The sequence below is a fragment of the Macaca mulatta genome, chromosome 3 (assembly GCF_049350105.2).
Source record: "Macaca mulatta isolate MMU2019108-1 chromosome 3, T2T-MMU8v2.0, whole genome shotgun sequence".
NCBI lineage: Eukaryota > Metazoa > Chordata > Mammalia > Primates > Cercopithecidae > Macaca > Macaca mulatta.
The window spans coordinates 9,951,254-10,168,907 of NC_133408.1; the positions used below are offsets into that span (position 1 = coordinate 9,951,254).

General features: G+C 40.3%; 1 protein-coding gene and 1 pseudogene across 12 annotated transcripts; one reads left to right on the forward strand and one right to left on the reverse strand.

Annotated features, from left to right (window-relative positions):
• Nucleotides 1–1,292: 1,292 nt before the first annotated feature.
• On the reverse strand, nt 1,293–154,594 carry DYRK1A (dual specificity tyrosine phosphorylation regulated kinase 1A). 12 transcript variants are annotated; one of them, XM_077994553.1, is made up of 13 exons: nt 150,953–154,594; nt 94,431–94,516; nt 92,960–93,052; nt 41,924–42,120; nt 36,422–36,514; nt 34,263–34,451; nt 29,512–29,659; nt 25,673–25,959; nt 22,997–23,143; nt 20,442–20,582; nt 10,873–11,179; nt 10,260–10,384; nt 1,293–4,541 (listed from the first exon to the last, which is right to left on the reverse strand). In XM_077994553.1, exons 4-13 carry the CDS (start codon nt 42,041–42,043, stop codon nt 3,921–3,923), a joined length of 2,178 nt encoding a protein of 725 aa, XP_077850679.1. In that variant the 5' UTR covers nt 42,044–42,120; nt 92,960–93,052; nt 94,431–94,516; nt 150,953–154,594; the 3' UTR covers nt 1,293–3,920. The 12 variants fall into 12 exon arrangements, with proteins under 12 accessions (XP_077850679.1, XP_077850675.1, XP_028700613.1 ...); XM_077994549.1 differs by having other exon boundaries at nt 36,422–36,541; XM_028844780.2 differs by lacking the exon at nt 92,960–93,052 and having other exon boundaries at nt 36,422–36,541.
• A 3,003-nt stretch (nt 154,595–157,597) lies between these two features.
• Nucleotides 157,598–159,358, forward strand: LOC100430280 (aldo-keto reductase family 1 member B1 pseudogene; annotated as a pseudogene).
• Nucleotides 159,359–217,654: the final 58,296 nt, after the last annotated feature.

Sequence of the window (217,654 nt, forward strand, 5' to 3'; positions counted from 1 at the left end):
TATGTTTTCATCCAAGGAAACAGGCCTAGATAAGGAGCCAGGGTTAGAAAATCAGAACTTCTGCTCTACTGTCCCTGACACCAAAGGTTTTCCAACGTCTGGTCAACAGACATCCCTAGCAGATTTTTAAGAAATCTGAATAAAGTCTGGGTATACCGAAGTCACACACAGCTTTTGTCCCCATTACATTTTCAAACTTCCTTCATATATGGCACTAAGACCAAGTCACGTATTTGGAATGAACCATCCGGTTGATTACATACAGTCTACCACTATAAAAAGGAACATAAAAATGAGTCTTGAACTTGTGTCTATGGAGATACCACCTGGAATGCGCCGGACCACGTCTGAACTTGTATTCTGAGGGCTATCAAAATAAAGGCAGGCCCAAAGGAAACTGAGAAACTGGCCTAGAACTGAGTGCCTGCTATCTCATCTTCACGTGTATTTTGATTATGTATCTCCCTGCTGGAAGAACAGAACAGTTAAGTTCACCACCACAAAAGCTGGGAAGCAGTACAGGGGCAAGCTCAATGGTCACTTGTGGGCCTAACACAATTACTGAATCTTTCATGATTTTCTACATGTAGTTTTAAATAAAAATAAGTCGTGTTTTTTTTTTTTCAGCCCAATATCATAAAATGTGCCCTTTACCGAGGTAAAATTCTCACACCCTAAGAAATAAAACTAATGTAAGTTTTCCTTTCTTACATGTGGTTAACTTCAACTTTACGCAACCAACCTTAATTTTACAGACTCACACTTAACTTTTAAGTAAGTATCTTACCTTTTGAAAGCCACCTTAATATATACTGAAACAGGTTAATTTGTAAGAAGAGAAGACTTTAGGTTACCAACTGAATCACAGTGGCAAGAATTCTAGAATTCTGATATGTCCCCATATGAAGATTTGGGGAAGGAAGAATGAGTATTCGTATTCCCTCTTTCATCCAAGCACGTCAAAGCGTATCAGAGAAAACCACCAGACCTTCACCATCCATTCTAAATGCTACCAACTAAAACACTAGCATTTTGAACCACAAAAATATTATGTAAGCATTCAAATAAAAAAATCAATGTGAAAAATCAAAATGATCTGTTAAACCTCCAATTTTTACTTTCAGAGATTGCTGATGCCTATGTCGATGTATCTCAAATAGTTTCCTTTTTACACATTTAACTCAACTTTGATAGTATACCTACCAGACCTGGACCAGGTTAATTGCATAGGAAGATTTTTACTATGTTTACATTTTTCTTAAATTAATTTTAAAAAAGCATAGTAAAGAGTCTGAGGACAAATTATTCAACTGTTTATCATACATAAGACCGCATGACTATAATACAAAGGGGGGTTCTTTTTTCATTTAACGTTACAATATACACAGCAAGTCCGGACTAGATCTTACAATCTGAACACAGGTATTTCACCTTTTCCATGCTGTTTATGTTTACAATGCACAGAAGTCCTGTAACCAAACTGTGTAGTAAAGCACACAAAACTGGACTGTAACATAACACAGTATGCAGAAGCATTGGATTTTATGATTTTCTTTATGTAAATATCGGTTTAAAAACTGCTTTAGTTTTTTGGTGCTTGCTAAGATGTGGCAACCAGCACAGAAAAAAAATGACCTGACCCATATGATATCTTAACCTTATATTCCTAAACAGCAGTAACTACTGAATTCCTTTTGATATTGCTATACTCAAGATGATATCCTTTTATTCACTGTAAACCTTTAAGAACTACCAAGTTCAAAAAAATCATCCACAGGCTTGACAGTTAATTACAAAATAAATATGGATTTCCTGATAAACAACAAAAAATTTCTGTAGTTTATAAAAATGAATATTTCCAAGTTTCCATTCACATTTACATAGTGTTTAGCCTTTCTTTTGTCACTGTTTACATATAAAAACCTGCTTTTGTTCAGAAAAAAAATTGACCTAGTCAGCCACATGGAATTGCCCAATAGAATGAAAGGCGGTGTTCTGCTGAGTCGTCTTAAACAGGTTAGCGGCAGAGGTAGATTACTGCTTCTTTTCTAGGCTTCTTTTGATCCTGGACAGGTAAATTACTTCATTCTCCCAATTCAACCGCTCAAAAGTGTCACACCCCAAAATTGGTCAATTTAAAATGGGAACACAAATTTAGCAACTGCCAGACTGTGTTACATTAAGGCAGCGTAATCCCAACACGAGGCACCTGTTAATAATACCAGCCTGTCTGCTCAGGTCACGCATGAGAGTTCTGCTTTACTTGCGCTCATACTCTGGACCTGTTGGTGCAATCAAGGTCTTGCTTTCAAGTTTACAAGTAGGTTAATCAGGAATACAAGAATCAACTGCTGGTTCCATAGCTTCTGGATCCAGTGTCCCTTTACCTTCAGAAGCCTGAACACACTTAGAATGTAACAGATGTTGTAATCTTGAATTAGATGTCAATCTATTATGTTCAGTACACAGATTGCTGTAAATGTATTGGCTATGGATTCAACAACAGTTCCAGTTTTGTTTAAGCAATAGTACAGCCATAATTTTCAACTGACATTTAAAAATGGTCTAGTTACACCTTGTGTCAAAGTGCAGAACTGCTACATTATTGGTTACAGACATCTATGTGCTATAAAAACAGCTTTGGTACAATAAATTATCAAAAAAGAAAATAAATTTTTGTAAAATTCACAGCATAATTGTGAGGCAAAAAAGCAGTCACATAAAATTCTGCATTTTTTAAAAATGTTCAGGATGAACAGAAGACATCTTTGTGCAGAAGAAATGGTGGAGATACCACGTGCCGAGAAAAAGCAAAAGAAAAAGTAAAAAGCAGGAAGGGACACAGCTGTAGCTATTTCCATCAAAGCAAACCACTACTTCTGTGACCTTCAACCAATAAGGAAGTCAACTTTATGACACACGCAAAGTGACCTTGCAATACCTTACAATTAGTGGGTCACAAAAGTCTATTTTAAAAGAAAGGCCTCTTGAATTACCCATTCTCTGTGTTTTCAGCATTAAGGACTGTCTGCAAAAGCATGTCCAAAAGTGATTGCATCTGAAATGGTAGGCTCTTCTAATTTCGAGTCCAAATCCATAAGGCCAAAGGTTATCCCAAAGACCACCACTCAGACCTCCCCAGGACTGGCCACGACTGACCCGTTGATTGCTTCTCAGTGCACCTTGGTTAGGAGACCAGTCACGTTCCATCCTATCTTCCTGTGGCCTCTACAACAGGAGAGCCACAGGATCCCATGTAATTGCTGCTTTGATCCTCAGTAGGTTCAGATAGGAGAGTTCTGATCCCCGCCACTCAGCATGCTTACTGTGCCTGACAAACTTCAACACAACCGTCCCTTTCATACAGCTGAAGATGGTGTTTGTGGAAGCTGGAGGTCCCTCTTCCTTACAGTACTGCATTTCCGTGCCCAAGTGTGTTTAGAGGACTTAAAAACCCAAATTTCCCACCCTCCCACCCAAAACAAAACAGAACAAAAAAATAGTGGGGGGGACAAAAAGAAAAAAAAACACCCTCATGGGCCCTTTATGCAAATTATGTGCAGTGCCTTTTATTTTAAAATTAGTTGGCAGATGACCAAGACCAACATCTGAATATTTTTGCTGAATAGAAAGACAAAAAAAACCCACTATGACTGGGATGTGGCAAGTTAAAATGGGGGAGCAAAAAGAGGATACCTCTGAGCTATCCATGAAGATGGGTTTGGACATGGCTCTTTTAAACACTTCAATGTCCCTTTGCAATCTTTTCAAGTTAAAAAAAAAAAAAGTCAGCTTTGCCCTCTTGTAGCGGTTCAGTGTGTTAATCTCCTTCTGATTCAAGCAGCTTTGCACTTTGTTTTTGGAAAAAAAACACCACTTCTATAAAAACACACAAGAAACAAACTCAAGTTTCAATGTAGTCACGAGCTAGCTACAGGACTCTGTTGCACACAAACTCCTGTCATGGGGGACTCTTCTCTATCAGCCCCTTGCCTCATTGTCAGATGTCCTTCAGTCATGTAATGTGCAGGACCTGTATTAGCAGAAAATTGGTAAGTTGGATGTCCAGCTATGCCAGTCTCTTGGCGGGGATTGGAGTAGACGGTCAAATTAACGTCCATAGCTCCATTCTGTCCAAAGTCCAAGGTATTAGCAGCCACTGGGCGATTCTGGTAGGCCTGATTGCCTTGATTACCAGTAGAGGAGGAAGATGTCGAGGAAGAAGTCGTTGAGGAAGACAGGGATGTCATGGAGTGGTGACTGTGGCCAACCTCCATAGAATCTTGGGTAGAGGAGCTATTCGTTGGAGAATTGTAGACCCTTGGCCTGGTCCGGTTACCCAAGGCTTGTTGTCCATGGTGGTGGTGATGGTGGTGGTGGTGGTGATGGTGATGGGAACTGTTACCATGGTGATGATGCAATGCATTCTGTTGAGGGGCTACATGAAAGGTTGTTTCTTGAACAGGATGAGTTTCAACAGTGACCTGTGTAGGAGCTTCAGTGCCTGACCAACCAAGAGGAGCAGGAAATTGCTGACGCACCTGAAAGAACAGATGTTTTAAAGGATTTTTCAGAGGACTGTTTCCAAGCTTTAATCTTCCATCAAAAGCGATGACATAAACTAGCATTACATTAATCACGGGTTAAGTGTTTTTGAAACTTTTAATGTGTTAGACAGTTTTATAACACAACATCCCAAATACATTCAAGGGCAAAAAAATTTCATCATGAAAGCTGCAATTTGTAGAAAGTTATATCCTTAAATAGGTTCATCTATTTCACTAGCCACTGTCTTACCTTGGGAGCACTGTTTATGCTAGGGGTCTGCAAATATTCCCCGAAAAAGGCCAGATAGTATTCTAGGCAGGTCCAAAAGGAAGTCTTTACTTATCCCTCATGTCCTTCCTCTCTCCATCTTTCTTCTTTCAATAAAGGACTACTATCTACACCCAGCTGCTTAACGATGCCTCTGTCCAACCCATGAGCAAGAACTTACGCGGCCACCTATGAAACAGATGCCAAATTTGGCCTCTTCTCTTCATCCCCACCATCTCCTCTTGCCTAGGCTAACACAACAGCCCCCTAAATGAACTCCTTGCTTCCATCCTTGCCCTTCTCCAAAGGGTAGCAGGAACAATCTTTTCGTAACACAAATCCAATCACTTATTTAAAATCCTTTAATGACTTCTCACTGCACTTAGAAAAACAAAACAATCCCAAATGGATACAACGGTCTGCATCACCTGGCCAATGCCCACTTCTCCAACCTCTTTTTCCACCCATCCTATCCCTGGCTACCTGGGTTCCAACCAAAGAAGGCTTGCCTTCCATTCCTCCCCTGGGTCACTATCTCTCAAATGCCTCAGTGTACTAATAACACGCTGCTCCCCTCTGCCTAGAAATGTTCTTATTTCTTGGATGTTCTTATTGCTTGGATGTCTCCTTTTCATCACTTCAGTTCCAGAGCCTTCCCTGACCACTCTGACTGATACTGCCTCAACCACTGTGGTAGAAGCTACAGGTTGTGCACAGTATTCTTCTCGTTCCTGAGCACATGGCTACACAACACTTCCCAACCTCCCTTGTACTCACTGATGGCCATATGTCTAAGCTGTCAATGGAATGTGAATGAAACTTTGTATGTCACTGCTAGCCTGGCACACAAAACAGTACCTTCCAAGTCCTTCTGCCTTCTGGACACAGTAGACAATCAGGCCCTAGGGCATGGTGGAACCACAAGATGGTAGGAAACAGGACCTGGAAGACAGCCTAGCCACTAATCTGAACACCTATTCTGGACTGTTAGACAAAAATGAAGGAAACTTGGTACTCCTTAAGCTACCATATTTTGGGGGTCTATCTGTCATATCAGAGTTTGGCCTACTCTAATACATCCTATCCAACAAATAGTCATTCTCTACCAAATCATCCTTATTTTCTTTTTAAGAGCTAACGCTACTTGCCACTTTTATTCATGTTCATTTTATTTACTTGTGTCACTGTAAGCTCTAGGAAGGCAAAAGGCTCAGTCTCTATCACCAGTGGCTGGCACAAATTAAGTGTTTATTCAACGAAGGTGGTCTGAGAACCAAACTTTTAAGAGATACTACTGAAAACAATCAGTAGAAAAGTTGGCAGTGAGTTCTCAGAAAAGAAAATACTAATTGTTTATATATGAAGTTAATCAAGTTACTGGATTAGAAAATCACATGGGGGGCAATCTAGCAATAGTTATCAAAATTATAAATCACGTTACCCTTTGAAACAGTCATTCTGCTTGCAGGAATTTGTATCACAGATAAAATGTGTATGTGTGAATGAGACACATACAGTGGTGCCTCCTTATCCGCAAGAGATACAGTCCACGATCCCCACTGGATGCCTGAAACTGCAGAGGACCAAACCCTCTATATACTATGTTTTTTGATCTGATAATCTGGATGGCTACAAAGTAACTTATCTACTGTGTGGACACGCTGGACAAAGGGATGAGTCACACCTAGGGTGGGACAGCATGAGATTTCATCGTGCTACTCGTAACAGAATTTAAAACTTATGAATTATTTCTGAAATTTTCCACTTAATATTTCTGGATCATGATTGACTGAATAACTGAAACCGTGGATAAGAAGGGACACTACTGTACAGCATTATTTATTAAAGTACCATTTGTAAATAGTAAAAAAGGTTGGAAATGAACTAAACACCCATTAATAAATAGGGGACTGGTGGCCAAAGCGGCACACGCCTATAATCCCAGCACTTTGGAAGGCTGAGGTGGGAGGATCAGTTCAGCCCAGGAGTTCAAGACCAGCCTGGGAAACACAGTGAGACCTCACTGCAGGGTGTGCTGGGACACAACTGTAGGCCCATTTACTCAGGAGGCTGGGGTGGGAGGATCACTGGAGCCTAGGTGCTCAAGGCTGCAGTGAGCCGTGATTGCGCCACTGCACTCCAGCCTGGGTGACAGAGCAAGACCCTAGCTCTAAAAATAAATAAATACATGAATAAACAAACAATAGGGGAATGGTGAAAAGACTTATGGAATATCTAACAGGATACTGTGCAAATAAATAAAAGAATGAAAAAGCTCTCTATGTATTGATACAGAGAGTGCTCCAAAATATATATCAAGACTAGAAAAACCAAGTTGTTTTGAAACAGTTTGCCTGGTATGGTACTATTTGTGTACAAAGGGTGGATGAAGAGTATGTATTTGTATTAGCTTGAATATGTATAAAATATCTCCAAAAGTGTACAAAAAACTAATAAACTAGTAACACTAGTTTAGAAATTGAGGAGCTAGAAGGCATGGAAGGAAGGAAAACCTTTCACTGAATTCCCTTTCATATTTACTTATTTTTAAAACCATGTGACTATAGCAACCACTCAAAAATTAAGTAATAAAAAAGGATTTGAAGCAAAATCTTGACCTCTGTGAAATCCAGGTGGGAGGAACGCGGTGTCTTGTGCTACTCTTGTATGTGTTTGCAGTATGGAATAGATCTGGAAGAAAGAAAGGGAAGAAGACGAGACAGGCGGATAGTCTAAAGATTTAGAGAGAGCCCATGGGAGTAGTGATACTTAAGACCTGAAGCATAAATAGTAGTTACCAAAGCAAAAGGAGGAGGAAAGGAGTATTCCAGGCTGAGAGCACAGGAAATGTGAGAAAAGAGAGAGAGAATGTGGCATATTACACAAAGTGAAAAATAAATCAGTGTGACTAGGGTGAGTGAAGAGGAGAAAGAATGGCCTCGGTGGGGACCAGAACCCACAAAGCACCAGTGCCTTGGTAAGAAGTCTACATTTCATTTCAGGTAGAAGGGCAAGTCAAAACTGGTTTAAAGTAGGGAAAATAGGCCGGGTGTGGTGGCTCACGCCTGTAATCCCTGCACTTTGGGAGGCCGAGATGGGCAGATCAGATCACCTGAGGTCGGGAGTTCACGACCAGTCTGGCCAACATGGCAAAACCCCGTCTCTACTAAAAATAGAAAAATTAGCCGGCATGGTGACATGTGTCTGTCATCCCAGCTACTCAGGAGGCTGACGTAGGAGACTTGCTTGAACCAAGGAGGCGGAGGTTGCAATAAGCAGAGATCATGCCGTTGCACTCCAGCCTGGGAGATAGAGTGAGACTCCACCTCAGAAAAAAAAAAAAAAAAAAGAGTAGGGAAAATAGCAAGAACAGACCGCTTTAGAGAAAGCTCACTTGGCTGCAGGGAAGAGAATGGTGCTGACTGACAGGTGAATGGAATTAAGACACTCCACAACCGTTTTAGACACTCCAAAACTCTTTCTAGTAAGACAGGTCATAACAACCAGGCAAAGTGAAAGGTGGAGAATAAAAACGTATTAAGATGTGGTGAATCCAGATAATTTACTGTCTGACTCAGTGTGGGGAAAGACGGAGAGAGAAGTGCCCCCAGATTTATGACTTGAGCAAATGGGTAAATTTAGGGCCATTTTTACAAAGAATGGCAAAAGTAGAAGAGTTGGGAAGGAAGTGAAATGATGACACCAGTTTATGTGCTGTGTGTGCACATATTGTTGAGACTTTCAAGGTAACATTCATAGTAAACAATTAGAAAGGCCCTAGGGGTTCAGAAGTGAAGTCTAAGTCAGAAGTCAAGACTTAAGAGCAACTGGCATGAAGATGGTGACTGCAGGCCCCGGCACGAGTGGGTGAAATCATCGAGGAAACATTAAGGGGAGTAGGGCAGGGACACGTGTCACGCCTCGAGGAACACTCAGGTTTCAGGGATGGGTAGAAGAAAAAAAAACAAAGAGACAGTGAAGGAAGGGGCAGAGAAATGGGGGGACAGAGAATCATCCTCCCAAGGAAACCAGCAGTGAGTGTTTCAAAGAGTGGGTAAAAGTCAACACTTCCAAATGAAGTTGTAGAATGCAGAAAGATAGCATTAGGGTGTCCACTGGACCCATCACATCAGTGAAGGTCACCGCTGACACCGGCAGGAGAGCTGGAGGGCAGGACCTAAGTGGAACAAGCAAGGAGGTCTTCAGAGTAAAGAGACAAAGACTACAGGCAGCAGTAGTACAGGGAAAGAAAGGGGGACACGCAAAGGTGCTGCTTAAGATGGGAGAGGCCCGAGGATGAGGAAATGCTGATCAACAGAAAAAGCCACAAGAAGAGAGAATGAAGACACCAGTGCCGAGGGAGACCAAAGGGCAAAGTCCCCATGACGGCAGGAGGGAGGGGATCGGGGCAATGAGTAGGCTTGGCCTTAGGCAAAAAGAAAATACATTGCTTCTAACAAAAAAGGGGTAGAGAAGTGGACAGTGCACACATAGGCAGGATCATGTATTCAATGCTACAAAGCGGAAAGAGTTCCTGTCTGAAGACTCTTTTCCTTACAATGCAAAGACTGGATGAGAACAGAGAAGGGGAGGGCAAAGGTTTCTAAGAGTAGAAAGTTTGAAACTATTATTAAAGAGAACAGCAGAGGATGGGACAACTCGGGAAACACGTAAGACTGCCCAGCAGTGGTTGGTGAGTATTAACAGTGCTGACAAACAGCTGCATGTGGGATTTTCTCCAGCACCATTCAGCTGCCCTAGTCACAAGAATGGAGAGCGCTCTTCATCAACAGCAGTTTACTCATCCATCAAATACTACACTGGCCTCTCACCTTCAAACACCACCATGCAAAATTCTGTATGAACCAACTTACAACTTTATCAGATGATTTAAATATTTTCACCATCACCATCTGCTTCACTCCAATTTTGAAAAAGTACTTAATTAGATCCTCTTCTTCAACAGGTTTAAAAACAGAAAACAAATAAAACAACAACAAAAAAAAGGTTAAAATCAAACCAGAAACTGATTCATAATCCAGGACTACAAGAGCTAAAAAATCATGGGAGGAAGCAGAGTCGAGTCATTAAGATCATGACCCAGGGAAATTTACTCAGCCCATGAAGTCTCAGTTTCCACTGTAAAATGGGCATCAAAAAAGCATGAGGCTCAAAATGCTGCTTTGGTAAATGAGATAAACACAGGGAAAAAACCGTTCAAAACAACTGCTATGCCCCCAGTAAGTGTTAGCCACTTCTAGACAAGGAGGAGGACAACTGCAAGAATGTGCTTCTCTATGATAAATACTGTATTTTCTTAGACAGCAGAACATCATGAACTTCTAGGGTAAATGATACGGTCATTCTAAAGGCACCTGGCATCCAGTGCTGCTCTACCTGAGCACGGCAGGTGACACAAGCAAATGAACCATGTGCGAGCTCACCTGGGGACTGTGTGTCTCGCAGTCCATGGCCTGCACGGCAGCTGTGAAGTGCCCGCCACTGTGCCGATGCTGGTGCGTCGGATCCGACCGGGCTCTCCCACTGTTGCTTGTCCCCGATGAGCCACCTGAAATATCACAACACAAAACAATACAACTGTGAGTTTAAAATTCAATTTGTTCAAATTTATACTCTGAAACTATACCATTAAAATTGGAAGTATTCACACACACACCACAAAATCTCTAATATTAACTTGAAAGTATATCACAAAGTCTTCATACTCTCTGACTAAAACCAGGTTCTCTCTCGTCCACCACTGAACTAAAACACAATGAAGTCTGGTTTCCCCTTGTGGGAAAACTCAAGCAATGTGGACAAAAATTCCATTTAAGAAGTAGTTTAAACTGCTGGTTAGTAAATAGATTTCCAACTGCCAAACAGAATTTATTACATGCGTAACTAAATATTGGAGCTTTGGGGAGATGAATTTATTGCTAACTATAAAGAACAGATTTAAGTAAAGTAAATGCTCCCCATTAAATTAACAAATTTAATCAACACTTTAATCCCACAAAACATTCCCAAGCCTAACCTAACCGCAGCAACACAGACCTGAGCTTGATGATGTACTGGAGGTGGTGCCCGAAGACTGAGACTGCTCCATGGCGGGGCTTGTAGACACACTATTACTTGTATTTGTACCTTCATCAGCTGTTTTCTTGAAGAAACTGTGCTGCAGAGCATAATAAGGTTGAATTCGAGTTTTGGGGTCATAATCAAGCATCCTTAAAATGAGGTCTTTGAACTTCAAGTAGTCAGCGACCGTATGACCTGACTCCCCAGCACGTCGCCCACCAGGTCCTCCTGTTTCCACTCCAAGAATGTTATGAAGTTTACGGGTTCCTGGTGGTTTGTACTCCTGTAAGAGAGAAGATGAAAGGCTTTCTCTAAATTTGGTGGAATACGTAAACACTCACATAATTTAACTTCAAATATGTTTAAATTATGTTGAGGCCTTTATTAAAAAGGACACTTCATAATTAAATCCTCTGCCTTTTCACACATTAGTATCCCAAATGCATGGCAGTTACAGTTCAACATAATTCTGAGACCAAAAATGGCTATAAATAGCCCAGGGGTCAGTAAACTGTGGCCTGATCCAGAGCCTGGTTTTCTACAGCACCAGCTACAAACGTTTTTTCTGTTTTCAAAGGTTGTAAAAACAAGCAACCAAAACCAAGAAACACGCAACAGAGGACCACAAGGCTGAAAGCATTTTCTCTCTTGTTTTTTACAGAGAGCACGCGTGCCCCTGCCCACCCTGGCTGGTAGCCTCTTTCCTGCCTAACTGTGCACCCTTGGCACCTGCTACACTTCCTTCACCAACAGCAGCCCAAGAAAGCTATGGCAATCACACCAAGGATGTTCTACATAAAAAGGCACTGGCCTAACCCTACCTGCTCAGAGTAGAAAAAGAGAAAATTATGTATGCTTCCCTTTAGAAAATCTATGTAATAATAAATTAACGTGTGTTCAGATTCCCTGAAAAACCATTTTTTGATAGATAACAGTATAACCCTTAAAACCTCTATAAATATGGAATTTATTAAGAACAGCATAACCAGACTTTGACTTCTAGTTACAATGCAGAAATGTGTGAGATGATTGTTCCTTCTCTAATAAGTCATAAAATCACTGACTTTTAAAGACCCATCAGAGAGCTGCCTGAGGATCCAAAGTTGGAACAAAAATCCCCTAAATTCTACAAAATGAAAAGTCTCTCCTGGAAGAGATCTGCAGTGGGAGAAAGAGAAGCACGCCACAGGTGAGCGAGAAGACTCCAGCCCAAGTCTGAACCAACTTCTGACGGTCAGGTGTGGACAGACAGAAGGATGGGGCAGTACAGCAGGAGGAAGGCGATCTCCCAGGCACGGAGGGTTAGGAGTGGGGCTGCTGGCTGGGCAGTAATGTATAGAGACCACTAGATTTTCCCTGGTTCTACGGACACAAACACTGCTGAAGCAAATGTCGTGATCCCAGCTCAAAACATCTGAAGACAATGGGGAATAGAATCTAAGTCAAACAAGCAAAGCCTAGAGTCAGCTAAGCTACAAAAGAAATCAAATCAGCCCCACATGAGGGACCTGACAGAGTAAGAGGCCTTTCTGAGGGAAAATATGATTCATCTTTAACTGTTCTTAGGCAATGAAAGTTTGTCACACATTTTAAAATTACAGACATTTTTAAAAAATGACGTCCACAATCACATGAAAGGAAAAAAACCCAATAGAAGATACACATAAATAAATGGTACAGATGTTGAGAGTAGCAGACTGGAACTTTAAAATAATTACGATAAATTACTTCTAATAAATTATGATAATTAAACAATTTAGTTCAAAAGGTGGACAACATATGAACAGATGTAGAATTTCAGAAGAGAAAAACTATATTTAAAACAAAATAGAAATGCCAGAATTAAAAAATATAGGCTGGGCTCATGTCTCCATACCCAGGTTGAGGTGGGAGGACTCCTTGAGTCCAGGAGTTCAAGACCAGCCTAGGCAACATAGCCAGACCCCATCCCTACAAAAAATTTTAATAGCTGGGTATGGTGCCTGTACCACTCCTGTAGTCTGAGCTACCTGGGAGGCTGAGGCAGAGGAACTCCTTGAGCCAAGGAAGTCAAGGCTGCAATGAGCCATGGTCACACCGTTGCACTTTAGCCTGGGCGACAGAGTGAGAACCTGTCTCAAAAATAACAATAACATCACAAGAATCCATTTAATAGATTCAACAGCAGACTGGACTCAGCACAAGGAAAAACAAAATGAGTGAACCAGAAGATAGAAAAAGAAATTATCCAAATCAAAAACACAAACAGAAAACAGAATGAATAAATCAGAGACCACTGGGATAATATTCAGCACTGTAACATACATATCACTGAAGAACTAGAAGAAAGATGAAAGCACAACAAATATTTGGAAAGACTATGTCTGAGGATTTTCAAAAACTGGTAATAGAGGTCAACCCACAGATCCAAGAAACTCAGTGAACTCCCAGGAGAATAAATACAAAGAAAATCATACGTAGGTAAATAGTCAAACTGTAGAAATCAAACAAAGAGAAAACATTAAAATCAGCCAGAGGGAAGAGGGGGAAATATTATATGCAGGGGAATAATGCTAAGAATAACCACTGACTTCTCTACAGAAACAGTGTAATCCAGAAAAAAAGTCAATATACCTGGAAGCAATATCGTAACATCTTTTTCTTTTGCTGAAAGAAAGAAGTTAATCTATAATTCTATATTCACTGAAAAATCTTCCAAAAAATAAAGGTAAACAAATATTTTCAGATCAACACCTGTTGACAGAATTCATTAGGATAACTTACTCATTATAAAATAAAAGTTAAAGGAAGGTCTTGAGGCTAAAGAAATAATACCAGATGGAAGCTAGGAATTGCAAAAAGTAATGAAGAACACCAGAAAAGAGCAAATATAAGGATAAATATAAAAGATCTATTATCCTTATTTTATCTGCTTTTAAATTTCTTTTGTGTTTAAATCTATTTTTTATTTAAACAGCCAATAATGTGTTGTGAGATGTAACATGCAAAAGTAATACAACAAGTGCACAAGAGGTAGATAGAATCATATGGTTATCACACTGTTTAACAAGCAATATATTATTATTTGAAGGTAAACTAATGTTAATGGTGCATATTATAAAAGGAACACTAAACATGACACATAGAGGAATAAGTAAAAAATCAATATGGGAGATAAAATAAAATGCCAAAAGTATTCAACAAGCCTCCCCACAAAAGGCAGGAAAGAAGGAACAGGAAACAACGAACAGGAAAGACAAACAGAACGCAATTAAACCAAAACTCTGAATAATGGGTTAACTACTATCAGACTAGATTAAAAAACGACCTGACCATATATTGCACACAACACAAAAATAATTCTGTAAATATAAAGGTATGCACAGGTTTACAGTAAAAGTAAAAGTGTGTGTGTGTGTGTATACACATGTTGCATACTTTTCTTTATATCTTTTTTATCTACACACACACACACACACACACACACACACACACACACACCATGAAAATACCAAGAATAAGAATACTGGTAAAACTACAGTAGTATCAGACAAAGCAAACTTAAAGACAAACATTACTAGAGACAAAGAGGGGCATTTCAGGATGATAAAAGGGTCAATTTATCAATAAGTCATAACAATATCAAACATGCATACACCTATTAACAAAGCTTCAAAAACCATAAAGCAGTGTTACAAAGGAGTCTAAGACAAATCCAAACTTATCAATAAAGACTCCTCTCTCAATTACTGACAGAATATACACATACACAAAGATATAAAAGATATGAAGAAAAATATAAAACAATTTCATCTACATTGATAGTTGGAGACCACTACACCAAACAAACACAAAATACAATTCTTATCAAGCACACGTAAAACATTCACAAAGACACATTAGATGCTAGGCCATAAAACAAGTCTCAGTTTTAAAGGACTGAAATCACGTTCTGTGACCAAACTGCTACTAAACTAGAAATCAGTAAGATATCCAGAAAATCCTCAAATATTTTGAAATTATGTAACAAAATTCTAAATAATGACAGGTTAAAGAAGGAATCACAAGTTAGAAACATTTCAGAATGACTGTTTAAAACATATAAAAAGCGGCCAGGTGTGGTGGCTCATGCCTGTAATCCCAGCACTTTGGGAGGACGAGGCGGGTGGATCATCAGGTTAAGAGATCGAGACCATCCTGGTCATATGGTGAAACTCTGCCTCTACTAAAAATACAAAAATTAGCTGGGTGTGTGTAGTCCCAGCTACTTGGGAGGCTGAGACAGAAGAGTTGCTTGAACCTGGGAGGCGGAGGTTGAAGTGAGCCAAGATTGCACCACTGCACTCCAGCCTGGCAACAGAGCGAGACTCCGTCTCCAAAAAAAAAAAAAAAAGAAAGAAAAAGAAAACAAAAAAGAAAAACCAACAACAAAAACATACAAAAAGCTGCAGAATGCAGCTAAAGCAGTGCTTAGAGGGAAATTCATACCATTAAATTCTACAGTAGCAAAAAGGCTTAAAAATCAATGATCTAGTTTCCACTTAAGAAGCAAGACAAGGAGTAAATTCAACCCAAGTAAATGGACATAATGAAGAGCAAAAAAAAAAACCAGAAACTAGATCAAGAATAGAAAAAGAGGCCGGGTGCGGTGGCTCACACCTGTAATCCCAGCACTTTGGGAGGCCGAGGCAGGCAGATCACAACGTCAGGAGATCGAGACCATCCTGGCTAACACAGTGAAATCCCATCTCTACTAAAAACACACAAAATTAGCCAGGTGTGGTGGCAGGTGCCTGTAGTCCTAGCTACTCGGGAGGCTGAGGCAGGAGAATGGTGTGAACCCGGGAGGCAGAACTTGCAGTGATCTGAGATTGCGCGCCACTGCACTCCAGACTGGGAAAGAAAGGGAGACTCCGTCTCAAAAAAAAAAAAAGAAATCAACAAAGTCAAAAGCTGGTTGTCTGAAAGGATTAATAAACTTGATCAACCCTGAGCAAGACTACTTGGGGAAAAAACAGAAAGTACAAACGGCCAATATCAGGAATAAAAGAGAGACTTAGCAATAAAAAAAAAAAAAAACTATCACTATAGATTCTTTAGATATTAAAAAAAAAAGTAAAATATTATTGATAATTTTATGTCAACAAATTCAACAATTTAGGTGAGAAAGAAAAGCTTCTTGAAAGACACAACTTACCAAAACCAACTTAAAAAATTTGGATAACCACATTTTTAACAAAAAACATAAATTATAATGAAATAACCTTCTAACAAAAAATGCCCCAGGTTCTGATGGTTTCATCAATGACCTCTACTAAACATTACAAAAGAAATAATGTCAACCAATCATATGCAAATTTTCTCAGAAAAATCAAGAAAAAATATTTCCTAATAGTTTCACAAGTTCAGCATAACCCTAAAATCAAACCCTAATGATGGTATTATTAATAAAACTTTAGACAAATATCCATTAATGACATAGAAACAAAATTCCTTACCAAGAGACTAGCAAACTGAACTGAGCAATATATATAAGAGAATAGCATATCAAGGCCAAGTGTAGTTTATCATAGGGTGGGGCTTAACATTCAAAAAATTAATGCATTTTACCACAAAACAGGAGAAAAATCGTATGATGATCCCTATAGATGCAGAAAAAACATGACAATATTCAAAACCCACTCATGATATTAAAAAAGCAAAAAAGATATACAATTTAAAAAATAAAACTGTCTTCATTCATGGAGCATAAGATTGTTTAAGTAGAAAGCCCTATCAAATTTCAACAACGAAAATATTATTCATCCCTCAGTATATGCAGGGGGTTGGTTCCAGGACCTCCCCACTAAATATACTAAAATTCACACATACTCAAGCTCCACAAGGAGGCTGTGTGGAACCCACATATGTGAAAAGTTCGCCATCATACACAGGTTTCACATCCAGGGAATACTGTATTTTTGATCCACATTTGACTGCAGATGTGGAACCCTCAGATACAGAGGACTGATTGTATTTGTTGGAAAAAAATCTGCATACAAGTGGACCTGTGTGGTTCACACCTGTATTGTTCAAGGGTTATCTGTACTAGAATAGGTGAATTTAGCAAGGTCTTAGGATACAAAAATCAGTTGCATTTCTATATACCAAAAATGAAAAATTATGAAATTATACATTTTAAATGTCATTTAAAATAGCATCTAAAAAATTAAAAACTTAGGAATAAAGTGAACAAAATATGTAAGACTTCTGCATTAAAAACTATAAAACACTGCTGAGAGATTTTAAGCCCTAAATAAATGGAGAGATAACCCATCTTTATAGAGTGGAAGACTTAATATTGTTAAGATGTCCATTTCAAAATGCTGGCATGATTTTTTGGTAGAAATTTACAAGCTGATTCTAAAATTCATGTGTGAATAGAAAGGACCTAGAATTGAAAACATATCAATAGGGTAAAATAATTGCTTTCATCAAATGCTACTGTAACTATGACGTAAGCATGTGGAAGAAATGAATTTCAACTCCTTCACCCTGTTCCACACTCAAAAATTAATTCAAGATGGACCACAGAATCTTAACTGTAAAAGGCAGATTAAAAAAAAGAAAAAATCTTTTAGAAGAAAATATAGAAGAGTATCTTCACAAACTTGGAGATGGCAAAGATTTCTCAGGATAAAAAAAGAACCAAAAAAAAAAAAGTTGACAAACACAACTTCATCAATATTAAAACTTCCTATTCATCAAAAGATACCATATTAAGAAAGGAACAGGCAAGCCACAGTCTAGGGAAATACACTGACATTATATGTGACAAAAAAACTTAATGACAAAGGACTACTCAGTCATTAAACAACTCAGTAACACAAGCAAAAGATGGGAAAGACCTGTGACAAAGAAGATACATGAAAGGCTAATAAGCATACGAAAAGGTGGTATCATTAGCCATGAAGAATGCAAATGCAAACCATTACATATCCACTACAGAATGGCTAAAATCCAACAGACAAACTATATAAAATAGTGAGGATGTCATGCAACTGGAACACTCATATATCATGGGAATATAAAATAAAACAACTTTGGAGAACTGGTGTTTTCTTGTGAAGGTAAACACATACCCTATGACCTGGCAATTCTACTCTTAGATTGTGCTGTGAGGGAAATGAAAACATACGTATGAAAGAATGTTCTCAGTAGCCTTATTCATAACAGTCCCAAACTGGGAACAAACCAAATGACCACTGACAGGTGAATATAAATTATGGCATGTTCATTCAACGAAATATCTTGAAGCAATAAAAAAAAATTCCTAAGACATACAATATTGATGAATCTCCAAAAGCAATACATTTATTGAGTGAAGAAAACCCAAAACTAAACAATAAATACTGTAAGGCTTCATTTATACTAAGTTTGCCAATGAAAAAGCAAAGCTAGTCTTTGATGACAGAAATCAGAAAGCAGTGAGGTAACAGAAAAGGGTCACAAGAGGATTTGGGGTGATAGAAGTCTTTCATATTGGTGTAGATGGGGGGCATTGCTGTACATAAAGGTGAAAACAAACTCAATACTTAAAATCTGTGTATCTTACAATATATAAACTGTACTTCAAAAAACAGCATCATTTATTGTCTTCTTCACTCTCCACCTCCATCAAGAAAAAAATATATAGTATTTATTTCATTATTGGAAAACCCTAATATGGGGCTTTTGAAATGTAAAATGAGAAAGTAAAAGTAAAAATAAAATCAGTAAACAAACCACAAAGAGACACCCAATGAAAGTACATGCACATCTATTTGTATCTCTGGTCAAAATTCTTAGTGTACCATTTGTAATGTAATAATTTGATAATGAATTTGATTTTTTTGTTGCAAAATTTATCTCTTAAAAGCAAAATAATTATTTCATGTTTTTAAAAATTAAGCTGCTTAAGTTAATTGCTAAGTGTGACTAAAACAAATCTCATAAAAATCTACTTAATTTACATGTATTAAATGTATGTTATCTACTTCCAATTTTAAAAGGGAAAAGACAATCTACTCATTTCTGAAATGCCCCCACCCCAAATAACTAAAAATAATACCTATAGATCAATTTGAAAGAAATGATAGGTCACTGTGGTTTTTGTAAGGCAGAGATTTAAGAGATGGAATGGGATGTTTTATTGAGGAAAAAACAGCAGAAGCAAAATATAAATAAATAAATCTGAAATGGAGAAAGCAGCAGTCTGTATCACAGAGAGAGACAACATAAAAAAGATTTAATTTCCTCTCCATGCTAATTCAAACTGGTAGGAACTCCTTTAAATGCTGGTGAAGCTAGTAAGGATTCCCAGGCTAAGTTTTGGTTATATGGAAAATAGGCCATGATTAATGAGCTATGTGGATAAAGAAAAAACAAGGACCCAGGAGGTCTCAATAGCATTTTCCATCCTTTCCTCATGGGGAATAGGCATAATTTAGCAGCTGGAAACTGCACTGCCTACAGCTTTAGTGAATATGGCAGAACACAATAACTTACACATCAGTTCTGAAAGATACAATTACATATATGCTTCTAAATATTCTAAAGAAAATAATCTGATATTAAAAGTTATGACTCCGCAGCTATGTGGAAGTGAATTAAGGCAATCAACCACCATCACCTTCAGTTTGCTAAAAATGACACCTGGTGGCAGTGTCGCTAAAATACAATGCAAAATAATAACTGAAACAAAAATAAACTCTTAAATGTTATAAATGCAAAACTTCAATCACAAGGTGACTTCTATATGTACATATGTGTGTGGGGGGGTGCGGTCATATTCAATCACATATTTATAAATTACATTCATTCAATACTATGACCAAATTAAATTACAAAACATGATTATTTACAGATCTATAAAACAAAAGTAAAAAATCAAGATGCAAAATTGGCATCACTTACTCTATTAAATTGACATAATTTAGGTATCTTTAAAAAAGTCCTCAGATAAAAGAAAATTACTAAAACAAACCTAATGTTTTAAAAACCTCACTTTCAAAGATTTTGGAGATGTGAAATTTTTGCTGTCCAAGTCATTGAGCTAGGAATCTGAAGTCTATCAAAGGACTATCTAGTTAGTTAATATCCTTAGAAAAAAAATCACATACTACTTAAGCCAAAAATCATCTTCTGACATAATTTACCAACTGAACTTAAAAAAAAATCATTTACACCAATTGTGACTTCTGTTCACAGCTGCAGTATTAACTCACTACATGCCCAAGCTGTGAAAAACAAAGGTCAAACTTACTAATTCTTCTGTTGAAACAAAGTATGGTGATGTGATCAGCTGCCTCAAAATGCAGGCATACAGTTTTTAATATGAAGTTTTAAAGAAAACTCTGACCATTAATCAAACACTGGTCCATACCTGATAGGTCAAACTATACTCAACTTCTGAACAAAATATCTATGTAAGGTATCAATAAAATCATTGACTGAAACACTGATTTCAAGTAAATGCAAAATGAGCTATAAAAAGACAGGTATGATAAATTTAATAAAGGCTCAAAACAGATATATCCTTATTTTACCCGTTTTCCATCTTTGGTCTTCTTTAAGTTCCAAGTGCCATCTGGCAACTTCTCAAAGAACTTTCTTGCTTTTGGTGCTTGGTCAAGAATATGAGCAGGTGGAATACCCAGAACTTCCACTATTTTATTCATCTGATCTACCTGTATTAAAAATAAAAACAATAAAACCTGTCATTTCTACTGTACATCTACTCCTGCTCATCAAGTCATTCATTCATAAATAAACTGCACACCTCCTATGTGTCAGGCACTCCTCTAGATATCCAGCATACAGCAATGAACAAACACAAGAAAAGCCCTACCTTCCTTGATACCCCACAGAAGGGAATACCCCACAGAAGGGAAGATAGTCAATTAACAAACATATTATGTCAGGTAGCCATGGATACAATGTTGAACAGTAAGGAAACATGAGAGGAAGTTTTAAAGTTTCCGTTCTTGGGGAATTTTATTTAAATTTTTTTTAAATTTACTTATTTTTGAGACAAGGTCTCGTTCTGTCACCCAGGCTGGAGTGCAGTGGTGCAATCACAGCTCACTGCAGCCTTGACCTCCTCCCGGGCTCAAGTGATCTTCCCACCTCAGCCTCCTGAGTAGCTGGGACTACAGGCATGTACCACCATGACTGGCTAATTTTCTCTTTAGATGGAGTCTCACTCTATCACCCAAGCTAAAGTCAAGTGATCTTCCCACCTCAGCCTCCTGAGTAGCTGGGACTACAGGCATGCACCACCATGACTGGCTAATTTTCTCTTTAGATGGAGTCTCACTCTATCACCCAAGCTGAAGCACAGTGGCGCAATCTCAGCTCACAGCAACCTCCACCTCCCAGGTTCACGCAATTCTCCTGCCTCAGCCTCCCAAGTAACTGGGATTTCAGGCATGTGACACCAAGCTAGGCTAATTTTTGTATTTTTAGTAGAGACGGGGTTTCACCATGTTGGCCGGGCTGGTCTCGAATTCCTGACAAGTGATCTGCCCACCTCAGCCTCCCAAAGTGCTGTGACTACAGGCGTAAGCCACTGCGCCCAGCCTTATCAATAAATAATTAAATACATGATGTCAGATGCTGGCTAAGAACTATGGGATGAGAAGGGGTACTGCAACCATAAGTGGGGTATATGGTTTCACCGAGAATGTGACATCAGAGCAAACACTAACATCAGCAAGGGACTAGCTCAGAAAGAGAATTTTAGGCACAGGAAGGAAGAAATGCAAAGGGCTGAGTATGGGCCTGTGGCTGGCATTTTCAACGGACCACAGAGAAAGCTGTGGATGGACCACAGAGTGAGAGAAGAAGGAGAGACCAGGCAGTCGTGAGAGAACTGGCATCAGAGGGAGCAGGAATCTGTGGGCTACTCAAAGGACCTCGGCCTTTAAAATGAGTAACATAGCAAAGTTTTTCAAATATTGTTTAAGCCCAAGAAAGATACTAATTTACAAAGTAAGATTTATACTAAAACAAAAACAAACTATGGCAGTTACTATCAAAGAGTAGCTCACCAGTTCAAGCTGAAATGAATTAAAAGGGGCTGGGCAAAGTGGTTCACACCTGTAATCTCAGCACTTTGGGAGGCTGAAGCGGGCAGACCACTTCAGGTCAGGGCAGGAGCTGCTCTCATGGTGAAACATCATTTCTAGTAAAAATACAAAAATTAGCCAGGCATGGTGGCGCTGCCTGTTAATTCCAGTTACTCGGGAGACAAGATTGTGCCACTATACTCCAGCCTGGGCAACAGAGCAAGACTCCATCTCAAAAAAAAAAAAAATTTAAAAGGAAGGATGGAAGAGACAAGTTTCTGACACCACCTATTAACAGCTGCATAATCCGGTACAAGTCATTAATGCCTTTGGCCTTTCTCTTCTCACTTATAAATAGACTGATCAAGATCTGCAATGGTCCATTTTTCTTTTAAAAAACAAACAAACAAAACCCCACAGGTGAATAGTTTTTAAAACAATGAAAGCCCGATTTCTCTGACTGCAGGGAGGTGTGGCCTGTCCCCGCCCTCCCATTCACTGCCTCTGACCTTCAAAAATATTCCAGAACACAGACTGAAAACCTGTGGAATACAGAATTGCACACAGTCTCTGTAGCCCGACAATTCTATAATCTAGTTTACTCTACATTATTCAGACTGAGTATCCATCAGTCCTACTGATCATTACCTCTTCAACTCCAAATCATAATCTCAAAATTTAGAGTGATGTTTGTATCTCTGCAGGAAGGCCGTCATTCCTTATCATCTTTTAAGCTTTCTGTTACTGTATTTAAAACCTGTAAAATGTATGCCAAAATACTTAACACTTTCTAATCTAATTAACTGTTCTCCTTCATGAGTAGATTAAAATATCCTACTCCTATCTCATAATTCTAAACTTTACATTATATGACAACTGACAAATATGAAAAAATAGGTATATTCAAACTGACCTCACATTTGAATGATTAAATAGACATCTTTGCCTAAACACAACTTTTAAATTACACTGTCACAGATGAAAGACAAAAAGAAATTATGAAAACAGAATTTGTACAGCAATACATCATTTACCTCATTGGCACCACTGAACAGAGGTTCTCCAGTGTGCATTTCAACCAAAATACACCCGAGGGACCACATATCAATGGCAAGGTCATAAGGCATTCCCAGTAGCACCTCTGGAGACCGATAAAAGCGACTCTGAATATACTGGTATATCTGAAATATATTTCAAAACAGTATTACTTCAATTGCTCAAAACTGCAGTCAGCATTGGATTAAAAACATTGACGTGATATTAACAGAAAAGAATTGGCTAACTCCTGAATTAGGGTTCCACTGACTAATTTCAACATTAGACTATGAATATGGCTTAAAGAACTAAACATTTCTAGGGACTGGTTAATCTGATTGTGAAATGCGTCATACGTAAAGATTCAAGTCCTTTCATTTAGTCTAATCCTACCTAGTCATCATGGTATTTCTTAAAACAATTATGCCTCACTAGAAAAAAAAACAAACACTATTGAAAGTAATTTATTTCCCTAATAATTATTTCTTCCTACTATGGCTGGCACTTAGTTTACCACAATCTTAACAACTAAATTGTATTTAAATTAACCTAAACAATGTATTTCTCAGCGTTAAAAGTCAAGTAACTTCAATATAATGTAATTTAAAATTCAGACACTTGTACTCTTGCTGTCTCACAGATAAATCCCAGAAACACTACCACATAAGATTCAATTGAGAGCTGTCTCTGATCAATAGCTTCTTCTCTCTTCTCTCTCTACCTCCATCCAAGACTTCTTACAGAAACACAATCCTGACATGGACTATTTTCAATGAAGTAATGTGAGGATCTCTTCAAAGACCAATTTGTTTCACTTATTAAAAGGGGGAAAGAAAATCCTCCTAATTAAATTTCCTAACTTAACACCCAAACCATGCAGCCAGAAAGCTCATGAAATTTTCTGCGATTCCCACTGAAACCTCCAGCCAAGTCTTCAAGAACAATCTCAGGCCTCCACAGACAGGTCAACCAACCTTAAGGAACTATGAGAAGAAAGTCTAATTTAAAAGAACTGGGAAGAAGTACTGCATTTCCAAGGTTTTTATAAGCCAATACCACTGTTAATTCCCTAGGCCCAAACACTCACCACTCCTGAGACTTTTATTTCACAGCTTATGTCAGAAACTTTGTCACCTCCCTATCTAATTTGTTTAAAGCAGTTGCTTTCCCCAAAACACACTTGCCCTACCACCTTCTGATTCTAATCCAGTAGATCTAGGGGCAGGGACATGGCAGGTCTATTTTAGAAATAACTTCCCGTGTGATGCCAATGAACTTGAATAATTAAAAACTTATTATAGGGATAATTGGCTTATTTTGGCTAGACAGAAATAATAATGTTTAATATTAGGACAAAATATATAATTTGGCTTAAATAGGGGAAAAACTTCCCAACTCTATAATCTATTCAAATTACTCTTCAAGATGGGCATGTATTTTTCATTCACAATACACTCTATCCCATATAAACTACGAGCATCTCTTGATTTTTTCAAGGCATCTAAAACTGCAAACTTTGGTCCCTACTCCAATTTTTAAAAATTACTTCAACACTCGATAGCATCACTGCCATAAGAGAAGTTGCAGAAAATAACAAAAAGACAGTCCTATTAACTGGCTATAAATCCTTATGATTAATCTGTTATAGTTAAAGCCTGGACAAAAGTGGACAGGACAGAAAATTTCACTAATTTGGAAAAATAAGAAACAGAAAAGTCAGTATGAAAAATTAACATCTGTATGTTAGTTGGGTTTCTTTAAAACAGAAGAAATACAGTTTCAATACTTAAAAGCAAAAAGAATGGTGTTAAAAATGAGTAAAATATTATCAAATGGTGACACTAATTCCTTTCAAGAGGAGACCCCTGTAACTTCTATTTTACATATAAAACAATGCCGTTAGAGTAGTTTTCATAATGCCGGAAGAATGACAGGAAAAAATTGCTTTCCTAAATCAGCTAAACTTTTCAGCACTACGAACACATCTGTTTTTAGCAGTCTCAAAAAAACCAGCTTGGGTATGTGTCAGAACTTAAGTACATTTTAAATAAGAGTGGGGAAAAGAAGACAAACTTATCTATCAAAACAAGTACGTCTATACTTTAGTACCATGACTAAGGCAAAATTACCTGCATTTTTCTGAACCATCAGTTTTTTAGAAAAATGATTTATCTTGATCCATCTTCAGAGAAGAATTTTACAGCAAAGATTCAATGTTCTAGTACTGAAAAGTCCCAAAATTTATACTAAAACCTTTACTTAAGAAATACAGTTACAAATCCCCTAATATTTAATCATTCCATCTCCTATTCTCTCCCTTAATCTTTTAGCATACATACAATTTTAAATATACCCATTTCAAAAAATTAATGTCTTTTGACTCAAAGTATTGCTATTTGCATTTTAAAAGGTATTTCCCCAAAACAGATATCCACACGTTAAGTAAGTGCTACATTTTAAAGCTAAATAACCATCCAGTAATTGCCTCTAAATGGTATACACCTTAGTAACATTTCGAATATTAGGTTGGCGCAAAAGAAATTGTGATTTTTCCATTGCAAAAATGGCAACTGCAATGGCAAAAACCGCAATTACTTTTGTGCCAACCTAACACCTACGCTGTCCTACTTCTATTTAATTCCTATTTAATTCACAAATGCTGAAATAATACTTACCCTCTGCCCCAACTGACAAGAACTGCCAAAGTCAACGATCTTGATTGCACTGCGTTTGGGGTTACAAAGAAGGATATTTTCAGGTTTTAGATCACAGTGAATGATACTAAGTTCTGGAGTCGCAAGGAAAAGCAGTGCAGTGCACATCTGTTGTGCAAACTTTCGTGTGAGGTTCAAAGAGACCCCTCGGAAATTGGTGTTTCTCAGCAAGTCATAGAGGTTGTAGGAGAGCATTTCAAAAACTAAACAGAGATGGTTCCGAAACATAAAGTGACGTTTCAAATGCACTGAAAGAGAAAAGTTTCATTTTAAATTACATATACCAATAAATGAGAGTAACAAACACATGCACTCTCAAATGATCTATAACATTATTACAACATCAAATGCAGAGTTCAGTTAAAGTTTGGAGATCAGCATTTTGTAGTAACAGCAGTTTTTAATCAGTTAAGAATATCTAAGTTGCTCTTCTGCTGAATTAAACAGGTACAGCGTTTGTCAATAAGTGATATAAGGTAAGCAGTACTACCAAAATGCCTTGTTTCTTTAAAAGTCAGATCTGAAAACACAAGCAGCAAATGGACAAACAGTAGTAAGAATATTTCAGCAATTTTTATCTTCATTTATAAATGAAAGCACTTTTTACTTCCTGAGAGCCCTACCTCACAACTTCCTATGTCTAAGCTCCACCTACTGGGATCTCTGGTTTTTGACAATGCTGTACTTGGCAGCCCTCTGTGTAGGCTTTGAAATTTATCTGCGCTGCAGAACTTTACATTTCACTGGTAATTTTCTGTCACAATTTTCAATGATGGCTTTTTTTTTTTTTTTTTTTTAACCCTTTAGGCAAATACAATAAATGTTTGAAAATCATGCTTTGGTAAAAGTATTGGAGGACTTAACTGTGTTTATCAAATTAGTAAATGACAACTCGTGAGACTGAAGGTTTGGAAAACTTCAAAATAAAGCTCAGCTCCAAGAAGAGATGATAAGGAGGCTTGTAAGTGGGGCAACAGCATAGAACACATAGGTCGCTATCACTGTTGACCCTCTAAAAAGGCTGAATACTCACTAAATTGCTTCAAAGATTGTGCTTTAAGTATTAACACTGACTTCACATCAGATGAGGTTATTCGATAAAGTGCTGTCCCTCCCTGTTAACAGTCTTACACACACCAAACTGAGCACCTGTGACACAACTGCAATGACATAAACTACCCATCTGTCAAGGTTACTTTCATTTTCTTTTACACTATTACAAAATGAGAGGTTTCTCTACAGATCTATCTGGAATAAACTGGAGAGTAATCAATGTCTGATAACTAAGAACTGTGGATACATTGTGTTTTCCTGGGAGTAGTCCTGGGCTGCCTGCCTCAAAGCAGTGGCCATCAATACTGCTTTTAGATCTTTCATGATATAGGTGATCTAAAGTTAGAATAAGTAACACAATAAAAATAACTACATGGCTATAGAGGAGTCTACGGCACAACTCGATACTAAAAACAACAAAGGAATCCTTAAACGTTACCTAAGAATGTAAAGTATCTGTTCTTAGTCACTTCAGTTTATAGGTTTAAAACTAAAAATGTAGTTCCATGATACATGCTCACAATCATGGTCCATGTGTAGCTTTTAATCTCCTGGTTAAGCAGGAGCCACAAAATGAATGCAAAAAGTAACTGCGTCAGAATTCTAATGTGATTATAAAAATTCCTTTAAGAAGCTCTGTGATTAGAATGTTCGTCCAATGAAAGATCAACCTACTCAGTTTCACCTGACCTCACAATTCTTTATTCATTTACTTAGTATCTACAATGTGCTGACATTGTCGAAGAAAAATCAAACAAGCATATCTGCTCAGTCTTTTTAACTGAATTTTGGGGAGAATGGAGGGCTTGGCAAGACTTTGTTGTAGACTTAAACTGAATTTTAACTAGACCATGGCAGGTACCAAATAATCCAGATAAGAAATTTGGCTACATGGTAAAGTAGTAGATGTTTTTGAAAGTTCAAAGACAAGATGATAAAACTCATCAGAATAAATCACACTCATCAATCTTTTTAAATTAATTTACATCACAAAATACAACTTTCAGATACCTTAAGTTTAAGGTATCAATTCAATTGACATGAACTCGTCTAAAGTGCTTTTGTTTTCCAAACAGAATCTCAGTTTCTTGAGACATTATGCATTCACCATCTTCTAAAATAAGAATTTAAAAACTCATCCAAAGAGTATCTGTAATAACTAATACAATTAATAAAATGATCATTAATGTCACTTTATTCAAAACAAAATACTAGCATTACACGTAACTGAGTAGCTAATATTTTTTGAGTATTTAACTATATGCCAGCTATGTCTTTTTAAAATAAAGCAGAATTAAAATGTTACAGTAATGCTATCAATATTTTTTCTGCTCCATAAGCAAATACTCAAGCATGAGGAGAAGGCAGGAGGCATGTTTAGAAATCACTGTGTAAGTCAATCATCCTTAGAATGTCCTTGATGTGCTTCTAAAACCTTTGAATGAAAATGGGTCACCTCATGTAAGTTGTAACTGACAGTGAACAGCAAAGTTTCATTGAGTGTGACAAGAAAGATTTTAAGGTAAGAATGGTATTATTATGAATTATATCAGTATCCATAAACTAAGAAAAATTAATACAAACTCATTTTATATTTTAACAATGAGGAATGAGAGGTATTTCACAAACAAAATCTAATCTAAACAATCTGAAGCTTTCCCTTTTTAAACATCCATTATTTGTTTCTACCTTTTTAAGGGGGGACCAAAGAACCATAATGTTTTCTTAAAAGAATCTGTTAAATAAAACTCAGCCTTACGTGTATCAAGTAAGGTCAGCATTTCTGAACACAAGTGACTATGGATCTGTGCTGATCTTAAGGTCTGTATCTTTGATTGATGGCATCTTATATGAATACTTAACAGGTTTTTCCTTGATGGTACATGAAATGATGGTGTCTTACAATCACTGACATACTAGATTTGATTTAAAAAACTATGAAAGAATGTGTATTAGAAGATGTCTTGTCCATGTATCAACTGGCCCTAGACTTCAGTATTTTCATAATTCTTCTGTCTCCTGTTTCTGTTTTCAGAAGGAAGACTATGCGAGAATGAGACAGACAGACTTTGGAGTGAGGCAGAAGTACTGTAGTTTCCGATCCTAGCTGCAGAGCCCTATGACCCTGGGTATGCGGCTTCTTATACAAACCACCTGTAATTTAAGGAGTCTACCATCTTCCTTAAAAGACTGCTATACATTATTACAGATGATGGAAGGAAAGCATAAGGAATGTGGTGGAAATTCAATAAGCAGTGGCTATTATCTCTTCTCTGTAGTCGTAAGTCTAATAGCTTCTAATGCCGCCAAGCTGATGAGGAGACTGGAGAGGAGCCTGAGATCTTGCTGCAGATGCCCCAAAAATGGTTCCGCAACCACTAACAACATACTAGCTCACAACTAGCTTCTGAGCTAGATTAGAAATGGTTAAAGTTACTGGAAAGATGACCTTATGGATAAATATACATCATTAGCAAACAAATGGTACCAGTAAGCTGCAAATAAAAAAACACACACTACTCTCATTTTCTTCTACATGGTACGCTACCTGGAAGGCACATTCCCCAAGACTTAGACTATTACTACCAGATCAAGCCACTTATATAAATCTTCCTGTCCAACAGAAAAAAACAAATTTTTAATCAACCACTTTAAAATAAAATCAAAATATTTTGATAAAAAAGAACCATTAACTCAATGTTTTGGTCTGTGTTGGGGCACAATGCACTGTTTGCCTGTTTGTTTACCTATGTAGTATTTCATTTCAGTGTCATGTTTGTTCATGAGCTCAAGAAGTCGCACTTCTATCTGTGCTTGATTCAGAAAAGCCTTCTTGTTCTTTATTATTTTAATGGCAACCCATTCTTGCTCCACACGATCATATGCCTTTACAACCTAAAAGAGAAGATGATTCTCTATTTCATTAATTGCAACAATTTCACAATATTTATAATTCACCTTAATTATAACATTTACCTAATTCTCAATTATACATTTTTATAATTATCATTTTTCTGACCTCCCTAAGTAGAAGAGATCCTGTCTATTTCTATTTGATATATATGCATTTATCACACAGTAACTTTAAATCAATCTTTTAAATTGAATTTTTTTGCATTTGTACAGTATTTCTAAATATCCACAAAACAGATAATTTTCTTAATAAAATTAGATTATTTTCCTCCTTCAGAAATAAATTATGAATCTTGACAACTGCTTAGGTTTTATCGTTCTTACTAAATAACACTATAGTTTTATAGTGTTTAACTCACCAAACTATTCTTTTAATGAGAGAAACCTGAACCCTAAGAATACTTATGAAATATTTTAAAGTTTATCTGCAGAAGGCTTCAGATAACTTTCTAACTTTCAATTAGATTTTCATACATAAAAACATAAGTATATAAAAGAAAAATCAGTTTCGACTTAAAAAAAAAAAATCAAACACAAATTACCAGTAAAATTCCACAATGCAACAAATGCTGTAATTGGGGGATTATGATAGTTTTAAAATGAGAATCACTGCTAAGGAAACCACAGAGTTCATGAGCACACATCACCATGCGTGCCTCTCACCTGAAATGTGACTCATCTAAAATGAGGTACATACTATAAAAGAGTTACATAAACATTACAAAATCAATATATAAGTAAAAGAAAACATTACCTCTTATTAACCAGTGACAATCATTACAACTAATAAAATAGAAGTTACATTTATATTATACATTGTCTGAAAAAGTAATTCTTTTAGATACATTTTCTAGCACATTCAAAAAGTCTGGGGATGGGGAAGAAACTCCAAATGATTCCAAGGTGTAGGATGAAATCATAAGGTCAGGCAGAGGATGGAACGTATGTTCTCAGATCTTCATCAGTCAAGGCTAAATCTACTGTGACAGATTCTGAGTGGCTCAATCGAAATCAAACTTGGAATAAAAAATGCACTAATATCCGGTTTCATTTAATTCTAAAAGACACTATCTGTGGTCTTTTATAACAGAGGCTACCCTTGTAAACATGTGGCTAAGTGGTTCTGATATGCTTCTGTTTCACTGGATGTTCTGACTGCACTAAGAGTTGCAGTTCAGTGCCCAGATCCTGATGAGCTGCATGACAAAGGACACTCATGGGGGCCTGAGGATCTACTGACTTGCCAAACAGTTAATGGGTTAACTGACAGTTTTTGACCATGAATTACAAATTCAATAAGGTGTTCTTGTTTTTTTTCTTTTACATCAATGACTAGAGAATTTAACTGGTCTAGAGCCCAGACATCAGTAATTTTTCAGGTAAGCTCCCCAAGAAATTTAAATACGCAATCAGGATTGATAAGTATTGGCTACGGAAATGGAGATATCCCTTATTTGACAATAACCTGACACAGAACGTGGAGAAAGTCTGACCAAGTCTATACAGAAGATATTACTCTGCTGAGGGACAGGACCTGAACTTCAACGTGGACACTGCACAACTCCTCAGCCCAAGAGTTTGGGCAGTATCAGTCTGCCCTGGGAAAAAGGAGTTCAATGTCAAACGGGCCTCTGTCATCACAGAGTTCTGTGCTCACTTCTTCTGTGGAATCTGAGTGTGAGAAAAACTAAGGTGAAGGGGAGAAGAAAAACGTTAACTATGAGCACAAAGACTGAATCATCAGGGGCAAATCAGCTTAGAGAGCAGCCTGTATGGCCACAATTTGCATGGTAGATGTTCAGGAAAGTTAGAAAGTAACCTATTAGGCCCAGTGCAATGGCTCATGCCTGTAATCCCAACACTTTGGGAGGCCAAGGCGGATGGATCACCTGAGGTCAGGAGTTCGAGACCGGCCTGGCCAACACTGGTGAAATCCCATCTCTACTAAAAATACAAAAATTAGCCAGGCGTGGTAGGGGGCACCTGCAATTCCAGCTACACAAGAGGCTGAGGCAGGAGAATCACTTGAACCCAGAAGGCGGAGGTTGCAGTGAGCCAAGATCGCACCATTACACTCCAGCCTGGGCGACAAAAGCAAAACTCCATCTCAAAAAATAAAAAAATAAAAAAAAAAAAAAAAGTGACCTCTTAAGTGCAACTGCCCAAATGTTAGTGAAGTTGTCATGGCGGAGGTAGCAATGTCTAGGTCTAGAGCAGCAGTCCACAACCTTATGGGCATCAAGGACCAGTTTTGTGGAAAACAATTTTTTCATGGCCAGGGTAGGGGTGAGGTGGATGGTCTGGTGATCAAACTGTTCCACCTCAGATCATTAGGCATTAGATTTTCATAAGGAGTATGCAATGTAGATCACTCGCATGCACAGTTCACAATAGGGTTTGAGCTCCATTGAGAATCTAACGCTGCTGATCTCAGAGGGCGGAGCTCAGGCGGTAACGTTTGCTGGCCCACTGCTTCCCTCCTGCTGTGTAGCCGGGTTGGGAACCAGTAGAGGGTGTTCACACCATTAGTTAAGGACCGGGCCTGACAAATGCCTTTCCTTAAGAGACTGACAGAGAAGCTGCTTCGTACTGACAAACAGGAATACCTTAATCAAGAGGGACTCCCAGGCCATGTGTGGTGGCTCAGGCCTATAATCCCAGCACTGTGGGAAGCTGAGATGGGAGGACTGCTTGAGCCCACGAGTTCAAGACCAGCCTGGGCAACACAGTGAGATCCCGCCTCCACAAAAAACAACAAATTAACCAGGCATGGTGGCACGTGCCTGTAGTCCCAGCTACTCTAGAGGCTGAAGTAGGAGGACCACTTGAGCCCAGGAGGTCGAGGCAGTGAACCATGATCACTACTCCACTGTGCTTCTGCCAGGGTGATATAGTGAGACCCTGTCTCAAAAAAAAAAAAAAAAAAAAAGAGGACTCCCAAACCACTGAAAAACCCCTCAGAAGAAAAAGAGGTTATAATTCAAGGAAAAAGTCCCTGGATTATGTGTAGTTACCAGAATTCTTTCAAATCATGGGAAGAAGACATATACACGTGACATCAGGGACTGATAGGGCCACACTGGAGTGACACAGGTCTAACAAAAAAGGTTCATATTTGCTTACACGTTTATTTTTCTGGATTTAGACCTGTGGCTGCTAATGACATACAGTACATTTTCTGTTTTAATCATGACGACTTTTTCCTCACAGGTTAAAAAGGAGCATATATTTTGCTTTCTCTCAGGGCAGGAACAGAGAAGTAAGCACATGCAGGTTCCATAGTTTAAGAAAAACAACAACAACAACAACAACAGGCAATTCAGGAAAAGTCATTTTGATTCCCATTCTATCCTCATCACTGAAAAAATCAGAAGATGTATTTGGACTGCAGGTTAATAACCATCTCGTTCCACAAGGGTTGCAAGGCAGAAGAGACTGGGACTATCGGCAAATCACACCTCACACAAAACAGGGTTCTGTGACTCAATGTGATAGAAGGACTTACAACTGGGAACAGCTGGGGGATCACAGCCAGAGATCCCCCAACTTTTTTTTTTTTTTTTTTTTTTTTTTTTTTTTTTAATAAATAGAGACAAGGTCTCGCTATATTGTCCAGGCTGGTCTGGAACTCCTAGGCTCAGGTGATCCTTCTGCTTCAGCTTCCCAAAGTACTGGGATTACAGGTGTGAGTCACCACACCTGACCCGAAAAAATCTTTTTAAAAGTACAAGAAGGCTAGGCATGTGGCTCACGCCTGATATCTCAGCACTTTGGGAGGCCAAGGCAAGTGGATTACCTGAGGTCAGGAGTTTGAGACCAGCCTGGTCAACATGGTGAAACCCTGCCTCTACTAAAAATACAAAAATTAGCCAGGCACGGTGGCACACACCTGTAATCCCAGCTACTTGGGAGGCTGATGCAGGAGAATCATTTGAATCTGGGAAACGGAAGTTGCACTGAGTCGAGAGTGCACCACTGCACTCCAGCCTGGGTGATAAGAGAGTCTGTCTCTAAATAAATAAATAAAGTATAAGGAGAAAGACCAAAAACTCTTGGTATTGGTGAGACTGATACAAGAGACTAAAACAGCCTGCCTGCTTAGAGGTCTGGTATAGTTACAACATGAGGTGGGAGAAAAAGCCAGAGAACAACCCCCAGCTTTCCAAAGCCTCCTGAAAAGTGAGTGGACTCCCACTGTGCCACCTGAACATGGTAAGTCTTTTCTCTTTGAAGTGGTCTATCAGAGAAGAAGGTAAATATCTCTAGCACAGGTAATTAACAATCATCTACAGACTATACAAGACCCCTAACAAAAAGGCAATACTATCTATTAGTGATTTAAATTTACCAGTCATTAGTAAAATGAGTACTTGGTAGCCATAGAAGTTTTTAGAAGTCTAAGGAGTTTTTATTACTGATGCAGTATCACTACCTTTAAAGAATTATGGTCATCCAAATACTTGCATATCCACTGCTGAGCTCTATTTGCAAATATTAAAAGTATACTCGAGGAAGGGCTGTAACAACAAGATTCACTAAGAAGTTCTTTCTAATTAACAAAATTCAGAATTTTCCATTAAATTACCTGTCCAAAGGAACCTTTGCCTATCAAGGAGTCGATTTCGTAACGATCCATCCACTTTTCTCCGTTTTTTACAATATAATCATAGTTATCATCATCATAACCATCATTGTAAACCTTCCGTTCCTTCTTATGACTAGAATCGTCTCCCTGGCCCTGTTGGTGTCTTCGCTTCTTTTTTGCATAGTAAACCTGAAATGAGAATAAATAGTGCTAACTGTAAAATTTAAATCACTGTAAGGGGAAGGGAATTATCAGTGTATATTGAGACACATCTATTTTCTACAGTTGACATTTGAGTTAGAAAATAACACTGATATAACCAACAAAAAAATGTCTACAGTGAAATTCATTATAGTTACACTGTTTATAGACTTTGTAAATAAAAAATGTTAAGTGACTTCTCCAAAGTATGCCATTCAAGAAAAGTAAAAGGACCTAGTTTATATTTATTTGTTAAAGTATAATTTATATACAGTGAGGTGGCACGGATCTTAAGAGTTCAACATGAGGAATTTTGACAAAAGTTACCAAATGCCAAACAGCCAAGTAACAGCCAAGTAACACTTTCATCTACCTCAAGTTCAAGTTCTCTCATGCCCTCTTCCAGTCAATCCCAACTTCACATTTGGGATATAAATTCTCTCTTCTGTAACTTGCATGTATTTATTTGTATTTGATTTTATGGCCACGTATTTTTAGAATAAGTTTAAATGTAAACAAACTGATGTTTTACTAAAATAAATAGGCCCTCTGAGACATGCCCAGTTTTTAAACCTATAAAAATATAACGATTAATGAGAAACAGCTATAGCCCCTTTGCCCCCACTCCCAAAGACCATAAGCCTACGGTTAATCACAGGCTGAGTTATTTTCTTTAACACTGTTTCTAAGACTAGTAAAAAAAATAACAGATGAACTAGGAAATAGTCCAGGTAACTGGTAAACTAACTTTGGCAAAATTATAAATTACACTGCATGGAGTAACATCTGAAAAAGTCTACTTTATAAGGTGGTAAGACATATTAAAACAAGCTCCAACAAAGCTACTGTTAACAACAGTTTAACTGTAGCTTTAACAATTTATCAGAAAATAACAAATTTAAATTAATATACTGTTATCAACAATTTATCAGATATATTCAGATAATCACAAGCTAGTCTGGAACATGTTTATAATACATAAATGTGTACAAAATCTAACTCAGAAATGTTCTCACAGAGTTCATTCTAATTTTATGTTGCCGCACTGCCACTGTAATGTAGTAATACTGGCATTAAATAACATTAAGTTGCTATAAAATTTGCAAGTACCTAAGAACATCTTTTCACTTTTCAGCTAAGCAGCTCTAAAGCTGGCAAAGGACAAGCCTTCAACACGAAAGGGTGCAGGGCTCCCACTGGAAGAAGAAAGCAAGCATGGGTTCTTCTCCAGAAATGTTCCTTTAATAATAACTTTGGAGACAGAGTTGAAGCCACAAGCAAATGGCAATCAAGCCAATGGTCCAAGACACCAGAAAAAATTTTGGTGGCAAAACACCAAGTTGTAAGGCAAGCAATTTAAAGTGCTGTGTCTGTTTTTTATCTTATTTACTTACAACAAAAAGGCTTCTGGACATCTTATCATAAAAAGACATAGATAAAAGAACACACATAAAAATTTAAAAGACAATAAAATCACAGAAATATAGATAGATCAAATACACTAGGCCAAATGCCTGTAACTAGGTATTAAACATATTTCAGAGCTTTCTGACACCCATGGCAAAAGTAGAAACAAATATATAAAAATTCAAGCAAAAATTCTAACACATATATACTTTTAGAGTCCTTATTCCCCTTGTTTAGAATAAGAGTTATTATAGAAGTAACTCAAATGAAAAAAAAAAGAGAAACAAATAAAAATTTAAAAAATATAATATATTAAATACAACCTTAAAAAATCAAGTTACCCACAATTATCTTTATACTTTGCAGTCCTTGTTAATATATATTTTACATAGTTGTAATTATATTATTTCTAAATCATTAGTCTTCATAATAATCATCAATATGACAATTACTAGGAATGAAAAAAGTTTAGGGTAAATAGGTCACAAAATCGCTTTTTTTCTCACTGACGTATTGCAAGATAGATGTTATTATAACAAATCAAGTCTTACCTCATTAATATGCTTGTATGTTTTGATCAAGTCAACAGAAAGTTTTCTCAGGGGAGCAGTTGCTGGGTCACGGAAGGTTTGGGGCATCCGCCTCTGTAACATGACAATATCAGGCATCACCTTAAATAGACAGAAAAGACTAGCACTTTAACTATACTGCACTGATATAAATTCCCTCTTCTGTAACCTGCATGTATCTACTTTTTAAAAGACATCTACATTAGATGATTATACATTCTCTCTCCAAGTTCCCTTTTATGTGGATTCCAATAAAGACAACCACCAGAACAAACAAATGAAATTAGAAGATAATATGCCCAGCTGCCTGAGGCTTTGATCCTATTCCGCCAAATTTAAAGTGGTGGAATTGCAGACATACCCCAATCTAGGAGACACACAGGATGCTGCCCATGAGGGCTTCTCTACCACACAATTAGCCCAAAGAAAATTTTTTTCTGAATTATTCCTAAAACCTGACCAGGTTCACAACTAGCCAACAAAGATAAACCCAGCCCTCAGAGGCAACTTTCAGCTTCCTTAACATAGAATTTCAGGACCCAGCTGGCACCAAAAAAGGAGGCTGGCAGCAGAGCCCCATTCCCTCCAACTGCTCCTAACGCCACCAGACCCAGCTGCCCTCTAAAAAACATCTGCCCCTAACCAAGGCTTGCCCTCACAGTCCCCCCGTTCCCTGATCCCAACTCATGGCTCTCAACACTTCTGACAGGCAATGAGGGGTTGCACCATGAGCATCCTGCTAGACTGTTTCCACAGCCATTACAACAGAGGACAGAGCAGGGGCATGCACCCCCTCTATACACACACCCAGGAGTGCTGCGGCTAGTGTCAATGATCCTGGATTGCTGTCCGAGTGCCACTGCTCCAGCAAGTGTCATGCCTCAGTCAAAGGGTTCCCAATGGGGGTTCTTGAAATCAACAGATCCTCAAAACCAATTATTTCCATCAAGGTGGTCACAGCCATTCCCCCTGGCCCATCCTTGTGTTCCTGCCCAACTCTTCTGGACATTTGTGCTGGGAAATGAGCCAGAAGACCCTGACACAACATCTCTCCAAGGACACTCGGGTCAATCTGAGGGGCAGAGTGACAGTAAACACATCATACTAAGACCTCACAAAAATGTGTGGAGTCATGGTATAATTGTTAACCTAACCCACACCAAAAAAGAGAAGAGGGGAGGGTTGTACCAGTGGGCAGAACAGGAAGCATCACCATCCATGTGGTCTGAAAAGATAAAACTGTTATGGCATTTACCTACGTGTGCTTTATCATGAACCAACATTAACACTGGTTTCTTCTGCATGTATACTCAAACTCTAAACAGTTGTTACCCAGAGGGCAGATTCACCCATTTACTGAAATAACAGAGCCTCTTCTCAAGGACCTCTGCTTCTTAAAATTCCAAATAAGGCTGAAGGGGAGGGGGGGAACCCTTGGTGATTATAACTATTTGTCTGACAAAAATCATCAGAATTAAGATGATGTAACTTATTTAATTTTTCAAATATATAGTCTTACTTTTCTAAACAGTAGGTAATGCTAAGTTCACAGAATATTTTTATACTATTCCTTAAGGACTTAATGCATAAATCAATATGGGTAATAAACATGTTAGTTTTTTTGTGAATGAATGCTGTAAGCATTTAGGGTGATGAAAGGTTTCCCTTAAATGTGTTTCCTTTTTTAAGTTCCCAGCATTGTTTTCATGCAGGTAGTTTATTCAGTAATCCCCTTTCTTGGGCTGGTGGAGTACAGCCTAAATGTGAGGTTTCACAAAATCTGAATCAGTGCAATGCTTCATTACAGCTATAATAAAACTTGATAGGAAGTATAAGCCATTGGTAGGGTCAACCGAATAACTTAACAATAAAGTAACAGTAACACTAGCAGGTGTTTACTGAACGACATGTTTTTAGCATGCATATTTTTACAAGTCTCCCATGTAATCCCCTCAACAATCTCAAGGGAGTTAAATAGCATTCCTGTGACCATTTTACACAAGAGAAACCAGAGTCTTCAATGTTAAAGAACTTGACCAAGGTCCCAGAGCCAGTTAAAGAACAGGAAAATCACCATCCGTGTGGTCTGAAATATTATCATAGTGCAGTTCCTGTAATATTATAGCTGAAGATGTCCAGGCCTAACTCCAGACTCTTAACAAGGACACTCTTGCCAGGAGCTCCCTATCAATGTTACGGCTCTAGTCTACCCTCTTAGCAATCATTTTTAGGCTATTTGTTGGACAAAGTAATTGAGGTATGCCTAAAATAAACACATACATTTATTAAAATTAGTTACATTAAAAAACTGTGAATGTCTTTAAGTTTTTAACTTGCCAATTTACAATTCCACTGGTATTTCAAACATCTGAAAAAAGAATCAGTGACTACATCCAGGAGTAATGACGCTCACTTAAAAACACCAAAATCACACACAATTAAAAAAACAATTTTAAACATATAGTACATATACAAAACAGAATATAAACATGAGTTACATGATCAAATTTCTGCACTCCATATGTGTGTGTGTGCTTAGCATTTCACAAAACATTGCTAATCTTTTCTACAACCGGTCAAACTCTGCCTACAAGGCCAAGTTGTTTGTATTTCATGCTTCAAACAACACCCTGTATTGAGATGCTCAAAATACATGGAAAGAACAAATAAATGTCTACAAAGCAAGTAATACTCCTGTGCTTTCATTGTGATTTCATGTTAACCAAATTTTTGTTTTGGAACATTGTGATGCCATCAGTACATATCCAGAACTAGAAAGCAGCTTTTCCAAATACCTACTTTTACATCTATACTAAGACTCAAGGCCAGAACTAAACATCTGACACTTTCTCTACTTCCTGCTTCGGCTAGTCAAAGTCAAGACAATGTACAGTAATAGAGCAAGCTCCCTTCTACCTTCTAAACCAAAAAGTAAGCCCATGGTGTTCAGAGGACCCAGGAACTCACCAAGCTGCAGGAATGATCCCTTTAGCAAGGGGGTCATAAACCTAATAAAAGGGAAGTTGATGTGACCTCCTCCTGCTGCCTCAGCTATCTGGCTCTGGAAGCTAGAAACAGCATGCCCTCAACGCTCACATCTCTGGCTCCTTTTACTTCACTCAGATTACAAAACTCCTGCTTAGATCAGTTATAAGAGCTAAAACAATAATTAACTTTTTTCCTGAAAAGATTCTTTAGTATAAGCTCTAGGACTCCTTTCAAAAACTGTTTTCCATTATAATACTTATTTCATTTTATTTATATTTACCTCCTGTTTTCATATATAATGAAGAATCAGAAACACTGTATTCTGCCTTTATTATTTTGAGAGCATTAATAAAGCTGAGTAGCATCCGTAACACATATCCAGGGTACTAGGAGAAATTAGGGACTATGAAAGGTATTGTGAAAACTAGAATAGCCCAGAAACTCAGCATTCCAAACATCAGTCATCCTGTTCTACACCTACTTTTTGCTCTATTTCTCTTTTAAAAGACATCTGGTAGGATGATTAACAAGAAACAATGGAAATTACATAATGAAATTACAGTAAGTTTATAGCTAAAAGGTACTTTGTATGTGTGGAGGAGTTCTAGTCGGAGGTGCCAGTTTTACACCCCAGGAACAGATATGACCTGACTCAAATCCTACAACCGACCAAGTCAACCATGAGCCGACCAAGACCTTGAAGCCAGGTTCTATGAATAGGCTTAATACACAGCCTACACTTTAGTTACAGGAAAGGTATTCTCTACTATGACTACTTTATTAGGCCCAGAAATTTTTGGATTTTGGCAGAAATATTTGGCTGAGTATTATTACTTTAAAGATAGTCTTTTTATATCACATAAATCTTTAAAAGTATTTCACAGCTTAAAACAGAAACAGTAAGTAAAATATCTCTTATTTTATATGATCCAAATACACATAAGATGTTAGTTGGATATAAAAATAGGTGCTTTGCTAATTAAATTATTTACTAAAATAATATAATGATAAAAATGACTTTAAAGGACTGGAAGTTTTCCTAGCCCTCTGCAGACACCAGAGGTTAGACCTGAAATAGCACTGTATCTAAGAAGAAGGAAGCCTGCTCACACACATGGAAAAGTCACAAATAGCAGCGCAGTCCTTTCAGCTGTGAAACACATTAAAAACAGCACTCTGCCTGACAGGCTGCTTTGGAACAAGCAGAAAAATTAACCTGAATCAACTTGGCTTCCTCAAAGTGCAAATGGATCATCATGTTATTATTATTAGATTTCCAGAAGTTTTCTTCTGGTACACAATTAAACACTTCCTAAACTTGGACATCCTGAACAACTGTCCCAATTCTCAAACACACAAATAAACTCAATCAATTCACTGCATAAAAGAAAATCTTAAGTCCTGCCAAAATTCATCTTATTGTAACTATTTAACTGTGAATGTTATTAACATGTTATATATCGTATAAACACTATGCCAGCCTAACTACTAGCAAAATTTTATTACAAACACATTTTAATACAAACAAGACACCCCTTAATAAAGATGATGTGTCGCTGTAACCAATTTTTCATTAAAACCATATATATAACTGAATTAGAGAAAATACAATTCCTTCAAATAATCCAGGAAAAGAAATACTTTTAAATCTCCCAACTCTTTTATCCTCACACGATATATTAAAAGAACTAAACAAAAGAATGGCAAACCAAATTTCTAAGTCCATGGAAAAGCAGCCATTTTCAGTGCTCATCACACATCAAATATCAGCGGGGCAAGAAACTTTATCTCCCAACTACAGCTAATAAGTCTCCCCAAACCAAAATCAATGTAGACGGTGCAGTTAATTTAGAAAGATATTAAAAATACATACACATACATATATATGCACGTGTATATGTGCGTGTGTGTGTACCAAAAGAGTTCAGCATTTATTCTATTTACACCATTCACTTCATAGAAAAAGGGTGAATAGCCTGTCTGAATATTGAATAAATAGCACAGCTAATTTGCATACATCTCTTTTGAATCTTAAGGAGTTTTGTATTTATTTTTACAAATGTGTAGAAAGGTAGTTTAAAATAACACAAATTCGGTTCTGTAAGTTTGCTGTAATGGACTCTGACTTGCTTTCCTGTAACATCTTTAACTTAGCCACCTTTCCATAAAAATAAGCCTTTTCTTTAAGTTCCTTTAATATTCTTCAGAAATAACTTTCCCCCTCTCTATTACAGAATGAGAGACTGTGGGCATGTTTATGACTGTTTAAGTGAAATACAACTAAAAATGCAAAAAAAAAAAAAAAAAAAAAAAAAAACCCATACACATTTTAATGCAAACTTCTTAATACCACGTTTTCTCAATCCATAATCCCATGTTGCATGTAAAACTTGTAAAATTGAAAACCATTAAAGCATTTTGCCTATTTAGTATTCCAACATTTTGAAGGAATAAACTGCCATTCCAACCGTCATTTCTGATACTCCATGAACTTACCTGGTTGGTTAGAGGTTGCTGAATCTGGTCAGAATACGCTAAGGCAGAAACCTGCTGGTCACTTATGCTTGGCTGGCGACGGTCACTGTACGGGTGTGAATGGGGCATCTGTCCAGCCATCTGAAGGCCAGCAGCATGGAATGAAAATGACGGTGCAAGCCGAACAGATGAAGGTTTGCATGCTGAAGTCTCTCCTCCTATAAGAAGATAAGTGAAGTTTAAAGGAAATATTCATATCCTAATGTTTGTATCATTTGATATATCTAATAGCTCTTTAAATAAGAACTTTAGGATATTCAATATTAAAAAACTTTTCTCACTATAAACAGGTATATGTCACTCAACACAAGTTATGTAGTAAATGGTATAAAAGATCAATAGTGATTAAAATGAATATAAACCTGTATTGAGAAAATCTTCAGAAAACCTTTTTGTAAAGCAACAGCAACAACCTTTAAGACTCATTTTCACCTATGAGATTTTCATCAATTAAGAACCATAATACAAGTTAAATAAGTAATCTTTTAATTATTGAGGGACTTCTCCAATGGACCAGCTCCTCACAAACCAACTCAAAGGAATATTTCTGAGATGCTATTTTGCACCTGCTGCCAGGTTTATGGAAAACAATATCGCCAGCATCCCCAAACCAGGTGAAACCTTATGGTGCTCTCCACTGACACAGGTAATCAAAGGTTGGGTATAGAAACAGGAAAACAAACATAAAACACAGAACTAAACTTCTCAACCCAAGGTTGTTGGATTCCTCTGCACCTTTCAAACAGTCCTAAGAGAATCTAGACCTGGCAAGCTCACCACAAAGAAAGAAGAGCCAATAATTATCCCACGGATAGGATGAACCATGATCATGATATCCGCGGCAGAAATGAAAAATTAACACTCTGGTCCATAAAAGTATTGGTATCTAATAAAAGGCAATTTTTAAGAAAATGATTTAAAAAAAGATTTTTCTTAAATTCAACCTATTTGTAATCACAGACCAAAGCCTAAAACCTTGGTCAACAAGAATGACTAGATTCAAAATACTTGTGCCTGTCCTCCTGAATGAACCAGTTAACAGCCACAACACAACCGACCATGTAGTTCAGTAGCAAAATACTTTGGACTTCCACCATTTTCAAGACACATAATAATGGTGGTCCAACAGTGAAGGACACAGACTCTCAAGCCAGGCTGCTGGGGTTGGAGATCCCAGTGCTACTGGTGACCATGCATACCTAATACCTTATAATGATAATAATACCTACCTGTAAAGGTTGTTATGAAGGTTTAGTGCTTTAATACATACGACGTACTCAGAACAGTTCTGCCAATTAATAAATGGCCCAATGTTATCTGCAAGTACTGTAGAGTAATGCACAGTCAATGTGCAATAAAGGCTCATGGGGCCAGTGCCCATCTTGTGGAGAATACCATCTCTAACTGAATGTGGCACAGACTCTGCAAAACGAAGAGAACAAAGCTCCCCAAACGTTAAGTTCCACCTCTACTTTCCACCACAGGGAATGACACCATTTCCTACCCAGTCAACCAGAATCAACACTTCGGGAGTCATGTTAAGATTTCTTCCCCAACAGCTGCCCAATCTTGCTCATTCCCTCTCCTAACAGAACACTCAAACACAACCTTTTCATCTGCACACAACATATCTCACTTAAGATTACCAAAAAGATTCCTAATAGCTCTGTCTTTATTCTATTTGCAATTCTGGATCTCCTCAATAACATGACTAAAGTGACCTTTCCAAAATACAAATTTCAAGTCCTCCACCCCTGCGGAAGCTGGAAAGTCTACTGCCCCTAGCATTGCTTTCAGACTTTAGATTCTCTTCTCTGTCCATTACAGTGAGGTCCTTAACTTTCCCAATCCACATGATTAGTATTTCTTAAATAAGTAAAAGGATAGTATAACTGGTGAAAGATGGCTAACTTTTCTAAACATTTTATCATTCATAGTCAAAAACACATTTATTCAATTCAATTCTGTAGAACAACCTTGTTCACTTTTAAAAAGAACTTCTAGAAACTTATACTAAGGCAATAATCCATGATGTGGATAAAGATGTCAACCATGTTTATCCTGGTATTTGTAAAAGCAAAAAAATTGAAAATCTAAATTCAAATAATGGGGGGAATGAGGGCTTTTAAATCTGCACATTAAAAAGAAAAAGGTGGGAAGGAATATAAATAAAAAGAATTGAGGTCCTTAATATATAAAAAGTTCTTATAAACAGTAAAAGACTAAGGCTGTGACTGGGAAATTTCTTAACTATTCAAAGCCTTCGTTTCCCTATCTATGAAGCAGAGGTATTACTATACTGACCCTATTCCTTGTTACAAAGTTTAAATGAGGTACCACCAACAGGCACACAGAATGAAACCTGTAACACACAGCAAACACTTTTTATAAAAATGTTAACTTCTGTTTTTATTATCCATGTCACTGTTATATACTATGTTTAAACTTATTTAGTACAATATTGTAGAAAGCATAAAAACCATTAGCACAAAGCTTAAATTACTATCATGAAATCAATCTGTGTCACAAAATGGGGGAAAAATGGCCAGCATCCCAGAAACCCACCATACCACTCTATGACCCTTTCTAACCAACACCTCCTTCCTCTTCCTTAAAAGTTACTACTATCCTGACCTCCAAAACCAGATTTGGTTTTATTTATTTATTTATTTTTGAGACAGAGTCTCTGTCGCCCAGGCTGGAGTGCGGTGGCGCAATCTCAGCTCACTGCAAGCTCCGCCTCCCGGGTTCACGCCATTCTCCTGCCTCAGCCTCCAGAGTAGCTGGGACTACAGGCACCCGCCACCATGCTGGGCTGATTTTTTGTATTTTTAGTAGAGATGGGGTTTTACCGTGTTAGCCAGGATGGTCTCAGTCTCCTGACCTCGTGATCCACCCGTCTCGGCCTCCCAAAGTGCCAGGATCACAGGCGTGATGTTTTCATATGAGCAGGTGATACCGTTTGGATCTGTGTCCCTGCCTGAATCTCATGTCGAATTGTAATCCCCAATATTGGAGGAGGGCCCTGGGAGGAGGTTATTGGATTATGACGGTGGTTTCTAATGGTTTAGCATCGTCCCTCTTAATGCTATTCTCATGATAGAGTTCTCACAAAAAATGGCTGTTTAAAACTGTGTGGCACCTCCCCGTTTTGCCTGACTTTGCAGGCCATGTAAGACATGCCTGCTTCTCCAACACCTTCTGCCATGATCGAACGTTTTCCTGAGGCCTCCCCAGAGGCTTTCATGTTTCCCGTACAGCCTGAAGAAAGAACCATGAGCCAACTAAACCTTTTTTCTTTATAAATTACCCAGTCTTGGGTATTTATTTATAGCAGGGCAAGTAGAGACTAATGTAATACAGTAGAACTGTTTACTTCATCTTATCCTATAAACCGTAGTTTGTCCATTACCATTGCTTTACAATACCCCAATACATGAACAAATGATAATTTATCCATTCCACTACTGACTGACACCTGGATTATTTCCAGTTTGGGGCTACTATGAACACTGCCACTTGTAAGATTCTTGTTCCGCATCGTTTGGTATACACAGAGATGCTGTCCTGTTGTTTTTCCAGTCTTTTTTTGTTCCAATCAATTTTTCCACTAGCAGTTTATGAAAAATTCCCATGCTCCACTCCTTCACTACAGCATGCAATCATCAGTCTAATTTCAACCATTATGCTAAGTGTATTTGTGCTGTGGTACTACAGTGTGGTTTTAATTTGCATTTTCCTATGCAAAATTAGTGACTATGAGCATTTTTTGATGTGTACTGGCCACTTATACATCACTTCGTGAAATGTACATTCAGATTGCTTTTCTGTTTTTTCTACTGAATTGTAAGCCCATTTCTTACAAATTTCTAGGATTTTAAAAAATACATATTCTGAATATGAGTAAGCCCCTACTGGTTACAGGCAGCTTGCCTTGTTACTCTCTTAATCGTATACTTTGATGAATAAAAGTTCTTAATTTTATCAACTTTTGCTTTTTGTTACTCTCTTAATCGTATACTTTGATGAATAAAAGTTCTTAATTTTATCAACTTTTGCTTTACAATTAGTACTGTACTTTTGGAGTCTAAGAAATTTTTCGAAAAAAATCTACTACCTTCGAAACACTGGGCTCTCTCTCACATCTAAATGCACAATGCATTTGCATTTGACTTCTGTGTAAAACAGGAATCTAGTTTCATTCCCCCCCCCCAAATTAACATCCAGTTGTTCCTTAACCAATTATTTAAAAAACTAACATTCTCCACTGCTCTGTAACCCCATCTTTATCATAAATCACATTCTCCTTTATGCGTGGATCTAGTTTTGGACTCCCTATTCTGTTCTACTGGATACAGACTTACCTACTTAGATCTCTGTTCAAGAACTGGACACTAACTAAATTACAACAGCTTTAAAAATTTAAACATCCAACAGGAAATTGTTCTTCTTCAAGAACATTTTGGCAGGCCGGGCGCAAGGGCTGATGCCTGTAATCCCAGGGTTTTGGGAGGCCGAGGTGGGAAATCACTTGAGCCCAGGAGTCTGAGACCAGCCTGGGCAACACACCACCACCCCATCTCTACAAGGGAAAAAAAAAAAAAAAAGGCCAGGCATGGTGACACACACCTGTAGTTTCAGTTACTCAGGAGGCCGGGGTGGGAGGATCACCTGAGCCCAACATTTCACAGCTGCAGTGAGCTATGATTGTACCACTGTATGTGCTCCAGCCTGGATGACAGAGACCTCACCTCTTAAAAAAAAAAAAAAAAAGTAGGTTAGTTTTGCTACTCCATGTAAGTTTCTGATTCAGGCCCATCAAATCCACCAAAACAAACTTATGTTGGGATGCTGAAACTGCACTGATCTCTACAGAATGGGGGTGCCCAACAGAATTTTATGCAACGATGGATTTACCTGCATCAGTAACGTAGCTGGGATCTTTCGTACAGTGATGATTTAGAAAGGAGGTAACAGACACTACTCTCATATATTCTCAATCTTGGAAATTCAGCTTTCTTGGAAAGAAAGCTTTCAACATTTCTCCAGTATTATGGTTGCTGCAGGTTTTTAACAAATACTATTCCCAGATTAACAAAGTTTCCTTCTATTGCTAGTTTTCTAAGACCTTTTCCTCATGAATGGATGCTGACTTTTATTAAATGCTTTTTCTGTATCTATTGAAATGAGATGACTTTTCTGATTTACTCTGTTAATGTGGTGGATGACACTGATATGATTTTTGAAATGCTAAACGACTTTTCTCGGGCCAAGCATGGTGGTTCCCACCAGTAATCCCAGCACTCTGGGAGGCCAAGGTAGGAAAATCACCTGAGCCCAGGAGTTCAAGATCAGCCTAGACAACCTAGTGAGACCCCATCTCTACAAAAAAATTAACACATTAGTAGGGTGTGGTGGCACATGCTTATGGTCCCAGTCACTCAGGAGGCTGAGGTGGGAGGATCACTTGGGCCCAGGAGGAGGAGGGTGCAGTGAGCCATGATGGTACCACTTGCACTCTAGCCCAGGGCAAGACCCTGTGAAAACAAACAAAACAACTTTTCCATTTCTGGAGTGCAATTTGGTCACAATTTTACGTGCGTGTGTGGTAGATTCACTGGTGAAACCTTCTGGACCAGGAGTTTTGCTTGTGGGTAGTTTCTGTTTTGTTTTATTTTCTTTTCTTTTGTAAATTCCAGACTTCAAAACTAGTGGGTGGCACTTCCCATTAAGGATCATGTTTAATAGGACTATTCAGATTTTCTATTTCCCGCTGTGTCTGTTAAGTTGTAGATTTCTAATAGTATGTCTAACTTCATCTAAATTTCAAATGCACTGACATCAAGTTTTTATAATATCTTCTCATAAGCTTTTGTGATATCCTCTTCACCTCAACATTGGTTAATGAGGTCTTCTCTTCGTGGTCGGCCTCATTAAAGGTTTAATTGCATTAAGTATGCTGTCTTATATAAGTATTTTAAAAAATTTTTGGTCTCATCTTGTTCTATCAGTTAACAATGTGTTCTATCAGTTATAACAATGTATTCAAAATCTCCTACTTAAAGTGTTATATTGGATAATACAAATTCAGAGTTGTTATGCCTTCCTGATGAATAATACCTTTTATCATCATAAACTGCCCTCTTTATTTCCAGTAAAGCTTTTTGCTTATCTCTTACCAGTCTGACTACACCAAGCCTTCTCTGCATCAATTTTTGTATGGTATGTCTTCTGTCCATCTTTTTACCTTTATCTTCTTCTGTTTCCTTATATTTTAGGTTTATCTCTTGTAAAGAGTATGTGGTTGAGCTGTATTTATAAATGAACACTGTTGTTTCAACTGTTTTATGTTCCTTTTCCTTTCTTACCTTTTGCTGGAACTTTTTATGTCATCTCCCCGTATTTTTATTTGTTAGTTACCTTATATGTTGCAATATTACAAAATATTACGCATCCTTGACTAATCAAAATCTAATATTTAACTCCCTAAACTCATATACTATGTTGATTTGTATTTTAATTCTGTTGCTCTCTCATCCATACACATATTTGTGTGTATATCTACTGTATTCACAAGACATCCAAATGACCACCCAGCATGGACAGAATCAGACTGAAAGACGCATCTAGAAAGAAAGATGGGTAATTCTGTGACATCCAGATAGCTATGAAAGAACTACAAAGAAACAGGTAGTTCCTTGATTATTACTGTTATCACTACCCTCCTGAAACACTTTTCATTGTTTGAATCTAGATTGAGTAAATTCAACAAGCACTTACTGACAGGGCTACATCAGCACTGTCTTGTGGAGGTGACAATGCCATTCATAATCTGTAACAGCACTTTTCAGACTTTAATGTGCTTGCAAATTGTTTTTGAATCTTGTTAAAAATGAGAGTTCTGATTCAGCAGAGCTTGAGAGTCAACATTTCTTTTTTTTTTCTTTTTTTTCTGAAACAGAGTTGTGCTCTGTACCCAGGCTGGAGGGCAGTGGCGCAATCTCGGCTCACTGCAAACTTTGTCTCCCGGGGTCAAGCAATTCTCCTGCCTCAGCCTCCCAAGTAGCTGGAATTACAGGCACCCGCTACCACCCCTGGCTAATTTTTGTATTTTTAGTAGAGACGGAGTTTCACCATGTTGGCCAGGCTGGTCTTGAACTCCTGACCTCAGGTGATCCACTCACCTTGGCCTCCCAAAGTGCCAGGATTACATTTCTAACATTTCTAACAAGTCATTAGATGATGATGGGTCAACATTTCTAACAAGTCATCAGATGATGTCAATACTATTTTGAAAAGCATTGGTCACCTTAATAAAAGAAAGCTGTTCTCCAACTAATTCAAGTAGTGGATAATCCAAAAATAAGTTATAGTCTATCTAAACAATACACAGAGGGCTTTTTTTCCCCAACAGATTTACTTTTCTAGTTACAGAGTTGAAACTTTTTTTTAGAGAGAATAATACACATTTCCATGCATAAGGGTGATATGCGAGGTGACAAAGAATCTGATGTTCTTTTTGGAATTTGTTGTGGATGATCTGAATGTGAATTAGCAAGAAAAAACTTTGTTTTTCACTTCTGGTACCTTTGTAGCTATGTATTATAACACCTAACATAACTAGTTAGTGACATTATCAGTTATTTAGTGAAAGGAAAGAAAGATTAAGCCACCAGTACCGGGGGACTGCTGGTAAACATGGCATATAAATGAGGTGTGCTTGCCACATGCTCACTGTCTCCTTTCTTAACTCGATTGCTGTGTATGAAATTCAGAATAAACCTAAGTTCAATTTCCTCCTGCAACACCAAAAAGTATTTAAGTTATCCATTCATTCATTCCTTTCCTATGATAAGATTCCAAGGGGACAAAATAATATGGGTATTTCTAGTTAATCTGATTTTATAATTAAGCAAATTACCATGTTTTTACTCTAAAGTTTCTATCTTCCATTTTAATGCAAATGTTAATGAAAAAAATGACAGTTCATCCTGTAACAGGGATGATCACATAAAGTATTATGCGGAACCATATGAAACTGCTGATAGATTTTTGACCACCTTTGGCTTACAAAACAGCAATTTCATATGGTTCAACCTACTACCTACCATATTATATAATCTTTATTCAACTCAGTATAATAATATCTTAGCTTAAGAATGTATCACAATACATGTTTTAACATCAGATAATGTTATAATTTAATGATGAAAACTTAACAAATAATTCAAAGCTATCTTTAAAATCATCATTTGGAGTGCAACTCCAAAATATTTTCAACTGCTGTCAAACAGTATGAAAAGCACGTTGGAGAAAATTATGCATGTGGAGTTCTGTCTTTACGTGCTTCTGAACTGTATGGATCATTTTAACCATAAGCATGTTTCTGTAACTTTGCTAAACTTGGTAAAAATTCAGTATTTTACTAAAAGAAAAATGAAGCAGTTTTCTTACTTCAGTCAAGTTACTATGCTCTAGCAAGGATCTATAATAACTAGAGACCATATTACCAGTATGGATCAGCATTGTTTCTACGGAGAAATATTTCATAAACAACACATCTCAAAGACAGGGACATAAGATTCAAAAAGATAGTGGTAAACAAAGAGGAAACAGCAAATACAAAAAGCATGAGAAAAGACCCTAAGTTTAAAAAAAAAAAAAAAAAGTAAAAATAACAAGTATCAAAAGCCATTATCTCTACACATAGCCCTACTTTTAGGTCTGAATGTTATTCTTACCTAACCTGAATGTCTTTGTTAGTAAGACATTCTAACAGGGGACCATTCCTGTGACAGTATTAATTGACAGTAGATTTTAAAGAGAAACAGTTAAAGCAAAGAACAATATTAAAGAACAAAAAGTAAATGAAAATAATTTAATTAAAACTATAGCATCTAAATGTGGAAACTTATGAGGCTGAGGTTCTGAGACAGAATCCACTAAGAAATGAGGAGGGCAACCAAGCTTATGTGGGCAAAAACCCACGAGGTCCCTAGCAACAAGACACATGCAAAATGAAGGCAAAATGAAGACAAAATGTTAAAGGAATTGCACCTCTAATGATGGCCGGAAATAAAGGCACATTAAGAGGGTAAGTGAGAGAAAGTCCATGAGTAAGTTTTGTTCACCATTTTATCATCAGCACCAAGAACAGTGCCTGGCACATGGCCTGCATTCAATAAATATTTGTGCAATAAAGGAATGGGCTGAATCCATCAGGAATATTTAGACTGTGAAGAAATCATTGAGAGAGGGAGAGAGGGGGCTGCACGGGAGGAATGATGAACATGGTATTTTTTAAATGAGGGGTTCCTGAATCAAAAGCGGAGAAGTCTTATAGCACAGGCTAGAGCTACTGCTCAGTCAACTGCTCTTACTCATTTTTATAACCCAAGTACACAGTGCAGTGCCTGGCTCCACAGAAGGAGCCAATTATATATTATTTATAACAACATATAAATATTAATAATATATAAATATATAATCTATATTACTATTTATATATTAAATAGTAATAAATATATATTAAAGTGAAAGTAAGCAATGACTGTAACTATACAAAAAGTCTAATGATAAGGACTATTTAGTAACAGTAATCCAAAAAGAACAAATGAACTGATTTCTTATTACCCTCTAGTGGCCAATATATGTTACTACAGGATGCATAAACAGACACACGCCAATGTTACTACAGGATGCATAAACACACACACACGCACACAAGCTTTTCAACTTACTAGCCAAAACAGCATACTCGATTGTCTAGAAACGCAATGAAATTGCTCATATAAGACATAAATAAAAGCTCAGGTTTTTCAGCATGGAAGATTAACTGAATCTATATATTAAAACTGTTAATAACAATGGGTTATGGATAAAAACATGTTACCTTTAGAAATTTGTATTATCAGATTTCCACTTCTGACCTTTGTAGAGTACCTGGTACGAGACTCCCTCGCTCATCATAAACAACTAAAGAACTAGTCAAAACATATGAAATAACTGTTTTCAAACATTGGACTACAGGCAGTGCAGAACTGTCATGACTGAAAAAAGAAATCAATCTTGGTGAGCCCTACAATCACCTTGGTTTCCTGTCTAGAGGCACTTTCCAGGGTACAGTATAGGAAGGGGGAGCCCACACAGAACACAGCAATCTCGCTGTGCTGCAGAGACAGAAGGAAGAGTTCAAGGCCACTGAATTGGCTGGCATTTGGGCAGCAGGTAACAAAAACAGAAGGCGCTCCATCAATCTATACATAGGGTTCTCCTTGACTCTTTGGCCAAATGCTAAGCTGCACAAGCACTGGGAGAAGGACCATGAAGCCAGGCACAGAACTACCAGGGAACTGTGAGCTGAATAACTTCTAGCATTCACACAAGACTGTAAGACATTGAGTGTTCAAACCAGTTACAGTGGAGAAACCCCAATACACACCACAGACGTTCAACAGAGACCCCAGAAAATCCAGTTAGGACTAGGGCTAATCTGGTCTTACAGTAAAGGCTGGACCCTGTTCTAACAGAGACTGAAACAAACCTAAGGATCAAGATGGTCTGCAGGTGAATTAACAGCCTGCCAGGATGACATTCAATGCTCTTTAAAGAGAACAAAATCCAAACACTCACAGGCCAGCATTCCTCATGCCCATAGCCAGTCCAATTCACTAGCACAGCAAGAAGCAAGAAAATGTGGTCTGTATTCAGGAGGAAAAATTCATTTAAGACTCAGAAACGACAGAAAGAGTGAAGTTAGCAAACCAAAACCACTATTATGAATGTTTTAAAATATAAAGGAAAACATGGACAAAATAAGGGAACAGTGAATCTTAATAGAGAAATAGAATCTATAAAAAGGAACTAAATGGAAATTCTAAAAATGAGAAACAAAATAACTGAAATGAAAAATTCACTGAATGGACCTAATAGCAGTTCATACACTGCAGAAGAAAAGGTAAGTGAATGGAAAAACAAAGCAATATAAATTAACCAAATCGAAAACAAGTTAAAAAAAAAACTGGAAAAAGCCACACAAAAATCACACTGAGGCAACTCAACCAAACTGCTGAAAACAATGATGAAGAAAAAAATTGTAAAAGCAGCCAGAGACAAAAACACCTGTTTCCATACAGGGGAGCCACCGTTTTCTCACCAGAAACCACGTACACTGCCAGAAGAAAATAAAACATATTTAAATGATGAAAAACAAAAACAAAAACAAAAAACAAAAAACAACCCTTTAACCCACAAATCTATATCCGCTGAGAACATCCTTCAAAACTGAAGGCAAAATACTTTTTCAGACCAATGAAAGTGAAAGAATTTGTCAAGAGTAGATCCACCCTCAAAAAATGTTCACACAAGTTCACAGAAGGAAAATGATTCCAGATAGAAACTGAGATTCACACAAAGGAATAAAGAGCACCAGAAATGTAAATATGTATGTAGATAAATATAAAAAACACTTTTTCTTAATATTTTTGAAAGCCAACTGACAGTTCAAAGTAAAAATAACATTGTGGAGTTTATTACATATAATAAAACAATCACAGCACAAAGGATAGGAGAAATAAAAGTAAGTATTCGGTTGGTGTAAAAGTAGTTGTGGTTTTGCCATTTTATTATAACTTAAATAACTTAAATGTATAACTTAAATAAAATGAAATACTAACTATATTTGAAAATCAAAAATAATCATCTTGAAACTTTGAGACTAATATGCAGATGTGTGCTTTTCATTCATTCTGTATTTAACAAGCACATATAATTTTTTAGGAACTGTACCACCCTCAACAACCAGATCACAGAAAATCTTTCCTAACCCTACAGCAAAAGGCCCCTTAACCCTCTCCACCTCAAACAGTAGGCCAAATTCTTACAGCTGAAATAGGAAGCCAAGGATTTATTTTTGGTAATACCATCTGGAAGACAGAAAAGATTAAAATAGTAATCCAACATATAGCTGCTGGATTCCACGAATTATCATATTGTACACAGGATAACACATAATATGGGTAAATTTATATTTTCCCTAATATCCTAAAGTTATAAAATATTTTAAATAGTAAAAATAAATAAAGCAGATACCACCTAGTACTAAGTTATTGGCAGTCATGAAAATTCCAGAGACAGTTTTTCTTACAGTCCCCATAAATTTTAAATTAATAATCAGTAATGAAACCTATCTAAATAAAATTCTTCCCTACTTAGTACAAAACAAGGTATTGAGAAGTCTTTGAGCCCTTAATTAAATCTAGGAATGGGTATAGGGAAGTTTGGAAACAAAAGACAGGTAAACAAAGACACACAATGTCTCAAGACAAAGTTTGGAGGTGAAATTAAGCCTTTTTAGACAAGTTCATCCACTTAATGAAAAGAATGAAGACCAGTGGTTCTCTAACTTTGCCTGGAGGCTAATGGCTGACAATGGATTAGAAGCCAAAGTCTCCCTCCTAGCACAGTAACATTACTGAGATGTGAACGCCACAAGACTTCCCCACCCCTTTTGTTCACTACTGCCTCCCCATGGCTTAAAACAGCAGAAGCTCTCTAAGTACCTACTGCCTGACTTAATACAAAAAGAGCACAGACAAATCAATCTGCCATTAGGAGATTTTTAAATGTCAACAGGAAACGAAAGATTCTTAACATGTTGCAATAAATAAAACATGCAATCTGCCGAATTTTAGGTATGATTAACTGACAATTGATTTTAAATGACTGCAAAAAAATCTTTTGAAACATTAAAAACTAATACTTTACTAGAAAAAAAATCCATGCTAAAGCAAGCAACATATCTAACACAGCAACTGAAATAATGGTTGTTTACACAATACTCACAGAAGTGTTTTAAGTTTGAGCAAATGCAGTTTAAAAAGTTTATCTTCATGACTATGGCTGCAGGATCCTTCCTGATTTAATTGGCACTTGACCTAATGCTCCCAAATATCTATGGATATATACAGTTTCAATCTGCATACAGGTATTCTCAAGCCCACTCACTCCAGTCCTCTGCGGGAATAAAAAGCAAAGTTATTTCTGATCGAAGTTTAATTTCAGATGACTCACTGGACAGCCCTGCAGAGGCACGGAGAAGAATGCCTTTTAGGCCAGCAGAATCCAGACAACAACACAAGAAACAACAAACCAGATGACAGCTGCTGAAGCAGCCCTGTCAGGCAGTATCATGTCTCAATACGAAAACAGAATGTTACATAGAAATCAGAATTTCAATTACATAAATTTCTTCCTAGCAGGGTATTAGAATAGCATTATTTATTCGGCAGGTAACTAATCAGGCTAAACTGAGAACATGCCCCCTAAATAATTAAACAAACAAACAAAATCTACCGCCATTGTGAGCTAGAAAGTACTTTCAAAACTCTACAAGATCTACATAGGACAGTGATGATCACTCCATCAGACAGGTTAGTCCTAAAGAAAATGAGCAAATATTTGGGGTTCTGATTAGACTGCTTATATAAATGCTAACCACTTATTTAATTAAAGGATTCATACTTTCACTGCAGTCATTCAGCCTTCAGTAAGTTTAACTTTCATAAATACATAAAGATTTCACAAGTTTTACAAAAATGGTTCAAGTCGTCCCAAATGACACTACAGTGATTATAACAGAGGAACTAATTCTTTCAAGCAAGGTAATAAAATGATTGTCCATCAAAGATGGTAAGCCAGATCCTGAGAGTCCAGTGTCCTTCAAGAGGAGAAAAATGACAGTGACCACAGCTTAAGGCTATCAGACGGTCTTGATTTTAAAGCTGTCCTTCATACTATTATAGTAGTTGTCAGACGCTGTATCCTTTAGCAAATAGCAGAGAGCATTAGAAACAGTCCTCCACACACAGAACAGTGAACTGCCAGCCTGATGGGCAGTAATGTCCCATGGCAAGCACATTCAGTGACTGCTACTTCCCACTCTCAGTGAGGAGATGAGGTCTTTTCTCCCTTCCTCCCAGGTCAGAGGCATCTGTGGGACAGTTAAGGACAGCAGGGGAAGAGCCTGGACATGGTAACCACAACTCTCCAGCTGCTCAAAATGCCCTTTATGAAGCCCGATGGTCCTCAGCCTGCTCTCTATATCTCACATTCCTCTGCACCGTGCAAATTTAGCATATTCATTTAAAAACAGGTAAAAAGAGAAATACTTTTGAAAGTTCAGTTTGCTCTACATAAGACAAGCATTAGGCTAGGACTTAAGCATCCTGTTTTGCTTGCCTCGGCCCCAGCATCAGTGGGGCACTGCAACAAATAAGCTGGTCTTCTTATACATGAAATGAGAGGATTCATCATCACCCTCAACCATGTAAACCCAAAGTACTCCTCTCCCTTGTACAATGCCTTGGGTTTGAAACATTACACACAGAGTTGCCAGAGGACAGGAAACGCTGTGCCTCGAAGACGATCTGGAGCCTCTGTTTAGACATTCAAAGAAATATTTCAATAAATGGTGGTTAGAGTTCGACTTAGTTCATTTTTTTCAAAATAAAAAAGATAGTGAAATACTAGTTATGTAAATTTTTAAAAACACACATGTGTATGTAAGCACACACACACTGTAAATTACCCAAAGATGCCCTCCCCAGTGTTGTATGAAAGGAGAGAAGGTTAGATGCCCTCCCCTACCACCCCCTTGACCATAACTTTGTCTGGCGGGCTTACAGGCATATTACAGCTGTCTTCCAAGAAACCCCTAAGTACAAAAAGAGGGGAACCGGTACAACACATGTAAATGCTGAAATACTATGAAGCCATTCAAAAGTTGAAAAGTGCCTGCTTAGCTGCTTTCCTCTCTAGAGGAGCAGGGTCAGAACACACAGAGGCGGCCAGGAATACAACACAGGCAGAAGGTTACCTACCACCGCCTCAGACCTTCAGCTATGCCATACTCAGGCTATTTTAAGAAGTGTCTGAAGATGTTACTAAGTTTCAGGCACATAAGGTTTCTCTGGAAAGAAAATTGCCTTCCCTGATCTTCTGTCTTCTTCTAAAGCAGGCACAGCAACAGCAGTCAAGGGGGAAAAACAACTTTTTCCTTCTCCCATCCCAGGGAGAAGAGGGGAGAAGCATACACATAGAGGACTCACTCTTTTTTAGTTCTAGCTAAACAGCTGTTAAACATACAGATATTTTTAAGTCTAGTTAAGTACTTGGTACCTATATTGAACTGCAGCATAATACTTAAAATTATCCAATGAGGCAATCATTTGGCTTTGTGATTCTAATTAAAACACTGAATATTTACAGAAATTTTCCATTTAAAAATACCCAAAAGGCAAAATATTCATCTGACCAGAGACACTTAAAAAGTTAAACACAAAAGGCCAGGCACAGTGGCTCATGCCTGTAATCCCAGCACTTTGGAAGGCTGAGGCAGGCGGATCACTTGAGGCGAGGAGTTCCAGACTAGTCTGGCCAATATGGCGAAACCCCACCTCTACTAAAAACACACGCACATAAAATTAGCCAACAGTGGTGGTACATGCCTGTGGTCTCAGCTAGGGAGGCTGAGGCAGGAGAATAGCTTCGGGAGGCGGAGGTTGCAGTGAGCCGAGATCGCGCCACTGCACTCCAGCCTGGGCAACAGAGACTCCGTCTTGAGGGGGGATACAAATATTAGCCAGGTGTGGTGGCATGCATCTGTAGTCCCAGCTACTCTGGAGTCTGAGACAAGAGAGTCACCTGAACCTGGGAGTTAGTTTGCAGTGAGCCAGGATTGTGCTACTGCATTCCAGCCTGAGCAGCAGAGCAAGATTCTGTCTCTAATAAATAAATTAATTAATCAATTAACTTTCTTTTTACCTCTCAAGCAAATTTTTCCAAACCAGAAAGTATTCTCAATAACAACAGTATGGATAAAGCAGGTTTCTATGACCCTTTATTAGAGAAATTGTCAGTTTTTCACAATTAAAAAGTAATAAGAAGTAGTGACAACATTCACTGAACTCTTAATGTATGCCAACCTGTTCCAGTATGCCCTTACCCCCACAAAAGCCCTATGCATTAAGTGGCATTATTCCAGCATGTATTGCATTGTACACAGAAAGAGGTCAAGCACTCCACCGCAGCCCTAAGCATGGTGGCTGAGGTGGGAAGGCCAGAAGCAGGTGGGCCCTTGCCCTTTTCCACTCTGAACCATGCCTCCAAGATAGGAGGGATGGGAAAGTGCTCAAAACACATTAGAAACCCGCCATAAAAGACAAGATTGTTGAACACCTGTGAGTGAATGAAACTAATCTCAGAGGGGAAAGAGACACAGGGTTAGGAAACAGCACCCTGCTTGAGGACGTTCTTTCCAAACAGCCTGCTCTCAAACCATCCGTGAACACTGGCAAAGGGGTGACTGGACCAAGAGAGAGGGGAATTAAATAAGGAGGTCCAGGAAAAATGAACTTCAATTTTGCAACATGGTAGCCATGAATCTTGTGCATAGCTCCCAAAAATGTCCTGTGGAAGACAACCAGAAAGCGTTCTACAACGGGGCACCCACCTCCACCTGCAGCCTCCTATGTTGTTCTCATGGGGCACCTCTAGGCTCCAGCTCCTCCAAGGGACCTCCACACTCTCTCAAGTACACTCTTCACTCTTCCCCAAACATGATTCCCTTACTGCTCTGCCTAACTCCCACTTCTCTTTCAAGTAGCAGCTTAAACGTCACCTCATATTTGGCTAGAAAGTAGAATACAGACAGAGGGGTAAGTTAAGGCTAGAAAGGCAGGCTGGGCCAAAAGAATGGCAAGCTAAAACATGGGATTTTGTAAAACAGCCTAAGAGAGTGCCAGATAAAAGTGTGCAAGGAGTGGCACAACTCCAGTTTCATGTTTAGCTATAGCAATTAACAACATAAGGAGTCTGGATTCAATTTTGCCATTTACTAGCTAGCTACCAACTTATTTGTCACTTTGGGTAAATTAATTAAATCCATGGCTCCCTTTCCATCTGCAGAATGGGTTTATAACAGTACTTAAACCTCAAGGTATTAAGAACAGTAAAGAGTTAATGTCTAAAATGGTACCTGGCAAATGGCAAATGCTAAATGACAGAACGAATGTGTAAAGTGGACTGGAAGCAGGAGGAACCACAAATAGAGATCAGTTGCTTACTGCACCAGTCCAAGCATGGGACGGTGAGAGCCTTTGAGGGAAATGTCATAAAAGGAAAGGAAGGAGATGCATGAAGAGACACTTTGAGAGCAGACTGACAGGACTTTAAAATCTGTTTCAATATGGACGACAGGTAAGAGACAGCTGGATTCAAGAATGACTCAGCGGTTCCAAGCCACGGTGATTTGGAAAAAAGAGGTGACTTAAAAAGTCAGAAAAAGGAACTAAATTAGTTGATAATGTCCCCATAAACGTACCATCATTTAAAATTTAAAGACTGCTTCTTGATTTTATCAGCAGTTTTCATTTATTAAGTGTATGACATTTAAAATTCTATTGAAAATAGAAAAAAAGGGTACAAAAACAATAAAAGGAAAGAAAAGGGTGTGACTGAGAAAATTAAAACTGGCACAAGAAGCAAGTCCAGGGTTCCGGTACCAGCTCTAAGGTTAACTCCATGACACTGGAAAAAGACATGCCGTCTGTTCAAACAGTCCTGCCCCTCACACACACGGGTAGAATCACTGTGTAGTTAAGGTCTCTTCAAAATATATACACCACTCTCTCCCTTCTCCATCTCCCAAGAATTGTCCTGGGAGCCTGTTTTTTGCCAGAATGTAACCTAACCTGCTCAAGTATGCTGGGGCAGAAAAACAAAAGGTGACCACCCCTGAATAACCATCTCTCCAGTCACTTCCGGCTTTGACATTATCACATCTGGATGAGCATACCACACTCAGGAATACAAAGCTGTCCCAAAAGCAAAGAGATAAGATCAATCTCACTTATCAAAATCTCTGTCTGTATGAGGTGCCCCTCTCAATATAGTAGAAAGCGTACTCCATCTTTAACATCAGCGTCTTTGTCGTCATTAAATCCTGTTTAAGTCATCTGGTTTTCTGCAACACATAATCTTAAGTTCTAAGTTGTTTTAGATACAACATTTATTGAATTCCTGTAAAATACTATAACTGGATATTTTATGTCAAGTAACAATGAGATAAAATTTTTTAACATTAGAAAGGTGGTGTTTTCCACTAACCCAATAGGTATGTTAATTATTTTCACTTACAACAATACTTTTTAAAATGATCTTTCCAAAGATTTAGAATACCATTACCTGAAAATGTGAGGTCATAACCTAAAATATCTGTTACATTTTATTGCTTCACTTTTTAGACTCATTCCATCAAGTGACCTCCATAAGCATCCAAAACTACTATTGACACAGAGGGTGCTCCATGTCTATGTGTCAACCTCAAATAGGACTTTGTTACTCAAAGTAACGGAGATCAGGTGCGGTGGCTCACATGTACAATCCCGCACTTTGGGAGGTCGAGGCAGAAGGATGGCTCAGGAGCCCAGGAGTTAAAAGACCAACCTGAGCAACACAGGGAGATCCCATCTCTACAAAAACATTAAAAATCAACCGGGCATGGTAGCACATGCCTATAGTCCCAGCTATTTGGGAGGCTGAGGTGGGAGAATCGTTTGAGACCAGGAGGTTGAGGCTGCAGTGAGCTGTGATCACACTACTGCACTACAGCCTGGGCAACAGAGTGAGACCTTGTCTCAAAAAAAAAAAAAAAAAAAAAAAAAAAGGAGACTATATCTCAATATGAAAGACTATGTAGGAGATTAAGGAGTCAAGTATGTAAACACTGAGGGACGACTGTGGGGAAATAACCTTATTTTATATTGACTGCAAAATATATAATTTATACAACTCCAAATATAATGATAATGTTAAAAATCAGATTCAATAAGTTAATTTTTACTACAGAAAGTACTTATTTTTCTAGCTGAGTGATACACCAAAGATGTTAAGATACACCAATAAGACTTTTCCTAATTTTTACGTAAAAAAAGAGACTTTTCTTTTCCTTTCTTTTGTTAAGTCTCTAGGGAAACACCTCAAGACTTTAAAAATGACCCTCAATTAACCAGCACCTAAAATGTGGGGAAGGAAGAGTTACAATACATTTCACTTAGAAGTTTATGCCAAACAAACTGGAGGTGAGTATCTTAAAATGTAACTGAAGATTACCCTTCAGGGATTATCCTTCAGGGCAGTAACTAGCAAGGCGTCTCTCCTCCCATCTACCTGGCTACAGACCCCTGGACCAATCACCTGCTCGGGCTTTCCACCATCAGTCAGTGCTGACTCCTATTACCTCCTCCTCTCTCTCTCCTAGTTCTGTCTTAAACATAAAAATATGCTCCTGCCTCACTGTGAGAACAAAACCCTTCCTCGATTCTACACACAACCTTTAACAACCAACTCATCTTCCTCTCCTTCATTCATTCAACAAACATCTACTGAGCCCCTACTATACTATAGACTTTCACTGTCTGATGCAGTCACCAACAGTCATATGTGGCTACTGAATACCTGAAATGTAGGTACACAGAATTAAGATGTACTATAAATGGAAAAAAGAAGATTAAGGACTTAGCAACAAAAAATGTAAAATATTTCAATAATTTTTTTTATTATAAATTGAAATAAGTTTTGGAAACACCAGGTAAAATAAAATATATTTTAAATTTAATTTTACTGTTGCTTTGTACTTTTTTCTTTTTAGAGAGACAGGGTCTCTCCCTCCATCGCCCAGGCTGAAGTGCAATGGTGCAAGCACAGCTCACTGCAGCCTTGGAACTCTCGGCCTCAAGCAGTCCACCTGCCTTGCCCTCCCAAAATGCCGGGATTATAGACGTAAGCCACAACTTCAGGCCTCTTTTACTTTTTTAAAAATGTGGCTCCTAGAAAATTTTAAATTATACAAGTGGCTTATATTTCTATTGGTAGTGCTGTTCTAGACAACGCTCTTAACATTAAAGGCATAAATGCAAAAATTATGGGCCAAATCTCAGGCCTCCTGGAGTTTGTATTTTACTGGGCACAGCAGAATCCTCAGGCAAAAAAAACACAAAGGAATGTGAGATCAAAAAATGATGTGTTCTGAAGAAAACAGCGCAGGGAAAAGAAGGACTAGTGTAGGTGGGATTCCTCTCCCTGCTCCCCTTCCCCTTCCCCTCCCCATCTCCTATGACAGGGAAGGCAAACAGGTTTCCTCTCCAGTACAAACTCAAATAGATTGGCAATGGCTGTCTGGAGCACTCACTGTTATAGAAAAGATTCCAAAGCTAACTCAAGCCTCAGCTGGAAAGCACCGCATGCTATATTTAACCGTGTCTGCACAGGCTGGGGAGCAGGCAGTAGCGCCAAGTTTGACCCAGTTCTATAAATGGCATCTCCACCCATCCATCCACTCAAGCTAGAAACCTCAATCTTAATTCGCTCTCTTACTTCCACCTCCCCACCCCCTTTACCTCAACCCCCATCAATCTAACTACATTCTGTGACTTTGGCCTCTGGAATGTCTCAAGAACCCAGCTGCTTATTTCCATACTCTGTCAAGATCTTAATCTAAAAAGGGGCCGGGGGAATCCCCTACAGTAACTGCTCCTCATCCAGGCTCCATGCCCTCCCTCAGTGTATTCCCCATACTGCTGTCAAAGTTCATGTCCCTTAAAAAAAAAAAAAAAAAAAAAAAAAGGCTCAAAATCATCAATACTTTATAATACTTTAAATACCCAGAGCACCCAGGTTAAGTGTTTATACCTCTAGTCTTATTTCCCACCTTTTCTCTCCATCCTGTCCCCTCCATGGCATCCTTTCCCTTAACTGTACCGACCTTCTCACCATTCTTTAACGGTGCTCTTCAGCATTATCTTCTCTCCAACTAGCATGCTATCCCCACCCTCCTCTTTTCTGCTCCTAGAAATCTTCAACTCAAACTTCAAGACCCAGGATCAAACGTCATTCTAAGAAACCTCAGAATCTTACAGGGAACTGGTCCCCCACTCCATTCTTCCCTTAGAACACTTACCTGTCACTTAGCCATGAGGATATGTTTAAAGAAATTCATTGTTATGCGATTCCACGGCTGTGAGAACATCACTGAGTACACTGACATAAACCTAGATGGCAGAGCCTACTGCACGCTCACGCTGGATGGCAGAGCCTACTGCACGCTCACGCTGGATGGCAGAGCCTACTGCACGCTCACGCTGGATGGCAGAGCCTACTGCACGCTCACGCTGGATGGCAGAGCCTACTGCACGCTCACGCTGGATGGCAGAGCCTACTGCACGCTCACGCTGGATGGCAGAGCCTACTGCACGCTCACGCTGGATGGCAGAGCCTACTGCACGCTCACGCTGGATGGTAGAGCCTACTGCACGCTCACGCTGGATGGTAGAGCCTACTGCACGCTCACGCTGGATGGTAGAGCCTACTGCACATTCATGCTGGATGGTAGAGCCTACTGCTCCTAGGCTGCAAACCTGTTCAGTTGTGCTGAATAATGAGGGCAACTGTAACCCTCATTATTTGTGATATAAGGTACAATAAAAATATGATATGAAAGATAACTTGTTCGGGCGATTACAGGAATGGAGCTTGCAGGACTGGAAGTTGCAATGGGTGGGGGAAGGATGGAGGGACGGAATGGGGGAGAGACGGGTGAATGAATGCAAAGGCCTAGGACATGATACTGTCTACTACGGTAGACTTTATAGACATTGTACACTTCAGCTACACAAAATTTATTTTAAAGCTTGTTTTCTTCAGTAATTAACTTTAGCCTACTTTATATACTTTTTAATTTTTTTAACTTTTGTAGTAACAGCTTAAAACACATTGCACAACTGTACAAAAATGTTTTTTCTTTACATTCTTACTCTGTAAGCTTTCATTTTTTTAACTTTTTAAACATTTTTCTCAAAAATTAAGATACACATACACATATAAGCCTAGGCCTCCTTGGGTAAGGATCCCAAGACATCACTAGGTGATAGGAATTTTTTAGCTTCATTACAGTCTTAGGGGACTGCTGTCATACATGCAGTCCAACATTGACTGAAATGTTATTTGGTGCATGACTGTATTCTGCTCTTATCTCAACATAGCAAGCATACTGCCTGCTAAAGCCATCAGCATGCTCTCACAATTAGTGCTGTGGAGGGAAGGACTGATTTCATTTATTTTTGTATTCTCATAACAACAATAATGCAAAGGCTTAAAGGAAACACTAAACGAATGAGTGAAAGAAGCAGAGTGTGGTCCCTGAATCCCCTACTCCAACACTCTCCGCCCAGGCTGGACTGGGAACTCTCACAAGTTCCTACACCCGCTGCCCAAGGCTGGAATATCTGAGCACTTCACCCTAACAGTATCAGAATGACTTCTCTGCTGACTCACCCAAATACAGGAAGGCAAGGGTGTGATACTCAATTATTTTGTGTCGGCACATAAATGGCAGTCAATAAATATTTATTCAATGCGTGAGTAAATGAACAGACATCGTCAGACATCTAGTTCCCCCACCTCACTTTATAGAGGAGGCACTTGCAACCCAGAGGTTTAACAACCTGTCCCAAAAGGTTGGTGATAAAAATCAAGATTGGAACACAGTCTCCCATCTTATACCCCAACTTATTTCTTCTGATGAAAAAGGTTCCCACATAGGTATTTGTCATTTTTTGGCCATTTGGTATCTGAACTCTTCCCAGTTCATGAGAATCATGCAAGGCAAAAAAGCCATGCCACCAAGTACAAAAGCGAAACTAACAAATCTCCTACCTTACCCCCCTGGTAACCAGGGCTTTGTTAGTGACCAAAGTTTAGACAATCACACGCTCCTGTCCAGACTTTGGAGTCTTGAGGGGTCACTGCTGCCAAGATGTAGGGACAGTAAGAGAACATTCACAGTGGAGGCAGGAAAGCTGAGGCTTTACACAGCAATGCATTGCACCAGTGCCAGGTGTGGGATCCACAGCAGACTGGTCTTCTGCTGCGACCCTGTGTCCTCTGCTGCCACCTGCTTTGGCCCCTACTTATTTTTCTAGCATAGTTTCTAGCTTTCGATCAGTTCTATGGGTTAACATATAGCCTTCCATTACATTTGTTTTCTGCCCAACTCCCACCAGGAATGGCTTTCTGTTGTCTGCATCCGAGAGACTTGACTATCACAAGTAAGTGAAGAATGAGGGGCATCACCTCAAAAAGAGGGTATTTATGGGGTAAAGTGGAGAGTAATTGCAAAAATATGGGAAAATGAGAAAAGGAAAAGCAAAAAAGAAATAATTGGATAGCCCAGAGAGAAGTCAGTGTCTTGCTGATGTTGTTTACCTCGACCACATGAGAGACTGCTAATTGATAACCAAAGGCATTTTTTTCCCGAGTCAACTAGACTACATTTCCAGCCTCCCTTGCAGTTAGCATGGCCACGTGACTAAGACCAAGCTAATGAAATGTCAACAGAAGTGATGTGTGCCACTACCACGCCTGACCCATAAGAATTACGTGTGAAAACCTCCATGTTCTTCCCCCATTCAATGAATGCCAAAACCCAGGATGACCTTTGGACGCTATTAAATTTAAAATAGGAAAAATGCCCACAGTTCAGAGCCTGAATAACTGTAGGGCAGAGCTGTTATCCCACTGTACTAACAGTCATTGGACTATTATATGACAAGAAATTCTACTGATTTAAACCACTGAAATATTAGGTGTGTTCATTAAACCAGTTAGCTTACCTTAGTAAATACAGAAATTAGTATTTACCTGTAAATGATAATAAATACTTAAATGTCATTTCTCAGCTTGAAAACACTGGTCAAATGTATTCCAGTATGGACTTGAACTAATACAAACAAAACTACCTCCCAGAAGTTAAGAAATGTGTTTTTGGTTTTTGAGAGGGTAGACTTTTTTCTTGGAGAAGAGGTACAAAAGTAAAGCAGGGGAAAAATGATATAACTCTTCAAATCAAATTAAATAATTCCTAGGTCCACGCATGGTGGCTCACGCCTGTAATCCCAACATTTTGGGAGGCTAAAGCAGGCAGACTGCTTGGGCTCACGAGTTCAAGACCAGCCTGGGCAACATAGCAAAACCTCATCTCCACAAAAAATTTAAAAATCAGCCAGGCATGGTGGCACATGCCTATAGTCCCAGGTACTTAGGAGGCTGAGATGGGAGGATCACTTAGGCCCAGGAGGTTGAGACTGCAGTGCTCCGTAATTGTGCCACTGCACTCCAGCCTAGCAGCCTAGCAACAGAGTAGGACTCTGCCTCAAAAAAAAAAAAAAAAAAAAAAAAATTAAATGCTTTGTTTTACATGTATTTCCCTCCTTTGCTCAATATTTGAGTTTAAACAAAATATACAAGTTTTTTCAGCATAAATCATGACCTGTACTAGAAATATAATTCAAACCTATAATATTTCAGGTTAAATCTTCCTATTTCCCACAAATTTTTACTATAAAAACAAAGTTATGTTATAAAAAGTGTTATCGACTCCATAGCTCACTTGCAGAGCTTTTAAAAAGTAGATGATCTCCTGACCTCTAGAGTTTTGGACTTGCTAGGCCTGAAATGGGGACCAAACATGAGCATTTTTCTGAAGTTTCTCAGGTGATTCTGAGACCCCCTTCCACCAGAACAAGAATTTTTAAGAAAATTTGTAAACATTTAAAATACCAGTAATATAGTACAAAGTCCTTTAATATTTGTCATAAAAAGCCTAATTCTAAAACTATTTAGAAAAACAATGTCAACTCATCAACTGAAAGTGTCTATTAAAATCTCTTCTGAAATATTTCACACGTTAATCTCCTATGTAACAAACATTCAACTGAACAACCCCGACTACAATTTGGGAACCAAGTGAACCTCAGGGTCACAATGTAAAAAAAGATGGTCTGAAATATAGCAGATTTTTAAATTACTAAGTAGAAGATAATACTCAGAGGGGAAAAAACTCCATCTCTTAACAGCTCTTAACACCTTGAAGAGTGGGAATTGAGGGGACAGCAGCAACTCTCACTTTCTAATTTATATACACTTGTTAATTCCGAATTTTAATATACAATTTTTTTAATCACCACAATTCACATTTTCTAGAAAACACCAACAAGTGCTTTTCTAAAAGCACAAGTTCCCCACCTCTAATCAAAGTTTAGCCACACTTCCTGACTTAGCACAGTGATCCCACACCTACAGGACAGAAACTACCCACTCCACTGCTAAGTTCCACCCACCTGCCATGTCCATCAGCTAGCCAACTCAAGCCTTATTTTCTAAGTCTGGAGCTGCACCATGGCCCTGAGTACAATGCCGTGAGTACAATGCTTGCGACGTCCTGAGCAGGGGTCAGCAAGCTTTCTCTTAAGGGGCCAGAGTGTGAATGTTTTAGGCTTTGCAGAAGATGAAGCTTCTGCTGCAATTAATCAAAACTCTTCCCATGTAGCACAAAAGCAGCCACAGATATAATACATAAACCAATGAGTATGGCTATATTCCAATAAAACTTTATTTACAGAAAGAGGCAGGCAGACTTTAGGTCTTAAAGGCTTGAGTGCCAGCAAGATTTGTGTGAGGCATTCTGAAATTATCTTTTTTTAATGTATGTTCATATATAAAAATGTGTGTGTATACATATACTTACATATTAGTATCATAAAATATATTTACTTCTATGTTACATGGGGTGTGTCATTGTCACTTCCCCCCGAACTATAACGTAAGATCCTGAGGGTGGAAGTGCTGCTTCATTCACAAATCTTTAGTGAATGAGCAGGAAACAGGCCCTCAGAAAACAATGTCTGACTCAACTCACCTCCTGAGATCCAATCATAGATTGACAGGGAGGAAAGGGATATAAAAGCAGCAAGTTGCCCTGTTAGGAGAGCAGAGCATTTATTACACACTCTGCCTCTGTCATCAGATGTTAAGCGTCCTCTCTTCCCCTCCCAACCCATCCCTCTCACACAGGGGACAAGTGCTAGCAATGAGGAATGGTGGCAAGACTGGTAACAATCAGAAGAGTGGGGATTCTCATTAAGAACTGCATGCTCCCAAACCACAGAGGGAGCACAAAGGGAGCAGAGCTCCTCCTCTGGCCTGTTCTGTGCCTCCACCGCCCCAAGGAGGGGCGCAGAACAAGGTCTCTTGTGTACCTGAGGCATATTACAGGCATTCAGTAAACAATATGATCAACAGAAAAGTCCATTTTAGCCTCAGATCTACTCACTCACTGGGTGACCCTGACCTTTTCCAAGGCTCATTTGCCATTACTGTAAAATGGGGATGATAAGCCATTCTGACACTTCTGTTAGGTTCACGTGAGGTGAACACGTGTGAGCACACATATAAACTCTAAAGCGCCACTCAAATAAAAAATAAAAAAAAAAGAATTTCAAATCTGCCTATATGTTGTAGATTCTCAAATGTCAGGATAGGCACATTTTAATAGCTGGAAAGCTGTGTGAATTTTCCCATTAACTACTTTATTAAATAGGGAAAATCAATTTAAATGATTTTCTAAAAGTTTTCCCCACAGACCTTAGTAGGCCATTTTCACTTTGAATTTCTTAAAAATGCAACTTGTTAGCTTTTTTAAGAGTTGCCTCCATTGCAGTATTTATCTTAATAGTAATGCATTTAGTTCAATGCATTCTAGAAAAAAAGTAAATATGTTTCCAGAGCTAATACTTCTTGTGAGATGGCTAAAATAAGAAAGCAGTGTAATCCATTACATGCAAAATGAGAGAGCTGAGAGGCCCAACGCTCAGGAAAACGTTTTCAAACTTGCAGCTGTAGCATGTTCTTCCACAGAGAAACAAGGATAGTAGGTATAGGTCACTAACAAGAATTTAAATTTTCCTGCACATCACTACGTTCCTTTCTTAACGCCTAAGATACTCTGGTAGCAAGACTGATTTACTGTTTAAAACCAGGGATGCCCTTCCTCCCACATCAATTACAGTAAGAATGTTCTTCCTTTATTTTAAAATAGAGATGAGGGTCTCACCAGGTTGCCCAGGGTGGTCTCAACCTCCCAAAGTGCTGGGATTACAGGTATAAGCCACTGTGCCCTGCCAGTAAGAATGTTAAGACTGCTAATATTGGTAAGGACAGGGTGCTAAAATTTTCAACTTTTTCTTGGCATCTGATTACAAATTACTACTCTTTTATATGGAGGGTGCTAGGCTTTGATATGGAAATACTGTTACTACTGTACTCCAATGGGGAAAAAATGTCACACTGTTCATGATACAAGAGATTTGCATGACTGATGGGTACTTCTATAAACCAGACTACCCCGCAGATACATTTGTTCATTTGAAACAAATCAAATGAAACTGAAAAAAAGCACTCCCTTGGAAAGACTATCCCTGATCTTCCTAGCAACAACTGCATCTTCCCCAACTCCACTTGTTCAGACGTTTATTGTGTATCTCTCTCCATTTTGCTCCACAAAAGCAGGGACTCTGTCTTATTCACTACTACATCCCCGGCACCAACATAAAATGCTTGGCACAGTAAGTGCTCAAATACTTGTTGCTTAATGTCCGCAACATTCCTCATCATCTTAAACCTCCTGGCATCTAACAGAAAACACCCCTTAGTTACTAAGTGATCACAAATAGTTCCATTATTTTCCGGTGTGCATTCTGTATGTTGTAGAAATTTGTTGAATTATTCTGATTTCCCTATATTCATGTTTACTCTTGCCTTCTTTCTATAAGTGACAAGTAGGGCTGGTGTTCTAACTTTATAGTATTAATTCCCTATGAAAGCAAAGAAACATATTAAAAAGTTAATAGATTTAAAGAAAATTATCAGGCGCACCATCCAGTACCTAGGAGCACAGATTCTGCAACCATCCTACCCAGATTTCAATTCCGGCTCCACCACTTACTAACTGTGTCCTTGGGGCACCTTTCTAAACTTTTAGGTGTCTCAGTTTTCTCATTTGTAAAATGGAACTAATTGCATGTCACCTCCCAGTGCCCCAGTCACTTCCCCTCTTCCTACAAACATGTTTGGTGTAGCACCTACCCAGAAAAATCTCTGCTCTCGTCAGTCCCTTCACCAACTAGCTACTGGGGCTCTCTCGCCCTTTATACCCAAGCAAGAACATCTACCAATCCACCACTCATCTGTGAGTTTTCTGCAATCTGGATTTTCTACTTAGATGTTCTACTCATCTTTTCTAGAAGCAAACTAATTTATCATCCCCTACCCACCAAAGGCCTCTGCCTGACTTCTCATTTCTACTAACAGTCCTCTCCCACTCATCCAGGCTTGGCATCATGTTTTTGAACGCTTCATCCTCACCTGCATGACTAATCACTCTCAAGGTCTGTCCAGGGTTCCTCAGGAAAACCCTTCTTGTCCATCTTTTCTGTTCTTACCTCATGACTCTCCACACACAGTAAGGTCCATGAGGACAGGGGCAAATTCTGAAATTGCTGATTTTCAAATCCTGACACCCAGTGAAGGCTTCCGTACTTAGTAGGCTCAATTAATAAATTAATGTGTGCCTGATTTACTATAATCATCTCCAAAATGAATTCCCTGACACCAGATGCCTCAGCCTCCAATCCTTCCTACAGTTATTGATCTTTCTTAAAATGTCCATTCTGCAACTTGTCTGTTCAGACATACTCATTAACGTATTCCATTCAGGTAATCACTGGTTATAAAGTACTACAGGTGGTACTGGGGGACACTGAAAGAAGTGGGACAAATCCTCTCCAGGTCTTCAAAAATGTTTTATGTGCAGAAATGTGCCATGTAAATATTTACAATAAAAGGTACAATGTGATAAACCTTCTAAACAGAGGTTTTCATCAGCAGGTGGCTTTTAAGAAAGAGAAGCAGAGGAAAGGAACGGGGGCATACCAAGCTGAGAGAAGAAGGTGTGTAACAGCCTAAGAGCACAGAAGTATATTCAGGAAACATTCCAGGGGCAATGTTACAGGTCAACTTGTGTCCCCTCAAAATTCTACGCTCAAATCCTAACCCCAGTACCTCAGAATGTGGCCATCTTTGGAAAAAGTTTTGTTGCCAATGTAATTAGTTAAGATGAGGTCATCAGGGTGCAAGTTTTGTTGCCGATGTAATCAGTTCAAAGATGAGGTCATCAGGGTATGCACTAATGCAATATGACTGGTGTTATTATAAAACGGAGAAATTTAGACAGAGATAGACACGCACACAGGAAGAACGCTGTGTGAGAAAGAAGGCAGAGATGAGCGTAATGCAGCAGAAGCCAAGGAATGCCCAAGATTGCCAGCAAACCACCAGAAGCTTCCCACACCAACCAGAATGGGAAGCATCGATACTCACTGAGCATTACATAAACTACACAGGATACTGCTCCCAGCAGTGAAGAATAATTATCATTAAACACGGCAATGGTCCCATCTAAAAAAATCTCAGAAGTAAGACTCAAAGATCAAATTATTTCTAAGTAACCCAACTGCTCCAGAACAAAAGCCAAGAAAACTTACACAAGAAATACAAAAATACTCGGCACCCAGCAAAGTGACAATTCACAACGTCCGGCACACAATAAAAAATGTCCAGGTATACACAAAAGCAGAAAGACACAACCCATAAGGATGGCGGAAATCAATCAATGGAAACCAATCCAGAATTGACACAGCTGTTAGAATTAACAGACATGGACACGGAAAGAGGTACTGGCCAGGAGCGGTGGCTCAGTCTGTAATCCCAGCGCTTTGGGAGGCTGAAGCAGGAAGATCTCTTGAGGAGTTCAAGGCTGCAGTGAGTTATGATCGCACCAATGCACTTCAGCCTGGGGCCCAGAGCAAGACCCTGTCTCTAAAAGAAAGGGGGGAGAAAAAAAGACATCTCCCACCCTGGTCTACAGTTGCAGACAGTGGCTCATACCTGTAATCTCAGCACTTTGAGAGGCCAAGGCCAGAGGCTCCCTTGAGACCAGCCTGGGCAACACAGAGAGACTTTGTTTCTACTACAAACTAAAAAATTAGCTGGGCTTGGTAGTGCATGACTGTAGATTCCAGCTACTCAGAAGGCTGAGGCAGGAGAAGATCCCTCGAGCCCTGGAGTATGAGGCCGCAGTGAGCTATAAAAGCACCACTGCACTCCAAACTGGGTGACAGAGGGAGACCCTGACTCAAAACAAAAAACAGAAACAGGTACTATAGCTATACTCCATGTAATCAAATATTTAAGGGATGTCATGGAAAATATTTTTTAAGACACCCAAATTGAAATTCTAGAAACGAAAAGTTACAGTTCAGACAAGGTGGCTCACATCTATAATCCCAGCACTTTGGGAGGCTGGGACAGGAATATCATTTGAGGTGAGGAGTTCAAATCCAGCCCGTCACGGCAAACAGAGACATAGGAAGACCCTGTCTCTATTTTAAAAAAGGAGGAGGAGGAGGAGGAGGAGATGATGAAATAGAAATGGAAATAAAAACAATGTGAATGATAAAAAAGGGGTGGGGGTAAAACTAATAAAAAGGTTAGATACCACAGAAGAAAGGACTAGTGACCTTGAAGACACAGCAATAAAAACTACCTCAGAATTCCAAACAACTACTCAGCAACGGAAACTGGATGTCAAAACAGAAAAAAGAGATTTTAAAAAGTTAACAGACATTCACTGAGTTCTGGGACAATCTCAAGCACTCTTAATAATATACATGTAACTGAAGTTCCTGACAGAGAGAAGAACACAAAAAAAATTGGAAAACTAATGGTCAAAAATCTTCCAAATCTGATAAAAACTACAAACCCATAGATCTAAAAGTTCAACAAACTCCAAGCACAGGAAACAAAGAAAACTAAACCAAGGTACATAATTATCAAACTGCTAAAAACCAATGATAAACAGAAAATCTTAAAAACAGCCAGAAAGAGAGACATATTATATAAAAATGAGTAAAGATAAAGAAGATTTTCTGTAAGAAACAACGCAAGAGTAGATGGCGCAGCAACATCTTTAAATTACTAAAAGAAAAAAGTGTCATTTAGAGTTCCATACCCACCGAAAATATCTGTCAAAAAAAAAAAAAACAGCAAAATAAAGGCATTTTCAGATACATAAAAGGTGAAAGAATACATCATTAGTAAATATGCACTATAAAAAATGTGAACAGAAGTATACAAGATGAAGGAAAATGAAACTAGATGGAAATATGGACCTATACAAAGGAATGAAGACCAGAAAAGGTAACTACATGGATAAGAGCACAGGAATTCTTATTTAAACCTCGTTTGAGTGTTTAAACAACAATAGTAATGTAGTGTAAGGTTAACAACATATGCACAAACAAAATCTATTTTAAAAGCAGTAAAAAGGATAGTAGTAGAGAAATAAAAGAATACTGTGGTATGGTCAATATACTATACGTGAAGTGATCTAATATCCTTTGAAAGTAGACTGTGATAAGATAAAGAGAAACCACTAAATTTAAAAAACAAAGTTAAAATGAATAAACCAATAAAAGCAAGAAAATCAAATCATTTAAAAATTTCAATTAATCCAAAGGCAGAATAAAAGAGGGTAAGAGAGAAAGAGGAAAGGGGGAAGAACAGACAAAACAAATAAGAAATAAATAGCAGGATGACAGATTTAAACCAAAACATACCAATAATCACGTTAAACGCAAATGATCTAAATACCTCATATGAGAAGCAGAGATTTCAGACTGGGAACAACAAGAAGAAACAAAAAAAGCAAGATCCAACTACATGCTGTCTGTAAGAAATAAATTTCTAATATAAAGATATTAATAGATTAAAAGTAAACATTTGGGAAAAGATATATCATGCTATGAAAATTAAGACAGAATGATTGTATTATCAAAGAAAGTATGCTGCAGTCTGAAGAATATCACAAGAGATGAAGGTCATTTTCTAATGATAAAAGTGTCAAATCATCAAAAGAACATACTAATACTGAACATCTACGAACCTATTAACCTATTAACAGTTTTAAAGCTCTATTAACAGAGCTTTAAAACACATGGACCAAAAAAAATGATAAAACTACGACAGACACAATTTTATTAAGATATTTCAATATCCTTCTCTCAATATTTGACAGAACAAGTGGACAGAAAATCAGTAAGGATATACAAGATCTGATCAACACTATCCACCAACTTGATCTAATTAACATTTAGAGAATATTCTACCAAAGAACAGCAGAATATACATTCTTTTCTAGGGACAAAGCACCTTTACCAAGATAGACAACATTATGGGGTACAAAACAAACCCCAATAAATTAAAGGAAATCGAGTTATTCAAAATATGTTTTCTGGTGACAAAGTAAATCAGAATAAAATAACAGTACTATATAAGTAAAGTCCCCACTCAAAAACAAAATAGTCTTAAATAACTACAACTCAAAGAAGAAATCAAACAGCAAATCATAAAGCATTTGGAAAAGAATGAAAATAAAATATATCAAAATTTTTGATACAGCTAAAGCAATACTCAGGGAGAATATTACAGCATTAATCATCTCTATTAGAAAGGAAAAGAGTTCTTAAATCAATGGCTTCTGCTTTTTACCTTAATACACTAGAAAAAGAGCAAATGAAGCTGGGTACAGTGGCTCACGCCTGTAATCCCAACACTTTGGAAGGCTGAGGCAGGCGGATCACTTGAGGTCAGGAGTTTGAGACCAGCCTGATCAACATGGTGAAACCTTGTCTCTACTAAAAATACAAATAATTAGCCAGACGTAGTGGCACACAACTGTAGTCCCAGCTATTCAGGAGGCTGAGGCAGGAAAATCGCTTGAACCCAGGGGCGGAGGTTGCAGTGAACCAAGATCACACCTTTGCACTTCAGCCTGGGCAACAGAGTGAAACTCCGTCTCAAAAAAAAAAAAAAAAAAAAGGCAAATGAAATCAAAGTTAACGAAATAACAAAAATAAGGATCCAGAGTAGAAATCCACAAAACAGAAAAACAGAAATCAATAAAACCCCAATATCAATAAAACCCCAATATCCTTCATGAAGATAAGATATAAAAATTCTAAACAAAATTGTAACTATTTGAATCAATCAAAATAAAGACCATCATAACAAAATGACCTTTATTTCAGCAAACGCTATTATCAGTTTAACATTAAGAAATCAATCAGTACAATTCATCAAATTAACTAAAAAATAAAAACCATGTGGTAATCTCGGGAGATGCAAAAAAAACATCTGACAAATCCAACATCCATATGTGACCTAAAACAAACTTTCATTAAACTAGAAATAGAAAGCATCTTTCTCAATCTGATAAAGCAGCAGTCCCCCAAACTTTTTGGCACCAGGGACTGGTTTCATGGAGGACAGTTCTTCCATGGGGGAGATATGGTTTCAGAATGAAAAACTGTTCTACCTCAGATTATCAGGCATTAGAGTCTCATAAGAAGCACGCAACCTGCATCCCTTGCATGTGCATATCTATACGAGTCTAATGCCTCAGGTGATGTGATAGGAGGCGGAGCTCAGGTGGTAGTGCTCTGCACCTCCTGCTGTGCAGCCCCATTCCTAACAGGCCACAGACAGTACCCGGGGTTGGGGACCCCTGTGATAAAGGACACTGACAAAAACAAACTCTACAGCTAACATACTGTTTGTTCCTCTAACATAAAGAGCAAAACAGAATGTCCTCTTTCACTACTTCTATTCAACATTGTAGTCTACGTTCCATATATATTCTATATTCCATAGAGGCTGGAGCCAATGTAGTACGGCAAGAAAAAGAAATACGTACAAAGTAACCAAACTAGAAAGCAGCAAAATTCTCTCTCATCATAGGCAATGTGATTGTCTAGGTAGAAAATGTGATGGAACCTACCAAAAAGCTGCATTAATAAGTGATTTTAGCAAGGTTGCAGAATACAAGGATATATTTAAATCAATTGAATTTCTATGTGCTAGTACTACAACTATACATCAGAAACTGAAACATAAAAGCCATTTAAAATAGTGACAAAAATATGAAACACGCATAAACCTGACAAAATACATGAAAAAACCGCATACTGAAAATTAGAAAAATTAGAGAAAGGGCTGAACAGATATATGTGCATGGGTCCAAAGAATCAATATTGTTAAAGTATCAATTCTTCTGAAATTGTCTATATATTCAACACAACCCCAATCAACATCCTAGCAGACTTTTTTGAAGAAATTAGCAAACTGATTTGAAAATTCATATGAAAATGCAAAAGACCTAGAGTACTTATAAAAACTCTGAATAAGAGGAAAGTTGTAGAATTAAAACTATCTGATTGCATTACTTATTATTAAGGCCACAGTAGGTCAACACAATATGGTATTGGTATCAGGACAAATAGATTAATGGCACAGAATGGAAAGTCCACAAACAGACCCACTATATGGAAGACTGATTTTTGACAAAGGTGCAAAGGCAATTCAGTGGAGAAAGGATAGTCCTTTTGACAAATGGTTCTACAATAAATGAATATCCATTTACAAAAAAAAAAGGTGATCTTTGATCTACACTTTGCAACATACTATTAACAAATATTAACTCCAAATGGACCACAGACTTAAATATAAAACCTAAAACTGTAAAATCTAGTGGGGGAAAGAAAAAAAAAAACATAGGCAAAAATGTTTTTGAACATGTGACAATTATGCAAAAACTTTCCAAAAGCAGGTTTCATAAAAGAACAAATGGATAAATTAGGCTTCATAAAAATTTAAAACATCAGATCTTCAAGACACTTTTAAGAGAATAAAAAGACAAACCATGGACTAGGAGAAAAGCTTAGCAAATCATATATTTGATAAAGGATTTGTATCAAACATATAAGAAACTCTAAAAGCTCAATAACCGAAAAAAGAATGACAAAAGATTTGAACAAATACTTCACCAAACATGACATACAGGGGGCAAAAAAGTACAAAGATGCTCAACAACATTAATCACAGGGAAACATAATGAGATATCACTACCCAAGTACTAGAATGGCTAAAATTAAAGACTGACCACCAAATATGGCAAAATATGAAGAAACTGAAACTCTCCTGAACTGCTGGTGAAAATATAAAATGGTGTGACTACCTTGTAAAGCCATTTAGCAGTTTCTTTAAAAGTTAGGCATATACCCACCACATGGTTGAGTCACTCCAATGTTAGGAAATAAAGAGAAATAAAAACATACGTCCATACAAAAAGCTGTACGACAATATTCAGAGCATCTTTATTTGTAATAAACAAAAACTAGAAACAACTCAAATGTCCTTCAACAGGTAAATGGATAAACCAAGGTATATACACACAATGAAATACTACTCAGCAATAAAAAAGAGTGAACTATTGATAGTTAACACGGATGACTCTCAAAAGAACTAAAACCAGGCAAAAAGAACATATATAATCCTGTTTATATAAAATTCTGGAAAAAGTAATAAATCTTCATTATCTGACTTGTGGTAAAAGTTTCACAAATAATACTTGTCAAAATCCATCAGATTGTTTACTTTCAATTATGTGAAGTTTATTGTATGCCAATTGTAACACAATAAAGCTGTTTTAAAAACATTTAACCCATTCAAAACCTGACTCTAAGTACAATCAATCCCTTCCCTCCACCCCACAAAAAAATGTGCTTCTCCTACAACATACCTCATTTCAGATGATGGCAACTCAAAAACCCCTTGAAATTACTCAATACCACATTTTCACATTTTAAAAATCAAAGATATGTCTATTTTGAAACTTGCAAACACTCATGGAGGGCATGTGTTTAAAAAAAAATACAATGTGAACCACTGCTGTTAAGAAATTCAAAAATCCCCCATTTTTTTACAAGAAAAACTTCAAAGTCTATATTATCCACCAGTTAGGGCCCTCAACAACATAGTCTCCTCTACCATCTACCTTAGTAAATGCAATTTTCAAAACAGGCCCCCATCTTCAACTAGTATAGCATCTTCCACACCCTGTAGCCTTCAAACATCACCTGTTAAAATACTGCCCATTCCTCAAGACCATATGAAACACCACTTTCACCAAGAATCTTTCCCTAGTCCCAATCCAAAAATTGCTCCCTCTTCTGAATTTATACCTCTCTTACAGCATGGACACTCCACCATGTCATATAGTTATGTAAAGACATTTCCAACTCTGTTAAATTATAAATTCTGAATCTAGGTCCCCTTTGACTCTGGTTGAATAAAGCACTTCTGTAAATTTATTTTAGAATATATGTTCAGTATATATGCCTGGGAACGTGTGATTAAGAATCAAATGTTACGGTTTAATGTTGGTTTTCATTCTTTACTAGTCTGTAAGATTGTCCAGTTAGCTTGTCTAATTTTACTATGCTCTTAAATAAAGGCCAAAACAATTAAAGGGATAAACTTTATAGAAAATTTAATACAAACATCTAAATTCACATGGATTATTTTTGGCATCTATATTTCAATGCTTTAGGGCCAATGGGAGGGATAAAAGAAGGCAAAAGAGTCCTATGCTTTAACCACTAGACACAAAAAGTGGAAAGCCCTGCTTCCAACAAAACCAAGTGATAAAAAGCCAAAAATGATGCTAGCTGCAACAGTAAGACACCAGGTCTTTTTCAAGGGAATGACACAACCTTGCCTGGAAGCTGGGGCACTGACAAACCTAAGGCCCCAGAGTCCTTGATCACTGTGACCACTTACATTTAACAACTGAATACCAGAAACATTACTTTTGCTCATCTATTACTCACCCTAAAATGTTCTTCCTTCTTATTACTCTCCAGCTGTTTGAATCCTAAGTGATATTTAAAATCTTAACACAAATTCTATGGGCTTCCTCTTTAACCCTTTCCCAGACTCTCAATCCATTTCCCATGTCCCTATCATAAAAAGGCCTAGAGAATTTTTTCCCCTATACCCTTCCAGATAAATCCTTACAGCACTTTTCCATATGGTCATCTTGCATTGTTAATCTAACATCACATGTGTTTATTCTTCACCTCATGTTCCTTGAACAAAGAACTGATTTTTTTTCCTACAGAACCTACCACCTGACAGTACCAATAAAGACTTCACATAAACCAATAATAACGGTATAAGCAACAGTTAAAACATCTGACTTCAATTAGAAAAGTAATAATAGCAGGAGGTAGTGAATAACAACCTGATCTTCAAATTCAACAGAAGAACAAGAACAAGGAATTCAAGTTTATGCTCTTTTTTGCTAGACTACACAGGCAGTACAAGATAAATTCTGCCCAAAAGCTTGCACCATTTTATTAAACACAAATATGTATCTTTATGAAAGGTCAAAGTCATAAGAAAAATCAAGCATGCTACTTACTACAATGGCACTATTTCTGATCTGAAAAAAAACGATCAATTTTACAGTTTTAGGAAACCTATGCACTGTGCTGCTGAGTTATATTTTAAGAGACAAAGCTAAAGTATTTTTCTTTTGTGTTATAAAGTATTTAATTAGATAGAGATTTCATACAACTTAATTTCTAAAATGTAATACACATATTTTGGTTACAGGTATTTAACAGAGCAATTAAAGCCTTATTTCCACTTCTGTTCTAAAATCCGCCTGCCCGCAGTGAGTGGGAACTGCTGCAGATCATTAAACACTCATTTATCAATGTCTCTCACCAGGCAACACAATGCAGCAGAACAGCACACAGAAACCATCCCTGAACCCCAGCAACAGCGGCTAATTAGCATAGCCTACCACTAAACCGACACCATATGATTGGAACTGTTAGTAAGGATGCTAGCCAATCAAACTAGGTTATGCAAATAGCCTATTTTAGTTGCCAGGGCAAAGCTACTTCCAATTGTCCAATAGGAAAACAAGCAATAAACAAGAAATGAAATTGAGCTTTGTCACATTTTCAACTTGCTGTTAACACTTTCAGGTTTAGAACAAAATTAACAGCAACTATAAAGGACTAGAAACATATTCTACTTTACTCCAAAGGCGATCCCATAGAATAACATGCAGAACACAGTTAAAGTAGTGCATTTGTTGTAATTTTAACTTTTTACTATATAGACATATGAGTTTTTCTAACAGATGCTGCCATCAACATTTCAACTTTTTTCCCCACCTACTCAAAAGCATTATGTAAATGTATTTCTATACATTAAAATAGATTCTCAAACATTACATTTTAGAGAAATCCCACAAAGCATTTTTATTCTATAATGGAAAGACTAAAGAGGTGGGCATAAAAGAGAAAGCGTGGCTCACTGAAGTCTCAAGTATTCCCAGGTGGAGGAAAACACTTCCGTTTATTATGACAAACTTTAATATATAGCTTCAAAAATAATTTTAAAATAAAAATTAAGTATTAACCTATAGAGCTTAAAATATGAAGACTGAGACCAAGTAAATAATACTCATATCTGGGAACCAAGTTCAGTTAAGATGTAACCATAAATAATACATTATATTCACATGCAAAATGTCTAATAATGAATAAAACATTAAAAACTTCAACTGTGTCAGTACATACTAACAGCTACAAAGATAGGTTTAAAGAACATCAGTGTTCTGACAATTCTGGGTGGTTGAGAGTTTCTTTAATCTCACATATTCAGAGAAATGCTTTGAAACATGTCAAGGAGACACAGTTCCCATTTGTGCCTTATAAAAGATACAATTTTATTTTAAAATAGATCAACTTGTCCCACCTAGCCTAGCAATTATCTCCTCCTAAATTGAGTACAGATTCATTCTACATCATGAAAAAGTTTGTGATTTTTAAATATTTTTCCATAGAGTATCTATAAACGTCTCCAGAAAGACTTCTAGCATTTGTAAAGTACAGTTCATTAAGACAGAGTAGATTTCAAGCATCAGATTCCAAGAGAAGAGCACGCTGGTCCTATCCCTAACACTACAATTTCTCTTCTCCTGAAGCCACTTTTCCATCATCTCTAAGCACCCATTACCCACACCAGTCCCTTAATTTTTTCCCATGTTCTCTCTACACAGGAATTCTGGAACCTGTTAAAGTTCAATGAAACCAAGACTGGAAAAGTCAGGTTCTAAAAGTCAGGAAAAGGATCAGTAACTCTAAAGCTAGAAGGAAACTTAAAAATCATCTAATATTAACGCCCCCCCATCCTATAAACAAAGAAACTACATTTTTAGAAACATAATGCGTAAGATAAAGATCCCACAGATAAAAAGCAAAGGTCTCGCAGTATCCATGAATAATCAGTATTTTAGTCACACATCAATGTCTCTTGGTTTCTTGTCCATATGAAAATTTACTTAAATGTAAGCTTTCATGAGATTAGCTCAGGATCATTCACACCATACTACCATCAATACACTACGAGCCAAGGCTTAAGACATTTGAAAATCACTCTCTAACCCAAAGTATTTAATCCATTCCCTGAAAGACTCAATCTCAGCCCTTTAAACTTTTGACAACTTTCGGTACGTTTTTGAACTACTTGGAACCCATATTAGCCTCCTTTAATTCCGAAGGATAAAGGTAAGAGAGAAGTAAAAGGGAAAGATTTTAAAGTCAATTTCATTCATACTCTTACCCATGAATCTTTAATATTTTGGTTTGTTCTCCTAGGTTCTTATTCCCTCCATAGTGATAAAGCAAGCCTAACTCAGCCTGTCTTGCACTCTAAAGCAACAAACTGGGCATTTTCCATGTCAAGAGGGACTGTTTCCCAGACCACCTCTTAAACATTTTTCATATCACAAAACTTTCCCCCTTCTTAAGGGGACAAATATTTAAAACTTGGCACTCTGACTTTCCTTTGGGGACTAGAGACACAAGGAAACATCATCTGCCTAGTGACAGATGCTCTGGGATAATCCTCAATTTAAATGTTTAGCTTAGCATCAATTCTTTTTAAAGTTACTTAAATTACGGAGTTTAGGAAAGTATCAAAAAGTACTACTTTTAGAATCAGAAATTAAACATTAAACATGTTTTAAAATAGTTAACTTACTAAACTAAAATCTTCATTACATAAATATATATATTCAGAATTCCTAGTAAAGAAAGTTTTCTAAGTATACAATTAAACATTAACTTTTTTTTTTTTTTTTTTTTTTTGTGGAGACGGAGTTGTGCTCTTGTTGCCCAGGCTGGAGTGCAAGGGCGCGATCTCGGCTCACTGCAACCACAGCCTCCCAGGTTCACGCAATTCTCCTGCCTCAGCCTCCCGAGTAGCTGGGATTACAAGCATGCGCCACCAGGCCAGGCTAAAAAAGTACAATACGCTGATTACATTTTCTCCCCTTTAAGACATATATTTAGAGTAACTGTTAACTTTTTTAAATCTGCAGTTAATGATGCTTGAGACACAGAAACAGCCTCTATCCTCTCAATGTGTAATAGCCATTATTATTCCCAGTAATGTATTAGCCAAGATAATCTCAAATGACAAATCATACCATACTAACAATTTTATATTTTAGGTAGAAATAGAACACAGCTTTATAGTTTTGCAAAAACATCAAGTGGATAAAATCTTTTTTTAATTTGAAGCCATCTAATTTAGAAAAATATTCAAAAGTCTGGCATGACTACCTTGGTCAAGTTTGTAATACCTCATTCTCTAAAGTAAGGCTGCCACCATAGTTTTGCTGGACATCTTTTATAAAAACGTTAAGCCAAGTAGATATTTCTATTCTCCAACTTAAGGGCAACCCTGCTTCTTTTTTGTCCCCCACTTCTCATTAAGACTGTTTATAAAGCTAGAAGGTAACCTGTTATTTAAATCTGGATTACAGACATAAATTTTTAAATACTGGACTATTGTTTACTCTTCTGAATCAACTAACTCACAGTATAATGTCATATACTAAAATACTTTTGCTCCCTCATTTAGGTATCATGAAAATATAAAAGTTGACTTGTTAAGACTTTATTCAATAGATAGCATATTGTCAAAACAAAAAGATTCTTGCAAGTTAACTTTAGGGCTTAAAAACTGTTTTTTTGTACTGTACTTATCAAGACAAAATAGCAGAGTAAGTGTCATCTTTCTTAATCAACTTCATCTATACAAACTACATAAAGTATTTTTGTATCAATTTCTATGTCATATGAAAACAAGCAGACTTAACAAGTTTAGGGGGTATATTTGGTCTAACTTTTTAAAAAATGAACATTATGAAAACTTCCCTTTCAAGAGCCTTGGTGGGAAGCACCTGCAAGGGATAAGTAGTCATCCTCAAAGCAGCTGAAGCCCAGCTGACAAGGAAAGGCTCTGTGCCTGCTCACAGGAGGTAATGCGTAAAACATGTGGAACAAGGTCAAGGACAGAAGAAACAGTGCTTCCAAACACCGAATTGAAACCCGAAGTCACAAAGGCAGGGAGTGAAGTACAGGTGCTGACTTTCAATAAAGCCTCATCTCCAATGGGCAACTTCGTAGCTCACTAAAGCTAGGCATTACAGAAAACGTTTATAAAGGCCAGGAAGGCCACCCAGTTCTTAAAACATACTACCAGAATTCATTGGTAAAAAGAGAACCAAGGATAGCTACAATTCAAGTGTGACTGAAAAGAATCCTTTAAAACTAACAGCAAGCAAAGGAGCCAACAGCCACCCCAGCAGCTCAGTTTTCCCAAGCTGGGAAGGAGGGTGCTTCTAACAAGAAAATCTAGAGCACTGGATAGAGTAAACACACTGTTCTTATCCTCCATATCAAACACCGAAACAAGCAGTAAAAGATCACAAAATAAAATAAAGCATGGGATGGAGACATATCAGTGAACCAAAGATTTTGTCAGTTTTCTGCAAGAAAAAGGCACCTGGGATCATACCAATAATTTAAGGAATGTCAAAAAGATCTAGAGCTGAAAGCTGGGACCAGGAACCAGAGCAGAAGTGGCAGATGCCACTCTGGGTGGTAAAGAAAAACTAGAGTAGAAAGAAGGGGAGAGATTGGCTTGACACTAAACAACTATCTGCTGCATGATCAGCCTCCCCCAGGGGCTCTAAAGAAATACCTACTCCAGGGAACCTACTGAGTCCCAGCTGCTCAAACACAAGTGAACAGTCACCCCAAGGGCAAGGCCAAAGAAATGCCTGTGAGGATACCAAGCCACCTGCATCAGGACTAGACACGCCAAAACCACAAGTTCATACTGTTTAATGAGGTCTCCTCAACCTGGCAAGGAAAGAAAGAGAACCTTCCTGCCAGGACTTACACTCGCTAAATAAACTGAAGCCTGTCAGTCCACATGCCTCACCCACAAACACCAAGTCTGCACTCAGTCCTCTCACTTAGAAGAGAAGCAAAAGGATGACAGAGGACTCTGGCTCTTGAGTTGGGCAGTAAGGGTTCACAGGTATTTGTGCCATGCAGAACAAAGGTGAAAGTAACCTTTGGTGAAAGTAACAAAGGTGAAAGTAAAAACTTTCCTAGTGCAAGTTGAACACATATCATAGAATTAAATCTTCTTTTAAAATGTACCAGACCTCAATCCAGTGGTAACATTTCTCCTATGACTGGAACGACCTTAGTGACACAGTATCACATCTCCCTCTCCATCAGTCTTAATACACTATGATCTTCAGTATAGTTTTCTGTTTTCAATATTCAGAAGATTCTAACACAAAAATAAAGAATTCAATTAAGTGACAGCAAGATGTGTAAGTGAATATACCTATACACAAGCTGTCTGGTGGGTTAACAGCTATGAAGTAAAAAGAAATATAAAGGGCTCCAAAGCTCTCATTTCAAATCTTGAGAAATCAAGAGAAACTGTCTAAAACTGATGGCCAAGAACGAGGTTTAAATTAGTTTTAAAAATTTTAATAATAATCAACAGAAAAACTTTAAAAGAAAATCGGGAGAAACTGGCTGGCAAAGAGATAGCACTGAGAGGTATCTGGTTTCATAGTAAAACACAGCTACAAACATACTAATGTATTAACAGTCATGGAGGCAACCAAGAGAAGAATCTTAAAATGGAAAAGATTAAAAGGGGTTACCCCTATAAGTGGGAACGAGGAAAAGGAAAACTAACATTTCACTCTTTTACTTCCAGAATGGATTAAATTTTATTAACATAAGCATGTAAACTAGACTGATTAATGCTTAATATAAAAGAACAAGTCTGAATTTAACAATATCAGCTAAGCACGGTGATTGTTTTAGATATGTGTCCCCACCCAAACCCCGTGTCAAATTGTAATCCTCAATGTCGGAGGAGAGGCCTCTTAAGGGGTGACTGGATCATAGGGGCAGACTTCCCCCGTGCTGTTCTCAGGATGATGAGTTAGGTGAGTTCGTTCTCGTGGGATCTGGCTGTTTAAAAGTGTGCAGCACCTCCCCCTTCTCTCTTTTCCTCTGCTGGAAGACACGCCTGCTCCCCTTCACTCTCTACCGTGACTCTTAAGTTTCCTGAGGCCTCCCTAGCCATGCTTCACGTATAGCCTGTGGAACCGTGTACCAATTAAACCTCTTTTCTTCATAAATGACCCAGTCTTAGGTATTCCTTTATTATAGCAGTGCAAGAACAGACTAATACAAATGGCCTGAAGAATACTACTACCAGCAGTAGAAGAGGAAAGAACAGGGTGTAACCAGTAGGTTACAAAAACAGCAAGCACTCAACAATGTTTTTTAAGCTTTGGTAACTTTATACAAAGCAGACCTGGATTTGTGTTAACAAGATAAATCTTTACATCTTGAGTATCTTTTTGAGTACCTGATTCCATGCAGTACATTTTGTGGATGGTTTGTAAAAATTAAAATGAACTTATTTGTGTTTCTCTCTAATGTATATCCATTAGCAATATGGATCACTACACTTTTTTTAAAAGACTGAAGTAAGGAATACAGAGGCCGAACTAAGAAGGCACCGTTAAGTAGCCTGTTATTAACCACCAGAGAAAAAGGGAGAAAGAGTGCTTAAAGAAAAGTAAAATCTTGGCTGGGCGTGGTGGCCCATACCTGCAATTCCAGCACTTTGGGAGCCCGAGGCAGGAGGATAACCTGAGGTCAGGAGTTCGAGAAAAGTAAAATCTTAAATTTCACCTTTTGAGGAGTTGATCTACACTATCCAAATCTTAAGCAATGATAATTTTTCATATCAAGTTTTGTAGTTTTAGTTTTCCTGTCAAAGAATCTTACTTCTTACACTAAGCCAAAATTTATTCAAAACTTTTAAAACAATGGCCAAATCTATAATTTTCTAAAACTACAAAAAAAAAAACCCATCAAATTATTCCTAGAGTGAAATTATTTCATTTCACTTTGAATCTACAATTCAAATCACTGTCAGTAAATACATTCTTCACAACTCCTATTTGCTTAAGAACACATGTTCCTTTTAAAAGCAGTATTACGTCTAAAAAACTTCCCAGAAGAGCCAATACAGATAAGCTTACTGTGCCTAATAAAAACCAAAGAGTACATCATTTATGAAGCCCTGGGAATCCCTTTAAAAGGAGATATATATTACACTACATAAAAGGTCATCACCATCAACAGACTGCTGATGGGTTCATTCTCATTTGTTCAACACATAGATTTGAGAATCTGTTACGTTTGAGGCATTACACTAATAAATAAAACTTAGTTCTCCAATACCAAAAATTAAAGCTGTTGTATAAAATGACATCAAGAACAAAAGGCAAATGCAAACTGAAAAATGTACCAGCAATAAGTAACAATAAGTATCCCTAGAATCAAAAGCATGATCATTAACAGTAGGGACTCACAGGTCTGGATTTGCTCCCCAGCTCCATCCCTTACTAGCTGTGTGACCTGGGGCAGGCTACCGAACCTCTGTCTGGGTCAATCACAGTACCTGTATCAGAGTTATCATTAGGAGTAAATAAGTTAATACCTGTAAATAATTTAGAATAGCTATTGGCATCTAGTAAGGGTTCAATGAGAAACTTTGGTAAATTAAGAAAAAAAAATTAAAACCCAAAAGTAGTATCAACAAAGAATGGTAAAAGGAAACTCACAAAAAACATCAGTAACAAACCCCCCAAAAACATACTTGGTCTAATATTCAAGCAAATATAAATTTAAATATTGAGTTATGTTTTGTCTATCAAATTGGCAAACATTTAAAAATACCTAGGATCCTAGAGTGTAGAAAAATTCTGATGTGTAGCTGGTAGAAGCATAAACTGTACTTTAAAAAGATATTTAAAAATAACATCAAAAGGCTTTAAAATGTACATATGCTTCACCTTAACAATTCCAACTTCTAGGAATTGAACATAAGGCAATAAATAAAAAACAAAAAAATCCCATAATAGTATTCACTTAAACATTGTTCATGAACTAATTAGCAAAAAGGGGGAACCATTAAACATTAACTCATTCATAGGATACTAATTTGTCATTTAAAACAGTACTATAGAAGAATATTGATGCTGGAGAATGTTTAAAATTTAAAAGCAGACTAAAAAGTGAGTAAAGGCCAAGATGGTGACTCACACCTGTAATCCCAGCATTTGGGGATGTTAAGGTGGAAGAATCACTTGAGGCTGGTCTTCAGCAGTTCAAGATCAGCCTAGGGAACATAGCAAGACCACATCTCTACAAAAATAAAAATAAATAAGTTAGCCAGGCGTGGTGGCACGTGCCTATAGTCCTAGCTACTTGGGAGGCTAAGGTGGGAGGACAGCTTTAGTCCAGGAGTTCAAGGCTGCAGTGAGCCATGCTTACGCCACATTGCATTCCAAGCTTAGGGAACACAACAAGACCCCATCTCTTAAAAAAAAAAATCTGCAAAGCAAATTTCAACACATTTTCATGAGTTATATTGTTAGTATCTGTTAAGTTTCATTGCTTTAGTTCTTCTTCAGAGCCTCCTGTTATTTGCATGTTGAAACTTCTTTGCCTGTCTTTAATAACGGTTGCTTTCTCTGGAATGCTTCATTTTTCTTCATTTCTCCTTGGTTATTCATCTTCATTTGAGATGGAGTCTCGCTCTGTCCCCAGAGCGAGAGTGCAGTGGCATTATCTCAGCTCATTGCAAGCTCCAGTCCCGGGTTCACGCCATTATCCTGCCTCAGTCTCCCGAGTGGATGGGACTACAGGCAACCGCCACCACCACTCCTGGTTTTTTGTTTAAGTAGAGACGGGGTTTCACCGTGTTAGCCAGGATGGTCTCGATCTCCTGACCTTGTGATCCGCCCATCTCGGCCTCCAAAGTGCTGGGATTACAGGTGTGAGCCACCGCACCTGGCCGGTTATTCATGTTAAACAGTTTTCTGAGAAATTTCATATTGTGTTTTTCACTCTGTTTAGGCTTCATTTTTTAAATTATCTTTTACTTCTCTTTCCTGAGTTATCACCACTTTTCTAATTTTTCTTATTCAGATTTACATTGTGCTTTAATATTTGTATCATTTTCTAAATTTCTCTGGGTTTATTTTAAAACAGGTTACAGTTTCATTTATTTTGTGGACATTTCTTTCTGGCATGCTTTCATTGTCTGCAGTAATAATATTCTGCTCCTTATGCTTCTCTCTTATAAAAACTCTGTGGGGAATTTGACTATGATCCCTGTCCGTTGCTCATTTTTATGTAAAATAAAAAACTTTGGGGAAACTGGAGTAGCTTTTCTGACTTCAATAAGAGTTCTCTTCCGTCTTCATGAAGGATACCAAAATATAGACTCATGAATAAGATCTCCTGTACTTTTATCTTCTCCCACTTTCATCTGACATTTTTTCCTTTGCCCTCATTGTCTCCATCTTGTTTAATGTGGATTCTATTCCCAGCAGTGTTTCCTTGGTGTAGGGCTTTGACTGGGAAGGAAGCTTAAACTGGTTAGTTTTGAGAGTTCACAGGGACCAGATGACTCTAACCCCCCTTCAGAACTTACTGTGTCCTCCAGGGAACTCAAAACTATCTCGAGTTCCAGCTGCTGTTCTCAAACATACTTTCCGCAAGTCTCTCACTAAAGTAAGTCTCCTCTGTTGGTTACCTTGGGGTTCTCCTATTCTCAGGCCCATTAGACACCCTCATGCCTCCTTCTGCACAAATGCTGATACCACACAGGTCTTGTTATCAGACATTCACTCTCACCTACTTACTTGTATGTGAGTCAGGGGGATACTGTTCACCTAGTCTTGCAGATGCTGAACGTGACGTTTTGGTTTTGCTGACCTAGTTACTCTGTCTCTATCTAAAGGAAAATGGGAAAATTTTAAAACTATGTTCTGTTGTCATCTTCCTAGAACTTAGACATTCTTTGAAGGTACACTTAGTAAGTATACCGAAAATCCAAAATCGTGAATATAAATGTATTTGCTTTTACCTGGGTCTTAAATAGAGATACTAAGGTAAAAAATTCAATTTTACAATGTGGCTTACCTCAGGTTTCCCACCATTTTTTCTATAAATATCAAATGTTCTTTCATATGACACATACATAATGTAATCATTATTAATTGCTTCCACTTAAAAACATAAATAAAACTATGAAACATAAAAAGAAATGGAAAATAAGGAACTCTTAAAACCAATTGAAGAAATGTATTAAAGCGAGAATATACTTATTTTTACGCATTAAAAATGCCATTAGGATGGCAAAAATTATTCTTTTTGCATTTGCTGAGCACTTCCTGTGTCCCAGAAATCCTGCCAGACAGTCACAGGGCACACAAAGAGGATAAGCCTTAACCCCCTGACCTTCAGGAACTATCGGACTAGCTGGACATAAAACCGGTAAACAATATGTGCACTTGCCATAAAAGTATTAAACAAAAACCACTTGCTAGAAAGAAAGAATCTGAACTATTAGGAAAAGGGGAGTGGCTGTCTCTTTTTACTTTATGCATTTCTACAGCACTTATACCTCCTCCACCAAGTATACAATACTACTTTATTTGTTCAAAAATAAAGAGATACTTCTTTTTGCCTGTTGAAGATTTATTTTAACTATAATACTCAATGCTGAGAAAAATAAATTAAGAGACATTCTTGTAATATACAGAGTGGTACATATTACCAAACAGCTTTCTGAAAAGTTGTATCAAGAGCCTGAAAGTTTTTCAAACACTACAACTCCTAGGAAACAATTATAAGAAAATAATTTTGCAGCCAAATATTATACACAGATATTAGTGCTTTAGAAAACAATTTAATGCCTAAAAATAAGAGATACTTAACTAGGAAATAAGCAAACTGTAAAATAAATATCTAAAGTAATTGATCTTCAAAAGCATTCTGAGTACCCTGCATTTGCTCCAAGTTCAAAGTAACAGCAGATCACTACCGTAAGCTTTTGCTGACGTAGAGAAACATTTATGATATGTTAGTCGATTCGAGTATAAAATGGATCTTACCCAACCACATCATTCTGAATATTCAAAATGATCTCAATTAATTTAAAAATGGCATGGAAAAAAAACTGGAAGGGAATGTGTCACACTGTAGAGGACACTAAAACTTGGGGTGTTTCCTTATACTTATCCATATATATTTATACATTTCAGAATTCTTTCAGTGATTTTGTTTTCAGTGATTTTGTATTATCTAACAAACAAGAATTAAAACCATGAGCGCAAAAGCAAATCCACTATCTTTTTAACTTACTAAAAAAAAAATTTATTGAACCAGTAAGAAAAAAATCAAACTGCTTGAGTTGAGACATGAGCTAGAGAAGGAGACACAGACAAAGAAAAAGATCAGACACACACGACCACGACCACGAGAAGAACAATTCCAAGGGGAGGCAAACTGGCAACAGCTACCTAAGTATTACAATGTACATGCCCTTTCATTCTCCCAGTGTATCCTGCATATGATGGGATTTTAAAAGCTGGGGTTTTGTAATTTACAGATCTGATTTCTAACTCTTGTATAATGAATACACCCCATTTCTGTGATCACTGGAATCTAATTGTTCTGTAATGAATACACCACATTTCTGTGATCACTGGAAATATGAAAATTTTGTCCTACAAAATTCACATTTTAAAATGAGTTAAGAGAATCTAAAATTAAAACTCTGCCACAAATGGTTTTAAGTACTTAAATTCATATATATATGAGTGTATATATATATAGTGTACGCATAAGAATTATGACAAAGACAATATGAACAAATCAGCACATTTAAAAATAAATTTCCATGTTTATTCATCCTCAAAAAGTGATAGTTCTGTATGCTTTGGAACTATTCCACTTTTTAAAGTGACTAGTATATCACTATTGTTTAAAAATTTTTTAGGTGTTAAAGAAGTTCATTTCAACAAAACAAAGAATGTTAGCAACTTCTATTCCCAACACATTTTCCCAAATCATGTTCCACAAGATGTTAATAGGTATAAATCAAAAATAAAAGGAAAGGGAGGTCCCTTGATCAAATAAACTGAAGAAATGCTGGTTTACACAGGTTTCTTTATATCAAAGTCTTTATATTTATATACATGGTAATCTCTGAGGCAGTACTTTTTTCAAATCTCATCTCAGAAGTGATTCTATACCTTAAATAAACTGAATTTGGTTACTTGTGATTCAAAAGGGCAAAGAGTGGTTCCTAGGATCCCCAAATGATGTTGTGTTAGGGTAGAATGGTGTCACTCATTACTAAGAGAACTGAATGGGGGAGGAGGAGGGAATATGCAGGAGAAGCATCCAGGAAGCAGTTACCTGAGTGTGGAGCTCAGAAGAGAAGAATAGGATGCAGAGATTTTGGTAACCTCTGCATACAGGTAAAGCCATTACTGTCAATGTCATTACCCAGACAGTGCTCTCTATTTTCTCTCTGCATGCCTTGAATTCAATAGGTGAGTCTTAACACTTTATCAGAAACCTCCACTGCCTCATTTATTTGTTATCCATAAGCTCAGGGATCTTTGTAGGCAGAGCACCTATAATAGTACCTGGTACAAAGCAAATGCTGACGAAATAAATGTTTGTTAACAAATCATTCGTTCTTCCAAAAATCAAAAGAAAATCCAAATTTACCTCATTCATGTTCTAACTGTATTTTAGAACATGCAAAAAGATCCTCAAATTAAGTAAGTACAGGAACACCTATAGACACATGGACAAAATACATCAAAGTCTGACTTTGGCCTAGTGTTCAGTAAAACTATTTGTTCTCTCCCCCACCAGTTTTACTGAGTTATAACTGGAAAATAAGAATTTTACATATTTAAGGTGTACATGATGTTTTGATACATATATACAAAATGAAATGATCACCACAATCCAGTCAATTAACATACTCATCACCTCACAGAGTTACTCTGAAAACCTACTCTTAAGTGTTCACTTCTGAAAGGCCCATCAGCCAATGCCTACTTCAATGTCCTTTCCAGCATCCCTGAACCTGTGCCTCATCAAGGAAAAGGTGAGAATAAGTTACCACATCTAACCAACATAACAAAGCCAGTACCATGAACAATGCCAGAAGGTAAAAACAAGGCCTGGAGAAAGCAGACCACTTGCTTTCAAATGTGTGTAAGCATTCTCTAGAAACAACTTTCGGTGAACATCTACTCATGAGTTTTAATGTGTTGAAATTCTATCAGTCGAATAAATGTGTGCACAGTAATACAAGACCAAACTGCTATATTAATGATGATTCTGAAAGCTGTTAATTTTATGTTAAAAAACAATTATTAACTTTCAAATTGTTAGAAAGGGAATACACCAACAGCTAATATATTTATTTAACAGCTAGATCTTCTTTCCTGGGTTTTTTCCTTTGTAAGCCAATAAATGCTGGTAATTTTTAAAGAATACAAGGCTGAATAAAAGATTGGATTTTATCATAAATCTAATCTGTAGAATTTTCTTGTGTTCTAGCATTCATAAAATTAATTAGATAACTATAAACTGTATTTACTCATTAGTTATTTCATTCCATTGAGGCCATAAGCCTTTCAAGAAAAAGAGCTATTTGGAAACCCTCCATGTCTTGTGAGGATAAACAGAAACTTTGCAACTCCAAAATTTCATGAGAGAAAATCTCCAAAATCAGTAATATTCATAGATAAATCTATGAGATACCCCAAAAATACTTTGTTCCTCTACTGACCTCAGTCGAAAGTGAGCATCTACTTGGTATAGCCAATGTGCAGTATAGCGCCCAAGGAGCAATCCAGGAGCTGACAATGCTGAGAAATAGTTCCTGCACCAAAAGGTCAAACTTATAAAATCTGACAACAAAAAAATGTGCATAAAATTCTAAAAATGTTTCTGTAAATATGCCTATTTGTTGTTCTATGATGGTGATATTTAGCTTCAGCATCACGTTGCTTTCAACAATCAGCGAGCAACTCGGCCAGAATGTGTACCCGGCATACCTCTAATGTGTACAGGCACACATAACACGTGCGAGCCTGTGTGCATGCATGATAGATGCGTAATGGAGGTGATTGCTCAATCACCTCTGACGTAAACAAGAATTAACATCAGTCTTAAAATGGTGACTTCCACATGAATGTAAAGTATTATATAATCTAATTTAATTTATAAATATATTCAAGCACATTTCTTCATATAAAATCATACATCGAAACACTTTTTAAAAAATCTTAAAATCATAAAATGATTTTTCCCCTAGACAAAACCCAGATCACCAAAAATAAAAACCAATCACAAAAACTACACCAATGATATAATTACTATCTGTTAGATATCAATTCAAAATTTATATAATTATCTTTTCCAGTTAGCAATCACATTTTCAAACATTAGTTTATAAATATAATCAAACAAGACTATCTCTGACAGAGTTTCAAATGTAAGACACTTAGTTCAACAAAATGCCTTACAATATGCCTGATTTAAGAACATTTAAGTTCAAAAGTTAGTAACACTTTATACATTAGCTGCACTACATTTTCAGGATTTGAACATAGCCACACATGGAATAGCCTCCAGCTTCCCATGTATAAGATCTCCTCAATTAATTACAGAGCAATCAAAAAATATTATTTCAAAAATGCCTTCACACTGCTTCTTCTGTATAAAAATACAAATGACAAAAGGATAAGAGGGGAAGGGAGGGAAGGAAATGGGAGGCAGGGATATCAGGAACAAGAAAAAAATAAACAAAATCCCAGAGCATATCTTTTTAAGAAACCATACGTATGAATATAATATCCTTAATTTAACTGTCAGTCTTTTTAATGATATCCTACCAACATCTACTCCCATAAAAGATTTGCCATATTCTAATAGAGTTCTGGGGGAGACATGCATTCAACCATAAAGGTAACTGTGTTATTTACATTGTTAACAGAATTATTCCAATTCCCACCAAAATATTAGCTCTTGAAAAGCCTAAGTGCTAGCAATTACTATGCTATATTTGTAATAACACCATTGTAAATCACTGATTATCAATCTGAGTTCAAAAGTTTAACAAATAGCCCAACTACCTTTGCATTTACTGATCTACAATTCTCCCTACTATTTATCAGAACGCTCCCCCATTCAAAATACACCATCGATTCCCACATTCTCTTAGCCACAGTTTTACTGTATTTCAAAACTTGAGTCACCTGTATGCATCGTCTTCTTTCAAGTCTCATATCATCCTGATGGGGTGGGGGAAGGGAGGGAAGAGTCCAGCGGCAAAACTATAACACTGTGTGAAGAAAAACAGATTATGATAAGAGATAATGATGCAAGACAATTACCCCTAATTGAGGAATATCTAACATAACTACAATCCCAAAACATATAAAATTACTTCAAATTTGCAAAATTCATTTTCTAACATTTAAACTTACTTAAAATCAATTTTCCTTAGTTTTCAATAATCAAAATCAACTATATATAAAATATATTCAATTGTCAGAGAAAAGAAAAACAGTTTCAAAATGTGCCTACTACCATGGAAAATTTCAGCTATTTTCCAGGCATCAAACCTGAACATTCTACTATTTATCTGGGGGAAAAACCCTACATTTTGTAATTTTCATCAGCTCACAAATCAAGATAGACGTGAATTCACTTTCATAGTAGTTTACTATTAAGGCCAAGGTAATGAAAGTTACTTCATGGGAAAGACAACATGTCAATCTATCAACGTTATTTGTAAATTAAATTCTGAGACACTTCTCATAACTGTTCCCCTAAGTCCACAAGCCCTCTTGCTCTCCAAGTGGTTTCTCTTATTTTATTGTAATTCTTTTACAGTACATCCTACTTATTGCTTCTGCTGATAACTCATGGTTGACCAGAAAAATTCATGACGACTTACAGGAAAATGAAAGTAATCTCAGTGTTGTCAACTGATATCAGCCGAAGAGGTAAAGACAAGTACAGGTTAAAATCTAACTTACAAAGGAGTTGAGTGAAAAATTTATGTTTTGACACTATGGAATTAATTCAGGGAATATTCTAAATAGAACAATGTTGCATACATTGGCCAAGCTCCTATGCCAGCCTCATGAAAACTACTGACTCCAAGAGATGTTCCTGGTCAAGAGCACTGGGGCCGCTGCAGAAGAAATACCAAAACTTTCTTCAACTCTACATCCTCCAGACAAATTCTAAAATAAGCGGTTTTCCTTTGTTAGTACTCTCTCAATTCCCAATGCCTCCAATTCCTAAATTTCACATGATGTCATCCAAATCATCCTGCTTAATAATCCTTTTCCCTAAGTTGTTTTACACTCCTAAATTACTATACAAAGCTCCTATTGCCTCAGTATAGTTCATTTCAGGTAAGTAAAAGAAAGAAACCAACTGGACTAAAATAATTCACACTAAGATATGCAATTTCCAACAACCATTATAGTTTGCCCAAATAAATCTCTTATTGGTAGAATTCCAAGTGGTCATAATATAGATTTGAGTCTATACTTATTGCCTCAAAATATTTCTGCTTTTCATTTATTTCTTCTTATACTTTTGAACTCCCAGGTTCTTTAAAAGCTCCAACTTTGTACTCCAAATAGCAGCAATACTAAACACTTCACTGAAAAATAACCTCAGAGACACTGTGAGTTATTTTTAAATTAGGAATTGTGTCTGAAATCTTTACCTGTATTCCAGATTCTATTCCTGAAGAACTACCATTCCAATTCAAATGCCTGTTACGGTATTACATTAAACACTAGACCTACAACCAGCTGATAGCATACTGTGGGGGTGTATGACTAGATGGACGAATGAACACTAGACTGCTGCATCAGAATAGTTTTATTTGTAAAAACAATAATTGAATCAAGATTATCTTTACTCAAAGGACATCATTTTCTAATAATTTTTCCCCTAAAATGATCAGTCTTTAAAATTAAGACTTGAACTATGGGGAAAGAAAATATAAATTCAGTCTCTAGTTACGAACTATATAACCAAATCGTTTAGGCTCAACATCATATTCTTCACCTAGAAAATGTTACAACGCTACTTACACCTCGCCAATTTCGACAGAAGTAGGTATCACCGGTACAAAAGTTATTTATAAGAAAGTAGAATCAATTAAGGTATCAGTATTCTTTGTTAAAAATTGTTAGAGATTAGATTATTTCATTACCATTTTAAAAATCTAAAAGTAAGAAATACAGGTCAAAATTTCTGACACCTTTTTGAAACATTATCCATTAATCTTTACTCATTTGAAAGGCCACGTAAAGTATCTCTCTGAGTTACGTAATTTGCTGCTGACTTATATAGTAACCAAACCATCATATGCTAAGTAACAATAAACTCCAGAAATCTTGACCTTGGATTACTTTAAATAAGGACTTTAGTGATTATTCCATATGTCCTTCCTTCAGGCTAGTCATTTTTCAAAAACAAAAATGTTAATTTGAGGTCAGAGTTTTTATAATTCCACACACCAAATGTGCTTTGCAGATAAGCTACAGATATGATTTTCTTCCTAAAGAAGCTTAAAAATCTAGACAGCCATATTTTCTTTTTTTTTTTTTTTTTTTTTTTTTTTTTTTTTTTTGAGAAAAATACAGAGTATATTTTTCATCATTTCCCCCACAAATGGAGCCATTCAAACTATGGAGTAACAATCAAATGCTAGTGACAAACATCTCTCTTTACCACAGGAACCTCTCATGATTCTCAAAGCTTCTACAGTATGTTCCAGCTCAGTTTGCCAAAGGCAATGTGATGGTCTATGAACAATCCAGAAAATGAGCTTACACGGATTTTAGAAGTTAAACTCACAAAGCACTTTTTTAGTTGTCTTAAAATCACTGCATAAAATTAATCTACAGCATATCTTCAGGGACAGGACAATTTCCACAGGCTGTTAAACACGTGGTATACTCAGGTAGGTACTGAGCTTAGTCTCTTGGTGTTTGTATTCCACAGGCAGGGGTGGGGGGGGGGGGGAAATCAAGCCACCTAATTAAAAGTACTGATACACTAAGATTTGTAAAAAATAAAATAAAAAATACAAGGTCGCGTGCAGTGGCTAACGCCTGTAATCCCAGCACTTTGGGAGGCCAAGGTGGGCGTATCAACTAAGGTCGAGAGTTCAAGACCAGCCTGATCAACATGGAGAAATCCTATCTCTACTAAAAATACAAAAAAAAATTAGCTGGGCGCCCTGTAATCCCAGCTACTGGGCGGGGGGGGGGGGGCTGAGGCAGGAGAATCGCTTGAACTCAGGAGGCAGAGGTTGCAGTGAACGGAGATCGCGCCATAGAACTCCAGCCTGGGCAACAAGAGGGAAATCAGTCTCAAAAACAGAAAACAAAAAAACAAAAAACACTAATCAACAGAGATCCAGAATGTAAGACTGGGACTGAAATGAATGCATCAGCATGACAGGCAAGTTCAGATTAACCCAGGAGCTAACAAACTAAATGGCAGGTGCAATATGTTCTCCAATGTGACAATGTTTTGTAATGACACCAAACTAAAAATTATATCTAATTTCAAAATAACTAAAGTAGTAGGAAGTATTACAAGTAGCAAATGAAAAAAAAAAATCAGTATGATACAAGGAGCTTCAAAAGTACTAGTTAAGTACTATCTCACTTCTTAAGCTGGGAGAAAATGCCAAGTTGTTTATTATTACTTCATTTTACATATGTTACACAAATTCTCACATATTTCACAATTTAAAAAATTTAGCCCATACGAGAAGATAAAATACAGTGCACAATGGGATCTAAAAAGATAGCTCAGAAGGTGCCCATTAAAAATAAGCAACCACAAAAAAGCTACAAAATAGAAATCAAGAAAAACTAGATCTAAAATTAGATTCCATAAATTAAACTTATGTCATTATCTAAAATTTATACACTGTTAACTAACATTCCCTTATAAACTTTTGCTCATTTACACTAACTAATTAAAGAAGTGACAGAAGAAAGTACGTTTCCCATATAGTAATTTTAGAAATAATTTTCTAGAATTATAATAGCCAAGGGAGCCAAAGGGAAAATAAAAGTATCATGGTTTTGATGCCTAACACACAAGCAAAAAAAATCTCTTATTTCCAATAAGATGATCAAGTGGCATTACAGAGAAAAAGCAATTATATAGGAGGATTTCAAGTGAAATCCTAAAAACCCAGAACATTTATCACTCCCCTCAAAACCCTAGAAAATACAGTCTTTAAAAAAAAAAAAAAAAAGGCCAAAATACACAAGACTTTATAAAGAATATAATATTGCACCAAAATGATCAGTAAAACTATAGGGAAATGCACATTTGTGGAACACTTACTATCTATGCGCCAATCACTCAGCTGAGGCATTTTACAGACGTTGACACATTTGACCTCCTAACAGCCCTATAAGTAGGTAGTGTTACTTCCATTTCACCAACAGGGAAAGTAAAGGTCAGAAAGATTAACTGGCCTAAGGTAACAGTTTGTGAACTCTGGTCCCACATTAAAGTTCACTATGCCAAGATGCCACTCATTAAGGATCACTGAAATAGTTGTGAGAAAATACAGAGATGCAAGAACCCACATGTGTCAAAGTCTGATTTTAGCCCCTTATATGCACTACTCTGCATCGACCACCCTAAACATGAAAAAACAAGAGAGTTCATTAGCAGTAATTACTTGAAAAAGGCATTTAATTTAGAACAGAATACTAAATTTCCCCAAAAGTTCATCTAGTAGAAAAATTTTGATTCCAGCATATAACAGATTGCTGTATTTTCCCTTTATCGAAAAAAACTTAGGCCAGGCACAGCAGCTTATGCCTGTAATCCCAGAACTTTGGGAGGCAAAGGCAGGTAGATCGCTTGAGCCCAGGAGTTCAGGACCAGCCTGGCAACATGGCAAAACCCCATCTCTACCCCAAAAAATAAAAAACCTAGTTGGGTGTCGTGGTGCAGCCTAGAGTCCCAGCTAATAGGGAAGCTAACGTGATTCCAGGAAGTCAAGGCTGCAGGGAGCCCTGATCATGCCACTGCACTCCAGCCTGGGCAACAGAGTGAGATCTATATATATATATAGAGAGAGAGAGAGAGAGAGAGAGAGAGAGACAAACTGAAAAGAAGGTAAAAACCAATAGCAGATGATTCCGTTTTGCATTAAAACCTTGGTCAAGGTCAAAGAACATGTGGGATTATAAACATGGGTGCTGGATTATACTACTCCAATGGCATTTTGGAAGTGGAATAGCTGAAATTTGTGTTAAAGAGGCTAGAAGCATGTGCTTTCTCATGCAATTATGTGAAAAGAACTAGGGAGAAGGTTTAAGAACTAAAAACTGAGCAGATCAAATGAGTTTTGCCCCAGATTTTGGCTATCTCAACTACCAACTCGGTATCTCTGGGACCACACCTGGGCCTGAAAGACAAAATCAAGCACTGAGTATTTGGACATACCAACAAATAGAAAAAAACAGAAAGGAAATGCATCATATGCACATTACCTGCAACAATACATAATGCACTGACACATCATTTTTAAAACTGAAGGGGAGAAACAAAAGTTTCTGGGGGTAAGTTATCACCAGTAAGTGTAAACAGTACAGGTACCCTGTTACTAATTCAAAATATGTAAACTACCACTGATACTATGTTTTGCTTGCTGTCCTCTGTCTTCCTTTAGAATGTGAAAACATTTACAATGATCTGCACAGGTTTGTATGACCTTCAAGTCTATCAACTGTTTATTCTCTTGTGTTCTGAGTTCCTCAAAAATGAATTCTCAGACCACAGAACTTTTCGGGAACCTAACTCCCCCTACTAGAAAGTGACTGCTCTATCAAGTAGACACTAGAAAGTACCCCTATCACATGTAGACCTAAGTTCCAAAGGCTCATTTCTAAGACAGTTGGTTAAAAGTCTACATTAAGAACTACTTTAGTATGTAGCACGTAGAGTTAAGCCAATTTTTATAAGGCGGACTTGTTCCAGGCCCAGAAGACCTCAAGGAACTGAGCTCAAAAGTCCCAGTTATGTCTCACTGCATGAGATGACTTATCTTTAATGGGCACTGGTATAAATATTCTACTTCAAACCACTACACTCCATAATTACAAAAAGTAAGTACCACTATCATTCCCATTGTCCAAGTGAGAAAACTAAGGCACAGAGAGGCAAAGTGAAACCATCTCAAGTCACACACGACTAATGGTAGAGACATATTCAAATCCAAGCAAACTGACTACTAAGCCACTGCTTTTGGCCACATCAAACTGAATCCACCATTTCCCCTACTCAAAAAGGGAGGAAAGAGCAGGGAAAACAGGGAAAAAATCCACTTCTCCTTTCTGTATTATCAATCTTGGTTAATGAGTGTCTCCATCAGCCCAATCTCCCAAGGGCAAAAACCATATTACCTTTGCACCAACCTAATAAAATTCCACCACCCAAAATTTGGTGTTGGAATCTCTGCTCTTTAAAATAAATAAATAAATAAATAAATATATATATCTTTATCAACAATTTATATTTGCATCATCATTTTACCAGGTGCACAGTACTCCATTGCAAAGATGTAAACCCATTTTAAGCAAATACCTATCGAGGGTATGTGGCTTGTTTCTAATTTTCACTAGCATGGATTTTAATATTGGAGTCTGCTTCTTCCCCTCTGCTAACAGGAACTAAGAGCAAAGTGGTATGAAGAAAACACCAAGAGCCATGAAGGCAAGTCCTTTAACTGATACGCTTGCCTAAGGATGTTCTTTTATGTCACCTACACAAAATGTACTCAAACTTTCTATTATTATTATTCCAATCAATTCTAGATCTTAAGAGGAACTTAAAAGAGGTGGCCCAATGACCCTCTAGGTGCTCCGGGAATCAAAGCTGAGATACAGCGCTTAGTGCTATCTATTGTAACGTTTCCCTCACTAACCCGAACATCTAGGGTGATCTCATTTATGTATTCCCTAAGAAAGCAGTATCTATCAGACAGAAGACATTTAGAAAAAAATATGCTGAATGAATCAGCAGCCGGCAAGCCCTTCTCATAACTAGCTTATAAGAAATGCACTAGAAAACTGCCTTGCTCTCTCCTTTCCGACAGCACCAACTTTCTATACAGGATGTTCTATAATACAATATACACACACATATATAATTTACATATAAAATGTTAATACATAATTGATTTGCATGAGTGCATGCATACATATACTTAGTTGGTTATATGTACTTTTATACGTATGTAATTATATATCATTTTACAAACCATTGCTTTTAAATTATCCTTGCATCCCAGAAACACAGAAAAATAACAAGGCCCAGACATAATCAAAAACACACACTGTCATGAATAGCTTACATTTTCTTACAATGAGTCTATTACTAAAAGTAGTAAAGTGAGTTCAGTTTTACTTACTTTCCCTCCCACACTTTTGTGGAGTTTACAGAGAAATGCTACCCCTTTAAAAATTTTTAAGGCCGGGCACGGTGGCTCACACCTGTAATCCCAGCACTTTGGGAGGCCGAGGCGGGTGGATCACGAGGTCAGGAGATCGAGACCATCCTGGCTAACACAGTGAAACCCCGTCTCTACTAAAAAAATACAAAAAATAAGCCGGGCGTGGTGGCGGGCGCCTGTAATCCCAGCTCCTCGGGAGGCTGAGGCAGGAGAATGGTGTGAACCCGGAAGGCAGAGCTTGCAGTGAGCCGAGATCACGCCACTGCACTCCAGCCTGGGCGACAAAGCGAGACTCTGTCTCAAAAAAAAAAAAAAAAATTAAATGTATGTTCTTGTATTTCACAACACTAGCCATCCTCCAAATAATCCATGTCTCTTTCACCTTTAGCCTTAACCTCAGATGTGACCTCTGATTCTATTCCCAGGCCCCTTCACTCATTTCTTTATACATCGTACCCTGCAAAACAAGTATTTTCAAAGGTTTACTCCAAACTAATACTTCGAACTCTCTTCTCTGCTCAAACTTCTTACTCAATATCCAGTCTAACAAGCTGCTGGGTGGCTGTCTACAGTGCCACATCCCTGCCTCCATTCTCTGTGCCTACAAGTCCTCATCACCTTCCTGCACCACGTGTTACCCGCTTCAACTTCCATCTCTATTCCTGCACCACCATTCTTTCAGTAATTTCATTAGAAGCTGCTGATTTTATCTACTCTAAATGGTCCTACTAAATCCTATCCATTTTCAAAGTGCCTCATGCCTTTCCATTCCTCTCCATGCTCACTTTAGTCACTTGAACCAAGTCCTTAATTCACCTTAAGTATTACAAATGCCTCCTAGAATTAAGTACCTCCTAGGCCTGACGGTTCTATCAGAAACTCTAGGGCAAGTTCCCTAAACTACATCAGATTCTACTTCCAAAAATCCTGATTCAGGAAGCCTGGACAAGGACCTAAGAATATGTGTTTTGTTTTAACAAGATGTTACAGATGAATCCTGGATCCAGCCAAGTTTGGGAACCACTGTGCTTAAAAACCCCTATCCCCTGCCCTAATTTATTTTGCATAAAACTACTACACATACTTTTCTGAGACACAGAACTTTCAACCTGGATTTAACCCCTCTATAATTCAGAAACATATGATCTTATTCCTCTGAACTCACAGTTCAATGTGACATTCCATAAAATGCATTTAAGCCCCTTCTGCATTAGTGTTTATTTCTTTAACCTAAAATTTGCCCCTTCTTGCCTATCCATCTTCAAGATCACCTCAATTTGCCTTCATCCAGTTTAAAGTCACTCCAGCCTCTCCTCTTAACTTCCATTTATCTCCTGCTATATTCTGTTAATTATTTATGTTATATACTCACTCCAGTGGTATTATCTACGACTTGGTGGAAAGTGCCACTAGATCTCGTATTTCTGTATCGCAGTACATGTTCAATAAACAAACTGGCATAGCAGAATACAACAATGAAAATACTGCTTCATGTAGAAAAAGTGGGCTGTAAAGCAATACGCAGATAACATGATTGTAATTGTTTTTCAAAAAGAGAAAAGTAGTTATCTGCAGGAAAAAACTGGTGGATTATACACAAAATGTAAATAGTAGTTATCTCAGAAGAGAAAAACTGCAAGGAATTGTCATTCTTATCTGTATTCTCTAAATTTTCTAAAATGAATGTGTATTTTGGGATGAAATTAAAATCTTAAACCTAGAATCTTAAACCTTAAAACTGTTACCCTGGAATTTTCTCAACCAAGAGACATTCTATAAAAATGACTGGCACACTACCATGTCAGCAGTCACACTGTCACAATCCTAATACATATGACATTTGTTAATGTCAACATTTCTACACCTATACTTCAAAATTCCATTGGCCTCACTAAACTGAATATACAATTTCTGGGACCTCATTCACAGACTTGCCAAATCAATTCTACATGAGTATGCTATCACTCTACCTGTATGATAGGTGGGGTTTTTATTTGTTTTCTTGTTTTGGTTTGTCCTTTCAGTCAAAACTACAAACCTTCATGTAGTACATGTAGTATAACTGTCATATTTTTTTCTCTTTGGGGGGGGGTGGGAGGGGAGACAGAGTCTCACTATGTCACTCAGGCTGGAGTGCAATGGTGTGATCTCAGCTCACTGCAACCTCCGCCTCCCAGGTTCAAGCGATTCTCCTGCCTCAACCTCCTGAATAGCTGGGATTATAGGTACACACCACCACGCCCGGCTAATTTTTTGGGTTTTTAGTAGAGACAGGGTTTCACCATGTTGGCCAGCTGGTCTCAAACTCCTGACCTTGTGATCCACCCACCTTGGCCTCCCAAAATGCTGGGATTACAGGTGTGAGCCACCACACCTGGCCTTTTTTATTTATTTATTTAAAGACAGAATCTCATTCTGTCGCCCAGGCTAGAGTGCAGTCGCACAATCTCAGCTTGCTAAAACCTCCGCCTCCCAGGCTCAAGCAATTCTCATGCCTCGGCATCCCTAGTAGCTGGGATTACAGGTGAGTGCCACCACACCCAGATAATTTTTTCTATTTTTAGTAGAGACCGAGTTTCACTGTGATAGTCAGGTTGGTCCCGAACTCTTGTCCTCAAGTGATCTGCCCACCACGGCCTCCCAGAGTGCTGAGATTACAGGCTGGAGCCACAGTGCCCAGCCAACTGTCTTCTATTTTCTGTGTAAGTCCAGGAGATAAGCAATAGGTGAGAAAACTGGAATTAACATCAAAATAAGCCGAGCATGGTGGCACTCACCTGTAATCCCGGCTACTGGGGAGGCTGAGGCGGGAAGACTGCTTAAGCCCAGGAATCTGAGGCTGTAGTGACCACCTATGATCGTGCCACTGCACTTCAGCCTAGGTGACAAAGTGAAACTGTCTCTAAGTAAATAAATAAATCTTGGGAATAAAGTTCTAGAAAGACCTGTAAAACACCATTTTAACCCCTCCTCTCCATAAGCAGAATAAAATCCTAAATATAGTGAAAATTTACCCATTTCAAAGAATTGTCATGATAAACCATTTCAATAGCTTCCAATCCCTAGTCATAAATTATCTCCTAAATTCCTTTATACCAACTTAAGTTCACACTGTTTTTGCTACATTCTGAAGAACAGAAAATACCTACACACAGCCTACAAAACACTCTTCATATGCACAAAGACTTACTCCTCAGCTGCTTCTCCCACCGAACAGCAAGACTTTCCATCTCTCTTCTCAAATCTTATTAACAAACCTCAGTACGTTTTTCTTGCTCGAATCTCATGCTTTCTCCATTTATGATCCCCACAGCTGTACACAGTCTAAGCATGAGTCCTGGCAAATGTGGTTGTCCCTATAGCCTTCAAAATAGTCTTTATGTCTGTAGCACAGATTCACATTCCTTTTGTAAGCCATTTTGCTTCATGTTCAATCTCTACTTTAAGAAATCCACCTTATAACAGAAAATACAAAATATATATACAAAAGTTTATCATTGAAAACTGAATGTTATAAATAAAAAATGTTCAACACAAAGGTAACACAGATACGATGTTGCTGTTTTTTCTTGATCACTTGAATTCTTCTGAAAGCTTCACTACATGAGGGGGAAGTTATACCATTATATTAGAACAGACTCAAAGCCTTTCCCAAAGCAGTTTTAGAAAAGTAAAATAAATACATAGAAAACACTCAAAGAAAGCATTTAAGATTATTCATAATGAATGTCTTTGGCTAATAAAATTCTAATCACTAATTTTTTACACTTCTCAGTGTATTGCAATTTTTATAAATATATACATCTTTTATGAGGAAAAAAATGGTCCAAGAAATTCAGCTTCGATCTTAACATTAAAAAGTCCCTTCATCATGAACTCTAACTAGGGGCCACAATAAGTAACCACTAAGCACTTTCAATTTTTTAAACTCCAACAAAGGTAAAAAGTTCACGACAATGGACAAATATATTTGTTTTTTAAATCAGTTAATATCCTGCTAGCCATCACCATCCAAAAATAAGACCCAAAAAAGTGCTTGGCGCTGCTTAATCTGGCATTCGAGGCCCTAAGGCACCAGTGATGCTCCAGAGCCAGCCTGCCCCAGCTGAACTCCTGGCTCCATGACTTACTGCACCCACAAACTGCTGTATTATCAAAGATGTGGCACCTGTAGACCATTTAAAACACTGCGCACAGTAAGTGATCAGTACACAGCTGCTTCTTTTTACCGTTATATTTTAAATTACTATTACCTCCACCTTTTCATTCTGTCTCCTAGTACACATCTACACTCCAGCCACAATCAACAAAGTCCCACTATCCAAATACCACTCTTTTGCTAAGGCTACTCCATGGGTCTTCTTTATCCACCTCTGCCTGTACATGCCACGTCCAAACCCAATGCCAGTGCTGTCTCCCCCAGAAAGTTTCCCACCACACACTTACAGACATGACCCTGGCACAGTAGTATTTATGCCACCATTACCACCCTAACCCCATTCTGCCTTGAACTGCAGGTAACTGCATGCATGTCAGCCTCTAGCCCGGGAAGTGGAAAAAGCCCTGTTCACCTCACCCTCCAGAAGGCTAACAGTCTCAACTACAGCTGACTATCAATACAGGAGTAAAAGAAAATCATAACCATCACACCAATTCATCTCCTAAAACATCTACTTTAGGTTGCTTTACTGAAACAAATGTGAGTTAAAATTTGTAAATATTGAAGATGAGATAAGTAAGCAGAGTTAAGTGATACTTGTAACCTAATAGTGAACAAATGAGTTTGCTGTGGTTTAGCTCTATAACTCAATCCAATGCAAAGGGCACAAAAGCTAGTACTTCTGCTATAGACAATGATTGTTCTATGTGCTAAAAAAAATTTATATAATTATCAACTCTATAGTTTAATCAGATAAATCTTGGGAATTACTCTGGTTTGTTTCCCTTTAAATACTAAGCCTCTTTTCTAAAAAGAGTATTTTTAAATGTGGCATTACTTACACTAAAAGCGTTAGAAAATCTGATGGGCAAAACACTGAGAACTGCTGAAGCCAAGAGACTAGGGACATGAGAGCTCATTATAGTATTCTCTCCACTTCTGTGTATGTTTGAAGTTTCTTGCAATTGAAAGTTTTTCGAAAAATTAAAGTATGTGAGAAAAGTGTCAGAAGTACAGTCATCTTCAAACTACAAAATAAGTGAGCTACTGGACAAAAGAAGCTAACTAAAAGAAATTTAAAGAATCCACGACACTTTGTGACAAGAGAGCTTACAAATATACCATGACTGAGCAAAATGTGTGGGATTTTCTTGTTTCTCTTCTGGGAAAGGGAAAAGGGTTAAAATAGCTTGGGAAACTATTATTTATGAAATGCTGTTTTTTAACTAAGTCACTAACAAAGATGTGCCTACGTAAGCTTTGATTTCTATAACTTTTTTTTTTTTTGAAGCATTCACTGCGTTAACACAAATGTACAGCTGTAATGTGAAACTTCAGGGAGCCGGGGTAAAACTGCCTTTCAGATGTCATCAGTTTTGAGGGATTGATACAGCTCAAACTTCCTAGTGCCAGCCTGGGCAATAGAGACGGATTCCACCACCAGTCTGATTAGCTGCCCTTCTCTCGCTGCTCTTAGGGGGAAAAACTACACTTCAGCAACTTCCCCCAAACTCTCTTCTTGCTACCCAAAGTCATATGTGATTTTTATCTTCATACTTTTTCATATTAAAAACAACACATTCTTCATGATATCTAAGAGATGAGTTATACAATTTAACCCAGAATTTGTTATATTGAGAGCTAAGAGGTTTTCAGTTTCATTTAATTCAAATCAATCCTTTACCAAATGTGGAAAGTGAGGTCTAGAAAGGTTATATGCCTTACTTACGAGTATCTGAAAGTGACAAAAACTTTGAAGAGGTTTAATCATAAAACCAAACTGATTTGCCATTTTAATTAAGCATTCAAACTACTCTGTTACAGAAGTACAGGTTGAGCATCTGTAATCCAAAACGCTCCAAAATTTTAAATCTACTGAGCACAGACATGATGCTACCAGTGAAAAATTCCACACCTGACCTCATATGATGGGTTACAGCCACAGCCCAGTCAAAACTTTACTGTGTGCACAAAATTACTGAAAATATTGTATAAAATTACCTTCAGGTCGTCTACGGTATATAAAACATAAGTGAATTTCATGTTTTGTCTGAGGTCCCATCCCCAACATACCTCACTACATATATGCAAATATTTCAAAATCCAAAACAGTTTTACTCCCAAGCACTTCGAATCAGGGATACCCAACCTATGTGTGTAAATATACCTGTGTATAACAAGAATATGAGCACTTATATATAAATGAAGATACAAAGGAAAATGTCCGGAAGAAAAAACAGCAAACTTTTACTAGTCAGGCCAATGGGCCTGGAGAGCTAAGGGGGTAGCAGTAGGCAGGAGTTGTAAAACATCATTTAAAAAAAAAAAAAAAAAATCAAAATTATTTTAAACATCAACTCAAAAAGAATTTTTTCTAAATTTAGGACATTAAAATTTTCACTAGTAAAAGTCACTATTAAAGATATATATATACACAAAATATTTTTTTTTCTTTTTTGGAGACAGAGTCTCACTCTGGAGCCCAGGCTGGAGTGCTGTGGCATGATCTCAGCTCACTATAACATCTGCCTCCCGGGTTCAAGCAATTCTCATGCCTCAGCCACCCAAGTAGCTGGGATTATAGGCATGTGCCACCACACCTGGCTAGTTTTTTTATTTTTACTAGAGACAGGGTTTCACCATGTTCACCATGCTGGTCTCGAACTCCTGGTCTCAAGTGATCCGCCTGCCTCAGCCTCCCAAAGCACTGGGATTACAGGCTTGAGCCACCGCACCCTGTCCCATCACTTTATGTTTTCTAGAAGGTAGTAAGGGTGTGTTGGTGGCTGGGGTCTCTAGCTGAAGAAGAGAGAAATTTTTCTATGTCTGGTAACGTCCTTATGGATATAAACCTCAGTTAACCGGAACAGCTATGGAATGTATGCTTCTGGTTAACTAAAAGTTAACCAGTAAACACTCTGTAGTAACCATGACAGAAAACGCTTCTGTTTTAAAAAGTATGGTATGCCAGAGATTAAGTTAGTGTTTCTTGATATTTGAAGCATTTCAAATACCTCATGTGTTTTACTGAACAATTACAACTGGATGTAGCCATACAAGAGACAAGAAATGGCTAACATTGGTACATCCCCTGGAATTTGTAAGAAATAAATACATATATTATCCTTTAGAAAAAAAAAGGAATGACCATACATACATATGGATACACTTCAATAACATCAACAGTGAGAACTTATTTATGCCTATTGACACAACTGAGAAACAAGTTTACATAACTGAACACACACCAATAGTACTCTAAAAATCACATGATGCCATGACACTGGATGATGCCCAGCACTGGAGATGTAGGGTGAGGCTTGCTGCCGCTGTGCCTCCACCTCGTGGACCTCACAGTACAGTGTACGAAACAGACAAAAATCACACTAATGTATGACTACACACACACCATACACCATGCTAAAGTTACGAGGGAGGGAAAGATTGCTAAAAGAGGGAAACATTTAGATTTGGGGAAGGAGGACTGTCAGAAATAACCTTTCTGATATTTGACAAGGAAGACCTGAATATGTAGTCTTTGTATCCGTAAGGCTTCCTAAGCTCACGATTCTTTTCAATCCTAGATCCACATAAAAAAGGTTAGTGAGAAAGTTCAAAACTCCCGAGAAAGTAATAGGTGGGTGGGGATCTGGAGGTACCAAGGCTGTGCAGCCAAGACAATGAAAGACTGAAGAAGCAGTCACGGGGATAGATGCCTTCAAATAATCAAGCAAGTCTCACAGAGGTGGGATGACTTGACTCGCTCCCTGTAGTTCAAGAAAACAGAACTAAAGCCAAGAATTAGGAAAAGGATGCAGGAGACTATGCAGAAAATAGATAAATGAACAAAGACATCCAATAGTGGGACAGCTGCTTTATGAATGGCAGTCCCCAGTCATTCCTGCAGAGCTTGGGACCCACAGCGTTTGCCTGGGCCATGATTCCAACCCTAGATGGGAAGCGGGATTCAACTGCTCTAGAGTCCTCTCAGTGGGGCTCATCTTTACCCAAAGGCTGACATCACTAAAAAATCATTTAAATATCTACCTACTCCATGAAATATAATCAGAACAGCAGCTAAAATTTAAAAGAAAACTGTCTCCACCACTCAGCTTTTTTTTTCATCCTTAGATTCTGTACTTTCTGAGAATGTTCATGCCATGAGAGCAAAACCGTATTCTGCAATCATGAAGCTGGATACTTGCTTATATTGAACCATTCTAAATCCATACATTCCACTTCACAATCCCACCCCAGCCATGCTCAATAGGAAACTAACTGTATTAATCCTTATATTCCTCCAAGCACCTGCAAAGAACCTGTACGCCTAACGGGTATTAAACAGTAATCCTCACATATCTTGCTTCTGTACAAGAAAATAACTAGTACTGATATATCCACTTTAAACAATCACAAAACTGAAGAAAATATTTGAGCCAACTGTTTTCTGACAATCAACAAATGGTAGCCCAACACTGTGACCCCTGAAGGGTCATGAGTCTCCTGGTTGTCTGGGAACAATTTCCCAAAATGGTGAAAGGAACTGGAGGCTCAGTAAAGCATGACGGGCATGCTGAGATGTGAAGGTAAAGCTTAGAGTTCAGGCGTCTGAAGCTGTGTGCCAGAGAGAAGGGAGGTGCACAGAAGGGGATCTCCAGAAGTCTGGATGTAGGAGAGCCATGAGGACCAGAATGCACATGGGCCAGGTGAAACAACCTGAGCCACAGATAGATTACTTAAAGGCTGAGACCAGAACCAAAATGACAGACAATGAGCAGGTCTGGGGTATCTGGGGTCCCTGCCCAACCACAGAGAAGAAATCTCATTAACACCCTGTGATAGTTAACTTTTTGTGCCAATCTGCCTAGGCCACAGGGTGCCCACACATTTGGCCAAGTGTTACTCTGCGTATGTGAGTCTTATGACTGCTCCGCCTCCATTGTCACGTGAGCCAATTCCTTATATCAATTTATATTTATTTACTTATGGATATATACATATATATACTGTGTGTGTGTGTGTGTCTGATTGGTTCTGTGTCTCTGGAGAACCCTAATACACACCTCAACATTCCCTTCCTCCTTCAAGACTAAGAACCACACTCTAGCATACAGCCTACTCCAGATCAGTACCAATAATGTCTAAAACCAAATCCAGACAAGAGTCACAAGAAAACCCAGTTTGAAAGTCATGGCCCACCATATTAGAGAGGGTAAGGAACCATCCTGAAGTTACCTAAGGTAAATAAATTTTGCCTTAATAAAGTATAAAACCAAGCCTACACAAGTTCAAGGTGACCAACCAGACTTTAGAACAAAAATCAACCTTCTTAGGAGGAAAAAAAAACAGTATTCATCAAAAGTCAGGAGGCAAGCATGCCAGGCATGGTTTGGGAGGCTAAGGCAGGATGGCTTGAGGCAAGGAGTTCAACAACAGCCTGGTGAACGTAGTGAGACCCCATTTATACAAAAACATATATATATATATATATATATATATTTACAGTTATATTTTTTTTTGTTTTTTTTAATTAGCCGAGCATAGTGGTGCACACCTATAGTCCCAGTTATTCAGGAGGCTGAGGCGGGAGGACCACCTGAGCTCAGCAGTGTGAGGTAGCAGTGATCTATGACTACGCCACTGCACTCCAGCCTGGGTGACAGAACAAGACCTTGTCTCTGCTGTTGTTGTTTAATACAAAAATAATTAGAAAGCAAGCAAAGAAACAGAAAAATGTGATCAAATTTAAGGGGGAAAAAGGAGTCAGTAAAACACCAACCCCATGTTAGAACAGATGTTAAATTTAGCAACAAATATTTTAAAGCAGCTATTTTATACATTCAAAGAATTAGGATTATTTTCAAAACCTTAAAGGAACACATGGTCTTTAATGTGTGAACAGACAGGGGATCTCAGCAGAAAAATAGAAACTACAAAAAAAGAACAAAAAGAAAACTCTAAAAATGAATAACATAATAACCAAAGAGCAAAATTTACTAGATGAAATTAATAGCATATTGAAGATGGTAGAAAAAAAAAATCAGCAAACTTGGAAGACAGATCAATAGAAACTTATCTAACCTAGGCCAGGCACAGTGGCTCATGCTTGTAATCCCAGCATTTTGGGAGGCTGAGGGGGGAGGATCACCTGAGGGTTGAGAGTCCGAGACTAGCCTGGCCAACATGGTGAAAACCCATCTCTACTAAAAATACAAAAATTAGCCAGGCATGGTGGTGCATACCTGTAATCCCAGCTACTTGGGAGGCTGAGGCATGAGAATCCGCTTGAACCTGGGAGGTGGAGGTTGCAGTGAGCCAAGATGGCACCACTGCACTCCAGCCTGGGCAACACAGTGAGACTCTGTCTCCAAAAAAAAGGAAAGGGAAAGGGGAAGAAAATTGTCTAATCTAAAGAAGAGAGAGAAAAAAGACTAAAGAAAACTGAATAGACCCTGTGGAACAATATCAAGTTGTATAATGCATGTAAATAAAGTTACAGAAAAAAAAAAAAAGGGACAAATATCTGAAGAAACCACTGCTTAAAATCTTTCAAATGATAACCATACCCAGGCACAGCAGAGTAAAACAGCTTAAACCAGAGAAAGAGAAAATCTTGAAAACAGCCAGAGAAGAAAAGACTGGTGTATTGAGGGAATAAAGAGAGTAATTACCACTTACATCTCATCACAAATAATGGAAGCCAGAAGACAATGGAACACCATTAAAGTGCTAAAAGACAAAAAGTATCAATCTAGAATTCTATATTCAGTGAAAAAACCTTCAAACTCAAGACTGAATACAGACATTTAGAAATTAAAAATTTTAAGAAGGAAAAAAAAAGAAGTCCTTGCCAGCAGACCTGCACAAGAAAAGCTGGAGAGTGTTAGGGCAGAAAACTGATACCAAATGGAAACCAAGTTTTCACAAATATTTTTTCCTTTGGATACTTACATTTAAAAACTGAGTTTTAAACAAAAATAAATTTCAGTTGTTTAAAATACAGCTTAAAGCAAAAATACATGGCAGCAATTGCACAAAGGGATGGCAGATAAATCAATCTGATGCTCTTTATGGCTATTATATTTGGCAACTGGGGAATGGGAAGTGGGAAGTGGAAATTGTCAGTGTGAAGTAGGAGTTGGAACAATATTGACTCTAAATATCTGAAAATAGGTAAATGTGTATATCCCTCAAAATGTAGAACACCTTCCAAAGTTCATGTGAAGAAGAGCTTATACACAGTAATTACGAAAGATACAAAGAATCTTTCATTACAAAAGAGAAACCAAATTTCACACCAAAAGAACTACAATTGGCCGGGCGCGGTGACTCACATCTGTAATCCCAGCACTTTGGGAGGCTGAGGCGGGTGGATCACCTGAGGTCAGGAGTCCCAGCCAGGCCAACATGGTGAAACCCTGTCTCTACTAATAACACAAAATTAGCCAGGTGTGGTGGGGCACACCTGTAATCCCAGCTACACGAGAGGCTGAGAAAGGAGAACTGCTTGAACCCAGGAGGCGGAGGTTGCAGTGAGCGGAGATGGTGCCATTGCACTCTAGCCTGGGCAACAAGAGCCAAACTCTGTCTCAAAAAACAAACAAACAAACAAACAAAGAACTAGAAATAACAAGACTACCGAAAAGCTTCAAAATATGTATCTCAAGGTGTAGAGAAATAAAAAGTACTTTGTAAAAGGTAACACAAAACAGGCAAGTTCAAGAAAAAAACCAAGTATTAAAATTAATACACACACACGTTTATGTTCACGATTGGCTCATGACTATGAAACCTTCCACTGGCACCTAAGTGTGAACATATTTTTATTAAACACCACATATGCTTATATTTTATTCACAGTGAGCTATATTAGACTAGTCCAAAATTACGTAATATAGCATAATAAGAAAAATATAGTCCAATTATAACCTATTTTCTTCTTTTTTTTTTTGACAGAATCTTGTTCTGTCGCCCAAGCTGGAGTGCAGTGGCACGATCTCAGCTCACTGCAACCTCCACCTCTCAGGTTCAAGCAATTCTCCCGCCTCAGCCTCCCAAGCAGCTGGGACTACAGGCGTGCACCACACCTGGATAATTTTTTATTTTTAGTAGAGACAGGGTCTCATCATGTTGGCCAGGTTGGTCATGAACTTCTGACCTCAAGTGATCCACCCACCTTAGCCTCCCAAAGTGCTGGTATTACAGGCGTGAGCCACAGTGCCTGGCCCCTGTTTTCAACTTTGATTCAACCAAGCAACTTTAGAAAGGGTACAATCATAGTATATTTCTGGCTACTTTTCTGCGATCTGCACCTTCTCAGTCAATAAAATTCCTAGATTGCTAAAATAAATTCCAATCATTCATATCATTTCCCTAAACTCAGACTCATTTTTAATACTTGATAAAAGTTACCATTGTCAGCTTACACTGACCCTAAAAGAACAATAACTTCCATTATTTAGAGAAAAGTAGCTCAAAACCATTGTTATAAAAAACAGATTAGGTGGTAAAATTTTGGGAGCTGTCTCCCAATTTGGATCTCAAATTTGGATCATCAAGTTAACACTAAAAGTTACAAAACTATCACTAATTCTTATTACAGCTGGAAGTATACTTATATCATATCTAAAAGTTGCTACTTCAAAAGCAACCTTCCTACTTTTACAAATAATTTATAGATAAGCTGGAAAATGGTCCACCAAAAGATATCTACATCCTACACCCTGAAACCTATAAATGTTGTATTTGGGGGAAAAAAGGTCTTTGCAGGAGTGATTAAGTTGAGAATCTTGAGATGAGGGGACTATCCTTCATTATCAAGGTGTGCCCTAAATGCCATCACAAGTGTTGTGAGAGAGAGGGAGAGGGGCAAACTGACACAGAAAGAAGACAACACAACCATCACAGGAGAGATTGAGGTGATGTGGCCACAAGTCAAGTAATGCTGGCATCCACAAGTCAAGAAGTACTGGCAGCCACTAGCAAGTGGCTCTGAGCCTCCTAAAGAAGCACAGCCCCTGGCCCTGCCAACACCTTGATTTAGGCTCAATGATTCTGATTTTGGACTTCTAGCCTCCAGAATTGTTAAGAGAATAAATTTTTACTGTTCTAAGTCACTAAATTTGTGATTTGTTACAGGAGCCACAGGGAACTAATACAAGGAGGTTAAAAAAAAGTTCCAAATGTTCTTAAGATAGGTTCTACAAATGTCACCTATGAAAAATGCTCCAACCTGTGTTTGTATTCTTAATTTGCATACTTGGATGAAACACTGTGCTTAATCTACATCAACATCTCATTTGGAATCATGGACAGTCTCACTGCTTTCTCACGAGTACCTTCAAGCTTTAGAAAGACAGAACCACTAGAAGACATGTAACGTAAAATCTCCACGCCTCTCATGCTCAGTGAAACCCAACACTGAGCTACCCAATCCTGAACAGTACTTGTCAAGACAGTTGTCACATATTCTATTAAGAACAGTAAATGTTAAAATGCCACACAAAGACTGTCAATGACATGAAAGTCCAAACTGTATTTGTCTTTTTTTCACTAATTTATCCCTGACATCTAATACAATCTTTGCCAAATAAATCAACCTTTACATTTCCTGTAAAGATCCCCTACCACAAACTCTGCAGGGTTCCCGCACTCTTTTCCTGCCTGCATCCTCCAGCTTGACAATGAACCCACAGATCTCTATCCTCAATTTCATAATGGGGTAGCAGCAATCACACTCTTGTCAAAATCAAGGCAAACCAAATGCGCTGAAAAAGGAGGAAGAGTCTTACGGGTCTTATAAAAAAGGAAAATCCACTTATTTGAATATCCACACACAATCCAGATTTGGCCCCACCACTGCCAACCATTTCTAAGTTTTAAAAATCTCATGCTCTTTCCACTAAAGGGCTCTGCCTCTCTCTACTCACAAGAGTGTTGGGATTGATTAAAGTGACTTTGTAGGGAGTGCCCAGCCCATGGTCTGCATAACCAATCTTAGCTCTGCTTCCCTTGATTTCAGGGAATGGGACACATCCTTCATCTAGGCATGTTTCTCTATCATTTTACTTGCTACAAGGTCCTAGCAAATGCACCAGGGGAGAAAGAAGAGTCCTCTGAGCAACTGACACTGTTCCCTCTGCGGTAAAAAAATAAAAAATACGTTTCTCCTCCTGTCTCAAGCTGTGCTCTTCACAAAAGGATCGTCTCACATGTCCTCTCCGTTCCTCTGAACTACAATATATTCACAACCTGTCCTGTTATGGTTGTAGGATTCATTCATAAAAAGAAAATGATTCTTAAGGACATTATAATGATTCGTTTTTAAGTTTTCTCTCCTCTACTAGACTGTAACTTCCATATGTGCAGACAATGTGTCTCATTCAGCTTGACATCGCCAAAGTACAAAGCAGAGTCTTCCACACAGGACACCCAAGGCATCAAGTTGTCATGTGGTATTTTATAAGCTTTGTAAAAACAAAAATATCTATAAATTATTGTTTCTTCTGCTATTGGCAGTTACACTGGGCAGATAACTTTTTCTGAGTCTCTGTTCAATTATGCAAAATCAAGAAGCCTAGGGATTTACCTATTATTTCCCAGTTTATTTCTAAATGGAGACAATAGCACTTACCTTTCAGGGCTGTTGTACACAAAATCTTGCCAAACAACTTGTAATACCACCTAAAAATTTTTACGGTACTTTTATTTTTTTTTTTAAGAGACAGGATCTCACTCTGTTACCCAGGATGGAAGGCAAAGGTGCAAATCCTACCATACTGCAGTCTTGGACTCAAGACTGGACTCAAGCAATCCTCCCATCTCCAGAGTAGCTGGGATTACAGGTGCCTGCCACTGTGCCAGGCTGATTATTTTGTGTGTGTGTGTGTGTGTGTGTGTGTGTGTGTGTGTACACTGCAGGCTACAAATATATATATATAATTATATAAATATATATACATATATATAATTATATAAATAAATATATATACATATATATATATATATATATATATATATTTTTTTTTTTTAAAAGAGATGAGGTCTTGCTATGTTCCCAGGCTGCTCTCAAACTTCAAGCAATCTTCCTGCCTCAGCCTCCCAAAGTTTGCTGGGATTACAGGCGTGAGCCACTGTGCCCAGTCTTTTACGGTAATTTTAAATTTATGAAATAATTTAAAATACAACTCATCTCATGTTCTCCGAATCCTGTGAGGTACAGGAGCCAGGAAGGTATTAATTACGCACTTTCACATATAAGGTGATTGAGGCACAGGTAGCTAAAGTACTGGATCCCATACCACTGATAGCTGCATCACAGTCGCCCTGAGGGGCTTGTTAAAAATTCAGATTTAGGGCCCAGCGCGGTGGCTCAAGCCTGTAATCCCAGCACTTTGGGAGGCCGAGACGGGCAGATCACGAGGTCAGGAGATCGAGACCATCCTGGCCTACATGGTGAAACCCCATCTCTACTAAAAAATACAAAAAACTAGCCGGGCGAGGTGGCGGGCGCCTGTAGTCCCAGGTACTTGGGAGGCTGAGGCAGGAGAATGGCGTAAACCCGGGAGGCGGAGTTTGCAGTGAGCTGAGATCTGGTCACTGCACTCCAACCTGGGTGACAGAGCGAGACTCTGTCTCAAAAAAAAAAAAATTCAGATTCAGAAACACAACCATCAGAATCTCCAGAGGATAAGGCCTGAATCTATATTTTGAACAAGGATCCCAGGCAATTCTGAAACATGGCCAACTTTGGGTATTTAGAGTAAGAATTTGAAGCCCAAGAAGCCTGCTGATATTCAAGCAGCAGCTTCCTTTTACTGGACTAGTTTACTGAAGAGAACTATAGATTTCTGCTACGGAAAAGAGATGTCACTTGGGACTAAATGTGTACTTAAGTGCTCCTAAGAAACCAGCGTGTAGCAAAGTTCTAACTACTCTTCACCAGACTTTTCATTAGAGGGGACAAAGGTGCAATCAGGGCTGGTTAGTTTTAGGTTTCTAATTCATTTCAAAACTTGTCTTTCAATATACTACCCTTAGCATAACTTGCCAAAATAATTTACTTTTTGTATTAATTACCTAACTCTTTGCTAAACAAAAATAAGGAAAAAGGGTCCCCAGAAATATACTAAGAAATAGCTTCATATATACTAGTTGTGGCAGAGACTCCAGGCATCATCTTCCATGGTAACAGTAGCCCCACACATGATGGCTCAACTAGCTTACACCTCCCAGGCTTCCCTGTGGCTGCGTATGGCCATGTGGCTAAGTTCGCAGGGAAAGAATGTGAAAATAAGTGCCACTTCAGGGCCTTAGGACACTGAGTGAGCATTTCTACTCTGTCTCTGCACCTTCTACTCTGCACCTTCTGAGCTAGTGCAGAGACAACACACAAGGACTATGCCCTAGGGTACAGCGGAGGAACAAGACGGAAAAAAATGTGTGACTCCAAATGACCATGTGAGGCAGTCAGTGCCACCAACCTGGGCACTCACCCCAAGATAATTCCATGTTCTCAGAGCCATCAAATTGCTGGAACTATTACAGTGGCTCAACTGTTTACCGTAATTCACTACTCTCTACGTGATAACTGGAACTAATTCCTTCTCACAACTACATCAGTTGAGGACATTCTAATGTGTTCACCATACTTGATGACAAAATTCTGGACCCTGAAGGGCTCTCAAAGGGTCATCTACCAATTCTTCAAGTTTATAAACAACGAAAGTTAAGTCTACGGAAATTTGAAAACATGGTAGGTAGTAAGAATAGTGGACGCCAGGTCTCTTAACTTCCCAGTTCACTTTTTCCTCAATATTACGCTTCAGACTAGATTCTAAAATCATAGAACAGAGAATTACATTAAAAAAAAAAAAAACTTTGGATTAATTTCATTCACTGACGCAAAAAATAATCTACCCCAGCATCTGTCAATTGCCAAGCAATGTATTTTCAAGTGAATGGAGATATCCAGAGGACTTCGGTTTTCTGGCTAGACTATGCCTTTAGCTCTCCTAAGCCTCGACAAATTACACAGAAAACGGACAAACACAAAGAAGTTAACATTACCTTTAAGGACAGAAAAATAACTCAAAATTTGAAAATTTTCTTTAAAGAAGGTAATATATTAGAAACTCCTATTTCTCCCACTACTGCCCTCCATCCCCAACCTAAAAAAAGAAAAAAAGAGGCATTTTCATTTATACCCAGCCCAAAGCCACAAACGAAAAAACCCAGATAACAATATGCCTCCCATACCCCTTCTTCCTAGAGGACAAGGGCACAGGGGCCCTGGAGTCCACCCACTTCACCTACTGGCCTGCACTACACAGAAAACAGACACATGGGACCAGGAGTCACTCCCAGGAGGAAAGACAGGAATGACTTAAGAACATGTCCCTGAGAGAACACCTCCTGTGTTTTCTGTGGCATATAAAAGCCCTGGCTTGTCGTATGTTAACAAGGTGAAAAACATGAAGAGTTTTCAGTATATAATGCCATTATAAAGACAAAAGGTTTCCAAATCCCAGAACAGAGTCTATCCTAACAGGGCTTTATTCACAAGGATAAAAATCAATTGACTTGGATGCAAAATTTTACAGAGTAAATGTTTCCACCCATCTAGAATGTTTTTCTTTTTAATCCATTAAATGTAAGTAAAATCTTAGTATTAAAATAATATAGCCAAAATCACATCCTAAGGTTTCCTAGGACAGCAGAGAGGACACAGATACTGCAGGGCAGTTACTATGCCAGAGTAATTCTTATAGGATTATGTTTCTCAACCTTTTTTTGAGTATCCCATTCCCAGGAGAGAAATTTAATTTAAATTTAATTCAAGAAATTAAATTTCTCCTTAACAAGGGAAATTAAACATTAAGGAATAAGGTTTTGTCATGTAAGGTTAACTTTTGGAGGGCCACAAACCATGATTAACATCTAAGATTTTCCATCTCCCTCCAAAGAAAAGTGAGGTAAGGAGCAGGAGCACAGATTCAAGCTGCCCTAAATATATACTCCCCAATAATAATCCTTACACCCTTGGAGAGCGACATCATCCTCACAGAGAATAAACAATATAGGGCCTAAAAATGCGATCTTCAAACTCTGTAACATCCAAACCTCTTCTAAGATACTCAGATATAGGTAGCCTAGGGTTAAACCTGAGAATCTACACTTCCTAGTGAGCTTTCGGACGGACTCCAATGTATTTGGCCCATGAGCCAAAATGTTTCTGACAAACTTCCACTGTCACACCCAAACCTAATCACAGGATGCCCATCCCTCAAGTCAGAATCAAGAAGAGAACTATTTAAATGGATGAAACACTATCACATCCAGGGCATGAAGAAGGGAGAGATCTGTTTGGGGGTGGGGATGCAACTACCGGGAATCTGAGATCCCTCTTTTCTTCCACCTGTACAAAGGACAACCACAGGCGAACTGAGATACTTGAAATCTTGAGATACTTGAATACTTGAGATCGTTCATGGACTGTAACGTGTAACCCAGGAGGAGGTTTATGTCACTGATTTCACGAAGTATATATTCAGGGTTTTTATCTAGTCTTTTGCTACGTTAGGTGCAACGTGGAGCTGAGTATCCCATAATCTTTTTGGCACCAGGGACTAGCATTGTGGAAGACAATTTTTCCACGGACGGGAGGAGGTGGGGAATGGTTTCAGAATGAAACTGTTCCACCTCAGATCATCAGTTAGATTCTCATAAAAAGCATGCAATATAGATCCTTCGCACGTGCAGTTCACAACAGCGTTCACGCTCCTATGAGAATCGAATGCCGCCACTGATCTGACAGGAGGCCGAGCTCAGGCAGTAACGATCGCTTGCCCAAAGCTCACCTCGTGGAGTGCGGCCCAATTCCTAACAGGCCATGGACCAGTACCGGTCCACAGCTCAGTGGCTGGAGACCTCTGCCATAAAGTATTCATTGTTCTACTTTCTTCACTCCCAAATCTGTATTTATGATACATATCAAGATGAATACAGTTCAACTGAATTTGAAAAATTAAATTAATTTTATACTGCTATTTGAATGGAGTTAAAGCAAAAGTTAGAAATACACCACTGCATTACAAAATAGGTCAGTAAGATTAGACAATAAAAAACAAACAGAATAAAAAAGTCATCTTTCTTCCTTTTTCCCCTTCAGAAAGAGACTTGGTTCATGTGGTAGTGTTCCTTGGTGGCCCAATAAACCACTCTTACCAGTGTTCACACCTTATACAATCCCCACCCCGTCTCACAATCCCTTGAATCGGGGCTGGCCTGTGGCTTGCTTCTGGCCTACAGAATCAAGCGGAAATGGCACTGCCAGTTCAAGGTGTAAGTCTTAAGAAGGCCTGGCAGCCTCAACTTTGGGCACCTCTGGAAACCAGTCACAGCTGTGAGAAAGTCCAAGTGTGCCAGGTGGAAAGGCCACGTGGAGGAAGACACCCAGGGCACCAGGCATGGGAGGGAATCCATCACCTTGGACTGCCGAGTCCCAGCAGATGCCATGTGGGATGGAGACAGGCCCTGCCCAAATTGGAACACAGTGAGCAAAGAAATGAATATTGTTTTAAGCCACTGAATTTTGTCATGGTTTGTTAAGCAGCAACAGATAACCTCAACATGTTATATGCCAACAAATACGAGGAAAGAATTACAACAAACCTATTTGCAAAATGTTTCCAAAAAAACATTCTACCTCTTCTGAAATAATTTATCTCCTGATTTGAAAAGAGGCTTGTAAATTCTGACATCTCATATCAGCATACTTCTTTAACAAATATTTCAAAACTCCTACCAGATGGTTACCATTGGTGGTGGAGGAGTCAAGACTCCATCTTCCAGACCAGAGACCTATACACACCCAGAAAAAAGACAGTTTATGAAATTTCGGTAAAAATTTGCCTGTAGGTACTCTCTTTGAGAGCACACCCTCCCAACTAAATAGAGAGTGGAGTTTCTGAAACTGCTTGTACCCTTACAAAGAGGCAGTCTTGAGTAGTAGAGAGTACTGCTACCTGCTGCCGTAAAGCACACTGTGGATACTTCCTTACCAATGCACTCACTCACTGAGATTACACATTATGTGGCAGGCATCCTGGATACCAGAAAGAGACAGTTCCCCACCAAAGCAGCTCAGTCTATCAAAGGCCCTGCTATGGTCTGAATGTGTCCCCCAAAATTCTTTGTTGAAAACTTCATTCCCAATATAACAGTGCTGGGAGATGAGGATTTTGGAAGATGTTTAAGTCATATGGGCTTTGCCCTCACAAACTGGTTAATGCCATTATAAAAGGGCTTGACAGAGAAAGTTTGGTCTCTTTTGCCCTTTCACATTCTGCCTTGTGAGGACACAGCATTTCTCCCCTAAAGACGGTGCAGCTTTCAAAATGCTATCTTGGAAGCAGAGAGACTGGATCCTCCCCAGACACCAATCCTGCCAACACTTTGATCTTGGACTTCCCATCCTCCAGCACTGTGAGAAATTATTTTGTTTTTTGTAAATTACCTAACCTGCGGTGTTTTGTTACAGCAGCACAGACTATGACCATTCTGAATATTGGTGTTCCCCACAAAATTCCTACATTGGGCCCTAACAGTATTAAGAGGTGGGGCCTTTGGGGAAGTGTGGGATTCGTGTCCTTGTAAAAGAGGTTGAAGGAAGCTGCCCTGCCCTTCCATCATGTGAGGACACGGCAAGAGGCATCATTTATGAAGCAGAAAGCAGGCCTTTGGCAAACACTGAATCTGCTGGTGCCTTGATGCTGGACTTCTCAGCCTCCAGAACTATGAAAAATAAAATTCTATTTTTTATAAATTATTCAGTCCAAAGTATTTTGTTAGAGCAGTACAAACAGACCAAGACACGCTCCGAATACAAATAATTATTTTATAATGCAGTAAGAAAGGAAGGAACTAATGAGAACAAAAGATGGAGCTATTCTTTCCACTTCTCCCCTGCCTCCTTCTAGGGAAGTCAGGAAAGACTACAGAAGATGACATCTGAGATGAGTATGTCAGGTTACAGAAGACTTGCCCCAAAACCAACCTCACTGGGATTGCGCATTTTAACACTGCTTCCATTAGGGATATGTTTGTCAGCTTTATTCCCCAACTGTCTCTACAACCTAAAACGGCCTGTCACATACAGGCACACAAACATTTGTTAAATTCAGTGTTGGCCGGGCGCGGTGGCTCACGCCTGTAATCCCAGCACTTTGGGAGGCCGAGGCGGGCGGATCACAAGGTCAGGAGATCGAGACCATGGTGAAACCCCGTCTCTACTAAAAATACAAAAAATTAGCCGGGCGCAGTGGCGGGAGCCTGTAGTCCCAGCTGCTCGGGAGGCTGAGGCAGGAGAATGACGTGAACCCGGGAGGCGGAGCTTGCAGTGAGCCGAGATTGCGCCACTGCACTCCAGCCTGGGCGACAGAGCAAGACTCCGTCTCAAAAAAAAAAAAAAAAAAAAAAAAAAAATTCAGTGTTAACAACTGTAACTATGTAACCTTGGGCAATTTACTCACCTTGGGCAATTTACTCAACATCATTTATGAAAGATGTATCCGATAACGGCTTACAGAGTTGCTTTGAGGGTTAAATGACAGTATTTGGAAAATGGTAACAGGCAATAAACAAGTTTGGGTGGCTTTATTAGTTTAGAGGATCTGTATGTTTGTTTAATGCACTGAACACCTACTACATGCCCTGGCACAGGCTCTGTGCCATATAGAAAACATTATCAGAGAAGCACAATGTGCTCCAAAGGCAGGCTGCTAGGAAAGCTGAAGAGGAGCCTAACATGAGTGGCAAAATGTAAGCTCTGGAGCAGAACTGCAGAAAAGGAAACAGAAAGATAAACTAGGGCTAGATTATCAAAAGAATCTGAAAACTTTAATAAATTTGTCTTCATTCCATATAAGGGAGAGTTGTGGAAGATTATAGGCTGTAGAACAGCCCAATCAGGAACAGAGCAGGTAAACAAGGGGTTAAGGATGACTGCAAAAAATAATAAAAGGCAAAAATTGGTTTGAAAGAGCATTAAAGCTTCAGCAAGTAAACACTCAACATATTGAATAATCCATACATTTACCTCTATTCTCTCACAAAAGTGCACTGAAGATAAAACTCACCTAAAATCAGTAGTTAAAAAATAATAAAACAAGACACAAGACAGTGATGGACAAAGAAGTTTTTAGACAATGGACAGAAGACGGCACGGTAGTGGCAGGCTTAGGAGACTAAAGGAAGCCACAGAAAAGCGTCTACAGTTGGAGATGCCAAGGAAACCAGCTAATGTATCCCCTAAACCTAGAAAGCTGAAGAATGGGAGGCTCAGGACATGCACATATTCTCTGGTTCTGTCCGTTGAGAGCCGAGGAGCGTCCACACTCTAACAGTACCAAGCACACCTAATATTTAGACCTAGGTTTCCAAATGCCATTCTCCATTCAAAAGAACCAGGGCACTATGAAGAGTTCTGAAATTTGATAACAAAAGCACATTCCATAAAAGAAACTTTTAATAATTAGACTTCATCAAAATTCAAAACAGCATCATTCCTGCCTAAGACACCTAACCTGTATCTAATATGAGGAAACACCAGGCGCACACTGAGGGTAACACTCTAAAAATCACTGGCCCGTATTCCTCAAAAATGTCAACATCACAAAAGAAAGAACAGGTAAGAAACTGTTCTGAATCAGGACAGTTGAAAAACAGTAACAACAGGCCAGACGTGGTGGCTCACGCCTGTAATCCCAGCACTTTGGGAGGCTGAGGCAGGTGGACTGCCTGAGCTCAGGAGTTCGAAACCAGCCTGGGCAACACAGTGAAACCCCGTCTCTACTAAAAATACAAAAAATTAGCCGGGTGTGATGGCAGGTACCTTTAATCCCAGCTCCTTGGGAGGCTGAGGCAGGAGAATCACTTGAACATGGGAAGTGGAAGCTGCAGTGAGCCAAGATCATGCCACTGTACTCCAGCCTGAATGACAGAGTGAGACTGTCTCAAAAAAAAGAAAAACAGTAACAACAAAATGTGTAAGTGATCCTAGGCAGCGTTCTTTCCCCATAAAGAACACTACACTATGGCGGCAACTGCCAAAAACAGAATGGAGTCATATGGATGAGACAGCAGTAATGTCTCCATGTTAAACTGCTACTTTGATGGCTGTATTGCTGTTATGTAAGAGAATGTCCTTGTTTGTAGGAAAAATGCACTACAGTATTCAAATAATGGACTTCATGCCAACAACATTTAAATGGTGTAGAAAACAAGTTATTTGTACTATATCTGCAAGTTTTCTCAGTTATTTTCAATAAAAATATATAAAAATAGGGTAGTAAGACCCGAAAACTGCGGCCCAAACCCCATCCAGGATGGCAACTATGCTAGCTCCAAAGACATCACAGGCATATTCTCTGGGGACCAGTGAATATGAAGACTTGGTACTGACAGGTATCAAGCACAACAGAAAATAGGTTCAAGGCACAGGACTGAAAACAAAAGTGAAGGCTGAGCACAGTGGCTCACACCTGCAAGACCAGCACTTAAAGAGGCTGAGGCAGGAGGATCACTTGAGCCCCCAGGAGTTCAAGGCTGCAGTGAGCTGTGATTGTGCCATTGCATTCCGTCCTGGGCAAGTGAGCAAAATCCTGTCTCTAAAAAAAAAATAAAAAATAAAATAAAAAGTAAAAATAAATAAGTAAATACCACAGAAGTGAGCAAGAGTGTTTAGACAGAACCGTGCGTGCCAGCCCTCCTTCGTCCACAGTTCTGTCTGCAGAACACCAGCATGGGATTCACAACCCCAACCTGAAAGCCAAGAGCACTGCCGTAAAACCCTAGGAATACTCATATTCATGGGTCTACCACTCCGCCTAAGCCTCCAGTGAACAGGCCTCACCCTCGCAAAGAGCTCCCATCAGCTTCATGCCTTACTCCTAAATACAAGCCACGTGCCCGAGGATGGCCAAATATTTGAGGAAAGCTGCCGACATCAAGGAAAGAAATCAAAACAAGCAGAAAAACAGGAATCCAGAGGAAACTGAGACAACTCTATGATGAAAAACAAAAAACAGTCCTCCATATATCCGTTTAAGTTCAACCAACCTCGAATCAAAAACATTCTTTTAAGCCAGCATGGTAGCTCACACCTGTATTCCAAGCACTCTGAGAGGCCGAGGTGGGCAGACTGCTTGAGCCCAGAAGTTCAAGACCAGCCTGGGCAACACAGTGAGACCCTGCCTCTACCAAAAATACTAAACAATTAGTCAGGCATGGTGGTGTACGCCTGTAGTCTCGGCTACTCAGGAGGCCAAGGTGAGAAAATCACCTAAGCCCCAGGAGGTCAAGAATGCAGTATATATTTGTTTAAAGAATATATATACGTATATACTTAAAAAAAAAAAAGAGAGAGAGAAAGAAAAGTAAGGTCAGGTAGTGGTGGCTCATGCCTGTAATCTCAACGCTTTGGGAGGCTGAGGGAGAAGGACCACTTGAGCCCAAGAGTTCAAGACCAGCCTGGACAACACAGTAAGACTCAATCTCTTTTTAAAAAAATGTTGTTTTCAATTTAAAAGTTCTTTTTTGGCCACTGTACTCCAGCCTGGGCAACACAGTGAATGAGATTCCATCTCAAAAAAATAATAAAATACAAACTTTTTTTGCCAGGCGCGGTGACTCACGCCTGTAATCCCTGTACTTTGGGAGGCCAAGGCAGGTGGATCACAAGGTCAGGAGATCGAGACCATCCTGGCTAACACGGTGAAACCTTGTCTCTACTAAAAATACAAAAAAATTAGCCAGGCGTGGTGGCGGGCGCCTATAGTCCCAGCTACTTGGGAGGCTGAGGCAGGAGAATGGCGTGAACTCGGGAGGCGGAGCTTGCAGTGAGCCAAGACCGCGCCACTGCACTCCAGCCTGGGCGACAGAGCAAGACTCCGTCTCAAAAAAAAAAAAAAAAGGAGAAAAAAAAACTCAAAAGATTTGTCAAACAACTGGTCCTTGCTTAGATCCCGATTTAAATAAACTGTTAAAAAAAATATACTGATGAGGCAAATAAGGCAATCTGAATTCTTACTGGATATTGGAAGAAGCACTGTTAACCTTTTAAAGATATGACAAAGGTATTGGTTAGCTACAGCATCCTTATCCTTTACAGATTACACACTAAAATTCTCAAAAGTGAAATTATACGTCTAGGCTTGCTTTTAAAAATGCAAAAGAGATGGCCGGGCGCGGTGGCTCAAGCCTGTAATCCCAGCACTTTGGGAGGCTGAGACGGGCGGATCACGAGGTCAGGAGATCGAGACCATCCTGGCTAACACTGTGAAACCCCGTCTCTACTAAGAAATACAAAAAAACTAGCCGGGTGAGGTGGCGGGTGCCTGTAGTCCCAGCTACTCCGGAGGCTGAGGCAGGAGAACGGTGTAAACCCGGGAGGCGGAGCTTGCAGTGAGCTGAGATCCGGCCACTGCACTCCAGCCTGGGGAACAGAGCCAGACTCCGCCTCTAAAAAAAAAAAAAAAAAAAAAAAAAAAAGCAAAAGAGGCAGGGTCAGGCTGGTGGCTCATGCGTGTAATCTCAACACTCTGAGAAGCCAAGGTGGGTGGACTGATTGAGTTTTGAGACCAGCCTGGGCAACATGGCAAAACTCCCGCGTCTACAAAATACAGAAAAATTAGTCAGGCAAGGTGGTGTATGCCTATAGGGAGGCTATTTGCGAGGCTGAGGTGGCAGGATCACCTGAGCCCAGGGAGGTCGAAACTGCTGTATGCCATGACCACTGCACTCCTGGGCAAGAGTCCAAAAATAAAAAAAAATTTTAAAAAAATCAAAGGGAAGCCGGGCGCGGTGGCTCAAGCCTGTAATCCCAGCACTTTGGGAGGCTGAGACGGGCGGATCACAAGGTCAGGAGATCGAGACCATCCTGGCTAACACGGTGAAACCCCGTCTCTACTAAAAAATACAAAAAAAAAGCTAGCCGGGCGAGGTGGCGGGCGCCTATAGTCCCAGCTACTCGGGAGGCTGAGGCAGGAGAATGGCGTGAACCCGGGAGGCGGAGCTTGCAGTGAGCTGAGATCCGGCCACTGCACTCCAGCCCGGGTGACAGAGCGAGACTCCGTCTCAAAAAAAAAAAAAAAAAAAAAAAAATCAAAGGGAAGACGGACAGATAAAAACATAGATATTTATGAGGCGGTCACAGAGGGAAGAGGGAGAGATAAAAACACAGACATTGATAAGGAGGTCATGAGTTAATACATGATGAATTTGAATGATGGGTACAAGGAGCTCATTATATTTTCTGCCTTTTCCATAGTGTTGTGTTTTCATTTTAATGAAATCCAAACTACAAACTATACCTGCTATATGAAGCTAGAATACCATGAAGCCACACACACAGAATTCTCAGTAAAAATTACATTCAAACTGCAATTCTATACATGAAGAATAAGAAGCCACACACACAGAATTCTCAGTAAAAATTGCTTTCAAACTGCAATTCTATACCCAGTCAAAACTTTTAAAAATGAAAGCAGATTAAAGATATTTTCTGACAATATCTCAAAAAATTAGCCTCCCATGTACCCTTTTCTCAGGAACTACTGAAAGATGTTCTCCAGCAAAATGAAGGATAAAAACAGAAACGATAATGGCCAGAGAGTCAGGAAGCAGGAGATCCAACTATGCTGGAAAATATGCAAAATGGATCCTATTAGGTCCAGAGAGCAAGAATTTCATAGAGAAGCAATGTGACTGAGGCTCTATGAGATGGTTCTTAAGAGGGAACAAAAAACAACTGTAGGATATTTTTGATTGTACCAAAAACTACATTGAGTGTCTACTAAAAAGAAAACTTACAAGTACTAGAAAACAAAGTGAATGAAAATACAATTGTTAACTCTTAGAAAAACAAGATTATACAAGGTGGAAAATGTAGTCACAGCACAGAATCTGGTTTATGGTGAACAAAACCTAGTTATAATTAAGCATGGAATATTGATTTTACCAAAAAAGATTATATAACTATAATCAGTAGCTGGAAGAAAAAAGTGTGATAGGTGGCTTAAAGTTAAATAGTCATCGACCTTAAATAAAATCAACAAATAATGTCTTAAATCTTAAGTTAAATACAAAAACAGGGCCAGGGTTGCCTACCCAGCCTCCAAATTCCCCTTCTTTGTAACAGAAGCTAATTTTGCTCAGAATTCACTTGCACATCCACCTCCATTTAGGCATGAGCTCAAGGAGAGCGTGCCCAGTGCCAGGAGTGAGCCTAACTGGTTTAAGTGTAATCCCATTTCCCTTTCTAGTGTTTCCTGAATCCAGAGCGTGTTCCTAGGCCAAGGTTCTACATTCTTATCCAGCTACAAGAAAAATAATTTTCCCTTCTTCCCATGGATATTGTTGCATCTGAATCCAACTCCTGACACTGCCATCTGATAATCTGAGGATAGCGCCTGCCAGTGACTAAAGGGGGAAATGAGAAAACCTGGGGCCCTGAAGACATCACTGTGCTACCAAATCAATTAGTCCCTGAGCCTATCTCCTGGACTTCTAATAGTGAGTTAAGTCCTCTTATTTTGAGACAGAGTCTGGCTCTGTCGCCCGGGCTGGAGTGCAGTGGCCGGATCTCAGCTCACTGCAAGCTCCGCCCCCCGGGTTTACGCCATTCTCCTGCCTCAGCCTCCCGAGTAGCTGGGACTACAGGCGCCCGCCGCCTCGCCCGGCTAGTTTTTTGTATTTTTTAGTAGAGACGGGGTTTCACCGTGTTCGCCAGGATGGGTCTCGATCTCCTGACCTAGTGATCCGCCCGTCTCGGCCTCCCAAAGTGCTGGGATTACAGGCTTGAGCCACCGCGCCCGGCCAAGTCCTCTTATTTTAAGCCAGTATGGGTCAGGTTCAATAGCTGCATCCAAAAGCATCCTGATACAATAAGCACACTGTTCAGAACAGAAAGGTAAATTGAAGAAGCAGCTAAAAAGAATTGAGGAAAAAATGATTACCTATAGGGCAGAGCTTGCCAACTGGTTTGTGTGGCACACAGCACCACAGATGTTTCAGATGTGCCAAGATCCCCTAAAACCCTCAGGATACCCAAAACCATGTCTTCAATTTCATCCATGAAGGCCCCAACATGAGAAAGTTTGACAAGTATTGCTCTACAGCAGAGATCTCTGACCTTTTTGGCACCAGGGACCAGTTTCGTGGAAGACAATTTTTCAAAGGGCAGGGTGGGGGTTGGGAGTGGAGAGATGGTTATGGGATGATTCAAGCGCACTACATTTATTGTGCACTTTATTAGTATAACACTGCAACATTAATATATAGTGAAATAACTATACAACTCACCATAATAACACAGAGCAATACAGAATAAAAACTAAGAGTGGAAACTAAGGCCTGATTTGAATCCTACCCTATCAACCACTTCCCATTTAAAATGGGAAAATTAGTTCACCTCTAAGCCTGTTTCATCATAGGTTAAATGAAAACAATACCTTACTGGCTAGTGGTATGCGTATTTTTATAAAGTGCTCAGGGAAAGCTTAATAAAGATTGCCCTAACTATGTTAACAGGTACAAAGGTTTCCTACAATATGCTAATGTGAGCTGTCAATCTCCAAGAAGGTAATTTTCCCCAGGCTTATTTCCTTCATACCATCTCAAGGAGGAGTGGTCTGCAGAGCAAATATTAGAGAAGAAGAGCAGAAACAGAGGGAAAATCTTTCAGACTAATTTCTCCATTAACTAGAAGAACATGGTATGGTAACACTAAAAGTGCTTTCTTAAAGCAATAAAGCCTAATAGCTCTAAAATTCCAGTGAAACAAGTCATGAAGCGATGAGAAAGCAAAGTTCAGAGAACTTTGATGGACAGACTCTAAGGTGGCTCCCATGATCCCACCTCCTAGCGTTCACATCCTGTGCAGACCATTCCCTCTGAGTGTGGGCAGTACCTGTGACTTGTTTTTAAGCAAGAGAATACAACAAAGGTAATGGGATGTCACATCCACGGTTATGACACATAAGATGTACACCTCTTGCAAGGTGACTCTCCTTCACTGGCTTTGCAAATTAAGTGGGCATGTCAGAAAGGACCACATGGCAATAAACTGATGGCAGATGTTTGCTGACTGACAGCAAGAAACTGAGGCCCTCAGTCTGACAGTGTACAAAGAACAGAATCCTGCCAACAACCATATGAGCTCAGACGAGATCTTTTTGCGGTTAAGTCTCAAATGAGACCACAGGCTCAGCCAACATCTTTACAGCCTTCTAAGACCCTAAAGCAGTGGACTCAGCTGAACTGTGCTCAGACATCTGACCCACAGAAACTGAGATAATAAATGGAAGTATATGTTTTAAGCTACTAACTCTGTGGTGATATTTTCATTTAGCAAGAGATATACTGCTGCATAATAAAGTTCTTCTACCCTGCTCTGCTCAAATGCTGATTTTCAACTACTCTAACTTCATGTAGATGTATGCATGAAGCCAACTTCTGCTTGTCACAATTATTCTTAAGCAAACCTCACATCCAAGATGTCAACATTAACCACAATCTGATCCTGCATTTTATGACAGCCATTTTAACAACCTTGTCTGCTAATTCCATTACCTGTCATTAATATTTCTATTGACTAAATTTTCTCTTCTATGTCTTCAAGTTCACTAATCTTTTCTTCTAAATGTCTAAAATACCATTAGTGCACTCCAGTATATTTTTCATATCACATAATTTTTGCTGCTAAAAGTTTGATCTGCATCTTTTGTATACCTTCCACGTTTCTGCCAAACTTTCAGAACATATGAAATACAGTTACAATAACTGTTTTAATATCCTTGTCTGTCAACCCTAACATCTATGTGAGCTCTAGGTTTCAACTGCTTGATCTCCTATAAGTCACGTTAACCTGCTTCTTTACACATTTAGTAATCTCTGATTGCATGCTGGACATTTTACATGGTTAATATTGGGATCTGTTATATTCCTTTAAAGAATGTTGGGCAACGTAGGCCAGGCACGGTGGCTAACGCCTGTAATCCCAGCACTTTGGGAGGCCAAGGCGGGTGGATCACAAGATCAGGAGATCGAGACCATCCTGGCTAACATGGTGAAACCCCGTCTTTACTAAAAATACAAAAAATTAGCCGGGCGTGGTGGCAGGCGCTTGTAGTCCCAACTACTCGGGAAGCTGAGGCAGGAGAATGGCGTGAACTCAGGAGGCGGAGCTTGCAGAGAGCCAAGACCGCGCCACTGCACTCCAGCCTGGGCGACAGAGCGTAACAGGCAATTACATTAGTTTCAGATTAGTTTGCTTCTTTCGAGGCTTGCTTTTAAGCTTTTTTCAGGCAAAGTTAGGAGTCTCTACTTCAGGACTAGGTTAGCCCCATTATTAAGACATAACTCTTCCGGGGTCTCAATGAATCCTGCATTTCCACTCTGGTTATAAGGTACTCAAATAATTCTCAGCCCTCTGTAAATTCTGAGATTTCTTCTGCTTACAGCTCCCCCAGAAATTGTTCTTTTGTGAAACTTCACCTTATACATGTACAATCAAACACTTCAGGGGACCACTAAGTAGATGTGTAAGAACTCTCAGCGTAGCCCCTCCTCTCTGGAACTCTCTCTCTCAGCGTAGCCCCCTCCTCTCTGGAACTCACTCTCTCAGCGTAGCCCACTCCTCTCTGGAACTCACTCTCTCAGCGTAGCTCCCTCCTCTCTGGAACTCTGCTCCTCAAATGACAACCACCCTTGGTTACCCCTAACTCCAATCCTTGTTTTCTCAACTCAGTGGGGTCACATGGCTTTATCTGGGATCCCCTTCCTGCACTGAGGTGTGAAAAGTGCCTTCAAGCAGAAAACCGGCCATCACAGGGCCCATCTCACTTGGTTCCCATCTGTCAGGGATCACAGTTCTGTGCTGCCTATTATCTGCCATCTGAAAACAGTTGTTCCCTGTGTTTTGTCCAGTTTTCTAGATACTTACAGTAGGAAGGCAAATTCAGAAGAGTCAAAAGCAGAGGCCATGATTCCTGACACTGAAGTTTAAACTAAATGTTTTACACTAAGATACAACTCCTACACACACACCCCCCCCATACCTATCACATCTCCCCATCTTTATTTTTTTCATGGCATTTATCACTTTTTGTAATTATGTTATTTGCTTGTTTATTCTACATCTTAAAATGGAACATAAGCTCTGTGAGTGCAGGGACCTTTTCAATCTTGTTACTCTTGTATCCTTAACACCTAAAACATATCCCGGCCAAGAAGAGGCACTCAAATTCAACCAACTAATTAAATCAATAAACAGGTTTCTAAGTATTTCACTTAATATATGCTGTGAACTCTTCTCATTAGTAAATTCTAATCTACATGCAGGTAAACCTGACCCAGGAGAGTTCCCTGGAATTGTCTATTGTCTTAATTAGCATCTTCCAAGTAAAGATTCTTAGTTGCAAACAAAGAAACTGGCTCTGTCTTTGTTTAAGCTGAAAGGAAGTTATTAAAGCATATTAGGCAACTCACAGAAAACCCCATGGGGACCAGGCTGGAAAGCTACATAGTCAAGAGCATCCAAAATTCAAACCCACAGATATGGTCCAGTGAAGACCAAACGAGACTCAGGCACTGCAACTTATACTAACACCAACACCAGGCATTAAGTGTTGCAACAGCAATCTCAGTCACTGCTGCCTATGGAAAAGATAAAGCTGCTATCCCATCCTCATCCGTCCTTGAATAGAGAATACAGAGTCTACACACTGCCCGCTTCTGCAAATCACTGGCCTCTGAGGTAGTCAAGCACAGCCAGTCATGGAGGCCACAGGATTGCATCCTAACTGCAAAAGTGGTAGGGAAAGTGAACAATTAGCTTTCTTAATGGTGGAGATCCCTCTCCCTCCCACAAAGACTCCTAAGATAAAGAATTTCCCAAACACAGAAAGGTGTTAGATTATTTTGTTTATAATCCAAAAAAAACTAATGAACCAATAGCACAAGGTATCAATCCCAGCATGCCAGAACTTTTATCGATTTCTTCAGTTAATGGGTTACAGAAACTCTTCTTTTTCTCTAAATGTTCAACTATTGGGCACTTAACTGTTCAGGCTTTTTATTATCTGGAGGTGGCATATAATATCTACTATGGTTTACTTCCTTGCAACTTATATAACAGGGATAATACCAATCACTTTCTACATATATTAAAATAACTAATAATAAATAGTTATTCATTCAGTAGGCCAGTGGCTGGTCTGCGGCAGGTAACTGATTAATAGTAGCTATTGTTACCATCACTAAATAGTAGCTTACTTTTTAAGAGAAGAAACTCAGATTTACAAGAATACCTTTTTTAAAAAATAATCTGCCAAAAGGTTGAATCCAAGTTTTTATTTTACCCTGGTAAAATAAGTGTGATCCCACACTCCCTATGTTACCAGAAATAAAGCAACAAGCAGTTTAAAGTAGTCTAAAATGGTGCCCCCAAAACTAAGTTCAAGAAGTTATAAATAAATAAGTAAATCAATAAAACTGCTCACCAAATCCACAAGCCAGGATTTCCTTTACACTCAACTCCAGGGAGTTCTGACTAACTGAAAGCTTCAACTGCTAGGCACAGTAGCTTACACTTCATGAGGCTGAGGCAGGAGGAACACTTGGGCCCAGGAATTTGGACCAGCCTGGGCAACAAAGTGAGATCCCCATCACTACTTTAAAAAAAAAAAAAAAAAAGTAATTATTAAAAGAAGAAAAAAAAAAGAAAAAGAAAGCTTCATGAGGGCAGAAACCCCGAATATCCATCTGATTCACTATTACGTCCCAAGAGCCTAGCATGGAGCCAGGCACAAACCTGCAAGAATTATGTGATGATTAGATTTTCCGAATATTTACTACAGAAACTAGTCACTGAAAAAGTGACTACAAAACCTGAATACAGTTTACAAAACTATATTCAAACATATGCCTTATAAGCTTTAAGAAAGCTCATTCACCTGACAAGATCAACAGCTTCAATTTTCTAACTAAACAACTCATTCTTTTGAAAATCTGTACATACTACAAACTTTTCCTCATTCTTGTTCTGTTGTCCAAACTTGAAGTAGAAGTTAAAGCCAAAAAGAATCCAAATGAACTTTCTTAACTATTCTGTCTTTAAACAAAAAAATCAAGGCTACAGTGATTTTTGTTGTTGTTTTTGTTTTTGAGTCAGGGTCTCACTCTGGGTGTACTCACTCAGGCTGGAGTACAGTGGCACAAACTCAGCTCACTGCAGCCTCAACCTCCCAGAATCAAGCGATCCTCCTGCCTCAGGCTCCTCAGTAGCTGGACTGTGCACCACCACACCTGGCTATAGCACTTATATTCAACATGCACCTGAAAGCTACTACAAATGCCACAGCCAATTCCAGATATAACTGCTGAATGAACTTCACTGTGTCGGCTAGAACAGTGAAGAATATCCTGATCCAGGCTGATTCCTCTCCACAACTTACACCTGCTCCAAACGACCACTAAGGACTGTCCCCATTTCAGTAAACTACTACAATTGTACACTCCTTTAATATAGAAGGCAGAATGTTTCCACTCCACATTTCCAGTACCTAGTTCTCAATACACAGTACGCATTTCATACGCATTTGTTGAGTTATTCCATGAATAATTCTCTTTCTCCTGACTACACAGAGCTTTCTAATCCTATCTTTAAAAAACTTCACCTTTTCCTTTGTCCTCAAAGCTCCCATCTTTCCTGCTCATCTCTTACTCCAAGTGCACAAACATCTTCCTACTGTAGGTTTTTGGTCCTTGAGACCAACTAGTAAAGACCAAAACATGTAGTTCACTGATTCATTCAACAAATGTTTATATAGGGTTTACTATGTGCCAAGCACCCTGCCAACCCCTGAGATTGCAAGAGAGAGCAAAACACTACTGGCCCTGATCTCTGGAGGGCATTAATCAAACAAGCACTAAAAAATTATCAGCTGTAATAAGCGTTATGAAGGAAGACTACAAGGAGACATGAGATTTTAAAAACGAAGAGCTGACAGAAGGGATAGAAGAGCTGATAGAAGTGATGATCCCAAGCCAAGGAAGCAGCACATGCAAAACCCAGGAGCCAGTACAGTCACACGATCCAGAGACTGGTGAGAAGAGGCAGTAAGTAAGCCGGAGCCAGATTGTTCAGGTGGCAGGGCTTACAGGTTCTATGACTAGTGTGGTCTTTACCCCAAAAGTCATAATAAACCATTAAAGAATTTTGTAGGTTTTTTTTTTTTTTTTTTTTTTTTAGAGAGAATTCTTGTTCATCTATTTGCTTAAATCCCTCTTCCATTTCTGCTCACTCAAGTGAACTTTCCTTATTCTTTGACCTTCCCTATAGGCCCACATCCTTTACTTTGCATGTCTGTATCTTTGTCTTATTCAGCAAACAGCCTTCCTATAAACTGTCTCCCATGAATCTTAAAACGCCTGGCTTCTCCCTTTGCGTAGCTGTCTCTAATATTGCTGAGTAACTGTGGGCCTTCAGGCCAATTCCTAGGAAAATTTACCTACCTTTACCGATGTTTTAAATTGTACTACAGAACAATAAGGAAATACAAAAAAAAAAAAATTAAACTGTAAAATACTCAATGAGATCCTATTAGTTCTCTTACCATTGTTGTTTCGACAAACTTTTACAAAACAATCTTTTATACCACAGAAGCAATGTCTCTTAACAACGAACATCTGATGTAATAAAGATAAACTAAAAAACGCCACTGTGATAACAGTTGCTCTTTTCAAGGGAAAATAACCAAATCAGAATAAATTTTTCAACAGACAGTATTTGTCTTAAAGACTAGAGTCCTATTTCTATCCAAACTTTTAAGTCAAAATTAACTGTCCAAAGGACTCTAAAAGGAAACAAAAGTTTTTTGACCTTCAAAAAGCAACACCAAAAATTATTCCATTTTATAGACTCTATGTTCGCTTTAAGGAAAATTTAACTGATGTCTATTCTAGACTAAGTCCTTAGGCCTACTCAAGAACTCTTAAAGATTCTCCCAGCCAGAACATAACATCAATGACAGCGAGGACAGGAGTGGCCTTTGTTTCAGCACTGATTCCCAGGTCCCAGGTTCTATATTTGGCACCAGCAGGTGCTCAAGAAATAGTTAAATCACTCTACAAGATAAATGCTTTTTAAATAACCATCTTCCAATTAGGACACATGTAAAAATAAACAGAATAATGAGATTTTTTTCAGGCAAATACTAAGTCGCTCAGAAAAAATGAAATTGCTCACATGCTCAGTACTTCTACTTTTCCAAACCATGAATTATGATACAACCTTTTCCTTACAGATTCAAGGCTTCAAACATTGCCTTCTCCCACTGCCCCAATTTTTAGATCATATTTAATGGTGCTGCAAATTATTTCCACCTGTTCCTAATGTAAGGTCTGAACTACAGTAATAATTCTATCTTCAGTTCCTCAACAGCTCCTTCAAGTCCTCAGTAGGCCATATTCTCCATGTCCCCCTAAACCAATCACTGCATTCCTAAAACCTTTTACTATACTGCCAACAAAGCTTAACACTCTTTTTCCTATCTCCAAAAGCTTGGCCATACTGCTGTTTGAATCCAGAATTACTCACTTTGGTCTGTTGGAAATTAAAGTATAATTAAGAATATTTTTAAGGTTTTCCCATCTGTCTTCTACTTTTCACCTCTTCGTATTCCCTCATGCCTTTAAATCTAGAATGGTCGTGACTTTCAAACCCTCCTTCTTACAGTGTCACCTCCCCCTAACCCACAGATCTGTCCTAATCCCTGCTGAAAAACCTTCAATCGCCCCAAATTCAAATTCTTCATAATATTTAAGACTCAACACCACTCTCATGTCCACAAGTGTCCCCTTCACTTCCTGAGCATACCAAACTCACTCTCCCTCCCTCTCTCCCTCATCTGATGTCCGAGGCATATGACTCTGTCATTCTTCAAAGTCACCATCATTTTCCACCACCACTGGTTGCCCACATGACTTCCTCCAGTAGACTGTCAAGTCCCCAGGTTCCACCATAGAAAGCCTATCCACTCTTCAAGATGAAGACTCAGTCCCATCTCCTCTACAATGCACACTCGAATCCCCATAATTGTCTTACTTCCTGTACTGTTCTAGTTCTCCACATGTCAACCCCTCTAACTGTTAACAGCCATGGTCTTATCTGTGTTCAAGTTTTCCTGTATTCACACACCTATCTCAACATTAAAAGCAGATGTAACCAAATCTTATTCACTTTTGTAATCAAAAGTTTCTACCACGACTCATATCTCATAGAGAGGACGTGCAAATATTTACTCAATTGAAGAACAAAAGCCCCCTTTTCTATAGGCATTTACAATTTATCAAAACATCGGTTATTCAATCAACAGAGTAAAGAAATAAAGGGAACCCAGAAAATACTTTTTTTTTTTTTTTTTTTAGCTGGAGTTTCGCTCTTGCTGCCCAGGCTGGAGTGCAATGGCGTGATCTCTGGCTTAACGCCACTTCCACCGCCCGGGTTCAAGTGATTCTCCTGCCTCAGCCTCCCGAGTAGCTGGGATTACAGGCATATGCCACCACACCCAGCTGATTCTGTATTTTTAGTAGAGACGGGGTTTCTCCATGTCGGTCACAGTGGTCTCGAACTCCCGACCTCAGGTGATCCGTCCCCCCGGCCTCCCAAAGTGCTGGGATTACAGGCGTAAGCCACCGCGCCTGGCCCCAGAAAATATTTTAACTATAGCATATATCTGATGAAAAGTGAATTATTTTGTTATTTAAAATAAAAATCTTATAGTACAACTTAAGGTGTTCAAACTCAGTCATAATTAAAAAAATGCAAATCCAAACAACTAGACATCATTATTCACCTATTACATTCACAAAAATCTAAGATAACAACAGTGTTGGTGAGATTTTAGAAACTATACAGTCTCAGACACTGCTGGTGAAAGCATAAACTACTGTTACTTTCTGGAAGATAATATGACAATACGTATTCAAATATGCATATACCTGGTGAACCAGCCACTTTCCTTATAAATAGACATCCTATGGCCAATACTCACAGAACACAACTATATATGCAAGAAAGTACATACTAGCATTGTTTAAAAGAGCAAAAATATGAACTAAAATGTCCTTTAATGCAGTCTGACTAAACAGAGGGACATCCATAAAACAGAATACTTTCCGACCATTAAAAACAAAAGGGGTTGGGCACAGTGGCTCACACCTGCACTGTGAGAGGACAAGATGGGAGGATCACTGAGGCCAGGAGTTCAAGACCGGCCCAGGCAACATAGCAAGACTATGTCTCCACAAAAAATTTAAAAATTAGCTAGGCGTGGTGGTGCATACCTATAATCTCAGCTACTCAGGAGGCTAAGGTGAGAGGATTGCTTGAACCCAGGAGGTCAAGGCTGCAGTGAACTATGATCATGCCACTGCACTTCAGCCTCAGCAACAGTGAGACCCCGTCCCAAATTTAAAAAATGGGAGCTCTGTGAGCTAACAAGGAAAGATTTCTAAGACAGGTCTAGTAAAAAAAAAAAAAATTGCTGGCTGGTTGCGGAGGCTCACACCTGTAATCTCAGCAATTTGGGAGGCTGAGGTGGGTGGATCACGAGGTCAGGAGATCGAGACCATCCTAACATGGTGAAACCCCATCTCTACTAAAAATATGAAAAATTAGCCAGGCGTGGTGGCAGGCGCCTGTAGTCCCAGCTACTTGGGAGGCTGAGGCAGGAGAATGGCGTGAACCCAGGAGGCGGAGCCTGCAATGAGCCAAGATCATGCCACTGCATTCCAGCCTGAGCGACAGAGCGAGACTCTATCTCAAAAACTAAATAAATAAATAAATAGCAAGCTTAAGATGCAAAACTGTGTGTTTAGTATGTATGATCCCATTTGGTTTGGGTTTTAAGTACACAGACACTGTGTACCTACACACATACACATACACATACACACACACCTAATGTCTACACACTTAAAAATAATGGGATCATAGTTTTCTAACACAATACGTATTACAAGTATAACATATATAATTGTGTGTATACACATGCATACATTTCTGATAGGAAAAACTGAACAGTTATTATTACAGAACATGAGAAGGGGGAAATGATCTGCTATCATTCCACAGAGCTTGTTTTTTTAAACTATATACTACTTGTAGATCTCTTTAAAAACTAGAATATCCCAGATGATCAGAACTGTACCTTATATGTTTGATAAGATTGCTAAAATAGGGGCCCTAACAAATAAGACAGTAAGAAAACAGGGACACTTCCTCTAGTCCAACAGTTAATCAAGCGCAGTGGGTCCTAGGCAGATTTACCCACGGTGCCATTACCAACACTCTCAGTGATAGGAAGCCATCGAAGTCAGCTAACACTACCAACCTCTGGCCACCAGAGAATCCTCACATGAACCTTCCCATGACCATACCACAAGGAGACATTTCTTAAACATACTCTTAATTTTTTTTTTTTTTTTTTTTTTTTTTGAGACGGAGTCTCGCTCTGTCGCCCAGACTGGAGTGCAATGGCACAATCTCAGCTCACTGCAAGCTCCACCTCCAGGGTTCAAACAATTATCCTGCCTCCGCCTCCCGAGTAGCTGGGACTACAGGCGCCCACCACTGCACCTGGCTAATTTTTGTATCTGTAGTAGAGATAGGATTTCACCATATTAGCCAGGTTGGTCTCGAACTCCTGACCTCGTGATTCACCCGCCTCGGATTCCCAAAGTGGTGGGATTACAGGCATGAGCCACTGCACCTGGCCTAAACATCCCCTTCATTTTTCTCAGTAAAAGGCACACGTACCGTGTTCTTGCCTCCTTTCCAAAACATTCTTAGTGCAGGCAGGCATCATTCTGATTTCTGGACTGACACCTGCACTAAGCGGCTTATCTCCTCTTTGACCACCCCCAGTGGAACTCCCCCCAGCATTCAGACTCCTTCTCTCCGCCACACCGTTCTGTGGTTCTTCAGTTCATTTCCTCGTCTGCTTGTGGGGCCTGTAGTTTCAGGTTTATAGGCGTACAGGAATAGGGAGGCTTGGCAGGCCAAAAGGCAACTTTTGGGTGCAAAAACAGGCATGCCTGTTCCAAATTAGGACTATAGGTTTTCAGGCTAGATCTAATAATAATAACTGATAAAAATAAGTGTTAACCTCATACGAGGTAAAAAATATTCCTCCAGGGAGTGGGCATGGTGGCTCACACCTACAATCTCAACACTTCAGGAGGTCAACATCAGGAGTTGGAGACCAGCCAGGCCAATATAGTGAAACCCCATCTCTACTAAAAATACAAAAAATTAGTCGGGCATGATGGGCAGGCACCTGTAATTCCAGCTACTCAGGAGGCTGAGGCAGGAGAATTGCTGGAACCTGGAAGGCGGAGGTTGCAGTGAGCCAAAATCGCGCCATTGCACTCCAGCCTGGGTGACAAGAGTGAAACTCCATCTCAAAAAAAAAAAAAAAAAAAATTCCTCTAGGAATATTCTAATTTTAAAGTTTTAAATTAGGGAATCCAGATTTTACCTTAATCTAATGAAATGAATTCCAACAGCGAAAATTACAAGCAACCTAAAAGGAAAGTAGTAATTTGAGGACAACAACTACCTTTGTTCCTTCTAATCATGTCAAGTAAGTAGCTTCCTATACATCTATTCTAATGCTGTATATGCACTGCCCACAATAGTGCTGATACTAACAAAACCTTATTTAAAACCTTCAGCTTCTCACCTTTAAATATTCACTTCACCTTAAAATATTCATTATTTTTCTATAGGGCAAAAAGGACAAATGGGCCAACCATTCACTAGACATGAGCTCCCACATTAAAAGCCACATACTTAAGATGATAACTATCCCTATAAAATCTCACTGCACTCTGTACACCTTGTCCTTTATTCCCTCTTCTGTAGAAAGAGCAAAGAACCAAGAGTCAGGAAAAACAACGCTAGTCCCAGGCCTGCTTATTCTGAGGCACTGAGCTGCTCTGCACCCATCTCCTTCTCTAATATGTGAGAGATGAACTGTAGTGGTGTTTCTCAAAATGTTCCTACTGCATCAGGATCACCTGGAGTCCGTAAGAAAGCAGATTTCGGCGGGGCCCAGAGGCTCACGCCTGTAATCCCAGCACTTTGGGAGGCCAAGGCGGGCGGATCACGAGGTCAGGAAATTGAGACCATCCTGGCTAACATGGTGAAACCCCGTCTCTACTAAAAATACAAAAAAATTAGCCGGGCCTGGTGGCGGGTACCTGTAGTCCCAGCTCCTCTGGAGGCTGAGGCAGGAGAATGGCGTGAACCCAGGAGGTGGAGCTAGCAGTGAGCGGAGATTGCACCACTGCACTCCAGCCTGGGTGACAGAGCAACACTCTGTCTCAAAAAAAAAATAAAAATAAAATAAAAAAAGAAAACAGAAAGCAGATTCCAGAGCATCACTCCAAACCTACAGAAAGAGAGGCATCTGAGCTTGGAAATCTCTTAACTTTGACAAGTTCTCCAGAAGACTGTTTGGGAACTATTAGTTTTCCCAAGTCTGTACTAGAGCTAATAATACTGTATAGTTTAAAGGAATCTTAGATATTTCTCTTTTTCAAACCCACAGGAATTAAAGAGGAAAATAATAGACAGTAAGTGTATGTTTAAGTATCTCTGCTATCATCCTTCTTGCAGTGTTCAGTGACTCAAAACTTTATGACATCCTGACAACACGCAAGTGTTACTGTAGCACTGTTTGCTGAGGGTATGAGCAGAAAGACATACAGTTGGTCCAGTAGACTATTAACACTAAATACAAAAGCTCGGATTCCAAATATTGTTTACATGATACAAGCACAACAATCAAGAACCATGTTTCCATCAGAAAATAAAGCATCGGTAAAATAATTGTTATTAGACGCAAAATCCCTTCACTACTAAAAGTATAGCTACATTTTTCTAATCTGATCACTTATGTGTATTTTGCATAATGGTCTATTTGAATTCACATAACATAGTTTAAAAGATTAATGATTAATGATTAATACAGAAACGTATTAACTAGTGCAATCCATTGTATTTTCAAAGTCTACTTCTGGAAGTTTCTCACAAAACATCTGAAAGTGTGACAGGCAATGTTTAATCATCCCCCATTCTCCCCTTCTTCAGGAGACAAATTTTCAGCCAAATAGCCACCTATCAAAGACCAATATCCCACACTCCTTTGTGTTTAAACATGGCCACATGACTAAGTTATGACCAACAGGGTATGAACAAAAGTCATGTATGCAACTACCAGCTTTGTCTTTAAAGGGATGGAATGTGCCTTCCCAAAATCCTATTCCTGGACTCTGGATGTAGTGGGAAGCTGCCTTGTACTATGAAGAAAATGGTATCTCCTTAAGCACAGGAAAGCAACAAGACAGAAGGAACCAAGCTCCCTCATATCATGGTGTCACCATATGAGCCTTAGCTAATTTATACTGTTGTTTTATGAAGGAAAAATAAACTTCTCGTTTAAGCCCCTGTATTTAATCAGAAACAGGCCCATCTACATTCTAACTAGTACATGTAAGAAAGCTTAAATTTATCCTATTAAATATTAGCTACCAACCAACTCAGCAAAGCTAAAATTCTATACTTTAAGTCACAATAGAGCTTCCTACTGAATAACCCCACTACTGAGATTATTACTACTGTGCCATTTTATATTTATATGGCATTTTACACTTTAGCACTTCAGTACAGTATCTCATTTCACATTCTCAAAATCCTGGGCAGGGCAGCCAGTGCTGTCTATATCTGGCATACAGGATACTGAAGCGAGGAGAAGCTGTTTTGCCCAAGATGACAGGGCTAAGGAGTGGTCGTCAGAAAGTATTCAGCATACAGGCTCCACGTTCTGTCACTCCACGAATCTAAACTCCCTAAGTGCCAGGCACTGGAGTTACAGCCATGATCAGGAAAGACTTATTCCTGTCCAAATGAACTTTAAAATGTAATGGAGAGGGAGAAGCTGAAATTAAATGAACAATTATATATAAGAACATATATAAATAATTATACTTGCAGTAAGGGTTGCAAAAGAAAAACAAATGGTCCTGCTTGGCCACAAAAAGAATGCATGGCTAAGGAAGCTTACCTGGACTGGGGTTTAGGGAAGGCCTCTCAGAAGAAAATATTTATACCAGAATCACAGAATGAGTATGAAAAGATGAGACGAAAAGGAGGAGAGAGAAATCCATGAAGAAATGTACATGCATTATCTCAATTCTCAATTTTCACAAGATTCCTATGCTAATTACTATCAACCTCATTTTACAGATGAGGAAACTGATGTTTGGTGAAATCACTGTGCCTAAAGTCACACAGTCAACAGAACCTATTGAGAATCAGATCAGCCAGACTCTGGAGCCTCTGTTCACGGTTTCATGGGCAGGGGATCTTTCCACAGTATCAAGCTGCCTCAACTGCTGTCTATAACTGGATAGCGAGCAGACAGATAGATGTCACAAGTTTTTTTTGTTTTGTTTTGTTTTGTTTTTTGAGACAGTGCCCGCTCTGTCACCTAGGCTGGAGTGCAGTGGCACAATCTCAGCTTACGGCAACCCCCACCTCCCAGGCTCAAGTGATGACCTCCCACCTCAGCCTCCTGGACTACAGGCCGCAATAACATGCCTGGCTTTTTTTTTTTTTTTTTTTTGAGACAGGGTTTCACCATGTTGCCCAGGCTGGTCTCGAACTCCTGGCCTCAAGTGATTCGCCCACCCCGGCCTCCCAAAGTGCTGAGATTACAGGCGTGAGCCACCATGACTGGCCTCCAGCATCTTTTTACCCAAATACATGGATGCCAAGATGCAAGCCTTAACCATACATGTCCGTAACATTTTATGCACATGCAAAAGCTTTTGTGAAAAACCCAGAAGACGCATAGCTCTGGTAGAAGAACCAACTGCCAAGATGCCAAAATGGCTCTATAGTATCAAATAATATAGATAATACAGAAAAGCTTTTTGTGAACGCTTTTTTAAAAATTAAAAAATCAAATCTTGTCATTGGAAATTTTATACACTCAGAAAAATTAGGGAGTTATTTAATGAACAGGGATGTTATTTAAAATAGAGCTGATGCGGCCGGGCGCGGTGGCTCACGCCTGTAATCCCAGCACTTTGGGAGGCCGAGGCGGGCGGATCACAAGGTCAGCAGATCGAGACCACGGTGAAACCCCGTCTCTACTAAAAATACAAAAAATTAGCCGGGCGCAGTTGTGGGCGCCTGTAGTCCCAGCTACTCGGGAGGCTGAGGCAGGAGAATGGCGTGAACCCGGGAGGCGGAGCTTGCAGTGAGCCGAGATCGCGCCACTGCACTCCAGCCTGGGCGACAGAGCGAGACTCCGTCTCAAAAAAAAAAAAAAAAAAAAAATAGAGCTGATGCTGAAAGCCAGTTTCACTCCATGATAAGCCAGTTCACTGGGCTCCCCCCACCCCCAAAAAATCAATTAAAACAAACTTTTCTAACATGGGGAGATAAAACAAGGATATTCACTGACAAGAACAAAGACACATTTTAAGCTATTACTCACTGTATATCAGATATGAGCATCTGCCCCAAACCAAAAAAAAAAGTATGTAACTTGTCAAAACTTAAGTTTTAACAGTAATACAAACTTTTAAATATCTCTTTCTAGAAGAGAAGGAAAGATACATAGCTCTGTTAGAAAAAACAATTGCCAAGACACCAAAATGGTTCTGCATTAGCAAAACATATGCGCAGGAGAAACCACACCACTTCAGGTGTTCAATAGAGGGTATTATCTCCAATAAACAATTCTCACTCGTTTTAGTACTCTGGTAGTAGGATTCCAAAGCAAAAGCTTAACTTTTTAAACACCTAGCTGGCTTATATAATGCAATATTTCCAAATCATTTTGTTTTCATATACAAAAAAAAAAAAAAAATCAAACTAATGCTGCTTGTAGCCAGAACATTAAGAAATAAAATCTGTCTTCAATTACCCAGTATGAACCTTCAATTATTATTTTAGTCACATGAGGTCTACATTTCACTTTCACTCTATGGTAAACTTTACAACTCTAGCTTAACACTGTAGCACTGACATAAAGCAAGATTTCAAAAAGCTATCTTCATTTGGGAGCATAATTTGCTGATTTTTCGAAGTAATTAAACACAAATTTTAACTCTCCAAACTTTTTAATCCAAAGTTGAACAAGCTTTGGGTTATAAATTACCACTTCTCTAGCCATCAGGAAATTGCCCAACAGTCAAGATACCATCTGGTAAAAAGTATTTTAAAAGGCGCAACCACTATATATACATAAGATGCTATTATACTGTCACGTAATTCACTTTCACAGGGCAAACTGTTAGTATCAAGTTTCAGGAAACATAACTAATAGTTTCATGTAACATCTTTACTTAAAATAGAAAATAGACGAACATATATGGAAGTAAAATCACCAAAACACTCAACAGAAAGTAAGGATTCTTAGTTCAGTTAAATAACTGCTTATGATTACTACAAAATAAGATTAATACAATTTTGCAGATGAGGAACTAAGTTCTTGATAAAGACTTTCTGGAAGTTTTTGGGTTTTGCTGGGTTTAGGTAAGTTTTTTCTTGGAGAGGGGTGAAACTGTTTCCTGTATGTGTATAGGAAATGTGAAAGCCCTCTGAAATACGAGGAAAGTTAATGCCAAAGCAAAGACAAACTGGCACACACCTAATCACAAATACCAAGAAAGTCACAAGTGAAGTCCACTCTTATTCTAATCTTGTGTTTAGTGGCATATATAAGGCAATTCCCTTCTCGCCTATAGTACAGTTAATTCTATCCACATTTTCTTCTGGTAACTAGATACCTGTCAACCATAAACAGACACACGAAAACACCCCAGGCAGTCTAAATTTCTAAGCTATTTCTTTAAAAAAAAAAAATGGTTTTCAAGTGAAAACCAAGATTCAATCCAAATTAACACTTTGTGTAGTTACAAAACAAAATGCATGCCAAAGGTCACTGTATACCATGTTTATAACAAGGTATCTTGAATTTTCCTTTTGCAGATAAACATTCATAGCACTCTAAAAACCTAAAGTAAATTACTTAAATACATTGTTGCAGTTACCTAGGCCTCTCCACCTCCATATCTTTAAGTCATAAACAGTAACTCTCCATAAATAACACCGAGGAGCAAACATCAGACAATATTTTAGAGGGGAAAAAAACTTTTAACAAATGGCCGTTTTTACTGTCCACATTCCCTAACAAGACATTGCACTAATATGGAATGTTTTACATTATCTTAAATGTTAGTGCCTCTAAAAAACTGGACTTTTTTTTAAATCTCTTGTACACAATAATGCGTTAAGTTTCTAATAGTTTCCACCAAAATATCGTTAAAAGGTTTAACAGATGATCCTACACTTAGATCTCAAATTCCTAACAATAACAAAGATCTCACTAGGTCATCTGGTCCATTTCTCATCCCTACCAATAATTACCATTCATTCAAGTCTATTCCTTCAAACCTTTCTTCAACACCCACCAGGTAAAAAGGAGTGTGCCTTCGTGGTGCAAACACAAGGGGTGATCCTTCCTCCTTTAATGATCTCTGAGGTCTTGAGGTAAAAATGAAATGTTTACAACTAGTCTTACAAGAGAACTAGGTGTAGACATTGACAGGAGTCAACTTTCTAGCATGGTTTGAAGTCTTAAATAAATTTGGACAGCTACCATAAACACCACTGCTATACCAGGGAAAATCCTCCAAAAGTACTGGGATACTTGAAGTATACGTAAAAAATCTTAACTACAATCAAGTAAGCTTTTTTCATAACCAGTTGCTTTGAAATGATCTTCTGCAGTTTAAAACCTTAGCACATGAAACTTTAGTTCTAGTCTCACATTTTTAAAAGTCTACTTGAAAACCATATTCTCCTAAAGTAACTGATCAAGATACGAGAAATTTAAGAAAACAAAAACTAAAGGTAATTCCACTGAATTATTAAAACACCTCAAAATCAAAATGCTAAATATATTAACTTTGGACACAAAATATAAAGGGGTCACAGAGGCTCTTAAGCAAAGAATAAAATAACTAAAAATAACTTCACACAAAACTTTCTTATGACTCATCAATACTCAGAAGATGATTTTAATCAAAATTAAGTTTGAAGTACAAAACACACCAAGGAGTATTTTTTAATTCCTTTCATTCAAAAATTGACTACATAGTTTTCTTGGGGGGAAAAAAAGGACGGAAAAGTTTCATTAAGAGGGCTCATTACCATTACTTTACCTTTCGGCCTCGGCAAGCCACAAAGGTTATTAATTCCATGCTAAAAACCATACGGGGACACAATCTCTAGGTTAGAACCCTGAGTCATTACACACGAATCACTCCAAAATTTGCCAGTATTTATAATAATAAGTTACACCCTAGTGATTCACAAGTCCAGACTGGCTACAGCTTCCCGGCTCCTGGAGTCCCAGCTGTATTACCTCAGACCAGTCAGTGCCCCTTCTCCAGGCTCAGTCTCCTCATCTGTAAAATGGGAACAGTTCCTACCGGCTGGGCAAGCTGGTCGCTCCACGGAAAACCCTGAGAACAGCGCCTGGCACTTGTGAAAACCATATTCTAAGGCGTATTTTCTGACAATTTGGGAGGAATTCAAGAACCAAATGGTGCTGGCATTCCTGCGCTGCGCCTAGATTACGGGATTCGTGTCACCTAGGGTTGGGCTAAAGGCACAGGCAAGGAACCGAAGTCACTGACTCACTAATTTTACCATTTTTAACTATTTCAGATTAGGGAGGAGCCTTTCGCCAAGAGCTGAACTGCTCAGCAGCTTCAGTGGCTCCGAAGCGAGAGTGGGTTTGTGCCTATAAATAGACTCGTGAAGTTTTGTGGCGATACACAGGTATCCATTCTAATTCACCTCTCCTCAGCCACCAACTCCCCCGGCTGCCGGGCAGGTCAACCCTCCACCCCGAGCCGCCGGGGACACTCGCGCTCCTCGCCCAACATCGGAGACCAGTGAGTGCCCCTCGCTCAGGCGCGGACCCCCAGGGCCGCCGAGGCAGCGGCTCCCGACCTTCCCCGGCGCCCGGCCTGGCCCCGCCGTCCTCGCCCAGCCGGCCCCATTTTCTTAACCCGTGCATTGTCCTTGCGAAGCACCCCGGCGGTTCCCACACTGGTGGGGACCGAGAGGAGGGACGAGGGAGGAGCTGGGGGAAGAAGATGAGGAGGAAGAGGAGGAGGAAGACAACCTCCACCCCTTCGCTCGGGCGGCCAGTGAAGGTCTGGCGCTGTCTACGGCCCCCCAGGCCCCGGCTCCCGGGAGGCCGCGGCCCCCGCTCCCACCCTCCGCAACTTTCCCTCCGCTCGCGCCCGCCGCTCCTTTGGGACCGGGCCTGAGGCTCCCTCCCCCGGCGGCCGGCCCAGGGCCCGCGGCGCCTCCTCCTAAAATGGCAGGTCCCTCCCTCCGCCCGGCCGGCCTCGGCTCGGGCCCGGCTGCGGGCCGCCGGGGTAGCCGAGCGCCGAGCCGGGCGGGGCCGCGGCCGGGCCGGACACTCACCGGGACGATGGCGGGGCGCTCGCGCCGCTTCCTCCGGTGAGTCTCAGCCTCAGGCTCCCGCGCCGCGCTCCCGCTCCCGCCGCGGCCTCCGCAGCCAGCGCCGCCCCGGCCGCCTCTCTCCGCCCCCGGCGCTCCGGCTCCTGGCCGCGCCGCAGCCTGCTCAGTCTCTCCTCGGCTCGCGGTTCCAGCGGCGCCCGGGGCCGGGGAGGCGACAGCCCCCTCCCCGGCAAATACCGCAGTCCCCGGGCCCCGATTCCCGGCGGCGGGGCCGCGCGGCCCGGCCCGGCACAGAGGGCGGCGGCGGCGAGGCCGGGCGCCGAGCGGCGGCTGCTGCCGGCGGCTTCTTCCCGAGGAGGATTTTGTAAATCTCACAAAATGGCGCGCGCTCCGAACCTGCGCAGCGAGAAGCGCCGGGGCCCGGGCGGCGGCGGCGGCTCCTCCGCCAGGAGAGCCCGAACCGCCCGCCCCCGAGTCCCCGCACAGACAGACAGACACTCGCACACACCCGCACACTCGCGCGCACACTCGCCCTCGCACACGCTCCCTCGCACACACTCGCACTCACACCGGTCCCGCCCGCTCGCCGGCGGCGGCAGCGGCACCAACAGCAGCAGCAGGAACAGCAGCAGCAGAAGCGGCGGCGGCGGCGCCCGCACCCCCCGCTCGGGGTGTCCGCTCTCTGAGCCCGACCTGGGCCGCGATCAGCAGCAGCGACGGCAGCAGTCTCCCCGGATACCCCCGCCGCGGTTGCCGCCGCCACCCCCGCCTCACTCCAATGGGGCTTTTTATTATTATTCGGGCGGGAAGCGAAAGGGTTTAAAAAAAAACCAACCAACAAAATGGCGACGGACCGACCCGGTCGCTATAGCAACTGTCAATCAAAACGCAAAACCCCGGCTGACGTGCTGACGTCCTCCTCCCGCCCCCCGGCCCCGATCCGGCGGGCGGGGCCTGTTGCTCAGGTAACGGCAGATTCCGTTCCCTCCTTTCCGTCTCCCCCTCCGTCCCCAGCCAACCACCCAACCCCCTCAGGTCACGTGAAGGATAAATTCGGAGCTCGGGCCCGCTACGAGTGTCAGAGGAGGGCGCGTGATTCGCCCGGGGGAGGGGAGAGGAGGGGGACGGCTAGGCCGAGAGAGGGTAGGGACTGGGGAAGGGGGGGCGAGGCGGCGGCCAGGCCTGTGCGCGAGCGCCCGCCGCCTCCCGGCCGCCTCGCCCCGCCCCGCGCCCGCGCCGACTGCGGCCCGGGGAGCGCGCGCGGCCTCCCGCGCCGCCGCCCCCGCAGCCCTAGCGCCCCGCGCTTCCGCGTTGGCGCCCGCAGCCCCGCCCGCGCCGGGGGGAGGGGAGGGCTGCCCCGGGCGGGGGCGGGGGAGGGGGAGGGGCGGGGCGCCGCGGCCTTCGGGCAGGGACCCGGGAAGCCCACCCCGCACGCCCGGGCCTGGAGGGCTCTCACCGCGGTCCGGACGCCGCGCTCGCCTTTCTCCCCGGGAAGCGCGCCGGCCGCGGCCGGCCGCGCGTGGAGCCGGTTCTTCGAAGGGCTCGCGGGCCTCCTCGCCGGAAAATGCCGGCGGAGGCCGCGGTGGGGGCGGGGAGGAGCCGCCGCCGGGCCCCAGACATCGCAGGAATTCCGGACGCTGCGCCGGGCCCCGGCGGCCCTGAGGCTGGCACCCGGCTCCGGTCGGGCGGCTCGGGTTTTGTGGCGCCTGAGACCAGCGTTGGGAAATTAGGCTGGAGCCATCATGAAAACTTTTTCAGGCTGTGCACGCTCGCCCGTCCCTGCCCATCTGCTTCCAACCCCTCCCCACCTTTCTGGGCGCAGCCTGCCTGCTCCATCGGAATGCCCCTTAGATAAATCCCCTTGTGCTGTTACTGTGTCCTTGTCGTCCAGCTCCCTGGTTTTCTTTTCTGTGCAGCTCCTCGGTTTCCAGCGTCTTAATTTGCCTACTTGTCCTTAACCATCAAAACTCTTTATTAATATCCTGGCTTTCGCTGATTTTTATTCTGTCTACCCCTTCTGCCTGCCTATGTATTGCTGGGTGAGCTCCTGAGGCTTGAAAACCCAAGTATGCCATGCTGGCTGCGTTGTAACCGGCATAGAGCCACCAGCTAAAAATTGTATTTTGTACCAGCTCTAATGGCATTTAATAAATGTATAGCTTAAAAAAGTGTGTGTGTGTACTATTTTACAGCAGAGTCACTAATTGATTTCTAAGCTTGATTTTGCCTCGTGATAGTGTTAATAACCAATTTTTTTCATAAACCTCACAAATATAGTAGCAACAGATAAAATTTTATAAACGATATTAGGTGTAAAAAACTAGCAGTAAATACCGCTGTGTATGCTACATGACTCAAAGACACCTGCTTTAAATGATTTCCAGCAAAAATGTCCTTGCTACAGTTACTAGGACATTGATGTACTAAGGTAACCATTCAGATTAGCACAGACTGAAAGAAATCCGACTAAACCGAAAATAAATTGGTCAAAAAGTAATTACTAAGGTAGCCATTCAGATTAGCACAGACTTGGAAAGAAACCTGACTAAACCGAAAATAAATTGGTCAAAAAGTAATCGGGCAAATAGCTTGCTTTCAGACTGATCTCCATAATATAAAAAAAAAGTTGCCGTAACGGGCAAAAGTTCTTTCGGATTATTGTTTCAAAATTGCCCTGCTAATGTGATTAAAGTCCACGGTCAACTTAATTGTTTTGAAGAAAGAGGAAGTGGCCCAGAGCGCCCCTTATTCAGAGGAGAGGTCGCTACCTGGTTCCTCCCAAGCTCAAACTTCCACCTATACAACCAACTCCTTCCTCTCTGCTCCCGGGTCTCTCCTTCCTGCCCCCACCCCATCCCACCCCGTTAACCAAGCTTTCGCTTCTATCAGAGCACGTCAGCATTTGCAACCTTTAGTACTAAATTAAATTTGACTCAAAGTTTTATTCCTGGTAATGGAAGAAACTTGCGTAGTTAATCTTCTTAGGTAACCGGAACAGAATATGACAGTGTCTCAAGATATGTGTCCTTGTCTTCAGTTCAAATCAACCCAGAAGATCATCGGAGTAGGGCAGAATCTTGAGATTAGAAACGTGTGGGAATAGAAGGCATCGCTGGTCTTCGTATCTAGAAATCTGCACCCCCTTTTTCCCCAGTGTGACAGCCTTGGACAACATTGGTCAGTGAATGTCATATCCAGGTTGGAATGCTATAAAATGGTTTTACACAGGCTTCGCCTAAAAACGTAACCTGTAAATTACAGCTGGCTCCAAACAAGTGACCACATGTAGGCCGGAAGGACTCTGGTACAGATGCCAGCTGACCTGGTTCACAGATGAAATCCCTGTCATCCAAGAATCTCCCCATTAGATTCACTTACAGGTGTATTTATTCATAGACTTTTCACCTTGAAAAGCAAAGGCCCTCAGCTTATAGGTGGTAACAGCCTCCACTTATCCAGCACGTTCTAGAGTATCTCTAATCCTCACAGCAACATTGCATCCCCACTATAGGGATGAGAAAACAAGTCCTGAATAATTACATGACTTTTCTCAAGGCAGTCACCACTCACTAGTAAGTGGTGAAGCCAGGATTCAAACACAGGTATAATTGCAAAGCCCATGTTCTTTCCAACACACCAAGATGATTCAAGATTACGTGGAGGTAGAGTCTTCACAGAGGATATCGAGTTGGGTCTCTAGAGTGAACCCTAATCCAAAATGACTGCTGTCCTTACGAAAAGGAGAAATTTGGGCCGGTTGCAGTGGCTCAAGCCTGTAATCCCAGCACTTTGGGAGGCCAAGATGGGCGGATCACGAGTTCAGGAGATCGAGACCATCCGGGCTAACACGGTGAAACTCCGTCTCTACTAAAAAAATACAAAAAACTAGCCGGGCGAGGTGGCGGGCGCCTGTAGTCCCAGCTACTTGGAGGCTGAGGCAGGAGAATGGCATGAACCCGGGAGGTGGAGCTTGCAGTGAGCTGAGATCCGGCCACTGCACTCCAGCCCGGGCGACAGAGCAAGACTCCGTCTCCAAAAAAAAGGGAGAAATTTGGACGGAGACAAACACATACGAAGACAACGTGAAGACACCAGGAGAAGGTGGCCATCTACAAACCACTGCGCACCTGAGGCTACCAGAAGCTGACAAAGAAGCATGGAACAGATTCTGTCTTACGGCCATGAGAGGAAACCAACCCTGCCAACACCTTGATTTTGGATTTCTGACCTCCAGAACTACAAGACAATACATTTCTGTTGTTTAAGCCACCTAGTTGTTGGTACTTTATAGTGGCACTAAAGGAAACTAACACACAGATGCATGCCAAGATGGTGGTTTCTTTTGGTTGGTTTCACATTCGTTAGTGACCACTCTTGGTGATGCACTATTCGAAGCCTATAAGTCCAGTAGTTGGAATCTCGCTGAGAGTTATAACCTAAATAAATATTCCAAGGACAAACAAACAAACCAATATGCCTATTACTGCCCCTCATGCCAAGTGAGAAGGTGAACAATTTGCATTTGGTTCCTGGACAGTGGCATGGCCTGGCATCTGACATCCCCCTACTGTTCTTACAGACTTCTGGGTAAAGGTCTTCACTTGCTGCCCTTGTACAAACTTTATTGTTTGTTCTTTGTTTTGTTGTTGTTGTTGTTGTTGTTGTTTTTGGAGATAGGGTCTCACTCCATTGCCCAGGCTGGAGTGCAGTGGCATGATTACAGTTCACTGCAGCCTCCACCTCCCAGGCTCAAGCAATCCTCCCCACCTCAGCCTCCCGAGTAGCCAGGACTATAAGCGCATGCCACCACGCCTGGGTAACTTTTCGTATTTTTTTGTAGAGATGAGGTTTTGCTATGTTGCCCAGGCTGGTTTCAAATTCCTAGACTCAAGCCATCCTCCCACCTCAGCCTCCCAAAGTGCTGGCATAACGGGTATGAGCCACCATGCTTGGCCAAGGAGTTAATTCTTAATTATTTGCACCTAAGGTCCAAAAGCAAAATGTAGCAGTCACGTACAGTCATTACAGACTATTTTACAATATGAAAAACAATGAAGAGGTAATGATTACTCATAGATATCACCCAGAAAGAAAAAAAAAAAAAGTATTGGTATTTTCATATTAGCATATGTCCTTCCAGACTTTCTTAGGGAGACATGAGCACACTCACCTACATACAACACTGCAGATACGTTTTGTTTCGTTTTTACTTACGATTATGCTATGAGCACATTTTAGTGTTAATCAACTGAAATTTAGATAATCATTTTAACAGCTACTAGTATTCCATCAGTTGAATAGGCCATAATTTGTTTAACTGCTCCTCTGTTTTTTAAGGAAGTTTTTCCTTTTTGTTGTTGTTGTTGTTGCTACAGATAAAGTTGCATAAACATGGCCTACATCCATTTTACACACCTGTCCAATTATTTCCTTCAGATAAAAGTATGCGTCCTTAAAAAGCTTTTGATTCGTGTTACCAAAATATTCCTCAGAAGTAATTCCAACAATTTGCACTCCTAAAAGTAATATGAGACAATGGCTTTCTCCTACACCCTACCACACCTTCTATTTTTATTTGCATTTATTTGGACATTTTGTGACTTTTAAAAAATATGTTTGTTGTGTATTTGTGCCCTGCCTATGTATATCTATCTGATGCCTGTTTGGGAAGGCAGAGAGAAGTGTTTGGAGGTTTTGGTTTTTGGTTTGTGAAGTTTTTTTAATTTTAATTTTTTTTTTTTTCTTCACTCTGTGGCCCAGGCTGGAGTGCAGTGGCGCGATCTCGGCTCTCTGCAACCTCGGCCTCCCAGGTTCAAGCGATTCTCCCGCCTCAGCCTCCCAAGTAGCTGGGACTACAGGCGCACACCACCATGCCCAGCTAATTGTTGTATTTTTAGTAGAGATGGGGTTTCACCATGTTGGCCAGGATGGTCTCGATTTCTTGACCTCAAGATCTGCCTGCCTCAGTCTCCCAAACTGCTGGGATTACAGGCATGTGCCATCGCGCCCAGCCTTTTTTTTTTTTTTTTTTAATTGATTTCTTTTTTGAGATTGTACTGCAAAAAGAAACAGGAAGAAAAAAAAAAGAAAAATAGAAGGCCATGGGCTGCTGTTAGATTGATACATGTATGTCACCCCAGTCAGTGTATCTGTGGCCATCTTCATTCTCCTAGCCATCTCCCAAGTAGGGCTAGCCCGACTCCTTTCTTGCTCTCACTGTCCTTCCCCTTCTTCTTTTTTTTTTTTTTTTTTTTGAGACAGAGTTTTGCTCTTTTCGCCCAGGCTGGACTGCAGTGGTGCGATCTAGGCTCATTGCAACCTCCACCTCCTAGGTTCAAGTGATTCTCCTGCCTCAGCCTCCCAAGTAGCTGCGGTTACAAGCATGTGCCACTACGCCTGGCTAGTTTTGTATTTTTATAAAAACGGGGTTTCACCATGTTGGCAAGGCTGGTCTGAAACTCCTGACCTCAGGTGATCCACCCGCCTCGGCCTCCCAAAGTGCGGGTATTACAGGCATGAGCCACGGTGCCTGGACTCCTTCCTCCTCTTAACCAGGCACCTGCAACCAGGGACTCTCTCCCAGAATCTTAAGGTTACAAAGTTGTTTATGTCAAGATGTGGTTCTCATGGTGCCATTAAAAAAGAGAGAGAGAGAGAGAAGACAATATTCATTGCCTTCCTTATCATGTAAGCATGTTTACCAATATTACTTTATGAATTGCCATTAACATTTTCTTTCCTTGTGACATTAAGATAAAGCTTAAATAGTAAATATGTAGTTATTAAAGTGTGTATTCCACAGTTTCAGAAAATCTTGAAATCTTATTTTGCGGCTGGGCGTGGTTCACGCCTGTAATCCCAGCACTTTCGGAGGCTGAGGTGGCCTGATTGCTTGAGGTCAGGAGTTTGAGACCAGCCTGGCCAACATGGTGAAACCCTGTCTCTACTAAAAATACAAAAATTAGCCAGGTGTCATGGTAGGTGCCTGTAGTCCCAGCTACTCTAGAGGCTGAGGCAAGAGAATTGCTTGAACCCAGGAGGCAGAAGTTGCAGTGAACCAACATGGATGGTGCCACTGCACTCCAGCCTGGGCAACAAAGTGAGACTCCGTCTCAAAAAAAAAAAAAAAATCGTATTTTGCAACATTTTGGCAAGACTTGAAAAGAAATCCACTTTTATGTATTGATTCATATGTATATAATAGCTTCCGCATTGGCTCATTAGCTCAACAGTTCTTGAGAGTTTTGGCTTATTTTCTTGGCTTTTTAATCTAAGTATGTAGTGAACATCTTTTAATATTTCTATAGTATTTATTGATCTGCACACTTACTGCTACCATTTTCAACATTTTTCCTATTTTTGTTTCAATTCAATGCAAAATATGTTTATAACTGTTATAGCATTAGTACTATTTTGTTATATTGTATTTCCATGTCTGTTTCTAAACTAGAAGTGCTTTTAGGGCAAGGCTCCTGTATTTTCATCTTTGTATCACAAGCACCATATCTGGCATATTATAAATACTGTTTGATTTGGTTTGGTTTGGTTAGGATTGGAGGTGATTTTTTGTTGTTGTTGTTTGGTTGGTTTTTGGTTTTTGACTTTTTTGAGATAAGATCTTAACCTGTTGCCCAGGCTGGAATACTGTAGCACAATCATGGCTTACTGAAGCCTTGACGTCCTGGGCTCAAGCAATCCTTCCACCTCAGGCTCCCAAGTACCTAGGACTACAGGTATGCCTCACCATGTCCAGCTGATTTTTTTTATTAAAAAAAATTTTTTTGTAGAGACAGGATCTGGATATGTTGCCCAGGGTGATCTCAAACTCCTGGCCTTAAGTGATGCCCCCATCTTAGCCCCCTGAAGTGCTGGGATTACAGGTATGAGCCACTGCGTCTCACCTGTTTTGTATTTATAAATGAATGATGAGCTTCTGCTATTTTTTTTTCTCTATTTTCCTGCATTCTATTCCACCTACCACAGAACTTTAGGGGACACAGTTCAGTGATTTGTATAGAAGTGGGAAATGTTTGTTTTGTTTTGTTTTTTTTCCCTCAACGTAAGGTGGATGGAATTTCCCCAGTACCAAAGGAAAGATTGTTGTAGTCAGCTAAGCTAGAAAAAGAAAGTTCCACTGAAGAGATACATTAATGTTAGTGATTACCATGTAGCTAGCTAACGCTATTACAGCAGTATTTCTCAAACCAAAGTGTCCTTGCACAGTTGCCAGCTCACTCAGGTAACACCCAGTTTGAGAAACTACAGATTTGACCATTCTCATTGAGCAGAGGTCTAGACAGGACCTCCGCGTGGCTGAGTCTATTAACTTCTATGTCCCAAATGCAGTCTTTGCAGCGTAAGGTTAGGGACAGATAGCAAAACATCCATTTATGAAGGACAGCAAACGTACCTGTTCACTCCCATCTCCTAATTTGCTTCCAAACTTTTAAAAGCAAAAATCCATTTTTATATTTCCTTTTTAAATAGATAACATAAAAAGCATAAAGAAGAAGACAGATGGTTTCGGGAGGGGGTCTGGGAAGCGCAGTGGCCATGGTCAGCCAACCTGTGCTTAACGACGGCGCCAAGATGCCCATCCTGGGGCTAGACACCTGGAAGCCCCCTCCAGGCCAGGTGACCGAGGCTGTAAGGGTGACGATCGACATTGGGTATCACTGCATTGACTGCACCCCCGTGTACCAGAACGAGAATGCGTTGGTGGGGGTGGGCATGCAGGAGCAGCTCAGGGAGCAGGTGGTAAACTTGAGGAGCTCTGCGTCATTCGCAAGCTGTGGTGCACGACCCGTGGGAAGGGCCTGGGGAGAGAAGCCTGCCAGAAGACACTCAGCGCCCAGAAGCTGGACTGCCTGGACCTCCACCTCGTTCACTGTCCCACCGGCTTTAAGCCCGGGAAGGGATTTTTCCTGTTGGATGAGTCAGGCAACATGGTCCCAGTGACACCAACATTGTGGACACAGGGGCAGCCATGGAAGAGCTAGTGGATGAAGAGCTGATGAAAGCTATTGGCATCTCCAGCTTTAACCATCTCCAGGTCAAAAGGATCTTAAACAAACCTGGCTTCAAGTGTAAGCCGTACCTAACTAGGTCACCCGTACCTAACTCAGGAGAAGTTAACCCAGTACTGCCAATCCAGAGGCAGCATGGCGACTGCCCATAGCCCCCTTGGCTCTCCTAGCAGGCCCTGGGCCAAGCCTGAGGACCCTTCCCTGCTGAGGATCCCAGGATCGAGGCGATCACAGCCAAGCACAATAAAACTGCAGCCCAGGTTCTGATCCGGTTCTCCACGCAGAGGAACTTGGTGGTGATCCCCAAGTCTGTGACACTGGAACACATTGCTGAGAACTTTGAGGTCTTTGACTTTGAATGAGCATCCAGGATATGACCACCTTGAATGGCTACAACAGGAACTGGAAGGGTGTGCGCCTTGAGCTGTGCCTCCCACAAGGATCACCCCTTCCATGAAAAGTGTTGAAGCTGTGGGTGCCTGCTCATCCCCAAGCGACCTACACTTGTTTTTCTTGCCTCATTTTTCTTGCAAATGTAACATGGCCTGGGTCCCTCAGCAGTAGGACAGCAACCTGTAGATGGACCAGTGAAGCTTTGTCTAGCTTAGGCTGGATCTGAAGAGCAGCATCAGTAGAGTAGAAGTCTCTTCCAGTTTGCTTTGCCCTTCTCAACCTGAATAACCTTTTCTGACCAAGGAGAAGCAAAATCTACACGCTCTAAATAGTGTCATTAACAGTTGAGTTTTAACTTCTTGGAGCTGGTAATCCTTTTGGCAAGACTTCTTTTTGCCTCAAAAAGTGCTTCCGTGAACTTGAAAAAAAAAAAAAGAATAAAACCAAAGGATCCACTAATCCTATTTTTCGTATAATGACTGTTTATTTTCTTTTTCTTTCTTTTTTATTGAGACAAGGTTTTGCTCTGTCACCCAGGCTGGAGTGCAGTGGTATGATCATAACTCACTGCAGCCTCTAACTCCTGGGTTTAAGCAATCCTCCCACCTCAGCCTCTCAAGTAGCTGGGACCACAGGCATGCATGACCCCCAGCTAATTTTTTAAATTTTTGGTAGAGATGGGGGTCTCCCCATGTTGCCCAGGCTGGTCTCAAACTCCTAGGCTCAAGCTGTCCTCCCACCTCAGCCTCCCAAAGTGTTGAAATTACAGGCATGAGGCACCACACCTGGCCATGACCATTTGTTTTCTGATTGATTGATTGATTGATTGATTGATTGAGACAGAGTCTCGCTCTATCTCCCAGGCTGGAACAGTGGCATGATCTCGGCTCACTGCCACCTCCATCTCCCAGGTTCCAGCAATTCTTCTGCCTCAGCCTCCCAAGTAGCTGGGATTACAGGCATGCACCACTACCTCCAGCTAAGTTTTGTATTATTAATAGAGATGAGGTTTCACCATGTTGGCCAGACTGGTCTTGAACTCCTGACCTCAAGTGATCCACCCACCTCGGCTTCCCAAAGTGTTGGGATTACAGGTGTGAGCCACTGTGCCTGGCCTGTTTATTTTCAAGACAAGAAAATCAAGTGTGTGGTTGAAACATCCAAACAGAACAGAAAAGAGTAAAATGAACAGTCCAAGCCTCCCACCAGCCTCCCTGACTCCTTTGTCCTTCACCCTGTTCCTCAAGGCTTCATGGGACTCTACAGTTGGGTATCACATCACTGCCCACTGAAAAGCTTAAAAGACTTTAAGTTTTTGTTTTGGGGATAACATTCTTACATGTTAGTTTGGTGCCGAATCCCTTCATGATCTGACCTCTCAGGCCTTCTCTGCTCAGGGTCCACCGCTTTACGCTCCCAGAACACAACCCATTCTTATCTCCTCTGCTGTCTCCAGGAAAGCCTCATTTGCTTGTCAAGGCACTTATCTCTGTATTTTCACAGTAGGTTTCTTCTTCCATGCACTAGGAGAAATGGAAACCCTCCAGGAGTACAAACCTAGCCCCCAGGGAATTTTTATTCTCAGTGCTTCGCCCAGTGCCTGGTATCTACCGATCACCAAATGAATGTTTTTGCAAGAACAGTGTCACCAGGGAATTGCAAAACAGCAAGGGCAGGATGGAGTAGGCAAGCAATTAAATCCAGGAAATGGTTAAAAGCAAGAGGAGTACACTTCACTCTGGAGTTGAAAGAGGTGGCCATCTGTATCCGGCCTTCCTCTCGCTCCCAGCAAGGACACCGGCTTCCTGAAGATAGGGCGGGCTGTTCGGTGGGAGGGCTGTCAGTCCCACAGATGGCTGCGGTGGCATTAGCGGAGTGCTGGATGAGGGTGCCTTTTGGATGGATGGGTCGTGTCACAGAAACCTGATTCGCTTTTGCTAGAAAGGTTGGATGGGAAGGGACATCCCGGCAGGGGCAGAAGGGAGCTGGTTTCCTGAGGGTGGTGACAGCCCCCTCCTGTAGCCAAAAGGGACCTCCACATTTTCTTCTAGCTTGTCTAGCCCAGAAGAACTGGGGTGGAGGCCAGGGTTCAGGGGAGACACTGGAAACAGGAACACATTCATGGACTATGAACTTTGCAGCTGCACAGGTAGAGTGGAGGGTGGAAGCCCAGTTTGCCGGGGTCCTGAGTTGACAGAATGGATGGCATCTGTGAGACATAGGGCTAATGTGGGAAGCACATTCATTCAGGGCTCTCAGACCTCCAGGGAAGGAGGCCCGCCCTGAGCAGAAGGCAAGCAGAGACATCATAGACTCACACATAGATGCTAGAGTTGGGGGGAGCCCAATGCTTACATATCATAAACCCTAATCATCCAATGGCTGCTGTGGGAAAGAAAGGGCATGGAATTTCCATGCGGGAAAACTTACCTGACAACAATGACATTTTGTTCACATTAGTCATTTGAGACATTTTCATTTTCTTGTAATGAAGCAGGGCACAGACAATGTCTTGCAAGTCTGGATGTTTTAGAAGGGATTGGTGAGCTTGATAATAACAATAATAGCAACTGGAAAAAAGAGTGGTTGTTGGGACACAGAACGTGGGGAATTCTCAACTGCCTCCTTACCATAGGAACTGGGGTAGTGTACTTACCCTCTCTGAATTTGTTTCCTCATCCTTTAAGGGAAGTCTTTAATCCTTTGTGAACTATAAGTCATTGTGTAAATATTGGGCCCCGATGTAAATAATAAGAGGATTTGATTCGATTCAAATTTTAACTTTTGAAGCCTTTCCCAAGACCCTTTCTCCTTTCAAAAATAAATAAAAGGCCAGGCACAGTGGCTCATGCCGGTAATCTCAGCACTTTGGGAGGCCGAGGCGAGTGTATCACTTAAGGCCAGGAATTCGAGACCAGCCTAGCCAACATGGTGAAACCTGTCTCTACTAAAAATACAAAAATTAGCCAGACGTGGTGGTGGGCACCTGTAATTCCAGCGACTCAGGAGGCTAAGGCAGGAGAATCACTTGAACCTGGGAGGCAGAGGTTGCGGTGAGTCGAGATCACACCACTGCACTCTAGTCTGGGCGACAGAGCAAGACTCCATCTCAAATAAATAAATAAATAAATAAATAACTTCTTTCATGTTCTCAAAACACTCAGGTCGTTCTGCTGTAAACACCTTTAACCCATTACATTCCTGTAAGTTATTATTTTTCTTTGCCTATATTTGAGTGTCTTCACTAACCGGTAACTCACTGCCTCCTAAAGCTGCAGAGACCTTCTTTGGTTACCTCCACTATAGGAAATTTGCCTTTGCATTCTGTGAATGGATCTTCTTCCCACGCTTTCCACCCAGTTTCTAAATCTTCCCATTTGAGACCATACAGACCAAGCCTCACTGTTCTTTCAAATGACAGCCTTCAAACATTTGAAGAAAGCTGTGACTTTCCCAGGCTAAACGCGTTTTCTTCTCTCACTTGCTCATCCAGTATGTTTCCCCAGACCAGCCTCCACCGTCGTATGACTCCCGTCAATAACATCACTAAGTGAAACCTTGGAAACAACCTAAGTGTCCAGCGGTGGAGCCTCCATTTTAAAATGTAGCACATCGACTTGTGGAAATAGAACACAAAATGAAGAATATTTCACAACATGAGAAAAACGATTACAGCGGTTAGATGGCAAAAAGAAAGTTATAAGTTAGTATATTTTGCATGACTTCAACTTTATAATAAAAAATGCATATAATAAAATAAATGTTTGTAACATTTATCTCTGGAGGGTACAATCACAGGTGATAATTTGTCTTCTTTGTGCTTGTTTTTCAAATTTTCTGTAATCAACTACTGGTAATCAGGAGAAAAAATAGACCCCGTGTCCCTGTAATTTTTACCTAATGACCTGAGACCTTAATTTTTAGAATATCATAAAATAGGCTTCTTCCTCCTTCTCATTTCAGAAATTAACATGTGTAGCAAATAGCCTCAGAGTACCAGGAGCCCAGTGGGCACTCAACAAATATTTGTTTTCTTCTTTACTTCCCTATGTACTTGAAAAGCACTCTCGCATGCTTCCATCTCATTAAACCTTCTCTCAGCTGCTTCCTATGGTTTGATTTCTACTCTGTATTACAAAGGACATTTGCTGTATGTCTCACTTTGTCTGGGCTTTTTAAAATTATTATTATTACTATTTCAGACAGGATTTAGCTTTGTCCCCCAGGCTGGAATGCAGTGGCACGATCATGGCTCACTGCAGCCTCAACCTCCTGGGCTCAATCTATCCTCCCATCTCACCCTGCCAAGTAGCTGGGACCACAGGTGCTCACCACCACGTCCAGTTAAATTTTGTATTTTTTTGTGGAGACAGGGTTTCACCACATTGGCAGGGCTGGTCTTGAACTCCGGGCTTCAGATGATCCACCTGCTTCTACCTCCCAAAGTGCTGGTATAACAGGCGTGCCCCACCACATCTGGCTCGTCTGGGCTATTAATCAGGGGTCCCTAATAGTTACCAGCTCCAACAGCAAGAAAAAGACACATCTCTTTAAAAGGGAAATAAGTATAGAAGGAACACCAGCTTCACCATTTTGCAGTATTCTTAAGCCAGTAAAATCCCAGGGTATATTGAAATAGGATGGCCAGGAGTTAATCCTTCCATCATACGGGTGATGTCCTTATTAGAGCATAGCCTAGTTTCTGATCCCTGGATCACCAGGGACTGACATTATTTGCCTTGGAGAGAGAAAAGCAAGTATTATGTGCCACTCATGCACGTTAAAGGTTTTTCCAAGAAGGGTGTCAAGACAGTGAGAAACAAAACAAATGGAACAAAAAGCCAGAGGTCTCAACTTGTCACACCAGAGATCACCTTTTCCCAAGACCGGCTGTCTTAGATGGTGCCTTCATGGATGCAGTCACCATTCCCTCAAACCCCACAACCTGTAAAATCTTTCTACAATTGAGTCACAGGTTACCTGCAGTGAAGTGCATAGCTGTTCATTCATACCACATGCACTGTTGAGTGTCTGCACTGTGTCAGTTACTCTGATCGGTGCTGGGGATGCAAAGATGGTTGAGATTGGACCCCAGTCCTGAAAACGTACAAGACCAGTAGGGAAGACCAAATAGGTCAAAGAAACTATAACGTGATAAATTCTGGAGTAAGAAGGAAGGGGTCCCTGAACCCCATCTGGGGGAATCCCAGATCAACGGCCTGAAGTTTTTCTGTCACTTAGCCTCCCAGTTTGTGATAGATCTGGAATGCCTGATAGTCAGGAGGAAGAAAGAGTTTGTATAAAGATTGTTTCTCTTTGGGTTAAATTTGGTCTCATTTTTCTAGCATTTTCAGATGGAAATAGATATAGCTTTGAACTTTTCTTCTAGTTTATTCATTAAGACAGTAAATTCCATCTAAGCACTATTCTGGCTCTGTCCTACACATTTTGATAGGTTGTATTTAAACTATTTTAAAATTATTATTTCAATGTAAAATATTTATTTCTTTTTTCTCTCTCTCTCTCTTCTTTTTTTTTTTTTTTTTTTTTTTTGAGACACTGTCTTGCTCTGTTGCCCAGGCTAGAGTGCAGTGGCACGATCTCGGCTCACTGCAACCTCCGCCTCCCGGGTTCAAGTGATTCTCCTGCCTCAGCCTCCCAAGTAGCTGGGACTAAAGGCATGTGCCACAATGCCTGGCTATTTTTTTTTTCTGCCAAGTTTCACTCTTGTTGCCCAGGGTGGAGTGCAATGGCGCCATCTCAGCTCACCGCAACCTCCGCCTCCCTAGTTCAAGCGATCCTCCTGCCTCAGCCTCCCGAGTAGCTGGGATTACAGGCATGTGCCACCACACCCAGCTAATTTTATATTTTTAGTAGAGATGGGATTTCTCCATGTTGGTCAGGTTGATCTCGAACTCCTGACCTCAGGTTATCTGCCCGCCTCTGCCTCCCAAAATGCTGGGACTTCAAGTGTGAGTCACCACACCCGGCCAAATTTGCATTTTTTGTAGAGAGTTTCACCATGTTGCCAAGGCTGGTCTCGAACTCCTGGGCTCAAGCAATCTGCCCATCTTGGCCTCCAAAAATGCTGGGATTACAGGCGTGAGCCACCATGCCCAGCATAAGCATAGATTCTTGATGAACAAGGAATATGTTACCAAATAAAGCCTCACACAGAAAAGTCGTATTTATAGGAGACATCTTGTAGGGGAGGAGTGGTGGACAGAGCAACTCTGCATTATGAACAACAATGCAGGGCTGAGCTTTGATAACTGGGAGAAATACAGGCTGAAAAAGCTCACTAGGGCACATCACATATTGTCTAATAACTTAGGAACATAATCCTCACTTCTCCAACTGAACCTCCTGAAATGAGCTTATCCCTAATAAATTTAGTTTATTTAAGCAAAACTCATAATTTTAAAAATGAATTAAAACAATCTATACAATTATATTGGCAGAAATAAATGATAAAAAGAAAAATGACAAATAATGGACATTGAATAGAAAAATATTGTCATGGAACAGATGGAAATTGTGATACAGTAGATGAAAATTGATTCTGAACAGATAAAACTGAATTACAAAAGCCAAACAAAACTATTTTCTCCACAATAAAAAAGCACACATAGAGATCAAGTGCTCGGGAAAGATGCCCAGACAACCGAAGAAATGAAAGCCCAGGAGAGAAACTGAGAAAATAATCCTAGAAATAAAGTTCAATTAGGAAGTAACACAAAGGAGAATAAACACTGTGAAAAACATAATAAGGCATACGGAGGATCTGGAGGAGAAAAGCAAAAATAAATAAATGAGAATAAATATTTTAAGAAATTAGAGAGAATATATTTTAAATATGGAAGATAAAGAAGATTCAACACACATAGCCTTCATCTCACTAGAAATAAGAGGAGGAGAGTATAGGAAAATTTATTTAAAGATATAACTAAAGAAAACTGTTTTAAAGAAGTATCTTTTTCAGAAAAGAACTTACACACGCCGGGCATGGTGGCTCAAGCCTGTAATCCCAGCACTTTGGGAGGCCAAGGCGGATGGATCACGAGGTCAGGAGATCGAGACCATCCTGGCTAATACGGTGAAACCCCGTCTCTACTAAAAAATACAAAAAACTAGCCAGGCGAGGTGGTGGGTGCCTGTAGTTCCAGCTACTCGGGAGGCTGAGGCAGGAGAATGGTGTAAGCCCAGGAGGCGGAGCTTGCAGTGAGCTGAGATCCAGCCACTGCACTCCAGCCTGGGCGACAGAGCGAGACTCCATCTCAAAAAAAAAAAAAGAAGAAGAAGAAGAATTCACACACAAAAGTTCCTGATCTTCAAATATAAAGAATCCTTATGCATCCTCTAAAAATATCAAGTTACCTGTAAGTAGAATGACCATATAATTTGCTGTCCAAATTGGGACACTGGTAAAAGTGGGCATTATTTTTTTTGTTGTTTTTTGGGGTTATTTGTTTTTGTTTTTTTTGAGACAGAGTCTCACTCTGTTGCCAGGCTGGAGTGCAGTGGTGTGATTTTGGCTCACTGCAACCTCCACCTCCTGGGTTCAAGTGGTCCTCCTGCCTCAGCCTCCCGAGTAGCTGGGACTACAGGCACCTGCCACCACGCCCAGCTAATTTTTTTTTGTATTTTTAGTAGAGACAGGGTTTCACCGTGTTAGCCAGGATGGTCTCAATCTCCTGACCTCGTGTTCCCAAAGTGCTGGGATTACAGGCGTGAGCCACTGCGCCCGGCCAAAATGGATAATTTTCATGGAAAATATAGATATGAATGGCCAGGACTAGGCACAGTGACTCACAATTGTAGCTCCAGCACTTTGGGAAGTCAAGGTGGGCAAATCGCTTGAACCCAGAAGTTCAAGACCAACCTAAGCAATATAGTGAGACCTCGTCTCTATAAAAAATACAAGAATTAGCCAGGCGTGGTAGCATGCACCTGTAGTCCCCGCTACTTGGGAGGCTGAGGCATGAGAATTGCTGAGCCTGGGAGATCCAGGCTGCAAAGAGTCATGATTGTACCACTGCACTCCAGCCTGGGTGACAGAGCAAGACCTTGTTTCAAAAAAAAGAACCGTATTAGAAAGCTACAATAATTGTGATATTTGTTCATGAAAAGACAGATGTAATGAAATAGACTGAGTCCAGAATTGTAAACATAGGAACTATTTGTATCTAACAAGAGGACATTTCAAATAGTGGGAAGAAGATGCGTTATGTGGTAATGATATTGGTACAATAGAATAGCCACCTGGATAAAAATAATGTTGGATTTTACACCAAAATTAATTGCTAGCAAATAAAAATATTTGACAAATAAAAAAATTTGTCAGCAATTAATTTTGGTGTAAAATCCAACATTATTTTTATCCAGGTGGCTATTCTGTTATACCAATAACATTATCAAATAATTTGCTGACAAATAAAAAAATTCACCTGGGCTCAGTGGCTCACACCTGTAATCCCAGCACTTTGGGAGACCGAGGCAGGTGAATCACCTGAGGTCAGGAGTTCGAAACCAGCCTGGCCAATGTGGGAAAACCCTGTCTCTATTAAAAATACAAAAATTAGCTGGGCGTGGTGGTGGCGCCTGCAATCCTAGCTACTTGGGAGGCTGAGGCAGGAGAATCGCTTGAACCCGGGTGATGGAGGTTGCAGTGAGCCAAGATTGCACCACTGCACTCCAGCCTGGGCGACACAGCAAGACTCTGTCTCAAAAAAAAAAAAAAAAAATTAAGTGAAAAATTAAATCTTACAAGTATTAGAGAAATTATAGAACTTTTTTTTTTAAACAAGATCTCACTCGGTCACACAGGCTAGAGTGCAGTGGCACAGTCATAGCTCTCTGCAGCCTCGAACTCCTAGTCTCAAGCAATCTTGCTGCCCCAGCCTCCCAAAGTGCTGGGATTATGGGCATGAGCCACCACACCCAGCATGGAAGAACTTTTAGATAGGTTTTGAGTAGAGAAAGTTTTTCTAAGTATGTCACAAAACCCTTGAAACCATGCAAGAAAGGCTGACAAAATGTTCCACATAAAACTGTAAAATGTCTGTAAGGTCTAAAACACCAGAAACATAGTCACACATGTGTGTAAAGTCTTATGTATAGCTATATTCATTGCAGCACTGTTTATAATTGCAGAAGACTGGAAACAACCTAAGTCTGATTAAATACATTTTGGTACACTCATAAAATACAAGGTCACACATTAACTGTAATAAGGCAGGCTAGTACACCTGATATACCAATATGGGAACAACTCCAAGCTATATGAATTGAAAAGCAATGGAAGAAAAATCCATGGAGCATGCTACATTTGCATGATAAAATAAAAAGGAACATATGTGTAAATGCTTTTATGAAAGCTGTGTAAGAATTCAGCAAGAGTGGCTGTTCCTGGGGAGGGGAGCTGATTAGTTGAGGTACAAGAATGAGAGAAAGATTTAACTTACTTTTTATCTGTAGAACATTCCAAATTTTGTGTCATGGGTTTGTATGTCAATATGGCTCCTGTCTTACTCCATGTGTGCTAATATAATGAAACACCATAGATTGGCTGGCTTATAAACAGAAGAAATTCATTTCTCCCAGTTCTGGAGGCTGCGAAGTTCAACATCAAAGTGCTGGCAGATTCAGTATCTGCTGAGGGCCACTTCCTGGTTTATAGATGGCATCTCTTGCTGTGTCATCACATGGAGAAAGGGCAAGGAAGTTGCCTTCAGCCTGTATGTTCACATGGTGGAGAGCAGAGAGGGAGAAAGCAAGCTCTCTCCCAGCTCTTCGTTTCTTTTTTTTTTTTTTTTTTTGAGACAGAGTCTCACTCTGTCGCCCAGGCTGGAGTGCAGTGGCGCCATCTCGGCTCCCTGCAAGCTCCGTCTCCCGGGTTCACACCATTCTTCTGCCTCAGCCTCCCAAGTAGCTGGGACTATAGGCACCCGCCACCACGCCTGGCTAATTTTTTGTATTTTTAGTAGAGACGGGGTTTCACTGTGTTAGCCAGGAAGGTCTCGATCTCCTGACCTCGTGATCCGCCTGCCTCAGCCTCCCAAAGTGCTGGGATTACAGGCATGAGCCACCGTGCCTGGCCACTCTTTCCCAGCTTTTCACAAGAGCACTCATCCCATTCATGAGGCCTCCACCCTCCTGGACGGATCGCCTCCTAAAAGCCTCATCACATTGGTGATTAGGCACCACTGTGTTGGTGATTAGGGTTCAGCATACAAATTAGTGAGGGGCACAAACATCCAAAACGTGGCAACCTAAAAAAAGTACTTTTTAAAAGGTGGAAATAACAATAGTAGTTGAAGTAAAAAAAATGACAACTTGACTTGGAGTGTTGGCAGTAGGGAGAGAATTGGATGGATTGGAGAAATAAATAAAAAATAATATAATATAATATATAATGACAGATTCTGTGTTTTCTTTTGTTTTCTTCTTTTTGAGATGGTCTCACTCTGTCACCAGGCTGGAGTGCAGTGGCATGCTCTTGGCTCACTACAGCCTCTGTCTCCACGGAAGGGATCCTCCTGCCGCAGCCGCCCAAGTAACTGGGGCCCACGCCACTGTGCCTGGCTAACTTTTGTAGTTTTTGTAGACCCAGGGTCTCACTATGTTGTCCAGGCTGGTCTTGAACTCCTGGGCTCAAGTGATCCTCCCGCCTCAACTTCCCAAAGTGCCGGGGTTATGTTTCCACAGGACTTAGTGATTGATGGCATTGCAGTGTGTGAGGGGGAGAGGGATTAGGAGAAGGAGGGTAAAGGAGAAATTGTCAAGGGTGACTTGCAGGTAGATGAGAGCCATTTCCTGAGCCAAGAAATACTAAAAGCAGTAGAATGAGTGAGGGAATTGTTTTGAGTTCAGTTTTGAATCTTCTGAGTTTGATCCAAACAGACATGTTGAGTAGACACTGGTGTGTGCCTGAATGAGCTCATCAGAAAGATTAGACAGATTTCTGCCTTTCTTTCTGTGAAATGACTTTTGGAGCCATGGATAAGAGAGGTGTGAAGAGAGAGAGCCCAGGATAAATCCTAAGGAATCCCCATATTTAAAGGTCCAAGGAGGTTGGGGAGGAGATATGCCCAAGGATCCTGAGATGTGGCCTTAGACAGAGAGGACCAAATGTGGGTGGCAAGATGGAAGCCTGAAGAACAGATTACTTTTTGTTAAGTCAACTCTTAAATATTTCAGACATGTACTACTTGAACTGAATTGAATTGCTGGATTCACTGAAGAAGACATTAACCAGAGGCTAAGTGATATTTCCTAAACTAGCAGTCCCCAACCTTTTTGGCATGGGGGACCGGTTTTGTGGAAGACAATTTTTCCACAGATGTTGGTTGGTGGGGGATTGTTTCAGGATGATTCAAGCACATTCCATTTATTGTGCACTTTATTTCTATTATTATTACATTGTAATCTATAATGAAATAATTATACAGCTCTCCATGAGGTAGAATCAGTGGGAGCCCTAAGCTTGTTTTCCTGCAACTAGATGGTCCTGTCTGGGGGTGTGGGAGACAGACAGATTATCAGGCATTAGATTTTCACAAGGAACACACAACCTAGATCCCTCACGTGTGCAGTTCACAGTAAGGTTTGCACATCTGTGAAACTCTAATGCCTTCGCTGATCAGACAGGAGGCAGAGCTCAGAAGGTAATGCAAGCGATGGGGAGTGGCTGTAAATACAGATGAAGCTTCTCTCTCCTGCCTGCTTCTCACCTCCTGCTGAGCAGCTGGGTTCCTAACAGGCCACCATCTGATACCCATCTGTGGCCTCAGGGTTGGAGACACCTGTCCTAAAGTGAGCTGCTGGTAGGTAGGGCTGTGCCCAAAGTGGAGATCGTAGCTGTTGTCTTCCCTGGAGATCTTGGATGTGGTCTCCCAGTCCTGCTCCATACACCTCTCCAAGTGGCCACCACCAGCTAGTCAGACTGGCACACAAGAGGACAGACGACACCAAGCCACCTGTCTCACTTTTTACTCGGTTTCCTCATTCCCATCAGCCACTGGGCTCTGCCACTGGTGTCTCCAGGAAGCCGCTTACGCTCATCCCTGCCTCCTCGGGGTGTCACTGTCACTGTCAGGGCCTTCTCTTCCTGACGCCGCAACGCTTCCTGCTTGGCCTCTCTGCATCTCAAGGTCCTCTCTGTCCACTGAAGCCTGCAAACATGAGAGAGCTCCCAATTATTCACCTGACATTTACACTCTGCACCCATGTTTTTAAGTGTCTGACTTTTTTGTGTCTGACTTTTTCCTACACTATATCTCTGTTGTATCTTTCAGTAGTTTGCTGTTTTATCATTACTGCAAGTCACATTTACTTTATTACTGTGTATATTTTCCTACAACAGATGATAACTTGCATTTATATTGATTTAATAAGTGTTTTAGGATTTCCTTTGCATTTGCAACATTTAGCTAAATTTTATACATTTAGATGTATTGTACTTGTGGGTTTAAAATTTCTCTTTTTACCCCCCAAGTAGTAGCAACTGGTCAAATAGCTCACCTATATAAATTATGAAAAGCAAAATTTGGACATATTTTGGAACATAATCAATGGTTTTTACTTTAATGACCTCACGAGGGAGTTAAGAATATTACTAATATGGTCTTTAACGTTTATCTTAGGAAATGTTAGTAAGTTTTGAGGACAGATTGTCTGCAGATCTTATTCTAACTACTGATTGATTAGGTAACACCAGGCAAGCAAGTTACAATCTCTAACTCACCTTCTTCACCACATTGCTTATTTTTGGCCAGGGAAATGTAATATCTCTAGTACTCTGAGCACCACAGACAAATCAGCAGAAATTTAAATTACCATTATATTAGTTGACTTTCACTGACTTATGCAGTAGTAAAACAACACCCCCAAATCTCAGTGGCTTCCCACAACGCAGGCTGTTCTCTGCCTCATAATATGGGCCAGCTAAGGCTCTGCCTTGCATGTTCTTTATTGCAAGACCTCACTAGAAGCAAATGTCTCCACTGGAGACAGGCCAATCTCTAGGTGGAGGGAAAAGAGCTTGTAATAGCTCTTTCAACTTCTGCTTGTCTGTGACACACATTCCTAGCACTGTATCAAGTCTGATATCAAAGGGGCAAAAAATCCTCCTGTAAGGAGTAGCCTCACGGGGCTGAGCCCCGTGGGAGAGGCAATGAATATATTGAATGATAATTCAGTCTACCTCAGGCAACATCATCATGATCACCACGCCCACTCAAGGGAACTGCTGAGCCAGGATCTAGTGAGAATTCACCTCTCTTCCTATCCTAAAGTCTGTGGGACCACTTCATTCACGCTGACATCTCTGACTTCCATAAGAACAGATCATTTTCAAATAAAATGTGGATGCAACATGTAACAACATTAGCTCATTTTCTCAGCATTCTCATTTTCATACTGGCATACAGATCTTGAGTAAGCAGACTTTTGAGAAGGTCAATATACAGCCAAATCCACAAACACCAGGAATGGGTCTTCACAGAGGGAGAAGTAGCATGATGGAACCAGCATAGTTCCTGCTGCTAAGGGTTGCCTGGTTATGGGTTCAGGAATAAATAAGCTGAAAAAATCAAAGCCAGTGAGCTCAACAGTCTAGAAGGTATCCCTGGTCACATTGCAGAGGTATTCTTTTTATTTTTTACTATTCTTATTTTGTTGCTGTTTTGTTTGAGAAAACAAACAAAACACTATGTGTCTCACTATGTTGCCCAGGCTGGTCTTGAACTCCTGGGCTCAAGAGATTCTTCCGTCTCAGCCTCCTGAGTCGCTGGAATTACAGTTGCACACCACCATGCCTAGCTTCAGAGGTATTCTTTGATTAATTGATTGATTAAGATAGGGTCTTGTTCTGTTGCCTAGACTGGAGTGCAGTAGTATGATCACAGCTCACTGCAGCCTCTACTTCCTGGGCCCAGTCGATCTTCCCACCTCAGCCCCCTGAGTAGCTGGGAACTCAGGTGCAGGCCACCACACCCAGCTAATTTTTTATTTTTTGTAGAGACAAGGTCTTGCTGTGTTGCCGAGGCTGGACTTGAACTCCTGGGACTGAAGCTATTCTTCCACCTCAGTTTCCCAAAGTGCTGGGATTACAGGCATAAGCCACCATGCCTGCTAGAGACTTTTATTTATTTATTTTGAGATGGATTCTCGCTCTGTCGCCAGGCTAGAGTGCAGTGGCGCGATCTCAGCTCACTGCAAGCTCCACCTCCCAGGTTCACACCATTCTCCTGCCTCAGCCTCCCAAGTAGCTGGGACTACAGGCACCCGCCACCACACCCAGCTAATTTTTTGTATTTTTAGTAGAGACGGGGTTTCACCATGTTAGCCAGGATGGTCTCGATCTCCTGACCTCGTGATCCACCTGCCTTGGCCTCCTAAAGTGCTGGGATTACAGGTATGAGCCACTGCGCCCGGCTAGAGATATTCTTAAGGTGTGTATAAGCACTTATCCCACTTGTCCAAAGTGAGACTGCCAAGCCTTAGAAATAATGAACTCAAGGTCATCGTATTGTCTGAGACCTGTTGGCCTCTACCTGCCATGGAGAACTGACAGGTAACCTTGCTTGACTTTGTCCTTTGCAGGAAACCAGAGCTAGTATCGATCATGGAAGCCTTGTTTCCTTCTAACTCCCAGATCCACACCATGCCTTGGTTTTTCTGACTGGAACCTTTATGGTTTAAAAGGCAGAATGAAACAACTACGAGAAATATTCAGAGATCCTCACATGTTAGGTGTGTTAGAGCTAGAGAGGAGCGTAGCTGGCCTTTTATCCAGTTATCCCTTCTTTCTTTAAATAAACCTCAGAAAGAGAGAGAAAAAGGTTGGTACAGAATCAACTGTGGCCTAATATAAGTGTTGATAAACTTTATCTGTAAAGTACTAGACAGTAAATATTTTAGGCTTAGAGGGCCGTACAATCCTTGTACTAAGTACTCAACTCTGCCATTGAAGTGTGAAAGCAGTCATAAACAATATGTAAACAAGCAGATGTGGCTACATTCCAAATAAAACTATTTCCAGAAAGAGGGAGCAGGCCAGATGTGGCTTATGGGTCACAGTTTATCAGCCCGTGGTGTAAGAGAACGTGAGGAGAACTGGCAATAAGAAAACCTTTGGATGACTCATTGTTAGGCATTCTTTAATTCCTAACTAGGGAATGGGATGCCTTAAGGGGACTATGTACTCAAATGAGGATGGTGATTCCGCCTCAGCCTTGTGGCCCTATCAAGAACACAGTCCAGTGCATGTTGTTAGAGGAGGAATATCTTTTCCCAATCCTATTTTCTACAGTTAAAATTTCCCCATAGTATGAGGGAGGTGCAACCATTAATTTGATTGATAAATTTAAGAAGATAACTGAGCATCCTCAACTCAACCCTGCTCTACTTCTTCTTGGGGGGAAGTTGCTTGTAGAACCAAACATTCTCTGCTGAACCCTCATGCCTACACAGTACTCCGGTATAAGGAGACTTGATCGCATCCAGCATTATCTGGTTCTAGGTAAGAAAGTTTGCCTAATTTCAGATTTAATACAGACAAGCTAACTTGTTCAGCAAGCTTAATGCCTTGTTATCCAGCAGGGCTTCTATCACTAATAAGTATAATATTTTGTCCTCCATAATTTCTCTTCAAACTATATAATTTGGTGTGGAAGAAAGGACATTCATTGAGTGCCAACTCCAAGTCCCCAACACACAAAACAAAAATTTAATTTAATGCTTTCATTTGAGAGAGACCAATGAAATCCTATAAGTCAGGCTGAAGATTACCTGAGATACAGAGATGAATCAGCGGTGAATTGAATCTTCTTAAAACTGCAGCCTAGGGCCAGGCGTGGTGGCTCACGCCTGTAATCCCAGCACTTTGGGAGGCCGAGGCTCTACTAAAAATACAAAAAATTAGCCAGGCATGGTGGCGGGCACCTGTAGTGTAGTCCCCGCTATTTGGGAGACTGAGGCAGGAGAATAGCATGAACCTGGGAGGCAGAGCTTGCAGTGAGTAGAGATTGCACGACTGCACTCCAGCCTGGGTGACAGAGCGAGACTCTGTTAAAAAAAAAAAAAAAATGCAGCCTAGCTCTGATCCACTTTAATTTCTAACTAGATTGAAGTGATTAGTGCTTCACCCTATATACTTCACATGGGAAAAAATGAAGCTCTCTCTGGTAGAAAATAATATCATCTGGAGACTCTACAGTTCTTTTATGTACAATGCCTAATATATAATAAAAGACAACTAACTTTTCAATGATACAAGACCATATAGCCAATAATAAATAAAAATATAAACAGACAATAGAAGCAGACCAACAGACAATCCAGATATTGGAATAAGCAGACTAGGACTTTAAAATAACTAAATACTATGTGAAAGTAAGTGGAGGAAAAGGTGGACAAAATGGATGAAAAAATGGAAAATTTAAATAAAAACTTCAACTTATAAATCTAAATCTATAAAAGAAACATAGACTGAAAAATACAATGATGAAAATTAGGAATTTATGGGAAGAATTTAACAGAAGACTAGACACAGCTAAAGACAGAAATGGCAAATGTGAGGAAAGGTCAATAGAAAATTATTCAAACTGACAGTGAGAAAAAAGCAAGAAAACTTGCTATAAGAGACTTACGAGTTACAGCAAAAGGTCTCACAAATGTAAAATTGGAGTCCTGTATGGAAAGGAGAAAGAAAATGGGGCAGAAGCAGTGTTTGAAGAGACAACGTCTGAGAATGAAGAATGTTAAACTACAGATTCAAGAGGCTTCACAAAATCTAGGCAAAATTTAAAAAAAAAAAAAAAAATTCACTAATGTTATATCCAGACTACTGAAAACCAAAGACAAAGAGAAAATCTTAAAAGCTGTTAGAGAAAAAACCACATCTGTAAGAAGCTACAATTAGACTGACAGCTGATTTTTCAACAAAACTATGGAAGCCATAAAATCATGGAAGAGCATCTTTAGAGTGCTAAAAGAAAAAGAAACTGACAACATAGAATTTGATACTTAGTGAAAATATCCTTCAAAAATGAAGATGAAATTAAATCATTTTCAGACAAACAAAAACTGGGAGACTTTGTTGCCATCTGATGTGTACTCAATGAAATACCATAGGAACTTCTGGAAATTGAAGTAAAATGACCACTGAAAGAAGTATGTCACTAAAAGAAGCACCAGACAACCCCAAAAAGAGTAATGTGGGAAAATATAAAGGACTATTTCCATGTAAATTAGCAATAATAACGCTGTCCTAAGTGTTCTATAACACATGCAGGAGTATAATACGTGACAACAGTATCACAAAGCTAAGGAGGGAGTGAAAGAGTTAAGCTGTTGTTAGGTTCTTGCATTGTTTGTAAGTGGTAAAAGGACCAATTCAAAGTAGACTAAATAAGTTACTAAGTCACATTGTGATCTCTCTTACTGAAAAAATATGTAAGAATATCTTATATTAGATATTAGATAAAGCTAATAGGAAAAATTGAATAATACAATAGAAGTGGCAATGGTGGTTATTTTGTGAAGGGAATTGATTGAGAAGGGAGCACAAGGCAGTCTAATGATATGCTGGAAATGTTTTCTATTTTGATCTGACTGGTGGTTATGCAGGTGTATTTAAATTATGTATGTTATAAATACATATAACTTATAAATAATATAAACATAAATCATGTATAAGATATAAATCATATATACAAATATGTCACATCATATTATTTAGTTTATTGTAATATGTAATTTATTATATACAATAAAATAATGTTTATATAGTGATATAAAATGTAAAATTCATTATAAATAAATGTCAACTATATAAATATATGATATATAATGATATTTAACAAATATATACAAATATAATAATATGTAATACATCTAGTATATGTTTATATATAAATTCATTAAGTCTTACTCCTAAATTTTGTGTACTTTATTATATAGAGATTAAACTTCAATAAAAAACAAAAAATAATCATGAGAAAAACCAGAGAAATATTATATTCATAAAATGAAAATAGAATGCTTAAAATGGCATGGATTAGAGAAAAAGAAGGAACTCTTGAAAACTGAAAATATGGTGACTATAAATACAAATAAACACACATGATAGCAGAAATTTAAAAATAGTAAAAGGACTGAAAGATTACATTTAATATATCAATCTGAATGTAGAGCAAAAGGAATATGATCATATTGAGAAAAAAAGTAACACACACACAAGTTCAATATAGAAACTCAATATCTGGCTGACAAGAGTCCCAGAAAGATAGACCAGAGAAGATGGAAAGAAGAAAACTATTGAATAGTTTCATAAATTTTCCCAGACTTGAAGAACATGTCCCTCTAAATGAAAAATTCCAAGCAATGACCGGCTCACTGAATGAAAAAGGCCAACATCAAAGAACTTCATGATGATTTCAGGACATCAGATAGAAGAAAATATCCCAAGAATTTTTCGAGAGAAAAAGTAGGTGAGATGCCAAGAGTCAGGAATTGAAATGGAATTCAACTTCTCAACACAACGCTGATAGCCATAAGATAGGGAAGCAAGGAAGCATGGAACCCAACAGCCAGAGGGGATCCAAGATAGGAACCATGCAATGGGAATTCCCAGGGCGGGTATGGAGGAAAGTCCCAGTTAGGAATTATGGAGCGAACCTGGTGAGCATGTAGTCCAGACCACAGCAGGTGGTTAGAGAGCTCCACACCAGTTGTTCTCAGGAAAAAAAAAAAAAGGAACTAGTAGAGATTTTAGGGGAAAAAATAACCTTGGATGAAGTTTAACCAAGCTGTTTTCTTCAGGTGAGGAAATACTTAACAATGGATTATAAAAGCAAAGCAACTGAAGAAACAAGGCAATGATTAAGTTCAGTAAACAAAATAGCAGGTGTCACTATAAAGGAACTGTTATCATTATATGCTGTTTTGTTAATCAGTATATGGTCCTGTAGCATTTAGTAATAATAATTAAAATATTGAATATGGATCTCAACACAAAATTTGGTAGAAGAATTCTGGGACCATGGGGTGAAAAGACATGGGGTGTAGAAAGAGCTAAAAACATCACCTACTATCAGAGAAAACTATTAGAACTATCTAAAGTTATAGACTCAAGAAATAGCAGTATCTGTATTTATTTTTTAATTTGGCGTTAAATACTAGAACATGCAACTAGATACATTAAATGTAGGCCAGGCACAGTGGCTCATGCCTACAATCCCAGCACTTTGGGAGGCGAGGCAGGTGGATCGCCTGAGGTCAGGAGTTCAAGACCAGCCTGGCCAACATGGCGAAACCCCATCTCTTAAAAAATACAAAAATTAGCGAAGTGTGGTACTGTGTGCTTGTAATCCCAGCTACTCAGGAGGCTGAGACAGGAGAATTGCTTGAATCCAGGAGGCAGACATTACAGTGAGCTGAGATTGTACCACTGCACTCCAGCCTGGGCAACAGAGTGAGACTCTGTCTCAAAAATAAAATAAAATAAAAATAAAAAATAAAAGCAGCTATCCCAGGGAACACAAATGGATGGGGTGGAGGAGACCATATTTTTTGTAAAGAGCCTTTTTGCATTAGACTTTTTTTTCCTATTAGCTTGAAAATGTTCACGTCTATGTAACAATTAAATAGTACAAGAAATACCAATATACTTCAACCTGGATTCCACATAAGATTTATTTACCTCTCCTCCTTTTTTTCTGGGCCATTTGAAGTGAGTTGAAAACATCATAATGCTTCATTTGGAAATATTCTAGCTGCTGTCTCTTCAGAACAAGGACATTTTCCTCCATGCCCAGAATATCATCATCACATCTAAAGAAATTCACAATAATCTCTCATGATCATTTGATATACAATCCACAATCGACTTTCCTCAGTAGTCCCCAAAATATCTTTTATATATCTTTTTTTCATCCAGGATCTAATTAAGTTTCACACTTTGCATTTGGTTGTTTTGTCTTTTTGGACTTTTAAAATATAGAATAGTCCCTGTCCCATCAGGCCTTTTTGCTTTTCTTGACGCTGAGTTTTTTGAAGACAGCAGTCTAGTTGTCTCAGAATGGCTCACATGCTAAGATATTTCCTCATGATTAGATTCTGGTTCCTGTTGGAACTGTTCCTATGTGCATATGTTACTTTCTTTTTTTTTTTTTTTTTTTGAGGTCCAAGGTGAGCAGAATGCTGGAGCCCAGGAGTTCAAGATCAACTTGGGCAATATAGTGAGACTCTGTCTCTACAAAACAATACAAAAATTAGCTGGGCATAGTGTTGTGCACCTTTAGTCTCAGCTACTCAAAAGCTGAGGTGAGAGGACTGCTTGAGCCCAACAGGTCGAGGCTGCAGTGAGCCACAGTCATGCTACTGCCTTCCAGCCTGGGCAAGAGAGCAAGACCCTGTCTCAAAAAAAAAAAAATTAAATGGAAAAATGCAGATAGCATTTGTTTACATTTATTAAAAAGAGGACTCCTTCCCTCTCAGGTCACTTGTGACTGGAGTTTGATACTTCCTACATTAACTGGGTCACCACGCACTTACAAACTCATTCTGTAACCCAAGTCACTCCAGGAAGCAGCTTAAACACCTTTTCTCAGAGACGCATACATATTCACAGCTTTTCATTTTAAATTTGTTCCCAGTGGGGATTTTTTTCCCACTTCTACCCAAGAAATCCTGTTACTGAAAATTCTTGCATCAGTTATCGCAACCACAAATGGAAGTTGTTTCTGCACAAATCCCTAGGCAGCTGAGTAGATTCGATTCTCTTGTGTATAAGATCCAACGATAGAGCAGAGGCTAGGGCTCTGTGCCTGGATCTGCCACTGATACCTCGATTTACTTTGAGCAAGCCCTCTGCCCTTCTGGGTTCCTGTGGTCTTACCTGTGAAAAGAGGCAGCTAGATCTAGCTGCTAATGAAAGCTACCTTTCAAACTATAATTTTGAAGTCAGCAGAAACGAAAGTTTAAGTTTAAAGGCAGACGGCCACATGCACCACTGGTGAATGTCCCTCTCGACCTTCCTACCAGCAGGCACGGCCACCTTCTGTACAAAACAAGTCAATCCTTGGCTGTGAATGGGAGGTGAAGAGATAGGCTGGAGGATGGTGAGGAGAAAAGCAAATAAATGGTGGCAACGCTAGTGGTAAGTTTGATGAAAGGAATCTCTACCTCCTATACCAATATATGTGACAGTAAACTGTGGCACTAAAATAACCTGAGTGGCCAGGCGCAGTGGCTCATGCCAGCACTTTGGGAGGCCGAGGCGGGTGGATCACTTGAGGTCAAGAGTTCAAGACAAGCTTGGCCAACATGGTGAAACCCCGTCTCTACTAAAAATACAAAAATTACCTGGGTGTGGTGGCGGGCGCCTGTAATCCCAGCTACTCAGGAGGCTGAGGCAGGAGAATCACTTGAATCTGGGAGGCGGAGGTTGCAGGGAGCAGAGATCGTATCACTGCAGTTCAGCCTGGGTGACAGAGCGAGACTCTGTCTCAAACAAACAAACAAACAAAAAACCTGAGAAAAAGTCTAATGTTAAAAGCAAAAGAAACCTCAAAGTATTCTTATAACCTGGTGGTAGGTACCCAACACATGTTTAATAAATTTAATTGAAACTCCAGATTCAAGACTATTGCTGATAGCAAATTACCTTTGTTGCTAGCGTTATTTCCATAAAATTATGGCAAACACTTTGTAAATTCTCTCAAAGCCTGATAGAAAAAAAGAGGAAAGCGAGAGAAAGAGCCTTGGATTCGGTATCAGGAGACCTATACCTTATAACCCCACAACAGAGTTAAATGGCTCTTCAACTTTGGGCATGCCTCATAGCCCCTCTAGGTCTCCATTTTCTCATCTGTGAAAAAGATGGGGGAGATGGGTGCGGTGGCTCACACCTGTAATCCCAGCACTTTGGGAGGCTGAGGAGAGTGGATCACCTGAGGCCAGGAGTTCTAGACTAGCCCGGCCATAATGGGGAAACCCTACCTCTACTAAAAATACAAAAAGTATCTGGGTGTGGTGGCATGCACCTGTAATCCCAGCTACTCTGGAGGCTGTGGCAGAAGAATCACTTGAACCCGGGAGGCAGAGGTTGCAATGAGCTGAGATCGGGTCACTGCACTCCAGCCTAGGCAACAGAGTGAGAGACAATGTCAAAAAAGAGAGAGAGAGAGAAAGGAAGGAAGGAAGGAAGGAAGGAAGGAAGGAAGGAAGGAAGGAAGGAAGGAAGGAAGAAAGAAGGGAGGGAGGGAGGGAGGGAGGGAGGGAGGGAGGGAGGGAGGGGAGAGAAAGAAAGAAAAAGATGGGGATGGGAGAATGGTAGATTGAGTTCTCTCTGAAATTCTTTTTTTGAATTTGTTTTTTCTTTTTCTTTTTTTTGAGACAGAGTCTTGCTCTGTCCCCAGGCTGGAGTGCAGTGGCGCGATCTTGGCTCACTACAAGCTCTGCCTCCTGGGTTCACGCCATTCTCCTGCCTCAGCCTCCCGAGTAGCTGGGACTACAGGCACCTGCTACCACGCCCGGCTAATTTTTTTGTATTTTTAGTAGAGATGGGGTTTCACCGTGTTAGCCAGGATGGTCTTGATATCCTGACCTTGTGATCTGCCTGCCCCGATCTCCCAAAGTTCTGGGATTACAGGCGTGAGCCACCGAGCCTGGCCTGACTTTTGTATTTTATTTGTTTATTTATTTATTTGAGACAGGGTCTCACTCTGTTGCTTAGGTTGGAGTACAGTGGTGCGATCATGACCCACCGCAGCCTCAACCTCCCCAGCTCATGCGATCCCCCCACCTCAACCTCCCGAGTAGCTGGGTGATATGGTTTGGCTGTGTCCCCACCTACATCTCATCTTGAATTGTAGTTCCCATAATCCCCATGTGTCACAGGAGGGACCTGGTGAGAGGTAATTGAATCATGGGGGTGGTTATCGCCATGCTGCTGTTCTCATGGTGGTGAGTGAGTTCTTACAAGATCTGATGGTTTCATAAGGGGTTTTTCCCCTTTCGCTCTGCACTTCTCCTTCCTGTCATCATGTGGAGAAGCACATGTTTGCTTCCCCTTTCACCATGATTGTAAGTTTCCTGAGGCCTCCCCAGCCATGTGGAACCATGAGTCAATTAAACCTCTTTCCTTTATAAATTACCCAGTCTCGGACAGTCCTTTACAGCAGTGTGAGAACAGACTAATACACTAGGACTACAGGCGTGCACCACCACACCAGCTAATTTCAAAATGTTTTGTAGAGATGGGGCCTCTATGTTGCCTAGGCTGAGCTCCTGGGCTCAAGTGATCCTTCCACCTGAGCCTCCCAAAGTGTTGGGATTACAGGCGTGAGCCACTGCGCCCGGCCCTAAAATTCTTTACTGCTCAAAAAACTGTGAGCCAGTTTCTGTAACTTTGAGGGAAGAAAGAGAATATTTTTGCATCATTTGTGCCACTGTCATATCAAATAACTAGTTGGATACCTACTGAATGCCATTTCCCTATCTTCCTTTACTTACAGGATCTGCTCCGTAATTGCTTTTCCTCTTTTAAATGGGTATTTTTAAAAACACAACTTTTTTTTTAGTTGGCTTATAGCCATGGCTTCTTGTCCCAGAGTTTTCGGAGCCCAGGAACAATTATCTGGCTTAATTTATGGTTGCCCTGAAGGTAATAACATAAATCGCTCATGATTCAGTTTTACTTGTACTTCCCCTTGCAAAGATCTCCCCCCATAAAACATTCTTGAATGAAAACATAACCATCAGCAGTCCTTTACATTTACATGACATTTTCCACTAGAGTATCTTTCACATCTATTATATCAGTGATCGATACAGGTTTTAGTAAAGAGTAAGAAAAAGTAAATGACCTCAGTAGTGTGGAGGGGCCCTTTAAAAGAGTTTTCTCATTCATTCCTAGATTCTAAAACCTTTGCCAAATCCTCAGAGCCATTACCGTTTGGAGAGAACAGAAAAGGAAGGAACTCAATGAAGTACAGCATCTTTTCAGGCAGAGGATGCAATGTGCGTCAATCAGATGATCACTGCTGCCTGGTCAGATCTGCCTGGTTTGGGGGTGGCGGGGGTGGGAGAGAAAGAGTAGGAGGAGGAGGGACAGAGAGAGAAGGAGATTGTGCCAGTACTTCCAGGCTTAAAAAATCTTAAGAGACACCTCAATCACAATGAATGGGAACTTTTTTGGATCCTGATTCAAACAACTTGTTTAAAAAATTATAGGACAATTGGGGAAATGGAGCACTGACTGGATTTTGGTGATATTCAAGAATTATTGTTATAGTAAGATCCTTTCTTTTTTTTTTTTTTGAGACGGAGTCTCGCTCTGTCGCCCAGGCTGGAGTGCAGTGGCCAGATCTCAGCTCACTGCAGGCTCCGCCTCCCGGGTTCCCGCCATTCTCCTGCCTCAGCCTCCCGAGTAGCTGGGACTACAGGCGCCGCCACCTCGCCCGGCTAATTTTTTGTGTTTTTAGTAGAGACGGGGTTTCGCCGTGTTAGCCAGGATGGTCTCGATCTCCTGACCTTGTGATCCGCCCGTCTCGGCCTCCCTAAGTGCTGGGATTACAGGCTTGAGCCACCGCGCCCGGCCAATTTTTTCTTTTTTTTTTTTTTTTCTTTTTTTTTGACAGGGTCTCCCTTTGTCACTCAGGGTGGAGAGCAGTGTTGCGATCATGGCTCACTGCAGCCCCAATCTCCTGGGCTCAAGCCATCCTCCAGCCTCAGTCTCTCCAGTAGCTGGGACTACAGGCGCAGCCACAACGCCAGGCTAATTTTTGTATCTTTTGTGGAGACTGAGTGTTTCTGTGTTGCCAGGCTGGTCTCAAACTCCTGGACTCAGGCGATCCTTCCTCCAGGGCCTCCCAAAGGGCTGAGATTACGGGTGTGAGCCGCCATGTCCAGCCTGTGTTTTTTTTTTTTTTTTTTTTTTTTTTCTTTCCTGGGACAGAGTTTCACTCTTGTTGCCCAGGCTGGAGTACAATGGAGCGATCTCAGCTCACTGCAACCTCCATCTCGCAGGTTCAAGCAATTCTCCTGCCTCAGGCTCCCAAGTAGCTGGGATTATAGATGCCCGCCACCACGCTCGGCTGATTTTTGTATTTTTACTAAAGACGGGGTTTCACCATGTTGGACCAGACTGGTCTCCAACTCCTGTCCTCAGGTAATCTGCCTGCCTCTGTCCCGTGTTCTTTTTTGAATAGTTTTTATCTTTTAGGAATTCTAACGGAAATGACAGGATGTCTGGCATTTACTTCAAAATAATCTGAGTTGGGAAGTAGGTGGGATTACAGATGGAATAAGATTGGCCAAAAAGTTAATAATACATGTAGACTCTGAGGGATGAGGACATGAAGTTCATAATGAAATTCTCTCTAACTTGATGTCTGTTTGAAATTTGCCATAACAATTTTTAAACAACAACCAGGAAAAACAAATATTGTCACAAATGAACAATAAGACAGGAAGAAAAAACCAGATTTCGTGTGTGTTGCATTTCCTACTAGGCAACTCCTCAGGTAGAGTGAGCAGAAATAAACTTGTATTTTAAGGTAAATTAAAAGGAATAGAAAACAGGAAAAGGGAGAAACCCAGTGTTTTTATTTTCCCAAATAACACTAATATCACTGCACATTTGCATAATATTTTACGGTTTCAAAGTACTTTTATCTCATTTGCTCTTGGAAGAAGCCTGGTAAGCATATTTGCTGTCATATATGACATGTGATAAAATGTCTTGATTATGTTGTTTTTGCATTGAATAAAAACTATTTGTTTAAAGCCCTGAAAATATTATTTCCTTATTAGTCTCTTAGTTTATGCTCAAGGATTTATTTCCTGTCCTAGCTTTTGGATGGAAAACTCAGCCTGAATGTCTATTTACAATATTAGAATACTTAAATGTTCCCCTCTCATGGTTTGGCGCAATTTTATTTTCCTTTTTAGCTCCTACTTGAGGGAATGTACAGGGGTGGGGGAAACCCCTTTTTTACTTCCTTTGCGTCTACCCAGCTGTTGTATTTTGCATTTGCTTATTTCCCATCCTTCCAGAGTGTGAGGTCGTCAGAAGTGTTCTGTTCTTTTTAATACTTTATCAGCATGTCATTTATTAGCCACATTATTCTTTATCTCTTTCCTGTGAAAGCTTTTAAAGTAGAAACTGATGAAGCCATGTCTTTTGTTACTTACATATTAGGCCATCAACATTTACAAGTACATTATAAGATTTAAACATTTTATCCTACCTTAATGATCCGATTTTTCTTTTCCTTTTTTTTTTTTTTTTATTTTTTTGGCAACTCAGATTCTAGGATTCTACCCTGAGCACAGGAAACAACTAGAGTCCATCCCCTACCGCGCCTCTGCCCTACTCCCTGGGTATTAAAAATTCTGAGCTGGTCACAGACCTTTAACAAGGTCAAGCGCACTAAATGCCTTATCTTTATGAGGGCAACACATTCCTAAATTGACATGAAAGGCCTGGCTGTGTTTGGCCAGCACTGGTGTTTATAGAGACACGACTGCCATTCAAGAGTGCAAGGAATGATGCGCCATACCAAGACCGTCCTACAAGGATCCCTAAGCAGTGCATGGATGGTGGAGAAGGGAGTTGCCCCAGGGTGAAGGCTTCCCTGGGCTCTGACAGGGGTTACTGGATGACTCTGCAAATATTAAATATAGTTACATGAATCACACTACAAAATTCCAGTCCTGAAATCTGGTGTCAGGCATAACAATTTGTTCTCTCTCCCTTGCTCGTGAGTAACAAAGAATCAATTGAAGAAATTCTGGTCTGTTTAGAGAGCACTCCTGTTTTGTTCCTCCCTCTGGAACACACGTTCTGCATTTGACATGACATATGCTTCTCAAGTGTTATTTTGTGTGTATTAATCTTTGGACTGAATTGCCGGTCCTTGCAACTAGAAAGACATTTTTCCAGAACCCTCCTGACTCATGCTAAGGGTACACAACAGCTGATAAACTCCAGTGACCTCAAAGGAGACAGATGGGCCGTGTGGCTTCTAACACCCACGTGACTGTCTGGACCATGGATGACAGCATAGCCCAGGTTAAGCTGGTTGGCAAAGATGCTCAGGCCTTTTCCACATTTACCAAGCTGAAAATAGTGGTTATGTCACCTGTTCTTCCATTCTGTCAGATCACTTTCCGTATTATCACCTTCTTTACCACTATTCCTGCTTCCTTGCGTGTGTCTGTGCATAGTTTCTTTATAATTACAAAATAATATGTGCTCATTGTAATAGTAACAAGAGCTAACATTTATTGATTGCTTGTATAGTGAACTCTGCTAAAAGCTTGAAAGTATGAACTTGTAAATCTTCAACAATTCTGTGGCATAGGTATTTTGATCTCCATGTTGCAGATGAGAAAAGGGTGACCATGGAGGACTCAGAAAGTTTATCACGCATCCATCCTTTCTGAAAATATTTTCTTCGGGGAGGGAGGTGGAAAAAAGTAATTCAAGAAAGATAATTAAAATCAAAACATGAAAAATTGGTAAGAAATACAAATAAACTGATACAATTTATACTGAGATCTTAAGATTAAGACATTTAATCAACTATTTTAAAGAGAAAGAGAAATGTAGAAAGAATTTTATTGCTCAATTGGAACTGAAATTTTAGATTATTCCTACAAAGCCTGAGATGTTTAAGATCTTATCTTATTCCAGAGGGAAAAAGTTTGGATACTGATTCATTCTAAATGCTTATGGAGAAAGATGTTTAAAAGGTCTTATTAAATTAAAGGGCATCTCCTCTAAACTGCCAAGGTCATCAAAACAAAGAAACTATCGTCATAGCCAACAAGAACCTGAGGAGACAAGAGGCTGATGTCGTGTGGTACGTTGACACAGATTGTAAAATTTTGACAAAAACCTGGGAAATGTGCATAAACTATGGATTTTGGCTAATAAAATGTGTCACTATTGGTTCATTAATTTTGGCAAATGCAGCATATCCATGGAAGCTATGAATACTAAAGGAAACTGGGTGTGGAGTAAACAGAAACTCTCTACTGCCGACAGCACTTTCATTTTCCTTAGAATCTAAGTCCTAAAAACATTACTCTAAAATAAAAATATTTATTCTAAATATTTCTAAATTAATTCTAATTTAAAATTAATTATTCTAAATATAAAGTTTATTTTAAAAAATAGGAGCAACCCCATAGTGTTGTTATAAGGATTAAATGAGATCATCAATATAAAAAGATCTGTGTAGGGACTGGAACATAGCAGGTGTTCAAGGAACGTGAGCTTTTACCTGACAATAGACAAATAGGAAAAAAGCCTGGCTCCGTGGTGTGCACCTGTAGGCTCAGCTATTCTGGAGGCTAAGGGAGTAGGATCTCTTGAGGCCAGGAGTTCAAGGCCAACCTGGGCAACATAGCAAGACCCCATCTCTAAAAAAATAAAAAGAAAAAATAAGAAATAATAAGTATAACTTTTCAAACAATCAGAAGGGAGTTTTTTTTTAAAAAAAGAAAATTCAGTCTATCAAAAAAATAACTAGGAAATAAGAAAGTAAAAGAAATAATAAAGAGAACAATGTAACGCAAAACATAGAATATCAGAAATCAGTAACTATATTAAATGTGAATGGGTTCAACTCACTATTTATTTGTGACAGAGTCTCACTCTGTCACCCAGACTGTAGTGCAGTGGCACAATCATGGCTCACTGCAGACTCGACCTCCCAAGCTCAGGTGACCCTCCCGCCTGTCACCTGAGTAGCTGGGACTACAGGCATGTGCCACCACACCCAGTTAATCTTTGTATTTTTGGTAGAGACATGGTTTCGCCATGTTGTCCAGGCTACTCTCGAACTCCTGGTCTTAAGCCATCCACACACCTCAGCCTCCCAAAGTGCTGGGGTTACAGGCATGAGCCACCACACTCAGCCTCAACTCTGTTAAAGGAAAACTTTCACACCCCTTAAGATGTCTACTATAAAAAATAAAAATAAAACCCAAAACTCCACAAAAATAACAAGGGTTGGCAGAATGTGAAGTAATTAGAATGCTTGTGCACAGCTGATAGGAAAGTAAAATGGTGAAGCCTCTATTGAAAACAGTATGGCAGTCCCTGGAAAAATTAAACAGAATTACTATGAGACCCAGTAACTCAACTTCTGGATATATACCCCAGAGATTTGCAAGCAAGGTCTTGAAGGGATATTTACATACCTATGTCCATTGTAGCATTGTTCACAAGAGCCAAAAGGTAGAAGCAAATAAGTGGATAAACAAAATATAAGCCAGGCGAGGTGACTTATGCCTATAATCCCAGCACTTTGGGAGGCCAAGGTGGGAGGATCACTTAAGCCCAAGCGTTGGAGACCAGCCTGTGCAACATAGCGAGACCTGGAATTTACAAAAAATATTTAAAAATTACCCAGGCCTGATGGTGCACCTCTGCAGTCCTCAGGAGACTGAGGTGGGAGGATCACGTAAGCTGGGAGATCAAGGCTGCAATGAGCTGAGATAGCGCCGCTGTACTCCAGCCTGAGCGACAGAGTGAGACCCCGTCTCAAAAAAAAAAAAAAAAAAAGGCTAGGCGCAGTGGCAGCTCACTCCTGTAATCCCAGCACTTTGGGAGACTGAAGCAGGTGGATCACTTGAGGTCAGGAGTTCAAGACCAGCTTGGCCAACATGGTGAAACCTGTCTCTACTTAAAAATACAAAAATTAGTGGCGGGCCCCTGCAATCCCAGCTACTCAGGAGGCTGAGGCAGGGGAATCTCTTGAACCTGGGAGACGGAGCTTGCAGTGAGCCGAGATTGTGCCACTGCTCTCCAGTCTGGCAACAGAGCAAGACTCTGTCTCAAAAAAAGAAAATAATAATAAATAAATAAATAAATAAATAAAATAAAGCCGGGTGTGGTGGCTCACGCCTGTAGTCTCAGTACTTTTGGGAGGGTGAGGCAGGAGGATTGCTTGAGGCCAGGAGTTTAAGACCAGCTTGGACAACATAGTGAGACCCCATCTCTATGTAAAAAATAAAATAAAGCCGGGGATAGTGGCTCACGCCTGTAATCCCATCTCTTTGTGAGACCAAGACAGGAGGATTGCTTGAGCCCAGGAGTTCAAGACCAGACTGGACAACAGTGAGAACTTGTCTCTACAAAAACTACAAACAAAAAATTAGCTGGCAGTGCCTGGTGGCATATACCAGTAGTCCCAGCTACTCGAGAGGCTGAGGTGGGAGGATGGCCTGAGCCTGAGAGTTCGAGGCTGCAGTGAGCCATGATCATGCCACTGCACTCCAGTTAGGGCAACAGAGTGAGACTCTGTCTCAAAAAAATAAAATAAAATGTGAAGTAAGTAAATAAGCACTGGGAAATGGTAAATATGTGGGTATGAATTAAATGTAGTTTTCTTGCATATTTAACTTTTCTTTAAGAGATAATTAACTCTCTGGAGCAGTGATTGTCACTTTTGTATTAACATCCTTCCAAGCAGCTTTTTAAGGTATTTTAATCAAATTCCCCCGACCCCTTGTGACAGGGGAGCAGTAGCATTTCTGCTAGAATGCATGGGCTAACAAAAATGATAATAATAACAACATACTGTAGAGTTACTTACATATGTGGCAGTAAAATATCTAACGTTAACTGCAGAGAGGATTGGAAGGGAGAAGATGGGAGTTTAAGATTCTTCGACTTTTTCCAGAAATCAGGCCCCCAGAAGCCTGCTACTCCATTCACTGGCCAGAACTGTGTGTCATGCCCATCCGTAAATGCAATCGAGGCTGGGAAAGTGAACTATTCAGTTTCACTCTACGATAATCAGAGTAAGGGGAAGAGACTGGGATTGGACGTTGGGTCAGATAGCCTGTACAGTGTCTGTCACATCCCACCAATGCTTGGAGCTGATGACTTCCTGTAGCGTGTGTGTTACAGCCCCCAGGCATCAGAACTTTCAGTTATAAGATGAATGCGCAAAGTTCTTAGTTGAATGGCATTTCTTTGAAGCAAACATGAGCAACAGTTGAACCCATTTTTTTCCCACTAAGTTAATTAACTTGTAGTTAACTGTTCGAATAATTACTGGTTTCTTAGGTATATATTTTTCCGTTTGAAAAAGCTTTAACATGACTCTTTAAGATGTAGTAAGAATTTTTTTTCTTTTTTTTAGGTTAGAGCATACTTACATGTTGCTTTTATGTTGCAAAATTTTTATATTCATATCCATGTTGGCGCAGTTGTCAGTTAGCACTGTCTACCATAAGGACGCAGCCTTCCCAAGACTCCTTAGGTTTTTAAAGAACTTTTAGTTAGCCAGCCGGGCGCAGTGGCTCACGCCTGTAATCCCAGCACTTTGGGAGGCTGAGGCGGGCGGATCACAAGGTCAAGAGATCGAAACCATCCTGGCGAACACACTGAAACCCCGTTTCTACTAAAAATACAAAAAATTAGCCGGGCGTGGTGGCGGGCGCCTGTAATCCCAGCTACTTGGGAGGCTGAGGCAAGAGACTCACTTGAAACCAGGAGGTGGAGATTGCAGCAAGCCAAGATCACGCCACTGCACTCCAGCCTGGGCGACAAGAGCGAAACTCCATCTCAAAAAATAAATAAATAAATAAATAAAAATTTAAAAAGTCTGTATTACACAATGCAAATTTATTCTCATCTGTCTTTCAGTTCATCAGTTCTTCCTTCCTTCACTGTCCGATACTTTGCCAAGCACCTCTTTTTAATTTTAATTATATTTATATTATTTTTAGTTTAGATGTTGTAATTAGTTTTACTGTGTTGTTTTTAATAGGTTCTTATTCTCTGAACGTTTGTTTAGGTTTATCCTTTATTTCTTTCAACATGGTACTCATGGTTGAATAATCTGTTGGATAATTCCAATATTTGCAGGTTTTTTAGGTCTGTTTTTACAGTCTTTTTTTTCTGTTGTATTTAGCTAGTGTTTTCTTGTATTCCTGCTTGCTGATTATTGCTGTTCAAAAATCACTTGAGCAGTTTCTATAATACAGAGCATGACAATGCTTTCATTTAGAAAAGATTTGATCACGAGGTCAGGAGATCGAGACCATCCTGGCTAACCCGGTGAAACCCCGTCTCTACTAAAAAATACAAAAAACTAGCCGGGCGAGGTGGTGGGCGCTGGTAGTCCCAGCTACTCGGGAGGCTGAGGCAGGAGAATGGCATAAACCCAGGACGCGGAGCTTGCAGTGAGCTGAGATCCGGCCACTGCATTCCAGCCCGAGTGACAGAGTGAGACTCCGTCTCAAAAAAAAAAAAAAAAAAAAGAAAAAAGATTTGAGCTTGCTTCTTCTAAAATTCATGTCATATCTCAAATGCTTTGCCAGGGGAAGTGGTGATGTATTGTGCTCAAGTGTTGACAGTGGAGTACTTCAGGGTGTCAGCCAAATGTGGGTATCCTAGGGAGTCCTGATCCTTGACTTCTGTCTCCCACTTGAAGCTAGAGAATCAAAGCTCGAATTTGTACCATCATAAACATCCAGAGTTAAAAAATATCTTCAGTGTACTAATACTCCTCTTACCTCTCTGGTTCACGTTTTTCTCAGGAATTTGGCCAGAAAATTCCCCACTAACTTTTTAGCTCTTCAGTGATTTTCTTATGAAATGATTTATTTTATAAATATATGTCTCTCTATATATATTTTTAGAGACAGGATCTCACTATGTTGCCTAGACCGGTCTTGAACTCCTAGGCTCAAGTGATTCTCCAGCCTTGGCCTCCAAAAATGTTGGGATTGTAGGTGTGAGCCACCACATGTAGCCTCCTTTATAAATGTTGATATGAAAATCTTCCAAAAAAAAAATACTAAAAATCCAAATCTACCAGTGTACAAAAAGACTATACAGCATTACCAAGTGAGATTTATCCCAGTAATGCAAGGTTAAATTAATACTTGAAAATTAATTAATTAATATACCATATTAATGTAGAAAGGGGAAAAAACACAAGATTATCTCAATGATGCAGCAAAAGCATTTGACAAAATCCAACACACTTTCATAATAAAAAAAAAAAAATCAGCAAACTAAGAATAATGGGGAACTTCCTCAACCTGATAAGGGTATCAACGAAAAACACAGCCAATGTCATACCTAATGGTGAAAAATGGAATACTTTCCCCCAGATAAGGAACAACACAAGAATTGCTCCTCTTGCCATTCTATTCAACATTGTATTGGAGGTTGTAGTCAGACCAATTGGGCAACAAACGGAAATAAAAGGCATCAGAAAGGAAGAAGTATAAATAGTTTTATTTGCAAAAATATCAAATATTTCTTACATATCAAAATTCTAAGAAATTCACCAAAACTAATAAATGAATTCAGCAAAATTACAGGATAGAAGATCAATATACAAAAAAGCAATTGAGTTTCTATATACCAGTAAAGAACAATCTAAATTAAAAATTAAATTTCTGAATTAAAATTAAGAAAAACTTTTATTTACTATAGCATCAAAAGAAATAAAACACTAGAAAAAAAATTTAACCAAAGAAGGATTATACTTGTACACTGAAACCCAGAAAATATCATTGAAAGAAATTAAAGAAGTCATCTATAAATGGAAATACTTCCCAGTTTCATTGATTGGGAGATTGAATATTATTAAGGTAGCAATACTCCCCAAGTTGACCTAAGATTGAATGCAATCTCTATCCAAATTCTAGCTTCCTCTCTCTTTTTGGCTGAAATTGATCAGCTGATCCTAAAATACATATTGAAATGCAAGAGACTCAGAATAACTAAAAAATCTCAGAGAAGAACAAAGAATAGTCTTTTCAACAAACAGTGCTGGGACTCTGGATATCCATATGCAGAAGAATGAAGTTATAGTCCTACCTCACACTATATATAAAAATTAACTAAAAATGATTCAAAAACTAAATTTAAGAGCTAAATTATAAAACTTTTAGAAAAAAATATAGAAGTAAACTTTATGACCTTGGATTTGATAATGATTGTTAGATATGCTACCAAAAGAAAAAGCAACAAAAGAAAAAATAAAAATAAATTGAACTTCATCAAAATTAAGATATTTTGTGCTTCCAAATACATTGTCAAGAAAGTCAGAAGATAACCCACAGAATGAGGGGGAAAACATGCAAATTACATATCTGATAGAAGGACTGTATATACAATGTGTAAATAATTCTTACAGCTCAATAGTAAAAAGGTAAATAACCCAATATTTAATGGGCAAATGACTTTGATAACCATTTCTCCAAAGAAAATACACAAAAGGTCAGTAAGCATATGAAAACATATACAACACCATTAGTTATTAGGGAAATGCAAATCAAAACACAATTAGATACCACTTGACATCATTGGATGGTCATCGTTAAAAAGTGAGGTAATTACAAAACAGTTAGCTGGGCATGGCGGTGTGTGCCTGTAGTCCCAGCTACTTGGGAGGCTGAGAAGGGAAGATTGCTTGAACCCGGGAGGTGAAGGTTGCAGTGAGCCAAGATTGGCACCACTGCACTCCAGCCTGGGGCGATAGAGTGAGACCCTGTCCTTCTGCCCCACCACAAAAAAAAAAAAAAAAAAAAAAAAAGAGGTAATAAATGTTGGCTAGGACACGGAGAAATTGAAACATGGGAATATAAAGTAGTGTAGCTGCTTTGAAAAACAGTCTGAGTCTGACAGCTCCTCAAAAAGTTAAACATATATTTTACAATGTGAGTTAGTAATTGTGCTCTGAGGTTGATATCCAAGAGAGTGGAAAACATGTCCATACAAAAACTTGTATACAAGTGTTTATAGCAGTATTATTTATCACAGCCAAAAGATAGAAACCACTCAAATGTCCATCAACCGATGAGTGGATAAACAAAATATGGCTATATCCATGCAATGGAATATTGTTTGGCCACAAAAAAGGAATGAAGTACTGATACATGCCACAACATGGGTGAAACTTGAAAACATTATGCTAAGTGAAAGAAGCCTGTCAGTCAAAAAGGCCACATATGTATGATTCCATTTATATAAAATGCTCAGAACTGGCAAATCCAAGCAGACAGAAAGCTGCTCTGTGTTTGCCAGAGGCTGGGGAGAAAAGGGACTGGGGACTGACTGCTAAGGAATACAAAGTTGCTCTCTGGGGATGATAAAAAGTTTCTGGAATTAAATAGTAGCAAGACTTGCATAACTTTGTGACTATACATGGAATTTATGCTTTAAAGGGGTGAATTTTATGGTATATGAGTTATAATGCAAACACAATTTTTTTTTTTCTCTGAAACAGGCTGGAATGCAGTGGTGCCATCATAGCTCGCTGCAGCCTCTACCTCCCAGGCTCAAGTGATCCTCCCGCCTGAGCCTCCTGAGTAGCTGGAACTATAGGTGCGTGCCACCACACTCGGCTTATTTTTAAATTATTTTGTAGAGATGGGGTCTCACTGTGTTGCCCAGGCTGGGCTCAAATGTCTGGACTCAAGTGATCCTCCTGTCTCAACCTCCCAAAGTACTGGGATTACAGGCATGAGCCACCAACCCTGGCCCCAACAAAAATGTTTTTAAAGAAAAATATGCCTTCTGGTAATTCTGTTCTTATGGTGATCCTTATTTATAGAAGTCAGGGGCATGGAAAAGCAGGTGGTTTCTCTGAACTATTTACCTAAGTCAGTTTCCACTGAGACAAGCACATTCCAAGTGTCCCTTAAAAAGTTTTTGGGGAGGGAGAGATTACAAAAGGACAAAGGGACATTTTTAGGAGTGATGCATATGTTCATTGTCTTGATTATGGTGATGGCTTCATAGATATATACTTACGTTAAAACTCATTTTTTAAACGTTAAATATTTACATCTTATTGTATATCAATTGTGTCTCAAGAAAGCTATGGGGGGCTGGGGGAGTGGGGGAGAAGGAGAAACTATCCCCTATAGAAGGAACACTCAACCGCCAAGTTCACATGAGCCAGCCTTCCTCACTGACTGCTGGAGAACTGGCATGATGGGTGTCTTCAAATTAATATGGACCAGGTGGCTTAAACAACAGTAATTTACTTCTCACGGTTATGGAAGCTGGGAAGGCCAAGGTCAAGATGCTGGCCAATTTGCTTCTCTTCCTGGTTTGCAGAATGCAGTTGTTTTATTGTTTCCTCACATGGAGAAGGAGAGAGAGGGGATGGAAGCTGTCTCCTGTCTCTTACAAAGGCACCAATCCCATTCACGAGGGCTCCCCCATCATGAGCCAAGCACTGCCCAAAGGCCTCACCTCCTAATACCATCACATTGGAGATTAGGCGTTCACACATGAATCTAAGGATGCAAGCTTTCAGTCCACAGCAAGGAGAACTGGATTGCCCCTTGGCATAGGTGGAGGCTACAGGAGGAGCCACAGCATGGACTCCCACTTACCAAGGCCGATCGAGCTACTGCCACTTCTAAATGTCCAACTGCCAGCAACAGAGACCAATGTCAAGCCCCCGATAAGACAGTGTTCCTCAACCAGCCCAACCAATCCCTTGGTAGCACCTGCCTACACCGAGCCCCTTCCATGCCAAATGATCCTTCCGCACATGCACTGAGTCTATTCTGGATTTATCTTTCCTGCACACACCACTCTCTGGGGGTTCACAGAATGCCTGATCCACAGACAAGGAATCCTATATGACATAGAAGTGACCAGGTACCCACTTCAGAGCCAAGAAGGTACAGAGTGGGCCTGTGACGCTGGGGTCCAATGATAGAACCCACATACCACCCCATGCAGATGCAGCCGGCTTGACAGAAAATTGCAACGGCTTCTCGAAGGCACAGCTGATACGACGACTGGAAGGACAGCCTCTGTGTCACTGTTCAAGGTGTAGACAAGCAGCAAATTTCATACACAGCCAGTAGGAGCAGAAGCCCCATTACAGAACAATTTGTGGCAATAGGTGGTAAAGCTCACTGTCCAGCCCTCTCAGCTCCTGTACATATTCAACAGAAATGTTAGCTTTAGTACAGAATAAGAGGTGCACAAGAATGTTTTTGTAACATTATTGGCAATAATAAAATATGATAAACAACTTAAAAACTCATTAACAGGAGAATGGATCATAGAGCCCAGAACATTTATACAGTGGAATACCCTACAGTGGTTAAAATGTGCAGTAGCTCACGCCTGTAATCCCAGCACTTTGGGAGGCTGAGACGGGTGGATTACCTGAGGTCAGGAGTTTGAGACCAGCCTGGCCAACACGGTGAAACTCCATCTCTACTAAAAATACAAAAATTAGCTGGGTGTGGGGGCACATGCCTGTAGTCCCAGCTACTCAGGAGACTGAGGGAGGAGAATTGCTTGAACCTGGGAAGCAGAGGTTGCAGTGAGCTGAGATCGTGCCACTGCACTCCAGCTTGGGCAACAGAGTGAGACTCTGTCTCAAAAAAAAAAAAAAAAAAAAGTATGAACTAGAACAATACATCAGCCGGATGTGGTGGCTCACACCTGTAATCCTAGCACTTTGGGAGGCCCAAGGCAGGAGGATTGTTTGTGCCCAGGAGGTTGAGAACAGCCTGGGCAACATAGTGAGACTCTGTTCCTACAAGAAAAAAGAAAAAAGAAAAAATTAGCCGGGCATAGTGGTTCACGCCTATAGTCCCAGCTATTCAGGAGGCTGAGGTGGGAGGATGGATTGAGCCCAGGAGTTCGAGGCTGCAGTGAGCTATAATTGCACTACTTCACTACAGCATAATCTACAGAGCAAGATCCTGTCTCAAACAAAACAAAACAAAATAAAAAGAACAACATGTCAATATGGATCTATCTTGCCAGGCTGGAGTGCAGTGGCATGATCTTGGCTCACTGCAACCTCCGCCTCCGGGGTTCAAGTGATTCTCCTGCCCCAGCCTCCTGAATAGCTGGGACTACAGGCACACACCACCAAGCCTGGCTAATTTTTTGTATTTTTAGTAGAGACAGGATTTCACCATGTTGGTCAGGATGGTCTCGATCTCTTGACCTCGTGATCCGCCTGCCTCCCAAAGTGCTGGGATTACAGGCGTGAGCCACCGTGCCCAGCCCGATATGAATATATCTTAAAAACATCATAATACACAGGAAAAAATAAGCTGCAGAGTAATATAGCATGTTTAAATTTGTGAACATTAAAACCAATGTTATATATCCCCTATGGGTTCATACACTTATAGCAATTATATAAAAATAGACTTGGGGATCATGATCATCAAATTCAGAATAGTTCTTGGCTCTGGGAGATAGGAAGATGCATTTGACATGAGAGGGGTACACAGGTGCCTTCCACTATGATCTCGAAAAAATGATCTAAGTATGGGCTGGGCATGGTGGCTCACACCTGTAATCCCAGCACTTTGGGAGGCACAGGCAGACGGATCACTTGAGGCCAGGAGTTTGAGACCAGCCTAGCCAACATGGTAAAACCCTGTCTCTACTAAAAATGAAAAAAATTAGCTGGGCGTGATGGCGTGCTCCTGTAATCCCAGTTACTCGGAAGGCTGAGGCAGGAGAATCGCTTGAACCCAGGAGGTGGAGGTTGTAGCAAGCCGAGATTGCACCACTGCACTCCAGCCTGGGCGACAAGAGCAAAACTCTAAGTTAATTAATTAATTAATTAATTAAAAATAAGGCAAGTATGGCACAATTTTAGCATTTTTCAAAGTTAAGCAGGCTACAGGGGTGTTTGTTATGACTAAATATTAAATGTCATTATTTGTTAAGAAAGCAATGTTTTTCAAACTGTAGATCACTTTGCATGGGTGGTTTGTGAGATCAGTTTTGTAGGTCATGATAAAATGTTTAAAAAGCAAAAGAGAACAGAATACAAAGTATCAGAATATTTTTGTAGAACGTTAAATATTTCCTTGTGTAAAACTTTTCTTCAGAATTTATTATATTGCTAAAAAATGTATTTCTTACTAAGAGTTGTGTGCAAAAGTATGTAAAATCTTTTTTTTTTTTTTTTTTTTTTTTGAGACAGAGTCTTTCTCAGGCTGGCGAAAGTGGTGCAATCTCGGCTCACTGCCAGCTCCGCCTCCCGGGTTCATGCCATTCTCCCACCTCAGCCTCCCAAGTAGCTGAGACTACAGGCACCCACCGCCATGCCCGGCTAATTTTTTTGTATTTTTAGTAGAGATGGGTTTCACCGTGTTAGCCAGGATGGTCTTGATCTCCTGATCTCATGATCCACCCCCCTTGGCCCCACAAAGTGCTGGGATTATAGGCATGAGCCACGGCGCCTGGCCTTTTTTTTTTTTTAAGAGACAGGGTCTTGCCCTGTCACGCAGGCTGGAGTGCAGTGGCACAGTCCTACCTCAAAGGGAATAAAAGTCCTACCTTCAAAGAGAATAAAATACCTAGGAATCCAACTTACAAGGGATGTGAAGGACCTCTTCAAGGAGAACTACAAACCACTGCTCAACGAAATAAAAGAGGACACAAACAAATGGAAGAACATTCCATGCTCATGGATAGGAAGAATCAATATTGTGAAAATGGCCATACTGCCCAAGGTAATTTATAGATTCAATGCCATCCCCATCAAGCTGCCAATGACATTCTTCACAGAATTGGAAAAAACTACTTTAAAGTTCATATGGAACCAAAAAAGAGCCTGCATTGCTGAGACAATCCTAAGCCAAAAGAACAAAGCTGGAGGCATCATGCTACCTGACTTCAAACTATACTACAAGGCTACAGTAACCAAAACAGCATGGGACTGGTACCAAAACAGAGATATAGACCAATGGAACAGAACAGAGCCCTCAGAAATAATACCACACATCTACAACCATCTGATCTTTGACAAACTTGACAAAAACAAGAAATGGGGAAAGGATTCCCTATTTAATAAATGGTGCTGGGAAAACTGGCTAGCCATATGTAGAAAGCTGAAACTGGATCCCTTCCTTACACCTTATACAAAAATTAATTCAAGAAGGACTAAAGACTTAAACATTAGACCTAAAACCATAAAAACCCTAGAAGAAAACCTAGGCAATACCATTTAGGACATAGGCATGGGCAAGGACTTCATTACTAAAACACCAAAAGCAATGGCAACAGAAGCCAGAATTGACAAATGGGATCTAATTAAACTAAAGAGCTTCTGCACAGCAAAAGAAACTACCATCAGAGTGAACAGGCAACCTACAGAATGAGAGAAAATTTTTCAATCTGCTCATGTGACAAAGGGCTAATACCCAGAATCTACAAAGAACTCAAATTTACAAGAAAAAAACAACCCCATCAAAAAGTGAGCAAAGGATATGAACAGACACCTCTCAAAAGAAGACATTTGTGCAGCCAACAGACAAGTGAAAAAAAATGCTCATCATCACTGGCCATTAGAGAAATGCAAATCAAAACCACAGTGAGATACCATCTCACACCAGTTAGAATGGTGATCATTAAAAAGTCAGGAAACAACAGGTGCTGGATAGTATGTGGAGAAATAGGAATGCTTTTACCCTGTTGGTGGGACTGTAAACTAGTTCAAACATTGTAGAAGACAGTGTGGTGATTCCTCAAGGATCTAGAACTAGAAATACCATTTGACCCAGCCATCCCATTACTGTGTATATACCCAAAGGATTATAAATCATGCTGCTATCAAGACACATGCACACGTATGTTTACTGCGGCACTATTCACAATAGCAAAGACTTGGAATCAACCCAAATGTCCATCAATGACAGACTGGATTAAGAAAATGTGGTACATATACATCATGGAATACTATGCAGCCGTAAAAAAGGATGCGTTCATGTCCTTTGTAGGGACATGGATGAAGCTGGAAACCATCATTCTCAGCAAACTATCGCAAGAACAGAAAACCAAACACCGCATGTTCTCACTCATAGGTGGGAATTGAACAATGAGAACACTTGGACACAGGAAGGGGAACATCACACACTGGGGCCTGTCGTGGGGTGGGGGGAGAGGGGAAGGATAGCATTAGGAGATATACTTAATGTAAATGACGAGTTAATGGGTGCAGCACACCAACATGGCACATATTACATATGTAACAAACCTGCACACTGTGCACATGTACCCTAGAACTTAAAGTATAAAAAAAAAAGCAAATTTGCTTCCAGTTGGTATAAGTGCTGTTCCTTTCCAAGTGGAAGCACACAGTGGTATTGAACTTGACCTTTTCCTCTTTGGGGTCCTATAGAATAAAGCTATGAGAAGAAAAAAAAAAAAAACAGGAGACAGGGTCTTGCCCTGTCTCCCAGGCTGGAGTGCAGTGACACAGTCCTACCTCACTGCAGTCTCCAACACCTGGGCTCAAGTGATCCTCCCACGTCAGCCTCCTGAGTAGCTAGGACTACAGGTGCCCACCACCAAACCAGGCTAATTTTTTTTTTTGAGAGATGGGGTCTCACTTTGCTGCCCAGTCTAATTTTGAACTCCTGGCCTCAAATGATGCTCCTGCCTCAGCCTTTCAAAATGTTGGCATTGGCCAGCCATGGTGGCTCATGCCTATAATCCTAGCACTCTGGGAAGCCAAGGTAGGCAGATCATTTGAGGTGAGGAGTTTGAGACCAGCCTGGCCAAAATGGCAAAAGCCCATCTCTACTAAAAATACAAAAAATTAGCTGGACATGGTGGTGCACACCTGTAATCCCAGCTACTCAGAAGGCTAAGGCGTGAGAATTGCTTGAGCCCGGGAGGTGGAGGTTGCTGTAAGCTGAGATCATGCCACTGCACTCCAACCTGGGCAACAGAACAAGACTCCGTCTCAAAAAAAAAAATAGTGTTCCGATTACAGGCATGAGCCACAGTACCTGGCCTAATGATTGATATTATACTACTTTGTTTCAAAGTCAGGCACATCTACAGAGATACAATCCATAGCAGAAATTGTGGTTTGAAAGGCCTTTGCATTTTTCTTTAAAATATTTTAAATGATGCATTATTTCTAAATCTGAAGTGTACAATTTAACTAAAATTTAGCTTGGGTTTGGAACGTATCGATGAGACGCCTGCTCTAGGTTTTACTTCTTGTTAATATTATTCTCTCGGGAAAAAAATGTCAACTATTAATCGGTCCATGACTTAGCGATAATATTATTTGCTTTATTTTTTGTGTAGTGTAAATATTTTATTCTAACAAAAACTTGTTTTCTTGAGGGAGGATCTTACTCTACTACTCAGGCTGGAATGCAATGGTACCATCATGGCTCACTGCAGCCTCAATCTCCCCAGCTCAAGGGATCCTCCCACATCGGCCTCCCAGGTACCTGAGCGCCACCACACCCAGCTACTTCTGTGTAATTTTTGTAGAGACAGGGTTTCACTATATTTCCCAGGCTGGTCTTGAACTCTTGGGGTCAAGCAATCCTCCTACCTCAGCCTCCCAAAGTGTTGGGATTACAGGTGTGAGCCACTGTGCCTGGCCAACAGAAACATTTTAAAAGACCACCCTTGTAATTTTAAATCTTTAATCTCATTCAGCTCATGAATATGTGGAGGTGTGATGACAAGGGGCGCCTGCTTCCTGAGTGGAGAAATACAGTTTTATTTTTGGTCTCAATGTGTCTTGATGAAAAATGTTCTTACAATGAACTCTTGTTTCCATGAAGTAGAGAATTAGTCTTTTATTGTTGGACCCAAAGGGCCCATAACTTAGAGAGTTGGATGTGTTGCTCTGAATACACATATATTATAAAAGCAGAAGGCTACTGTAGAAAGATCAGTTAAAAGATGGCCAGGCACGGTGGCTCACACCTGTAATCCCAGCACTTTGGGAGATCGAAGCAAGTGGATCATTTGAGGTCAGGAGTTCGGGACCAGCCTGACCAACATAGTGAAACCCCATCTCTATACTAAAATGTAAAAATTAGCCACGTGTGGTGGTGGGCGCCTGTAATCTCAGCTACTCAGGAGGCTGAGGCAGGAGAATCACTTGAACCCAGAAGGCAAAAAGGCGAAGGTTGCAGTGAGCTAAGATCACACCACTGCACTCCAGCCTGTGCAACAGAGCGAAGATTCCCTCTAAAAAAATATAACAATAATAAAAAAGAAAGAGCAGTATTGCAAAGCACAAGGGAAGTGTGCGAGCACCTCCACTGCAGACATTGTGGAGTAAATGGAAAGAAGGGGGAAATGAAAAGGGGCGGACATTCAGACATGAACAGAGTGGTCAGGGACTCCTGGTTCAGAGGTGGGCCCCCAAGTGTGTCCACACTGTGAGATTAACCACAGAATTAGACAGTGATGGGGCATCCGAGTAGCAGTGGCCCCCTTGGGTCCTCATACACAAAACAGAACTTGGCCTCCTTAAAAACAGGGCGGGCGTAAGGGTGCAATGGATAATCACAACTTCAAAGGAAAACTTCTATTATTTCTTTTGAAATCCACACCGCTACAAAAGACCACTCTTTAACCATAATGAATTTATAAAAAAGTGAATACAGATGCTCTTGAATATCCAACAAGCATCGGCCACCTCCTACCTCCCACTCGCTCCTCTAAATTAGAAGGTATGCATAGATACATTGAGCTTTTTATAGCTGCTGGAGAACTCCCAAAATGCTTTACTTTTGACACATGTGCTTTCAACCTATTAGGAAAATGTTCTAGTTGGAGCCAATGCTTCTTACCCTTAAGTCTACCAAATAACTTTTAATACAATCTACAAAGTACATAGTTAAATGTGCCTTTTATTAATTTAAAAGAATGCCATAGAGCTTAGCATATTTCTTTTTGGATTGCATCATCAGAGATGTATTGAACACGAAGCCCAAGTTGCTATTTTCATCCAAGGGAAAGAGGTACATTTCCCCATATGTTTTTGTTCACACACCAGCACACACAGCACCACACCCAGTCCCACTAAGGGTAGCTGCCTTTGGAGCCACACTTAGATCTCCCACTTAAAAAGCTTCTTCTCACTTTGGAAGGCTGGTGGTTTTGTGTTATTTCATAGGTATACCCCTAAATCAGCATTTTTTAAAACTTCTCACTATGGACAATTTGAAACACACACAGACGAAGACAGACTGGTACAATGAACTGTGGTCACCCAGATTCAATAATTATCAGCTCAAGGTCAACCTTGTTTCATTTACATCCTCACCCACTTCCTGTCCTTTGGCATTGGTTTTGTTTGTTTGTTTGTTTGTTCTTGTTTGTTTGTTTTCGAGATGGAGTCTCACTGTGTTGCCCAGGCTAGAGGACAATGGCGTGATCTCAGCTCACTGCAACCTCCACCTCCCAGGTTCAAACAATTCTGTTGCCTCAGCCTCCCAAGTAGCTGGGATTACAGGTGTGCACCACCACGCATGGCTAATTTTGTGTTTTTGGTAGACAGCGGTTTCACCATGTTGGTCAGGCTGGTCTTGAATTCCTGAAGTCAAGTGATCTGCCCACCTCGGCCTCCCAAAGTGCTGGGATTACAGACGTGAGCCCCCATGCCCGGCCTCCCTGGCATTGTTTTCTGTTTTTGTTTTTGTTTTTTGTTTTGTTTTTTGAGATGGAGTCTCGCTCTGTCACCAGGCTGGAGTACAGTGGCGCGATCTCAGCTCACCGCAACCTCCACCTCCCAGGTTCAAGCCATTCTCCTGCCTCAGCCTCCTGAGTAGCTGGGACTACAGGTGCACACCACCATGCCCAGTTAATTTTTGTATTTTTAGTAGAGACAGGGTTTCACCATTTTGGCCAGGATAGTCTCGAACTCCTGACCTCGTGATCCACCCGCCTCAGCCTCCCAAAGTGCGGGGATTACAGGTGTGAGCCCGGCTCTGGCATTGTTTTGAAGCCATTCCTGACATCCTTTCAGGTGTAAACATTTCAACGTTACTCTAGTAGACAATAACTCTTTTTAAGATAAAACATGTTCACAGGTTTATTTGTGCACCTATAAATAATAATTTCATACTGTCACCAAAGATAGTCAGTTCATTCAAACCAAATCAGTTTTTTGGGAAAATTCCCATTTTGCACTATAAGGAAGACAACATGGTTTGACATCGTGTCTACAGAAAGAGGGTATGGGGTAAAACAAGGACAGAGACGGCAAGGGAAACGTGATTGTTCCTGCGTTAGGGAGGCGCTACAATAAAAGGCTTCTTATTCCAATAACGCTGGGGCGTCTCACAGAACTGAGCTCAGGACCTCAGCTGGGCCTCAGGAGGGGACTGACTCCCGAGGGGTGCTGAATGCAGTCACCCAGGACACCCTCTCCATCTCACGACCTGCTTCCCTTTCATCTGAGCTTTCTATGCCGGTCACTCAGCAACGCTCCAGCCCCAGCGTTTTGTCTGCTCTGTATGAGAAACCAGCACATACCAAGATGGGACTATCTTAGAAGTGTAGGTTTCCAGGAAAAGGGGCTCTGATGGCCAGTTTTGGTTAAGTCTACTCCTGGTCAGAGCATTAGGGGTTGGGGTCCCGTGTTATGGATCTGGCTGCCTAAGGCTTCCCCCAAGGGTCTGGGTGGGTGGGGAGAATCTTCCAGAGAAAGCCAAGGGTCACCACTCACAGGCTGGGCTGCTGCAAAGGAGGATGGGAAGTCGAAGACTCCCTGAAGCCCAGGAACCAAGAGCATAGTGGACCACCATGTGCAGGTGCTCTCATGCAGGGGCCATCCCTCCCTCCTATGGGACAGCAGAACAGGTGGCCTCACTAGGGCTCTGTCCCAGGCTGGGTTGTCCAATTCAGCCAAGTCTATGCTTCCCTCCCCCTCAACACGGTTTGACTGATGGATTGATTTTAGAGACAGGTCTCACTCTATTGACCAGGCTGAAGTGCTGTGATGTGATCACGGCTCACTGCAGCCTCTAACTCCTGGGCTCAAGCCATCCTCCCACCTCAGCCTCCTGAGTAGCTGAGACTACAGGCGTGTGCCACCACTCCTAGCTAAATTTTTTTTTAACTTTTTTGTAGAGACATTGTCTCCAGCTCCTGCCTCAAGCCATCCTCCCACCTCGGCCTCCCAAAGCTTCAGGATTATAGGCATAAACCATCAACCTAAAACCCCAGCAGGGTGTTAGAACCAAGAATCTGCTGCAGCTTCCTCTCCAGTGATCAAGTGAGAACCAGTGTAGAAGCCAATAGGCACAGGCTTAATCAGCCTCTGGTTATAGTCTTGTCCCATGGAGGGGAAGGGGGGCAGGCAAGAGAAAACCTTTTAACAAGTGTTTGTCTCCAGTTCACCACGGCTGGGGGGACTCCTGTCCCTGACAGCAAGACTCTAAGGCAGGTAAGGACCAAGGCACAACGTGAGATGTGCAGATGAGATAGAGAGGTGTGGAGAGAAGCAGAACTAAATTCAGCAGAGGTGCCCAAACAGCACAGCCTAACTGGGTGTCTTCACCTTCTTCATTGCTGGAGGTCAGTGTTCCTTACGCCGTGTTTTGAGGACCCTCATCACTTTGAGGGCTGGTTAAAGATTCAGACTCCGGCACCTGGTCCCAGGTATTCAATTCTACGGCCTTGGGGCCCTGCCTGGGAATCTGCCTTCTCGGCAGGTCAGGAGATTTTGAGGCACACCCAAGTTTGAGAACCCCTTGTTGTGGATAGAAATGCTGGTGAGGTGGACTACAGAATGTTCGATTTATTCTTTTGCCTCTGAGCAAGATGGATTTTCCTAAAATAATTTCCCCACATTTCTGCGGTGATGGTGATGTGTATAGCCAGCATTCCGCAGTTGTTAGTGAAGGCATTTCAGTCTACACCCGAAATACCTTTCCTCGTTCCAGGAGCTGCCCCAAACAGCTGCGTAGTTCAGCAAAAGCCCACAAAGCTGTCTTTGGCTCCCAGTCATACTGCCATCCCCCGAAATTAGGGAAATGCTTTGTTTTGCTCAATTCCGTGTATTCATGTTCTTGGACTCAACATTGGTACTATGAGTTGACTAATATCATAATCATTATGTTTAGAAATTGTAAATTCTAGCGTTTGAAACACCACCAAGCCGGGTTTGGTGTAACAATATCTGGGTGTGCACCTCAGAGAACCCCTGCTCAGGACAAAGTGTCCCACACTTGGGAAGTGTGATGGCTACAATGACTATTATAAAGGAGGTCACCTGTTTCTGCAAAGCAGTTTTGCACTGGCCTTGAAAGGATCCTTTCTTTTAATTGTATTTTGTTTGTTTGTTTTATTTTTTGAGATGGAGTTTCGCTCTTGTCACCCAGGCTGTAGTGCAATGGCACGCTCTCCACTCACTGCAACCTTCGCCTCCTGGGTTCAAGAGATTCTCCAGCCTTAGCCTCCTGAGCAGCTGGGATTACAGGTGCCTGCCACCACGCCCGGCTAACTTTTGTATTTTTCGTAGAGACGGGATCGCACCATGTTGGCCAGGCTGGTCTTGAACTCCTGACCTCAGGTGATCTGCCCGCCTTGGCCTCCCAAAGTGCTGGGATTATAGGCGCGAGCCACTGTACCCGGCCTCTTTTAATTGCTTTATTTAAAAAACGGCTTTATTGACTGGGCGCAGTGGCTCACACCTGTAATCCCAGCTCTTTGGAAGGCCAAGGGGGGGGCGGATCACCTGAGGTCAGGAGTTCAAGACTAGCCTGACTAACATGGTGAAACCCCGTCTCTACGAAAAATAGAAAAAAATTAGCCCAGTGTGGTGGTGCATGCCTGAAATCTCAGCTACTCGGGAGGTTGAGGCATGAAAATCGCTTGAACCCTGGAGGCGGAGGTTACAGTGAGCTGAGATCACACCGTTGCACTCCAGCCTGGGTGATGGAGTGAGACTTTGTCTCAAAATAATAATAATAATAGAATACATCAAATAAATACAAACAGTTTTATTGAGGTCTAACTTACATACCGTAAATGTCGTGAGGGTACAGTGTGATAGGTTTTCATGAACAGATGCACTTAGGAACCATCACAGTCCAGTTTCCCAATACTTCCATCCACCTCCAAAAGTTCCCCTTGCTCCTTTGAGGTCACTCCTGCTCCTACCTGCAGCTCCAGGCGACCATTGATCATTCTGTGCCTCGATTTGATCAGCCACAACATTGATCAACCATTCTGTCTCTATAGTTTTGCCTTTTCTAGAAATTTCATACACATGGAGTCATTGACTATGTCTTCTGTGTCCGACTTCTCTCAGTCAGCAAAACGTCTCTGAGATTCATCCATGCCGTTGCGTAGATCAGTAGTTTATTCTCTCAGTAGCAGGGGCGTATTCCACGGGGGATCATTTTCGCGTCTTGATTTGCTCTCTTAACTCTCTGAAATGAAATAAAATGTTTCCACATTGGCATTGCTGGAAGTTTCCTATGACTAGAAATTCTGACCTTAGACAGTTTCTTGCTGTTTCAGTGTTACGAGCTGAGGGGAAAACTGCACAGCATCTCAATTGTATAGACAGGCGGCAAAGAGGAGAGGACAGTTTTCTTACCGTGGCTGGTTTGTATTCTTAGATTTTAATTAATAATACCTATTTTTCAGTGGAAAACCGTTGGCTATCTTTTCTAAAAGATACAGTTTTTTCTGTTTGTTTTGTTGGGGTTTTTTGTTTGTTTGCTTGTTTGTTTTTGAGATGGAGTTTCTCTCTTCTTGCCCAGCCTGGAGTACAATGGCGTGATCTTGGCTCACTGCAACCTCTGCCTCCTGGGTCCAAGCGATTCTCCTGCCCCAGCCTCCCAAGTAGCTGAGATTACAGGCACGCACCACCACACGCGGCTAATTTTTCTATTTTTAGTAGAGACGGGATTTCACCATGTTGGCCAAGCTGGTCTTGAACTCCTTACCTCAGGTTATCCACCAGCCTCGGCCTCCCAAAGTGCTGGGATTGCAGGTATGAGCCACCACACCCAGCCTAAAAGATAGAGTTGTTTATGCAACATGCTGGTGTCATTTACCAGGGAACTATTATAATATGCCTATGAGCTTCATCACAACTTTATATGTATTTTACCATGAGATTGATGTAAAACCAAGTGACCTGTTGCAAACATCACAACTATCTGAGGCACTCATTTTTTACAGTTACCTTAATTCTTGGGTTCAGAGTACTGGGCTGTAGCTTTTAAACCTGAGGAAAACATGATATTCTGTGAATGTACTCCATGCATCTATTTCAGAGTGGATGTTCTCTGTTTCAAATATCTTTGTGTGTATGCTGCTTTGGAAATACTTTCTCAGCTTCCGAGGCATTCTCCAAACACTTCCTGACATAGCCAAGATTCCAGGATATTTGCAGAAGAGTGTAAGCTCCTCTCCCCACCATCCATTTCCGGCCGCACAGCTGAGAGGCCCAAAGTGGAAAGAGCAGCTAATGGCCTGGAGAATGTAGTTCAATGGGCCCCAGAGTTCTTTATTTTTAACAGTGTGATTAAACAATATTTCTGACAGCACAGGAAATTAGACACATGTCTATTAAGTGCTTCTTTTGAAAAGGGCATAATTCCAGGATTTAAAGCAATGATTTATGTGTTTTGTTCATTAAAAAGAAATTCCAGCATCAACTGTGTGCTGGGTGTCATAGGAGATAGGAAGTTGAGCAGTTCTTGTTTTCAAGGAATTTACAATCTACGAGAGAAGATATGCCTCTGGCATTATTCCTTAGGTGACTTTTGTATTGCTGACGACGGACTTTGGAAATCTAAGTGTTCTTTCACTGGTTTGTTGTGGCTTGGTAGGTAAAAATGCTTTCTGCATTATTCTGGAGATAGAAATCTTTTGCTTCACCAGACTACGTTTCTTTCCAATCACAAAAGAGTGAGTTAGCTGGATCTGGTGATTTTCTGTGTAAGCACTTCCGCAGCTTCTGAGATCTTTCATCTTAACCTTGATGATATGAAACATCTGTAACCATCATAAAGAGGACATGGGATGTTCACAAAGAACCCTGATCCAGGAGCGAGAACAACCTGGGTGCTGAGTCTGGCTTTGCTGCTAATTAGCGGGTGACCTTCTGTACACTATGACTTCCCTAAGCCTTGAGTGTTTCATCTGGAAAAGGAGGATACGTGTGTCAATAAATCTCAGGTTCCTTTTAGCAAGAAAATTCCATGAGGCCTTTTTCACTGAGGACACAAATCTCTGGCAAGAGTCCCTTGCTTCATAATTACTGTTAGGTGACCCTGTTGAGGTTTGATGATATTTCTGTTCTTCAGGTGTTGTACATCTTTTCTTTCCTTTGTTTTAATGGAGAAAAGTAAGAAACAAGTCATTGATATTTATTAAAGTTGTAAACATTGTTTTTGACTGTGCAGTTTAGAGAAAATTAATGTTCATATTTCTTCAACATGCAGACACATTCCTATTTACTATGAATATAAGAAAATCAAGTCATTAACATAGACAAATTAGAAATGGAACTTTTGGGCCAGGAGCCGTGGCTTGCGCCTGCAATCCCAGCACTTTGGTAGGCCGAGGAGGGCGGATCACGAGGTCAGGAGATCAAGACCTTCCTGGTTAACACAGTGACACCCCTTCTGCACTAAAAATACAAAAAATTAGCCAGATGTGGTGGCGCACGCCTGTAGTCCCAGCTACTTGGGAGGCTGAGGCAGGAGAATCGCTGGAACCTGAGAGGTGGAGGTTACAGTGAGCCAAGATTGCACACTGCACTCCAGCCTGGGCAACAGAGCAAGATTCTGTATAAGAAAAAAAAAAAGAAACGCAACTTTTGGTTTCTAGTGCCATTTCTTCCATCCTCTTTCAAACTCCAATCCCAAGACTACAAACAGGAAAGATGATGACAGAGGACGGACCATATCCACGTCGCAATATTTTGCTGCTCTTCGATGAAGGAAGGATAGAATCCCTGTCTTCACAATGTACAAAGGGTTTTTTGTCCATCTTTTATATTTTAAAGATTAATTTTTTAGAGATATTTGTAAAAGCTGCCGTAAGGTCTTTATGAAGAACAAAGGATGGCAAAACACTAAAAACAAAAAATAAAAGGCAGAGATTCAGTGCTTATCCTGCTTTCTATAGGCACGATGCCAAGCCATTGCACATAGGAAATTCTGGCCCACTTTGATAAAGTGTGAACAAAATTCAAATATCAGGTCTTGGAAAGATCTGTAAATGTTTGTTTTGATTTAAAAAATATCTTTTAGTCAGTTTTTTTAAAGGTGCAGCAAAAATTGACTTGAAAGTTTAGATATAACATTAGTAAAGTTTAGACGTTCAGTCCAATCTCCAACTGATGAGGCACAGAAAGTGTGATGATTATTTACTTAGAACATGTAGACTGAGTTTCTTAAGAAAAAGAAAAAAACAGTCCCTTCTGAATGTGATGAAGGCTTGGGAATAAAGGCCAGTGTTCCAGAGAAGCAACCGCCCAGGACCCCGTCTAGTGTTCCAGTGACAGGCCAAATTTGGCAGCATGAGTGTGAGCTGGATTAAAGATGAGATCGTCAATTTGATGAGCAGAGTTTTGCAAATCTGGATGTAACCAATATAAATGTAAGTTTTGAGCGAAGTGTTGAGATTATATCAAACCCAAAATGACAGCAGCTTAAACATGATAGAAGTAGTTTCTCCAGGCAACCTGGTACAGGTATCAAGGGTACCTCAATCAACAGGAACCCAGGCTCTTTCCACCTTGTTGCTCCCCCAAGCATCACCTATGGGCCAAGATGGCTCCTCAAGCCCCATATAGGAAGCAAAAAGATAGAAAGCAGAGGAAAACAAGGCCCCTCTATTTAAGGACACTTCCTAGAAGTGGCAAATACAACCTCCACTTACATCTCATTGACTAGAATTTAGTCACGTGGTCACAATGGGATGTAAGCAGATGCACAAAAGGCTGGGATTCTGGCAGAGGTTGGGATTCTTGATTCTGGCTGCTTTGTGCTAGTTAGAAAGGGAGGTTCCATTATTGTAGAACAGTGTGTCTGTTTAATAAAGAATTTGACCTTGCCCAAAGAGAGGTCCAGCCTTTGCCTTCAGCTTCTGGTAGGTAATCTCTCAGCCCTCGGAAAATCACGCTCGATGGGAGTATCTTTGTTTAGATTGGGTGCTGGCCACACCAGGAAGTCTAACAGTGTGATTTAGGGAGGGGGTTGGGGTCACGTCATATTAGCTCAACATCCAGAGGGGCTGGAGGCTGAGATCAACCACGTGGGAAATCAATCATTACTACACAATGGAACCCCAATAAAAACTCTAGGCTTGGGTGGGCTTCCCTGGCGGGCAAGCTCCACATGTGTTGTCCATGTTAATGCCAGGAAAGTGGCACTATCCATGGCTTCCCAGGGAGATAACAACAACGCAAGCTCTGCGATAGGTTCTTTCCTGGACTCTGCCCTGTGTTCTTCTTCTCTTTTTTTTTTTGAGGCGGAGTCTTGCTCTGTCACCTAGACTGGAGTGCAGTGGTGCGATCTCAGCTCACTGCAACCTCCACCTCCCGGGTTCAAACGATTCTCCTGCCTCAGCCACCTGAGTAGCTGGGATTACAGGCGCGCACCACCACGCCTGGCTAATTTTTGTATTTTTAGTAGAGACGGGGTTTCACCATGTTGGTCAGGCTGATCTCGAATTCCTGGCCTCGTGATCCACCAGCCTCGGCCTCCTAACATGCTGGGATTACAGGCATGAGCCACCGTGCCGGGCCCCCTCAGCTGATTTTAATCTGTATCCTTTTGCTGTAACAAACAGTAACCATGAGTACACCAGCTTTCAGAGAGTTCTGTGAGTCTTTCTAGTGAATTATAGAAACTGAGAATGGTTTTGGGAATCCCCCGTACTTTTCACTGGTCTTAGGAGTGAGGGTGATCGTGTGTAGACAATGCTCGCTTTAACTTCACAATGCCCCAACCATTTTCTTATAACAGTACACTGGAGCGAAAGGACAAAGCTGATTGTGGCCAGAGGCTCGACGCTGTTCCAGGGCTTACTGGTCTGCCCTGGAAATTGAGGACCTCAGTATCTGAATACACATGTAGCTTATTCATGACATGCCAGGATTCTGCTATAGAAGAGGAGGAGAATGTTGGAAGAGAAAAGCAAACTGCCACAGCCTGCCCTCGTAGCTGCCTGATATCCATACACATCTCTCCTCCCACACATGGTACATATTCATACCCTTACCAAGGGCAACAACTTCAGAGTCCCCCCCCAGGCACTTCCTCCAGCTCAAAGTCCTGCACCCCGGGGTGGTGTTCAGAGCTCTCCGTAAATCTAGAGGGGCTCTTTGTGGGCTGGAAATCCACGAACTGAAAGAAAAGTTACCTTCCCCGACATGCTTGCCTCTGGACTGGCTGTGTGTCCAGCAGAGAATTGGAAATGTAAAGCCCTGTGTGAAACATTGAGACCTCAGTAAAACCTTTACTTGGGATCCAGAAGCCATTGGGTTTTTCAGTCCAGCGAGGCCCCAGATTACCAGCTTATCAGTCAAATTTGCTTGCAAATGGCAGGCAGAGAGGGCTCCTTTGCCGAAACGATGTTTTCCATTTGGTTGACAGACTGGCTGGCTTTCCCCAAGTTCACCTTTCTCTTGGATATTGCAGGAAGTGGCAGGAGGAAGCTGTGCCCCAAATTCTGATCTTCCAACCATTTCGTCCTGACTCTCAGCCTTGGTCAGCATGTAGTATGCCTTCTAAAGTAACCCTGGGAACATGCCTCCAAATGTCCCATTGCCATGTCCTAATGACCATCATTTTTCCTACCTGCAATATATGAGTCCCAGCCATGTCATTGCTAAGTCAGTGCCACAACCTAGGTTCTGCAACGTACATTTTCCCACTTCCAGATACCAGATTTTGTCCTAGTTGGGACTGGAGGCAGCTGCAAGTGTCAGAAATTACAAAATAACAGTCGCTCAAGAGACTCAGGTGCGGTGGCTCACGCCTATAATCCCAGCACTTTGGGAGGCCGAGGTGGACGGATCGCCTGAGGTCAGGAGCTCAAGACCAGCCTGGCCAACATGGTGAAACCCTGTCTCTACTAAAAATATTAGAAATATAAAAATTAGCTGGGCATAGTGGCGGGCACCTGTAACCTAGCTGCTCGGGAGGCTGAGACAGGAGAATCGCTTGAACCTGGGAGGCAGAGGTTACAGAGAGCCAAGATGGCACCACTGCACTCCAGACAGAGAACGAAACTCTGTCTCAAAAAAAAAGTTGAGGTTTCTGCTATCACAGAGGAAGGGGAGGACATACAGGGGGAGACATCTAACAGAATGTCTAGAGTCCCTGCCCTGATCCCTAAAATTATATGTAAATTTTCAGGTGAGGATTCAATGCAAACGTGAAATTCCGGAAAGCAGACAGTCTACCTAACTGCTACTCATCTTATGAAGATCTTTGACGTAATTCAACAAGTATCCTTTGTGTAGCACGCAGACTAATGCTCTTCCCTTAAAAAAGTAGGGAGAGAGAGAAAAAAGGACCTCACATTAAACACCCCTCAGGGAAAAACATGAAATGGAAGTTTACTAATTCCAAAAGTAGATAGAGGGGTTTTGCCTCCTGAAGCTCAGAATATGCCAAGTATCTGCTGCTGATCAGTGAATGGATAATTTGGGCGTGATGGCCGGGGTGTATCCCAGAGTGGAGTGAGGCTCCAGGGCGCAGGGAACCAGGAAGTGGGGACTCTTTCCTGCACTGACCATACTTTTCATGAAGGCTCTGTGCGTGTATCTGACGGGAATTGGGATTTGGGTGGGACATAGAACCCTGACCCCTCATCTACAAGTGGAGCCTCTCTCGGTCTCCCAGCACAGATCCATTCAGTGACCGAGTCACACTGGGGCTAGCTGCTACGTTGTTCTCTACTGTCTCACATCTTTTCATCCTACTTTGCCACCATGGGCATTGCCCGCTCACCATGGTCTACTGTTGAGATTACTACAAACCTTTGCCAAGTGGAATGTGCGGTGAGGTGCTACCCTCTAACACACGCTGCATACTGCAGGCAACATGCAGGGTCTTTTGAAATGCAAAGGTGATCATTTCAATGATCACTTTTGTGTTACATCGTGTTCCCTTAAAAAACACATGTTGGGGCCAGGCACGGTGGCTCGTGCCTGTAATCCTAGCACTTCGGGAGGCCGAGGCAGAAGGATAGATTCAGCTCAGGAGTTTGAGACCAGCCCGGGCAATGTGGCAAAACCCCACCTACGAAAATACAAAAATTATCTGGGTGTGGTGGCTCGTGCCTGTGGTCGCAGCTTTTTAGGAGGCTGAGGCAGGAGGATTGCTTGAACCCAGGAGTTCGAGGCTGCAGTGAGCTGTGATCATGCCACTGTACTCCAGTCTGGGTGAATAAATAAATAAATAAATAAATAATAGAAATTAATTTCTCACAGTTCTAGAGGCTGGGAAGTCCCAGATCCTGGCACTGGCAGGTTAGGGCCTGGTCTCTGCTTCTGAGATGGTCTCGAATGCTGCATCCTCTGGAGTGGAGAAGAGTCACTTCCTCACATGGCAGAAGAGCAGAGGCAAGCAGACCCATGCCCCAAAGCCCTTGTTATAGCAGCATCAGGCCCATCAAGCCCCACCCCCCAACACTGTTGCACTGGGGATTAAGTTTCCAACATCTGAATGTTGGAGAGGCCACATTCAAACCATAGCACCTTCAGGGTACCTCCATAGTTCTCTGTATGTAGAGGAATGAACTGCTATCCAGAGGAGGAATTTGGGCATAGGAGGAAAACTTTGGAGAACGGCGACAACTCATTCAGAATTCATTCATCCTGGTTCAGACATTTCTTCGCTCATTATCACTAGATAATTATCACTAGATAATGAGTGAAGAAATCACACCCAAGGCAGAGGAAAATATCCTATGACAAAATAAGACCATGATGTGTTAAAAAGAGGAGAGAGACCGTGTGCTCTGTGAGCCTCTTAGTTACGAGATATGTGTACTCATAGCGGGCTGAGTGTTGGCCTCCCGAAAAGAGATGTCCTCTTAGAACCTGTACTTGTGGCCGGGCGCGATGGCTCAAGCCTGTAATCCCAGCACTTTGGGAGGCCGAGACGGGCGGATCACGAGGTCAGGAGATCGAGACCATCCTGGCTGACACGGTGAAACCCCGTCTCTACTAAAAAATACAAAAAACTAGCCGGGCGAGGTGACGGCGCCTGTAGTCCCAGCTACTCAGGAGGCTGAGGCAGGAGAATGGCGTGAACCCGGGAGGCAGAGCTTGCAGTGAGCCGAGATCTGGCCACTGCACTCCAGCCTGGGCGGCAGAGCGAGATTCCGTCTCAAAAAAAAAAAAAAAAAAAAAAGAACCTGTACTTGTGACCTCATTTGAAAAAACTTCTCTGCAGGTGTAATTAAGGATTTTGAGATGAGATCATCCTAGATTATCTGGGTGGATCTGAAATCCAATGGCAGGTGTTCTCATAAGAGGAAAAAAAAGGGGGCCAGGTGCAGTGGCTCACACCTGTAATCCCAGCACTTTGGGAGGCCGAGGTGGGTGGATCACGAGGTCAGGAGTTCGAGACCAGCCTGGCCAACATAGTAAAACCCCATCTCTATCAAAAATCGAAAAAATTAGCCGGACATGTTGGTAGGCGCCTGTAATCCCAGCTACTCAGGAATCGCTTGAACCCAGGAGGTGGAGGTTGCAGTGATCCGAGATGGCACCATTGCACTCCAACTCAGGCGACAGTGCAAGACTCTGTCTCAAAAAAAAAAAAAGAGGAGGAAAAGGGAGAAGACATGCAGAGGAAAAGCAGATGTGAAAATCACCTCAAAAAAAAAATAAAATAAAATAAAATAAAGAGGAGGAAAAGGGAGAAGACACATAGAGGAGAAGCAGATTGCTTGAATCCAGGAGGCGGAGGTTTCAGTGAGCCGAGATTGTGCCACTACACTCCAGCCTGGGTGACAGAGTGAGACTCCATCTCAAAAAAAAAAAAAAAAGAAAAGAAAAGAAAAGAAAAGAAATCAATGGGACAATAACTGACAGGAACTAAGGATACCTCACCTGGAGGACCCGTCCCTAGGGCCCGCGTCTTGACCCACTCAGGATCAGGGAGTGAGCCTGGCTGGATCTGGAGCGAAGATGTGGACCTTCCCTAAGGGCCTGTGGCATCACTTGACGTCTTCTTGCCACATGGGACTCCTGGAGTTCCAGGAAATCCCAATAAACAGAAGCCCAGGATAATGGGCAGTTGGGAGTGGTGGAAGAAAGAGATTTGGTGCAGCCAAAACTGATAAGTCCCTGGCAGCCACCAAGAGCTGGTTGCTGAGGAGTCCACTGTGCTCCAGCATGGTGTCTGCTGCCTGGATGGGCCTGCCTCTTCTTCCTGCAGGGCCAGCACACATGCTACATACAGCGGCTTCTGCAGCTGATACGGGAGCCAGAGCAGGGACCTGGCCACTGTCATGGTTCAACCACGGTTAGCCCCACTCCCTGAAATCTTCTTAGGCGTTCCTGCAGTGGCAGGAAATCAAGTAAATGTTGATGTATTTTACAAAGGCTTGCCCTATTCTTTGCAGAGTTATTAGCTTTACCCCATCACAGTGGTCCCCAATCTTTTTTGGCACAAGGGACTGGTTTCATGGAACACATTTTTTTTTTTTCCATGGACGGGGCAGGGGAATGGGTTTGGAATGATTCAAGTGTATTGCATTTATTGGGCACTTTATTTCTACTATTATTACATTGTAATAATATATAATGACATAATTATACAACTCACTATAATGTCGAATCAGTGGGAGCCTGATCTTGTTTTCCTGCAACTAGACGGTCCCATCTGGGGTTGATAGAGGCAGAGACAGATCATCAGGCATTAGACTCTTATAAGGAGCGTGCAACCCAGATCCCTCACATGTATGGTTTACAATAGGATTCATACTCTTATGAGACACTGCGGCCGCCGCTGATCTGACAGGAGGCAGACATCAGGCGGTAACGGCAGCGATGGGGAGTGGCTGTAAGTACAGATGAAGCTTTGCTGGCCCACCTGCTGCTCACCTCCTGCTGTATCACGAGTTCCTAACCAGTCCGCGTCTGTAGGGGAGATAAAAAGGGGGGCAGGAGGGATGGAGACCCCTGCCATTACACACATTTGGGGGACTTGTTTTTGGCAAGTTCAGGCTACAGTTCTTATATTTTCTTTTAGTGGATTTACATTTTAGAATTTGGAATAACTTCAGTCCACAAACGCTTAGGACGTGCTGGCGCATTGCTGACGTGCTTCAAGAGGTTTACAGTCAGCACAGGGCAGGACGCCATCGCAAACGACACTCCGCACTGTGGCAGGCAAGGAGAAAGCAAACACACAAACCAGGGAACTGGACGCGTGTCGCCACACGTTGGCGCTGAATTATTGCTAGGCTGTGAGAATTAAATGAAGGTAATAGATAAAACGTGTGGTTTCAACACGCTTTCCTTCTCTTATTGCCTCTTAAATATTGAAACTGTGATTCATTGATTTGCCTATTGACATAACTTAGATGTCTCCCCTATAAATGGTAAGAAGACTATCCAGAAACTGGTAAATTGACCTGGTATATATAACTCAACTGAAAACAACTCCATCCTGGGTTGAGTTAGGAAAGTCAATTCATCTGTGTTTGGCTTAAGGTTATTTACATTGGTTTCTAGGCTGGGCATGGTGGCTCATGCTTGTTATCCCAGCACTTTGGGAGGCTGAAGTGGGAAAATTCCTGAGCTCAGAAGTTAAAGACTAGCCTGGGCAGACTGGGTGCTGTGGCTCATACCGGTAATCCCAGCACTTTGGGAGGCCGAGGCAGGCAGATCACGAGGTCAGGAGATCAAGACCATCCTGGCTAACATGGTGAAACCCCATCTCTACTAAAAATACAAAAAATTAGTCAGGTGTGGTAGCAGGCACCT

Bases quoted from the DNA above. Each gene is read 5' to 3' on its own strand.
- DYRK1A (XM_028844780.2), bottom strand. The intron at 11,180-20,441 runs GTAAAATAAGGA...TCTCTCTTACAG, and splicing joins AGACCAAAGATGGAAAACGG to GAGTACAAACCACCAGGAAC. The intron at 10,385-10,872 runs GTCTGTGTTGCT...GTGATATTTCAG, and splicing joins CAGTACATCATCAAGCTCAG to GTGGCTCATCGGGGACAAGC.